Consider the following 284545-nt stretch of genomic DNA (forward strand, 5'->3'; position numbering starts at 1 on the left):
TCCATTCCCAATCTCTCATCCTCACCCCCAAAGCCAGTAACTGCCTGCCTTCTCTCATCATTTCATGAAATCATACCCCATCTGCAAGTGCCCACAGGTCTGTCTGTGGGAGAGTTCCAGTGACAGGCCTTTTTCCCCTCCATAGCTGTCCTCACCATGGGGCCCACTGTGGCTCATGCCTTCCTCATGGTTGTAAGATCGTGTCATCCTCAGGAGGTCCCCACCTTACAACAGAAGCCATGTCCTTGCCGGGCAGCCCTGCAGGATCAGCCCCTTGTGCCATCTGCCTGAACATCCTTAAAGTCTCTCCTCCCCTCATTCTGGTGCATGTGGTAGCCTCTGTGTTGCTTTCAAATCTGTCAAACATGTTCCCACATCAATACCTTTCTCCTTGCTGCACTCCACCTAAAGCAACCCTCCTCTCCCCCCACCATCCAATATCGTCACAGTTCAGTCCCAGGTATCTGCTTGAATGTCCCTCTCACCACCCTAAAACAGCAGTTCCCATCACTGCCACCTCCTTTTTCTTTCTTTTTTTTTTTTTTTTGACAAGGGTCTCACTGTGTAGCCCAACTGGCTTCAAACTAGTGATCCTTGTCCACCTCCAAGTGCTGGGATTACAGGCATGTGCTATCACACCTGACCTAAACAAAGTTAACAGAGCAAAGAACAATTTACAAGTTGGGCAGCCCCCAGACCCAGACTGGTTTAGAAAGACTGGTACTGCCACATGGCTGGGTAACATTTATAGACAGAAAAAGGAAAGTGACACAGAGAAAAGGAAATGAGGGGGCCAGGTGTGGTGGTGTACCCTTGTAATCCTAGCTAGGCAGGAGGTATAGGCAGTCTGAAGCTGGCCTAGACAAAAAGAGCAAGATCCTATGTGAGAAATAAAGCAAAAGGGTCTGCGTGGGGTGGGGGATGGCTCAAGTAGAGGGCCTGCCTAGCAACGGAAAGGCTCTTGAGTTCAAACCTTACTATCACCAAAAAAAAGAAAAAAGAGGTATAGTGATGACAGCTAGAGTGCTACAGCTTGGTATTTGCCTTCATAGACCTTGAACAGTTGGCTGTTGGTGATGGGCTGAATTCATCTGCTGTGATTCGTTGAGACTTGGTGCTTGTTTCAAAGGTTTTTGTTCCCTACTGCATTGGGTTGCAGTTTCCTAGGCAAGGACTCTGTAGGAGAGAAGAAGACCACACAGGCTTTCTCAGCCAGACACCCTTTGCTTTAGCACGACTCTGTGAGCTCCCGAGTGTTACTTCCGTGTACCCCTGCTCCCCAGCCTCTGCTGGCCTCACCTTCACTCTTCCTGCTCACCTGGAGTTGGTTCTACACCGGCTCTTTAGCAAGTGAGAATCCATTTGCATAGAGCTCAGTGATGGCACTAGGCTGGGCCAGGGCCTGGGTGACCTTCCGCAGGCAGTGTGGCACAGGACTTGCCAATAAGATGAACCTCCTCTTCATCCTGGGGGCAGAGTGCCCAGTCCAGTGCTGGCGCACAGAACTCTTTCTGCATGGAGGGGAAAGCTGGCCTGCACTGGCTGGGCGACTCTAGCCCTGCTACCTGCGCACTGAGTGCCTGAGAGGCTGCAGTGCAACTGCTTTTCATTATCATTACTACACTGCATTATCCTCGAGCATAAATTACACACGTTGTGTATCCTGTATATAAAATAAATATGTATGTGTGTATTTTTTTTTCAGTACTGGGGTTTGAGCTCAGGGGCTTACAACTTGAGCCACTCCACCAGCTCTTTTTTGTGAAGGGTTTTTTAGAGATAGGGTCTCAGAAACTATTTTGCCCAGTAGACTTCGAAAGTGATCCTCCTGATCTCTCCCTCCTGAGTAGCTAGGATTACAGGCGTGAGCCACTGGTGCCCGGCTTCTATTTATGATAGCCACATGTGGCAGGTTGCTGCTGTGGCTACGTATCAGACCACATGCTGGCCATGTGGAGATGCTGGGGAAGAAGCAGACTTTTTCCTTGAACCCTCCTAACTTTGTTTTTGGAGCAGATGACTGTAACAGAAGCCAGATGAACAAGAGAAAAACAAGCAAATTCATAATACGGGTAGTGCACCCACGGGAGACACCTCCTCCAAGGGTAACTCAAAGCAGTGGCTTACCACCCTGGCTTTCACAGCATCTTTGACAAAGAACAATACATTTTTAGAGAAGTGACAAGGCAGGTTAGGAAGCAGCCTCAGGCTTCCAGAGGCAGGAGACTGGGAAGGTAGATATCCAGAAAGAAACTAAGGTTTGTAGATGACTGGTGCCATTTCTGAGCTGATCAGAGTCGTCTCCAGCAAAGGAGAATTTATATCTTGTCTGCAGGCAGAAAAAGGAAGGATAGAGTGAGTGCACGATTTCTCTGTTTCTTACATCTTTTGTTTGTTTTATGAGCCAGGGTCTCTCTATGTCACCCAGGCTGGCCTCAAACTCGTGATCCTCTGTGTCTGCCTCCTGAGTGCTAGGATTATAGATCTGAACCACCACAGCCAGCCCATTTGCCACATCTTAATTGCCATAATTCAAAACTCTTTGTCAAGGAAGCACATTTGGAGGCTGACATGTTCTGGTTTGCTTCAGGGGTATTTGGTGTCCTCACCACACCCAGGTGTCTACCAACACAGGTGGGCGGGCGCGCTAGTGTCCCCCAGGCGGCGCTGGAGAGCAGCCAGGTTCCCGGTGACCCTGCGGGCAGCCTCCTCCCTGGGGAGCCCACCCCAGGCTCCAGTGTCGGGCTTGTCTACCCGGGACGTCTGGTACCGGGTTTTTTGGGACCGTGTGGACAGCTCTTCGAGGCCCTGCGGCGCCGGGTCCCCGGTGGGACACACGGGGCGGGGGAGTCCTCGGGTGGCCGAGGTGAACAATGGGCGTGTCCAGGGTAGGAGCGCGGCCCAGAGCCACCTGCCCTGTCTGCCTCGGACACCTGCTGGGCTCTCGGTGGCCCTCGGTGTCGTCAGGCCAGCTGCTTCGAAAGACCCAGGGGGTTCTTTAACACCCAAGCACACTCCATTGTCTCGTTTTACAAAATGACTTTAACTTAAATTTTTATCTGAAACCGTTGCTATTTTAGAATTTAACATTTTATTCTGAAGTCAAAGAAAATGCATTTAAAGTATTTTTTCCTTTTATTTAAAGATGGAATCTTGACGCCGGAGTTGGTGGTGCGTGCCCGTAATGGAAATGTTGCGGGATATTTAAGCAGGGAAACGGGGCACCAAGGCTTTTCAGGAGCAATGTCTATTGGTGCCGGCAGCGACTGGGCGGATTCCTTTCCAAAGGCTGAGCCTGAGAACAAAGGGGCCTCGCCTGATGTCACAGCAGGTTACAGAAGCGAGGTCACCTATGTGGCTGTATGCGGCTTTATTGTCTGTTTTGCCCCCAGTGCTATGTGACCTTCCTCACGTTCAGAGTCTTTAAATTTTATCTCTCTGTTATGTCTTCCTTCCCCGTGTCTCTCAGAACACAGCCTGTCTGTTTCCCTCCTCCCTGCCACATCATCCCCCTTTGATGCTGGGACCCACCCAGGGTCAAAGAGCATCATCCTGATTTAGAGGTTTGGGGATCCCCCAACAGAAAACTAAGTTTAACAGAAGGAAAATACAGAAGGAACTCATCCTTGAAGAGAGGAGAGGATTCCTCAACCTTTTGCTGTAGGTGGACACCTCAGCTTCCAGAGTGACTAGAGCAGGGCTGTCTTCCCTTGTTCTGGAAGGTGACCTTGCACCTGAGACTGGATCAGGGACTCATTCCCACTGGAGTGAGGCTGGCTGTACTCTGCTGTGGAGGATCCAAGGAAGGAGCAGTCTCTGCAACTTTAACTGCTTGTGGAGGTTAACAACAAAAACAAACAGCTTGTCTCTGAGCTGTCTCCTCTGAAGATCTGTCTCCCATCCAAGCACTAACCAGGCCCGACACTGCTTAGCTTCTGAGATCAGAAGAGATTGGGCCTGTTCAGGGAGGTATGAAGATCTTTTTTTATTTGTGATTTTTTCCTCATCATGAGGATTTGTATTTTCCTGGATTTTGTTTGTTTGGTTGGTTTTGGTCCCACATGTGGGGGGAAAGTATCGAGCAGATCAGGTGGGAGTCAGTGCCACCTAGATCCTTTTGGCCAAATTTAAGCAACAAAGAGAAGGAGTGGCTCTTAAGCAGCAGGCTTCTAGACAAGGGCAATACATAACAAAATCCAACAAAAGCAGACATCCAAAAAGCTAACCTGGTTGACACATAAGTACTTATTAGAGTCATTTTTTTTTTATGTACTTGATTATAAGTGCCCCAGAAGGATCAGAAGTGTAATGACAAAAACTTAAGAGTCATTGTTAAGATTCTGGTGGACAGTTTAGCTACTAACAGGACAGTGTATCAGTACCACTAACTCTTTGTTACCCTGTTTATCTAAATTTTGTATTTTAGAAGGCTTGATATACTTGAAAAACATAAATATATTTAATATACAGGAACCAGCAACAGCATCACAGCTCTATAGAGGTTATATATACATACTAGTTTAGTTGTTGTTTTTGAAGCAAAATCCTGCATTTTCTCATCAGTTGGGGGGGAACAGTGTCAGTGACCCCAAATAGCCCATCACAGACACATATAGAGTACTGTCTGCATTAGAATCACCCAAGACTATAGCTGTTCAACCATAATTATCAGGTCATCTATAAAATTTTACATAAACCAACTTTTAAATAAACTTTTATTTAGTTATGACTCATTTACCTCAGTAGTCAAAACCCTGGCAAAAATCACCAGAGAGCACAGGTAAATATGGGGACTAAGTGTGGAGTTAGGAAACACAGTGGCCAAGAACCATGGCTCAGATGTTGATAAGGGATCACATCCCAGATTGCTGACATTGACACATGGCTCATGACATACAGCAGGATCCCACCAGCCTGTAGTCAGTGGAGCTCCCCTAAAATAACAGGCCAATCTGGCCATCCCAGGGCAAAAATTCCCTTTGCCAGACATGTGGAAGGAATAGGACTAACATCTCCACTCTGCTGACTCCAGTAAAAACTGGAGGTCTTGACTTCCAGTGCAGTGTTCCTTTTTGAGGTTTTTTTTTTTTTTTTTTTTTTTCTTCTTTATCCTACTAGAGGGTGTACTTGGGGTTTTTTTTTTTTTTTTTTTTTACATAAGTAAATCTGTCTCAACCCTCACATCAGTGCAGCTGTCTATTGTCTCTCTGTGTTTTAATAAACTCTTGATAAACTTTTGGATTAACTGTAGCACCAAAAATTCCTGACAGCTATTTTGACAAAACAAAAACCTTTTTTTAAAGACAGTTTTTTTGTAAATGTTATTAAGAACAATATAATATTTTTTAAATTTTATTTTATTTTTTTATTATTCATATGTGCATACAAGGCTTGGGTCATTTCTCCCCCCTGCCCCCACCCCCTCCCTTACCACCCACTCCGCCCCCTCCCTCTCCCCCCCACCCCCTCAATACCCTGCAGAAACTATTTTGCCCTTATTTCTAATTTTGTTGAAGAGAGAGTATAAGCAATAATAGGAAGGAACAAGGGTTTTTGCTGGTTGAGATAAGGATAGCTATACAGGGCATTGACTCACATTGATTTCCTGTGCGTGGGTGTTACCTTCTAGGTTAATTCTTTTTGATCTAACCTTTTCTCTAGTTCCTGGTCCCCTTTTCCTATTGGCCTCAGTTGCTTTTAAGGTATCTGCTTTAGTTTCTCTGCCTTAACGGCAACAAATGCTAGCTAGTTTTTTAGGTGTTTTACCTATCCTCACCCCTCCCTTGTGTGCTCTCGCTTTTATCATGTGCTCAAAGTCCAATCCCCTTGTTGTGTTTGCCCTTGATCTAATGTCCACATATGAGGGAGAACATAACCATTTTTGGTCTTTTGGGCCAGGCTCACCTCACTCAGAATGATGTTCTCCAATTCCATCCATTTACCAGTGAATGATAACATTTCGTTCTTCTTCATGGCTGCATAAAATTCCATTGTGTATAGATACCACATTTTCTTAATCCATTTGTCAGTGGTGGGGCATCTTGGCTGTTTTCATAACTTGGCTATTGTGAATAGTGCCGCAATAAACATGGGTGTGCAGATGCCTCTGGAGTAACCTGTGTCACAGTCTTTTGGGTATATCACAATATAATATTTTTAAGACAGACTTGTTATGAGCTTAGAGAATTAAGTTTTCATTTAACATTAGTATATTAAATTTTGACCTTATAAAACCTTTAATGTAACTCTTAGATTTTAGTCAATCACTTACATAAGCATTTATAAGCTTTATCTTTCTTAGGTACTTACTCTGTACCTTTATGACAACTTATTCTGTATCCCCTGGGGGAGTTTGTCTTAACCCTTTTTTTAAATTTAAAAGTATTTTTAATCTTTTATTTTTAAAAAAGATATCCTTAATACCTTTTACAGATTTTTTGTTTCTTGTTGAAAATAACTCATAAAGCTTTTTAGTTTAGAGCCTTATATTTGTATGAACAAAACCAGAAAGAAAGCAATCTTAAAGTTATTTTTTGTATAAAAGCAATTTATAGAAAGCCCATTTGTTAATAGACCAAGGTATTATAAAAGAGAATAAATCCCAGATTTTACTTATGACAGAATGAAACAGCCTAAGGTCATTTTTTAACTACCCAAATTTCAAGATTCCTGCTGCAGGCTGTAGCCCCCCACCCTCCCACCCCCTTTTATTTTCTCCTCTGGTCTGAGCCTGAGTGTTAACCCCTGAATGTCTGGATCCTAGTGAGACCTGATTGAAATAAGTTTGAAAACTGGTTTTCTTAAAAGTAGTAATAGAACAGAGTAAAAGTAACAATTTTTACACTGACTCTATAATAAGAACCATCCTCAAGATGTTTACATACTCATTTGTAAAAAGCTTAAGCAGTTTATAACAGAGATCTTTAACATAAACACCCTGGGTTTTTGTTACCTTGAATATCACATTAACTTTCTTGTTCTTCGAAAAAGTAAACAAGATCAATAGACCTCTGACAAACCTGACTAAAATGAGGAGAGAAAAAATCCAAACCAGTAAAATCAGGAATGCAAAAGGGGAGATAACAACAAACACCATGGAAGTCCAGGAAATCATCAGAGACTATTTTGAGAAACTATATTCAAATAAATTTGAAAATCTTGAAGAAATGGACAGATTTCTAGATACATATGACCATCCAAAACTGAACCAAGAGGAATTTAATCACCTGAATCAATCTATAACACAAAATGAAATTGAAGCAGCAATCAAGAGTCTCCCCAAAAAGAAAAGTCTAGGACCTGATGGATTCTCTGCTGAATTCTAGCAGACCTTTAAAGAAGAACGGATACCAACCCTCCTTAAACTGTTCCACAAAATAGAAAGGGAAGGAAAACTGCCTAACACATTTTATGAAGCCAGTTTTACACTTATCCCAAAACCAGGCAAAGACACCTCCAAAAAGGAGAACTATAGGCCAATCTCCTTAATGAACATTGATGCAAAAATCCTCAACAAAATAATGGCAAACCGAATTCAACAACACATCAAAAAGATCATTCACCACGACCAAGTAGGCTTCATCCCAAGAATGCAGGGGTGGTTCAACATATGAAAATCAATAAACATAATAAACCACATTAACAGAAGCAAAGACAAAAACCACTTGATCATCTCAATAGATTCAGAAAAAGCCTTTGATAAGATCCAACATCATTTCATAATAAAAGCTCTAAGAAAACTAGGAATAGAAGTAAAGTACCTCAACATTATAAAAGCTATATATGACAAACCTACAGCCAGCATTATACTTAACAGAGAAAAACTGAAACCATTCCCTCTAAAATCAGGAACCAGACAAGGATGCCCACTATCTCCACTCCTATTCAACATAGTACTAGAATTCCTAGCCAGAGCAAGTAGGCAAGAAGAAGGAATAAAAGGAATACAAATAGGTAAAGAAACTGTCAAAATATCCCTATTTGCAGACGACATGATCCTATACCTTAAAGACCCAAAAAACTCTACTCAGAAGCTTCTAGACATCATCAGTAGCTACAGCAAGGCAGCAGGATATAAAATCAATATAGAAAAATCATTAGCATTTCTATACACTAACAATGAGCAAACTGAAAAAGAATATATGAAAACAATTCCATTTATAATAGCCTCAAAAAAAATCAAATACCTAGGAGTAAACTTAACAAAGGATGTGAACGACCTCTACAAGGAAAACTATAAACTTCTGAAGAAAGAGATTGAGGAAGACTATAGAAAGTGGAGAGATCTCCCATGCTCATGGACTGGTAGAATCAACATAGTAAAAATGTCTATACTCCCAAAAGCAATCTACATGTTTAATGCAATTCCCATCAAAATCCCAATGACATTCATTAAAGAGATTGAAAAATCTACCATTAAATTCATATGGAAACACAAGAGGCCACGAATAGCCAAGGCAATACTCAGTCAAAAGAACAATGCAGGAGGTATCACAATACCTGACTTCAAACTATATTACAAAGCAATAACAATAAAAACAGCATAGTACTGGCACAAAAACAGACATGAAGACCAGTGGAACAGAATAGAGGACCCAGATATGAAGCCACACAACTATAACCAATTTGTCTTTGACAAAGGAGCTAAAAATATACGATGGGGAAAAGACAGCCTCTTCAACAAAAACTACTGGGAAAACTGGTTAGCAGTCTGCAAAAAACTGAAACTAGATCCATGTTTATCACCCCATACCAATATTAACTCAAAATGGATCAAGGATCTCAATATCAGACACCAAACTCTAAAGTTGATACAGGAAAGAGTAAGAAATACTCTGGAACTAAAAGGTATAGGCAAAGACTTTCTCAGTGGAACCCCAGCAGCTCAGCAACTAAGAGAAAGCATAGATAAATGGGACTTCATAAAATTAAAAAGCTTCTGTTCAACAAAAGAAATGGTCTCTAAACTGAAGAGAACACCCACAGAGGGAGAAAATATTTGCCTGCTACACATCAAAGGACTGATAACCAGACTATATAGGGAACTCAAAAAACTAAATTCTCCCAAAATTAATGAACCCATAAAGAAATGGGCAAGTGAACTAAACAGAACTTTCTCGAAGAAATTCAAATGGCCAAAAAACACATAAAAAAATGCTCACCATCTCTAGCAATAAAGGAAATGCAAATTAAAACCACACTAAGATTCCACCTCACCCCTGTTAGAATAGCCACCACCAACAACAGGTGTTGGCGAGGATTCAGGGGAAAAAGGAACCCTCTTACACTTTTGGTGGGAATGTAAACTAGTACAACCACTCTGGAAAAAAATTTGGAGGCTACTTAAAAAGCTAAACATTGATCTACCATTTGATCCAGAAATACCACTCTTGGGGATATACCCAAAAGACTGTGACACAGGTTACTCCAGAGACACCTGCACACCCATGTTTATTGTAGCACTATTCATAATAGCCAAGTTATGGAAACAGTCAAGATGCCCCACTACTGATGAATGGATCAAGAAAATATGGTATCTATACATAATGGAATTTTATGCAGCCATGAAGAAGAACGAAATGTTATCATTCACTGGTAAATGGATGGAATTGGAGAACATCATTCTGAGTGAGGTGAGCCTGGCCCAAAAGACCAAAAATGGTTATGTTCTCCCTCATATGCGGGCATTAGATCAAGGGCAAACACAACAAGGGGATTGGACTTTAATCACAAGATAAAAGCGAGAGCACACAAGGGAGATATGAGGATAGGTAAGACACCTAAAAATTAGTTAGCATTTGTTGCCCTCAACGCAGAGCAACTAAAGCAGATACCTTAAAAGCAACTGAGGCCAATAGGAGAAGGGGACCAGGAACTAGAGAAAAGGTTAGATCAAAAAGAATTAACCTAGAAGGTAACACACAAGCACAGGAAATTAATGTGAGTCAATGCCCTGTATAGCTATCCTTATCTCAACCAGCAAAACCCCTTGTTCCTTCCTATTATTGCTTATACTCTCTCTTCAACAAAATTAGAGATAAGGGCAAAATAGTTTCTGCCGGGTATCGAGGGGGTAGGGGGGAGAGGGAGGGGGCTGGGTGGGTGGTAAGGGAGGGGGTGGGGGCAGGAGGGAGAAATGACCCAAGCATTGTATGCACATATGAATACAAGAAAAAGAAAAACAAAAAAACTTTCTAACAGCAGTTTAAGAACCATTTTGAAGATGTTTACACACACACACACACACACACACGTTTTATAAATTAAGCATGCCAGAAAAAAAAGTCAATGTAAGCATGCATAAGATGAGCTGAAATTCCAGGAGCAAATTAAATTTTGCCTAATCTTGTAAACAAATTGACACACACAATTAGAGTGCACTCTCAAAAAAACCCTTTTAAACCATACCCAGAGGGCTGTCTGGTGAATGGTGGATGATGCATCTATTCTCTTGTGAGTCTCTGTCTTTGGAACTGAATTTTTCTTACCCATCCCTTAACCTCGGTTGTGGCTATTTCCTGGGGAGAGCTCAACCCCCTTCACAGTACTGGAGGTTTCTTGCATTTTACCCAAAGTGCTTTCTTTTTACTTGTGTTGTTCCTCATCCTGGTCTATCTTGCTAGTGAGAAAACCTGGTAGGTGCTCAACCTCCCTAATTCCTGGAGGTGTCTCACACACTTTCGCCCTGCTCCCTAAACCTGAAAGGCATGGTTTCACCTGGGTTTTTACCAGTCTGATGGGCAGGACTCCCAATTGGTTCCCCAGCCTTCTCTGGGTTCCTTTGTGCAATGAAACTTACTCCCTGGTGCTGCAGGAGAGGCAAGGCCCTCCTTTGGACAACAGGTCCCCTGGTGCCTGGTGGGATGCCTGACAAGCCAAGGATGCTGAGTCCCAGAGACAAGGGGGTGAAAACACCTCAAATCCCAGACAAGCCCCTAGAAATGTTGTATGATATTTAAGCAGGGAAAAGGGACACCAAGGCTTTTCAGGAGCAAAATTTATTTGCATGTGGGCAGCAGATTCACATCCAAAGGCTGAGCCCTGAGAACAAAGGAGTCTCACCTTATCTACCCTTGCAAGCAGGTTACAGAAGCAAGAAGCAAGGTTTAACCCATGTATGGTTGTATGCAGCTCTATTGCCTATTTTGCCCCCAGAGCTATGTGACCTTCTTCACGTTCAGATTTTTTAAGTTTTCTCTCTCTGCTATGTCATTCCCTCATCCCTTCTACATTATCAGAACACAGACTTGCTTGCTTCTTTGCTGGTCCTCCTACACTAGCACTTAGGAGGCTGAGGCAGGAGAATCATGAGTTGGAGACCAGCCTTCATCACATAGCAAGACTCTGTCTCAAAAAAAGTACTTTTGAGAAAGATAGAAGGCAAGCTTTCTATTTTTGTTGGTTGAACAAGTTGGTGACCAAGTTGGTTCACCAACTTGTGTAGTTGCATTTAATTAAATAAAATCATTATTCTGACATTTTATTCCAAAAATAATAATGTTTTCTAGTATGTCTCATGGCAGATAACTTTCAAGATGTGAGATAACTTGAACTCTTGAACTTAAGTTGCATTGAGGTACTTTGTGGAGACTCAGTCACTACCTGGACCTCCTCCAAGTAGAAGAATGCTCAAACACTGAGTACCAAGCATAAATTTTATCTATCAACTGTTTTGAGATGGAATCTCACTATCTTGCCCTGGTGGGTGTTGAACTCATGGGCTCAATGACCCTCCTGCTTCAGATTCTCAAGGACTGGGATTACAGATGTGCACCACCATGCCTGATTAATGTTAGGTGTATTTCTTTGCTTCTTGTTTTAATTTGCTCCAGAGGCTATGTCTCTGGGTCTATAATGAATGTGCTTTTTATCTGTCACTTCAAGAGGTGCATATACAAGCGGAGGTGGCTGTAGGAAGTGCAAGAGCCCTGCTAGTATGTGGCACAGTGCTGGCGTGTGACAGTGAGTGCACTGCTATTCACCCCGCCTGTCTCTGTGAATGAGAAATTCGTCTCTTCGGTTAAATTATCATTAATATGTGGTTTAGACCACAGCTGCTCTAGGACTTACCATCTTAAGTTGAAAATGCACTGAACACCAGAGCTTAGCTTAGCTGATTTTAAACATGCTTAGAACAATCAACTTTGCATACACTTGGTCAAAATCACCTAACAAAAAGCCTTTTAATATTAAAACATGTAGAGCTGAAAATTTTACACCAAGGACCTTCTGCATGCTTAGTAGAAAAAAATTTTTTTTCTTTGATGGAACTAGGGTTTGAACTCAGGGCTTCACATTTGTAAAGCAGGTACTCTACCACTTGAGCCACACCTCCAGTCCATTGGAGATGGGGGAGTCTCAAAACCTATTTGCTGGCTGGCCTCAAACTGAGATCTTCCCGATCTTAGCCTTCCAATTAGCTAGGATTACAGGTGTGAGCCTGCCTGAAAAACAAAGTTTTTGGAATAAGTGTAAGTAATGTATTTTGACAGTGGCGGATTCAATCACTACTGAAGATGATACTTTGGGGTAAAAAGATACAAGTCAGGGTTTGCTGTCCAAGATGCTGGAACGCACAGAGCAACCCCCAAGTCTGTTTCTGCATTTTTGTTTTCTTGTGATTCCCTTGAAGGGATCCCCTGAAGGGATTTCTAAGCGCTGGAGCACTTAGGGTTTGAACTGCTCTAGAAATCACTAAAAACCTCAGGTAACTGGGGAGTGAAAAGGAAGGGGAGATTTTTGACAAAGTATAGTTTTAAATGGATACATTTAAATGAACAAACAAAAAAAAGGCGATGTAATGCTGTGTTTTGTTTCAGTGCTGCAGTCTCAGTCCCGAAGCCATGTCTGCTGAGCTGCAATGGGACCGTGTGTTTCTGGTGGGAGGAGGGTGTGTCCAGCTGGCCACAGCCACCTGACACAGGTCAGCCCCTGCAGTGAAGGTGGGCAGGTGGCACCTGGGGCACAGAGCAGCCCAGGATGGTCTCCATCTTCTCCTTACAGCTACTCCTACATGGCTTGGCCTTCCTGGTGCCCACAGGGTGGTGGCACCAGGTGGTGGCAGGCAGTGTTTGGGCTCATCTCGCACGTGGTACACTCCCTGCTCTTCCTGGCAGAGCAGGAAGACCCAGGCTCTTGTCACTGAAAAACTAAGACGCTGAAGATAAACCCTGGCTACTCTCTTGCAGCCGTGGGTACAAATGAACAGTGATGGCTTCTCGGGCCTAGCAGGGTGGCATCCAGATGATGTCACACGTTAGGGCCTTTAAAAAGTAAGTTATTAAAAAATGTGTTGATTTTCTGAATATCAAATCTCCTTATTGGTTTTAAATAACTTATAACAAAAGTATAAACATTAGAATGTTCTCGCAAAAAGAGGACCAGCCACAAGCCACTGAGCCAGCCTCGACTCTGGCTGCAGCTTGAACTTGACCAGTAGAAAATTTTGCAGTGGATTCCAAAAGTCTGTGGTTGCAAGCACTTGCCTGGAAATAGGCACAGTAGGGACGGTATGCTGTGTGGCCACAGAGGGGCAGCAGAGCCTGCAAAGCCCTCCTCCTACTGTGTGGAGCTGCCACCATTGCTACCGGAAAACCAGTCCCCTGGCCTCAGTGCTAACTCACAATTTAAAAACAACAGAGCAGGGTTTTGAGGAGAAGGAAATAAGTTTATTATTCATCAGACAAAGAGGAGGACGTGGAACACAACCTCCCAAGGCTCTGTCGTCCCACTTCTGGGAGAAAATGTCTGTCTTTTAAAGGGAGTTCGAGGCTCAGCTTGATTGCCTGAGCAGATGCACGTCCACCATGGCTGTGACCTTGGTTCTCCAGGGGCCCTGGCCCCACATCTCTGATGCTATGTATCCCTTTGCTCTGGTGATCTGAGAGAGAAAGGGCAGAGAGCTGCCTGGCCTAATTGGAGAGCAAAGGGATTAATCCGTGTTACTGGATTTTCCAGCAATTAGACGAAGAGGGAAAGAAAGTCTAATCAATGAGCAGAGAAAACCTACTAGCACACAAGCTGGTGACACCAGGATTTCTCCCTTTTGCAGTCCCTGTTACATTTCCCCCACTGTCATTTTCTTCTTCCATGTCTATGGAAAAGAGGCATTGCAACTGCTTCCTGCCTTTAGTTAGTTCATAGGCCCAAGAAGCTCATCCAAAGCAGCGTTTAGCCCCTGTGACACCATGGCAGGTGGACCGGCTGGGGCCTCAGGCGCTCCGGGACTCATCGGCCTCTGTCATCTTCTGGATCTCGGCTTCCCGTAGCTCTCCTTGGCCAACATGCAGCTCCTGGTCCAGCTTCTCCTCCTGCCTCACCCCAAGTGGCCATGTCGCGCAGTGGCGTCTCTTTGGCCTCCTTCGCATCCAGGCCCCTCTCCAGGGCCTGCGCAGCTGCTCCAGCTCCGTCTCCAGTCCATTTGGGGTGCTGGCATGGGGTACAGCACCCGGGGCACTCCTGGGGAGCTTGACCAAGCCAGAGGAGATGAAGGACAGAGAGGACATGGAGGACAAGGAGGAGATTCCTCTCAGCTTCCAGCCTCACCTTGGCCTCTTAAGTCCTTGTCCTCCTCTCAGGCAGCTTTAGGTGCCAAGGCCACCGGGGCTCCTGGGGTGTCCCGTCAGCTTCCGCTTCCCAGGCTGGGTACAACTGTTAGAGGCTTGGGCTGGTATTGGAAATTTGTTGATTGGCTTTATTGTCTCATTTTTCTCCCTGCAGAAGCAACCATATTTCCATGTCTGCTGCACTATCCTCTTGCTCCACTGTCACCTGTCCCTTCATGTTGGGAAAGCTATCTACATGGTAAAAATCACTTTCTCTGTCCTCTTACCTGAAACTCTTATGAAGTCATAGCCTGTGCTCTTGTAAAGAGAAGAGAACCATTCTACAATGATTCCATCCTGCCTGACGCTCCAAATCTCAAAGCTCTTATTATGTCTTATTTTCATGAAAATGTAAGTTATTGTCAGAAATCTTCCTTCTTGTCAGTGGGAAATAATTGGAAACATAGGTGTACAAGGAGGCCTTGCCTGGAATGTCATATTTGAAAATGATAAAATGATCCTTCTTTCCTTCCTTCCTTCCTTCCTTCCTTCCCTCCCTCCTTCCCTCCTTCCTTTCTTCCCTCCCCCCTTCCTTCCTTCCTTTTTTTTTGGAGTTGGGATCTTGTTATGCAGCCCTGGATAGCCTTGAACTTGAAATCCTCCTGCCTCAGTCTTCCAGTGCTGGAATTATGCCTGTCCTTTTCTTTTTCTCCTCCTTCTTTTCCTAGTCCTCCTCCTTTGTATTTTTCCAGTGCAGTGGATGGAACCCAGGGCTCTGCTCATGCTGGGCAGTGCCTGCCTCTGAGCTACACTTCCAGCTTGAGAATGGTGCTCATTTAGTCAGCTTTGACCTGACACTGTGAAGGAGCTAAGGTTAGCTGTATGGAGTCAGTGCTTACAAAGCCCTGTTGGGAAAAACCAGCCTGGGGTCTTGCTTACAGCACCCCCACAATTCTGGATGAGTAAAGATGGTGACTTCCTGGCAGTCCCGGGAAACTTGGGATATTTTGGGAACTCAGAGAAGAGGAATTTGCCCAGATCTTGGCTTCCAACCTAAGAGGTTTTTAAAGTGCAATCTGACATTCCTTATGTAAACTTCCTGCAGAAGGAACTTCGGAGGCATAGGGTAAACAGTCATTCTTGCTGTACCTATGAAAATAACCAGGCCAAATCTAATCAGGCCGGTTTTATTTTGTGGACAAAAAAAAATCTTTCTTTGATGTCAGGCATAGTGAGCACACTTGTAATCTCAGCACTTGGGAGGCTGAGGAAGAAGGATATCAAGTTTGAGGCCAGCCTGGACTATATATACCGAGTTCAAGGCCAGTTTGGGCCTGAGACCCTATCTCAAAAAAAAAAAAAAATCTTTCTTTGAGATTACTTGTCAAAATGGAGGAGACTGAAGGAAAAAAATGTGTTTCAATAGAAAACTGTGTATAATCCATAGCAGGTTCTTGGATTGTAGCCCTGTTCACAGTCTTTCAGCTACTTTGCACCTGTTTGCAAGTTGCAGGTAACTGATGGCTGTGCAAATTGTCTTGTCTGGTAGATTTACTTGACCCTCTTCTCCTTCACTGTGTAAGGATGTGACCCCACTGATGGTTCTTTGCTTCACAAAGCCTCGACTCCCCAATCACGCCTGGATATCATTTAAACTAGCAGCGCAAGGTTGATTTTCTGAAAACGTCTGTAATCTCCCGCCTTTTAAGACTGATGCAGATAAACAGATCACCAGCTATGGGGTTTCCTAATCATTTCTTCCTAAAGATAAAAGGAACTTAAAACCAGTGGTAAGCTGTTTTATTGGGAGGCTTGGACCACCATCTTCTTCCTGGCTTACTAAATACATCTTTTTCCTTGCCTCGACAAACTGCCACTGTGCTTTCTGTGAGTGGTGAGCAGATGGACTTGAGTTTGGTAAGGAGAATAGATTTTGGTACCTACTGGCAAATTGGGATGGATCCAACTAACTTGCCCACATTCTCAATCCTTTCCAATCTTCTTTTTTTCTTCGTGGTGCTGGGGTTTAAACTCAGGGCCTCACATCTGGTAGGTAGGTGCTCTAACCACTTGAGCCACGCCCCTAGCCCTCAAATTTTTAATTTTTCCAGTTTTCTTCAATATCTGGTATAATTATATAGAGGAACATTTCCAATTCAAGTCACACCACTTGAACCGAGAACTGAACCCTAACCGCCCAGGTCCCTGATGGGACTCCAAGTTGCCTGGCTCTTTCTCCTAGGACCTGGAGCAGTCCTGGAACTCAAACCTAGAGCTCACCGTGAAGGATCCACCGAAGCAGAGCCTTGGATTTCTCCTTGGAAAATTGCAGGAGGCTTGATTATGTGTGCCTTTTTATTTCATTTTTGTTTTTTATTTTTATGTATTTACTTATTTCTTTGGTGGTGCTGGGGTTTGAATTCAGGGCCTCATACTTGCTAGACAGACACTGTACCACATGAGCCACTCTGCCAGCCCTTTTGTGTGTTCAGTATTTTTGAGATAGGGTCTTTTGAACTATTTGCCCTGGAGCTGGGCTCGAACCTCAATCCTCCTGATCTTTGCCTCCCAAGTAGCTAGGATTACAGGCGTAAACCACCAGCGCCTGGATAGGTGTGTCCATTTATAAAAGGAACCAAGACTGACAACATCACCAAGAATACTGACTTAAAGAAACTCTGAGAGCCAGACTACTGCATGCCACCTCCTTCAAAACCTCTTGGGACCCTCTGGACTTGACACTTGAACGCAGACATTTAATTTGCACTTTTTTTTTCATTTGTAACTTCCCCTTTTAAGGGATCTGACCTTCAGGACCCTCCAACAACTGACCTTTGCCCCTACCTTCCAACGGGTGGCTCAGCTGCTTGTCCAGGCACAATGGCAGCAGGAATCATGAGTTTCTGTCTCTTAGCCCTGCATCACACACTCTGGAGGTTTAAGCTACCCTGAGTTATTCAGTGACTACTGATAGTCGAGGGGAATACACACGTTGAATTTTATTTGGGCCCTATGCTCTTAGAAAGCAGTGATAGTTAAAAAAACTCTCCACTTGCCTTAGTTTTTGTTTGTTTTGTTTTCTTTTGGCAATATTGTGGCATGAATTCAGGGCATCATACTTGCTAGGCAGGCACTCTACCTTTTGAACTACTCTTCTAGCCCTTATCTTAGTCTTTTTTTTTTTTTTCTGTTGCTGTAACTGAATATCAAAGACTGAGTAATTTGTAAAGAACAGAGGTTGTGCTGGAGTTTAGTTCTGAAATCTGGGAAGTCCTAGCGTGGTACTAGAATTGATTCGGTTTTTGGCAAGGGCCTCATGGCAGAATGTGGAAGGGCAAGGCAAGTTGGGGTGTGCAAAGACAGTAAGGAACAAAGGGGCATGGATGCTTTATAACAAACCACTCTTGAGACAATTAACCCCTCTTGAGGGAACTCCATTTATTCCTTCATGAGGGAAGAGCACAATGATCTAAATCCTTCTTAAAGGACCCACCACCTCTCAGTACTGTCACATTGACAATTAAATGTCAACATGAAGCTGGGCACTGGTGGCTCACGCCTGTAATCCTAGCTCTTCAGGAGGCAGAGATCAGGAGGATCGAGGTTCAAAGCCAGCCTGGGCAAATAGTTCTTGAGACTCTATCTCAAAAAACAACCATCACAAAGAAGTCTGGCAGAACGGCTCAAGGTGAAGCCCCTGGGCTCAAACCCCAGTACCGCAAAAAAAAAAAAAAAAAAAAAAAAAGGAATTGAATGATTAAATAATTTAATTCTTTAGATAACATAAGAGATAAAATTCATTTCTCAAGCTTTTAGAATTGGGTATGTAGATTCTATACAATAATGAATACAGAATTTTAAAATCTGTTGAAATCACCATAAGAAGAAGACTAAGGTAGAAAGGAGAAAAAGGGAGGGGATAAACCAATTCAGGTTATAATACCTATATACACGGAAATGTCATAAGGAAGCTATCTTAAACCAACAAAAAAAAAATTTTTTTTTCTAAAACAGAGGACAGGAGGGTAAAACAGGTCCTTCCAGGGGGTTGGTATCAGTGTGGGGGCGGGGGGAGAGGGGAAGGATGCAAGGAAAGGATGAAGGAGAGTGAATCTGGTGGAAATATTAGATACTCATGTATGAAAATGGAAAAATTAGGGCTGGCAGAGTGACTCAAGCAGTAGAGGCAAAGATCAGGAGGACTGAGGTTCAAGCCCAGCCCCCCAGGACAAATAGTTCAAAAGACCCTATCTCAAAAATACTGAACACACAAAAGGCTGGCAGAGTGGCTCATGTGGTACAGTGTCTGTCTAGCAAGCATGAGACCGTGAGTTCAAACCACAGTGCTGAAAAAAAAAAGATCTTTTTTTTTTTCTCTTGCATTATACAATTTTTTTTCTTTTATTATTCATATGTGCATACAAGGCTTGGGTCATTTCTCCCCCCTGCCCCCACCCCCTCCCTTACCACTCACTCCGCCCCCTCCCACTCCCCCCCTCAATACCCAGCAGAAACTATTTTGCCCTTATTTCTAATTTTGTTGAAGAGAGAGTATAAGCAATAATAGGAAGGAACAAGGGGTTTTGCTGGTTGAGATAAGGATAGCTATACAGGGCATTGACTCACATTGATTTCCTGTGCGTGGGTGTTACCTTCTAGGTTAATTCTTTTTGATCTAACCTTTTCTCTAGTTCCTGGTCCCCTTTTCCTATTGGCCTCAGTTGCTTTAAGGTATCTCCTTTAGTTTCTCTGCGTTAAGGGCAACAAATGCTAGCTAATTTTTTAGGTGTCTTACCTATCCTCACCCCTTCCTTGTGTGCTCTCGCTTTTATCATGTGCTCATAGTCCAATCCCCTTGTTGTGTTTGCCCTTGATCTAATGTCCACATATGAGGGAGAACATACAATTTTTGGTCTTTTGGGCCAGGCTAACCTCACTCAGAATGATGTTCTCCAATTCCATCCATTTACCAGCGAATGATAACATTTCGTTCTTCTTCATGGCTGCATAAAATTCCATTGTGTATAGATACCACATTTTCTTAATCCATTCGTCAGTGGTGGGGCATCTTGGCTGTTTCCATAACTTGGCTATTGTGAATAGTGCCGCAATAAACATGGATGTGCAGGTGCCTCTGGAGTAACAGTCTTTTGGGTATATCCCCAAGAGTGGTATTGCTGGATCAAATGGTAGATCGATGTCCAGCTTTTTAAGTAGCTTCCAAATTAAAAAAAAAAAAGATCTAAAAATGGAAAGATGAGACCTGTTGAAACTATTCCAAGAATGGGGGAAGGGAGGATAAAGAAGAATGATGGAGGGAGTGAATTAAACTATGATATATTGTAAGAACTGTAAATGTCACAGTGTACCCCAGTACAACAATAATATGTTAATAAAAAAGAAACAAAATAGGTAAACAAGAGAAAAGCATAAAAAATAGAATTAGGTGTGATAAAGTCCCTGGAACATCTCTCAGTGTGTCCTATCCGACACCAATGGCTAGAGGTACATACAGTGTGTGAGAGCCCAGCAAATCCTTGTCTACCCACAGTAGCGAGCCTGCTTCTAGGATGGCAGTGTAGGGTGTGGTAGATACAGGCCCCAACAAAACAACCACTTAGCTGTGGAGAGTATTAAAAACAATAAAACCTCTGGAAATTGTCCTAAGGGCATATAGCCAGTGAAGGAATATTCATTTAAGAAAATCTATTAAGTCTCAGCATGTGTGTGACACCTGAGCCACAACCCACACCCTCCCCTGCCAGCCCACCACCCCCCCCCGCCCCCGTCAGAAATTATTGTAGGCCTCTACTTGATACAAGAAAGGAGGGCTCCCTAGTATCCCCAGATCCCACGTTAGGGCAAAAAGCACTGCACTCCAGCTGCGCAGGCTGACACTAATAAGACCTCAATCCCCACTCCTCCCACCCCAGCTCCCTCACTGGGGGTGGGGGGGAAATGCACACCAAGGAGACAGCCAAGTCCAGTAGCTACCCTGTAGCTACTTGTACAGCAGTGCCTACGTGTAGAGCTGGAATGTCATTCTGGGATCCCAAATTAAATCCTGTGGAGTGGTATGAGATTTTCCCAGGGGAGAGTTGGCCCATAAGGATGAAGAGCTCCCAGCTCTGTTTGAGGGCACTTATTCTGCTTGGAACACGGGGTGGAAAATTCCATGCCCAAAGGTATTATTGTTGAAAATGATGAATAATTTGTCAAGAGAAATTAAGGACATGATATGAAAATGGCAGAGCAATCAGACATATAAGAGAGAGTAATAGAGAAAGGGATAGCTGAGAAGGAGTCCCTTGGGGGGGTCACAGGAGTCTGTGCATAAGAATCAGGTTTCACTTACTGCACAAGATGTCGGGGAGACTAGGAAGCATGCCCTGGTCAGCACAAAGACCCATCCACGCGGGGCAGAAGCCACATCTGCGGGGCTTACACACAACCTCTGACCAAACACTGCTGAATAATAAGCTGCTGTGATGCCAAACCATTCTCAGGAAGCCAGGCTTGAAAATAAAATCACATGCAACCCTGGGAGTCTGGAGGATTGGGCATGCCCAGCACAATATTCTTAGGTGCCCTTAAAGAGGGAAGTGTGGCATTAATCTCAGGCTGAACACAAGGGAAGAAAATAGTGAACTTCCCAAACTGTGGTAAGAGCATCCAAACTATCAGTGGCAAAGGGTTAAGCTGAAAACAAAATAAATGAACAAAGAAAATCTTAACTGCCCAAGAAGTCTTAAGCATAACCTTTGACCAATAAGTATCTTCAGTAGACCCTGGGTGACCCCCTAGGTAGATAGGCTGAAAGATAAAAGTGAGACAAAAATTTGAGTGTGGGTATCAAAAGCCGTCTCCTTCAATGAACTTCACAAAATTAGTTCATAAAATCACTAGCCAAATAAATAAATGACCAAACAAACAACAAAAACATCAACCCCCTGGGAATAGACAGAATCAGTATGCAGAACTGCTGCAATACAATACCTAAAATGTCCAATTTTCAACAACAACAAAAGAATTGAGACACACACACACACACACACACACACACGAATCAGGAGAGTGACTAATGCACAGGAAAAAAGCAGCTAATACAAAGTGCTTTTGAAGGGGCCCAGATGTTAGGCTTAATAATCAAATACCTCAAAGCAAGTGAAGTGTTCTCAAAGAACTAATGGAAACCATGCCTAAAGAATGGAAGAAGGGCTTAATGTCAGGTCTCATCAGATAGAGAATATCAATAATGAAATAGAAATTACAGCCCTGGTGGCTTATCCCTGTCATCCTAGCTACTTGGGAAGCTGAGATCAGGAGGATTGTGGATTCAGGCCAGTCCGGGGAAAAATGTTTGTGAGACCCCCATCTCAATGGAAAAAAGCTGGACATGGTGGCAGGTGGAATCAAACTCCTCTTCTTGGCACCTTTGCAGCTGTGGCCTTTTTTCTAACTGGACAGCAATTGTGCTGCCAGATTAAATAGAGCAACATTGGTGCTGGTCTTAGTCGCTGGGGTCCCCAAACTGCCTCTCCTGGGGTAAATCTCAGGCTGGTGTATGGTTATGAAAGTCTGGAATACCAAGAATTTGAGTGTCAGTTGGCTTTTCAAACAGATTTGTTTTTATTTTTATTCATCTATTTGGGGGCTTTATTTGAAAGGTAGAAATGACACTATTGGAATGGACAGAAGGGGACTCTTGCAACAGGGAGGATATTTCAACCACGAGACACAAACACTTTGAAATGGGAGGCAGAAAAAGCCAGGTTCTGTTTTTATTTTATTTTTTTTTGTCTTTTCTTTTTTGGTGCTGGGACCGAAGCCAGGGCCTCACGCATGCTAGGCAAGCGCTGTACCACCGAGCTACATCCCAGCCCCTCAGGTTCTGTTTTTAAAAGAGTGCTTTCCACCAGGATATTTTCACTGACTAAATTCCTTAGGTTTAAACTGATTTTTGTTTATATAAATTCAGTTCTGGAACAGAAGTATTGAATAAAATGATATTTGAGATGCTTTGAGGGTCAGGGTCCGATGCTCACTGTACATTTAGGCAGTATAAAATTTACCATGAATGTTTCAAACCATGCACTTTAACAAATGTTCACTGGGCCCCTCCTCTGAATGGAGTCCTGTTCCTGGTCCAGGGGGCAGGACAGGGAAGGAGACAGGACTCTGTTCTTGGGGAGTTTCCATTCTCACGGATCTGTGGTTGTAACATGCATGCGGGTTCAATACACGTCACATGACTGTTTCAGTAACAGTTTCAGTGTCTGTCATGTGATCTAGCCCTTAGATGGGCTCTGTCCATGCTTAAGGAGTATAAAATTTGATTGAAAAACACCAGCCAGTTATGCTCATAAAAGCTGGATGTACAAACCGTGTACACAGTGCACATAAATTGGGCCATCTCTTCCCCTAAATAGCACAAGACCAGGGAGATCTGAGGGTACCACATATGACAGCATAGTGTGAATGGAGCCCTGGAACCTTTAGGACCAAGACAGCCCTGACAGGCACCGAGAGGGTGGCAAACCACTGCTTTTGCCAAGAAGAGCAGATGTGAAGTTGCAAACACAAAATGATCAGCTCTATAAAGGATGGTGTTCAGAGAGGACTGGAACTAAAGTGCTGCCAGCCAGCTTCTGCTGGCCAAGCGTGAGGTGATTTTTCTCGTTCTACCTTTGGGTATTTTCCAAGACAGCAAAAGTTTTATAGCAGAAGACTATAAAAGAATTCACTTAAAATATATGTCAGTAACCCTAAGGATTTTCCCTTCCAGGAAAAGCAGGAGGGCACTTTGGGTTACTCAAGTAAGGTTGTTGTAGGGTTTCTTTTCCCTGGGCGCCGTAGGGCACATGTCCCACCTGTGCACATCGGGCTTTCCAGGAGTTCATGAGCTCAGGGCTTCAGGAAACGTTCATTGTAGCAGCTGTCCCTTTGCTGGCTCCTCTGAATTCAGAGGGCAGCGATTGCTCCTTTTGTTCTGTGGCTTGGATCCCATGGGAGGCTGCCTTTCCTTCCTAGCCTTCCTCTGTCCTTGCCTGACCCCAAGGTGCTCTAGTCACGCCCTCCAGCTCTGGACTTTTCAGGCCAAGCTTCCTGCCCCGGGAGAGTTGAGGTTGGAGTGTCTGGGTGCCCCGTGGTGGCTGGACACTCCTGCTATTCACCAGTCCTCTGGCCGTGCCAAGCAGGCTGGGCGGCTGCTGTTTCTTCAGAGAAGTAACTGGCAGCACTCAGGGAAGGAAGCAGCCCAAGGAGGCGGAGCAGCGTCTTGGCCTCTGAGGTAGAGAAGTGGTGGCGTGCATGGGGCTGGGCCATCTCTGCTCCCCTGCCCCAGTCCCTTCCCTTACACCCTCTGAGTGGTCATGCTTAATGTTGCCATGTGGGGAAGGGAACAGCTCTGAGATGCCTGCCCTCCCGGCATCTCAGCACCCTCCTCAGATCACCTGCTCTCCTTGAATGCATGCTGGACCTCCTCTGGGGGGCCACATCTGGATGGGCTAGGGTTGGGGGATGGTAGGGAAGATGGCTGATATTTACTCAGGAGGAGGGGGGAGGGGCGGTGGGAAAGCTCTGATGGGGAGGTTGGTTGATTGCTTGTCCTAATGTGAAAGAAGTAAGATGCACCTTGGTTTAGGAATGAGATAATCTCTTTCTTTCTTTCCTCCCTCCTTCCCTCTGTCTCATCTTTCTTTCTTCCCTTCCTTCCTTCCTTCCTTCCTTCCTTTCTTTCTTTCTTTGGAACTAGGTTATAAGCCAGGGCCTCTTGCATGCTAGGCCAGCTCTCAACCACTTGAGCCATGCCCCAGTCCTTTTGTTTTAGTTTTTATTTAATTTTTCTTTTTGGCTGTGCTGGAGTTTGAATTCAGGTCCTGTGCTTGCTAGGCAGGTGCTCTACTTGTACCATACCCCCAGCTCTCTTCCTCAAAAGGGCCCCCAACTCTTTTGCTTTAGTTATTTTGAGGTTAGGGTCTCTCATTGTGCCTGGCTGGGCTATTTATGCTTTGGTGACAGATGTGTGCCACTGAGCACACATCTTTTTCCTCCCTCCGTCCTCTCTCCCTTTCTTCTTTTTTTTTTTTTTTTGTGGTGCTGGAGTTCAAACCCAGGGCCTTGTTCATGGTAGGCACGAACTCTAAAACTCTAACACTAAGCTACTCCCCAAGTCCCCAAGTGGCTCTTTGTTGGGTGACCAGCGTCAGGACGGTCTGAGATGCAAAAACATGCTACTCCTGAATATCTGATGGAGGCCATTTTCAGCTGTTCTCATTTCAAACTCGTTGGTTGAATCACATCTGTCCCAGAACTGAGGTAAGGGTGACATGGTGTTTTCTTCTTCAGAGTCCAGAGCCAAGGTCTCTGTGAAGTTGTGCAGCCCTGAATAGATCACAGTCTCAAGAAGGATTCTGGATTTATCTTATGCAGAAAAGAACCCCTGGGGCTCTTGTTGCTGACAGCAGCATTAGTGGGCTGCCATTCCAGCAGCTTCTCTCTGAGATGTTGGTGGTCCAGAGAGAAATAAGGTCATCCCATGCTGGTGGGGTGGTGTGTCTCACACTGGTTCTGATGGAAGGCTCACAGTTTTAAAGAGAAACATTTGGTTTTCACCAGGCAGAGCTGGAGGCATGGCTCAAGTGGTAGGGTGCCTGCCTGTTAAGCACAAGGCTCTGAGTTCAAACTCCAGTACCACACACACACACACACACACACAAAGTGTATCTTTCACGAGGTACTAGATTGTCTTCCAGCCCAGGGAGCTTGGCCAGGAGAGGCTGTAGCAGGGAAGGCCCAGGTGCTTCCCTGCTCTTCCCTAGGGTTCTCACAGCTACTTCCTGAATGACCTTTTGCCCTGGAACAGCTGGTTGACTATTCCACCAGGGCTCAGTGTTTGACATGTCTAGATGATCTGACAGGGACCTGCCTAAACCAGATTCAGGGAGACAACGTGGGTAGAACAGCTTCATGGGGCCATCTTTAAATAGGTTAGGCACCTTCCTGCCCACTGGGAAGGTGCCTGGCTTCTACCATGGAATCTGGCCATGGTGGGAGAGCCTGAGATCTTGGAAGGGCTACAAGACCTTCTCCATCCCCATGTCACATGGGGCAGGGTCTGCTCTGGGTGACATGTGGAGGAGGCCACTTGAGGCACGTTGAGACCTTGGGATCTCTTCACACTCATGTTGCTGATTGGGCAACACAAGCCCAGCCCACAGGAGCCCTGGGTATCCCTTGGCTGGAGGAAGGGATGGAGGGATGCTGCGGGGTAAGTAGAACATCTGTCTGTCCTGTCTTCCCAGGGGAGCTTACTCACCTGTCTTGAGCCCCAGAGGCAGCGAACTTTTAGGATAACTTTCTTGTCACTACTCAACCTCAGGCATCTTAGAGGCCTTTGCTCCCGAGTCACAGTACTAAGCGTGTACCCCAAGCCCCTCTCTCTGAGTGTCTCTCACTGTCTCTATCTTAACAGGCCACAGCTTGGATGCTGCATCCTCCCTGTCCTTCCCTGCTGGTTGCCATTTCTCTGCCTGTCTTCAGAGCAGTTACAATGCTCCCTGCCTCCGTTCCCCTCAGGGTGGCTGTGACCACTCCAGGGAGCATAGGCCACTGTGAGACTGCTTCTGAGCCTGGAGTAGTATGGGGCCTGTCTGCACCTCTTCTGATGACTGGGTGTCACTCTAGTGTGCTTGATCTTGACACCAAACCAATCCCTCCCTGTCCTTCTGCAGTGCCAACACCCCACACAGCTCTTTCTCTGTGGCACCTCACACTCCCTGGCTTTCCTCCTTACCACTCACTCCACCCGGCTGCCCTGCTCAACCCTCTTTTGCTCCCCTGGGCCCCTGGTCAGAACTCTTGGAGGGGGTCTCGGCTGACATCAACAGCCTTGGGGAGGGTTTAAATATCATCCACATCAAATTTTCCACATCTATGTCAGACACCAGGCCTCTTGTCTGAGCCCCAGGTTCACACACTCCCCTCCCTGACTCCTGTTGCCTGCAGTCTTCCCTGGGATGTGCAGAGGCCACTCTACTGTAACAGCCTAACCACAACTTCACCCTTCACCCCCCCGCCCCACTGTAACCCCCATCACCATCCAGGAAAGCAAGGACACCTGCCTGTCATCTCCACTCCCATAGCCGCCAGGCCCACCATTCTCACACCATGCCCACGAACACATCCTCAGCAAATCCTGTCAATTGCAAAATACGCCCTGCATCCGATCCTTTCTCATCATCATTTCTGCTGCCTGTCTCAAGACACCACCTAGTTCCCCCTGATGTGTACAACAGTCCTTATCAGGCTGTCCCTGGGTCTGCTCTGTCCTTATTACAGTCAATGGGAAGACTTTCCTACTGACATTTTGCTAGGAAAAATAGCAAGCACTTATCAGAATACTCAGATGTCCACTGCCTAGCTTCTCCCATTAATACTGTAGTGGACCCCTTCCCCCTCCATACATCTGCCTGTCCCTGCACCACCCACTTACCCATCTCGACTGCTAGCACACGTTTCAAAGTAAGCTCCATACATCAGCACCATGCCACATGAATTCTTCAGCACTAAAGCCACGGACCAGAGTTCAGTCTTCTTTCCTCCCTCCTTTCCCTCCCTCCCTTCCTCCCTTCCTTCTTCCCTCTCTTCAGGGCAGCCTGGACCAAGGCTGAGATTGCAACCATGTCTAGCTTTTTGGTTGAGATGGGCTGTTGCTAACTTTTTGCCTAGACTGGCCCCCAATCCCCACTTCCCCAAATAGCTGGTATTACAGATATGAGTTACCTCACCTGGGTTCGATTTTCTTTCTTTTTTAGGCAAAATTCACATCCAATGAAATGAACAAATCTTAATTATCTACTCTATGAATTCTGACAAACACCTGAGAGATCCACACTCCAATTAAGATATGAAACATTACCAGGAAATTTCTTGAATGCCCCTTCCCAGTTAATTCCTGTCCCCATGCCCCACCAAGCAGCAGCCACCTTTCTGATGTTTACCCACCATAGATGAGTTTTTCTGTTCTGGAATTTGATATAGGTGGAGCACATGCCCATCTGCTTAGACCTCAACCGCACTACTAAGGGTGGAATCCAAGCTGACCTCTGGCCCCTCTCCCTCATTTTCCATGATCCCTCCTCCCTGTGTTTTGACATGCTGCCTTCTTTCTGACTTCCTGAGAGGCTGGTCCATACGCTGGTGAGCAGCAGGATCAGTGAGCTTCTTCCTGCAAATCCAGCCTCTGGGTGCACTGTAGATGCTGGTCTGTGCCTCTTGGCAACCTTCACCTCTCCAGTGGGTTGAGCAATGCCTTCAGCTGCCACCCAGTTCTGAGTTTGCCCCTGAACCTGGGTGGATGGGTAATGAGCTGAGGGTCCTGGTTTAGCCACAGGCCAACATGTGTGCCCTGTAGTCATGCAAAGGGAAGCTTTCCTCCTCTTTGGTCCCCATTACAGTCTGCCGGTTGTGGAAAGCGTTTCTCCCTACACAGGTGGGTAAATGGAAAAATCTCCCATTCTTTATGCTTAATCCACCATTAAATTACAGTTCAGCAGAATTGGCCAAGGCATTTGCAAAAAGATGCCACAACAGCAAACTGCACACATTTCAAGATACAGTAACAGGTGTCAGTTCCATTCCCCAGCCTGTTTCTGCAGACAGAGCTGCATGCTTCTATCAGGGCCAGGACTGGGTCCCTCTGACAGTCCATTTGTGGGCTGCTGCTTGCTCTGCCATTTCTAGATAGTCATTGTTGGCTGCCAAGACTAGCGATGACATGAATTCCTATCAGGGTGCTCAGTGATCCCTGGCTGCTTCCAGCCGTGAGCTATGCTCTTCTTCCCTAATAGAGATACCTGCCTTTGGATAGGGGAAGGGCATTTGATTTATTAATTTTCTCAGAATGATTCCCCAAATGATTTTACATCACTAAATTATTTTAAGGCCTCTATGGTCATTTGTCAATAGTGTTTCATTATAGAAAGGAGTCCCTGGTTCTCCATTTGGTTTTGTCATTTATAAAATACCTTTTGCTTAGTTAGAGGGATGGGTATTTTCCCTGGAGAGTATTTACATATGCAAAGCTAGGTGTCCCACGGAAGAAGAACGTCCCTGGACCTCGACCTCCCTGGGACTGTGATTGGTGGACTGGGGTCCCTAGAGCGCAGGGAGGCAGTCGGTGTCCAGAAATGTCTCCCAGACTGGCAGGCGACTCCTCTGTACCGCCTGGGGCCGCAATGGGAACTCTGGGCAGGGGGTCTCATTGTTGCCCTCGTACGACGCCATCCCGCGTTCGTTAGCGTCCCGGTGACCAGGAGGGTGGATAGCGGGCCGTCCCGGCGGGGCTGGGCTGGGCTGAGTGGGGGTGGCGGGTGGCTCGTTCGTGTTTATTATAACTTCACTCGCTTTAAAAGGCAAACTATGCCTGGAATCCGGGAGGTGGCGAACGGAGCCCGGGTGGCGAAGACGTGACCCGCGCCCGGCCACTGGCGCTCTCCAGTGTCCCCAAGAGCTGGTGCTAAACGGGTAGCGGTGACCACCCCCGCAGCCCCCAGCTCTCACCGCTGCACCCCACCCTGCGCGCACCCCGGGGGCCCCCGCTCCCCGCTCGCCCCTCAACCCCACCTCGCGGCGGGCGGGCGGAGCCGCTCTTTTGCCTTTTTTGGGCGTCTCCCTCCTCCGTGCTCGGGACTCGCGGTGACAGAACAAGTCCCAAGCCCCGGGCTTAGCGTGCGCCGCCACCATGACGGGAAGGTAAGAGCGCCCAATTCGCTGTCTGGGTGGAGGGCGGGCACCAAGGCCACCGCCACGCCAAGGTCAAGGTCGCGGCGCCCAGCTACCCGCCCCCCCCCCGCCCTCCGCACGCCGGACCCCCGCCCTGGCCGCCCTGCCTCCGGGACCCGGCGCTCCGGGACCCGGAGGGGGTCCCGCTCCCTGCGACAGGTGGAGCTCCACCACCCCACCCGCTGACCCTGCAAGACGCACAGGTCTCCCCTCAACAACCGAAAGCTGGGATAACGCGAGGCCGGGCCACTTGCCCAAGGTCACACGTCAACTGAACTTTTTGAAGGCAAAGCATTAAGATCTGGATGCCTGCCTCTACCAACTTCCCTGACCCCCTCTGTGTGATCCTGGGTGATCAGTCACCCCGGAGTCTTCCATTTCCTCCTCTGTGACCGGGGTGGGAAAAATGTTAAAGATGGTAAATTTAGTGTGTGTGATGCGTGGACTTGGCTAGAACTGTGTGGGAACCCCAGCCGCACCCCTCTGGGTTGGGGAGGGGAACTCCCCTCAGCCTGGCTTGGCCTCAGCTCCCAGGCCGCTTGTTGCCATTTCACAGATGAGGAAAGGGAGGTTACAGAGCTGAGTAACCCAGGAGGCTGGTCACATGTGCACCCGTGTCTAGCCAGTGTTAGCCTCTTCAGTCCTTTCTGAAACAAGTCCATGACTCAGAGCTGGGAGGGAGAGGCTGACCTCTGAGGCCCAGGGTCCCCTTCTAGTCAAGCCCTGGCAAGAGCTGTTCTTCTTCACCAGGCCTGGAGTTGGGGCTCCTGGGTGGAGGACGGGAGCCCTAAGCCCTTCCCTCCTGTCTCTCATCACCACTGAGGCTGTGACCAGGAGTCTCAGCACAGCCCCCAGGATGCTCCCCCAGCTTGGAAACATGGATACTTTGGGTCAGGCCCCTTTGTGCTGCGAGTTGGAGGGACCCATCCTGAAAGGGGGTGGCTGTCTTCCAGACTGTGGCCACTTCTGTGTGTTTGTGTGGCCCTGCCCTCCCATTCCCTGCAGGGATCCCTGCCAGCTGCCTGGTCTCCACCCTCAGTTTTTGAGGAAAGAAAAGGAGCAAAACAGCCACATAGCTGTTTGAGGTGGAGCTGGGGTGCAGGAGAAGTCACTACTGGTGCAGGAAGGGTCCTAACTAAGGCAGAGCCACCTGATACAGCTTCAGCAGGGAGTGAGAGCGGGTGCAGAGACCCTCGGCCCTCATGGAAAAGGAGGTGATTGGATCAGCCACTGACAGCCAGAGAGAGAAGCTGGGAAGGAAGGGGGTGGTGGGAGCAGGGGTCAGCCTGCCCTTCTGCTGCAGGGGTCCAGAAGAAATGCTGGTCATCGAGTTACACAGGGACCACCAATACCTTTCCTGATCAAAGTAATGAAAACCCCGAAACTCAAAAGCATAAAAAGAAGAAAAGAAAACTCACAGTTCCACTCCTCAGAGGTTCCCTTTATGGACATTTTGGTGGTTTCTTCCGTGTTTTTCTTCTAGGATTTCCCTGCTCGTCAGTTTTATGCAGCTGTGGGCAGTCCTGAACCTAGGTATCCATCCTGCTTTGAAATCTGCCTCTAGTCCCCCAGCCTCAAGGCCGGGTAAGAAGCCAGCCCTGGCTTCCCTCTCCTCCGTACACAGATAACCAGCCAGGTGAACCCACTAGAAACAGACGTTGGATCCAGTCTTTGGAGTGTGCAAGACTTTTCCTGTCCTAGGGGCTGTGGAGGTCCATTTGCACTGTTTTCCTGCCATGGTGCTCCTCCATATCTACTGCCTTGTATGACTCCTGGGCACTTCCTCACACCAGGATCCTGGTGCCCCTGTGCCTACCCCTCATGCTGCTTAGAGCCAGGCTGCTCTTGGAAATACTTCTCCTTACTTACCTCTAGGGCTCTCCATGTCCCTCTCCCCAGGACTGTGGCAGGCAAGAGCAGAATGGGGACACTGGGGAGTCACTGAAGTGACCTGGAGTGGCATTTGGGGAACTGCCCTTTGCAAATGCATCTGTGGGTGCTGTGTGGAGGAGATGGGGAAGATGGTCAGGAGGCCCCTCCTGTGTGGTGGCAGGGATGGAGCTGGGGAGGCAGAGTCAGGGGCTCTAGGATAGGACTTGACAGAGGTGTCAGGTAAGCTGGTTGTGGGGTGGGCAGCTGTGGGTGGAATGCTGAAGGAAGCTCTTTGTGGCAGCAGTGTAGGAGGAAAGGGTGTGGTAGGTGTGGGCATGAGGCATCTGAAGAGCTGGGCACATTTAAGATGGGCAACAGAGGCAGTGGGACATGAGGGGTGGTGCCCAGGAGAGGGCTGGGCTAGGGGAAGAAGGGCCAATGAGGCCTACAGCGTGGTATGGCTGCTGAGGGAAGGCCATGCATAGGAAGAGAGGCGCTGAGGCCAGCACAGTGACTTTGAACTTAAAACTCAGGCTCTCTGACTTCTTAGCTGAGGGGACATTTAGCATCATCACTGTTCTGTAAGGTAGAGGTGGAAGAGCCACCTGCCCCAGGGACTTAGCTATCTCTGACTCCTCAAAATGGAGCCTGGGCATGGCACCCACAGCAGTATGAGATCGGTTGCTTGGCTTTCTGTAGAGTAGGGTCTCTCTCACCATGTCACACATGGAGGCCACCTTGTGCCTGATAGTGCACTGAGATCCAGGCTTCATGCAGAACAGCATGGGATGCTAGATCCTCTGCCCCTCCTCCACTGGGCCAGGAGTGTGTCCAAGGGCCCCTTTGGTAGAAGGAGTCAGCCATAGCTAGCCAGGGCTGTAGCCAGAGCCCTCAGGACAGCACATAGGGCTGTGACAGATGCTTAGTGAGTGACAGTAACGTGGTTTGTGAAGATGTATGTAGCACAGATGAGCCAGGAACCCAAAACAGGGCCAGGTGGACACCTCACCTCCTTTCCTTTTCTTTTCCTTTTGGCATTGACTTGCTCTTCTCCCCAGCCATTACTGTACAGTGGGGGATGGGCCAGTCCTGTGGTGTAAATACCCCCACCATGGCTTAGTTCAAGTTACCAACAGTTTGAAAAATTCCTGAAAATTTAACAATTAGCACTGTGAGCCAGTATAAGATGGGCTTAGGTTGTCTTCCCTCTCTAGTGACATTTCTTCTCCCTGCTCCCATATCTTATACCTGGAACCAGGTAATTTTTAAAGAGTAGGGGTTTATTTGGTTCCTGGTTCTAGAGGCTGGGAGGTCCAAAAGCATGATGCTGTCATCTGGTGAGGGCCTTCTTGCTGCATCATGACATGGCAAGACAGAGCAAGTGTGCTTGGGTCCCTCCTCCCTCTCCCCCTCCTGGCCCCCTCCTTTTTTCAGAAGTGGTTAGGGTTAGCAGGACCTTGTGCTTGCTGGGCAAACACTCTACTACTTGAGCCAAGTCCCCACCTCTCTTTCTCTTCTTATAAAGCCACTAATGCCAGGATGGAGGCTCCACCCACAAAACTTCATCTAATCCTATTACTTCCCAAAGGCCCATCATCAATTCATCAACGTATGAATTCGGGGATTAAGTTTCCAACACAAAAATCTTTGAGGAGCACATTCAAAGTGTAGCAGCATGTCTTTTAAATTTCTTGTGATGATTTACTGCGGTGAATATCTCACGAGGACTAGGACGGGATGACTGAGGGCATGGTATATAAAGCCAAAAACGCACCCATTCTGATGTGTGAGTTTTAAACTAAGAAATCAAAATCAAATTTCCTGCTGGTGGAGTGGCTCAAGTGGTAGAGTGCTCTCGCCTGGCAATCATGAAGCCCTGAGTTCAAACCTCAATACCACACACACACACACACAAAAAAGCAACAACAAAATCAAATTTCTTACAGGACTGGAGTATATTATTCACTGGACATATACAAAGGGACCTCCAAGAATTGCCCTCAGCCTCCCCATGAGGAGTCAGGGGGAGGAGAGGCTATATTTGGTGGCTCCAGACTGTCCTGGGACGGCACTCACCTAAGGCCAAATGGAGGCAGCTCCACCTCACAGCTTTCTGGCCCCACCATGGCCTTGTCCCTTGTCATATAGGCTCACAGTTGTATCCTTTACTATGTATGTGGTTTTTTAAAATTGAGATACAATTCACACATATCGTAAAATTCCCCTTTTAAAAGTATATGGTTCAGTGGTTTTTAGTATATTCACAAGGTTGTGCAACCATCACCACTCATTCCAAAACGTTTTTATCATTCCCAAAAGAAACCCTGAACCCACTGACAATCAATCCCCATTTCCCCTCAGCCTCTGCAACCACTGAGATGCTTTCTGTCTACAGATTTGCCTGCTCTGGACATTTCATATAAATGGAGTTGTGCAATACGTAGCCTTTTTCACTTGGTTTCTTTAATTAGCATAACATTTTCAAGGTCCAACCATGTCGTGTGACTCAGTACTTCACACCTTTTTTTCACTAAGTAATATTCCATCGTATGGATAGATCATATTTGGTTTATCCATTTGTTTATGGTGGACATTCAAGTCATTTCTGCTTTTTGTTTGTTATGTAAGGATGTCTTTATACGAGTTTTTTTTGTACAAACATATTTTCTCATTTTCTTTCTTTTTTCTAAAATTTTCTCATTTCTTAAAAATATACTTAGGACTAAACTTTTTGGGGCGTATGGTAACTCTATGTTTGATTTTTGTTGAGAAATGTCAAGCTGTTTTTTAAGTAACTGTCCAATTTTGCATCTATATTTATACAATTCTATACCAGGAACATATGAGGGTTCCAGTTTCTCAGCATCATTATTAACCAGACTTACTGTCTGGTTTAGTCCGTGTGAAATGGTGTTACGTGACGGTTTTGATTTTCATTTCCCTTGTCATGCTCTTACTGACCACTTGTATATTTTCTTTCAGGAAATGTCTGTTCAAATCCTTGGCTCATGTTTAAATTGAGTGACCTTTTTCTGGTTGAATTATAAGAGTTCTTTATATATTTGTATAAAGCTAAAAAAAAAAAGAGATTCTCCAAAGAATAATGATATTTATTTGGGACTGGCAGAGTGTTGTATGGGAATGTGTGCCTCAGCAATGTTTGTGAGCCAAACAGGTTGAGTCAAGGGGAAGTTTTTAAAGATAAAAATGCAGAAGATCCATCAGATACTTTGGAGCAGTAGTGCTTAGATACTGGAGTCACCTGATCCTGGTCTTTTCTCTGTGGGAAGGTTTTTGATTAATAACTCAATTTCTTTACTTGTTACAAGGCTATTCAGATTTTTGATTTCTTCTTGAGTGTCAGTTTTTGGTAGTTTGTGTCATTCTAGTAATTTGTCCTTTTTATAGGGCTTATTTAATTTGTTGGCATGTAATTGTGAGCTGTTAGTGCTCCGTTCTGCTCCTTCTTAAATGGCATGCAGGCTGTTATTTTTCAAGGCAGCCATGGAGTTAGGGAGCAGAGACCAGGGACTAAGATAAATTATGACACTACACAGCTCACTTACTCTTAAAAAGGCTCATCTGTTTTTCTTCACCGAATGCTCCAAGGGTTACTGTAAGTCTTCGGTTAATTTGCCAAAAGAAAAAAGAAAGTAGATTCTAACCAGGTTTGCAATGTTTTTATTTTATTTTTTCTGCTTTTACGGAGGGATAAATTTCCAGAGGTCCTTGCTCTGTCATTTTTGCTGATGTCAATCTTACATTTTCTCAACGGTCTCCTCTCCAGCTAAGAGTGTTGCTTGGGGAGTTCAGCATGGCCCCCACACCATCCCTGAAGCAGGAGTAGCTGCAGAACAGGTCATTAACTGGCCTTCAGCGCTGTGCAGAGACTGGGAATTTGGGTTCAGTCAAACTTGGGATACTGGGACCCAGCCCCTTCCTCTCCACTTTCTCAGTTTCTAGCCTCTGGTGTCGCCTTTACAGTAAACGCTCATTGATTAGCGCTCATTGGTAATCTTGCCCTCCAACTTCATCTACTCATTACGTTGTACAAAACGCTTGTGACTAAAGCTTCTGTGTCAGTTCTCCGTCACCATAACAAACACCTGAGATAATCAAATTATCAAGAGAAAAGGCTTATTTTGCCCATTGATTTCAGAGGTTCTCTCAGTCCATGATTGTTTGATTCTGTCGCTTTGGTCTGTGGTGACACAACATTGCAGCAGTGCATGCAAAACAAACCATCTACATCAAGGCCCCCAAGCCAGAGCAAGGGGCTGAGCTTGCACTGTCTCCTAAGAGGACATGCTCTCAGTGACCTGAAAACCTCCCCCTACCCCCCACCAAGAGTCCACCACCTCCCAACAGCAGCATGGGCTGGGGACCAAGCATTAACACCTGGCCTTTAGGACATTCCAGATCCAAACTATAGCAGCCTCCTTCCAGGTTTATGGTGGCCCTGGTGCCAGGGAACAAATGTTCCCTCTTTAAATAAAATGGTGGCTTATCTCAGAGTTCTGGGTTCTAGCCGTTCAGGATTTCCACATGGGAGGGGCTGAGCCAGATGAGGCATGAAGGGCCCAAGTCCTGGGGCAATGACTTGAAGCTGCCAAACACAGTGTTCTTTCAGAGCTTGCTTTTTTTTTTTTTCTTTTTGGTGGGACTGGGGTTAGAACCCAGGCTTTATGCTTGCAAAGTAGGTGCTCTACCACTTGAGTCACACCTTCAGTTCACTTTTGCTCTGCTTATTTTGGAGATGGGAGTCTCACAAACTATTTGCCTGAGCTGGCCTCAAACCTTCATCCTTTGGATCTCAGTCACCTTAAAAAATATTTGTTGAATTGATCAGTGTTGGGTCACTTTGAAATTGGGCTGCATTTACAAATTACACTGTGGTCAGCTGACCGCATTTTGAGGCTGAACCCAGAGTGGTTAATGAACACTTCCCCATCTTTGGATTGGCTGGGGGAGGTGTGCTCCCTTGCTGTGTGGACCTGGCATTTCTGTCTTCCCAGTTTGGGACCATCAACTGTCTGGAGCGATGGCCACTGTCTCTTTCTTTGTGACGATGAAGGAAAATGGTATTGTGCTTTCTGACCTGCTGGAAAGGTTTTCAGGAAGATGGAACCAGGACTGAAAGTTCCTATGAGCACCCTAGATCTTTATTTTATTGAGGACCACAGTGACTGCTTGGCCAGCAGTGGCCACAGCTCCCACGCGGACTTGGGTGCTCGCATTTGGAGGACAGATAGCCCTGGTAACTTGCAGGTAAAAATCCTGTGCTTCTGTCTTGCCAGCTGGAGATGTTCTCTTCTAAGTTTTGATAGTTGGACCTGCTTTGGGTGCTTGGCTCTTTGAACTGCCCTGGTCTGGGTGTCCTACATGACATTCCTGGCGGCACACTCTCAGGGAAGGGAGCAAAGTGGAAAGTGGGCAGGTGTGGGTTCCTTCATCAGTTTCTTTCAAGGATTCCCAAACTGGCCTAGGCTCAAACTGCCCACCTCGGCATGACCATGGGTTCAGCGTTCTCTCTTGCAAAGAAGGCGCCCTGCCCTGTCATGGTGGACCTCACCTTAGTGCCTTTGGGACCTCCCCAGCCCAGTCCCCTCCCCAGCGGTGACCCAGCCCAGCCAGCCTGAGCTGTCAGCGAGCTGCCCCCGCAGGCACGAACAATATCTTTTCTATTTGGAGTTGACCCCGCTGCCCTTCGGAGATCCAGAGCGAAACGTGAGCTCCTGCCCAGCGCGGGGGAGGCGCCACGCGCGGGTCCCGTCGCGGTGCTTGGCGGAGGTGGCCGCGCCCGGTCACTGCTCCGAGGCCGGGGGTCTGACGACGCCCGGTGCACCAAACCGCCCGACCACCGCCGCGACTGGACTGCGGCCCCGCCATGGCTGCCCGGCTGGGCGCGCTGGCCGCGTCGGGGTTGTACCGGCGGCGCCAGCACCGGCCGAGCCAGACGCCCATCGCGTCCGGGTAGGTGGCCAGGGCTGGGCGGGGTCGCGGGGGACAATGGCCGGAAAGCTGCTTGCAGACCTTGCTCGGAAACTCCGCCTGGACCTGGACCTTCCGACGGCCTTGGACCTGGCTGCCTAGGGTGCGGGGACAAGGCCTGTGTTGGCAACAGGGCGGCGGGTGCCTCTTAATGGAGCTGGTTTTGATGGTTCTGTGGTCAGCTCTTTTGGGTAGGGTCCCTGGGGATGAGAGATCATTTGTTCTCTGACACCCCATCTTTGCTTTCTGACTGGGGTGATTTTACTGTCACTGTATAGAGGAAGAAGCTGGTCCAGGACATCATACAGCCAAAAAATGGCTAACTGTGATTTGAACCAGGTGGGAGTGACTCTAAAGCTTGCAGCTGCTTTATTCCCAGGAGAACTGCCTGTGCATGCAGTCTCCTTTGGGTTTGGAAGCCGGGATCAGGGTTCAGGAGTTCTCTGAGGGCAGGCTAACCTGGGGTGAGAAAGGTAGTGGAGAACCTGAGTGGGGAAAAAGACCAAGGGAGGGACATGTTGAGTTTGCAGTGCCTGTGGGGCCATGTGGGAGAAAGGTCCAATAAAAAGCTGAGAGACACAGCAATGGGGACAGTGGTTGTGGGGTCACTGGACACCTCCAGAAAGTAGAGGAGAAAGAGGGGGAAGTGTAGAAGAAAACAGAGGTAGACAGATGGTGTCAGTGGGCAGTGGGCAGTGGGAACTGCCACTGTACAGTGGCTATCTATGGAACACCTGCTGCCAGCTAGGCTCACACACCTGCAGACCTATCACAGGTCAGGATGGGACCTGTGATCCCGTGGCTCAGATAGGGAACCTGAGGCTCAGGAAACTTGAGTAACTCATCTGAGCAGGGTCCAGCTAGAATGGAGCTCTCACTGGTCAGCCTCTGGACGTCTATGATTTGAACCATGGTACCAGGATGCGGGTGGCCAGGGCACTGCTGACCCCGAGGTCATGCTGGAGAGTGGTTGTCACCATAGGGATTTAATACAACATGGCCGAGGTGCAAGGCCATGGCCTGGTAATGAAACTCGGGGTTTCAGGGAGGTGCCATGCAGTGTGTACACACATCTATTTGCCACTCATCTTTTGCTTTGAACTTCTGGTTCAAGTCTTTTGTCAGTGCTCTCTGTCGGTGTGACAGTTTAAAGTGTACTTTATAAAAAGAAATGATGCTTCTGGAGCAAAGAGGTATGGCAGGGCTTCAGAAAAAGCTGTCATTTCAGGCGTTTTTCTATGAGCTTGACATGCCTTCAGTGGCGAGAATGCATCGTGTATAGCAGTGCAAGGCAGTGCATTAATTTTCCAGCCTCCCCGTGGTGGGGAATGTGGCTGGCTTTGTGTAAACTCCTGTTTACTCTGTGTACCCAGGTGACCCCTGATGCTGACCTCTGACTGGCCCCAGGGGGGAGGGCAGAGAGCAGGGTCAGGCAACTAGGAGCAGAGATGTTGGCTGTGGAAGCTCCCACTAAAGTTGCTCCACGCTGCAGAGCGACCCTTCCTTTCCCCACACCTGAAACAGCATGCGGGTGCCCATAGAGCACTCGTTGGATGAAGAAGGGAAGGCAGGCTGGCAGCTGTTTGTATGTAACATGGAATGTACTTGCAGGAATTACCTCACTCAACCCTCCTACTGTCCTTGGAGATAGCTGTTATGGGCCCATTTTTCAGGTGAGGGAGCTGAGGTTTAGAGAGTATTTTGTTGCAGCAGCAGAGCCAGAGAGCACCAGTGCCAGGCTGTGCCTGGCGATAGGGCTGATTTTAATCCTGTGTGACCAGGCCTCTTGTGGCCAGCCCCTGCCTCTTCCCAGGCTTTTAGTCTTGGGCTCATAGGAGGTGGGTTGGAGGAGGGTCTGGGTGATAATAGAAATGGAATCTGGAATATGACCATGCCTTTGTGATGCCGTGGGAGCTAAGGGGCCAGGGGGCACTGTGACTCTAATCCTGTGTGACCTTCAGCAGCTGCTTGCCCTCTCTGTGCTTCCATATCCTTGTCTGAGGCAACTGCCCCTCACAGAGACCTGGCAGAGAGAACTCCCCTCTCCCCCTGGCCTGCAGGTCACTGTCAAGCTCAAAGGCATCAGACAACAACTTAGCTTGTGTTGGCTGTCCAGATGGAGAGCATTTGGAGGTTCTGGGGAGGGCTGAGGAAAGGGAGCAAGAGGCTGAGTACCTCAAGTTCTGTCTGGGCTTTGGCCCTCAACAGTGTGTCAAGTTGTCACTGGGTTGTGTCTTCGGGGAGGATAGCTGGGTGGACTGTGTTCCCTGCTTTTGGGTGGAATGTGTGAAGGAGGACGTGGTACGTCCATGTGTCTGACCCTCTGTCCTCTCTCAGGGAGCACAGGCAGCCTGCAGGCCTTCCCTGGGCTGGTGACCAGGGGCTCTAAAAGGCTCCCAGCATTGCTGGAAAACCATAGCTCCCTTTCTCAGCATGCTCGCCTGCATGGCCGGTCCCGTGGCCAACATCACACCCTTCGTTCTTCACATCGGCTCCTCCAGAGCGCTGACACTCTGGTGTTCCCCTGCACTGAAGAGGAAATGAGACCCAGAGAGGCCACTGTCCTCTTCCAGGTCCAGCCGCTATCAGGAGTGGAGTGGGTGGGCGAGTCTGGAGCCTCTGTCTGTCTGGCGGTGCCTGTCCTCCTCCCCTCCAGGAAGCTGGCCTTTGTTCTGATGGGCCAAGCGCCTGTCTGTACTTCTGTCTTCACCAGGAGACTGGAATGCTCTCTGATCCTGAGTAGGGTGGCTTGGGGACAAAGCCACAGAACTTCTCACAGAGCTGCTTTTGAGGTTCTGCTCTTTTGGACAGAGCCTAGGTTCTGCAGGGAACTTTGGAGGCCAAAAGGAAGACAGGCTAGGATATGAGTTCTCTTGGTGAAGGTGCAGAAGTCTGAGGTTATTGTATAGTATAAAGGCTGGGGCCAGACTTGAATCCTTAATTTGGCTTCCTTTCTGGGTCCTTGGAGTGGAGAATTCCAGGCCCACAGTTACAGAACTTTCTGTTGATTTTTGACCTCTCCAAGACCCATAAGATCATGATCATGATTTGGAGCATCCTCCCTGTAACCTTGGGTGTGTGCCTCGGAAGAGATGGCTCACAGTGTTCTCTGGGGAGGGAAACTTGCCTGTCCTAATGAAGTCCAGACCACCCTCTAGGGAGCTCAGGATGGTCAGTTCCCCATCCTCAATGGCCTGCTTGGACTTCAGCAGGAGCTGGGAGGCCTGGGCACAGAGCCTCCCTTTCATCTTGGGCTCTTTCTGACTCCTGCTACCACTGCCTGCTTCCTTGTTCCTCTGGTCTAAATAGGAGCTGGCTCAGGGGAGGCTGAGACGTGTGCAAGGCCAACATGAAGCTTTGCTGAATGGCCTTCTGGCTCTGCCTCTGCCAAGCAGAGAGGACAGGGCATCGCACCTGGAGCCCCATTCCAATCTCTAGTCTGTTTCCAGGTGGCAACACCTGCTGTAACACCGTGGCCCATGCCCATGCCAGAGGTAGCCCTGTCCCACACAGACTCTTCCTGCCCAAGGACCCTCCTCCCTGTAGCTGGCACCTTTCAGGCTTGCCCTCCAAGACCACACTCCTCACAAAAATCTTTGACAAGAGTGTGCCCAAGAGTGACAGATGGGATTTGGTCTCTGGGAGGCAGAACAGGCTAAAAAGAGATCCTGAAGGCGGCTCACTCTCATTATGCCATGCCTTGCTATATAACTGACCAGGTTACATCACTCCCCCTGGGCCCAGCCTTCCAGAAAGCCACCCCATTGGAGGTGATGCTTGAGACAGAACCTATTTGCTGCCCTTCTAGCAAAACTGAGGAGGCAGTTGGTGATGTTCGGGGGAATATCCTAATTACACTTAGAAGTCTGACCAGTCTTCCCTTATGGGGGCCTCAGGGTCCCGGGACTGGAGTAAGTATGGGTCTGGCTCGTTGTAGTCCCCTTATCTATGGGAGGGGAATACGTTCCAGGAACCCCAGTAGGTGTCTGAAACCACAAATAGTGCCAAACTCTTATGACACCATGTTTCCTCCAGTACTGTATGTACTTATAGCAGAGCGTGGAGAAGCTGGACAAAGGGACAGTCATGCCAGGGTGGAATGCAGGGGGTGGGTACTGTGAGATTTCAATCTGATACTTTCCACAGTGCACAATTTCAAACTTAGGATGCATTTATTTATAGAATTTTTTCTGTGGAGCTGGGGATGGAACCCAGGGTCTTGCACATGTTACCCCCAGCCCAGGATTTTTAAAAAAAATTATTAATTTTATTATTCATATGTGCATACAATGCTTGGGTCATTTCTCCTCCCTGCCCCACCCCCTCCCTTACCACCCACCCTGCCCCCTCCTTCTTTCCCCCACCCCCTCGATACCCGACAGAAACTATTTTGCCCTTATCTCTAATTTTGTTGAAGAGAGAGTATAAGCAATAATAGGAAGGAACAAGGGTTTTTGCTGGTTGAGATAAGGATAGCTATACAGGGAGTTGACTCACATTGATTTCCTGTGCATGTGTGTTACCTTCTAGCTTAATTCTTTTTGATCTAATCTTTTCTCTAGTTCCTGGTCTCCTTCTCCTATTGGCCTCAGTTGCTTTTAAGGTATCTGCTTTAGTTTCTCTTCGTTAAGGGCAACAAATGCTAGCTAATATGCTAGCTGATATCTCTCTTGTGTGCTCTCACTTTATCATGTACTCAAAGTCCAATCCCATTGTTGTGTTTGCCCTTGATCTAATGTCCGCATATGAGGGAGAACATACAATTTTTGGTCTTTTGGACCAGGCTAACCTCACTCAGAATGATGTTCTCCAATTCCATCCATTTACCAGCAAATGATAACATTTCGTTCTTCTTCATGGCTGCATAAAATTCCATTGTGTATAGATACCACATTTTCTTGATCCATTCGTCAGTGGTGGGGCATCTTGGCTGTTTCCATAACTTGGCAATTGTGAATAGTGCCGCAATAAACATGGGTGTGCAGGTGCCTCTGGAGTAACCTGTGTCACAGTCTTTTGGGTATATCCCCAAGAGTGATATCCAGCCCAGGATTTTTTTTTCAGTTCCAGGATTGAACAAATGGCTTCATAACTGCCAAGCATGTGCTATGGCACTGAGCTATGCCTCCAGTCTGGAATTTTCCATGTAGTATTTTCAGCCCATGACTGACAGTGAATAACTGAACTGAACTGAAAGTGAAACTGTAGCTCAGCTCAGAGTCCACTCTCTCTAAAGGACTCACCACTTACCCTGGAGACTGGCAGTGGTCTGGGATCGATGACAGCACCCTCCATCCCCAACTACAGATTCCTACTCTTGCCTTCTTTGTGTGTGTAGTACTAGAGTTTGAACTCAGGGCAAGTGCACTGCCACTGCCATGTCCTCAGCCCTCTTGTCTTATGGTAGGGTGGTTATAGAATTCTGGCAGTGGTTGAAAGAACCACTGAGCTCCAGCCAATGTGAGTCAAATCTGTCACCTCTGTGTGAGCTTGAGCAAGTTACCTAACCTCTCTGACTCTTAGGCCCATCATCTGGAAGACAGTAAGAATGATAGTGGCTGTAAGGTTGCCTTAAGGATTAAAGACAGTGAGAACGTGGAGCCTGAGCGTGGGTGCTATACCTAGGACCTTGATCCTCTCGAGAAGGGGCAATAGGAGGAGCAGAGGGAGCTGAGGTGACCCGACACCCCACAAAATGGCCCAGCACCAAGGAGTCTGGGCCAGGAGTACTGACCACCATGGCACCAGTCTTTGAGGGGCCTTACCATGGTCCAGGTGAGTGCCCAGGTGTGTCCCTTACCTCAGTGGCCTGAACCTGTTGCCACAATTGCATTATGGTCAGTCTGCAGCTGGGAGTGAGGGCCCAAGAGAACGGGACTGGCCCAGGCTGCATGGGAGCCTCAGCTAGGGCCCTGAATGTTCCCACAGGGAAGCCTGTATGGACAAGAACTGGGGGCTGCCCGGCGTGGCACAAAGACTGGAGGCTTTGGAATGGAGGTCTAATCTAGGCTCTGCCCCGCCTCCATCCATGACTACATAGGCTGCTGTGGTCTTGCAGGTGGCCCCAGGGATTGTACCTCCACCCCAGGTCTGCATGCACAGCAGGTGTGCAGATGAGCATGGGCAGCTGTGCTGCTTACTCAAGCTGGTGCTAGGTGGCTTGGTACCACTGAGTCCCATGGTGCCAAGGCTGCCGTTGGGGATGGAGAGAATGACTTTCCATATCCCATAATGAGTTTGCACCTTTTAAGAAGGGGTGTGTCCATGGGTGCAGCCCTCCCAGTCCATGCTATCTGACCCTGCTCAGTGCTGAACTCCCTCCTTCTCCCCGCCCAGCAACATGTCCGACGCCTTGGCCAATGCTGTGTGCCAGCGCTGCCAGGCCCACTTTGCCCCTGCCGAGCGCATCGTCAATAGCAATGGGGAGCTGTACCATGAGCACTGCTTCGTGTGCGCCCAGTGCTTCCGGCCGTTCCCTGAGGGGCTCTTCTACGAGGTGAGGATGCCCCCTGAGAAATGCTGGCCAACTGTTGAGGCAGTGGGAAGGCTGGGCAGAGTTCTGGGAGGGGGCTGTGTGCCCAGAACAAAGCCTGGCACACAGTAGGTGCTCAGGCAATATTGTGGCTGAATGAATTTAAATCTCTATTGCCTCTCTAGGTCACTGGGTAGGGCTGCATCTAGCTGATGTCTAAGAAGACACTCATTATGGAAAGCAGGAAAGCAAAATTAAAAAACAAAAACCCCGCAAACTTGTTAAGGGGAAGGCAGAGGCAGGCCACACTTTGGGCGCTCTTGGGGATAGCACATGGTCCTCACTGCCAGACAGCGGCTGCCTGGTGGATTCCGTACCAGCTCCTGCTGGCCACACCCGGATATCCCCCCAAGAAGGCCCTTCCTGTGTTCCCTTCCTTCTCCCCCCTCCATGGGTCCTTCAAGGCCTCTGTGGGGGAGCTGGACTGCTCACACAGGATGCAGGAAATTGGGCAAAAGGATGCATAAAATTCAAACTTGACCTCATCCTGCCCCACTCTCAGTCTGGCCATAGCACCAAGATCCCTAGCGTTCAGCAGGGGCCCTCAGAGAGCTGACCTGGGGGCCTCTGCATCTCCTATACTTTGTGCCCACCGTATGACGTGGACCAGTCTCCTGCTCCAGCCTGGGTCTGGAATGCCCTCCTTTCCTGCTGTGCCCCACCCCCTGCCTCAGGTTCCCTGCTGACACAGGCTCCTGAAATGATGTGTGATTTGCTTGTCTCCTGCCTGTGGTCCCATTTGCAGTTTGAGGGCCGGAAGTACTGTGAACATGACTTCCAAATGCTGTTTGCTCCATGCTGTGGATCCTGTGGTAAGAGCCGGCACCAACACTCACTCTGTGCCGTCTGGAAAGTGGGAGGAGGGCCGGTAGGGGCACAGGTTGGGGTGTGGGGTTGCACAAGACTGGCATAGGACTGGGATACTCGTCCCTGGTTGCCTCGCCCTGTCTCTCTAAGCATCTCCCTGCAGGCTCCCGTCAGGAACTCTCTTCCTATGCTGCAGGCTTGACACCTCGGACCAGGCTGAGCTTGGGAGGAGCGCTAGTGTGCATGGGCTTGGGAGGGGCCTGAGGGTGGGGCACGTGCTCTTCAATCAAGAAGGTCCTCCCTTCCAGGCGAGTTCATCATTGGACGAGTCATCAAGGCCATGAACACCAACTGGCACCCAGGGTGCTTCCGCTGCGAGCTATGTGACGTGGAGCTGGCCGACCTGGGCTTCGTGAAGAATGCGGGCAGGTGAGGTGGCTGTGTTGGGGCAGAGAGGAGGGCCCCTCACCACAAGTGCCAGGCTCTGTGTCCAGGCTCTGCGTCCTGTACAGTCATGGCTATAGACCCTTCTCCAACGCTGCAAAGTGGCCAGTATCACTCCCAGTGCTCAGGTGAGGACTGAGGTTGGGGGGGAGTGAGGGTGAGAGCCTGGGTGGACGGACACAAGGGGTGCTCCTCGCCAATAGCCAATAGAAAGAATGGACCAGGGTGCCCCAGCAGGAGCCATGAGAGGGCCACAGTGGATAAGGAGCTTTGAGTTCAAGGAATTTCCTCACCATGATGACCATCTTCCCCCACCTGTACTCACACAGCTGATTGTTGCTAGAGAGAAATCACCCAACCATGTTGCTCAAATTTACTCTAAACCAGGGCCGTAAACCTCATCAGCACCTTCCAAGAAGTCTTACTTTTTTCTCCCTGCCCCTACTCCTCCTACTGCTGCCTCCACACCTCCCACCTGTCTGAGGCTGGCCTTAGGGGAGCCCCTGCCCCCTGTGTACTCCAGCTGCTCACTCTGCTCTGCATGGCCAGGGCCTTCCCAGCAGTGCCCACTGCAGCATCCCTCTACTGGAGGAAGCTCTGTGGGTTGCCAGTACCAGCTCAGTCTCTTCTTCTCTGGGGTGGGGGGCAGGTTGTTTGGGGCTTTGTGCTCTGCCCTTGCAGCTAAGGTCTCAGACCCCTACGTGGCATGTCAGAACCACTCGGGCACACGCAGACCTCTCCCTTGTTGTACTCAGCTGCCACAATGCCATCACCTCTTGAGGGCCACCAGGCATTCCAAATACAATGGGCCCCAATCTGAGCTGTGAGTTTCTCCTCCACTTATGATCATGTCTGCCTCTCCATTCAAACTCCCTTGTCGGACACCCCAGCTGTCCATTGGACTGCCACACCGTCTCCTGCCTGAGCACTTGTTCTCTATCACGGCACCTATTGTCCCTCCTGTCATGGCTGCAACGATTGACTGTGTGCATTAATTTGCTACTCCACAAGAGATGCACATGGCCTTGTGTCGGTCCTGGTGTCTGCAGGACCAGCACAGTGCCCGGTCCTCAGCATGTTGTCTTGGTGAGGGGCAGACAGTGCAGTGGAGGGGTCAAGGGACAATACTGGGTGGGGGATCAGTGCTGATCAGTAGGGTCACCAACCAGGTGTGTGCCTAGAGTGAGTCCTGGCCCCTTCTGGAGCCAAGACTTGACCTTGGCTACTGCCCCCCTGACTGGCTGGAAAATTGGAGGAGACCAAAAGTGCTTTGGGAAGTACAAGGTTATAGAAAAGTATGTGTTTCTGTAATGATAGGCACAGGGTGGCAGCCAGAGGCTGAGTAACGTGAGCGGGGAAGGGAGAAGTTCTGGGGAGAGCATCATATCGAGTAATCGCAATAACCTCCTCCATCTTAAGGCAACACTTACATTTATGATCAGTACAAACAAGTACCAAAAAGGATGTGTTAGAGCAAAGCGTGTAACAGCTCAGAGCTCGGCCGGCTGAGGTTGGTGAAGGCCTCTTGGGAGGGAGTGGAGTTCAGGATGTCCCTGCTGGGTCTGGTTAGTGGTTTACATGCCTGGCCCTGCCTGAGGTAAGCACCCATGGCTGTCCGTCCATGCCATGTCAGGCGAGGGGCAGCTGTGTGTGTTTGGGTGGGGGATTTACAGCAGGAGGGAACAGGCGCCCAGAGCTGAGCTAATGTACTCCGTAGGTCGGGTTTGCTGGGGGGTCACGTGCACCCAGTGTGAAAAGTATTTACAGTGGCATTTGATTACCATTTGTAGTCCGTGTTCCCCTAAACTCAGAAAGGTGTCATTTGGCAAAGGAGCCATGAAGGGAACTCAGTGTATGTACCTTGTGCTACAAAGGAAATATTTAGACACCTCCCCAGTCTTCCCTTCAGATTCATGTGCCTCTTCACCTGGGGTCTAGCAGCCTGCCTCGTGAGTCTTTCTGAGGGCTTCACTGCCGTGCTTGTCTATAGAGGGAAGGAGGCTGAGAGCTTAGCCGGGAAAGAAAGACCCTCATTGTTCCAGAATCATTCTTCTGTCTCCCTTCCCCCCTTAGCATGGGTGAAGTCACTGAGTGTCTGGGAGCTGCAAGTAAGCAGGGTCAGCCCAGTCCCCAGGATTGGGTCAGCCCTCAGAGGAGTGACCAATCCATCCCCATTGTCAGCTTTCCTTTTTCAGGGAGAACACTGAGCTCCCATTGGGTGACCTTGGAAGGAGGAGTGGGGACCTGCTGAAATTCCAGGTTGTTTGCTCAGCAGGTGTCAGGAGAACTTCTCCTGCTGGGTCTGGCAGCAAACTTCCTAAGGGGCTGGTCCTCCTGTGACAGCCTGTGGCCAGCCCAAGGGCAGCACCTTGCGGCTCACAGCTCTGACCTGGCGCTCAGTGAGCTCTCGTTGGTCTTCCCTTCGAAGCTGGGGGGTGGGCCTGTGAGCCTCTTGCCACAGAGCAAGTTGCACAAGGCGTGGCGGAACTTCTCAGCCACGAAGAAGTACATGACAGGGTCGAGGGCCCCGTTGAGGCTGGTGAGGCAGGAGGTGATTCGGTTCCCTAGGGCCAGGACACGCTGGGCGGTGCAGGAGGTCCCGCCACCGCGGTAGTGTAGCACGTAGACAGAGCGGTGGACGTGGTAGGGCACGAAACAGACCAGGAAGATAGCCAGCACCATGGCGATCATGCGGACAGCTTTGTTCTTGAGCCGCTTCTCCACACGGGGGCCCTGCCGCAGGCTGCGGATGATTAGCAGGTAGCAGGTGACCGTAGTGACAAAAGGGAAGGTGAAGGCCACAGCCAGGGAGGCGAGGGCGCGGTGGGAGGCCTTCTCCCGGTATAGCTGCAGGCAGACCACCGTGTGGTTGGTCTGCACCGTCTGAGTGCTCACCAGCAGCGGGGCCATGGCCAAAGCCACCACCACCCACAGGAAGGCACAGGCCAGGTGGGCATAGAGAGGCCTGCGCAGCTTAAGGGACTTGACTGGGTGCACAATGGCCAGGAAGCGGTCAGCGCTGATGCAGGTGAGGAAGTAGATGCTGGCATACATGTTGAGGTAGAACAGGAAGCCGGTGAGTCGGCATGGGATTTCCCCAAATGGCCAGTGGTTCCCAGAGAAGTGGTAGACGAGGCGGGTGGGCAGGACCAGCACACAGGACAAGTCAGCCACAGCCAGGTGCATCAGGAACACATTGGCTGGGGTGCCTGACTTGCGGTCCCGGATGAAAAGCCACAGGGCCAGGGCATTGCCCACAAAAGCCAGGATGAAATCCAGGAGGTAGAAGCAGGCAAACAGCATGTTCTCCAGCGGTGTCTCCTGCCCACATTGCTCAGCAGCCGCAGAAGAGTTGTCAGTTAGACTTGGGGAGACCACCTCGAGGCCATTCATGCTTTGGCCGGAGGCAGAGCTTGGGACACACCTGGAGGGAACATGCCAACAGGTTGTGGGGAGCCCAGGACGGCAAAACTTCATATTCCCCAAAAGTCAGAGTAAGACCTCTGACACCCTCAGAACCTTCCACCAACGGAGCTGCTCCAGGCTGGTCATCATGCACAGGTGACTGCAGGGACCTCCTGTGTCATTTGTAACTGGCTGAGCATCAGAACTGGGGTCTGGGGTTTCCCCACTGAGCAGCCATGTCACTGCCAAAGGCCTGGAGTCATTACTGAGAGACCCAGAAATCTGAAGTGGAGCACACTGGGCCTCTGTCTGCACAGAGGTGGGCCCCAACTGCCTGTGGCTCTGGAGAGTACTCCCAGGTGTGCCATCTGAATGTCAAGTGAGCCCTGCTTCCCAGGGGTGAATTGGTGGCATCGGTGCTTGGAAGCCACCTTCAGCCCCTGCGTTGCTGGGGCCCTCCCTGGCCTGCCTGCCCAGCTCTCTCAACCTTTCCACAGCTGCAGGGAGCAGAGTGCTCTGGCTGCCCCAGCCAGCCCCTGACACCAGTGGGGCTCCAGCAGGTGTGCAGTGGGCTGCTCTGTCCTCCAGCAGTGACAGCCCCAGTCTCTTGGGATGCTTTCTGCCCTCTGCCCACCATCTCTATTCTGGACATCCTAACAAGGGTGTCGGAACTTAGGAAGACCTTGGACTGGGCCTCAGGCCAGCAGGGTGTCTTTTCCCCTTCAGGGTTGTTCCACAGTCAGGTGGCAAGATCTTTCCAGGAGGCAAAGAGCCTGTACCCGGAGGCAGAGAGACTGGCCAGGATTTTCCTGTGAAGATCTATAGCTCCAGAGAGGCTCCAGGGGCTGCCTAGTGTGACCCCAGCTGAGGGCTGAGCTCAGAGCCCTGCCAGCCTCGGTAACCAGCTGTTTATACCTTTCACATCCCAGATCTGGTGCTCCCTATTGCTTCCTACCAGCTAGAGAAACTGATCTCTGTTTTGACTTTAATCCCTCAAGAGATCCAAGAAGAAGGGGCTCCCAAACACCGTGCTTCCCCTCACCTGGGCCTGGGAGTGGAGAGTATGGGCAAGAAGGGCAGGTGTAGGACCAGAGCAGCCACAGCCCAGAGTTGGAGCAGGAGGCTGCTGTCAGCCCTGCCTTCTTATCCCTGCCCCTGTGGGAACCCAGGTCTGGAAAGAGCCAAGCTGGGTGCCCTCCACCCTGGCTGCCCCTGACTTTGCTTTGCAGCACAGTTATCATCTGACCACTCCAGAAGGGCAGCTTGCAGGTGTGACCCCCACCCCGACCCTGCATGGCGAGGGCCTCCCTACGCTGGCTTACAGTCCTAAGAGGTGGGCATCAGTGGTAGCAGACACCTGTAATACTAGCTGCTTGGGAAGCAGAGACAGGAGAATGGCAGTTCAAGGCCAGCCAGGCAAAATTAGCACAAACTTCTCAAGGCTCCCTCTGTTCAGACTGCCAGCCAAGCCTGTGTCACTGGGGGGCGGGGGACACATAGAATATGAGCAGGGCCTGAGGCAGTGTCGAGTCCCAGGGCTGTGAGTCAGATAAGCGTTGTAATATAGATCTAGGGCCTCCATGGTGGGGCATGTGGGCAGGTGTGGCTGTAGGAGGAAGCCGTAGTGGCAGCACTGTGCCAGAGCAGTGGTGGTGTCCTCTGCATTGGGCATCTCTCCCTCCCTGGCCCAAGTCCTGCTTCCAGACAGTCTCCTTCACCTGGCTGCTCTTTGTGCTAAGGTAGCCTAGAGGCAAATGGCATGGATGCTGGTTCCAACTGACCATTTGTGGGTGTATGGACAAGCTCCTTGCCCTCCTTAAGCCCCAGATGGACAAAAACATGGCTCTCTGGGTTGTTCTCAGGTCAGACCATGATTAGCCTTTGATACATAGGTCATACCATCATCAAAGAGACAGAGACAAGAGATGTCCTCCACCCCAGCATGGCGTCCCCTGCTCTGAGTTGCCTATGCCTGGCCTGGGCTCTTGCTTGCCCCGCCCGCCCCTGCCCCTTACCTCTTGTAGCTGATCCAGGAGGAAAAGGCAGGAGTCTAGGGGTGGCAGGTGAGCGGGGGGCCAGGGTGATGGTGCCAGTGGTGGGCTCCGTGCAGCTGGGGATGGAGGCTGGCTATTTAAGGAGAACAAGGGTGGCTGCAGCCCCTCTGGTCCTGAAAGGCCGCTTCATTCCTGAGGGGGTCTCTTGTGGGGTGGGCCGCTCCTCCGGCTGCCTGTGCTGTCACAGGGGCTGTGAATATTCCAGTGTGTCCTCAGACTCTGCACACCCCCGCCCCTCAGCTTGGTCACCAAGTGTCACAGTGTGTGACTGTTTTGGGAGCCTGGGAGTGGGCAAGGGCTGGGGCCGAGTGGGGTCTTGGGCTGGGAACTGACAGACACAACAGGACGTTTGAGAAGGGGATGATTTCCTATTAATGGGTAGGGGGGTTGGGAAGGAGGGGCCAGCCGCCATGGCAACAGGCCAGACTCCCAAGCCTGCTGGACTCCGGGAGGGATGTCGTGAATGCAGAGGGGATTCTTTCAGGGTCCTTGTGTCCTGCCCTGTATAATTAGGCACCGTTCGGGTGTGTGGAATAAATCATGGCCTTTATGTGTAGCTGGACACAGCTGCAGGCCGCCTCATAATGGGTCGCTGTCTGTCCCGTGAGGACACAGCTCAGCCCGGCAGGCCTGGCCCTCGCCTCTGCAGGCCCCTCCTCTGCACAGGAGCTGTCTGTAGCCCACTGACCACTGGCCCCCAAGACTCCTCTCTGAGGTGGCTTGAGGTAGGGTTGTGTTGGATGTCACCAGTGGCTGTTCCTGGACTTAGTGAACCAAGCTTGTCATTTCTGTCTTTTCAAAAATGATACATTAGAAACCAGCATTCCTAGTTTCAAAAGACTTTTCAGTTTTTTAGTTAAAACTGGCTAGCATTTTGGGAGAACCTACCACCTGCCCTATATTAAATTTGTCTTTTCACATAGCCCTGTGCAGCTGGAAATTTTGCTCCATTTGACAGATAAGGAAACCTAGGCTCAGACAGTAGCAAGTGGCAGAGCCAGGATTTGAAGCCGAGCCTTTTCCTACAGAAGTGACACTTGGTGGTTGTTTTGTTTTTCTGCTGCATCGTGATGCTAGAATTCTAAGATTCCATTTTAATTCTACCTGAATTCTGAAGGTCACCTTTGGATCTGGTGCTGGGACCTAGTCTGCTGTTTCCTATCTGCATTTCCTGTGAGAACGACTGGCTGCTTAATCTGTCTTGTCTGAGGGCCAGCAGGGTGTGCACCAGGGAGCATGTCCCTTCTCCATCGTGCCCCAGGAGTGGCTATTTGGAAGTACTGGCTCACACTGGCTGTAGATATGGGCTTTGAAACTGGCTGCCCTGAGCAGGGCACTTCTGGGCTTACAGACTTTTTGTTCTTTTGCCGTGCTACAGATGAACCCGCGGCCTTGTACATGCTAAGTGAGCACTCCACCTCTGAGCTACGTCCCCAGTCCACAGTATTACAGTGACCATTGTAATAGGAGTTTTGGGAGTTGATGCTGGCAGAATGGCTCAAATGGTAGAGTGCTTGCCTAGAAATCATGAGGCCTTGAGTTCAAACCCCAGTACTGCCAAAAAAAAAAAAAATTAGGAATTGAGTAAATTTTGATTGCGTATGGTTTTTGTTTGTTTGTTTGTTTTTGAGACAGGATCTTGCCATGTAGTGCAGGCTGATCTCAAACTCACAAACCTCCTTCCTCAGCTTCCCAAGCTGGGATGCATACACTACCACACCTGGATATGTTGAACTAATTTCTGTATCTTTGAAATAGATTTATTCTATATGGTTTGAATGTTGTACTCATGCTAAGGAGAGGAGTTGCACAATTTGGAGTGAGGTTATGGATAATAAAGCCATGACTGTGACAGAGACACAGGCAGGGGCATGGGCTAGCCACTGTGGGTGGCTGCGGAGGGCTGCTCAGCCCTGGGCCTGCTGTGGAGGTTGACCTAGATGGGGTCTGGGACACAGGTATTCAAGGGTGGGTGGGCTCCAGGGGTCACAGTGGTAAGGGCTGTAGTCAAAGGCTATATCTGCTGCCAGGAATCCAGGACCAGGAGACTGGCTCCAGTCTTGGCTCGGCCATGTTGTCACAGGGAGATGGAACCCACTGTCCCTCCCTTCCTGTCTTGTGCGGTCACTTGTTTGTACACATACTACCCCAGGCTGAACACCCGGGTCTGTAGCTTAGCAAGTAACTACCAGGCTCCTTTCTTGGGCTCTTTGCTCTGCTGCTCACAAACTGGCAAGGCAAGACCCCAGGTGAGTAGAGAGCAGTGGTCTTTAGGATGGAGTCAAGGCCCAAACCAAGGGAGGTGTCCAAGCTGGGGATGCTGAATTGGTAGTCCAGGTAATGGACTCTGCCCATAATATCTGGTTGGGGGTGTCTCAAGTGCAAGTCAATCTGTAATGCAAACTCCCTGACCAGCCTGTAAAAGGGACTGATTGTCAGGTGACTGTGGAGGCCAGTGAAGGGTGGAGAGGCATCCCTTGGATCGTGGGCCTGAGAAGGAGAGCCCAGCTGCATCGGGACTACATTAGATTGGGGTGGCAGGTGGGGACTGGGGAACAGGGGTGTTGGATTGAGGTCTTTGTGCATCTTTGCCTGGGGACCCTGATTCTAAATTCTTGCCACTTTGAGGACAAGAAAACAGAAGCCATGTTGATTTCTCTCTTGGTTGAGACCACAGCTGTTGCCCAGTGCAGGGAGCAGCATCAGAAATGGCTCTGTGATGACAAAAAAGACTCTGTGATGACAGTCCCTGGGTTCAGGGGCCTCCATATGACACAGCTGCGCTTGTCTGTGAAGACAGAAAGCGCCTTTGCATACCAGGGCCCCTCTTCATCCGGCAGACCTCAAATGAAGGGGGTGAGCAGGCCGCACGGTCCTGCACTCGTCGGCCACAGCGCTGAGCACAGTGGTTTTTAAGGCTAACATTCACTGTAGCACATTTGTGTTAAAAGACATTTGAGAATAAACGAATTTTTCAGCAAATGTCAACTAAATGTTTCCTCTATGCCACACAATATTCTAGGCTCAGGAAAACTGGAAAGAAGAAATATACCATCCAACCACAATGTGCATTCTGTTGTATTTCCAGTCTTCCTGAGCATAGGAGGCATCCCTTTTAGGAGGCCCTGTGGCCTTCCAGGCCTCGTGATTGGGCAGCTGGCTTTTCTTCACCCCTGGCTGGTTCCCTTTGAAGCACCCAGGCTCTCCCTGAGCAGCATCCTGGGCTCTCTTCTCCTGGACATGGCCTGGCTGTCCTGGGAGGAGGTGCAGGAGACATCGACCTACCGCTAACACTACCCTTGTCTCCCACAGACACCTCTGTCGGCCTTGCCACAACCGGGAGAAGGCCAAGGGCCTGGGTAAGTACATCTGTCAGCGGTGCCACCTGGTCATTGATGAGCAGCCCCTCATGTTCAGGAATGATGCCTACCACCCGGACCACTTCAACTGCTCCCACTGTGGGTAGGTGCCCAGCCCTGACCTTGTGGGGGGCGTGGAAACCCAGGACTGTCATCATAGTGCAGGGATGGTGGGACCCCCCCCCCTGCCCCAATCCAGGCCTGTAAAAGTTGAGTCAGTCAGGCGTAGAGTGTCCGGTGTATGGAGGCAGAGGTGGAATGGGGGCTGGGGAGCTCCTCTTTCTGGGCTTTGTTCAGGGGCACTTGGAATTTGGTGGCGGGACGGGGCGGGGGAGCAGTGGGGTGCGCAATGTAAGGTGGCCCCTAGACTGCAGGGACTATGGTTGAGATGTAGCAGAGAGAAAGAAGTAGAGTGAGGTTGGTGCTGGTGTTGGGGAGGGGCGGGGAGCAGAGAGAAGCTGCAGATCTCCTCTGGTCCCCTGTGGTTCCCTCCATGCCTGTCCCAGACACCCAGTCTGGTTTGGAGGAGGAGGGGGGCCCCCAAGAACAGACCTGCTTCTCAAAAGGTTGGTGGGGCAGAACACAGGCGCCCTTCTGCTAGGCCTGTGTCGGAATTCTGTGCTCTAGGGCCTGTCTGGGGCACACACAGGAAATCTCCAGAGTCCAGAGATCAGAGAGAGCTGCCGCTCAGCCTGAGTGGGGCTTCTCGGGGTGCAGGGTGCTGGGCTAGAGGGGCCGTAGTAACCCCGGAGAAGGACAGGGTGGTATCTGGGGACTCTTTTGTCTTCCAGGAAGGAGCTGACTGCCGAAGCCCGAGAGCTGAAGGGTGAGCTCTACTGCCTGCCTTGCCATGACAAGATGGGCGTCCCCATCTGTGGGGCCTGCCGCCGACCCATTGAGGGTCGTGTGGTCAATGCACTGGGCAAGCGGTGGCATGTGGAGGTGAGCAGGCCACAGCCTGTGGCTTCAGGTTTGGGGTGCCCTGGTTCACAGGCCCCTGGGGTCCATGCCCCAGCCCAGGCCATGTACTGGTTCCCAGAAAGGACATTGTTCTGGGTATGGCCTCTCCTTGCACTGGCCAGGGACTCCAGCCCATCCATGGGAGCATGGGAGCTGGCCCACGGGCCATGGTTGGCAGCCACACCCAGCTTCCCTCTTGCCCCTGGTGGCAGTTAGAGGATTCCAGAATCAGGAGCAAGCCTTGGGGCCTGTGGAGTTGTAGTCGACAGAATTGCCGTGTGCACAGCCCCACATAGACACTGAGCTCACCTGGGCCACCTGGAGCTCTTGCCCTGGACTGAGGGTGCCATTGCTCTTATGGACCTACTTGGAAAGGAAGTTTGCATCCCCAGTTGCCTGGCCATCTCTGCATCCAGAAGCTGTGCCTTGAGTGGCCTGTTTGGGAAGGTTCTGCAGGAGACCATGGGCTATGCTGCTCTGAGACAAGCCTGGTCCCCTCTACTGGGGGAGACTGGAGACTGTGTCCTGCCATGCTTCTCTGTTTCCCCAGGCTTGTGTGGGACACGGGAGGCACCTGGCTGATAGTAGGGAGGCTCCCATATGTGAGGGCCACAGCACCTTGCTAGCCCATGGCTGTTTGGGCTAAAGATGACAACAGGGAGCTCAGGGACACAGGATGTCATCTGTGTGAGTTCAAGAAGGAGCAGGCTCTTTTGACTCTCACGGGAGTGTCAGTCCCTTTCCAGCTGTGAGTCCTACCCACCTCCTGTTTCTTGGGTCTTGCTATAATTCTGAAGCCTCTTGGCCACCCTCTCTCCCCCAGCACTTTGTCTGTGCCAAGTGCGAGAAGCCCTTCCTGGGACACCGGCATTATGAGAAAAAGGGCCTGGCCTACTGTGAGACCCACTACAACCAGGTAGGGCTGGGGCAGAGCCTGCAAGGACGTGGGTCTGGAGGTCTCTGAGGTAGCCTGGGAAGTCTGCTGAGAGGACAGAAGCCGGGCCTTCGTGCTCAGTTCCCGAGTCCGAAGCTTAGAGCCTGAGACATGGCCAGCTTTGTTTACTCGGTGACTTTAGTTGAAAGATGGGAACTTCTGGTCTCAGAGGCTGATGGGACAAGGTCACACACCAGCCATATCCTCTCAGGACGTCAGGAGGAGCAATGGGGCCTTTTGGGGAAATATTCCTTAGTCTGTGGCCCTCACCAGGGTTGACTCTAATGAGCCAGGTGGCCTCACCACAGGCCTGAGGCTGTACCCAGCAGGAAGTGTTCAGGACAACCTTAAAGTGGCACATGGGGAGCTCCTGGGCTGGGGCACGGTGCCCACAGCAGCACTGACAGTCTGTTCTGTACACAGCTCTTTGGGGATGTCTGCTACAACTGCAGTCATGTGATCGAGGGTGATGGTAAGGCCTCTCTGTCCTTGACCCCCCTGTCTCTGTCCCCACCTGCCTGCTGTCTCTCGGGCTGTGGGTTCTGCAGCTGCGGGTCCAGCTGGCTCTGACTTTGCACAGTTGGGTCTCTGGCTGGCCTGGTAGGAGCCTACTATAAGCTCTCGTCTGCCCTCACAGTGGTGTCAGCCCTCAACAAGGCCTGGTGTGTGAACTGCTTCTCCTGTTCCACCTGCAACAGCAAGCTCACCTTAAAGTGAGTCGTGTGGTGTCCTTCCTTTTCTCAGCCTGATCTTGCCCACACATGTAGTCAGACCCTAGGAAGGTGGGGAGACCAGGGGCAGCACAGATAGGTGGAGACAGGTTCAGGGACCCCAGGGCATGGTGGTGGTGTGGGCAGTAACACGCCTGCAAGGACCCTGGGTTCTGGAGAGGGAAGGGCATGTATGCAAAGGCAAATGTGTCACATGGCTGGCTCTCCCAGGAAGCCTGGAGGGGTGGAGGGTGACTACAGTTGTGAGAGGTAAGGGGTGGCTCAAGTTAACCAGGGCACCAAGGAGCTAAAGAGGGTTCTGGAGTGTCAGAACCTGAGAAGCCTCTAGGAGGGAGGGGAGGCCTGGAGGCCCATTTCTTCCTCCCCATGCCCTCCATTCAGAGGCTAATCCTGGGCCAGGGGCTGAGAAGCCCAGTCCTTTGCCTCCAGGTCACTATCTGGGATCAGGGTTGGTGAGGCATGGACTTCCTGGCTCCTTCCCCAGGAACAAGTTTGTGGAGTTCGATATGAAGCCTGTGTGTAAGAGATGCTACGAGAGGTTCCCACTGGAGCTAAAGAAACGACTGAAGAAGTTGTCTGACCTGACTTCCCGCAAGGCGCAGCCTAAGTCTGTGGATGTCAACGCTGCCTGAGGCTTCCTCCTCCTGGATTCCTGCCTTTGCCCCACTGCCTGCCTGCCTTTTCCTGGCCACCTCCCAGTCTCCTTTCTCCATCTCTTCTCTGTCCTGCCCTACCCTCTTACCACTCAAGCACGTCCTGCCTTTCCATTCCCTTGTCTGTTCCTGCTTCTTGTCTTCTCCCTGGCCAGATCCTCTCTTCCCTTCTCTGTGGGGGCCTGGCCCATACCCCACAGCCACTTCACCTGTGCCTACAAGAGACAAGAACAAACGGAAGTCTCTTGCTCCTGCTTGAATCGTGGTTCTCAGTTTGCCTGACACCTGTCCTTCCCCACAGGGGACCGGTTGGCCCCCATTCTCCTGAAGGAGCCTCAACCTCAGAGTGGTCCCACTATGTACACATGGCATCTGGGGCCCTGCAGCCAGGCCCATGCAGATGGAGGTGATGGGGGCACCCTTTAGTCCCTCAGCTACACACTCAGCCATGAAAGATCCCTGTACCCACACTGGGCCGGCAAGTCCTGCCATCCCACTTAACGAAACCAGCTGGAGGGACAAAGACCTCACTCCCTTCATCACTAAGAAGGCCTTGCAAAAATCCTGCTCTGGTTGTCCCAAGCCTGGGTTGAGCCTCTGGACATAGTCGGCTAGGAGGTGATAGGAAAGGGGTGACTTACTTCCATATCCTGGGATATATACTTCCATATCCCTTGCTCTGTGGCCAGCACAGATCTGGAACTGGACTCACACTTGCACAATGAAAGCTGATTCACATGCCCTCAATGGCCTGTGTGGTTTGTGGAGGAGGTGGAGTTACACACTGCTGATGGAGCCACAGACTTCAGACAGGCAGGCAGAAGAGTTAGGCCGGACCCAGACCTTCCCAGGCCAGACTGTCACTGGGGTTTGGAAGCAAGGCCAGCCAGGCTGGGTAGATGTACCCATGTAGGCTGGCCTGATAGGTGGAGTGGGTGTCTTTCAGACAGAGCTTAACAGTGGGATCTGGGTGTGGGAACCCAAGCTCTGTGTCCAGCTCTGCTTATTGCTGGGCACAGGCTGCCTTATGGTTAAGGTGCACCTCTACCCCTGCCCTCCTGGGAGCAGAGAAGGTATGGCAGAAAGGAGAAAGGGAAGGAGAAAAGTGTGGAGAGGAGCTTGGAAGCAGGAATCTCCAGGGAGTGCCTTCTCCTCAGTCTGAGAACCGGAAAGAAGGAAGGAAGGGAGGGGGTGGTGGGGAGAAGGAAAAAGAAAGGGCAGATGAAGTCATTCCTAGAGAATGCAGTTGTCATCTGGCTTTGGGAGAAGTCACAATGCTCTTTGCTCTTTCTAGAAGAAAGGGCAGGGCCCTTTGAGGGCCAGGGCCTCCCAGGCCTGTTGCCCCCCCCCCCCCCGATACCCTTCACCCTTTCCCTCACAGATGCACTCACTCCCACTGCTTGATAAATGTTTATTAGACATTGGAGGAGGCGCCTTCCACCATTAGCTGAAGGCCCTCGAGACCTCCATGGTCAACACTGAAGAAAGGGGCCATCTGGGGTGCTGAGGGGAGTTGAGGGACAGCGTGGAAGGCAGGCCCTGAACTGAGGAGGGACCCCAGGTTGGGAGGGTGACTGAGGGGCAACTCCTGTTAGAAGCTGGTCAGGACCGTGGCTCCAGAGCTCTGCTGTTTGTTCATTGCACTCAGGAACTGATGCACATATGAGGACAGCAGGTCGTCCATCTTGTAACCCTGGACAGGAGGGGACAGGTGGGGGTCAGAGGCTAAGGGTACAAGGAAGGTTGATGGGGTGTTGGACTCGGGCACCTTGTAGTATCCAACATCTATTGCAGCAACACAGGCAGAGTAGGGTGTGGGGAAGAGGAAAGGAGGCACCAGCTGCGAGGGCCCTGCTGTTCTTACTAAGCCTAAGTCCCACCCCCCTCTTCAGAATGGACTGGGTCTACATGGAACCTTCTGCAAGGCCTTCCCACCATGGTTGTTGCTGCCAGTCCAGCAAGTGCCTGGCCTCTCTGAGGTCTCAGCTGGCCCAGCCTGGTCCTGCCTGATCCCTCATGATGGGTGGCAGTGAGGACAAGGGCTGGAAGTCCAGTCCCCAGTGTTTCTTGAGTTCTGTGACTGGGTTAAAGATGGGCCTGGGCTCACCAGAGAGGTCTCACACAGCAAGCGGTTGGCCCTGCCCAGGTTCCCCAGCACCATGTGGAAGTAGGTGCTGCCGCTGCTCCAGCTGGAAATCTTGGTGAAAGGATAGGTGATGAGCAGCTCCTAGGGACAGAAGTGGCAGTGAGCAGGAAGCCAGGATCACTGGCTGAGTGGGGTGTGGTCCAGAGGCAGGAGTGACATGGTAGAGCTGATAATTGCAGGGGTCCCGACTTCTAGGCCCCAGCCCTGCTGCTGTACCTTGGTCTTGGGGTGAATGAGTAGCACCCCATGTCGGTTGATGGCAATGAGGACGATGTCCGGGTAGGAGGGCTCTGAAGTTTGCTGAGGAAGAGAAGGTATGGTGGTCATAGCCAGCCTGGGGGCCAGGTGGCCACTTTCTAGGCACTGACCTGGGGCCCATGCATGCACACTCACTCACACACATCCCTGTCAAACATGGCCGCCAGCCCCACTGCACCAGGTGTTTGGAGCTAGGCTAGTGGGTCTGCAGCTAGACCTACCTTCACCTCAAAGAAGGCAGACCCAAAGGTGGGCCAGCGGCAGATCCACTTGAGAAAGGCCACCTTGGCCTCCTGTACAGTCTTGTCTTTGTGCTTGTCGCATTCCAGAAGGAGGCTCTGGGGGAGGAGAGGGCTGGTGAGGGGCTAGGCAGGGCTGCCCTGTCTAGATAGAGTCTTCCATGCAGGGCATGAACACCCCAGGGGCCCCCAAACCCCAGCCCAAGCAGCACCCACCTACCTGAGAGCCAGTGTGGGCTAAAGTGGAGAAGGGGGGGGATAGGTAGGGTCTTAGCAGCACTGTGAGCAGGACGGGGAAAGGCAGGATGTCCACAGCCCCCCTGCCCATCGTGCCCAGGCAGGGTCCTTGCCTGAAGGTCACCTCCCAGCCCCATCAAGGACCTTTCTCCATTCTTCTGAGGACATCAGGCGTGTGAGGTTCTCAGGTACCAGTTCCCTCAGGATCTTGGGGATACTAGCCAGCTGGGACTGGTCATTGTCAAACTGGGCCTTGTAGATGAGGCCTGCCAGGTGTACAGCATCTTCCCGAGAACACTTATGGAACCCGCGCAGGTACTTGGGCAGCTCCTGACAGGTGGACATGCTGGGCCTCAGGCTGCGGGCCCACCTCCCACCTTTATGCACAGGTGGCAGTCTCCCACCCCCATCCAGGGGAGACTGAGCAAGCCAAAGGTTGAGGCTCTCAGAGTAGAGCTTCTGGCCAAGGGAATGACCACCATGTCAGGTCAGGGTTCCCTGCTGTCTTGCTATGGTGGCTGCAGCCTGCTCTATCCACATGTAATTAGCTCTTCAAGGCAGGCCTGGTGCACCAGGGTTTTAGGACCTTCTGTGTGCTCCCCTCCCCCAGCATCAGGCTTCAGATGTCAGTGCAGACAATGTCCCCAGATGCTGCTGTGTTCCTGGCTCCAGAACCCTTCAGGCCTGTCTACCTCCTGGGACTTTGTCACTGGTGCTCAGAGCAAAGTGGTCCCTGCCTTGGTCTCTACTCTCATGTCTCAGGGCAGGGGATGGGATGGGATGAGTGTGGCCCCAGTGACCACTGGGAGAGCAGCCTGCTGGATACCTGATGGTAGTGGAGTGTGGTGTCCGCATTCACATCCTTCCCTGGGACTACATTGAGCCACAATTTCCGCATGAAGTACACCTGGTAGGGGAGCGTCACAGGGGCCCCTGGACGAGGGGCAGCAGTGGGCACCAAGCCTGTTCCAACAAGACCTGCTGCCCACCTACCTGCCTACACTACACACTCCTGGCCCCCAAATCACTCCTGTTGCATCCTTGCTTGAAAAACCACTACCCCTCCTTTTCCCTGGCCCCCAACTCCTCCTCATCCTTTAGGACCAGTGTAGGGACCGCCTCCTCCAGGAATGTTGCTGGACCCACATGGGATTGGGCCCAGAACCCTTTATCACCCTGCAGTAAGTCACCTGTGTGTCCGGGGACACTGGTGGGGGGTGGGGGATCAGTGCATGAATAACTAAATAGATTTCAAGCCATGCAGGAGATGCCAGGGAGGCAGCCAGTACCCCTGTACCTTTACCATCCCAGCCACTCCACCCACAGAGACACCCTCACCTTCTTTCTGGGGTTTGTTCTTCTTTATCCAGTCAGACACCTGCCTCAAGCTGTCAAAGAAGAAGTCTCCTTCCTTCTGGCTGATGACCTGGGGTGGGAAAGGGCAGCAGGTGCAGTGGCCTCCAGGAGGTGTCCTCCTGGGAGACCCTCTTGGGTTTGGATCCAGGGCCATCTGCTCTGGCCTAGTAGACTGGGTGCCCTCTTGGGGTCAGAGTTGAGCTGTCTATGGTCAGCAGAATGTGGGGCCAGGGTTTGGGCTCTGTGACTCCCCCTCCCCCTTTGCCCCAATAGTACAGCTGTGCAGTGAGGAGCCCAGCCTTGCACAGCTGTACAAGGTAGGCTGAGGTCCAAAGGTCCAGTTGGTATGGGAGACCCTCGCCCAACATCCTTCCACCCCTTGGCCTGCCAGGCTGGCACACCTTGTCTGCGATCTTGATGAAGAGGCTACAGCCCTCCCAGGAAGCCAGCTGTAGCCTGGAGGTGATGCTTTCACACACGTCTCGAACCCGGCTGTTGCTGCCCACCTCCAGCATCTGGGCAGAGAGGTGGCAGGTGAGGCCCAGGGCCCAGCCTGGGCCCAAGCAGCTGTTTGGGGCCACAGCACAGCACAAGGTGACCCTTTATTTCCTGGTGCCTTTGCTCCTTCATAATGTTTGGGCTAGATATGCTCTGTCCTGAGAAAGACAGGCCTCCCTCCAGAAAGCTGGCCAAATGTCACACTGCTTAGTCACAGCACTCTCTGTCTAGGATTCAGGCTGGACCTAGGAGGCCCAGACTTTTGAACTTGCTTTGAGAGCCCTGCAACCAGACTGTGAGAACTTTCTGTTATAGAACTCGACTGTCCCCAAGGCCACAAAGGCCACCAAGGCCCTGGGAAGGGTGTGAAGGTGGCACCACCAACCCTTCTTTGGCCCGACTCTTCTTTGCTGCCTCTTGGCAAGGGGCCTCTTTACACAGCTGGGACACACTGGTCTCCCACCTCCTACATGTCCCCTGCACCCTCCCCACAGCCAAGGCAGGCTCTGTACAGAGGCACATTAATGTTGAACACCTGCTCACTGTTGTTCCAGAAGACCCTACAGGTTCCTAAAACCTGGAGCTCAACCTTACCACTCCTCTTCTGGCCTCCTCTTTCCTTCATCCTCGGTCTAGAATCCCTAACTCACACCTCTGGAACAAACTCTGCTTCCAAGTGCACCAGCAGGCTCCTATGGCCCCAAACTGCCTCTCTGTTCACTCAGGGCAGTGCTGCCAAGTGCAGGTGGAGCCCAGGGGCAGACAGGTCGGGTAGGAGAGTGGTAAAGCTGAGACGGTCCACTTGAAACACTGCTCAAGTGACCAAGGGGCACACCGGGCCAGTGAGAGGGTGCCCCTCAGCCTTCCGAGACTTGCTGTGGGCACACAGCAGGGGGACTCACCACACTAGTGTCATTGGGGAAGTACACCTGGTGGCGTATTCGGGAGACATTCTGTTCAGCGGTCTTCACTTCTACTTCATGTGGGGGTTGCTTCCGAGGCCCGGTCCTGAGTAGGACAGTGAACATTGTGGATGTCACTCCTGCCACCAACCCACCCCCCAACCCAGCCATCAGGTTTTAGAGGGGTAGGGCTCCCCCGAACTCAGGCTGGGCTGGAGCGCGAAGGCTGTATGCTCACTTCAGGACCCTCTGGAGACGGCGGCTGCAGTCGGGGGCCAGCAGCTTCTTCCTTCGAGTGTCTATGAACTTCTGGGTATGGGGCAGAAGTGCCTTGCCCGGCGGGAAGAGACCCGTGCACAGCCATAGCAGCTGCCAGCCTCGCTCCTCGCTGTACCTGGAGGGTGGCACCTGTCAGGGCAAAGGGCTCTCGCCTGGGGCCCAGGCCAGCTAGGCCCATGAGGAGGAGAGAAGTGAGAACTGCTGGGGCCTGGGAGCCTGCGGCCCTGGCCAGGGGAGGAGGCAGTGGGCACAAGCAAGGCTACGTCATACCATCCTAGTACCCAGCTGCCCATGGTTCCAGGGCTTTCATGCCCCAGAGAAGAGGGTGTCATTGTGTCAGTTTTGTAGACACAGAGGTTCAGAGAGGCTACAGCCTGCCCAGGTCATTCAGAGGAAGGGTGAGAGTGGCTAGGGAATGGGGACAGGACCGTTCACCGTGCCAAGCACCCTGGGGACACTAGCAGAGCAGGCCATAGCTCAGGCCTTCCTCCTGAGCCTTCACCCCACCATTCCTGGCAGACCTGTTGGAGTTGTGCGTCAGCTGCTTCAGGATCTGACAGTAGACCTCATCCTGCAGAGAGGCGTCCTGAAGTGCCAGTGAGAAGATCTGGTCTGTGAGCTCCAGGGTGGACCAAGCCTGCCGAGAGGGGTAGTCACCCATGTACTTGAAGATGGGTACGGCCGTCAAGGAGAACAGTGCTGGGGGGCAGCCCCAGGCAGACCACCTGACCAGGCCTGCATGTGTCCTCACTGAGCCCAGCATCCTTGCAGGGGGCTGTGTGTTGGCTCTGCCTGTGCTGAGTGGAGGCTTGGCTCCCTTGCCTCAGCTGTGGGGCTGAGAGGGGAAGTGCCTGGTGCTGTGCATGTGGTGAGGGCAGGCTGGCTGGGAAAGGATATCGAGGAAGATCAGACAAGCGATATCCCGCAGGTCAGCTTTGTCATGGACACGCTTGAGCAATGGCTGCCGGAGTGGCTCTGAGGAGTAGGCCCATAGGTGTCCCTGCCTGCGGGTCAGGGGCAGCATAGCTCTGCTGATGGTCTCCTTCTCTGGGGCCCTGTTAGGGATGGAGGAGGTATGAGGCTCTGCCCTGAGGCCTTCTTTGCCTCTTGCTTCTCCTTTTCTTCTGTCCCACCTCCCAGTGGGAGGATCAAAGGGTTCCTTCCCTGCCATGAGTCCCTCCTGGCTCCCCCTTGCCCTGGAAGCCCAGTAGCTCCTGAACCTGCCACCAGGCCTCCCTGCAAAAACCTCTGGTGGGATGGCACCTGAAGAACAGGTAGGAGAACTCCTCCAGAGTGTGCGGTGCCTCCATGCTCTGCTCCTCGGGTAGAGACTCTGAAGGCTGCCCCTCCAGCTTCCGCTTCTCTGGTGACATGGCCAGCAAACTCTGTAGGGGGTCACAGGCCTGTGGGTACCCAGGAGCCACTGCCCACGAGGCCCTTCCCATGGGCTCCCCTGGCCTTGCTGCCTCAAACCACAGATTGGACCACAGGGCCTGGACCTACCCCTCTGTTTCATCTGCTGTGTGATCCAGGCCCAGTGACTCAACCTCTCTGAGCCTGTTTCCATTCCCTTAGAAGGATGAATACCTGTGACCTCTATCCTGAAGGGCCATGGCAAACACAAACCTCTACTTCAGCCTACCCTGTTCTCCGGGTGTGGCCAATCTGGGCCTCTCAGGCCCTCCCTCCCCTTCCTTAGAGTGCTTTTCCTCAGGGGCACCCCTCATCCTGCTCTACTTGCCTGGTCCCCATCAACATCTCTCCCTCAGGATGCCTTCCTAGACAAGGCAAGGCCTCCACTCTATTATTTCACCCCACACAACCAGTGGTCCTTTTTGGGGACACTGTGGACACTTGCCATCAGCTCATCATTATCTGTCCAGTGTCTGCCCCCTCCCCGAGGGTAGAGCTGCTGTGAAGTGCAACCCTGAGTTGGTGTGTGCATGTTAGAAGGCCACCTGTTCCTGGCTTCCACGAGGCTGTTCTTGGGGACTGGTATAGGTGGTTCTCAGGGCTTATGCAACCTGGGGTCACACATTAACTATGGCAGAGGCTAGGGATGGCTGATTTTGTCCCCAGGACACATCCTGACAGGAGAAAGGAAAGGAATGCCCATTTCTTGAGCATCTACTAAGTTCTGAGCACTGTGCGGTGCCCAGTTCACTGTCACTTCCAGGGATTACAGGAACTGGTAGAGCTCCCTGGTGCCAGGTGGCTCTCCAAGCCCTCTCTGAGGTGTGGTGCAGGCTGCTGAGTTAGACCCCAGGCTGGCTGCCCCAGGCTGGCTGCCCCAGGCTGGCACACAGTGTCTCAGCTGGGCAGAGGTGAGCATGCAACATACCAGCAACTTGGCGGAGGGCTTGACAAGTGTAGGGATGGCATAGAGACAGGCTGTGGGCACCAACCCCGTCTTGCCCGTCCTATCGTTCTGGCCCATGGTCCAGTTCTCAGAGGCCAGCAGCCCCTGATTCTTGGTCAGGATCAACAAGTCTCCTTTCTTGAAGGGCAGGAGAGTAACATCATCTGCAAGTCCACGTCACACATGTGGGGATAAAAAATGCCACATTTGCTAAGGGCGGTGCAGGGGTCCAGGGCTGTGCTGGCCTTTTAAGGATTTTCTGCTTTTACAGATGAGGAAACTGAGGCTCAGAGTTGTGGACTAATGGCTACTCTGTGGTGCTGGAATTGGATCTTCAGTGACAATACCTCCTGTGGTGATTGTGAGGACTAATGGCATGACAGGGTGACACAGTCTGGGCTGATTCTTCTCCCTGCCAGAAGAGCCCTCACAGCCCCTTCCTCTGTACTGGTGAGCCCCTCTGAAGCCCTGCCCACACCTCTACATTCATCATCCATGATGCCTGCCAACTGGTCTGTTGGACTGAGGTCCTGGGCCCAGCCACGCACCCCATCAGCCACAGGCTACAGCTCAGTTCTTGCTGGAATGCTGGCTTTTTGGGAAGCTGAGAACAAGGCTGAGCTTGTGTGATCCTGGGTGAGCCACTTTCTGCCCTAAGCCAGGTGCCCTATGTATAAAATGGGAAACTGAGGTGGCTTTGGGGATGGTGGTCAACCCCCTCCAGGTGGGGATCAGCCTTGCCCATCATTATGTAAGCAAAAGTGGCCTTGGAGAGGTTGAGACCACTGCAAATAGGGGCCAAGAGAAGGGAAGACCTTGCTCAAAGCCAACCTTCTCCTTCACCCTCTGTTCAAGTCCTGGAGCCCTGCTCTGTGCCACATGGCTACCCTCCCTGGGCCCTCCCATGCAGTGAGCGAGCACCTGTGGCCTTCCTGTCCTGAAGTGCCATGGCAAACACGGACCTCTCCTTCAGCCCTCCCAGAAATAGGGCCACCAGCTCAGCAATGGACACACAGCTGGGGGTCATGAACTCGTACTCTTCATACAGTGTGGATAGCAGCAGTCTCTGCCCACCTGGGGCCTCCCTGAGGGGACAAAGGGTGCAACATGATCAGAAACCTCCTCAGTCCTCCCTCATTTTAGCCTCCAATGACCTCAGAGAAAAAGAACAGCCCCTCCAGGGCCACTGGCAGAGTAGGGTTGAGCTCAGTTTTGGTCCAAGTCCCACACACCTCTGCAGGAGGTGGGCGAGTGTCCTCAGAAGCAGTGGGTGACACGTGGGTTTGCTGTGGGCAGGGAACAAGACAGTTGGGGGTCTCGGATACCACAGAGAGGTTGAGAGCTGAGAAAAGGCACTGGCTCCACTACAGGCTCTCTGGGATGCTGTGTGCTTCAGGTTACTCTCTGCAGTTTGGGTAATACCTTGGGGGCTTCATGTCATGCAGGGAAGTGCCCTGCACAGTCAGTCTCAGTCATGCCACACTGCAGTGTACTTTAAACCTTGGGCCACTCTGGCAGAACAAAGGAAGAGCTACCCAAAGAGTTCAGAAGAGTGTCCAGTAGATAAGAGCTATGGAGAGCCACTGGGATGGGGTTTCAGAGGCCCAGCTCCCTGGATGGCCACACCTCACACTGCCCTAGTCCCTGCCTTTCCCTCTCCTCTCCAAGACCACACACAGCATCTGCATGGCCAGTTCTTGCCCAAGAAGGCAAGGAGATTGCTAAGTGCTAGAGAGGCTGGCAGGCTGCCACGCCTTTCCAGGTGGGTCAGGGTTTCAGAGCAGCTGATGGGGCAGTGCTGAGGCACAGATGGGGTACTTAACAGGCAGTGAGGGTTGGCACAGAGTGGGGGTTTCCACGTCCAGTGGCTGCTGCACATGTTGATCCTTGTCCCTCTACCCCAGCCCAGCTACCAGTGACAACATACCTGTTGGTCATCAGGCCCATGATCTCTGGGAAGGACAGTTCCAGCAGCGTCCTCTCCCGCTGGTCCAGGAAGTACAGTCCCTTCCAGTTTACAGCCAAGATTAGCTGTGTCTTGGGGAGTCGGGGGCCTGGCCAGAGGAGACCACAGAGTGAAGGCTGGGCTGGTCCAGGGTGCCTGACCAACCTCTGCCCCACCCCATCAGATGTTGTTACCAGAGAGTGTGGTGACTTCAAAGAGCCGGGAAAAGAGCAGAGGCCACTGCAGGCGTGCGTTGTCCACCACCTGCTCCTGCACAGCCAGTGGTGCAGCTCGCGTCTGAGTGTATGGGGCCTGCAGAGGGACCCAGGTGTCACCTCCACCACCCAGCTTCCATAGGTAATCCCTTGCCCCGTGCTCAAGGTGATTACTCAGCCTCTACTTAACATGTGCCAGAGTCTGGCAAGACATGCTCCTGGGATGGACTGGGGACAGGCCCAGCCCTATTGGACCCTGGGGGAGAACCAGTTAGAAGGTGTTCTGAGAAGGGCAGAAGGCCTTTGCCTCGTTAGCATCAGGATGCAGAGGCTGAGGGTCCACAGAAGGCTCCGCATGTCTGGGGCCTTGTGTCTGCATGTCCCAGCTTCTGTTTTTTGATGGTTTGGATCTTAAATGTCCCCCAAAGGCCATGTGTTGAGGCTTGGCTGCCAGCCTGTGGTGTTATTGGGGGTGGGGGTGAAACCCTTGATAGGTGAGGTCTAGAAAATTAAGTCATTGGGACTGTGCCTTGGAAGTAGATATTGGGAACTAACCTCTTCCTCTCTTTGCTTCCTGGCTGCCATGAGGTGAGCAGCTTTGCTCCAATACATGCTTCCTGCCATGATATTCTGCCTCACCACAGGCCCAAAAAACAATGGATCCACGTGGCCATGGACTAAGACCTCTGAAATTCTGAGCCAAAAGAAAACTTTCCTCCTTTTAAGTTGATTATCTCAGGCATTTTGTCACAGCAAATGAAAGCTGACTAACACAGGCTTGCTCTTACAAGGCTCTTGCATGCCTGCAGGTCTGCGTCTTGCATGAATGAGGATCATCTTGCTGTGTGTCCCTGGGTCCCGGATACCCCTCTGTCTTTCTTCTCTGGAGTTCTTCTGCATACCTGGGAGCCTTTTTCAGGGACCTTTGTCTCCACCATCCCCTCTAGTTCCTTCCTCCCTCTGGCTTGTCTCTTTCCCTTCTTTACCTTCTTCTGTCTTTGTTGCACTGTGTCTGTAACTGAGCTTTCTTTTCTCTGTTTGTTGGAACAAATGTCATTTCTCTTGTTCCCACTTTAAAAAGAGGCTGGATGATAGTCACATGTGGCTTTGGAGATGCAAATGAGTACATCATGTGTGAAGGGTGATTTGGCTACATGCAACATGTATCAAACATTTAGGATGTCCACACCCTCTGACACAGGAGTTCCCATGTGCTTGGTGAGGGGATACCGAGAGACTGGGGGATGAGAAGGGGAGACCCTGAGGACAGGTCTGGCACAGTGACAACAGCATGGTCAGCAGTCAGCAGCTGTGATGGCCTCTGTTGTTGAGAGGCCTGAGCCAGGCAGATTCTGTAGTATACACTAGTTTAAGACCAAGCAGCCAACTTGGAAGGAGGAAGGCAGGTGGCTGGAGCCTGTGATAAGAGATGAACTGAAGATGTCTGTTTAAAAATTAAGAGTCAGGGAGAGGGCTGAGTGCATGGCTCAATTGGAGAAGTGCCTGCCTAGCAAGCTTGAGGCCCTGAATTCAAACCCCAGTACTGCAAAACAAACAAACAAACACACACACCCCCAAAACCAGTAAGGGCTATATCTGTCAGGTTTAAGCTTCCTGTTTTCCAGCATTGGGGGCTTGAAGGGGAGGGAATCCACCCCCTTTCCACACCCAGAGCCCCCACCATCCTGAAGCAGAGCCCAGGCTGCTACAGACCAACCTTGGCATGGGCAGTGATGACGAGGTTAGCCCACTTCTCTGGGGACTTGGTCTTGTACAGTTTGGAGGGGATGCAGCTGGGAAGCAGCTCCTGGATATCCTTGCTCCCTACTGAGGTGCCAAGCTGTATGTAGCAGTGCTGAGCCAGCAGTTCCACCAGCTCTTCCTCCTGCACGACCAGGGCACAGTGCAGCCGTGAGGGGAGGTGAGTGAGAGCCCACCCTACCCCATGATGCCCTCATCCTGTTGCCCACTTCTGCCCTAGGGTATGGCGTGACCAGCAGCTCAGGCAGGACCAGGAAGCAGAAGCAGCCATTCTGTTTTACATATCCACTAGACAGAACCTGTCCTTCCCCAGCAAACTGCCATGTGCCCAGGCTGGGTCTCGCTGCTCCTGTTGACAGCAGAGAGTTCCAGGCAACTTTGGCTTCCTCAGGCTTCCTCTCCCTGAGGATGGGGGCCTCCTCTCTGAGTCCCAGGAAGAGCCCCGCCATTGCTGCATTGAGTGGGGTGTAGGCAGATAAGGCCTTCATCTTGCCTTAGCACAGTCTTCCCTTGCCAAGAGAGCCCAGTGGCTGCCCTGCAGGGTCCTGCAAGGACTCAGTTCTGCAGGATCCTGTACAAGGCACCTGTGGCCCAGCATGGCAAGGATCCCAGCCACCCATTCTCTCTGGGAAATTAAAGCATCACACAGCCCTGTGGCCCATGCTGCTTGTGGCCCAGGCCCACAAGCCTCTTGACTTGGTTCAGGGATGTTTGCATGGTTGCTTCCACAACTTCAGTTGCACTGTTACCCTCCTCTACCCTCAGTTATTACAATCACCCTGTAAAGAACTACTGGCACCCTGTGCATTCTGGATGCAGGCTTAAGGCTTGGGGAGGTGACAGGATTTCCCAAGGTCATGTTGCCAGGGAGATGTAGAATGAGACTTGAACTCAGGCAACTGGGCTCCAAGGTCCAGGTCCTGCTGCTCCACAAGCAGTTGCTATGGGAGGCCTGGAGCAGGTCGGGGGGTCTCCCTGCCTGCCACTGCTGGCAATAAAGGCCCAGATGCCAGCGCAGGCTGTGACCCAAGGGAAGAAGAAATGGAGGCCTGGCCTGGAAGAGACAGCTGTGCCCAGTGGAGGAGGCCTTGGACTTGCTAGATGTGACCACCTTCCCTTCTCTGCCCTCCTCCTCCTCCCTGCCATAGTCCACACTGCCTCTGGTATTGGCTGGTTCATCCCCTGATGGCCACAGCCCAAGGTGACCCTGGAATGTGGATCTTTCTTAGACCCCCTTACCTTCTCGAACCTGTACTCGCCAGACCAGACTCCATGGAGGACTTGGTGGTAAATCAGCTCAGTGCTCACAGGGTCCTCCCGGGAATCATGCCAGGGTGTGAAGAATTCCTTCCGGAAGTAGACACGCCAGGGTGACTGGCGCTGGCTCTCACCCCTCTCCTGGGCCAGCTGTTCACACTGGGCCACAGCATCCATCAGGTGGTCTCGGCCACTGCCCAGGGACCAGAACTAAGGCCAGAATTGGAGATAGCAAAAGTGAGCCCTGTGCTGTGTTCCCCAGGGGATACCCACCCTCAGCTCCAGTATGTGCAGAACAGGGACTGGGACTTTGGAGACCAGTGTGGGCTGAGTGGACACTGCTGAGTCTACTGGGATACCTGAAGGGCTCTCTCCCTACCCGTCATTCCTCCCAAACATGCCTCCCTCCCTGCTTCTCCTCCCCAAGGAGGTAGAGCTTGACACTGATGGTGTGAGTTGGCCATGCACCTCAGCTGCTGATTGGTTTGAGTGTACTTGAGTCTGAGGATGAGGGCCCCTGGTGGGTGGTAGCAGGGTTCAGGTATGCCAGTATCTGTCTGCTGTAGCAGTGTGAGGGAGACTGGAGCTGGATGCTAGCATGAGCTCCCAGGGATGGCAGGAAGTGACAAGGAGTGCCTGGGTCCTGTCTGTGGCCCAGGCACAGCTGTTGGGCTTAGTATGTGAGCACACAGACAGGGAACAGGCTGCCTGATGTGAGGCATTTCTGGTGTGTGTGTGTTTATGCACATGCATGCATGCGTGTGTGCATATCTGCGTGCATGTGTCTGGCAGCTGGGCAGGCAGGTGGTGGCCAGGCTGACTAGATATGAAGGCTCCAGTTTCAAGATGCTCTGTCCCAGGTGTGTGAAGAAGGCAGGTAATGGATGGGACACCTGTTCATTACCTTATCATACACAGCAACCTGGAGGGAGAAGCCCAGTTGGTCACAGAGGCCCTGCTTTTGGGCAATGTGCGCGCAGATTTCCCATGATGTAGAGGCTGAGTCGACAGTGATGGTCAGGCTCTCTCCAGTCACCAAGATGACTTGGATGGGGATGTGCTTCTTGGACTTAACAGCCTGGGGACAGATGAAGACTCAGAGCCCTCCAGCTTAGAGGACCCTGGGCTCAGGTGCCCTGGAGCCCAGAACTCTTGGATGGGAGGCTGCCCCTACCTTCTCTCTCAACTTCCCCTGCCTGCCCATCCTCATGGGATCCTGACGGTGGGGCCTTCAGAAGCCCCATGGTTGTCTGTGGCTCAGTACAGAGTTACTAAGTTCAGGCCCACAGTCAGCCATGGTGAGATCAGTGCTCCTGGTGCACGCCTGGCGATGTTCATCTCAGCAACCCCCTGGCTGCAGCCTGTGGGCTGTAATAGTCCCACTTTCAGATGTGGATCCTGACATTGCTGAGGTTTTGTGACTCAGGCTCACACAATAGTTCTGGGTCCTGAGGTTCCTTGTGTGACACTGAATATTCAGTTGTCACAAGTTCACCTGCAGTTCCAGGGCTCATGTAAGGGAGTTCCCATGGACTTGGGAAGTTGGGTGAGAACAAGAAGTATTCTGGGTGGCCAGAGGTGACCCACAGCTCCCAGTATAGGGAGCCACAGGGCCATGGGGTGAGCACCCTTTAAACTTGGGGTCAGAGCTGAGGGTTGAGCCAGGGCTAGGTGTGTGCCCTCCACCCTTGCTGTTCAGAATGATCTTTTCTAAAGACATTGTGAGAATATATTGATGTCACAGGTACAAAACAGGTGGAGGTGGCACTTGCTCCCAACAGCAGTGCCACCAAAGAGGACAACTTGGGCCTGACCACTACCTTCTTGACAAATGCAAATTGGGAGGTGTAACACTGGGAGTAATTACTCATCCACACTGTAATGCTAATGAGCACTCTACTTTCCCCTTCAGCTAGGAGGGTGCAGAGGAATGTGCATTTAGAGGTAGGAAGAGGAGCTCTAAAACCTGGGGGCCTCACAGGGACAACTGGCACAGAGGCGATTTGGAGGAGGTGGAGGAACACCCAGGACAAATTCATCCCCAGCTGTGCTTCAAGAGCCACGGGGACCACACCACCCACTTTCTCCTCGTCTCCCATCTCTGCTAGCCCTTACCTGCAGCTCCAACCAGGTGGGGGGCTCTGCACGCACCCCATTGGCATAGGTCCGCCGCAGGCGTTCTGCACAGAAGGGCCCATAGCTGACTGGTCCTTGATCAATGAAGTTCAGCAGATACTGGTGGGTGAGGAGGGGAGGGGAAGACACTCAGAATGGAGGCCAATCTCTACTTTTTGCCCTGACCGATTTTAATAATTGTCAACCTCAAGTCTGTAAAGGTGTGTTCAGACAGGCCCTTTCCGTTCACCATGAGAAGGAATATAAATTGGTACATATCGGAGGAGCAGTTTGGTGATACATTTTGAGTGCCTTGTCTTAAAGTATGCATGCTATCTGACCCACTAATTTGAACCTATCCTAAAGGCAAACATGCATTTTTGGACTGGTGTCTATGGTGACGACTACAGGACGATGGACCCTAAATGTCTATCAACAAGTTCAATACCTTCTGGAATATCTGGGCATGGAAGCTGGTGTTTGGGAAGTTCATTCCAGGAGATAATACAGTGGAGACAAGGACGTGAAAAATCCAGGAGTGTCCAGAGGCACCTGCACACCCATGTTTATTGCGGCACTATTCACAATAGCCAAGTTATGGAAACAGCCAAGATGCCCCAGCACTGACGAATGGATTAAGAAAATGTGGTATCTATACACAATGGAATTCTATGCAGCCATGAAGAAGAACGAAATGTTATCATTCGCTGGTAAATGGATGGAATTGGAGAACATCATTCTGAGTGAGGTTAGCCTGGCTCAAAAAACCAAAAATTGTATGTTCTCCCTCATATGTGGACATTAGATCAAGGGCAAACACAACAAGGGGACTGGACTATGAGCACATGATAAAAGCGAGAGCACACAAGGGAGGGGTGAGGATAGGTAAGACACCTAAAAAACTAGCTAGCATTTGTTGCCCTTAATGCAGAGAAACTAAAGCAGATACCTTAAAGCAATTGAGGCCAATAGGAAAAGGGGAACAGGTACTAGAGAAAAGGTTAGATCAAAAAGAATTAACCTAGAAGGTAACACCCACGCACAGGAAATCAATGTGAGTCAATGCCCTGTATAGCTATCCTTATCTCAACCAGCAAAACCCCTTGTTCCTTCCTATTATTGCTTATACTCTCTCTACAACAAAATTAGAGATAAGGGCAAAATAGTTTCTGCTGGGTATTGGGGGGGGGAACGGGAGGGGGCGGAGTGGGTGGTAAGGGAGGGGGTGGGGGCAGGGGGGAGAAATGAACCAAGCCTTGTATTCACATATGAATAATAAAAGAAAAATGAAGAAAAAAAAAATCCAGGAGTGTCAATGTCCAATATACGTTTGACAAGATGTGTGGAAAATGTTTTTATCTCACAGGGGAAAGGTTTACTGGTATTGGGAGTGGCCCAATGCCCAGGACAGATGGCCAGGGTGACCTTGTTCCCGTGTGCTTGAGTTTTCTGTATGACCACAAGTATGACACCATAACACCACAAGAGGATGGAAGAAAATATTAATGAAAGTTACCTCTGTGCATGGTCATGACTTTTATTTTTGTTTTAGATTTCTAGGTTCCCACCTTATTTTTATCACAACCTAAAGTATATTAAGGCAGCTAAACCTGGGGCCTCTAACACTTGGAAGTGCCTGTTATCCTTCCTTCATTTTTAGTTCTAAGGAGCAGAAAGAGGCCTGGCAGCCAGTCTCCTGGGATACCTGCCTTTTCAGGGCCCATTTTATCTGCCATCTCATTTTAGTCTTGAAGAGCCATCTGGGGCCTGAGACCAAGGGCAATGGCCCTACAGATTCTGGATAGGGATTGGAAGGAGACAGGTGTAAGCATCCTCTTTTACAGATGGGGAAACTGAAGTGTAGAGAGGCACAGGCATTCCTGGATATCAGCCCATAGGTGTAGCAAGATCCAGCCATGAACTGAGATTTCTGGACCTGCTCCAGAGCCCAGCCACTTCCTCCCCTTCTTCTTGCCCTGCCCCAATCCCAGCTCTCCCCACCTTCATGAACCTCTCCGAGGGTGGGAAGCAACCCAGACAGAGGCTGAGCAGGATCCAGCCCCGGGCCACACTGCTCATTTTGTAGTTCTCCGAGAGCTGCTTGCAGATCTGGCAGTAAATCTCATCCCTGAAAGACACAGACCACTGGGAGGGAAGGCTGGGAGCTGGCTCTGGGGGAGGAAAGAAATGGGGAGCCTGGGCACTCTTTATGCACCCTTGGGTGGGGATCCCCCTCCAGTGCTCAGGCCCCCTCCTCATGGCCAACAGCTGTGCCTGCCTGATGACCTGCCAGGGCTCTATGGCCCACACCCTCTAGCCCTGACTTCTTAGCTCATGGAGGTCCTACCCTCGAGCCTCCCTCCCAGGTATCTCACCCCTCAGGTCTTTGCTCCCTCCCTCACCCTTCTGCCCTCACACTCTTGCCCCTATGCTATTGCTTGGCCTTTTCTCCATGGTTCTGTTCCTTTATCTAAACTCACTTATTTGAAATGATACTGCTTTCTCTGTCTGGGGCCCTGAATATTCCCTGAATATGCCAGCCCTTCCAGTGAAGAGAGAAAAGTGGGGACTTCATGGACCACCCTTCAACCTCACCTCCAGAAATGTCCCATTCCAACAGGCTTCTGAGTCCCTTCTCTCTCTTCTCTTTTTGAGGGGCTTGCTTGGGTCCTTTCCCAAGAACTCGAACCTCTATTATCTTATAAAGGATCCCATTAATCCCTTAAGCAAAACATATTCAGAAGCCAGCCTCTTCCTCCTAACACTCAGTGGTAAATGTTTATCAACTAACTCTCTTGAGGGAAAAGCCCACATTCATTGCACTTGCCGATTTTATTATTTGGCAGTACTGAGGATTTGAACTCAGGGCCTCATGCTTGCTAAACTGGCACTCTACTACTGAGCCACTCCACCAGCTTCTTTTAAGAGATAGGGTCTTGTGAACTATTTGCTGGGGCTGGCTTCAAACCATTTTTCTCCTGATCTCTGCCTTCTGAGTAGCTAGGATTACAGGCTTGAGCCACTGGTGCCTAGCCCCAATTTCTGTAGTGTAGATGTTCCCACCAAGGCCAGCTTCAAGCCGGCAACATGCTATTTCTGAATACAGAGTTGGGAAGAGATGTGTGCAACTGGCTCAGGAAAACTGGTGTCACCTCCAGCACACTCCTCCTTCCACAGTCTCCAGGTATCACCATCAACCATTCACCCCAACTGAAAACCTGGGAGTCATCCTAGGCTACTTTCCTCCCTCCATTCTCCAAATCCAATCAGCGGCCATGTTCTGCCCTCTGTCTCCTGGGTGTGTTTTTCCTCTCCACCTCTGTTACTTGAGCCATTCCTCATCAGCTCTCTGGACCTCTGCTGCAGCCCCTCCTGCCTTCCATGTCATTGCTAGAGAAAGGAGCTTCTGGAAGTCACATGTGGTCATGGTCCTTTCCTGCTTAATCTTTTCCTCCATTGCTCTTAGGATTGAATCCAGACACCATGCTCCAGTCGTGAAAAACTGCTTAGAACTCCAGACCATTTGAGCTATTTCAGGGCTCTGTGACCTTCTGCCTGGTGAACACCCCTCCTTTTTTCCACCTTGCTTGGTCCTGGCAGGCATTAAGACTGCTCCTTCTTGGTGGCCTGCTGGACCCGAATAGAGCCCCATCTGACCATCTACTCTTGTAGTGGGTTTCCTGATCCTCTCATGCTTCCTGCCATGTTCTGGATAAGTATCCCTCAAAGCTTATGTGTTAAAGGCTTGGTCATCAGTCTGCAGTGCTATTTAAGAGGTGGATGGAACCTTTAGGAGGCAGAAAATGGGAGAAAGTTAGGTCATTGGAGGCTGGCCAATTGAAGAGAATATTGGGACTCTGGTCCCTTTCTGCCTCTCTCTTTACGTCCCAGCAGCTGTGAGGTATACAACTTTCTCTGGCACATGCTTTCACCACAGACCCAAAGGCATCAGTGCCAAGTGATATGGACTGAAACTATGATCCAAATAAACCCTTCTTCCTTATAATTTGACTATCTTAGGTATACTGTCATAGTAATGGAAAGCTGACTAACTCACTTCTCAACTAAAGGGTGAGTTCCTTGAGGACAGAGAGCATATTTTGTTTATCTTAGCATCTCCAGTCCTTAGCCAGGGCTTCACACTGAGCAGGTACTTACTTAGTGTGTGTCAAACATGTGACAGCTGGGTGCAGGTGGTTCATGCCTATAATCCTAGCTATTGGGAGACTGAGATTGGGAGGATTGTGATTTGAGGCCAGCATGGGCAAATAGTTTGCAAGGCCCCCATCTCCAAAATAACCAGAGCAAAATGGGCTGGAGTTATGGCTCAAGTGGTAGAGCACCTGCTTTGCAAGTGTGCATCTCTGAGTTCAAACTCAGGGAATGGAGCATTTACTTTGCTCCAGAATGTGGTTAAGACTCTAGAGCCAAGGATAGATGGATAGTAATATCTAACATGTGAAAGAAAAATATTTTTGTAAGATTTATTAAACAATGGCACAGCCAGTCCAGCCATTATGCCACCTCTATCTTACACAAGGAAAAGTGACGCTTGGAAGTCACTTCATGTGTGTAGAGAGATCTGAGCTCATTTTTTTCTATATACATGTGATGAGGGAATGAGGGGGACCCCAAGAGAACTGCCAGTAGAAATAGAGGCTGACTACCAGAGATGAAGCCCATCTCATTCTCCATCTGAGACATGCTGAGCCCCACAATCCTTTCATACTGAGTGCTCAAATGGAGCATGGTGACAGAAGTGTTGCCACATCTTGTCCTGCTTCCTGTGGAGTTGAGAACTTCCATGAAAAAGAGACTAAAGGTGACTTCTTTCTGGACAATTTTGAGCCCATCTTGATGGGCAAGGTGGAGAGGGATGAGTCAAGGGTTGGAGACCACACCTGTGTTGTGCAGTGAGGCACGTGAATTTTCTGTTGACGATGGGGGTGCCATGGAAGGAGGTATCATGATGAGATCCCACACAAGGAGGACCCTGCAGCCCATTACTTCAGAGGACCCCAGCAGCAAAAGGCTGTGCAATGTTCCCCTGGGAACTGAAGTCATCAGGAACTCTTAAGACATAAGAGAGGCGTCAGCACTCACTGGGTGCCAGCACTATATGGGATTGCCTGGAGGAGGTATCTGAAGACCCATGGTGCACCTCATTTGGACGTAGATTTCATATTTCTGCTACATTGGAGAGAATGGTTGCTGGTAAGGATTATCATGGGACCAACTAAATTAGAAGACTTGTTGGTAAGTCTTATTGACTTAAAGAACCAGAGAACAGAGGTTGGAGTACCTAGAGAAAGAGAGTCTTAAATTTTGCATATAAAATCTTCTTAGATCTTTGGATGGTCCTTATCTATGCATGAGATAAGGTAGACTCTAGGCAAACTAGCTAAGGCTAAAATAACTAAATGGGGGTCATTAAATGCCTCTGTTCAGGATTGGGGAGAGAGAGTTTGAATTCAGCCAAATTAACTGCTTTCCAAAACAAAGAAGCCCAACATCCTTTGAAAGAAAACAACAGAATTCAGAGTCTCTAATTAAATCATCCTCAATGTCCAGGATACAATCCAAAATTACCAGACTTATGGGGAAACAGGAGACTACGACCATCCTTCAGAGACCTGCAGTCAATGGAGACTGACTCCACTATGATTCAGATGTTAAATTTGCAGAACAGGTTTAAAAATTACTATGACTATGCTCAAGTACATGAAGGAAACTACACTCACAGCAAACGAACAGACAGGAAATCTTGGCAGAGGAGTAGAAATATTAAAAAAAAAAACCAAGAAAACTATAATAATATAATGTAACTAAAATGAATACATCTGAAATAAAAAAAATCTTATTGAATGGGTATCACAGCAGATTAGAGAAGACAAAGATAGTTTCTGTGAATTTGAAGACAGATCAACAGAAACTATTCAATCTAAAGAACAGAGAGAAAAGATGAACAGACTCTCTGGGACCTGAAGGCAAATAGCAAAATGTTTCATATGGCAGAATTAGAGTTTGGAGGGGCTGTGAGCAAAGGGAGAGGGAGAGGAAGAAAGAGAGAATGAGAGGTGATGGAGGGACGAAGGGAGGGTATTTGAAAAAATAACGGACAACATTTCCCCAAATTTGGTTAAAATAATAAAATACGCAAACCCGTAAAACACAGAAGTGTGTCTCTTAAAATAGCAAACATTTAAAAATTTATATGAAACTTAATTCCTGTAAATCAAGTTGCATATATATGTACATAACCAAGGAATCAAGAACTTGCTTATTTACAGGACCCTGCACTAAAATCTGTCCTGAAATGAGTCCCCAGCCATAATGAAATTGTTTTCCTAAAAACTCCTGAGTTGTGTTAATGCAGAGCAAGTACTGAACTTGGTGGCAATAGCCATCTGCCGTACTGAGACATAGCCTGCAGTCCCCAGGCCAGGGAGCGAAGAGAGGAAGGTGTCTTGACAGCAGGTGAGACAGCTGTGGCCATGGGCTGAGAGCTAAAGGGGTACCCAGTGTTCTGAACAGGGGAGTGGGAGTGAGGACTGACCTGAGGCCAGGCCGCAGGATGGCATAGCCCACGATGAAGTGCACCTTCTCCAAGTTGGACATAGGTCGGTCTGAGATGGGGCCATCAGGGTCAAATGTCTCCTCTCCAATGGTCAGTTGCTTGGCCACCTTGAAGTCAAAGATGGCTGTCAGGACAGCTGTAATTCTCCCCATTTGCCAAAGAGGAAACTGACACGGGGATGGAAGCGATCACCTGGAACCCTGCAGTAGGCTGGCACAGAGCTGGGAGCAGACTGTATGCCCTGGCTTTGGGGCTCACCTGACCAGTGATCCTGGAGGACCTCTTCAGCTTCATGGAGGAGATATCCTTGGTCCCTCTGCCCTTGAGGCTCTGTCTCTGTGGAAGGAGACGGTTACCAGGAGAATGAAAGCCTGATCAGTCCCTCAATGCTTCTGACACTACATCCATTTAGAGTGGAGCCAGAGCCCTTGTCACTCAGCCATGTCTTGGTCCAGTTTACAAAGCCAGGGGGAGGGTTTTGTACCAGCCACGCAGATATGTTGGTCTTCTTAGGTAGAGGCTGCATCTTGTCATAATGGTGTCATCATGAACATTTGCTGCTGAAATCAGAGCTCAAGTGTGGGACTGGGCTTCAGTTGGAATCAGCCCAGGGCCAGGGCCGAGCACTACCTCTGGCTCTGGTAAAGCTGGTTTTTGGTATGCAGACTAAGTGTGAAACACTAGCTGGCAAGTTCTGGGATGGAGGGCTAGACTTGCACAGCCCACTGCTGTGAGTGGGCCACAGGCAGGTACTTAACAGAATCTCAGGAAGGAAAACCTGAGATCTGACTTCTAGGAGCCAGTCCTCTGTCACTGTGTCCACCTTGCAGGGATGCAGCATGGCTAGACTGCCTTCCAGAGTCCCTTTCTTGGGCATTGCCAGCCTCCAAGGTGACATCCAGTGATCCAGGCCTTCTGACATTCCTGACCTATGTTTTTCTTACCCTAAAAGACATGTGACTTTCAAGACTTGACATTGGATCTTCCTTCTTGGATTACGAACACTGGGGGAAGCCATGTTGTGCGGATGCTCAAGTAGAGGAGAGGCCCACGTGGCAAGGAAATGAGGCCTTCCTCCAACAGCCATGTAAATGTGCCACTTTGGGAGTGGATCCAAGTCAAGCCTTCAGATGACTCCAGCCCTAGATGAAGGCTTGACAGCAATTTTGTGAGAGACCCTGTATCATTACTAACAATCCAAGCCACTCCTGACCCTCAGAGAAATGAATGTGTGCTCTCTTAAGATGCTATATCAGAGTGGAGGGTAACTTGTTACACAGCAATAGATAACTGATGTACGATAACTGATGTACTCGGCGCTTATGCCTTCAGAAATCAGAGAGATAGGGCCTGGGTCCAGAACTGCGTTGACAGTGCAGTCAGGGCTGCAGACTCCCTTAGACTGATCTGTAGTGAGTCTGCACACAGGACTTCATAGGTATCTGAACTGAGTTACCTGATGCTTGGGGCACTCCTGGGCTCTTGTGGCAGGTGGGCCCAAGTGCTGTCACTGTCGTGTAATTCCTTTGGACTGTTCTTGACTAGTCCTACTAAGATTACCACATGAAACTATGGCTTAGGAAGGACCTATGGCCAAAAATGAATGTGAGTTGATCTTTCCTTAGAAAGATTAGAGGGCAGAGTAGAACATAGATCAAGAACTTGGTTTTTGCACCTAAAAAACTAGCTAGCATTTGTTGCCCTTAACGCAGAGAAACTAAAGCAGATACCTTAAAAGCAACTGAGGCCAATAGGAAAAGGGGACCAGGAACTAGAGAAAAGGTTAGATCAAAAAGAATGAACCTAGAAGGCAACACCCACGCACAGGAAATCAATGAGAGTCAATGCCCTGTATAGCTATCCTTATCTCAACCAGCAAAAACCCTTGTTCCTTCCTATTATTGCTTATACTCTCTCTACAACAAAATTAGAAATAACGACAAAATAGTTTCTGCTGGGTATTGAGGGGGGGAAGGGAGGGGGCGGAGTGGGTGGTAAGGGAGGGGGTGGGGGCAGGGGGGAGAAATGACCCAAGCCTTGTATACACATATGAATAATAAAAGAAAAAAATAAATTAATTAAAAAAAAAAAGAACTCGGTCTTTGAATTCAGAAGAATAGGTTCAAAGCCAGCTCTAACTGGGATTTGCGGGGAAGTCATTTCACTTCTGTTTCATTAGCTTTAGATAAACATAATAATCCCTACCTTAACGGGATGTCTCAGCTGGGCACTAAACAAAGAGGGGCAACCAGCACACAGCAGGTTGTTAGTCAATATCAGTATCTGTTGTTATTGTTGTATGTATTCGAATTCGGTTCAAGTCAAACCCAATATTGAGAGTCCAGAGAATCCTGTCAGTGTCCAGGGTGCCATCCTTGATTCATAAATTCTCAAGTGTGATTCAAACTGAAAACACCCAGGTGTCCTGGCTTGTGGGTTTAGTGGGTGAAGCTGCAGAGAGGGCTCCAGGTCTGTATCTCCATCCCTCCCAGCTTCCTGAGGCCCAGGCCCTGGTGCACACCTGCCTGTTGCCCTGACCACATACCTGTGCAGATCTACCATGCTCTGGAGCCCTGGTGCTGCTCTCCTTGCCCAGTCTGTCATGGATCTGCCGCATCACCGAGCTGCCACTCAGGCTGTTCCTGGCATATAGCATGGGCTCCGGAAGGTCACCCATGAACCTCAGGATGATGTTCCACACGGCCAGGGCGGCCTGGGGAATGAGACAGAGGTCCTGGCTAGAACCCAGAGCCAAATACTAGGGACCACAGTTACCCAGGCCTCTGCCTTGTTCCCTTGTAACCACAGCTCAGACTCTAGACTCTGGCTGAGGGGTGGTCTGAGACACTAGAAACCAGAGAACAAATGGGTACCTCATAGTCGATGTCATTCTCATGGTAGAGCAGCGGATAGCGGAGGGGCTGCCGGATATGTGTGTGGCTGGCTGATTTCTGGAAGTAAGTCACAGCAAACTTCGGGAAGGTGTACTGGGAGAGGCCATCCATGTCCTCCATCGTTTCCTCCATCATGGGAACTGTGTCCAGGTCAATCTCAGGCAGTTTCTGGGTCTTTGCTTCCAGATCCTGAAGGGGCCAGTGAGGAAGGACATGGGTCTTGTGAATAAGAGTCAAGCTGTCAGCCAGTTGCCAGGGGACTGAGTAGTGCCAGGGCAAAGAGCCTGAGAAGGGCCCAGCTGCAGAGGCATCTGTCTGCTCCCTGGTGTCAGAGACCTCTCCCACTTTCCACACTTGGTGGGCTACCATACCCTCCCCTGCTCTCTACACTGTCCCCAGCCCTTCTCCTCAGTCCTTCTACTATCCTCTCCGCCTCTCAACACAGCTACACACCAGCAGCCCTGAGACTCCAAAGACACCTGGGAGGTGCTGCCTGCCTGAAGGCCCTACTGCTACCACTCTCACAGAAAAGACTCTTGGTCGCAGGGGAAAACACGTGAGGCCTGGCTCCAAAGGGTTTGGCTGTGAGAACCAGTCATGCTTTGTGCATGACTGCCCAGGCTGTAGAACACACTTGGCCACTTACTCTGGCAGCTTCTCCAGGAGTCAAGAGGTTGACTGAGGTCCAGGTCCGGATAGGGCCTCCCATTCCCACCTGGCTGTCTTACCTCAAAGCGTGTCGGAGCTGGGCCCTCCTGGCCCCCAATCAAGGATGGGAGGAAGCCGAACACTCTCTCCACCATCTCCGTGTCATTGACAGTGTCGTAGATGGACTTGCGCTTCTTGTCAGGGAAAGCACTTTGTCTCTTCTGTTCTTCAGCTGTGATGACCAGAGGTCCCTGCATATAACCCACAGGGAGAAGATGATCCACAGATCTCTGCCTACCCTCATAAGCAAGCACTTCCCAGAAGCCAAGTCAACCTTGTCCTGCTGTCATTTGTCCAAATCAACCTATTTTGCTCTAAAATAATACATTTTAACAGCTAGGATGAGAAGAGATCAGCCAGCTAGAGCTTTCCTTTCCTGATGATAATCAAGCCAGCTAGCTTGAGGCATCACCACAAACTTCCAAGATCCAGACCCCAGCTGCAAACCCACTACTCAGGCCAACTTGGTCCCTTCATTTACAAGGCACCAAGGGCAGATCCGTAGGCCCTGGACTAACTAATGCACAAGTCAGAGCTCTTTGCAGCCAGGCTGGACTCACCTGGGTACAAATCATGCTGCTGACTTGTTTCAGGGTCTATTCTCTCACTTGTCCTGCTCATTGTACTGGTAGTTTGTGTGGTAGACACGATTTTCATCCATGGAGCAGGCGTACATGTCATCCCACCCCCTTTGCCTCGTCATGATTCCCAGAGGAGCCAAGTTCAACCTGAGGTTGAGTCTTAGGTACCTCATGGAGGCAATAGGCTCCTGCAAGGCTGAGATTTCAAAATGCAGGGGTATGCATCTTGTCCTTCTGCTGCTCCCTGTCCTCTCAGCTTCCCTGACACTCCATGGCTGTCCTTGCTGCTTCTCTTTCCCTTGTGTTGTCATGCCTTTACAACCTTGCTTCACTCTCCTCCATGGAACACTGGCCTCCCACAGCTCATCTGGCTCAGATTTCCTGCCTCTCCAGGAGACTGAGCACCCCTGCTGGGAAATCATCCCAAGGCTAAGAGGAGGGGACCAAGGAATTCCAGGTATAAGGCTGTCTTGCTAATCTGTTGCCTGTCCCACACTATCCCTGTGAGCGCCTGAGTGGTGGCTGTCTCTCCAAATGATGGCATGAGCCCTGCAGTGTAGATTATGGACAGAAAAGGAAAGGGGTCTCTTGTCTGTCTACATTGTAGCCCAGAAGGGGGTCTCCTAATTTGTTGTCTTGCTGTGTTCTTGAGTCATTGGAACACATTTAAACATCTTGGCTCAAGACTTCCCTAAAAGGGTTCTAGTGAGAGCTTTTCTTTTCTGCTCATTCTTCCCATTTGCCCTTTCCCACTTGCCCCTAGTCATCCCCACCTGCTTGACAGGCTGGTGACCACCTACATTGGCTTTCCGCTGCTGGAAGTTCCGCCGGGCAGCCATGCCCCTGGCATGTGCCTGGATGACTACCACTGCTTTCTTCTTGGCCTGGACTTGCTGGCGCACCAGGTAGCCCCTGCAGCGGGCCTGCAGCTGCACCATCCTCTGCCGCATGACCTGGAACTGCCTTGTTAGCAGGTGACCCCGGGCAATGGCCTGTAGGCGCTCGAAGCCCACTAGGACCTGCAGACAGGAGAGGGCACAGTGGCATTCCCCAGGAGACCTGGAAAGTTAGCTTTGCCGTCACCTGCTTCTCAGTATGTAGATGGTGCTACAATTATATACCATTAAGCATGAGCCTATTAAGTGAGTTATTACTTGCAACTTACTTAGAACAGTGCCTGCCATGTAAACAAGTGCTAAGGAAGCATTTATTAAATAGCATAAATAATAAAGTGGCCTCCTGGGGGGCATGGATGGAGAGAATTGGCATAGATTTCACATGGGTGATTGAACTCCAGAATCTTGCCTTTCATACCTGCCAGCCAAGTCTAATCACCTAGTTGAACAGAGGCTCCTGTGGGGAGGCCTGTGGCTGGCTCCTTCAAGCTAACCCTTCAGTGCATCTTTAAAATAGGAGAGTAAGAAATGGATGAATGTTCACTCTATGCTGGGCCACAGCAGTCCCTGAGCCCCTGTGTTGAGCCTGCTGGCATCTCAAAGACCAATGCCACGGGTCGATTAAGAATTTGGAAGTCACACGGACTCACAAACGCCTGCTGTACCACTTGCTATCTGTATGCTCTTAGGAGTCTACTGAACCCCTCTGGGCCTCAGTTCCTTGACTTATAGGGTGGTTTAGTATTTAATGAAATGATGCATGCAAACCAACAGGCTCCAAGTAGCCCTTCCATACTCAGCAGCTACCTCCATGGTCTTTGTAAGCAAGGAATGCAGACAGACCTGGGGCCACTTCTGGTGATGTGATGATTTTATATCACAACCACAGTCACAGACAAAGACAAGCAGTCAAGCGAGGCCCAACAGGTCACAGCCATGGTTGTTCTGCTCCACAGTTGAGCAGATACTCATTAGCTAGTGCCTGTCATTAGGAGAAAAATCAGGAAGAGGTGCTTGAAACAGAATAATCAATCCATTTACTTATTTTGTTGCCTGCAAGTTGAGAAAAATTAGTCATTATCTCATTTCAGAGCAGGACACCACAGCTGAGCTTTAGGAATGCCCAAAATTCTGCAGGAGAATGTTCTGAAACCCACAAACCATGGGGCGGGGCCTAAGACTATGCTAAGAAGAGAGTGGTGGTGGGGGTCTTGCTGATGTCTGATCATCTAAAATCTATATTCCATATCTATTAGGGTGGGACCCTTCTGCCTGAGATCTCGCGTTCAGAGAAATAAACCTTAATATTTTTCTTCTATTGACAGTTGTCTGCTGCTTCTGAAGGGCCACCTTCCTACCCTCTTTCTTACCAGCTTGAAATTCTTTCTGTTGCAGTGGCCTCGCCACCCAGCCTGAAGGGTAACAGCCGCCCGCCTCTGCCTCAGGAACTCCTTCCTAGAGGGGAAACACAAGCCAGAGGCATGTTATAACCTGACACTGTAAAGCCTTTGAGGGGTGGGGGACTGATTCAGGGGGGAAGGAGATGACAAAATGTTGGGAAAGATGAATCCATACAAGACTTTCTCAGAAGGCTTTAGAGACAGTCCAGTTTTTAAATATTCAAGAAATCCCTCCTCATCTCTCCTCACTCTACCAAGATCTGTGAAAGGATAAAACCTATTTCTGGCTTTTTAAATTTTGCTAGACCCTCCTCCTTTGGCCACTAGCCCAGGGCTGAACCCAAAAGAGAATCTGCAAGTTGGTCTCTAGACAGGTAGGGACAACTCCAGGTGAGGTTGACCCATGTAGATTTCTTCCCACTTCCAATACTTTTCTAGAGGACTTTCTTAGGTTTGGAGTAGTTCATTTCAGCCATATAAAAACCACCTGAATACCTTCAATACTTAGTGATGCCTGGGTCCCAGCCATTCCAATTAAATTAGAACTTCTGCTATTTGTCTAGAGTACACACACACACACACACACACACACACTCACAGAGTCAGTCCTCTGACTGTATACACAAGAATCTAGATTCAACCACTCACAGATTGAAAATATTCAAGCCAAGTGCCGGTGGCTTGCACATATAATCCTAGCTACCCAGGAGGTAGAGATCAGGAGGATAGAGATTCGAAGCCAGCCTGGGCAAATAGCACATGAGACCCTATCTTGAAAAAACCCATCACAAAAAAAGGTCTGGTAGAATGGCTCAAGGTTTAGGCCCTGAGTTCAAGTCCCAGTACTGCAAGAAAAAAATTGCATTTGTACTGTACCTGTACAGACTTGTCATTATTCCTTAAACAATACAGTATAACAGCTATTTACATTGTAGTAGGTATTATAAGTAATAAGGAGCCAGACATGGTGGCATAAATCTGTAATCTCAGCACTCAGGAGATTGAAGCAGGAGCATCATGAGTTTGAGGACAGCCTGGGCTACACAGAGAGTCTGAGGTTAGCCTAGGCTACAATATTCAGTTCCTGTGTCAAAAACAGAAGACAAACTGGGAATGGTGGTACACACCTGTAAGCCCAGCTACCTGGGAAGAAGAGATTGAGAAGATAAAGGTCTGAGGCTGGCCCTGGGCAAAAATGTGAGAACCTATCTGAAAAATAACCACAGCATGAAAAGGGTTGGGGTTGTGGCTCAAAGTGCTCTATGCCTGCATAGAAAGTGCAAAGCCTTGACTTCAGTTCCTAGTACCACCCAAAACAAAGCAAAACAAAACCACAAAGGCCAAAACCCAACCAAAAATAAGTAATCTAGAGATGATCTAAATTATATGAGAGAATGTACATAGATTATATTCCAATGTTATACCACTTTTTTTTTAATGTTTTTGAAACAGGGTCTCACTACACAGCCCAGGTTGGCCTTGAACTTGAGATCTTCCTGCCTCTGCCTCCTGAGAGTCAGAATTACAGGGGTGTATCCCTGCCCAATGTCGTTCTACAGCATGTAGAGGAACTATGTGAGAAAATTATATTACAAATGGGAGAGGGTAAATGACATAAAAGGAATTGAGTTTCTGTATTTCACTCAAAGTGGCAAAATGATCATTTTACTTTTTATAACAGATTTGTGTATATTAGATATTAGTACGTAATAAAGTAGACAATTATCTGCATACCTTTTTTCTTTCTTTTTCTGATATTTCTAGGCTAATCCAATTTATCTGTGAGTTTTCTCAAATCATCACAAATCTCCAAAACTCCAAATCTGCAGGTAAGTGGACCTATGCCGTTTAAACCTGTGTGGCCAAGGGTCAGCTAAGCTGGTTATGACATCACCAGGCGATACTAACCTGAGGACTACCGTGTCACGCAACGCACAGCCATAGTACAGTACTTTCTTACTGACCGGACAACTGTGCCAAGGGACTTTTTCTCTCTAACACCAAATTACCTCATAACCCATGTCCACATGCTATTTCAGATGAGTGGAGGGGAACATCAACATGTAATTGGGCTCATAGCTCATGTTTCTGGAGTGTTTTTGTTTTTCCAGACATTCTAATAATTCTTTGGCCAATACTAGCTACAATGTCCTTGGTCAGTAGGTCTTGAGCTTGTTTATCTCCCAGGCTGCCCCAGAGGACATGGTGGGCAGGTGTGGGAGCTTGGAGTGGGGTTGTACCTGTATCTGTAACCTCGCAGGACTCGCTGGATGCTGACTGCTGCTTTGTTCAGGGCCTGGCCCCTCTGAATCTCCAGCAGAGTGTCCTGATGATCCTGGGGCGGGGGTGATACCATTATATGGCTGTCCCACTCTCACCTCCAACACCCCTGCTAGGGCTCAGGCTCTAGAGGTGAGCGCCCCTCAGGCTTTTCCCACAAGGGCAAGCATTTGACCTGATGTGGCTCAGAGAGAGCTGCAACTACACACCCCATCCCAATCCCAAACTTCCCATTTCAGTTTTTTCTTCTTGCTAAGTCAATCTGGCAACCTTCACTTATACTCTGGGGAGTCCAAGTGTGGGGCACAAAATTTCCCTGAGGTTGCATTTTATCTCCCAAAACGCACGGGGCATTTGCATTCAACTATACAACGAACCCATGCTTGGTTCAATATCAAAATGCTTCCCATAACCTGTGAGAGGATTCATAGGATAAGAGGATGGGTTGTTGTCATCCTTGGGCATGACCCCAGCCTTTGATCCCTTTCCCTTCCCCCACCTGATCTCTACCCTGAGATGAGAGGCACAGTCCTGCCATCTTGAGCCTGGGAAGGCAGAGACTGTCCTTGTAGGGCACAGAGCAGCACAACCCAGTGGCAGGTGGGGAGGAGAGGCTGAGGGCTTGATGGCATTTCCCCACTACTCTAAGTCCAACCATGAGGAAGCCTCTTTGTGTGCCCTAGCAAGCACTGGCATACAGCTGGTCTGGACCCTGGCTGTGGCTTTCAGGAGCAGCAGGGAAGGAAGGAATGCAGGGGTGGGCTCTCCTCGCTTGACCATCTTCCCACACTGACCTTACTGCTATGCCCATATAGCAGTCCCCACCTGTCCCACTTTCCTGGGACGCTCCCTTTGTTGGCGTCACCTCTCAACCAGATCAGAAGTCCCTCTGCTTCTCCCTTCCTAACCGGGTCACTGTGCCCCAGCATGGGTCTGACTAAGGCACAGGCAGAGGAAAAATAAACAGACCAGAGGGCTGGGGCCAGAATGAGGCCCTGTGGGGGAGGAAGAGGGAGCAGCAAAAACTGGGTGGGTGATGGAAGGTGTCCTCCTGGATCTGATCTCTCTGCCCTCTCCTCACTAAACTCACCCTCCCATGGCTTAGGAGGCTATGAGCTGATGATGCTGGCTCCTTGTGGTCTCACCTTAAGGAAAATTTTGTTTTTTCCCATTTTCCAGTCTTTGTCTGTCCCCAGGCACACATCAGTGATGTGCAAGGTCATCTGGCGGAACTTGTCTCGAAACTACATGGGAAAAATAGGGGTGGCTGGGTGCCAGTTGGAGCAGGGACTCTGGGGATGTTGGGGGGCTCCTCCAGGGTTTCCCAGTCCCTCTCCCACCTCCAGGCGTCACATCAGTTGGGCACAGGCACAGCCAGCATCTCAGATCAAGGAGTGGGCACAGGGCTCAGGACTCCCAGGCACTTGACCTGAGACCAGCCCAAACTTTAGGATGGCTGAAGGTTTCAGGAAGAATGGGAAGACCTCCTGCCCCACAGAGCTCCCTAGCCACACCTCCACTCCTCAGTTCTGCTGATAGGAGAGCAGAACTGTTCTTAGTAAGCTCCTAGACAGCGTCATCCAGACCCAGGGAAAGCCACTCACCTTTCTTTACAGCACTGGGAAATTTAAGAGAGAGTGGGAGGACAAAAGGAAGGCTAGACAGAGGTCATATCAAGTATGGGCAGTTCAGGGAGGGTCCTGAGCATCAGGAGGGCAGTAGGAGGATCCCCAGGGACGGGAGAGCTGGGTGGGGGAGCCCACCTGCATGCGCTCGGTGCTGGACAGCAGCACTCGGAACCTTTGGGAGAACTCGTCAAACGTGTAGCGGATGGGGAAGCCCGACTTGCGGATGTGCACAGTCTCCATCATGCCGGAGTAACGCAGCTGCTGGATGCACAGCTGGCGGTCGAAGAGCTGCGGGTGTAGCCAGCCCTGGTGAGTGAAGGCCATACCTCCCCACCACTCCTCCATCGCAGCCCACAGGAGGGGTCAGACACCCAGGAGGGGCTGCTCCCCCACCCACGAGAACTAAACAAATGCTTGACTGAATTAAAATGACATTTTGAAGAGGGTGGAAGTGGCTGTAAAGTGTTTCCCAGGAGACAGAAGTCGATGGTAGAAACTGCCACCAGCAACATCACCGTACTTCCATCGCTCAAGAAAAGCCAAAGGTTTGGAATAGGAAAGACACGTGGACATCTCTAAAGAGGTTTTTATGCCCCTTGCTAATGTCCTGTTGGGCACTTTCCTGTCGTGCCTCCCACACCATAGTGGAAGGAAGAAATACAGCTCACACACTTAGAGGCAGAAGTTCCTCGTGTTGACAAATTCTCTCCCTTCCCCGAGATGGGCTAGGAGAGCTGGTGGTAGCAGTGACTGTAGGGAACTGAGCTGTCCCCTGCTTGGAGGCTGGCATGGCTTCCAGAAGGAATTTGGGAATGATGGTTCACCTGGTGCACCAGGCTTCCACGCTGGCCACAAGACTACCCTGGTTTGGCCTCTGGAGAGCTCTCCTTGACCTGGGGCACTAGAGGAGACACCTTCTAAGGGGACAATCCCCCTAAAGGACACTGTCCCCCTCCTGTATCAATGAAAGCATCAGAGACAACTACTCCAGGGATCTCAGCCACCATGATTAGCTCTGGGTAAGTAGTCAACTGCTATGAATTGAATATTTCCTATACCTGGTGTTTCTCACTTAATCTTAGTCTGGGCTTCTCCTCCACACTGCACAGCAAGGCAGCAGCCACTACTGACAAATGTTCTGACCAGAGACACCCACAGAACCTGAATCTCAGCTTAGGTTGCTTTACCTGTCCTGTAGTCACCTCAGTGAGCAGTGTGGGTGCTGAGAGGTGTCTGGGAGCACTGTGACTTCTCCCAGCAGTTAAGGAGCAAGAGAAGGTGTCTAACATGTGCCTGTTGTTACTGTAAGGAAGATAATGCTCAGCTTCGTGAGGCAACTCCAACTTATACGATTGCATGCTTTTCAAATTGCACGTCATTTCATGTACTCTTTATTCTTATTCCCTTGTAAGTCAGGGGTTTTTTTGTTGTTGTTATTTTTATGTCCTTTCAAATGGCATCTCCTAATTTGGGGAGTCTCTGTGTTGCAGCCTCTGATGAGGATTCTGCAGATCAGGGATTCCCAGGTTCCTGTCCCCTCCCCACAAACATGTGCAGAAAGGCACTGCAGGTCGCAGCCATCAGGAATGGCACTAGACTGAAGTTCTAGGCCTTTAGTAGCTGTGGCCATTTCGTGAGTATGCATGGGAGATGTGCTGCAATGTCAAGTCCCACCCTCCTGCAGCCACCTCACTGCAGGAGTCACCCTGACTTCTGCAAGTCAGACTCAGAGAAGCCAAGAACCTGGCTGAACACACAGTGCAGACAATGGCAGGGCTAAGGGAACTAGTGAGGTCTGGGTGCTCCGAAGCCCTGCAGGTCACTGACCTGAAACTGACCTACACTGATCTCCTTACCTTAGGGTGCTCATCTGTAAAGTGGGGGCAGATAACAGCTCTGGCAAAAGGAGCAACCAAGACCCTAGATGCCTTAGACAGTGCCTTTCTCCCCATATGCATCCTTGGCCTCCCCTGGTTTACCAGTGGCTTCTTGTACTCGTTGGGTTTGATGCAGCGGATGAAGTAGGGCTGACAGTTGGTCAGAATTTTCATCAGCTGCTCCAGGGACTGCTTGAACTGGCCTGCCAAGGTGGAGGGCCGCTTGGTGGAGTCTGTGTACTGGTGGGGAAACACAGGTATGAAGAGGACTCAGGAGCTGCAGCCTGAGCCACAGCTGACCTGTGGGGTATGAGGGCTGCTGTGGAAGCATTGCACTCACTCACTCTCTCACTCATTAACTCACTCACTCATTCATTGACTTACTCATCACTCACACACTCACTCATTCACCCACTTATCACTCAATCACTCATTCACTCACTCACTCACTCATCACTTACTCATTTACTCACTCATTCATTCACGCACTTATCCATTCATTCACTTATCCCTCACTCATTCACTCACTCAGAATGCACTCACTCATTAACTCTCTCATGTAACCATTCACTCACTCATCACTCACTCACTCATTCACTCACTCATCCACTCACTCATCCATCGCTCACTCGCTCATTCACTCTCATCTAACCATTCACTCACTCACTCACCGCTCAAGTCACTTATTCACTCACTTACAAATTCACTCATTCACTCACTCATCACTCACTCACTCACTCATCACTCACTCACTCATTCACTCACTCATCCATCGCTCACTCGCTCATTCACTCTCATCTAACCATTCACTCACTCACTCACCGCTCAAGTCACTTATTCACTCACTTACAAATTCACTCATTCACTCACTCATCACTCACTCACTCACTCATCACTCACTCACTCATCACTCATTCACTCACTCACTCATCTAACCATTCACTCACTCACTCACTCATTCTCCCTTGGCACAGGACTCTCAGGGTTCTGTGGTGTGCTGGGGAGTAAATGGTTATCCTGGGAACATGGTTCTGGCCCTGTGGCCATCCCTGGTGGAGAGAGGCCCAGAGGGCCAGCGGGGGGTGCACTGGGAGCATACCTTGAAGAGCTGGCTCTCATCCTTTGCCCGGCGGATAGTACCATGGCCCAGCTTGGTGTCTGCTGACTCCACATTGAATATTTCCCTCAGGAATTTGTTTTTGGAAGACCGAACCAGGGTGAGGATATCTGTGTTAAGCATGTCTCGGTTCTTTTCCAGGAAGCCTATGGGAACAGTGGAAACCACAGGTCAGCTCAGCCACCACCCCCCACTCCACAGGGAGGATGAGATGCCCAGAGGGAACCCTGTAACAACCTCCTGAAGCCATGCTGCCTTTCCCTGCACCCAGGCACCCCCATCTCTACCCATCCCCACGTTGTTTCTGCCCTCTGAACTCTCAACCTCCCAGGTCCCCATGCCTCTCTGACCTTGTCACATAAGCTGACACAATTCCTCTGCCTTTGGGGCCTTGGGAGGTTCTGTCAGGGCTGGGGCCCCTTGTAACCTGAAGACTGAGCCTCCAGAAACGGGGAGCAGACGTTATGGACTGAATGGTGCTATCCCCAACTCAATAATTGAAATATTAGAATGTGTATGGCTCTCCTGTGTTTGGAGAGAAGGTCTTGAAAGAGGTGATTAAGGTAAAAAGGTCATGAGGGTGGGCCCTGATCCAGGATGAATGGTGTCATTATAAGAAGAAACCAACCCTGTGACACCTTGATCTCAGACTTCCAGCCTCCAGAACTGTGAGGCAATAATTTCTGTGGTATTTGTTACTGCCGCCCTAGCTAAGACAGGCATGGGCCAGGGATTAAAAGACTCACCTTTCCCCTCCAGCTATGAGTAAGACTGGCCTAGCTCTGAAATAGGGATAGAAACACGCAGAGAGGATGCTGAAGATGAGTTGCTTCTCACAGCCTGGCCAGAGGAAACCAGGACCATGCTCCCTGGACAATGAGGGCTGACCCTCAACAGCACAACCCTGATCTTCCTCTCCCATTCTGCCCCCTCTAGGTTGCCCTGCCTTTGAGTGACATGCTCTGTCTGTACCTGTACAGCCTGGCATAGGACTGGGAAGGCAAGACAGGATAGGAGAAAGAAGGGGGCCTGTTGGCCCATCTCTGCCTACAGGTGTCTGTGAGGGGGCAGCATCCAGGGAGGGGCCTGTGCCAGGTACAGAGTGGATGGCACAAGGATCCTTGCAGAGTGGGGAGTGACAGGAGTGGTATGCACTGAAAAGCTGATGGGCAACTCCAGGCTACCTGTGAGGAGACAGCACGGAGCTCCTGCCCCACTGTGTGCTGGGACACTGCCCTCTGAAGACTGGGGATGAGGGGCTGCTACTCCACGACACCCACACCTCCTGGGGCTCAGGCAGAGCCTCCCTCTCCTGGGGTAAGGAGCTCCCTGAGCGTTTTTAGAGGGAGGGCAGGATTGAGGCACCCCTGAGCTTAATAGCCCCCCAGACAGAGTAGGTAGAGCTGAGGTTGTGGGCCTGGCAGGGAACCCCAAATAAAAAACAGACAGCTTTGCCTTAATGATTGTTTCTAGAATCTTGTAACCAGAAAATCTAGAATAAAGTTATCTGAATCTTAGCATACATGTGTAAGTTTCACGTCACTTCAAAAACATAAAACTCAGGCTGGCAGAGTGGCTCAAGTGATAGAATGCCTGCCTAGCAAGGATGGGCCCCTGAGTTCAAACCCAACGCCACCAAAACAACCCCCAAAAAATCAAAACCATAGAACTCAGCCTTGAGTTGCCCATGGAGGATGGGGGATGTGCTCAATGTCTTGTTTGGGTTCAGGGACCCTCCCTTTCTGAAGGACCCAAAGTCTGATCTGGAATCATGAAGGAGCCATTTCTCCTTCCCATTTCTCCAACAGAAACACCCACCTGCCAGCACCTCACTTCTTCTATATAAACAAGCAGTCCTTCCTGCCACTTTCTCCAGTGGAAAAGTTCACAAGCATCACCCCTGGATTTGTGTCTCCAGTTCAACAGGCCAGAGTGTGTCCTCCATTCTCCACACAGCTGCAGAGTGACGCTCGGCTGCCCTGCTTTCCTGACCACAGCTATATACTGGCCACCTTTCTCATTTTTCTAAGCACACCCGGCCTTTGCTTCTCCACTCAAAACCATGCTGACCCTACCTCAACACATGGCAAAAGTAATTCAAAATGGATCAGAGACCAAAAGTAAAAGCTAGACCTGAAAACCTCTTGTAAAAATGTGCAGGAATGAATCTTCATGATGCTGGATTTGAGAAGCAACAAAAGGAAAATGGATAAGTTGAACTTTATTTATTATTTATTTGCAGTACTGGGGTTTGAACTCAGGGCCTCACTCTTGCTAGGCAGGTGCTCTATCACTCGAGCCACTCCACCAGCCCTCCTGATGGCTGAATGTCACTTCATGTTCCTGTTGACCATTTGTATATCTTCTTGGGAAAAATGTCTATTCAAATCCATTTCCATGTTTTAATTGGGCTTGTCTTTTTTGCTATTGAGTTATAACAGTGCTTTATACATTCTGGACACAAGTACTTTATCAGATGTATTATTTGTGAACATTTTTTCATTCTGGGGATTGTCTTCTTGCTTTCTCAATGGTTTCCTCTGAAGCACAAAAGTTTTCCATTTTAAAGAAGGTCAATTTATCTAGCCGGGTGCCAGTGGCTCACACCTGTAATCCCAGATACTCAGGGGGCAGACATCAGGAGGATCACAGTGTGAAGCCAGCCGCAGGCAAATAGTTCACAAGAATCTATCTTGAAAAAACCCTTCACAAAAAAGAGCTGGCAGAGTGGCACAAGTGGTATAGCTCCTGCCTAGCAAGCATGAAGCCCTGAATTCAAATCCCAGTGCTGCCAAAAACCCAATATTGAGATATCACTTCAAAGCTACTAACTAGGACAGCTAAAAAAAAAAAAAAAGGCAAATAATAACATGTATTGGTAAGAGTGTAGACAAGCTGGAGCTCAGGTGAGAATGCAAAATAGTGCAGCCACTTTGGAAAAGAGTTTGGTGGGTCCTCAAAATATAAAACATAGAGTTACCATGTAGCAGGGAGGAGGATCAGAAGAAAACAGACTAGGCCTGTGTTCTGATAATGAGGCAGGGGGAAGGGATAGCATAGCAGAGAGATAAAACCTAAAGAATCCAAAGGTGAAGAACGTCACATAGCAGTAGGGGTAGAGGGACACTAGCACTAGGCTGAAGTAGCCAATAGAATTGCATGGAACCATATATGGGTTAAACCTTGCTTTTTAATTTCATTGCTTCTGTAACCTGCTTACAAGGGTATATAAGGTGAGAACCCTTTGTTCTCAGGGCTCAGCCTTTGGACACGAGTCAGCTGGCTCTGTGCTGGCACAATAAATGTTGCTTCCTGCTAAACTGCCTCAGTGTCCCGTATCTCAGCTTGCAAATTCCCAAACCAGCCACATGACCTAGCGATTTCTTTGTGAGGTATATCCCCAGGAGAAGTGAAAACATATCTCCACACAAAAGCTTGTAAATGGCTGTGCATAGCTGCTTTATGAAGAATAGACACAAAGAAGAAACAACTGAAATGTCCTTCAGTTGGTGAAGAGATAAGCAAAATGCAATAGAATATTACCCTGCACTAAAAGGAAATGAAGAACTGATACAATCTGCCACATAGCTGAACCTTGAAATCATGACAAGTGAAAGAAACCAGCCACAAAGAACCACATCTGGTATGGTTCTGTTTAGATTAAATGTCCAGAACAGGCAAATCCATAGAGATGGAAATTAGTTCTTACCCATGGTTTGGAGGGTAATGGGGCAGATTCTTTCTGAGGTGATGAAAATATTCTAAAATTGTGGCAATTATCACTCAATTCTGTGAATATATTAAAAACCACTGAGCAGCTGAGTGTGGTGGTACACACCTGTAATCCCAGCACTTTGAAGACTGAGGCAAGAGGATTGTGAGTACCAGCTTGTGGTACATAGCAAGTCAAACAAACAAGCTCCAAAGCCCCCAAGCCCCACTTGAAGTGGATGAATACGGTATGTGAATTCTATCTCCAATATGAGCCACTATCAAAAGGAAAACAACCACTGCCTGGTCTATTCCCTTTCCTTTCTGTAGCAGAAGCCATGTTACTCATCCTGCCATCCCATTACTAGATCTCAAAAAACCCTGTACTCATGGCCTCCTTTCTGCAGTCTCCCTGGAATCTACTCCAGATCTGGACAGAGTAGTAACGGAACTGTACCCACCTTCTACCTGGTAGTACACCTTGCCTGCAAAGTGGGCAATGCCAAATCTGGTATCGTGGATGTTCTTGGGTTTCAGGAAAGCCTTGTTGTTGCCGTGAATGCTGTTCAATTTTTGCAGCATGGTGATGTCTGTCCCCTGCAAGACAAGACATTCTATATGGGCTGAGGCCCCAGAGTCTTGCCACAGGGCTCACAGGGGCGAAGCAAGCTGGGTTCTCTGCAGATGGGAAATTAACCTGCATGTGTCAGTGACTTGTAGTAAGTGAGGGCCTACCCGGGAACAGGGGCTGGGTCAGCTACTCCCACTGCCAGCTCTCCTGCTCCACCCTCTGGACAGTTGTCCAGGTACCCAGCAGACAGGGAAGCCTTCCTACGGGAAGGAGAGGAGGGTCTGGTTAGGTCCAACTTCATTTGCTTATTCCTGGCAGAGTCTCCAGCAATCCTGGTAGCAAGTATGCCACCAAATGGGGTTTGCTACCTTACAGAGAAGCCTCATAAGCAGGGCTTCGCCTGGAGGCCCGGACACACCTGTGGGAAGCGGCTTTCTTCATCCAGGAGGGAGATGATGCTCATCGGCCGGAGGGCCAGCAGGTCCAGGGTGGGCCGGTTGTCGCTGTAGTGGATATAGTCCCAGGCGATGTTCTCCGAGCGGTACTCCTCCTGCTCCATGGTGAACACGTGCCGCACAAAGAACTGCTGCAGGTGCTCATTGGCAAAGTTGATGCAGAGCTGCTCAAAGCTGTGGAAGCAACGCCACCACCCAGGAGGGGTGGAGCAGGGTCAGTGTGGTCCTGTTGCAGCTGGCAGGAACCCTGGGACACTGACCATCTGCACCTAGCCACATCTGCATATGCCCACTGATACACCTCCCTGTGCACACAGAGCTCTTGTGTGCACGCAGGTGCACCTTCCCTGCTCATGTCTCTTCTCTTCTCTGCCTCCATTACTGTCGCTGCCCCAACCCCACGGCAAACAGACTGACAGAAATGAGAAGGCCCAGTGTAGCATCAAGTCCTAGCCTTTGGTTTCTTACCCCCTACTGGGTCTTTTGACAAGCCTGCCTATCCTAACACTGAGGCTATTTCTATGAGGCCAAGTGCACACAAAAGCCCCAGCCCCATGGGTAAGCTGCCTTGGTATTGAGATGAGCTCCCAGAGATCTAGGCCTTTTTTTTTGGTGTGTGTGTGGGGGGGTACTGGGGTTTGAACTCAGGGACTCACGTTTTCTAGGCCAGCGCTCTACCACTTGAGCCACTCCGCCAGCCCCCAGAGGCCTCGTGTTGTCTTCTGGGCCCTTCAGAATTGACCAGCCTCTTCCCCATTTCCACCAGTCCTCCAACCCATTGCTCCTCCCAGGCTCCCTACAAGAGAAATGGCCTCTCTACCCACTACGCCTGGTTCAGGTCAGAAACCAAGACTTATGTTTGACTCTGTTTTTCCTCATCAATTCCTACCCTGAACTTAACACCTTGAACTGTTTGCTTCTTTTTGTTCACATCCCTGCTGCCCTAATCCAGGCCAGGTGCACTGCTCACCTGGGGCACAGGAATAGCCTCCAAACAGCTCTCCCTGCCGCCAGCCTCACCCCTCGTCATTCTCTATCTGGCCACCAGAGGGAGCTTTATGACCCGTAAATCAGATCCAGCTTCCTAATGCTTTCAGGATCCAGATAGTGACCACAGGAGGAAGTCCTGACCACCTCTCCAGCCTCACTGGGGGCCATTGTCTGGCTGTTCTGGACTTCTCACGGTGCCCTGAATGCTCCTGGTTCTTTCCTACCACCCAGTCTTGCTGCCTTTTCCTCTCTCACCTCTTGACAGCTCGTTCTCTTTAGGTCTCTCTTAGACATCTCGTCCTCAGGATGTGTCACCCATTAGGCAAAAGCTTATTATACCTGAGACCGTTCATTCATCTTTTAACCCAAAAGATGAGGGAACAGACCCACTATGCCCCCCCCACTCAGCATGCTGTGTGGTGTTCCATGGACATTTGCAGAAACTGTGACTGCCTCGTAGCACCTCCTTCCCAGGCTGCCCCATCATACACCCAGCTGGTAGCCACTGGTGGCCTTTGTTCAGGAAGGAGTCTCTGCATACACGGCTAGCTCCCTAGAACCAACCACTCATCTACTTCCAAAGAGCACACAATGTGCTTGCTTATTTGTCCTTCCTTGGGGCCAGAAACCAAAGGTCTGATTCACACTTGAGTTTCGTGTGCCATAGAGCTCCCGTGGCAAGATTAGATCTGCCAGCCCTGTTCCCTTTTATGTGACTGCAGTGAGCAGGCCTCTGTCCCCAAACTCAGTTAACCTTGGGGAGGGGGAAGCCTCTGCTTGTTCTTGGAGTGGCTTGCGTCTGCCAATTCTGGATCCCAAGGCAACTTCTAAATCCCTCTCATGTCTGACATCACTTGGAGATAGGGCCTTGGATAAGGGCATGCCAAGGTCAGGCCAGCACTTTGGCTCTTTAGACAGGGCTCAGAGACCTCTGCTTTTTGGAACCAGTGGCCTGGGCTCTGTCTGCTAATTCTTTTACAAGAATCAGGCCCAGGTAAGCTGATTGCCTCTAAGATGCTTTCTGTCTCCTTGTGTCACAGGCATCTCTTCCCCATTTGACCATCTCTTGCCCATGACAATGCACTGGAACATCACCTGTCTGTTTATGGCTCCATTAACCACCATGTCCACTCCACCCACAGCCTTCATTAGTCTTCTCTCCTAGCAATGCTCTGATCTGCTTCCTGGTCTCAACTCTTCTGTGTCCAGTCATACTGAGAGTCAGGGGCAGAGGCGTCCTATCTTAACTTACTCCCTTCTACACTCAAAAGTCAGGGTTTGGTCCACATTAGTCCACAAACACTTCTCAGTTGAATCAATGTCATTGATTTTCATTGTCACTCTGACTGCATGTGATAAGTCACCCTGGTTCAAGAGCAGTGTCAGGGACTAGCGTCTCATCCTGGCTCTTGGAGATGGATTTTATCTATGGGGCCTTCTCTGGATGTGATGAGGTGATGGGAATGTACACGGGTCATTTCTGCAGAAGACTTGGGCCTTTTCAGAGATACTCTAGCATTGTGAGTGGCAGTGAGAGGTCCCTGCTCCTAGCCCAGCAGTGAGGGGTGGAATGAGATGGGAGATGGGGATGGGTATCATCTGGCTTGCTCTGTTAGAGTCCCTGCTCATCTTCCATTTTCTGAAAGCAGGTGGCCTAAGATCTTTATACCTATTATTCTGGAAATTCTCAAAGCCAAATATGTCCAGGAGACCGATGGCTCTCCGTACATTCTTTGGGTCTTGACTAGGGGGAGTGAAGATTGCAGTGTTGATCTTCTTGATGATCCACAGGAAGAGATGCCCATAGATGCCCTAGGGAGACATGGGGTGATACCTCTGGGCTTTGAGGCACAAGGGGAGACTGCCTCTTCTCCAAGTTTACCCAGAAAGGCGGCATGCAGACCAAATGTCACCGACATATTGAAGGATGTTACCCTGATTTAAAGACAAGAAACCCAGGCCAGACAAGATGAGAAGTCCATAGCCACTGGGTGGTTGACCAGAAGAGTTGGGACCTGCCCAGCAATCTCTGCTCTACCTTGACGAAGGCATCCCTCCGGTCTGCGGCCTGGGCGATGTTCAAGGGCCTGGTGACAAATTCCCCACGGATGAGGATGGTATGCTTGATCAGACAGTCCCGGAGTGCCTGGTGTTGCACCTGGGAAGGCAGGCAGGGCTCATTATGTCTGTGGAACAGAGACTGGCCCAGGACTCTCACCTGTTCCTGCCATGTCTTGTTCCCTCTTTTGACCAAACACCCCATATCCAGCACGTGAGGGTGGGTGGAGCCTGTGACCAGCGCTAGACCAATTGGAGCCACTATTAGGGACCCGGGAATGCTGGGCACAGAGCATGCAGGGAGGGTGTACCCATGTTTGGACCCTAGCATACTGATCACCTGAGACCTGGGAAAAGGGCAGGCCTCAGCAATGCCGTAACCAAAATCACCCTGCTGGAGACTGGAGGCCTGAAGGAACAAGGGGACTCTGGATGGACTGCCCTCTCCCACACCAAGCCTAAGCTGGCAAAACCCAACGTTTCTAGGTACCTGCTGTAGTTTGCAAGTGCCTCCAAAAGTTAACATATTGCAAACTTAATGGTATTTGGAGGTGAGACTTTGGGAGGTGACTGATTCATGAGGGCTCTGCCTTCATAAATGGATGGATCTATTCATAGAATTAAGGATTGCTGGATTAATGGATGATCTAGGAAGTGGCTCTGCTATAAAAGCGAGCTCTGGACAGGCACCCTGTAATCTTAACTATTCAGGAGGCAGAGATCAGGAGGATCGCGGTTTGAAGCCAGGCCAGGAAAATAGTTCTGTGAGACCCTATCTCAAAAAAACTCTTCACTAAAAAGGGCTAGTGGAGTGGCTCAAGATGTAGGTCCTGAGTTCAAACCCCAGTACTGCAAAAAGAAAAATTAAATTAAATTTACAAAAGCGAGCTCTGATGCCCTCCACCATATGTTATGGTCCAGCAAGGAAGCCTGACCAGATGCCATGCCCTTAGACTTCCCAGCCTCCAAAACTGTAAGCTAAGTCAATATCAGTTCTTTATAAATTATCCAGTTCCAGGTATTCTGTTATAGTGACAGAAAATGGACAAAGACAATGCTCTTAAATCTAGTGAACATTAACAGAAAAATGTGCCTGATATGTGACGGCATTTTTTTTTCCTTCTGACTCAATTAACTTCTCAGCAGAACTGTCAATGGGATGTGACATGAAAGGATGCTACAATGCCCTCAGTGCAAAGGTATGTCCCCACTCAGACCCCACTGCCCTCTTTCTGAGTTGAGGCTCCTTTGGGTCTCTGGAATGACATGAGGAGCTGATGGCACAAGCCATGGATGGACTCAGTGGCACATTCCACTTTCCCAGAACAGCACAACTCATGGGAGACAAGGACACAGGACAGGGACACTCTGATGTGGGTAGGGTTTATGTGCCTGAGTGGAGAATGAGGGTGCCGAGTGTAGGGCCGCTGTGGGGCAGGAGGGAACACGGAAAAGGGGCAGAAATACTTGTTAACTGGTCATTTCACTGCTTTGTTAATGACCAGCTTACACTCTTTCCCACCCCTGTGCCCCCTCTCAGGGGTCCATATGTGCAGAAGCGCACAGAGATTGAGCTCAGAGTCTGGGAGAGGGCAGGAGGCAGGGATGGGGACCTGGGCAGGGCTTCAAGACTCAGGTGCCAGGGGGTTGTCAGCCCACACTCCCAAGTCTTACAAAGACGGAAGGTAACAGACACAACAGCCCAGTACCTCCAGTAACTTCATCACAGTGGGAAAGGCGGGTGTCTCCATCACGTCGGAGGAATCCAAGTTCTCGAAGACTGCAGCTAGAGAGAGAAGCAGCAACCCTGAGTGGAAAAGTGTCTGAAGGGATGGGCAGAGGGTCTGGGAAGGCCTGGGCCCTTGGCAGCCCCATTTTCCTGCCTTAGCAAACACTGTCCTAGGTGAGCCCTGCATTTCCCTGGGCCCTCTCTTGGAGAGAGTGAATGTCCTCAGTGACCACAGCTATTGGCATCCTAGCTGTGAATGAATATAACAGATCATGGCCCCCTCTGCCTGGTGAGGTCAGGGTCCCAGGTCATAGAGAAGTTTGAAGAATTGCAGGCTTAATGGGGAGAGAGGACTGGGCTGGGATACCCAGCAGGCACTGGTGCTGATGGGCTGACTGGGGTCAAATTAGGGAAGAAGGTGAGCCACCATCCCTTCTTCAGGCCACTCTGCTGTCCACAAAAGCTGGGGCATTCATTTATCCATGAAGTCAAATGAAGCAAGCATTAATGGAGCACCATCTGTAAGCAACAGTCTTTGACCACCTCTCAACTTCTGTTTCCTTCTCTTTGAGCCAATGCCTACCTTAAGACTACTTGCTAGGATGGGTGTGGTTTATTTTTCTTTTGTAAACTTGAAAAAATTGTGAAATAAGACATACAGATTGAAAGTGCATCAAACACAAAGGATGTTGTAATTAATAAAATCGACACTGTGTGATAGTGAATAAAGCTATAGATGAGGCCAACACCAAAGCTAGGCACTTGTCCTTTTTTTCATGGAATCACTTCCTTGGTTTTTTGTCATGTTTTTATCGCCTATGCAGAGTTGCTACATAACATTTAGTTTTACTGGGTTGAAGTGCTACATTAGTGTCATCTCTCTGCCTGCATCCTCTGAGCCTGGTGCACCTCCATGTCCCAGGGGTCACTTCTGGTTAGTATGTGCCTTCCCTGACAGAAGTGCCTACTGTGGTTGATAGGTGACAGATCACTGAACTACCACCTGTCTTGAGGTGATCTTCTGATACCATGTGAGATAGTGGTCCAAGCTCATGTTCTCCGTGTGACACACACTGCTCCAGAACAGTTTCCTGTAAGTCTGTTTTTCCGTACTGCTCTGTGAGTTGATGTCTTCTACTGGTCCTAACACCAGCCATATCTCTTCAACTATTGCCTCTCTCTTCTCCACTAGGGTGCCAATGAAAGGTTTGCTATACCTTTTCCTAGCATCCTCTGGTTTCCAATCTTCTCTTTTATATTTTCCATCTTTTGCCCTCTGTGATGTACTCCCATGATTTCTTCTGAATTTTCCTCTAGCTTAAACATTTCCTCAACTGCTAAACCCATCCATTCAGTTTTTAAACTTTTTTTTTGCAGTACTGGGGCTTGAATTCAGAGCCTACACTTTGAGCCACTCCGCCAGACCTTTTTTGTGAAGGGTTTTTTTCGAAATAGCATCTCGTGGAACTATTTGCCTGGGCTGGCTTTGAACTGCAATCCTGATCTCTGCCTCCTGAGTAGCTAGGATTACAGGTGTGAGCCACCAGCGCTCAGCAGTTTTTATTATTTTTTTTAATGTTAGAATTTCCATGTAGTTCCTTTTAAAATGTTAGAATTTCCATTTCTCTGTCTAAATTTTCAAGCTTAGTTTTTTCTTTTCTTGAACAAGCAGAGTTGCTCTGTGTTCTGTGTTCAATATTTGAAATCTTCATGGATCTATTGCTATTGTTATTTCTGTTGGTTCCTGCTCATGGTACCTTGTTTCCTTGTTCCTATTTATTTCTGGATGCATGCTGGATGTTGTTATTAAAATATGTTTAGAAGGAATGGTTAGTAATCTAGGTTGCTAGCAGTTTCCTCTGGAGAATAATTTCTGTCAGGTGCTTGGTTAGACCAGATCACCTTGATCTTTGTGAACTGGTTTACAAGTTCATTCATGGATTTATTTATTCTGGTTAACCACGACCCCAAGAGAGTAGTCCTTTGAGTTCCCAGATAAAAGTGGAAGTTACTGATGAGTCTCTGTCCTTTGGAGGCCCCATGAGGCCTCCAAAATAAGAGCTACGTTTTTAGACGTCTTTTCTAAGACCAGTTTGGACCATGTGACCTGTGGGCCCTTTTGGCAGAAGCCCCAGAGACTTTTTCCTGCTGTTCCCCTCCCCCTGCCCTCCTCCCCAAGGGTGCAGCTGGAGTGGAAGCAGAATTACCCATGAACTCCACATTTCCCAGGTGGAGGATGGCCGCCAGCAGCTTGCTGATGTCCCAGTTCTCGGAGTCGGAGAACAGGAGGATCTTCATGGCTGAGCGGACGTGGGCAAAGTCCTTAGCGTCACTGAGCCCCTCGTAGGACGTGCAGTTTCCCTACGGGACAGGGCATCTCAGCTAATGTGGCCACCCCATGTCCCACCTTCCCCATCCAGAGGCCAGCAGGACTCAGCAGACTCAGAGACTCAGCAGAAGGCCCCTGAGAGTCACACTTTGTAGGTTCTGGGTGGACCCAGAAGAGTCACGTCCAGGCATAAGCTCGGAAAATAGATTAAAGGATTTCCAGAGGCAAAGCCACAATGCTACGAACATGGCATATCTGGGCCTGGCTGCCAGCACTGGCCACTGTGTGACCTCAGGCAAATCATTCCCTTCCTTGAGCCTCTTATCATCTGTCTGCGCTTAAGCCAGCCTCACCTGTCTCTAGGGAATACTGTGGGCTCTTTCCTTTAAAAAAAATCTTCCCAGGCTCACTACATGCCAGGCCCTGTGCTACTTGGTGGGAATTTGGAAATGGTGAGCCACAGTCCTGCTTGGCTGCTGTGCATTCAGGAGGAACAGGCAGGAAGCAAATGACCCTGTTATGGATGGCTATTACCGATGCTGAGACCAAAGAGGCCAGGCTAGTCCCATGGAAAGGTGGAAAAAGGCTTCCTGGAGGAAGTGTATGAGCTGGCCCCATATATGGATCCTCAAAGCAGCCCAGGGTGGAGAATGGCAGGAGCAAGCTGCAAGTGGGAGGCAGGGGCAGGGGCTACAAGGAGGGTGGGGGTCAGAGTTGAGAGGGGAGAAGTCAGCAGAGGATCAGATCCTGGAGGGACCTGGAAGTCATGTCAAGGTGCTTTGACTTTTAGCAAATAATTGTCATCAGAGACATGACACCATCAGATTTATATTGCAGGATGCTCCCCTCTGCTGCAGGTGGATGACACATCAGAGATCAAGATTGGCCTCAGAGATACCCATGAGGAAACTATTGCCATGGTCTAGGCAAGGACTGATGAAGACCGAAGGCAGTGACCACAGAGGGTCAAACAGGAGAGAGATCCATTGTCTTGTCAACCAGCATGAGCACATGACTGCTTGTGCCGGGCTGTCTCAGAAGGTGGGGACAAAGCCACAAGCAGGAGTAAGGCCTTGAATTCTGGGAGCTCATGGTCTAGGGGCACCAACAAGTACTGGAGTAGCAGGCATGTGGGTGACTCTCCATGGTCCACTGTACTGGAAGCCTTTTTCCGGTCCAGAGGGAACCAAAGGAAGGTAGTAGGTATATGGGGAAAGACCACAGGCTCTGCTTGGGGCCTGTAATAAACATGGGGGACTGGAAGGAGGAGGCGTGCAGCCAAGGGCAGGTCTAGGTCTCTGGCAATCATCAGGTTGCTTCCAAAAAGAAGGAGCTGCAACAGGGAAGGGAAAGGGGACGCTGCCTCAGGGGTCCAGCTAGAGCTGGGGCATTTCAGCAGCTGCAGACCAAGGCTTGAGCAGGTCCTGGCGCTTCCTCTCTCCATTCACTACTGAAGGGCGGGATGGGGTGGGAGCTCACCATGGTCAGGTAGTGGTACTCAGAAGGTGTCCCCAGGCCCAGCAGATTCTTCTCCTCTGCACTCATCCCCATGAGCATGCAGTAGAAGATGTGATAGTTCTGTTCCTCTGCAGCCTGGGAGAGAGGGGTCCAGAGAGACTTTGTAAGCAAGTCCCCTGAAGCCACCAGACCTCGCGAGTGTCCTGGCTTCAGCTGTAAGGTCTTCCTGCCAGGTGTGGCTCTGACATTGACCCAAGGGTGGGCCTGGGGTAACTGCTATTCACTTCCTGGGTCTCCAGGGCTGGCTCTTCATGAGTCCTACATTTCCTGCAATTTGGCCATACCTCCCAGCCTGGAAACTGTTGTGCACAAAGTCACAGGAGGCTCTCTAACCTCCCCATCCCATGCACTTGACAGCCACCCAGTGACCCACTGGAGAACTGACAGCCATTGGTTTACCTAGGCGTTCTGTATTTTTAAATTCCTTCTTTTTTTTTTTTTTTTGGCAGTACTGGAGTTTGAACTCAGGGTTTTGTGCTTGCAAGGCAGATGCCCTTTTGCCTGAGCCATGCCTCCAGCCTAATCCTTACACATTGACACTCACAATCCTCCTCCTCCTCCCTTTGAACTCTGCCCAGCATTCCACAGTATAGATATGGCATAATGTGTGTGTGTGTGGTGCTGGGATGGGACCCAGGGCCTTGCACAGGCTAAGCATGTGCTCTACCATTAACCTATAACCCAGCCTGTTCTATAATTTTAATATTGCTCTCTATCATGGTAAGGACTTGTTTCTAATCTGCTTTAGAAGTTTCTCATACAATTTGGGGTACCATTGTGAGGCATAAATTCTACGAATTCACGGACCACTATGGGAAGAAGGACGGGCCTCTGGGAAGGGCATGCCTCGGTCAGAGAGACTGAGCATACTAGCTCTGTGACTTGGGGCAAGTTATTTAATTGGCCTATCTGGACTCAGTTTCTTAATCTGAATAGTAGGGCTAAAGAGACCTGCCTTTCCTGGTTGTTGTGAAGATCCAATGAGATAATACAGGAGAAATGCCTGACACCAGGGGAGAGCGGGGGGGTTCACTAAATGTGACCTTCCTTCTCAGACTGTCTACAGTGCCAACAGGTCTATCTGTCCTCACACACAGCCCAGTCCCTCTGTTGGTGACATTTCCCCCTCTTAACCTTCCTGCGCATGCAGGTACGTTCACGTGCATGCTGTGTTGAGGGTTATTTTACATTTTACACAAACACATGCATTAATTCTGCTGTTATAGGTGCCATAAATAGGATCCCTGTCATTCAGGATTAGCTATCTGATTTGTGGGCCCACTGCAAAATGAAACTGTGGGGCGGGGCCCCTTGCTGAAAAGATAGTAAGAACTTCAAGATGGTGACAGAGTTCTAAACCAAGTGTGTGCCCTTCTGAGCACAGGGCCACAGACCATCACTGTCATCCAGGTCCCCCTGCTTTGACCCCCAATGCACCTGAAGATGCAATCGGAGACTGACTGGGCCTCAATTAATTCCAGTGGTGTGGCATGGTAAACACTAAAGAATGAAGAAAAGTTTATAGAGGGAAAATTCAAAACTGAGGCTATCCTATCGCTTATTTTGCTGCAATACTGGGGAGGCTCGCTGGTTCTGTGAGGCGGCTGGGGGCTGGAGGAGGGGTGAGAAAGACAATGGGACCCTCACCCTTGAGGCGGAGCCTCACCGGGGGCGGGGCCTCACCGTGGGCGGAGCCTCACCTGCCGGCAGACACGGGACTTCTCCAGCAGGAAGTGCTCGATGCGCGCGCTCACGATCACGCCGCTGGGGTTGAAGTAGATGTCGATGTACTTTCCGAAGCGGCTCGAGTTATCGTTGTGGATCGTCTTGGCGTTTCCGAAGGCTGATGGCAAGGGAGCGATGCCCATGACAAAAGACAGGAGAAAATACACCTTTAGGGAGGACGACTGGGTCGGTTCTGAGAGGAGGCGATCCCAGAATTGAAGCTTGGGAGAAGGTTGCGGGAGGAGAATGGCAGCCAAGGCACAATGCAGGAAAGGCTGGGTTTAGAAGACATGGTGGGATTGCTGAGTGAAAATGGGTCGGAGGAAGGACCAGGAGGACAGCAGTGGAAGGTGGACAGAGACAGTGGGAGAGGTCAGGGCCACCAAGCTTTGCATGGCAGCTCAGAATGTGGGGATTCTCCCTGCAGGCGCTGGTAGGCGATAAGGCTTCCGAGGGAGCGCGGGAGCAGGTGCGCGTCTTCCACGCCCAGGCGGCTGGGCCCAGGCTGGGCTGGACAGGGTGAGCTTGCAGGGAGAGCGGCTAGAGCCTCTGGACAGAGGATGTGACCCAAAGCGCCTTTCCTAGAGCTGTTGCTGCGTGCCATCCACAGTAAGAAAGATATTTTGTATAATGCCCTACTATGTACTGTGAAAGGTGTCAGGATCAAAATGGAGTCACTTATGTCAGGTCCTAACCAAAAATAAATAAATAAATAAAAATAAAGACCATGGAGGGAGGGCTGTCACGCACACATGTCTATGATAAAAACTGTTACAAAACATCCCTAAAAGGGGGCTGAGGATGTAGCTCAATGATAGAACACTTATGCATGAGACCTTGAGTTTGATTCCCCAGCACCACAAAAAAAGGGAGTGCTCTTATCCCCATATGCCTGTAACTAGAACTTTTGCCAAGGACTTTCCAAACTTAACCTTGAGACATGAGTCACAAGGATGGCACAAGACCATGTGTCTGGCATACTGTTTCTGCTAATGAATGGATGCTCCAAGATAAGCCCCTGTAACCAATGTTCTCTGTTTCAGAACAAATACACACACTTCTCTCTTTTGCCTTTAAAAGCTTCCGCTTGGAAGCTTCCTCCTTGGATATGCTGTGGTCTCCATAGCACACATACTGTCAGTCCGTAATCCTCAGCCTTTCCCAAATAAACTCAACATTCCTTAGAGTGTCTCTCCATTTGTTATTTGGGTTGACCATACACATTTCTATGTGAACACGCATGATTAAAACAAAATATTCAGTACCAGAGCTGGGCCTGGTGGTACATGCCTGTAATCTCAGCTCTTGGAAGGTTGGAGCAGGAGAACTGTTAGTTCAAGGCCAGTCTGAGCTATATAAGGAGACCCTGTCTTAAAAAAAAAAAATTCAGTGCCAGTTCTTACCAAAAGCATAGGAGAAAATCTTAGGATTAGGCAAAGCATTCTTAGATTCCACACCAAAAGCATGATCCAAAAAAGAAAAAAATAAATAAATTGAACTTAATTAAAATCTAAAACATTTGTCCTGCAAAAGACACTGTTAGGAGAATGAAAAAACAAGCCATAGCACCTGTGGTGTGGCACGCTTGTAATCTCCGCACTCAGGAGGTGGAGGCCAGAGGATAACGAGTTCAAGGTCAACCAGGGCTACTCATTAATAAGGAAGTATATTAATTAAAAGTAGACCAAAGATTTGAACAGATACTTCAACAGAGAAGCTGTCTAAAGGGGAACAGATGTCAGCATCATTATTTATTGTGGTGGGTACTACCCCACACATACCAAAGTGGCAAATATCACCTTGAAGGTGCCAAGGGGCAGAACAACTAGAACTCTCTTACTCTGTTGGTAGGGAAGCAAAGTGGTACAGCCCCTTTGGAAAACATTTTTGACAGTTTCTGCCCTACTTCAATGGATCACTCACCATTGAGGTAAAACATTTCACTCCTGAAATTTACTCAAGAGAAAAACGTGTTTACAGAGGTTCTATTCATAATCATTATAAATTATAAGCCACCAGATTTCCTTCAATTGGTAAACAAACTGTTATGGCCCTACCTTGGAATTATACTCAGCGTTAGAAAGGAAGAACCCTAAATGCATTACACTAGTTGAGGTAGCCAGACACAAAAGGTTATCAACTGAGTCATTTCATTTCTATGACATTCTGAAAAAGACAAAACTGCAGGTGAAAAAAGGACAAATAAATCTGGTTGCAGGGGTCAGGATTGGTTAACTACAAAGTTTGGGGAGTGGTGGGAGTTTTCTGTTTCATGTGATGGGGGGTTATGGAACTGAATGAGTTTGTTAAATCCACAAAAATGTACATCAGAAAGGTTAATGTTTATTGTATGAAAGCATATCTCAATTGTAAAGAAATAAGAGAGCTGGGCATGGTGGTGTACACCTGTAATCCCATGACTCGGGAGGCAGAGATTGGAACATTGAGAGTTCCAGATCAGCCTGGGCTACATAGCAAAACTGTCTCAAAAAGAAAAAAGAAAGAAGAAACAAGATAGATTGTGCTGTCCAGCAACTGCCAGCCTTAGGGCCAAGGTCACAAATTTCTGGGCCTCCCTCACCAGGAACTGAACCCTGGGGGACACTGACACAAAATGCAGGTGCCTGTAAGGGGCAGTTTGATCCAGAGCCTCTCGCTGGGTTGGCCAAGACCTTGTGGGTCCACTGCAAAATGAAACTGTGGGCCCTTGCTAAAACATTACTAAGAATTTCAAGAGGTCGACAACGGGACCTCTTCCCACCCAGTTCTGCTTCCTCTCCTCTTTCCTTTCCAAAGTGGTCAATCAGCATCCCAGTCTGCAGCCTTGCCTTGCCCTTTCCTGATTCCTCCCCCTTTATCTTCTGCAAGGCTAATCCCCTCAAGAAAATCCTTGCAGCCTAACTGTCTGTAAACCACAACTACTTCTCAGGGGCCCTGAACAAACACAGCTAGCATTTCCCAAATTGATTGATCTCAGGAACTCCTTAGTGTTTCCTATGGAAACACACATGATGAAAGTTTATGCAATCATTAGTTATCCCTTCATGCTGCCTGGGAGCCCAACACTACCATCAGCCCCACCCTGGTCCCTGCCCATGGTCACCTCTTGCTTGAAGGAAACCCATCAAAGGGCTGAGGGGGGGCTAGGTAGAAGAGGAGTCTGCTGGGAGACCACTCACCTTCCAGGATGGGGTTAGCCTCCAGGACTTGCTGCTCAATCCACGAATGCTGGCCGCTGACAGTGGCCAGAAACTGCAGGATGAGTTTGGTGGTTTCTGTCTTCCCAGCCCCAGACTCACCGCTGTCAAGAGAATGCAGGGACATGAGACCACAGAAGGACCCTTTCTAATACCCATGACTTTCCTGCAAGCCCACCCACACCTGCATACTTGGTCAGACTGACAGGGACACCTATTCCCCATGCAGAAATCCCATCGAGTTTGTCCTGGAGTCCCCTGTAGGTTTCAGACTGTATGCTGCAGAAATTGTTGGTGTGTTTGTCTTTTCTTCCCTACTCAGCTGCAAAGACCTTCAGCACAGTCAGAGCTGGCTTATTCCAGAGCAGCCAGGCTCAGAAACACAGATGATAGAGCAAGAAGACTCAATATCTTGCTAATGAAAGTGTGGCCTGTAGGCAGGCATGTGTCACCTGGCCAGAAATGTGGACTTACTGTGCTTTATCTGACCCGCAGTTTGCAAGACCTCTAAGAGGATTCCTGTGCTTTAAAGTTGGCACAGGCAACTCCTGCAGTCCCTTACCCAGCTGCAACTTCTGGCCAATTTTGCTTCTGTACTTATGCTTGTACCTGGGCTGGCCTCAGACCATCATACTCCTACCTGTACTTCCTGAGTAGCTGGGATTACAAGCATGTACCACTATATCTAGGTTAATTTTTTTTTGACATAGTGTCTCTTAACTAACTTTTTGCCCAGTCTGGTCTTGAACCATGATCCTTCTATCTCTGCCTCCTGCAATTATAACCTTTTGAAAAGGTCATGATCGATATATCCACATTCTCTATGCCAGCAAACCAGAGTCAGACCAACAAACCTCTGCTGATACTCAGACCCCTGTGAGTGCCTGATCAGTGCCAGGGATTTCTGCAAACACAAGTTGATCAAATAACTGCCAATGTAGAGCCAGATCCATGGAGGCAGAGAGCTTAGGGGACTTGCTCTGCGCCCTGGGAGATGCCAGGTGCTATGATTTGAATATCCACTCCAAAACCCATGTTGAAAGAAATTATTTTTGACATAGTGTCTCACTATGCTGCCCAAGCTGGTCTTAAACTCCTGGGCTTAAGCAATGCTCAGCCTCAACCTTCTGAGTAGCCGGGACTAGAGGTATGCTCCACTGTGCCCAGCTCATGTTGAAATTTAATTGCCACTGTGACAGTATTAAGAGATAGGATTTTGGGCTAGGTGGTATAGCTCAGTGGTAGAGCACTTGCTAGCATGCCTGAGACCTTGGGTTTGACCCTCAGCACCACAAGAAAGGAGGACTTTCAAAAGGTGATTAGGTAAAAGATGGAATAATGCCATTGCTTCAGGAGTGGGCTTCTGATAAAAAGCATAAATTCTGTTCTCTCTCTCTCCCCACGCCCCTGCACTCTCTTGCCATGTTATGACACAGCAGGAGGCTACTATCAGATGTGGCCCCTTGATCTTGGACTTCCAGCCTCCAGAACCACAAGCCAAATGCACTTCTACTGTTTCTAATATACCCAGTCTGGTATTCTGTTGTAGTAGCAGAACACGGACTAAGACACTAGCCTAAGAATACAATTTGACTCAGAATGACCAGCTATTTCCTGCAGGGATCCAGGTTAACCAGGGGGCTCTTTCCTCTCTTCTCAACCTGCCTCCCATCAGCTCTGCTGCAGCACAGCAGGAAGCCAGCCCTGTGGGTTTCTTGGCCCTTCAGCCTCAGGCCCAGCTCCACTCGGGAGGCCTCTTCCAGCAAGGCAGGTTCAGAGCTCTGGGTTTGAATCTTCCACTTCACTGCTGTGTGCCACTGGGAAAGGATCTCAAACTCTGATGGAAGGAAAAAACCCTTCTGAACGGGGTGAAGACATGGAATATGCTCATTCCCTGAGCACCTGTGTTGTAAGATGCCATTCTAGTCTCTGCTCAGAGAGGCTGTGGTTTCCCTCTCCCACCTAAAGAAGTGTCCCCTGTCATTTTATTGGCTCTCCTCCTGCCATGTTTTTCTTTAAACCTCTGACATAAAATGTGCTATTTATTGCCTGTCACCCCTTCTAGAACGTGAACTCCACAAGTAGGCTTTAGTCTCCCTGGATTTTAGTCCCTTTCACTTTATGTCTGTCCCACACGAGGCAATGAGGGCACACAGCTGACTTCTGGTAAGATCTTGAATGAATGAATGAATGAATGAATGAACAAATGCACGAGTGAGTGAGTGAGTGATCACTAGAGCACCAGGCCAGGTGCTCTGGAGTCAAATTCCCATTCCACCTCTCTTTGCCTCCCTCTCTCCTTCCCTCCCTCCCTCCCTCTCTCCCTCCTTCCCTCCCTCCCTCTCTCCCTCCCTCCCTCTCTCCCTCTCTCCTTCCCTCCTTCCCTTCTTTCTTCTTCCCTTTCTTTTTGTGGGACTGTGGTTTGAACTCAGGGCTCTGTGCTTGCAAAGCAGGTGCTCTACCACTTGAACCACACCTCTAGTCCATTTTGCTCTGGTTATTTGGAGATGGGGTCTCAAAAACCATTTGCCTGGGCTGGCCTTGAAATGAGTTCCTCCCAATCTCGGCCTCCAGAGTAGCTAGGATTACAGGTGTAAGCACTGGTGCCCAGCCCTGGGTCCCATTTCTGAAGGAGCATCCACATTTCTTCCTGGACTCAGGAAACATACACTGAGTGGATGGGCGACACGGGTCCCCAGGATGCAGTGAGAAACCAAATTCTGAAGGAAGGAAGCTCTGAGGGACATGTCGTCTGGGGGAGGCAAGGGGACATGTCTTTGAATGGCAGGAGAGCATGTCCTTGGGGACAAGGGAACATGTAGTCAGGGGGCAGGGGAACATGTCCCGGGGGAGGCAGGGGTACATGACCTGGGGGGGTGCAGGGGGACATGCTCTAGGAGTGTGGGGACAAGGGGACATATCTGTGGAGCACCAGAGGGCAGAATGTCCTTGAGGGGCAGGGTAGCTGGGGCAGTTCCAGGTAGGTGTGTGCCATGAAGAAGGGTGTTCACAGTAGAATAAGAGGAACCCTATCACACCTGCCTTGTGGGCATTTTAGTCTGGAGAGGTTTAGGGAGAGAGATGCCCCCTCCTTCACAGGATGCTTGGAGACCCCCACCTGATGACACAGCACTGGTCCCTCCTGTTCTTCTTCATGTTGAAGTAGCAGCTGTTAGCAATGGCGAAGACGTGCGGGGGCAGCTCACCCATGTGGTGACTGTAGTAAAGCTGCACCTGCTCCAGGGTGTAGAGGGGCAGCATCTGGAATGGGTTCACGGCCACCAGGATGGAGCCTGTGTATGTCTGGGGAAGGAGCAGATGGTTAGCACCCTCAACCCCAGGGCAGAGTTGCCTGGCTGTGGCCTTGGCCTTGAGTACAACCTCTTGAGGGTTGCCAGGACCCAACTACTCTTGTCAGGGGGAAGTGGGGTGTGTCTGGGCCAGGAGACAAAACTCTCAGTTGCTCAGCTGCTTCCCATAGGAAAATGGGATGTCCACCTTGAACATGAGCTTCTGAGAGCTTGTTCCCAAGAAGATTAAATGTTTAGCATCCTGCCTGGTTCTTAGAAGGTACTTGATAAAAATAGGGTGAATGTAGGAAATGAGGTTTTACTGCCCCCCATAGGGAAATGAGGTGTTTACTGTTGGTCAACATCAGCACCCCTCAGTGATCCCAACCACACATCTGTGTGCTCCAGGACCACCTGCTCATTGGGAGCCCATTAGGCCCGGCTACCCCTCTGTAGGGGGTAACTGGAGAGTCTCCCCTAGAAGTCATAGGATTATCCTCTGCCTTCAGGGTTACAAGGGGCACCTAAAGAATGCATGCAGGAGTGCTTAGCAGAGGAGGCCCAGCATCCAGCTTGACTTACTACTGTTACAGTCCTGAGAGTTCTAACCCACGTTCAGCCAGAGCAGAAGCAGCTGGCTCTGTCCCCTCCTCCTTTGGAGCCCTTCCTTCTCTCTTTCAGTCCTCCCTCTGTTCTGGGTCCCCAGCTCACTCCTTGCTTCCTAGAGTAATCCAGAGGGCCGGTCAGAGCTGTACTAGCTGCCAGTTCAGACCATGTAGGAGGCCCAGGTAGGGACTTCCTTGGCCATATCCACTGTGGCAGAGCCCTAAGCACCCAAGGGTGCTAGTGCCAGTTTTGGAACCCCATCTTTCCTAGGGAGCTAGGATGAGTGTCCTAGGCCTGGAGCCAACCCCCATTCACTTTCAGGTTTGAGAGAAGGGTCCACATTTCCCCCACATGGCTCTCCTCCACCAATAGGGTAGGGGCACCCACCCAGCTGTCACAGGACTCACTCTCAGGAGGCCCTGGCTCTGCAATACAGCAAGGAAGCAGGGAAGGAGACTATGCCCGCACTCACTGCCCTCTGGTCTCCACTCAGTCCATCAGAGCAGGCCTTCTGACTAGCCGCAGATGGAGTGAGGGGCAGCACCTTCTGTGTGCCAGACATCGTGCTGTCACTGTGCACCAGCTTCCCATCTGCAAGGGTGATGCTTCTGCTTCTTTAGATTGGGAGCAGAGACTGGGAAAGGTTGGGTACCTGGCCCATGGAGAGTGGCGCCTGGTGCCAGACCCCCTGGTACATAATTTTCTTCCCTTTATGGGGGCTCCTCCATGAGCAAGAGGTGGGGGGGACTCACGTAGATCTTGTGCTGTTGGTAGCGGATCAGGAGGTTGTGCACCATGCCTGCCTCATTCAGGTCCCCCAGGCGGATCATGTCATCCACACCTTCGGCAGAGTTGGGGTGCATGGGGCTGAGGGCACCAATGTCCTCTGCTCGGATCCAGTGTTCCTGAAATGACAGACACAGACTCTTCTGAAGGCAGCCTCCACACACTCCTCTCCTCCATGTTCTTAGGAATAAGGCAGCCGTCAGGGTCACAGATCAGCAGACCAGGAGCTGGTTGCTCATTTCTGGCCAGGTCAAGGGACACTGGTGACAAAATCAGGTCCATCTATGGCATTGGTCAGGGTACCTGTCTAGGGTCAGGGGTCTTTGTGTAGCTGGGGCTAGAGCTGAACTTCAGACAGGGACAGAGGAGCTGATGGCTGAGACTTAGAGTTAGGGTCAGTTTGCCACTGGGAGCCTTGTAAGTAAAAGTGGTTTTTAAAACCACTACAGCATCAGGCTATCAGAAGGTACTGTGGTCATTCTTTTACTGGCTTCCATAATCCAGAGTGCCTAGGCACAGTCTATGACCTTCTCCTTGGAGACCATGTCTGCATGTACCTCTCCCTGCAGCCCCAGGCTGGGCCAAGTTGACCTGAGGTGGAGTTAAGTGACCAGCTGGATACTCACAGCCTTTTGTCTCCCCTCACTGTCTTCAGCTGCCCCTGCCTCTCCAGGTCTGATGAGTTTCTGGCCCCAGCACCCTGAGCCACCCTCCTACCACCTGGTCATTTTTGCCTCTTCCTGTTCCTCCACACATCTTTCTCAGCCAACTGTCTCTCCGCACACCAGCTTTTGGTCCTCCCTCCTCCCTGCTTCAGCCCTCTCCACCTCACTCCTTCCTGCTCCCCTCATCTTGACTGCAACTCTTTCACTTTATCATTTTTACATTTACTTACATGTGTATACATGATTTGGGCCATCTCCCCTCACCTCCCCAACTGCCTCTGCAACTCTTGAAACATGCCCCAAGACAGATGTGTGCTGTTTACTAGGGCAGGACTCCACTGGGGTCTGTCCTGCCACAGTGATACCTCTTGGGCTTGGGAACCCTTGGTTCTGGGGAGCAGCAGAAGGGGCAGGCTCTAGGGTTGGGGGCAGGGAGCCGAAAGAACTAATACTGACCTTCCCTTCATCATCTTCAACCAAGATCTTGCTTGGCTTTGTTTCTTTGATGATGCCCCCAATCGCCACACCAGTCTTGTTGGTGGAGGGAGGGTCCAGCCAAACATGGTCACCCTGGAGGGCAGAGAGGAAACAGTGGTCTGACCCCTCTTCTTTGTGGTCAGAGACTTACCTGTTCTGGGCTGTCACTTTCAACCTAGAGCTCCCAGGCAGCTGGAGCTCATCTCTCCTTCTCTTTCTCTCCTCTTTCTCTCTCCTCCCTTCCCATCTCCTATGAACATATGTCACCTTCATTGCTCATCAAACACTGCCTTTCTCTATATATCCTGTCTGGAACATAGGCTCACCAAGAACAAGGGCTCAGCCTTTTCCACAGCACTCTGTCAAAGAGAAAAAGAAAGAATAAGAAAAACAAGAACAGCAACCAAACTCAGTGAGGCTTAGAGCAGAGTGCCTCTCACTTAGAATGGCAGCCCTCTGAGAAGTCACCATAAGCAGTGAGGAGGATGAGACATAGAAACAAAACCCCATTGTCAGTGAAGCTGGAAGGTGGCTGAGCCATAGAGCAGGCAGAACGGGGCCATCAGAGGACGCAGGAAGAAGCTGAAAAGATGGCCCCCACAGTGAGTCCAGAAAGAGCCAGAAAAGTTCATTGGTGCAAGGTGGGGTGGATTTACAGGAGCACACAGGTGACAGTGGGAGCCGAGGGAATCCATAGTTACAGGAAATAGTTTGTGAGGGGGGACAAGAAGAGCTTTGCCCTGTGAAAGCACTCAGATACCCAGATCCATTGGCTGGGAGAGGTGAGGACTGAAAACTCACAGGTGAGTTTTCTGCTAGCTTGCAACATAGTATTGACCCCCCCCCATAAACCTCCTGAACCAAGAAAGCTTGCTCCAAAAGCAGTGATCCCAAAAGAGCCAACACGCTGGGGGCGTGGCTCACGTGGTAGAACCCTGCTTAGCAAGTACAAGGTCCTGAGTTCAAATCCCTGTACCACCAAAAAGAAAAAGAAAAGAAAACAAAAACCCCAAAGGATTAAGCACATCTACCTAGGAAGATACTGAAATCCAGTGGGAGGAAAGGAGACATCAAATAAGACTTAGCAGAGGAGAAAGCTGCTAGAGTGTGGGAAGCTGTGACGAGGTATTTCATTATCATTTATAAAAACTTATGCAAGTGCAGGGCGGAGGCAAAAGAGTTCTCGACTAGAAAGTGAGAAAACTGAGAAGAGTGAGACAAGAGTTGGCAGTGCTCAAAAAAGTACGGCAAAAGAAATAAACATGATCCAGAAGTGAAAGGGAAATTGGGAGCAGGAAAATATTCACTGATTTAAAAACATGAAAGGACCATAAAGACAGGGAACTAGGAGTGGGCTAAACACAGTGACATGTGCTATAATAATAGACAAGTGGGAGAAGAGATTGGGAGGATTTGGGCTGAGACCAGTCAGAGTAAAAAGTTAGTGAGACCTCATCTCAACAAAAAGCTGGGTGTGGTGGTGCATGCCTGTCATCCTAGCTATGTGGGAGGTGTAAGTAGGAGGATTGCAGTACAGGCCAGCCCAGGCAAAAAGCACGAGACCCTATCTGAAAAACAACTAAAGCAAAAAGGGCTGGGGATGTGGCTCAAGTGGTAGAGTGCCCACCTAGCAAGCACAAGGCCCTGAATTCAAAATCTAGTAGAAGAAAAAAAAAAAAAAGGAGGAGGATGAGAAGAAGAAGAAGAAGAAAAAGAAAATGATGGAACTCCCAATGAATAGAAACACTTGATGTATTTAGGACAGAATTGAGGGTTAAAACAGTTTTTTAAAAAATACACAAAAGACTAAGCAGAGGAAAGACAATTATAAAATATAGCAAAGGAAAGCCCGTGTATACTCACAGGTCACGTAATGTTACATTTTGGTCAATAATGGAGCACATACGAAATGATAGTCTCTTAAGATTGTACCACCTCATGATGTCTAGCTGTCTCAGTTGGTGTAAGTATACTCTGTGATAGTCACACAGCGAAGTTGCCTGAGGATGTATTTCTCAGAAATCATCCTGGTGTTAGCAAAGCATGACTGCCGACAATATGCTGCATGGATCCCTCGAGAGTAGTGCTTACTTTGATAAGAGGGGGTAAAAAACTGTCTTGCATCTAATCAAAACTAGGATTTAGCACTTTCAGGAGGATAGAGAGTGACAGTAAGCATGTGAATGCTGGGCTAGGGATTCTGCATGAATAGCTGTCCTCTCGAACACAGAGGAGGACAGTAATATTAACAACTAAAATCAGAACATCAGAGAGACAGGGGAAAAGGGACCCATTTAAGGGTTGACAGTGGGAGGAAGAAGTGGGGAGCATGCCTGTACGATTTTAACAAATAGAAGCTAAATTAAAAGGAATAGCAAGGAACAGTTGCGCAGGAAGCAGAAGACACCATAAGGACACCACGGTATGGAGGGGACCAACTAAACCACATCAGCATCCTCAGAGACCTAGGACAAGCTTTCCTATGACAAGCTGAAATTTCAGCAGCAGAAACAGCTGGCCAGTCACCAAAGTGAGAAAATTAAATGTCGAAGATAGATGATCAGCATCTCACAGAAAAACTGATATTAGCCAGAGGTGTGGTGTGTGTGTGTGTGTGTGTGTGTGACAGAGAGAGACAGAGAGAGAGAGACAGAATATCTGTAATCCAGTCTGAGTGATGAGGTGTCAGTCAGCCTGATGGCAACTGAAAGAAAAAAATAAAAGAACCAGAGTGTGGTTTTTGCAAGGTAAGGAATGACTGATTTACCATTTGGCCAAAGCTCTACTAGGAAATAAGCAGAAAACTGCTTATTAAGAACTCTATTAGCAGAAGAAGAGGACTACACAGAAGCAGCTGAATTGTGAGAAGAATGAGCGAGAAGAGAAAAAAGGCTGAGCTACGGAGAGCAGAGGTAGCCAGAGCCTGCATTGCTCTTCCTGATAAAAAGCTCTGCTGCTGCTCCTGCTGTGCAGAGATGAGCCTGCAGAGGGCTCAGTGCCAGCCTGGGACAGAAACTGAGGCAGGGAAACCGAAAGGCCTGAAGCTGTCAACAACCCACTCCCAGGAGGTCCCACCCTTAGTTGCCTCTACACTAACATCTCCAAGATGAATGGACCTTGGCCCACTCGCTGACATGGCAGTGCACTGTGCTCTGCAGCTGCGTGTCCACCTGCCACATTCTTTTCTCTCAGTAGGAAAGATGGGCTGGCAGTGGCTTGGTGCCTGCAGCAGGGTCACCAAGGAATCTCCAGTGGCAGTACCTAGGGTCTGAGTCTCACTGCAGGTCTGTCAGCTGACATGGGCCCTGCCTTCCCACATGGCCAGATGGCTGATATGGAGGCCCTGTTTCTTCTAGAAATGCCCCAATTCTCTGTCATTAGATCACCTCCAGTCTGACAAGGTATGGGCTGGTAAAGGGTAAGCTCAGGAATAAAGTTCAAGGCATAATTAATAAGGGATGGCGTCAACCCAACAGAGAACGTGAACTAATTGTAACTTTAAGGTGCAAACTATTTCTATCCCCAGTCCCTCTGCATACACACATGTTTATGTTCACAGTGTTTATTTGGAAGGAAGGTGGGTGTGATTAAAGTGCTAAAAGCCATGGAGTGAATGGCAGCACCAGGTCCCTTCACTCGCCTATTAGGTGGGAGGCAGGGGTGTGATCACAAGGAGACAAAGTCTATTTGTATGTGCCTCCTTAAGTCACCTGTGTGTGTGCATGTGTGATGTCTGTGTGTGTATGTCTGTATGTGTATGTGAGTGTGTGTGTATGTGTGTGTGTGCATGTATAAATGCATATGTGTGTGTGTCTGTCCCTGATGGGATTCCTCAAAGTCAAAATCAGGAGAAAATGAATAGCAAGCAGGACCAATGTACCTTCTGTAAGGCTTCAGGATTTGTTAGGAGACTCTCTCTCCCCAGTTCTTAGCCACATGATACTTAGGGAGCACTGCTGCCACCCCAGGGCTGAAGCAAGTGGCCTAGACCCAGTCCACTCATTCCTTCCCCTTGGCCACTGCAAGGGGACACTGTTCAATTCAGAAATCTTTATCCTGGCCAAAGCCAGCACTGTCTAGAAAAACAATATGAGCCACAGGTGTGATTTAAATTTTTCTAGAAGTAAAAGTAAAGAAACGGGGGCTGGCAGAATGGTTCAAGTGGTAGAGTACCTACCTAGCAAGCTCTGAATTCAAACCCTGGTATTGCCAAAAAAAAAAAAAAGGAAAAGAAAAGAAACAAGAAAGTAAAAGTTTAGTCCCATTACTGACTGAATTGTGTGAGGCTCTAACCTGGTAGGACCAATGTTCTTAAGAAAAAGAAAAAGATTCTCTCTCTCTCTCCCCGTTTCTTTCTCTCTCCTTCTCCCTCTCTCCCTTCCATCCTCCCCCTCCCTCCCCTCTTTCCCAAGCACAGAAAGAAGGACATACAAAGATGTAGTGAGGAACCACTATCTCTCTGCAAGCCAGGAAGAGAGGCCTCACCAACGAGTGACCCTGAGGGCACATTCATCTTAGACTTGCAGCCTCTAGAGCTGTGAACATTAAGTGTCGTCATTTAGGCCCCTAACCTGTAGAGTTTTGCTGTGGAAGCCTGAGCAAACTAACAGAAAGCCCCTTTGAAGACAGACAGGCCTAACCTACCTGCTAGAGTTTGGATCTGGAATGTCCCTCCAAGGCTCGTGTAGTAAAGGCTTGGTTCCCGGCTAGTGCTATTGGTGGTGGTGGGATCTTTAACAGGCAGACCCAGTGGGAGGTCTTAGGTCACAGGAGGGCATGCCCTTGAAGAGGCCCTTTCCTGTTTCTTATGATTCCCAGCCATGAGGTGAGTGGATTTGATGCATCACAAGCCCCCCGCCATGATGTGCTACCCATCACAGACCCAAGAGCAGTGGGGCCAACCAGCCAGGGACTGAAACCTCCCAAACTGTGAGCCAAAATAAACCTTTTCTCTTTATAAATTGAATTTCTCAGGTATTTGTTACAGTCATGGAAAACTGACTAACACACTACTTCACAGTCCATGAGCTATGTGACCATGGGAAAGGCACTTAACTTCTCTGAGCTTCGATTTCCTCATCTTTGGAAAGTGATGATTCCATACGGCAGGTGTGGAGATGGAATGTAATACTGACAGAAGTCCCATAGCAGCCAGGACAGAGTGGGCGCGGGTAGACAGTGTGTCAGTCACAAACTCTCTAAGTGCCTGTCCTTATTCAGCCACCGCAAGGCTCTGAAGAATTCACTGATGAATAAGTCCATGACCCTTCCCTCAGAGAACTTGTGGTCTTAGAAGGTGGAGCAGATTCACTGTTGCAATTGTGACTAGCATGTGGCCCCAGGAGGCATTTGGGGACATCTGAGCTGGTGCCACCATGGAGCATTCCTTTGTGAAATAGATTTGGCTTTGCCTTCAAACTCATATCATGTGTTTGAGGTGCTAGATATGTTTACCTTGATTTTGAACCTACAGATGTATACATGTATCAAAACATCCATGATATCGCAGATATGTACAATTTTTATGTTTTTATATATTAGTCAAAATTAATCTAAAAAACCCTATATCATGTACCAATGTGGTGCCAAGTTCTAATGTTTGAGATGTAACAACCTGTACAAATCCTTTCCATGGCCTAAAAGGGTCTCATCTCTATTCTCTAGTTGAAAACCAACACTACTACCAACTCTAGCTGTCCATTCGGTGGGTCAGAAGCCACCAGACTCCCTCAGTCTTCCAGCTTCTCCCCACCAGGCACACACCATTCCAGACAGTCTGGAGGCCTGTTCCAATTCCCAGGTGACAGCAGTGCCTCAGTATTTGTTAACTCAACAGTAAATGTAAATTCCTTCCCCCCACGCACACACAAAAACACAGTGCTTCCTACAGACAGGGCCACCACTTAGTCACTGGGACACAGACATCTGCTGTGCAAAGGGAACATGATACAGAATCCAAAGTGGCACCTTGGCCTGAGGTCTAAGTCCCACCCTGTCCCTTGGTTTCCAGGTACCAGTTTTCTCTGGGCCAGCTCTCTGCAGGTGTCATAATGAGACAATGAGTAAGAACCCCTCTTTTAAGCCTGAAGTGAGGGACTCCTAGATGTGACAAAGCTTGTTTTCTTCTGATAACAGAATATGTCTTGTTCCTCAAACTCTCTTGTCTCTGGTTATTTTCCTTCTGGGGTATCTGCCTTTCTCCTTCTTTCCTTAGAAATGATTCAACTCAGCCTTGGGTAACTTCCACAAATAACCCATTGATGCAATAAATGCAATTCTTACCAGTCTGAACACCGACATCCTGGTCAGCAGTTCCCTGCAGCCTGTAAGAAGAGAGAAAGCAGATGTCAGTGCCCCACCATCTGACATTCCACACCAAGGGCAGGTGTTCTGTGCATTCATCAGCCCATCCCTAAGTGCCTGGCCAGGGCCCTGGTTCCAGAAATGGCTCTGCACAAACAGATGCATAGTCACAGTCTCATCCCAAGTGTAAGAAGAACCCCTGTCAGTCTCTTATCTTGTCTTGATTGAACACCCATTTTGCACTCAGCCCTGGGCTCAACACAGGGAGTGGGGTGATGCCCTGTTGTACAGAAGCCCAAATTTTATCTGATCCGACATCCACAAGAACCAGCCATCACCATTTGTCCTGGGAAGGGCTCACTAAGCAGTTCAACGAAGCAACATATGGTTATACTCTTTATCTGAACCTCACAGCATCCCCAGAATGTGGGCCTTCTGCTGCTTTTTACACAGGGCTCAACAAAGAAAAGGTGGCTCGATTATAAGTAGCACAACAGTGACCTGAACCTGGATCTGCCTCATTTAAACCTGTCCAGTAGCTGACTGCTCCAATGCTCTAGGAGCTCACCAGTGAGCCTGATTCACAGCCAGAAGGCAGAGGAGGGGTCAGGATCCCCATCTGCTCATGTGAAGGAAGAGCCCCTTGCCCACCATCCTGACTCAAGTGCTGGCATCTTCCCTGTCCTTGCACCCAGCAGCATGAGGCAGGTCTGTGGTGTTCACTATGCTGGTTCCTACATCTAGCAGAGGCCTGCCCCAGAAGGAACTAGTCAGTATTTGGCCAATGAAAGGGCACAGGAAGCTCCTGAAATTGGTGTCACTGTGATGGTGGTTTTGATGGATGAGTGAATCCACCAGACTCCCCCACCAGTCACACATCATTCCAGACAGTCTGGAGGCCTGTTCCAACTCCCAGGTGACAGCAGTGCCTCAGTATTTGTTGACTCAAATCCCTTACACACACACACACACACACACACACACACACACACACACACAGAGCTTCTTACAGACAGGGCCATCACTTAGTCACTGGGACACAGATATCTGCTGTGCAAAGGGAACATGATACAGAATCCAAAGTGGCACCTTGGCCTGAGGTCGGAGTCCCACCCTGTCCCTTGGTTTCCAGGCACCTGTTTTCTCTAGGCCAGCTCCCTGTAAGTGTAATAATCCTTTGGACATCCTCCAAAGGATACCCAGATGATGTCACCCCCATTCTACAGCTGAGAACATGGAGGCTGAGAAATACTGAGACTGGGCAGGGCATAGTGGCTCACTCCTGTAATCCAGTTACTCAGGAAGTGGAGATCAGGAAGATCATAGCTGGAGGCCAGCCTGGGTGAAAAAAAGAGTTAGTAAAGCCCCATCACAATAAATACGTTGGGTATAGTGGTGCATGCCTGTCATTTCAGCTACCCAGGAGGATTTAGGTAGGAGCATTACAGTCCAGGCTGGTATGGGCAAAAACACAAGACTCTATCAAAAAAAAAAATTAAGGTATAAAGGGCTGGGGCAGGGCTCAAGTGGTAGAGCACCTGTGTAGCAAGAGCAAGGCCCTGAGTTCAAATACCAGTACTGCCAAAAAACAAAACAACAACAACAAAAAGTTGCTGAGACTTCACCAAAGCTGTTCAGTGGTCAATGAAGGGGAGTCTTCTACTCCAACTCCAAGATCCACCCTCATTGCCCTGCATTCTCTATTTCTCGAACCTGTGCAAAGTGCAGAGAAGACCTTCACTGAATCCCGGCTCCCCAATAGCTCTTTTGAGAGGAGGCTGATCCTTGACCACTCTTTGCTCTGACATTGGGAACTTGCGAGGAGAGAGCAAGAGTCAGCTGAGGGAAATAGCAATGTTCCCGAAAGAGATGGACCATATCATGTGTGCCTATTGCATTCTATTTTTATATTTTATTTATGAGGATTATATGACCCTCCAAAAAAAAAGATTCCTAGGAAATGGAAATCTGTTAGATTTCTGATAGATTGGGGAAAAGTGGGGGATCAAGGGGTCATGATGCAATGTGATTGTTGCCCATGGGGCCCATCAGGCGCTGGGCACAGTGGCTGTGGAAGGGCAGGGCTGATGAAGCACAGTGGGTCACAGAAAGACCAGTGCAAGCCAAGGCTAGTGGAGGGCCCTGGAGCCTGGGGTATGTGACCAGCCATGCCCCAAGGTCTATCAGGACCAACAAGGAACACCTGTGAGACAGGTGTCAGTCAGCTGTTTGGAGGTCAATGCCACCAAGTGAGGAGGCCAGATGGAGATTGAGCTGGGGACCATGGGTGGGCCTCAAATTTCTACTTGGCATGGAGAAACCCAGAGCTGGAATCTGCAATGGGTAGGCAGAGTCAGGTTCTTGCCACACTGCATCTTCCCTTCCTATACCTCACTGAGTTATGTCTCCAGTCTCAAGGTATGGAGTATGATTTGAGAAATGCCAGAGGCTATGGTGCTAGCTTCCTGAAAATAGGTGGTTTGAGAATATAATTGGCAGGTGTAGAAGGAAGGTCACAAAAGACAAAAATCCTATCTCTATCTTTTTTCCAGTTTCGTTATTTGTGCTAAGCCACTTGGATTCATTGAAATCAAAGACTTCTCACAAGCCTGGTGGCTCTCATTCTGTACACATCCCCACTTTCCCCTGGGTACTTCCAGGAGCTGAGTCCCAAATCCACACCCCCCCCAAGGCCCCATTTCTCTGCAAATGTGCCACGGGCATGTCAAACACACTTTGACCAGAGCACTTCATCTCATCCCCAAACCTGCTCCATCTTGCATTCTTTCTCTCAATGAATGACCTTAACAACTGCTAAAGAAAACACTCCAAACCATCCTATTCCTCACACCCAAATGATCACTAGGACCTGAGGATTTCCTCTTTCAAAAACTTGAGGCTCACTGGGCATGGTGGTACAAGCCTGTAATCTCAGTACTTGGGAAGCTGAGACAGGAGAGTCATGTATTCAAGGCCAGTTTGGAATACATATTGAGACTCTGTCTCAAAAAAATAAAAACAAAACTCAAAAATCTTGTGACTCCTAACCACGTGTTCCTTATAAGAGATCTACATTTAGCTGGGTGTGGTAGTTTATGCCTAAAAACTTAGCTACTTGGAAGATGGGAATAGGGAGGGCCACAGTTTGAGACCAGCCCTGGGCAAAAACTTGAAAAACAGCTAAAGCACAAAAGGACTGGGGATGTGGTTCAAGGGACAAAGCACCTGCCTCGCAGGCAGAAGGCCCTGAGTTTCTATCCCTGTACCAAAAATACCCTGCCTTAGTTATAAAGACATACGGCTAGTGGAGGGGTCCAAGTGGCAGAGAGCCTGCCTAGCAAGCGTGAGACCCTGAGTTCAAGCCCCAGTACCACCCAAAGAAAAAAAGAAGAAAGAAAAAAGAATAAACAAAACAAAGCCAATTATAGTAGATTTGAATTAAAGGGATGGATGAAGACTTATAATGCTAACTTGTGCTAATCAAAAGAAACCTGGAGCTGCTGTTTAATTACAGAGAGCAGACTTCAGGGCAAGGAAAATCATGAGAAATAAAAATGATGATGGAACAAAGTCTCAAAGACAGCATGACAGTCCTTAATATGTAGGTGTCTAACAACAAGGGTCAAAATATATAAGGCAAAAACTGACAGAACTACAAGGAGAAATAAATGAACCCACTATTACAGTTGGAGACTTCACAGCTTCAACATGTAGAAAATCAGTGAGGACCATAGATGACCTCAGCAGCACCATTAATCAAATATACAACCACGTGCGTATATGTGTATGTGACATTTACAGACTACTTTGCTCAACAACAGCAGAATACACATTCCCTTCAAAGTAGAACATGAGGAGAATGGAACATCCACAAGGATAAACCACATTCTGGGCTATAAAACACACTTTTACCAACTGAAAAATGGAGGGAAAACTAAAGCCATAACCACTAGGTAAGCTAGATCACCCTGGTGACAACAGACTGGGAGTCCTATCTGCAAGATAAGTCTTACAGTTCTTGTAAGCCTTACATTCAGTGGGAGGATTTAGTGTGACAGTGACTTCTCTTATGTGACAGGCCAACTGTTTAAGAAGAAATCCATTTTCTCTCTTTGGATCTTGGAGTGCTAAGACCATGTAGCATCTTGAGAGGGGGCCTATTGTTTGAGACTGAGATACTCTGGGAACCCGAGGGCAGAAAACAATTGCAACTCAGGTAGCTTGGGGACACCCTGCCACAGTACATGAGTGTAAGACAACCATGAGAGGCAGCTGAATGAGGGGGAAGGTCAGACATGGACCCTGAGGAGTCTAACAGCAGGGAGTTCAGGCTGTGGAGGGCATGGTGGTCAGTGGTCCTGCCTTCTGTGGTGAGGAGTGAGATCCATGGTCTGAGAACTACTGTGGAGACTCAGAACTCTGAGCCCCACCCAGGGCCAGTGGATTGCTTGGACTCTGGAGCTGCCTCCTTTGTGGTTTGCTGCCACTTAGGACTGAGAGCTCTGAGCCAGGTCCAGGGATCCCTCCATTTCCCCAGCCTCCTTCTTCATGCAGGGTTGTTTACTGCTGGATGGGGTCTGACAGCCCTGAGATCAGCAGGCAATGTGGGGTTCCCAGGGTTCTCCCCTTTCAGTGAAGAGCTCAGTGCTCTCAGAACATACCCCTCAGCCTGGACATGTGCCACTCCTGCCTAGGTGAGCAAACTGGGGGACCTCTGGAGTGAAGGAACCTGCCTTGCCTATAGGTCACAAAGCTCACTGGGACCAGCCATGGCTCCCAGTATGCACAGAAAGGAAGCTTCTAAAGTGAATGCAGCCCTGAAGCAGACAATTGATCCTTGAGTGGCTTGACCCTCAGTCTACATACAGCCTAGACAGTAGGAACTACAAGACACATTAGATACAACTCACTAGCCACCCCCCCACATACCTGGAAGATTCTAATGTTATAATTTCTTGTATCTTATCAGATCATAATGGAATAAAATTAGGACTTGGAGGCATGGCTCAAGTGATAGAGCACCTGGAAACACACAGAGATTGAACAAATCAGGGAGGAAAATTAAAAATTCCTAGAATCAAATGAAAATGAAACCACAGCTTATCAGAGCCTATGGGATGCCTCAAAGGCTGAACGTTTATACCTACTAGAACCTACATAAAAAATCAGAGTGATCTCAAATAAATAATGCAATGATATACCTTAAGGTCTTAGAAAAACATGAATAAGACAAGCCCAAAACTAGTAGATAGAAAGAAATGAGAGGTCAGGAGGAAATTAATGAAATGAAGACTAAAAGAACAATGCGAAGGATTAATGAAACGTAGTTATTCTTCACAAAGATAGACAAGATTGACAAACCTGTATCCAAACCAAAAGAGAGAGAAGGCCCAAATTAATAAAATTAGAGATGAAAGGTCGCTATTACAACAGGTACCACTGAAATACAAAGGATCATTGGGGAATATTTTAAATTGGAAATCCTAGAATAAATTGATAAATTTCTAGACACATCTGACCCTATTAAAATTGAACCAAGAGGATATAAACAACTTAAGCAGATCTATAATGAGCAATGAGGTTGAAGCAGTAATAAAGAATATCCCAACATGAGGATGACATAATGAAACACATTATTTTGTGCAATTAATATGCACTAATTGAAACTGAAAAATAATCACAAAAAATGAGATAAGAGAATTAAAAGAAAGGAAAACTTGAGGCTGTTCCCCAGCCCCAGCCCCATCTTCACCTGGAAGAATGGTGTACTTGCTTCTTTTGGTCGCTCCAAAAATTCATCCTTCAACCTACCAACCAAGTGGCCTTTGAAAAACATCAAAATTGATCACACCATTCTTCCCCAAAGCTGTAGTGTGCCATAACTTTATAGTATTCAGAATCTTCAGCATCACAACCTGCCCACCATTTCAGCTTGCCTTCTTTCTCATCTCTTCCTTTCATGCAGGTCCCAAAGTAATCCATGTTCTCTTTTACCTCAGTGTCTCCATACTCAGTCTGATGTGAGTTTGGAACACACATACACACATGTACACACACAGCACTGTCATCTTCACATAAGAAGCACCATTTTCTACCTCAGCACTTCCTTCTGTTTTTGTATGTTCTTGGGTATGTCTCTCCTGTACCTGTGAGAAACTTGAGAGCTGGATTGTGCCTTACCCATAGAAGCAGCTCAGGACATGCTTGTTGAATGAATGGATGGATGGATAGGTGGAGTTTGGGGTGAGAGGATGGGCTTGTGGGTAGGTGGATGGATAGCTGGGTGGATGGGCTTGAAGATGAGTATGTGGATGGTGGATGGATGGAACGAGACTTCTCTCTTGCTCCTTTGTTAAAGCTAGCTTTCTCTCACTCCTGGTTATTTCTGAACTTAACTTGGGCCTAACTGGGGGCAAATGGAGATTCAGAAAAGACACAGGATAGACAGACAGACAGAAAGTGGGGTCAGGTGTGTTGGGCGCTCAGGTAAAGATGCACAACGCTCATTGCTTCTTTTCTCTATCTTTGTTCTTTAAGGCCTTACTCCTTAAAGGCCTTTATTCTTTAAGGCCTTACTCTTAAAACATTGCTTCTAAAATCTTCTTTAAAACCTCTTTCCTTAGACTTGCTCTGTCCCATGTTTTCTCTTAGTTGTTCTTTAGCATAATCTCTGAAAGTCTTGGCCCCCAGACTTGTACTGTCTCTTTAGCTTTCTTAAAGTCTTGGCCCTCAGGCTTGCTAACAATTCCCCTTTAGCATTCTCCTTCAGCAATTCTTTTCCCTTCAGCAATCTTTTCCCTTTAGCAGTTCTTTTCCCTTCCAAAAGCCTCCCACACCAAAACACCTTCCCCATCCGAAAGCCAAAAGCAAAAAGCCAAAGCCTCAAAGCAAAGGCAAAAGCCTCAAAACTAAAGCCCGGTGTCCTTCAGTGAGTCTTTTATACCCAGTGGTAAACAGGGTGGAGCAGCGGTTCTCAGGGAGGGGTGTGACATTGTAACAGAAGAAACCTGCATTCCTGCTTCTCGCAAACAACTTAGGAGAAGCAACTGTTCTGCATTTCCCCTTCTGTGACCAGGGCTGTGCCTATCTCGGCCTACAGATAATCTTAGGAAAAACAGTTGAGCTGCATCTCGCCTTCCTTATGTCCAGTTCTCATAGGTTTCTTATAATCTGCTCTCCACAGACGGGTGGATGGATGGACAGATGGATGCACCTTCCCCAGAAAGCAGATGCAGCATTCTGTCTTGTGGGAGCATTGGTTTATTTGAAAGTTTCTAGTCTTTGGGGTATAATGCTTTCTTCCTAGTGCAGACCCCCTTGTCAAGCCCTAAGAGATCACTGGGACTGTGTCAGTGTCTTACCTAACCTCAGGAACCAGAAGAGAATTGTTCTCCCCTGAAGACAGAAGGGTAAGCCTGTGGGTCTCAAAACCCTCTCGAAAACCACCACACCACTAACTTGTATTTCCATGGTGTCACTGAACTCAGTATTAGGGGAATGGGTAAGCAAATGCCAAAAATTGTGTTGGGAGGTGGGGTATAGAGAAGACCCAAGTATTGTTGAAGTAGGAGGAGGCTGGAGTGGGCATAGGGCTTGTACCAGAGCATGTGTGGGGCACGTCACCCAGATCCTCTCATTTAAAACAGAACTCTGTGCTGTCCTTGAAGACATCTCATGTTATAGATGAGAAGCCTTGTGGTCCAAGAAGAAAAATCAACATTGAGACTCTGGCCTATGGAATGCCAGCCCCAAAAGGGCACCTACTCTGGAGGGTTAATGAAATTTAACCCTCCAAAGGGATGCAAGTATTCTTTAAGCAAAAAGGACGTGTGAGGCTGAGTAAGGAATGAGTAAGCCTTGGAAACTGTCCTATACCACCAGATGGCTGCCTCCTCCCCACATCTCCAGTGCCAGGGTCCCTGGCATGAAAGCCATAACACAAGGAAAAGAATGTGTAGGTGGGAAGGGCTACCATAAGGGAGAGAGTCAGTGTAGTCCAGCAGGTGACAGGATCTGGGCTAGACCACCCTGCATTCAGGGCTGACTCAGCCTGGTCAATGGCCCTAGATGGATAGCTGTAAATGGTGATCCTTGGATAAAGAGCCTGCCAGGGTCCAAGAGATCAAAGGCTGAGTTCCCTCATCATAACAAGAGCTCCACATACAATGTTTCCTTCAGTTGCACAATAATTCTGTGCCAGACATATGATTGTTTTCTATAGCCTTCCAGATTTGGAAAAACTGAGGCTTGGCAAACTTAAGGGATATGCACAAGAGCACACACAGGTGATAACAGGGCTGGGGCAGAGCCTTTGCTTCCAACCACCATGCCAGATGAGTCCTGGACAGGAACAGAAGGAAGGGAAGAAAGGGGAAGGGAGCTACTACCAGCATAACCCAGCCACGTGCTGCGGGTGCTTTACCAAAGTCATTGCTATCATTTCTCCAGCTTGTCCCTTGGAGAATTAAGGCCCATAGTGTCTCAGTAACTTTTCAACATCCTCCAAATGGGGGTTCTGGCCACACCCAAAACACACAGTTGCCCACCTAGGACTTGAGCTGGAGGAAGGTGAGGGGCTTCTGGGTGGCAGATGGACAATCCTAGAAGGCCATCGCTGAACCATCCCTGGCTGTGTCAGTAGGCTGACTGTAGTGTGTGACCTTGGAGCTCATCCTGCCTGCCTACACACAGTTGCAAGGGCAAATTAGTGTCACCATTTGTGGAGGATAATTTGGTAATATCTATCAAAAATTTGAACAACTGTCCCCACAATCTCACTGTTGCAAATGTACCCTACAAATACACCTGTAAAATCTCATCAAGGTAGATGTGTAAGCATTGATGGTAAAAGCCAAAACGAAACATAACAAAACAAAAATCAGAGATAAAGGTGGGCATAGTGCTCAGGAGCCTGAGGCAGGAGGATTGCCAGCTGGAGGCCAGCTGGGTCATGTGGTGAGACCCTGTCTCAGAAAGAAAGAAAAGAAGGAAGGAAGGGAGGAAGGAGAGACAGAGGAATGGAGGGAGAGAGGGAGGAAGGAAGGAAGGAGCGAAGAAAGGAAAGAGAAAGAAAGAGAAAGAAAGAAAGGAGAGGGATGGAGGAAGGAAGGAAGAAAAGAAGGAAGGGAAAGAGAAAGAAAGAAAAGAGAGGGATGGAGGAAGGAAGGAAGGGAAAGAAAGAAAGAACCAACAATAAGAAAAAAAAAAAAGCCTAGACAAACAAAAAGAAAGTCATTAGGTTGAACTATATGAAAGTGTCATTTTTCTAAGTCAAGATGGTCAAATATTGGCAGTTTCAAATGGTACAGTCTAACATATGTGTTAACATATTAGTAAGTAATAAAAACAAAGTTCTGCAGAGTTTTTGGTGGGCCTGGGATTTGAACTCAAGGTTTCATGCTTGTAAAACAGGCAATTTGCTGCTGGAGTCACGCCTCCAGTCCATTTTACTCTGGTTATTTTGGATATACGAACTATTTGCCTAGGTTGGTCTCAAATTGTGATCCTCCCAATCTCAGCCTCCCAAGTAGCTAGGATTACAGGCATGAATCACTAGCACCTGGCAAAACAAAGTATTTTTATAGTATAATGTAATCTTTGTTGAAAAACATAGGAGAGGGGGCAGAGGGGAAGAAGAAATGAAGGTACATAATTTGGAGGAAATTAAACAGTTAACAGGGCTTTATTGAGGTGGAAAATGGAAGGAGGGAGACTTCTCCTTTCTGTCATTTCCATACCCAAAGAATGCTTTTGTTATTTATTTTACTGTCTGGGGTACCTGAGCTTCTGCCTCCTCCTCCACAGTGCTGACCCTCTACTAAGATCAGCCCCAAGCTCAGTGGGTGGCCAGGCATGGGATGACCCATCAGAGAGGGCACCCTCTGCCTAGGAGTAGCAGGAGGAGGTGACAGCAGCCACAGACCCACTGAAGTAAAGTGTCTCTGGTTGCTGGAGACAGGGGCCTGTGGGTCCAGATTTGGTGTCCCCTCCATCTGCTCTGTTCCAGCTAGTGATGCTCAGCCTCTTCCTACAGCCCCAAAGGACAAGTCCCTCTGCTGGAAGGAAGTCAGGCTGATGTACACACGTACCACCCCATGAGTATCATGTGAGGGTCAACCTGAGAGGCAAATCTATGTTTTTCAACAAAGATTACATTATACTATAAAAATACTTTGTTTTGCCAGGTGCTAGTGATTCGTGCCTATAATCCTAGCTACGTGGGAGGCTAAGATTGGGAGGATCACAATTTGATAACCAACCTAGGCAAATAGTTCATATATCCAAAATAACCAGAGTAAAATGGACTGGAGGCGTGACTCCAGTGGCAAAGGAACCTAACAGGTTCCTTTGTAGCAGGGAGGAGGATCAGTCTAGGCCTGAGTCCTGAGAAAGTAGCAGGGAGGTAGGGATGGCACAGCAGAGAGATAAATCCTGAGGAATCTGAACATGAGGAAGGTCACATAGCACCAGGGAGGGGAAAGTCACATAGCACTAGGGTAAAGTAGCCAAAAAAAATAAATATAACCATGTATGGATTAGACCTTGCTTTTTGCTTCTGTAACCTGCTTGCAAAGGTACATAAAGTGAGATCCGTTTGTTCTCAGGGCTCAGCCTTTGGACATGAGTCCACTGAGTCTGTGCTGGCACAATAAAATGTTGCTTCCTGCTAATTGCCTCAAGAGTCCCATATCTCAGCTTGCAAACTCCTGCAACATTTCTTTGGGGCTTGTTATCTGGGATTGCGGAGATGGTGAGTTATCATCTCCCTTCTCACCAGGGTGAGTCCCCCAGACTGCCAGGAGGAGATCCCACCAAGTGCCAACAGACAACTTGATCTGGAGGGTGATTCATCCTCCCTATGAGTCAGGGTGAGGGCCTTGGATGCACAACGGAACACAGTGAGGTGCAGGAACCAGCGAGGGAAGGGGAGCACCACTCATTAGACTTGTAAGAGTCTGGGTTCAAATTCAGGCCTGCTCCGGGAGGCAGAAGGGGAGCCTGATCACCTCCCAAAGGGATATTGGGAGTGATTTTTGGGGTGAAACCATGTCTCTCAATTTTTGGGGTGAAAGCATGTCTCTCAGGTTCAGGGGGTGGTGTGGAAGTATGGTGTTGTATGAGAGTATATGAAAATGTGAACTGAGATGCAGCCCAGCTGCAAAGTGAGTGAGGAGTTCCCTCCCACTCTGTGTCTGTCTTCCCATCTGGTAATGGGAAGGAGATGGGTGGAAATCAGAGTAAAAACACTCCCTTGGAGTCTCCCTGTATAGCTGTATAGCTATCCTTATCTCAACTAGCAAAAACACTTTGTCCTTATTATTGTTTATACTCTCTCTTCAACAAAATTAGAGATAAGGGCAAAACAGTTTCTGCCTGGAAGAGAGGGGGTGGGGGGGAGAGGGAGGGGACAGGGTGGGGGAGGAAGGGAGGGGGAATGGGGAGAGAAATGACCCAAACATTGTATGCACATATGAATAAATGAAAAAAATTAAAATAAAAAATAAAATAAAATATTTTAAGGCAAAAAAAAAAAAAAAGGGATTTAATGGAGACTATGGAGTTAAATTAACTCCTAACAAGCTAAAGGTCCTTTGTGAAGTAGATTGGCCTACTTTTGTGTAGGATGGCCCCCGGAAGGGTCACTAGATAAAACTATGATTAATGAAGTTTACAGAGTAATTGTGAAAAAACCCCCAAAAAACCCTAATACCCAGGAGAATGGAAAAAGCCAAGAGGCTAAAATTGGTCTTCAAAAACCAGACTCTGTTGTTTATTGAAGTTCAGGTAGCAATTTATTGGGCAGACTGAGGAGAAATCAGAGTCTTCCAGTCTTGGTGGTTAGCTTTGGTGCCCCAGTTTGCACATCTTCACCCAAAATGGGCATCCTGAAGGAGGACTGAGGCTCAGCACTACCTTAGCTCTTACCAAAATTAACACATGAAGGATGAACTTGCACTGATACATTAGATGTGATATGACTTGAAAGAAAAGGAATGTCGCAGAAGGGTTGTGAATGTAGAAGAGGGAAGTGGAAAAATGGAAACAAAATTGGGATAAGGTCTTCATGGATAAAAAAGGAAAGAAAAAGAAAAAATGAAATGTCATAAAATGTTTGGAGACAAAAAAGGATGAAAGTTTTTTTGTTGAGTTTTTATGTCTTAAAAATAAAAAGTAAATTAAAAAAATTTAGGATTATTAAAATATGCCAAAAATACTAAACTTGCTGGCACCTTTAATTCTAGCTTCTCCATAAACAGGGAGAACCTACCAAAAAAGATGGGAAAAGGAGCAACTTTGATTGTTGCTGGTAAAAAAACTGTTCCAAAAGGTTGGTGCAGTAAGCTTGGTCTGCTATTGAGACAGTCATGAGATGCTTAGGTTTCCCTTGCTAATGGCTGGTCAGATTATGCATCCATCTCATGGTGTGCTCACAGAGTGAGTGTGTATGTAAACATCTTCAAAGTGGTTCTTAAAATGCTGCTATAAGGTTAATATGATACTCAAGGTAACAAAAAAAACCAGAGTATTTATTTTAAAGATCTCTGTTATAAACTGCTTAGGCTTTTTACACGTAAATATGTAAACATCTTGAAAACAGTTCTTATTATACAGTCAATGTAAAAATTATTACTCTGTTCTGCTGCTACTTTTTAAGAAAACAGGTTTTCAAATTTATTTTAATCAGTTCTCACTAGGATACAGGCATTCAGGGGTTAACACTTCAGCTGGGGGGCAAAGGGCAGGAGGAGAAGAAAAGGGGGGCCACAACCTGCAGCAAAAAAATCTTGGAATTTGGGTAAATAAATGACCTTTGCATGTTTCATTCTGCCATAAATACAATCTGGAATTAAATTCTTTCTTATAATACAGGGGTCTAATAACAAATTGGCTTTCTATAATTTGTTTTTAAACAAAAAAATAATTTTAAGTTTGCTTTCTTTCTGGTTTTTTTTTTCCCATACAAATATGAGGTTCTAAGTTCCAGGGTAAAGGTCAGTTAGAGATGAATCAACTTGTGTTGTTACACATTTGTGCATGAAAGCAATGCTAGGAATCTCTCTGTATAGCTGTCCTTATTTCAACTAGCAAAAACACTTTGTCTTTCTTAGTATGCTTATGTCTTCTCCTCAACAAAATTAGAGATAAGGGCAGAATAGGTTCTGCCTGGAAGTGGAGGGGGGGGGGCGCAGGGGGGAGAAATGACCCAAACAATGTATGCACATGTGAATAAATGAATAATAATAATTTTTAAAATGAGGTTCTAAGTTAAAAGGTTTTGTAAATTAATTTCAACAAGTAACATGATATTAAAGATATAATTTTTTAAATAAAAGGATAAAAAAAACTTTAAAAAAGGGACAAAAACAAGCTCCCCCAGGAGATACAAAATAAGTTGTCATAAAGATACAGAGTAAGTTGTCATAAAAGATGGAGCTTATAGATGCTTATGTAAGTGATTAAGTTAACTAAAGTCTAAGAGTTACATTAAAGGTTTTATAAGGTCAACATTTTATGTACTGATGTTAAACTAAAAACTTAATTCTCTAACCTCATAACAACAAGGCTATCTTTAAAAAATTGTATTGTTCTTGATACCATTTACAAAAATTGTCTTAAAAACGGTTTTTGTTTTGTCAAGATAACTGTCAGGAATTTTTGGTGCTACAGGTTAATCCAAAAATTTGGCAAGACAACAAGAATTTATTAAAACACAGAAAAACAAGATGCAGCTGAGCACAGGGAATACTGCTGCACTGATGTGAGAGTTAAAATAAACGTACTTAGGTAAAGCCCAAGTGCACCCTCCAGATAGGAAAAAAAAAACCCAAAAACTCAAAAACGAGCACTACACTGGAGGTCAAGACCTCCACTTTTTATTGGACTCAACAGAGTGGAGATGTTAGTCCTACTCCTTCCACATGTTGGATGGAGGGAATTTTTGCCCTGGAATGGCCAGACTTGGCCTGTTATTTTAGGGGGGCTCCTTTGACTACAGATTGGTGGGATCCTGCTGTATGTCGTGAGCCATGTGTTAATGTCAACAATCTGGGATGTGATCCCTTATCAATACCTGAGCCATGATTCTTGGCCACTGTGTTTCCTAACTCTACACTTAGTTCCCATAAATATTTACCTATGTTCTCTGGTGATTTTTGTTGGTGTTTTAACTACTAAGGTAACTGAGTCATGTTCATTTAGGATTTGGTTTATGTTGGGGTTAACAATGAAGAAGCCATGTTAGGACTAGACCTCCTCCCCTTGCAGATGGCCTACCTTTATCTCCCTGGATAGATGCCAAGGACAGTTGGGCAGACAGTGACCTAACTACAACTTATCTTTCTTGGTTGCCCAGCAACAATATCCTTTAGTGACCTTCCTGGTAGTTTTCCACTAGCCCCCTATATCTAGCCCAAGCTTGTGTATGGCAATGGGCTCTAGCTCTCTTGCTGGGGTCTCCCTCCACAGGCCTCCTGCCTGAACAATAAACCCTGTACTGGTGTTTGAGCCTTCTCTCTACCTCTTCCATACCTCTTATTTTCTAACAGTTTATATAAAACTTTCTAGATGACCTCATGTTAAACAACTGTTGTCTTCGGTTGGTACAGTTGGTACCCAAATATGTCTGTGACTGGGTATTTGGGGTCACCGACACTGTTCCCCTCCAAATAATGAAAAAATCTAAGGTTTTACTTCAAAAACAACTAAACTAATATGTATATATAACCTCTATAGAGCTGTGATGCTGTTGCTGGTTCCTGTATATTAAATATATTTATGTTTTTCAAGTATATCTAGGTTTCTAAAATACAAAATTTAGATATACGGTAACAAAAAGTTAGTGGTAACTGATATACTGTTCTGTTAGTTGCTAAATTGTCCACCAGAATTTTAAGATGACTCTTAAGTTTTTGTCATTACAGTTCTGATCCTTCTGGGACACTTATAAGCAACTCCATTAAAAAAAATGACTCTAGTAACTACTTATGTGTCATCAAGTTTAGCTTTTTAGACATCTGCTTTTGTTAGATTTTTGTTTTATATTGTCCTTGTCTAGAAGCCTGCTGCCTAAGAGCCACTCCTTCTTAAGCCTCTTTGTTGCTTAAATTTGGCCAAAAGGGTCTAGTTGGCACTGACTCCCACCTGATCTGTTCATTATTCCCTCCCAACGTGGGACGGAAACCAAACAAACAAAATCCAGGAAAAAGGAAATCCTGACAATGACCAATCAAGAAAGATCTTCAGTCTAAGGCCTTATCACCCTGAACGTGCCCAATCTTGTCTGGTCTCAAAAGCTAAGCAGGGCCGGGCCTGGTTAGTACTTGGATGGAAGACAGATCTTCAGAAGAGACTGCTCAGGGACAGATTGGAGACAAGGGAGGAATGCCATCAAAGTTCAAATGGAGACACTGGTGCCAGACCTCTCAAAAATAACCAAGGCCAAGAGGATTAAAGAAATGGTTCTTATGCATGTGTGGCTATCTGGCATTAAAGCCCTTCCAGGCACAAACTCATATTTTTGGACAGGGTCTTCTACTAAAATAGAGACAAAATAACTATTTTTACTGGCTCTAAACATGTCCTTTGATACTTAAAGATGGTGGTTTTAACTTTTTTTAAACAACTAGTTTTCTTAGACATATACACTGACAGTATATTGTTACCATAGTAATTCTACTCAGTTAAAAGAAAAATAAATACTATCTGGATAATAAAATAAAATAAAATATCCAACCATTAAAAGCCCATTGGAGGGGCCCTTTTGTTGTTATCTTGTCTACTCCCACCATAGTTAAAGGAGCAGAGATTGCTCCTTAGATCCTCCACAGTCGAGTCAAGCTAGCTTCTCTCGAGTGGGAGTGCATCCCTGATCTGGCTCCACTGTGCAGGATCACCCTCCGGAACCTGAGCACCCTCCCTTGGCAGGACTCCGCTTCCCAGGAAACAACAGGGAACCAAGAACAACTGAGGAACGACAACCCTGCACTAGTCACCACTGGAAGCTGACTAGTCTAGCACAGCAGAAGCTTGAGGAGTCAACTCTCCAACAGGACAAACGGGTGTTTTTCACCCCAGTTATCTCACTGTAATGTATTGTCACCCCTTGTCTGTATATGCTGCTGTAGTTCTCATCCTTGTCTTTTCCATAGGCTTGGCAGAAATCACCCCTGGTGATTGATCTCATGGTAAAAGGTTTTTAGTTGCTGTCTTCTGTCTCTTTTGAGCAGGATGCACAATTACTATTTATTGTTACCCATCTGGTTTAGCAAAGGACAAAATATGCAGCCCTCCTCCACAAGGGGAAAGCTGCCCCTAACTATACCTGTGGCACCTGTAACCCTATAAATTTCACTGTACTTAAGTCATCTGATTAAACACGGGAAAAAGTAATTAATATAAAAATAGATAAAAAGGGTCTTGACCCCGAGAGTCTGATACACCTCAAATTAGTAACTGTTACCCATGAGAGTTCCTCATACCAAGTTTTTTACTCCTTTTATAAAAATAAATTTTCCATCTCTGCCAAAGCTAAAAACTTGTTCCTCTCACTGGATTAGTCTATAGCCCAGACACTAAATGTTACTTCATGCTATGTTTGTTTTTGTGGAGGGGGGGGGACCAACATGGGAGACCACTGGGCTTGAGAAAAAGATGACAAATGACTTTTCATGTAATGATGTTATAAAAATACAAACTCTAAATAAAGATGATACTCTTTGACCCTAGGTGGGTCTGAGCATCAAAGGGGGAATAATGTAGCAGGGAGGAGGATCAGAAGAAAACATTCTAGGCCTGAGTCCTGAGAAAGTAGCATGGAGGTAGGGATGGCATAGCAGAGAGATAAAACCTGAGAAATCTGAACATGAAGAAGGTCACATAGCACCAGGGAGGGGAAAGTCCAATAGCACTAGGATAAAGTAGCCAAAAAAATTAAATATAACCATATATGGATTAGACCTTGCTTTTTGCTTCCGTAACCTGCTTGCAAAGGTACATAAGGTGAGACCCCTTTGTTCTCGGGGCTCAGCCTTTGGACATAAGTCCACTGAGTCTGTGCTGGCACAATAAAATGTTGCTTCCTGCTAATTGTCTCAAGAGTCCCATATCTCAGCTTGCAAACTCCTGCAACACCTGGTCCCTGAGACAAATGCTCCTGGTCACCACAAGGGCTCCCTTCTCTTCTGTCCAGGTTAGCCCAGGGTGAGGATGTAAAGACACAGCCCTTCATCGGTCCTCTCCTAATAAGCTCAGGGCCTGGCCACCCCAATGCCCAAACCCCAGAATACGTGTCAGCTGGCTGGCTCATCAGAGGCTGGTCCAGCCCCTAGTGGGGAAGGCAGTCATGGCAAAGTGGCTAAGAGAATTCCTTTTCCCTGAGCAGGGCTCTCTCCCCTCCAGAGAAGAAACACAGAGGCTGAGGACAGCAAGGACCTTATTTGTGCTCAGCAACATCAAAGGAGGAGCAAATTTGGTTGTGTTTATCCCTCCCCACCTTCACTTACACACACAGACACACACAACCAGGTTCAAGTGCTTGTGATTCCCTGAAGGTATGGGTGAAGGAACAGCCTGTGTCGCCTAATCATCAACCCACTTGCTCAGACCTGGCTCAACTGTTCCCTTAGCCTCCCTGAGGCTGTTCCCACAACCAAAGGGACAGAGGAGTCCATTCGTCTTGGCTCCTGATGGACCCTGTCCAACTCTCAAGAAATAATGTAAGCTTGGCTTTCACCTGTCTAGAGAACCGCTTTCCCTGAGTTGTCAGCTTGCCCAGAGACAACTGAAAGACACAGCCCCACAGAAAACCCCTTGATGTAGAACTAGCCCTTAAGAAAGCCTCTTTCATTCTAGAGATAGCTGGTGGGGTGCCTCATTCACATATAGACAGTGCTGGAGAGCCCCGCCTCCTTTTCCTGCAGAAGCCCTCGAGAAATCCTCCTGGAAGTACTGTTATCACCAATGTCATTTCTTCCTTAGTACCCCATTCATGACATTCCATCGGAGAGCTGGCCTGCTCCTCAGAAACTGGCTTGTGCTAACTTGAGGATATCATTAGTCTTTCTCTGCTTTTTTGTGACTTCTGACTGACCACCTGGGACAAATTTAGCCTCTTTGCCTAGCAAGTATACAGGACATTTTGTTTCCTAATCTTTCCCCAGCTACATTGTATTTTCCTACCTTGATTTTCTTTTCATCTCAGTTTCTCACTTATTGTATTTTGGATTCTGTTCTATTATGGATCTACCTATAACCTGCCTCAAACCACTCTGTTTTGTTTACTCCCCAAATAAGGCAGGTGGTGGATGAAAGAGAGGGTACGTATGAGACTGGATAAGAACAGCCAGATTTCACAGCCATGTCTTCTGTTTTTAATGCGAAGCTGATTTAGACTGATTTGTGCCACCTGCTTCCTTTAAAACTTGGAAAAAGACTTTCCCTTAGCCTGGCATAGACTGGGCTCTGACTGCAGTATGATCTTCCTGGGATGGCGGCAGTGAGCACCTCAGCCATCTTCTTTCTGAGTCAAGCACAAATGAGCATAAGCAGATCACTGTGCCAAGCACAGACCCAGTGCAGAGAGCACAGTTCAAATGAGATATTTGCAAAAACCCTGGACCATGCATCTATTCGGACAGCAACCAAACTATCGAAAGTTTCTTGACATTTGTCTGTGGAGCCTCTCTGGGAATCCTTACCCATGCACTGTCCTTGTGCTCCCCATAATCCCCAGCAATGTTTCATTCACTCGATGTTTCTTGCCTCTAATTTCTACCCTGAATTGAGCAAAATATCCTGGGCTGCCACCCCAGCCCCCAGAACAGAGTAGGGACTCAGTTAGGACTGTGCTACAAGTTTTTCAATAGTAGCTCACTAATTTAATTTAATCCACACAAAACCCTGCAGGGTAAGTGATGTGGCTCCACTTGACAGATGAGGAAACACGGGCTTAAGGTCCCATGCTGGTAACTCAGGCAGGACTTGAATCCAGGATGGGCTCCAAGATCCTTGCTATTCTACTGCTCTTTCCTTTGTCTGACTTTGCAAGATCCTACAGGGTTGCACTGACCAAGATGGTAGCCTCTAGCTACATATGTCTATTTAAATTTAATTTTTATGCAAATTAAAACTAGGCTAGTGGCTAATTGTTTTGGGTAGTAAAGAAAAGAACATTAATGTCACTATGGAAAGTAATTGTTATGATTTGTATATGGTTTATCACCTCTGAAACTCACATTGATATTTAATCCCCAGTGTGACGAATTAAGAGGGTAGAAACAATCTTGCTAGGACCTCATAGTCTAGAGACCTAGGAATGTTGTTTTACTTAATCTCAAAATTTCCTCTTCCATGAAAACATATTACCATTCCTGCTCTTCCCCCTTGAAAGGCTTCTTATGTGAATGGAGTGAGGATCAGGAAGTCAGAGCCATTTAAGACACATGAAATGTGGAGCTCTGGTGGTTAGAGGTGGGGCCTTTGGATGGTAAATAGGATTAGGCAAAATCATCAGGGAGTATCCATGATTGAATCCTAGTGGTTTTATAAGAACAGGAAGAGATCAGAGGGTATACATATGCTTCTGGTCTCTTACCATGTAACACCTTGGGACTTTGCCAGCAAAAAACATCATCACAAAATGCAGCCCTTTGACCCTGGATCAGAACCAGGAACCACAATAAACCTCTTTAGAACTTAGCTGTGCTATTCCATTACTAGCAGCGAAAAAATGGACTAAGATAGTAACCTAGCATCCCCCACTACTCCCCTATGCCTGTACTTGGTTCCTGCCAGGTGCTAACAGTTCCCAAACTGAACTGGTCCTTTCTTTCCTTGGCATCCTTGTGAGTGGCATTTCCTTCTCCTGATATCCCCTGCTCTCCACCACTGTCATCAAGCCACCTCTCCTTCAAAGCCCACTCAGCTCACCATCCCCCAACCTTTTGTCCCCAGTTGCATGACACCCTCCTGTGATTTCTTGATGCTCTGAGTTCTGTGCCCCTGGTGTTTGCTGGTCACTTTTCCTTTCCACAACTAGTGGTGAAAGACCACGATCCACACTGAAGAGGTAGAGAAGAGTATAAAATGACATTGGATTAGAAATCTTGATTCCATCCTTGGCTTGCCTTCTGCCCCTCCCCACTCCATTTATCCACTTGGCATATCTGGGCAGAGTGCCTACTCTCTGCTGGTCCTGGGTGGTACAGGACAGGGAAGTCCTGAGGAGACCAGCCCTTACCCTCAAGGACCTCATAGTCTAAAGACCTTGAGACGTTGTTTTACTTCATCTCAAAATTTCCTCTTCCATGAAAAACATACTACTATATCTGCTCTTCCTCCTTGAAAGGCTTGTTATGTAAATGGAGTGAGGATCAGGAAGCCAGAACTATTTAAGACACATGAAATGTGGAGCTCTGGAAATGCCTAGAGACAAACTAGATGTCCTTCCTTGCTATGCCACCTCTCCACAGAGCCTCACACAGACAGCTTGGGTGCAGGAGGCCCCAAACAGAACAGTCCTCTGAGAAACATCACCTGAGGGGCAGGTGGCAGGATGTCCAGTACTTCTAGGGAGATGGGGGAGTCCTCTGGTCTAAATAATCATTGAACTGAGGGGTTCTTACAAGAGTTTGCTGGGAGGACTAGTGGCGTGGCTCAAATAGTAAGAGCACCTGCCTAGCAAGCATGGGGCCCTGAGTTCAAACCCCAGTGCTGCCAAAAAAAACAAAAACAAAAAAGAGTTTTCTGGGTGAGTGTATTTCAAAGTTGCTCTTAGAATTTTGGTTTTCTTCTAACTAAAATCCTGAACAGAGTTCAGAGGTCTTATGGATGAGAACTAAATTTGGGTCTACAGTTACAAAGAGGATCCTGAGGAGTCCTAGACACAGGGAACACATGCACCCTAACAAGTTAGGAGATTTAGGATGGGGACCTCACACCTGCCAACCTCAGCCAATCTCTCCTGACTTCTGTGTCTCAAGCTTCCTTCTCTGTGAAATGGGGAGTAGGCACACCCTATGCTGGCAATCCAGGTGCCACAAGGCCACATCTGTCTTCCCAACCCCTCATTCCCCCAACCACCTAACACTCCCATCCAAAGGAGGCCTTGAGGCCAGGCAGGTCTTGGCTTGCCACACCAGGGCCCAGGCCTTTCAGAAGTAACTAAACACAATTGTCCAAGGTATGTGGATCAGTCAGATAAACCTGGGCTGTGGAGTCACTCCAGCTCTGCTTCTTCCTGTGGGTACCTTAGCCCCCCATCCTCAGTCTCTTGTCCATAAAATGGAAGCAATGTACCAGAGTGCCTTGAGGATACAGTGAGCCTTCTCAGACTGCCCTTAATGCCCCTTGATTCCAAGGCCAGGCCCTACCATTGTGAGGAGGCTGGGGATGGAGCAGCCCAGTACTGGGCATCGCCCTATTCAGGTCGACCTTATAGCAGAGGGCCACACAGCTTTATTTCCTCCTCTTCGGCCTCCCAGGGTTGGCCCTACAGCCTGATGGACCGAGTCCCTGGGCTGAGATTTCCGGTTTCCAGTCTCTTTAGAGGAATCTCTAGACCTCTACCCCACAGGCCTGCCCCACTCCATTCCCAGGTCTGTGCCTCCTGCCCTACCTGGGTCCAGTGACCTCCCAGAGATGAACCCCTCCTCCATTCCTCCAGCTGATGGAGTACACATGGAGCTCCTTACCTTGTCAGGATGGGTATCCCCTCCACCCTGGACACTCTGAAAGACCTGGGAAAGGAGGTAGGATAAGGGCTCTGGGTGTGGGATAGAGTAAGGGACAGAGGAAGAGGCGGACAGGCTCCAGGAGGAAATGGCTGAGCACTCTGGGCCCACGTAATTTATTACAGGACTTTGTCCTCAGTCTGCAGGCATATCCACTCCCACATGCCTCCTGCAACCCCAGCCAGCAAGGCCTCAGGAAAGTTCACTCCTCAGCAGAGCAACGGATGCTTGCTTCCTGGCCATTAGGGTTGGCGCTCTGCACACCTGCTTCTGACCACCAGCCAAATCCTGGGGTGACAATCAGCTGATCCTCCAGGCAGCTCAACATCTTCAAGGTGTCATGGGGGCTCCAAGGAAGTCCATGCAAGAGCTCTGCTCTCAAGCATCCAAGTGCTAACTGTGGGCTATAGAATAACATGGAAAATATTTAGTCTTTACCCCCAGTTCATATCACAGAACTCATAAAACCCTTAGAATTTCCTGAGTAGAGTGTCTTTTGTTATTCATAACTCATAATAAACTTCCTCGATTACACCTGAGATTATGCCAATGAGGTGAGTTAGGTTGGGTCCCTTAGATGGACTCAGGTAGGGCTAGTCAACAGAAAGTTCACGTGAGTGGAGAGCTAGAACTTTCAGCCCCACCTAATGACCTCTGGGAAGATAAAACTCTTACACAACAGGGTTTGATATTCCAGATAGATGAACACGAGGATGTGCCTGGAGGGTGGCACCCAGAGAGGGCATGGAAGCTCTGTGCCCCTTCCCCCATACCTTGCCTGTACATCTTGTCACCTTGCTATTCATCTGTATCCTTTGTAATATTTATAATAAACTGGTAAGGGTAAGTAAGCATTTCCCCAAGTCACGTGAACTGTCAATATGTTACAGGAGATCAGTGCAAGACTGAAAGCCTTCATTTAACCTTGCTGGCGTAGGTGTTTAGCCAGAGGGAGAGTTTGAGTTCTGGTTTCTTGTCTCACAAAGTGGAATAATGAACTATGTAAACAACGAAGGGTGAGCATAGAGGTAGGAAAGTTTATTAAGGGAAAGAATGAAAGCACCAGTGGAAAGGAAGGGGTCCGAAGTGGGTTGCCAGAGAATTGACGTGATCTGAGGTTTTTATCCATTTTCTCCAGGGCATTGCTCAATCTCCATGCAAATTAGGTATGCAGAAAGCTGCATTCTGGTTGGCTGTGTCTGCAACATTGTGATTGGTCGTGTCCTAGTCCTCATACTGTCCTTATTCTGGTCCCTCCTGCTTTTCCTTCTTGCCACCCTTTAAGGTTACAGGAAGGTCATAATGGAGGTTTCCAGGGGCCTTTCTGTCTCACTAAATGGAACCCGAGGAGAAAGAGGTAGTTCCCACAACCCTTGACTTGTAGCCTGCTGTTCAGAAGAACAGGAGACAACTTACTACTTGTCATAGCATCTAAAGTAGAGCCAGTCTTGGGGGACTGAGAGCGGGGCTGAGAACACTTGACCTGTGAGATTGACTCTAAATCCAGATAGACAATGACAGAATTTATAGGGTACCATGTTGGAGTCCACTGGGGAATTATTTGGCCATCTGGTCATCCAGTGTTTGTGTTAAGTGTAAGAACAGAAAGGAAAACAGTTTTTTCCTTTATAAGGCACACACACTTCACTGGAGATGTCTGGGATAGTCAGGAAGGCTTATAGCAAAGCCAAAGGCATCCACCAACCCAGGAGGGTGCTAGGAGCAGAGGGCTAGCTAAGATGAAGATTTCAATAAGGGTGATTTGTGCCACAAAGCAAATACAGGCACTTTTGAAGGTAAGTGTCCCCTGGGAGAGGCCAGAATGATGGGGCCAGCAGACCCTGAGAGTGACTGCCCATGTGAGGAGAGCCATCAATGAAGACAGGTAGACAATGGGTGTATGGAGATGTTGTCCAGACAAAGTGTATTCCTTGGCTGAAGAGACCTCCATGGTCCTCCCAGTTGGCCCAACTAGAACCAGTAAGGCTCCTCCTTCTCCCAGGACTTGTGAGGGACTTTGGCCTGCAGAGACAGGAATGAGCTCTCATCTTTTAGATAGAGTTGAGGTAAAGGCAGGGTTACAACTGGGACCATGAGCATTTTCTGGGGACACACACCAAGTGCTGGTGGACCTACAGAGACAGAGAATAAGTGAGTCCAGAGAGAGGCAGACATGCTGCCAGAGACCCATGGCCTGAGAGCTTCCTGTGCTTCTGCTGGTGGACTCCATGAGCTCCCTCTACTAAATGCACCTTCTGTTGAGATGGCTTGGAGCTGTTTCTGTATCTTACAGTCTCATAGCCCATGACAGGAACAGGAGTCAGGAGATGACTTGGGACCATTTAAAGGAAGCCATGTGCTCTGAGCCTTTCAGCCAGGACCCTGACATTGCCTGCTTCCCCAGTCAGTGCTGCACTCTAAGGTCTACCCTTGTTCTGACTAGCCTTCCATCCCCTAAACTGCCATCCAGTTTCTGTGTCAACACTAGCTTTGGTTACTGAACTAGTTCCATTTCCCCCATCACACAGCATGTCAACCACTGTCACTGGAGAAAGGGTCAAGGAGGATCTTAAGAGAAAGCTCCTTGATGCATCACCCTGTCCTCCAGTTCCTGGCTCTTGAATCCTTTGATGAGAGCAATTTTGAGGCAATTCACCAAATAAGAAAAGGGCAAATATTAGTCTGTTACAGAGAGCACGTGAGAAGTAAAGGATGGAATGCACCCCAAAAGCTTGAAGTGTGGGTGTTATTGACATTCTGGGGGTTTCTCCCAACGGGACTATTTATACTAGCTAAAGGAGACTAGGGTTGTTAAGCTTCAGTTTTCCTCTAGATAAGTATGTTTTTTATGTTTGGCACCTGATAACAATCAGTTTGCTGTTGCAACGTTTTGACATTATCACCCAAACGTGGAGACATTGGATTCAATGTGATTTTATTAATTAAAGGTGTCAGTTTCTTGTAATTTTTATGGGCATTCTTTTTATTAAAAGACTTGCTGACCCAGATATTTTTAAGTTTTGGGCACATTACCTATCTGGGGAAGGTCAGAGAAACTATTGTATAGTTTACTTAATAGGAAAATGGGGAATGCTGAGAAAAGGAATGTGTACACTTTCTTTAGTACAATGTTTAATCTTGCAGTTTTAGCAATTTTACAGTTTTAGTTCCTGCTTCTAGCTCACTTTTATTACTTTCCATGCCCTTTGTTTTAGCTTGTTTTTTAGTTCTCATGACACCTGTGCCTATGCTAGCCTGCCTCAAATGATCAGGTTTGCAAAAGAGAAAGGGTTTTTCATGAGGCTGCCAAGTGATGATATAAGAGAGCAAGTCTCAAATCCCCTGCCCCAGAATAGGGATCAGAGATGTTTATGCGTCTGAGGCAGGAAAGGTGACTGGGGGTGAGGGAAAGTGAGGTAATCAGTGGTCTGAACATGTGTATTCAAACTTCTTCACAGGATGCAGTTCCAGAGAATGGCTGCATCTGAAGATGGTGCTCTGGGGCCTCTGATGTCAAAGAAGTCACCCATCAGACAATTGAGCAGGCTCAAGTGAAGGAGTGATGGTTTATGTTGCTTTGATATGGGCAAAAGTGGCCTCTAAGTTTCTGAAAGCCTTAGGTCACAGGCGTTATCTGTAGCAAAATCAGTGGGAACCTCCCAGTACACTCACAGTTTGACAATGTGGACTCTGAAATTGGTGATAAAAGCAAGCAACTGAATGCAGATGGAGTAAATTAAGTCCAGAGAATTTATTCAGGGTTTCCTTTGGTTTCACTTTCCAGGTTTCACTGCTGGTGGTTTCTGTTTAGAAAGATACTACTTCATTCCTCCATGGTTACAACTGCTGCTTCTCCCAACAGCACTGAATGACAGGGAGGCTATTACTCTTCATCTCTAGACTGTCCGTCACAGCCCTCTTCTACTGCCCTCAGACAAGAAACCAGACAACAGACACTATACAGAACAAAAACATTTCTAAGATGTTTCTGTCCAGAGACTGCCATATGCAATATGTGGTAGAAATTAATTTTAGAGACATACAAACCTGTCTCCCTCTTTTTAAAATATCCAACATTGTATCACAAGTACTTTTTCACACTGTCCTAGACTTTTAGGCTGGTGCTCTACCACTTGAGCCGTGCCCCCCAGCCTGTCCTAGACTTTTGCCACCAGTCTTTAAATATAGGGTGACAGGTCATCATAGGGTCTCTATTATTTGTATACCCATCCTTCATGGATGGATATTAGGACACATTAAATCCTTTGCTATTCTCACAGCTTTGTTTGCTTTTTGTCATTACAGGAAGATCTAGGGGTAACTTAGTGAAATAAGGGGCAAGAATGTTTTGTTTCTAACCTTTCCCAAATAACATGCAAGTCTTCTCTCCCTGCCTAAGGACTGCATGTGATTGCCATAGGCCTGGCTTGACTGCTGTATAGGTTGCTAGGGATCAAAGGGGGATGTCCTAAAGGACAGATCTTCTGGAGCCTTACCTTTTTTCATAGCTGAAATACCCCTCTTCTCAGGCACACTAGTGACCAAGTAGGGATCTCTCCCAGCCTAGTGTTGGAGAGATGGTATGAATGTGTGGCTAACTTTTCAGAGCCTAGCCAGGTACATGCATGGGACAACCCGCAAGTCATTCTATTCCTTACCAATGATGAATCACTGTGGCATTGTCATAGTGATTACAACAGCATGGCATAGTTCATTTCAGTTCTGCCATCACAGCCTGGAGTCACTGGGAGTCACCTGCTTCCTGGTGGCCCTCATCTTCCCATAGCAGCCAAGTTATCTATTAACCCTATAAAACAGCATAGCTGCCAGCATAGTTGCCACTACTTTTCTGAACATTCTAGAATTCTCTTGTCAAAAAGAGCATTTAACACATGTATTCCTTGTGCTAGGCTCCTTTCATGTGCTATCTCCTTTAGTCCTCATCAAAGCTACATATGAGGAATCCTTCTCCCCATTCCATACTAAGAAAGCTAAAGTCAAAGAGGTTACAAAACGTGCACAGGTCACATGGCCAAATGTGACAGAGATAAAATGTGAGCCACGGTCTGCCTGACTCCACACCCAGGGCAGATTGCATGGTGTCACATGTCAACCCTCAGCCAAACCTGAACTCCCTCCTCTCCCCCTCCCCATGATGATGGCAGACGCTATGTACAGGGCGTTTTCTCAGCTTGCTTGCCCTTGCTCAGGGTCTTTCCCTCTTTTGTTTCCTTGGTCTCTGAGTGGCGAGGATGGAGGACTATCTGAGATGAGAAGCACGTCTAAATGCTTCCCTGGGACCACAGTTATGTACAGACCAAGAGTGCAGGTCACAGAGCACCTTCTCTCCAGGAACTTCAGAGTTTCTCAACATTGGCCCTACTGACATTTTGGATTGGACCATTCTTTTTGGGAAGATGGGAGAAGTTGCCTGGGCACTATGGGATGTTTAGCAACATCCCTGTCCTCTACCCATTAATGTATCCTGCCCAGTGGTGACAAGTCAAAATGTCTCCAGACATGATTGCCCTTGGCCACCTTGAATGGCAGGAAAGGTACGGCCCAGAGGGAGGATGCAGGGAAGGGGGTTTTATTTTTTTTTATTTTTTATTTTTTCATTTTTCTTTTATTATTCATATGTGCATACAAGGCTTGGTTTATTTCTCCCCCCTGCCCCCACCCCCTCCCTTACCACCCACCCCACCCCCTCCGGGAAGGGGGTTTTAGACCCCTGCTTCCTAGAGGATCTTGGTTTCAACTTCCAAGGAATGATTCAGGCAAACTTGAGTACTTCATCCTCCTGGATCAACAGCTGTGAGATAGCCTTTTCCAGACTGGTGGACCTGGGATCCAAAGTCCTGATTTGCCAGGCAGCACCCACGGCCTCAATCCAGGAGGAAAGGACTCATTGCTCATGGTGCTTTATCACCACAAAGCCTCTAAGGAATCCACCCAGAGGTTTGTCCAAGGCAGCAGGAGGGGGGAAGAAAGAGTACAAAATAAGAGTGTCTCTCCTCTGCAGAGAGCTTTGAGAAATCCAGTGAATAAATCCATTTTAGGCTCTGGCATTTAAAACTAGGCTACTAGTATAAATAGGAGGCCTCTGTCACATGAGCAGGATTGATAGCACCCTGATAACTAATTTTATTGCCATGGGGTGGCTGAGGAATTTAAGAAGGAAAAGAAAAACTTGGTAATGGAGCAACTCAATAAACTAGATTATCAGCTAGTCACCTAGCTCTTGGGAGAGGTTGAGAAAGGATCATTGCTAAGAGCTTCTTTTCTGGAAAAAGAGGGTTCTAGGGCTGGAGTGTGGTGGTATATGCCTGTAACCTAGCACTCAGGTGGCTGAAGCAGGAGGAGGATCGTGAATTTGAGACTATCCTGGGCTACATAGTGAGACCCTGACCAAAACAACAACAAAATAATAATAATAATAAAGGAAAAGAGGCTTTGGGATAGATTTCCTATCCCTGTTTGGAGTGTTCTACATGCACTAAGATCAGTTTTCTTTTACTCCTGATTGCACAACTGGAATTATCTTTCCAGCCTTCCTCGTGGTTTAGGAATAGCCATGGAATGAACAAAAGCAATACACTTCTCTCTTGGTCTATTTTCTGTTTCTACAACTGAATGTCTGAGACTGGGCTATTTATAAAGGAAAGAGATTTATCTTGGCTCACAGCTCTGGAGACTGGGAAGCCTAAAGGGCATAGTGGCACTATCTAGCAAGGGCTTCATGACGTGGTGGAAAGCAAAAGCACAAACAAGCACATGCTGAATAGATGACTCTCAAGGGTGGCCTTGCTTTATCACAACCTGTTGTGGTGTGATAAAGGCATGAGTCCCTTTTATGGACCTAATTACCTCTAAAGGCTCCACTCCCAACATCAGCACAATTGGCAATCAAATTTCAATGTGAGTTCCAATGAGGACAAAGCATATTGAAAACACAGTGACCACACCTCCAAGCCAGGTTCATTAAAACCTCCTGTGCCAACCTGTACTCTCTTCTGCCATCTGCTGGTGACATGCTGGACATACAGCAGTGGACCCTAAGCCCAAAGGAACAGTAGAGCCACAGTAGGGAAAGCTGGAAATCTCTGGCTGACAGACTACAGGGAGCAAAAAGCCACTGTCACCTTGCCATTGAGGCCACTGCCTGTTGACAAGAGGTTAGCCATAGGCCTCAATAACACCTCCTTATAGTTGTGGTTACATGCACATACCTCTCCTCAAATCACCACCTTGGCTCTGAGGACACCTTATTAGGTAAACTATTCCCCATTCACCAGTTCTTGGAAATGCCCCCCCTCCCCCGCCATTTCTTGGAATACTCCACAATTATGTTCATGTCCTTAGTTTAATCATTAAACCCTATCCATAAACGCTCCTTAGTCACGGGGGCTAGGAGCACTTCATTACTTGTTCAAGGTGTCTACCTTCACTTTCCTGGGGGAGTATACTGTTGTGGAAATGCTGTCAGACAACATTAGATCAAGGGCAAACACAACAAGGGGATTGGATTTTGATCACATGATAAAATGAGAGCACACAAGGGAGATATGAGGATAGGTAAGTCACCCAAAAAACTAGATAGCATTTGTTGCCCTCAATGCAGCGAAACTAAAGCAGATACTTTAAAGCAACTGAGGCCAATAAGAGAAGGGGACCAGGAACTAGAGAAAAGGTTAGATCAAGAAGAATTAACCTAGAAGGTAACACACATGCACAGGAAATCAATGTGAGTCAACTCCCTGTATAGCTATCCTTATCTCAACTAGCAAAAACCCTTGTTCCTTCCTATTATGGCTTATACTCTCTCTTCAACAAAATTAGAGATAAGGGCAAAATAGTTTCTGCCTGGTAGCGAAGGGGAAGGGGGAGAGAGGGAGGGAATTGGGGGAGGGAAGGGGGAAGAAATGACCCAAACATTGTATGCACATATGAATAAAAGAAAAATTTTTTTAAAAAAAGAAAGAAATATTGTCAGATAAGAAACCAAGTGACACTCAGAGAAGTGGAGAACTCAGATTTCATTTTACGCCCGTGGTCCCAGATGAGCTCACACTCAAAATTCTGGGCCTCAAACAAAGAATTCATAGGATATTTAAAGGGCAGTGCAGGACATCAAGTTACAAGGAATGTGCTAGTGTTAATAGGTGAGCCAGTGCTGGGTTAGATACCTAGGGTTGTTTAGATGAGAGCAGCAGGGGAGATCTGCTTTGGAAAGTTTATTTACAGAAGGAGACAAAGGAAGGCGGGAATGGGCAATTATCTCTACATGGTGCCCTTTGTCATGACCTAACTAGCAATTTCTCATGTCCTGCAGCCTTGCCTGAGATAATCTTCTTGTTTGTTCCCCCCATTTCAATGCTTTTCCTAGTTGTGGACAAACATCAACCCTAAATTTCAGGGATTCCATAAGGTTCCTCCTGTCCCAAAGGCCTATATTGGGTCACCAAGAACTGCAACTTTATTGCCTCCATTCACTAGCTAATGAAGTGAGTTACGGCATTAAGAATGCAAGGGCCAAATATCAGTGCCAGTAGGAGCATGAAAAGAGGACCAGACAAGGGAAGTAGCCATGACACCCAGTTCTAGATGCTGCTCCATCTGTTCCAGGAATTCACTAATTCCTGCCTCCTACGTGTGACCCAGTCCTGTAATTACTGAGCCATGTCTTTGACTATTCCCAACTGATTCATATAAAAACAACACTCTTCATTTGGGAAAACCAGAGCCCTCACCTGCTTCTTGGCCATGAGTAAGTCCAGCTCCTCTGATTTTGGAGGACCACTGATGCTAGGGAGTCCAGCTGGTCCTGCATGGTCACTGTGGACCTAGCCACTTGTTCTATGTCATTTGTTAGGTCTGCAGAGAATTGATTGTAGTAGGAAGCTGACAAAGCATTTCTCCTATACCTGTTTCTATTGCAGCCATTATCCCTAATCCGATTAAAAAAGGTATGACTTGGATAGCTCCCTTTGACTGTGTGTGGGCCATCAAAGGTATGGGGAGGTCTGATTGTTAGGCACTATGGTTATCGGGGGAGTGAGGAATGCTAATGTGTAAATGCCCTTCCAGTTAGCTGGCAAACACTGATAAGCAAGGGTCCTGCATACAAAGGTTCCTGGGCTACTGCACCATGGTCTGTCAACTATACATCTAATGGCGGTGGCTGTACAGTTTTGGATTTAGGCACATTGGCTAGCAGCCAGCTCCCCCACTGGACAGTATCCTCTTGAATTGTAGATACAATTAGGGCCCTCTAAGATAACTGTATATTTTTTACTTGGGTTTCGTGCTGGTAGAGTTGGGAGTAGCATCATGCACACTCTGGTTAAGGGGGCTCACTGGGGCCACTACATAATGGAGGGGACCTGAGGACAGGCAGAGCCAACAATCACCCAACAATGGTGGGTTCATAAGGTTAAGGAGGCAGTGAGTTGCATCTAACAGGTTGTACAGTTGGGGTTCCAAGTTAAAGTTCCCTGTCCCGGAAAGAAGCCTTAATGGGGGTTGTGGTGGTGCAGATCAATGTCTTTTATAGGCTCATAGCCACCTAGGTAATCACCTCTGGATGGCCTCTCTATATCTGTGGCTTTTCCCTTAGTAAACTGATATAGGGATGGGGTGGACAGATAGGGTGCCCAGACATAATGAGGCTTCTTTCCTCCCCCTGTCATTTTGTCGTTCCATGCCTTTAAGGGGTCCCCGTCTTTCTGCCAGCAAGCCATCTGCCCTATAGTGCCTTTGTTCTTGCAGGTCCTTGTCAGGCCTGTCACTTTTCCCTTATAGTAAGTTGTCCCTCCTCTGGTGCATTCAGAAATTGATGTGCCACATGGGGGTGACAGGTATTGGTAATAGGTGATGGCAGATCTTAGTTTTCCCTGGAAGGAGAGAGGTTTTACGCAAGCTGAGCAGTCATCCTGGCCTCTAGATAGGGCAACCTTAAAATATAATAGAGTCAGGAGGCAAAAACACATCAGAGACCTCATGCCTGAGACTGGGGTCTGGGGTACAGATAGCACCGACAGCAGTAAGGCTTCCTACTATGAGGAGATAACAGGAGGCCAGCAGTAATCTCTGGACTATGTTTCAATCCTGGGGAGCAGTGACAGCCAGTCCTAATGCAAACAGTATTGCAACAATGTTAACCAGCGGGATAGGGTATGAGTGGCAGATACATTTATGTACTGGCAGGCAAATCCTCAGGCTTCTGCCGTGCATTGACCAGCCAGCTTCTGGGAGGTGGCTGGAGAAGGGCTGTAACTCTCTTGGGCAATTGTGTGCTGTTGTGACATCCTCTGGAGCCTTAATGTGAGGGGGTTAGTTGGATCACAGACAGCCTGCCAGTCATTGGGCTTGGGGGCGGGGGGAGAGGGTCTGCTGCCTTCTTTATCTGGGAGTGAGAATCCAGGGAGTGATACCTGTAACTTTAATAGCTATGGGAGTTGCTAGTATTACTAGATGGGGACCCTTTCAACTGGGTTGGAGTGGTTCCTTTTTCCAATCTTTTACCCATACCATATCCCTGGGTTGGTGGGGATGGGCCCAGTTACCCATGGGGATTGGGGTCCTTTCTAAGACTTCCCAGGAGATGTGGCGTAGGGTTTTTCCTAAGTCCTGCAGATGTTAGAGCATGTCTAGATTTCCAATTTTCCTGAGGTCCCCTGTGAGCCTGTTTATTATGGGAGGGGGTCTGCCATAAAGAATCTCAAAGGCTGAATAGCTGGAGGGTCTAGGGTTACAGCATGCCCTGAGCAGGGCCAATGGTAGCATGTCCATCCAGGGGGATTGTGTTTCTTGGCAGTTTGGCTAAGGTGATTTTGAGGACCCAATTCATGCTCTCTACTTTCCCTGAACTCTGAGGCCTGGGCGCTGTGTAGAGCTTCCATTTTATTTTCAAAATTTTAACCAGGCCCTGGACTATTTCTGCCATGAAGGCTGGTCCATTGTCTGATCCAATAGAAAGGGGGAGGCCCATATCTGGGGATAACTTCTCTTAAAAGGGCCTTTACTACCTCTTGTGCTTTTTCTGTGTGGTGGGGGTAAGCCTCAACCCACCCTGAGTAAGTGCGGACAAGAACCAAGAGGTACCGGTATCCTCAACAGGGTGTGACCTCTGTGAAGTCCACTTCCAGGTCCTCAAAAGGCACGGCGCCTGTTGTTTGTACCCCAGGGCTTGGCTTAGGCCTTTGACTCACATTGTTTTGTGCACATGTGATGCAGCTAAGCACTCACTTGGGCGCACAGGGTAGGGAGCTTGGGAGTGAAGTAGTATCTGTTCAAGAGTTTTTCCAGGGCCGTTTTCTCCAAGTGCATTAGCTCATGTTGTTTTACCAGAAGAGCTGCTACAGCACTGAGGGCAAAGAGTCTCTGGTCAGGTAACTTCCACCAGCCTCCCTTTTCCTTTATTCCTTTTTCATCTTTTTGCCCATTGTTCTTCCTCCTTGGTGTAATTCAGGGTGGAGGTAGATCTGGAGCCAACAGAAGCTTGGCAGTTTGCTCTGGTGCTCCAGGGGAGCCTAGCTCTTCTGCTGCCCTTCTTGCCATCTGGTCAGCCAGGTGGTTTCCTCTACTGACATTGTCTGGACCCCTTTGGTGGCCTCTGCAGTGCATGACAGCCACTTGAGATGGTTCCAGCAGTTGGAGGATTTCTTCTTTGCTTTTAATCTTTTTTCCACCTGCTGTCAGCAGTCCTCTTTCCTTGTATATTGCTCCATGTACATGCAGGGTGACAAAGGCATACTTAGAATCTGTGTAGATGTTCACCCACTTTCCCTATGCATATTGTAATGCCTGGACCAATGCCCAAAGTTCAGCTCGTTGTGCAGACCATCCTTGTGGTAGGGCTTCAGCTTGTATGATGTCGTTAGCAGTTGTGGCTGTGAACCGGGCCTTTCACTGTCTGCCCTGGACAAAGCTGCTTCCATCCATGAAAGGTTCAAGCTCTGGATGCAAGAGGCGGGTGTCTGTTAGGTCTGGCCTGCTGGAGTACACTTTGTCCATCACCTCTTTGCAATCATGATCTGGGGGCCCTTCCTCTGTTGGCAGGAAGGTTGCAGGATTTAAAGTTTGTACGGTTTCAAGCCTGACTCGAAGATTTTCACATAGTAGTCCTTGGTAATTGGCCATTCTGGAACTGGTCAACCTTTTATGACCCTGCCCATTCATTAGGGCCATGACTGCATGAGGGACCTTAACATTAATGTCCTGTCTCAGGGTGAGTTTGTCAGTCTCACTGATTAGGGTTACCATGGCTGCCAGGGCTTGGAGACATGGAGGCCACCCTGAGGCCACTGTGCCTAAGTGTTTCAACAGGTAAGCCACTGGCCACTGCCATGGACCCACCGTTTGAGTGAGGACCCCCAGAGCTGTGTGATTTTTCTCACAGACGAAGAGATTGAATGGTTGTGTTACATCCACAACCTAGTGCAGGGGCACTGGTTAATAGTCTAGTTCCTGGAAAGCCTTTTCTTGGTCTGGTCCCCAGTTTAGAGGGTCCTCTCTGGAGCCTGCTGTGGCCTTATAAAGTGGTTTGGCCAGGCTTGAATATCTGGGTATCCAGATGCAACAGAGTCCTGCCACTCCCAAGAATTCTTGGACCTCCCTTTTGGTCTTCAGCTAAGGGATGGAGCATATAACCTGTTTCCTCTCCAGACCCAGGGTGCATTGTCCCTCTGAAATGATGAATCCGAGATATCAAACTTGTTGCTGGCAAACTTGGGCATTTTTCCAGGAAACCTTGTAGCCTGCCTTGGAGAGCTGGGCTAGCAAAGCCTTTGTCCCCTCCCAGCATTTCTCCCAGTCATGGCTTGCCAGGAGCAGATCATCCACATATTGGAGCAAAATACAGCTCGGATTTTCTTCCAGGAAAGTTGACAAATCCACAGCTAGGGCTTCCCCGAACAAGGTGGGTGAGTGTTTGAATCCCTGAAGTAGTATAGTCCAGGTCATTTGTGTTTTTCTTCTAGTATGGGTGTCTTCCCATTCAAAGACAAACAGAGGCTGGCTAACTGGGGCCAGGTGGAGGCAGAAGAAAACATCCTTTAGGTCCAGGCAGTTGAACCAGCTTGCCTGTGGTGGTAGAAGGCTCAGGAGAGTGTTGGGATTAGGAACTACTGGGTGCAATGTGATAACAGTGTTGTTGACTGCCCACAGGTCCTGGACAGGCTGGTAATCGTCTCCTCCTGCCTTCTTAATGGGCAACAGTGGGGTGTTCATGGCGATTGGCAGTTGATCAATATCCCTGCATCCTTCAACTGCTGTAGGCATGAATTCCTAGGTGTGCTTCCCATGGTACTGGGCATTGCCTCTGTCTGACAGGGACAGCCCCAGGTCTGAGATCTACCATTATGGTCATATGGTTGCAAGCCAGGCTGGGGGGCCCTTTTTCAGCCCAGACATCAGGAAACTCCTCCAGCAGGCAGATAAGCTTTATCTGGTCCCCCTTTTCCTGGCAGTAGAGTTGCCATTCATCTTCTGTAGGCATAGTCACTGCCATGATGAGGGCATTTGGTCCTCTCACTGTAAGGCTTGTAGGCCCTCCCTGGTTGAAGGTGATTTGGGCTCCGAGCTTTGTTAGTAAGTCCCTTCCCAGCAGAGGAATTTGGCATTCTGGGAAATACAGGAATTCATGAGTCATCTTGTGCCCTCCTAGTTGGCATGTTCGTGATTGGCAGAACGGCTGGGCAGTTTGGGTTCCGGTGGCTCCAATTATTGTGATCTTGCCCTCAGTGAGTGGGGTCACAGGTTTAGTGACCACAGAATGCTCAGCGCCTGAGTCCACCATGAAGATCATTGGTTGGCCTCCCACACTTTCATTTTGACAGTGGGCTCTTGGAGGCCTAGTAGTAAGGAGCCTGGTCTTCCCTAGTCTGACTCAATTCCTGCTAGGCCAATGAGTTTCTGGGCCTCCAGTTCAGGTTGCCGTCCTGTCTTCTTTCCTGGAGTAATTTTGTTAGGCTCCAATGCTGGTCCCTTGTGGTGGGGCATTCATTCTTCCAGTGGCCAATCTCCTTGCAATAGGCACATTGGTCCCATCAGAGTGGGGTTCTTCCACTGGGTCTCCCCTTCTGTGGTGGAGCTAACTGCTGGGTTCAGCTTCCCCAGTGCTGCAGCCAATAAGGACACCTTGGCTTTCATTCTTTTATTGGCTTCCCATTTTTCCTCATGTTCCTGGTTTACAAAGACTATTTGCCACTTCTAACAGCTGGGTGGCATTCATTCCAGAGAAACCTTCAAGTTTCTGAAGTTTCCAGCAAATGTTGGCATGTGACTGGGCCACAAACGCCATATGGACCATTTGCTGGTTTTCTGGCACTTCTGGATCAAGGGGGTGTACACCTGGAAGGCCTCACAGAGTCTCTCACAAAAATCAGTTGTTGTTTCCTCTGGCTTCTGGATAACTGCCACAGTTTTGGACATGTCGGTAGGTCTCTTAGCTCCAGCCCGTGTAGGAGGGGAGCATGATATTAAGTGAGAACTCCTCATCCTTATGTTGTATTGAAGGTAGGCCAAGCATCAGGGGCCACCTCTCTTTCCCATGGTTCTGTGTCAAGGGTTCCTGCTGGAGCCTGTCCCTGGAGCCAGCGGTGAGATTCTGTCAGGATTCTCCATTGCTTTTCTGTGTTGAAAAATGTCAGGAAGATTTGTTGGCAGTCATCCTAAGTAGGTTGATGGGTCTGAAATATGGATTCTAGGAGGTTGATCATGGCCTGAGGATTTTCTGAATAAGGTGGTGCGTGGTTCCTCCAATTTAAGAGGTCAATTGTACTGAAAGGCTGGTAATAGAGGATAGAGTGTCCAGGCTGGACCATGCCATCAGCACCAATCTGCTGGGGCCTTGCATCTCGTAGAGTGGCATTTGCAGGGCCCTGGCCTGAGGGTCTGGTGCTTGGGATAATTGAAGGCAATGGCTCAGGGGCTGTGGACTTGGACTCTAAGCCAAGGATGGGTGTGGGACATTACTGGGGCTGGGAGGTTGCTGACAGGGCTGAGGGGGACTCACTGAAGGTGGTGGGCTAACTGGGAAAGGTGGGTCTGGCTGCTCTGATGGTGGCGGCATGCTGGGAATGTACGGCAGGGCCACAGGTGGTTCATCTTCTGGATCCCCTTGTAGAACAGGTTTGGTCAGCTTCTGGTCTTTAGGCTCCATTGCCTGGGCCACAAAAACTCTGCTCTGTCCCTTTTTGTTGGCACAGAATCTGACCCAAGGGGGCATGGTCTGAGCCACCTGAAGCCAGGAGTTAATCTAGGAGAACTGGCTGGGGTGTCTGGGGGTTCCTATTATGATCTGATAAATGGCCCTGATAGTGGGCAAATCTAGGGTACCTTCAGGGGGCCAGTTGACTTCAAGAGTGGGCCACTCCAACTCACACAGCATGCACAGCCTTCCAGGAGACATTTTGATCCTGTAATCTCCTGAGAATCCCCTCTTAAAATGTTTAAGCATACACTCTAGGACTGTGGGTTTTAAGGAACTTCCATCCATGGCAATTAGAGGTATCCCCTGCACCTGCCCTATGTATTCCCTTCCCTGCATCAGTGGTGCAAAGACAAACAAGGGTGGGTGCCCCTTCAAGAGAAGAGACCAATCAGATGTCTGCCTGGCTGCATCCCAAAGGAACTTCAGTGCCCTTAGCATTGATGGCAGGGTCAGCCTTGTGATTCTAGATCAGGTTTCCCTGATGCCACATGGGAACCACAGGACAGACCCACCTGGACTCCATAGCTTTTCAGCAGTGGAGCCACAAACTCGAGGCTGAAGTGAGGACGGATCAGGCCACTCATTTACACACACGTTTACACTAATGTTATTACAGTTTTCCTTCCTCCCTTTTGGGGAAGTTCCTGACCTGTGGAACTCCTCTTGGAGGTTCCCAGGAGTGGATCAAACTCCCATTCTGCCCAATGGGATGGGACCTGACTGAGGGCTGACTTTCCAGGGGGTGGGGATAAGGGCTTACTGAGTATGGATGAAATTGCCAGGTGAGTTCTCCTGGGAGTCTCACTTCTCCTTGGAGTCTGAGTTGGGTCAAAACTACTCAGAGGGTTGGAACTCCAGGGCGAAGGAGGACCCAGAATACCATGGGGTGGCACACCACCTCGTTTGGTCCTGAGTCCCTCCCTACTTGGGTGCAGTCCAACTGCTGGAAGGTGGCTCAAGGGGCCAGAATGGTTGGTATCTCACTGGGGCCTCCAGAAATGTTGTGGAAATATTGTCAGATGAGAAACCAAGTGACACTCGGAGAAGTGGAGAGCTCAGATTTAATTTTATGCTGGCAGTCCCAAATGAGCTCACACTCAAATTTCTGGGCCTCAAACAAAGAATTCACAGGATACTTAAAGGGCAGTGCAGGGCATCAGGTTACAAGGAATGTGTTATTGTTAATAGGTGAGCCAGTGCTGGGTTAGATACCTAGGGTTGTTTAGATAAGAGCAGCAGGGGAGATCTGCTTTGGAAAGTTTATTTACAGAAGGAGACAAAGGAAGGTGGGAATGGGCAATTATCTCTACATGGTGCCCTTTGTCATGACCTAATTAGCAATTTCTCATGTCCTGAGACAATCTTCTCATTTAATACTATCACTTTACAATTGCCTCAGTAAAGTCTGCCTTTTGCTTAAACTAAATCTGCTCTGCTAAAAACTCCTTTATGTGGTGCTGGGCAGAACAGAATATACCTGTGAACCCAGCTATACAGGAGGCCAAGGTAGGAGGATCACAGTCCAACACTGGCCCAGGCAAAAACAAGACTCTTTATAAAAAGAAACTATAGAAGAAAGAAATGGGAGCACGAGTCAAGAAGTAGAGTGTTGCCTAGCAAGTGCACACCCTGAGTTCAATCCGCAGTACCACAAACATAAACAACTGCAACAAAAAATCTGTGTGTCTGCACTTGAATTCTTTCTTCAGTGAGACCAAGGACCTGTCATTCATCTCCCATAACATTACCAACTGCTTAACCAAATGTTAGGGGCTGAATTGTGTCCTCCAAAATTTATTTATTTATTTATTTTTAGTTTTTATTTTACTCATATGTGAATACAATGTTTGGGTCATTTCTCCCCCCTCTCCCTACCACCTCCCTTACCCCTTTACACCCTCCCTCTTCCTCCTTATCCCCTTGCTACCCGGCAGAAACTATTTTGCCCTTATCTCTAGTTTTGTTGAAGAGAGAGTATAAGCAAAAATAGGAAGGAACAAGGGTTTTTGCTACTTGAGATAAGGATAGCTATACAGGGAGTTGACTCGCATTGATTTCCTGTGCATGTGTGTTACCTTCTAGGTTAATTCTTCTTGATCTAACCTTTTCTCTAGTTCCTGGTCCCCTTCTCTTATTGGCCTCAGTTGCTTTAAAGTATCTGCTTTAGTTTCGCTGCATTGAGGGCAACAAATGCTATCTAGTTTTTTGGGTGTCTTACCTATCCTCATATCTCCCTTGTGTGCTCTCACTTTATCATGTGATCAAAGTCCAATCCCCTTGTTGTGTTTGCCCTTGATCTAATGTCCACATATGAGGGAGAACATATGATTTTTGGTCTTTTGGGCTAGGCTAACCTCACTCAGAATGATGTTCTCCAATTCCATCCATTTACCAGCGAATGATAACATTTCATTCTTCTTCACAGCTGCATAAAATTCCATTGTGTATAGATACCACATTTTCTTGATTCATTCGTCAGTAGTGGGGCATCTTGGCTGTTTCCATAACTTGGCTATTGTGAATAGTGCTGCAATAAACATGGGTGTGCAGATGCCTCTGGAGTAACCTGTGTCACAGTCTTTTGGGTATATCCCCAAGTAGTGGTAGATCAATGTTTAGCTTTTTAAGTAGCCTCCAAATTTTTTTCCAGCGTGGTTGCACTAGTTTATATTCCCACCAGCAGTGTAAGAGGGTTCCTTTTTCCCCACATCCTCTCCAACACCTGTTGTTAGTGGTGTTGCTAATGATGGCTATTCTAACAGGGGTGAGGTGGAATCTTAGTGTGGTTTTAATTTGCATTTCCTTTATTGCTAGAGATGGTGAGCATTTTTTCATGTGTGTTTTGGCCATTAGAATTTCTTCTTTTGAGAAAGTTCTGTTTAGTTCACTTGCCCATTTCTTTATTGGTTCATTAATTTTGGGAGAATTTAGTTTTTTAAGTTCCCTATATATTCTGGTTATCAGTCCTTTGTCTGATGTGTAGCTCGCAAATATTTTCTCCCACTCTGTGGGTGTTCTCTTCAGTTTAATGACCATTTCTTTTGTTGAGCAGAAGCTTTTTAGTTTTATGAAGTCCCATTTATCTATGCTATCTCTTAGTTGCTGTGCTGCTTATGCTACATATGCAGCAGACATTAAACTTACACCACAATGTGGAAATCTTCAACTTATCATATATTCAATAACACCAAGGGATCCAGTTCTTACACCAAGATTACCTTAGAGGAGGAACTTGTCTACACTTGTGATGATGCTATACAGATTCCTTCCCTCAAGTCTTCCTTTCCCCATTGATCAAACAAGAATTCAGAACTGAGGATTGTTATGGGGATGAGAAGGGTGAGGAGGGGGATGAAGGAAGCGGTACTCCAAGTACCCCAAGTACTTCAAGTACTACACATAGTACTCCCACAGCATTACCACAGGATGTACTCAGAAAACCTATACCAAATTTTGCTCCCACAGAAGGCAGAAACAATTCATATATAGATTATCCCAGTGACCCATATGGGGATATATGCCCAGAAGCAGCTATGTATAAAAGTATCCCATGGTTCATGCAGGAAAATGATACCAGGATAGTAGTGCGTGTTGTTAACTTTCCAAATTTACCATATTATGGAGCCTTACACTATCACCATGGCAGTTCTTATGTTAGCACACCCAAGGTGACTAACCTGTCCTTCCCACATATTCCAGCATGGATGGATATACTCCCATTGGGTGTACACCATTGGAGATTCCCAATTATTTTGACTGAATTACTGCCACAACCATTTCCACCAACAGACCCTTCTTTTGCAGCTCAAATACCAACCAATTTCAGAGACAGACTACACCAACAGAAAGGATTAAAGGAATACACTAAACAGGAATTGGTATTACAAGACCACTATCATTGTGTCTTGGGATTTCTTACATTGGTAAACACTACAATGGATTTACCAAGGCCAGATGAGTACGCCTCTACGGAGTACTCATCCCAAATTGGGTAACGATACCACAGGAGTAGCCATAATGTCATTCCTGTGTGCACAAAATTTTTCATACCAAGACCTTTCCAATGATACTGCAATCCACCAGATAAAATTAAATTCTACCACTGATCCTGATACAAATGTAACAAAACTTACAATATCTCTGGCATCAGCTTATCCAAATCTATATTTTCCATTAGCTGAAACAGACTTTGGCATCAAAACAGCCCATTGATCCAGCGGAAGTAGGACCCACCTTTAATTCACCTTCAATGTGTGTCATCGTTTCCAATGCGGGTACCCTATGCTACTCAGCACTGGAACCTTCATTGACAGACACGAGGCAATCTTCAGACTCAACGCTGGACCTCCACAACCTCAAGCAGATGTAGGAGCAGGCACCAGTGCAAGAATCATTAACAATCAATTAAAGGCTGTGGACTTTGAGGATGACATAATACTACAGAGGAAACCTGGACATTGGTTCAACTTGGCAAAAGACACAGCACCAGCTTGCAGACCGGGGGGTGGCATTTATACCATTCTCCCATCAACACAATGGACTGCATGGACATACTTACAAAAATGGGCTGCAGAGGAGATTCACCCACATCCACCAACTACAGGATTTCTCACCTTCTTCATTTTTCCCACTTCTGCCCGGTGGTGACACTTGTCCATTTCCTCATGTATGACAGACTGGGCATGTGTCACTACTGGCCTAATGGACGCTATGCAGCATGCTATATGGGATATTCGCATCCTATTGGTTGGAAAAATGTCTTTTATTGCAACTTTCGCATGGACACGAAAGGGGAATTGTTCCCATTCGTGATGCTAATTAACTCTTCCAGTTTACCATGGAACTCGTCCCTGAGGCCCTACGCTGAAGAATAGGACCTCAAGGACTCAGGGGTGGACTGTGGTGAACACATATAAGGTTGTTGTTGTATTGATGGATTGTATTGTGTTAAAGTATGGAAAATTGTTGTAATAAGAATTATTAGCTAGTGTGTGTTAGGACTAAGAAACCAAGCCAGAGAATGACAGGCTGATATGCAAATGAGCCAACCCTAAGGTATTGAGGCTGATAACACTAACTACGAGGTCACCACCAAGGATAAAAACCCGAGCCTCGCTACCACTCATTGCTTGCCTCCCGAATGCTGGAGACCACGCTGTCAGAGCCCGTTTCAAAGCTCCGACGTAGAGGCAGCCACCACTTGAGAGTGACCCCCCTTCTCTCAATGACTGGGTATCACCGGTGAACCACGAGACCAGACCTGCAACTAAGATCAGCTGTAAGGATGCCCTGGAGCCCAGCTGGACTCCCCTTATCAGCTAAGAAGATGTCACATGGTGAGCGAGGCTTGGGGAAGGCCTGAGTAAGTTCCTGGCTGGCTGGGGTGGTAGAGGCCAGACCTGCAACTAAGATCAGCTGTAAGGATGCCCTGGAGCCCAGCTGGACTCCCCTTATCAGCTAAGAAGATGTCACATGGTGAGCGAGGCTTGGGGAAGGCCTGAGTAAGTTCCTGGCTGGCTGGGGTGGTAGAGGACAGGACATTAGGATCCGTGTGAGACTGCTGTGTGGATTTGTTTGAATAAAATCCTGTTCTCTGAAGTAAGAGTCTCCTGAGTACTGCTTACCCGTACTCAATTGGTAACGAACCGTAAGTGCTCACGACAAAGTAAGAAGGACATAGTCAGGTTTTGGAGTGGGAATATTTATTGAGAAACTCTTAGCCCCAGGTAGAGGGGCTTGAGTCTTTGTTTTGGTAAACTGAAGAGACTACCTATGTAAGCTACCGGTTCTTACTCTGAGAGAAAATTCCTCTGTGAAATTCCCATTTTCTGTTTTATCAGATGCCTAGGGTACAGCTGTAGGGTCTTGTTAAAGAGATTATCTGTGTAAACAGTCCCTAGCTCATGTTTATGGTATGGATTACTTGTGAATAAAGAAATCCTGGCACCACCAAGCCTGTAATCCTAGCTACTCAGGAGGCAGAGATCTGGAGGATCAAGGTTCGAGAAGCCAGCCCCTGGTAAGTAATTCGGGAGACCCTATTTTGAAAAACCCATCACACACACAAAAAAGGGCTGGTGCAGTGGCTCAAGTTGTAAGAGCGCCTGCTTAGCAAGCATGAGGCCCTGAGATCAAACCCCAGTACTGCCAAAAAAGGAGCAAGAGAAAGGATTAATCTTTAGATGAGTGGCTGACTTCAAAGCATCCTTGATATTCTCTGGCCTCTGGCTACTGCTGCCTATCAGGGAGATGGAAGTCCTTAAAATACAAGGTATCTAAGGCCCAGAAGGACACATCTGTACTGCTCAAGAACTTCTCTATCAGGGGCCCTGAGGGACAGCCAGTTGGTGGAAAGGAGCTCTGGGGAACTCTCTTGAAGCTGTGTCTACACTGACAAGCACACTGCTTTATCTAGGGCTCTGTATGTATTTGAAAGGGGTGTTCCGTGTCACAAAACTGTTAGCTTCTTGAGTACAAAAACTAGAGCTGATGCTTCTTTGCAGCCTTCTGGCACTCTGAACATTGTGTGTAGTGTGCTTCTATCTCTCCATTCTTCAAACAACCAGAGAAGTTAATTGATAAAATTTGATAATTATCCTCTTTGCAATTACATTGTCTGTAACCCAATCACTTTCCTGTCTGTTGGTCTAATATCTCTGATAAAACTGAAAGGTTTTTAAGGCAGGATTAGCATTGCATTCCTTGCCACTAATTCTCTTTCCAGACTTCTCTGTTCATTCTGCCCTATTTACAGAGGTACAGTCTCACTCATTCTTTAAAGAGAGCTTAGATCCTGGAGCGTCTTCTAACAAACAGAAAGAAGCAAATATTTTAATTTTGTGCCTTTGGTTCCAGGCACTGTTAATTCTTCACTCTTCTGATTCTCAGGATATCCTAAGATGTCATTCCAATAGCTAAAGGAGTAAAACTTGGATCCAAAGCTGTTTCCACTCTATGAGGGAAGGAATATCCATTAACTCTCTTGTAAGAAAATGGAAATTTCTAAAGCTAAACCACTCCTTCCCCTTTCTTTCCTTTTCCATGTACTTTTTAGGAGGGTAGAACTGGATAGCAAAGGGGTCATATTGTAAGGAGACAAATGTGAGGGGAAATAAAATGGCAGAAATGTCCCTGGGAACAAACAACAAAAATAGCCCTGGGAATGTAAAGGGAGGATGGCAGAAGTAACTTTGTTTTAGACAAAGGAGACAGGAAGGAATGCTTAAAAGCAAAACATTTAGGGAGAAACCAGATTCGCATGTAGGTGTGGAGGGACAGCAGTTTTTCTTCCTAGATAAGGGAGGCAAGATAAAACATTCCTAAAGGCAGACATCTAAAAGGATAAAATATGGACCTCTAAGAGGAGAATAACACAACAAGCTTTCCCAAGACAATGGGATAAAATATAGACCCCTGAAGGGAGTAATACAGCAAACCTTCCCAAGATAAACAAAAAGGGGTCTCACTGAAATGGTGAGCAGCAACCATAAAATGTACATGACAAGATGGACTAACGAGACCCTCTTGCAATGTCCAGCCTGATAAAGATGGGGGGCATCTAGATGGTCAGGCTTGGCCAGAAGTCCATTAGACAGTCAATTACAGCCGCAGTATCAGAAGTAGAGTAGGGAGGGATGCCTAAATTGGCCTCTATATAGTCTCATGAACTTCAGTTATTCCATGACTTAGCCCTTTGACTAAGTCCCACTTGTTAGGATGCTTTGTTATCCTTTCAATAAACTTCATGTTTGCTTTACTCTTAACTCCTGGTCTGTAGCATGAACTTGCTTTAATTCTCAACTGCTTGTCTGGTGCCTTCAATCATTGACTGTGCCAGGACAGGAACCCAGGGAACAACAATCCAGTCGGGTATCAATATATCTGTTATAGTAACAAAAGGCCCTATTTCTGCAAGTCTACACCTCCTGTAGGATTTTTCCTTATACCTCTACTGGACCCCTCCAATCAAAAGGCAAGAATGCTCTCCCCTTGTATAAAACAAAAATGAAAAAGGAAGTGGATTTTATTCAGGTTACTGCAATAGGGAGGGGTAGGGAACCACAGTATGGGATCAGTATCCTGGCAGGTTAGTTTGTCTTGGGCTTTTTTAATGGGGAAGGTGGGATGACTAATAGTTGTCATTATTTATTTTGATCAGAAGTAATTTCAGTCAGGCAAACAAAAATGTTTTATTTCTGTGTGTGCTCATCTTAGTGGGTTCAAAGAGTTTGAGTCTCAGCTAATCAGTGTTGAGACCATGAACAGAATGTGAAGAGTCTGTGTGTGGCCTTTCAACAAGTTTCAGACAACAGGGGAAAGGGTCTTTGGCCTCATCACAAGTAAACTAGAGGATCATCTAAGTCATATGGAGAAGGATGGTTGAGGTGTGGTTCTATACAGTGAACAGTTCCAGGAACACAATAGGTGAGGAAGTTTTCTTAACCCTTCTGTTTTCAGAAGCAAGTAAAGTTCAATGTTATTTTTCCTCAGTTTTATCAAGGGATCTTTCAGTACTTACAATTGACCAAACAGGTGCTTAAGTGGGAAGTTAAGCAGTTATTTTATAATTTTTTTTTAAACGAAGCGAAGTGCCTTGTAAGTAGGCGTTTTTCTTCTTCTTTACAGAACTGAGGCTCTAACGAAGGGCCGTGAGCTTGCCAGGAGCCGCTTTACATCTCTCCTGTTACTAATGCATCTCTTCTGTTACTTGAACTACAAGTCCCAGATAGCAATGCGCCACTTCCTTCTCTGTCCAAGGGCGGGAATCAAGCGCCTCGTTGCATGACACCAACGATAGTTATTTGGCCAAGTGGTGGAAAATATAATTTTGGCGAGCCTTTATTTTTCATAAAGCTACTAAAATGCCCCCCAAAGAAGGAGCAGACACAGAACAAAGCAAGTAAAGTCAATTCCACGGAGAACAGTCTAAGCTACACCAGAGGAAGTACTTAGCTGAAACCGTAGCACCGTGCTCGATTTCCCAGCAGTCTCCTTTCCGGCCGTATCTTGCGTCATTATCACTATATCTTCTCATTGGCTGGTTGACGGGTGACAACGCCTGCGCACTGCATTCCTTTGAGGGTCGTGGGCAGACGCCATTTTGGCCCCAGAGGTGCTTGTGGGAGGTGGAGCGCCGACCCGCACCCTTACATGCCTACCCGCTACGGTCTTTTTATGCTGGGAATTCCAGGTCGAAGCGTTCGCTTTTGCTGGAGCTGCTTTCTTATTCTCCGCACCCTCCGGATTCCCCGGTCAGACGGGAGGTTCAGAGTTCCGGGCGGCGCCATCGAGGGTCACACCGTCAGGAAGGACGTGACGGGGGCGGCGCGGGGCGCGGACACTCCCCGCCGAGAGCCCGCCTGCCATGGACTCGGAGTATTATAGCGGAGACCAGTCAGGTGGGTTAGGGGCCGGGAGGACGGGACGGGGAGAGCGGGGCCCCTTAGACTTCCTTGGCCCCGGAGTGGACGTGGGCCGGGCGGGAAGAGGCGGGGAGCCCCTGCGGTTAAGTTAGAGCCCGGCGAGCGGCCGGCTTCCCATTCGGCCCCGGGGCTCCCTGAAATCGGGAAGCCACTTTCATATCTCAGGCACTCAACGTGTGCAGAGTGCTGGAGGTAGAAGAGGTTTTTCCGGTTAGGGAATTTTTTCCCCCCAGGAGTTGAGAGTTTTTCGAGAATCTAAAGAACTGTTGTTTGGGAGCCAGGGATCCTTTCATAGGGTTTGGGCAGTTTAATTTCGCCTGCAGCACTGGCTTCCCAGGAGGAGATGCAGGAGGCTTGTTTGAGTTGCATTGATGTTTTAGAGTAAGGAGTTGCGTCTCTGGCTCTCAGTGGTGACTCTCGTGCCTTTTCGTCTCCTCGAGATCTTTCCCTTTTTTGCTCGCCGAAGTTTGGTCTTCTTTCTTTCTTGTTTGTTCGTGTACTCTTGATGGATACAAAGATGAGTAAGGCAGTAACTGCGGGAGGCAGGTTACCTTCTCTTTTCCTCTGTGTCCAGGTTCCGTTGGGCCATTCCGAGGTGCCGGGGTTTATTTAATAAAGCATTAAGCTCTTTCCTCTGTTGAGTTCACTCGGGTTCCCTGTATATCCCAGTAATGACCACAGACCCTTTCGTGAACATGTCCTGAGGTTTTACCTAAAACGTTCTCCCGGTGTTTTCAAAGTACTTTCTCAATTTGTGTTTAAATTTTTTTTAAGTAATATAATTCATAGATTGTGTTAAAAAGGATAACAGAAAATTAAGATAACAAAAAAGATAGCACTCCCCTAACAGCGCTTTCATTCTTTTAGCTGATTTTTTGGCATTAACCTCTCCGTACCTAACTTACACTGTTCCTTGTGCATCATTTTTTAGGTATTCTATAATGATTTCCTATTATACCAGGACAGTGTTTTGACCCTTTATGTGCCTGCTTCACCCATTGTCTCACTGTTGCAATGTAATTGTTAAATACCAAAACTTTTTTATTGTGATTATATAAATTTTATCCTTTTTGGTAAGTAACTCATTATTGTGGCAGTGATTCCATTCTCTCTGTCTCTCTGTCTCTCTCTCTGTGTGTGTGTGTATGCGCGCAATTCCTTTCTTATACAACTTTTTGTTTTTTCTGTAGTCAAGTGCCTCATTTAATTATTTTTAAACTTCTAACCAAGTCTTCCTATGTCTTCAAACAGAGCTACGATCCTCTCAAGACAGTTTTACGTTATATTTTTTAAAGTATCTGTTAAAGTTAGTTAGCAGTTCCTATTTACCATTCATTTAGTGATCTACTATGTGCATTGATGAGTTTTTACTATTTCTGGGCTGGGGCTCCTGTGGTTTTCATTCATAAACAGGTACTTTCTGTGTAAGACGGACCAGGCAATGTTCTGGGGTCCAGGGAGTCAGCAGTGACTCAAAAGACCCACAATAAACAAAACAACTTGGTAAATCAGGTACAGTAGAAGGTGGTAAGTTTTGTGGAGAGATAGACAATATAAAGTTGAAATAGTTAAAAAGCACACTATTATTTACAAGTCATTGACTTGGTATTTAGTGTTGTCTTTTAAGTTTCACATTCTTTTTATGAGGTCTTTTTTTTTTTTTTTTTTTTTTTGCTGCTACATATGCCACATTACATAGTAATGATTGCTGGTGTTCATATGAATATTGTTTCATTCAAACTATTAGCATCATTTGTTGTGCTTCGGTGGTAGTAACTTTTGCTCTTTCTTTATTCTTGATTTGGTGTGTTCATTTTAGCTGTAGATGTCCTCCATCTTACACCATAAGTGGGTTTTCGTTTTGTTTTTGAGCAGATGATGGTGGTGCTACCCCAGTACAGGATGAGCGAGATTCAGGGTCAGACGGTGAGGATGATATAAATGAGCAGCACTCCGGATCGGACACTGGAAGTGTAGACCGGCATTCAGAGGTATTGGCTAAACAATATCTTTGGGGAGGCTTTTCCTTGCATTTCTGTGTGGCTTGTTTTATTTAGGCATTGAAGAGACCTTTCCTCAGGGTTTTAGGCTTTCATCTCTAAGTAAATTTAGTAGAAAACTGTTTTAAGAATAAATAGGAATATTCTGGTTACTGATGACACCACAGAGAAATAAATTCTTCTGGGTCCAAGTTCATATATTAGGCAATTTTCAACTGAGCAGAACTATTCTGAAAATGAGCCAGGCCTTTGATATTGATTAGGTTTCTCCATCCCCAAATAATGGGGAAGTGAGCATTTGCAATCTGAGTTTCAGTTGAATTAGAAAGTTGGGGAGTCATCGCCAATGATTACACATGCACAGAAAATTGTCCAATTTTAAATAGTTTTAACAGAAGTTGACCTCTTCTTAAACTGTTACAGCGCATGTAATAGCAAAGCAAATGTAGTTTTAAAAGCTGTTTTTGTCTTATTATACAGAGTCATATTGGATCTTGTGTAAATTTTAACATTGAGTCTAATACATAAATATTCTTTGAGCTACTTAATTTGCCTCCCTGGTTACACCATCTGTCCTGCACAGTGTTAACAAAATACAATTGGGACATTTTTTAGTAAGTAACATAAATCTTGGGTAGACACAAACTGAAACAAATAGGAATGATAAAGATGGACAGATTTTTCTAGGAACTTTATGTCCCGTGTATTTTTCTTGATTACACATGTACAGAAAATTGTCCAGTTTTAAGTAGGAGTTTAATTCTTAGAAATTGTTTGACTGTCATTATAGAGCCATTTCATTTTTGTATTTGTACATTCATGTCAGTATATTTATGGGTTAATTTTATTTATTGATCACTTGCTAGAGGTCAGGCTCTTTTTTAGGCGCTTTGGACCTATCAGTGACTAAAAGTCAAAATTCCTCTCAGATTTCTTTTCCGGTGAGAGGAAAAAGGCATTAAAACAATATACAGTTTTTAAAAAATCGTCTAGTTTGTTAGAAGGTGACAAATGCTGGGACAAAAAAGAAAATTAGAACAGACTGAATGAAGATTGCCAGGATGGAGGGCAGGTTTCTGTATTAAATAAAGTGACATTTGAGAGGGGATAAAGGAGAATGGTGGAGATATATTGTAAGCACTTTTGTAAATGTCATAGTGTATGTCCAGTACAACAATAATATAAAAAAAAATGGAAATGGGGGAAAATGAGATTTGAGCCAAGGCAGGAAGGGAGGTGAGGAAATAGCCAGGTGAATATGTTTCTGTTGGGGAAGACTATTCCTGCCAAGGACCCCAAGTGGGAGTGTGTTTAAAAGTTTTTAAAGGAGCACCAGGAAGCCAGCATGGCTGGAGTGGAGTTAGTTAGGGACTGGGGAGGTCAGAGAGCAAAATACAGTGCAGAAATGCTCATCAGGTATTACGATGTCACTCTTAAGAAAGTGAGCTAAATTCTAGTATTTATTAATGGTAGGCAGGAGTTACTGACAATGTAAACATTATTGCAGTACATTTATCATGTAATTTGTGTTTCCACCTTGAAAATATTGTTAGGAAATTAATCCAGTGTCAGTTTAGCACCAGTTAGCATAGTCATCACAGAACCTTTGCTTCACTTGTAAGCATAATGTAGACTCACTTTTAAACATGCGCAATAAATGTTCGAGTGAAAAATTGGAAATTATGTAAGAAAATATCAGTATACTGCTATCACAGAAATGACTTAACCTTTTGACATTATTTCTCCTATAGTTTAATTCTCCTCCAGGCATACATTTTAAGGTACTTGAGGTTTTACTACATATGTTTTGTGTCCATATTATTTTTATCTCTTCACTTAAGATTATGCTGGATGGCCCTGAATCAAGGCCAGCAGTTTGCCAAAGCTGTTGGTTTCAAGCAGGAGCCTAAAGAAGTATCTTTCTATGGTCTGTTGGCCATTTTAGAACTTTGGAAATAGAATGGTCAATTCATTGGAAAGAAACATGTGGCTAGGCAAAAAAAAAAGAAGATTATGCCTTGAATATTTATTTTCCCATGTTGTTAAAGATAACTCCTAAGTGTAATTTTAGTGGTTTCACAGTATGGATGTGGCATCACTGTCATCCCGCTGTGTTCATGGGGATGGTTCTCGGACTCTTCCCCTCCTCCCTGCCAGCTGATAACAAAATTGGAAGATGTTGAAGTTCTTCATACCAAGTGGCATAAGGGATGTAGGGGTATAGCTCAGTGGGATAGAGTGTGTATTTGGCCTTGGGTTGGATCCTCAGCACTAAAATAATAAAGTTTAAAATGGCATGGTATGTGGATTTAACCTATGCACATCCTCCTCTATACTTCTATCATTTCTAGATTACCTGCGATAGCTAATATAATCAAATTGCTGTTTGAATGGTGTGGTGCTGTACTGTTTAGGGAATGATGACAAGGAAAACACATTTTTTTCTAAGCCTTAATACATAGTCATATTAGTGACAGGGTAACATTTGTTTCTTCATATATTTTCAATAAGAAGTCTATGGTTGTTGAGTGCTTATTCAATGATTCTATTTGTTGACATCTAGACAGTCAGAGATCTATTTTTGCTTTTTCTGACAGCAGTTATCTATTAAACTTCCTTGTTGCCCCTTGATTATGCTGTTGTTTTCAACAGTGCACTGGGGCATAATTTGCTCTGTAAACTAGTTGCCCCGAATTCTGGCTCCTTTGAAGGAATAGTTTCTGAGAACAGTGTCTGATAACATTCCAGCTGCAGGATGATTCCTCCCAGCTGTCGTAGACCCTCGTTCTGTCCTGCAAATTAGCTGGCCTACAGTTTAGCTTGCATCTATAATCTCTTCCCAAGTGCCTTCTTGCCACAATTTTTCCAAATCTGGTTGCAAATGAAGTCACTTTCTTTGATTTACGGTTTACATTTTCTCTAGGTAAAAATCTCTGAGCCAGGGCTCTGGAACTCATGGTGAGAACAATGGCAGGTCTCTCCCTGAATTGTACCCCAGGTGTAGAAATTGAGTTGTCAGTGGGAAGTGGGGATGAGGTGGTAGCTGCTGTCCTGGCATCTGAAATGCACTTCCACAACTGGTATCTGAGGACAGAATGTCCTCCTCTCTCTGGAAGAAGGGGAAAGACGGAGCCTTGTGTTTTTGGTTGTGGTAGCCTAGAGGAGGATCTCTGCCTTGCTGAACTAGCTGTGAGGTTAGAAGAAGGGACTGATCTTGGTTCAGATACCAGAGAGACTTTCCTCATGCTAGAATTTTCATAGGTGTTTCTTCATTTGCTTTTTACCCTTAAGACCATTCCTAGAGGCCTTAAATGATTGTCTTTTAAGTCATTTGCCATTGGTTTCATTGGGGAGCAGGTTCACAGAACTTCTCATGTTATGGTGCCACCAGTCCTCATTTGGTTTCATTTTTACCTTTTACTTGTTGGCCAAGCTGTTCCATTTTCCTCCATTCAAATCCCAGAGGGACCCAGTATGTTTAGTCTGTCTCCACAATCACCATTGTGTACTTTGAGTTCTTTATTTTCTTGGATATCATGCCTTATTTATGGATGAGTCAGGTTTTCAGGTCCTGTCCATGGCTATTCGTGCATGGAGAGCAGCCTTGGCCTTGTGTTGCTGTCTTCTGATGAAGAAATTCTACCAGGTCAGCTCTGGGCATTTGGGTGCATGCCTGTATCATAAGGATGTTCAGCATGTTGGTTCCCCAGGTATTAAATGAGATGCTTGTAACACATCCTCCCCTGTCACTGACAACCAAAAATGGTCCCTCACATTCCTAAATGCCCCTTTGGGAGCAGTAGGTAGCTCTGATAAGCCCAAACTACTCTTTGGTTGAGGACACTGAAAAAGACAAATAAATGAGCATAAGAAAGGTAAACATAAGAATGACCGTACAGTTTTGAAACTGTTTTCAAAGACTATTTAGTAACATGGAAGAACTTGAAACTCGAGTTCTGTTTCAACAGAACTCAGGCCCAACCTCCTGAGATTCCATATGCCAGGTCTGGCCACTAGCCCCTAAAAGCCAAATAAAGAGCGACACAATGAGATTGAAAGGATATTTCTTGTACCAAAATGTAAATGGTGGTTGTCTTTGTGGTATGATAAGCATTTATCTTTTTTCCTGTGGTGCATGTTAATCTTTAAAATCAAAGGGAAAATAGTAAAGTAGAATAAACTGTGCCAACATTTTATAAGGTAACCCATTTTTATGAACATGTATCAAATGATTTAAAATGTACTAAAAAATTTAAAATTTAGAACCCTGTAAAAAACCCTTTCATGTAAAGATAAGCCTTTTTTTTTTTTTTTTGGTTGTAGGGATTGGATCCAGGGCCTCACACATGAGTAGATGCTCTACCACTGAGCTAGACCCCCAACACCTTCTTGTCTTTACTATATACTCCCTTACTAAAAAAATTGTAACATTTAGGTTTCATATTGTCTTAACAGATTTAAGTAGACATGGGTAAATGTAGTTTCTTAAATTGGAAGAAAGGTTTAGACTTCAGTATTTTCTTCGAAGACTTTTTGTTCCCACCTGATCTCAGTGCAGAAAGATAAGAGTTAGCATTTATATCTCTGTTCCCAACTTTGTCATACATCTTCTAAGTGAAGATAATTAAATCTTATACTGAGCTGGAAGTGGTGGTATACACCAGGAATCCCAGCTCTCAGGAGGGTGATGCAGGAAGATCATCAGTTCAAGGCCAACTTGGGCTACAATGTTTCCTAGGCATAGAAATACAAACTGGAAACTTTGGGATCTTTTTTGGTGATACATGGGTTTGAACTCAGGGCCTCAAGCTTGCTAGACAGGCGCTGTCACCACTTGTGCCGCTCCAAACCCTTTTTTGTGATGGGTTTTTTTAAGATAGGGTCTTGTGAACTATTTGCCTAAGCTGGCTTCGAACTCAGAATTTTCCCACCTTTTGTGCTATGGCACATAGAGAAGGCAAAAGACTTTAATAATCTTTTTGAGTAGGTATCATTGGATGTGTAACTTTTCAGTAAAGCAGTTTGAGCATCACATGGAAGGATGGCCCTAGAATGTAACAGTTATAACTAGTTGTCAGTTCTAAAGTTTTTTTGTTTCACTTTAACATTTTCGACAGCATGAAATTAGCTGTGTGGTTTTTGGTAGCTTCTCTTTCATGGAAAATATATTGAAGGAAATGTAACACCCATACATATACATATATATTCAAAAGCTATAGATTTTGTCTACTTAGAAAAGTAGGGTACTCTTCTGAGAGTCCCATGGAAAAGCAATATATAGGACTTTTTAAGCAGATACTGTAAATATTGTACAACTGCTTTTTTCAGTTTTAAGAATCTCTGACTTCTGTGTGTTTGTGTCATAGCTGTAGTCCATAAGGAGTGTTATTACTGTTTGTGTGCTGAGATAAACAAGATTGTTATGATGGGTGACTAGTAATTTATAACTATGTAACTATTGTAAATTATTGCTGAAAGGGAGGTATGAGGCATAGATTTCTAAAGCCTCTGGAGCCCTCAGGGTGCTCCATTTCTCTGATAATTTGAACCAGGGAATTCTTTCTCTCTTTTTTTCTTTGTTTAGGGCACTGGGGTTTGAACTCAGGGCCTCACACTTGCTAGGCAGGTGTTCTTACCACTTAAGCCATTCCACTACCCCTCTTTTGTGAGGACTTTTTCTAGATAGGGTCTCTCAAACTATTTGCCTGGGCTGGTTTCAAACAGTGATTCTCCTGAGTAGCTAGGATTATAGGTGGTGAGCCACTGCCACCTAGCAACCAGGAAATTTCTTACGTTATTAAGAAAAACTATATTTTAGGTTTGCAGTTTAATTGCTGAAAACAGAAGATTGTGAATGTTTTTGAGAACTTTTTTTTTTTTTTTTTTTTGGTGATAGAGTTTTGTGAACTATTTGCCTGAGCTGGCTTCCAACTGTGATCTTCCTGAGTAGCTAGGATTATAGATGGGAGCCATGGGTGCCTAGATGATAACTTGTATGTTTAATTTCTTAAAAGCTGTTCCCAAATTCTATAATGTCATTGCCTGTTTGTCCTCCTGCTGGAGCCTGTTCACCAGCACGTTTTTGTGTGTGATGCTGGGGCCTTGCACATGCTATGCAAGCAGCTCTACCACTGAGCTACAGCCCCAGTTTTGACCAGCACTCTCTTTTTTGGTGGTACTGGTGTTTGAACTCAGGACCTCACACTTGTTAGGCAGATGTTCTGTCACTTGTGCCACTCTGTCAGCTCTTTTTTGTTGGGTGTAGTTCTCAAGAACTATTTGCCCAAATTTGTATTGAACCACGTTCTTCCTGATACCTGCCTCCTAAGTAGTTAAGTTGTGAGCCACCTGTGCCTGGTGACTAGTACTTTCTTACTGCAGTAGTTTCTATGCTTTTTCCCCCCGTTATGCTCTACAAAATGGGTAAATATCCAGGTTTTTATACATCTCTTAAAACTTGATGGGAATTCATAAATTTTATAATTGTTATCACATGTAATGGTTACTTGTTTTGCAGTCTATATACCACATGTCCAGAAATCCAGGGTAGAGGGTGGGAGAGAAGCTCTGGGATGACTGCCCAGTTCATGGTGCCTACCTCGTTTGGGAGTGGCTCCCAAAGCTGTGATTCTACTTTGGCTGTACTGAATTAGTCATATCTGATATTACAATGGCCAATTAAGTCATATCTGGGGAATTTTAAATTGAGATTCTTGACACTGAAATTTAGCATGGTTAAAGTAACGTTATTGTTGGTACTCTAGTAAAAAGATTCTGTTGTTCTCTTTTCTAAGCTATCTGAACTGCCCTGATTCTTACCTGTTAGTTATTCCTAACTAACTATCACTTTGATTCTGGAAAGGTTGTTCTTTCTTCCGGACCTAGCCAGAGATGATTCCTATTTGCAGTGAAACTAGTCATCCATAAATATGGTATTAGAGTTAAATGATGGGCCTGTCTTGGAAAGTGATCCAAAAGCCTTTCAATCTTCCCTTTACCTCCTGCTGGTTCCTGTATCTTCCCTAGTCCCTGTTTTATTAACTTCTTTACTCAGTCATCACAAACTAAGTACAAAAATCCTATGGTCTACACACCTTTACAGTTCAGTTTCATATACATACATTTCCAGTAGGGCTTTTTTTGTTTGTTTGTTTAACTAGAGCTCAGGGCTAGGAAGGCATTCTACCACTTGAGCCATGCCTCCAGTCTAAGGTTTTTAAAATATCATATATCTACTTTCATAATTGTATATACAATGCTATTATGTATGTTTGGCTTCTCCTTAGACAGCAGCTCTAGACACTGAGAAACATTCTCAGCCTTGATTGCTGGCACCTTGCACATAGCAGGCATTAAATAAATGCTGATGAATCATTTATTACTCATTTTATATTGTCCCCACTTAATTATTCATTCAACAAATACTGTGAGTGAGAGAGTGTGTGTGTGCGCTGTAGACTATTCTGTGTTCTAGAGCTACCTCAGTGATGAAAACAAACCATAAAATACTTGCCTTCTTAGAACTTACAGTCTAGATAAATTTTTACCTATGTTCTTTTAAACTAGGAAAAATGGCTGAAGTAAAATTTAAGCATTATTTAGATTATTGTGTTATAATCACAAGATTTCTGTGTTCTCTCTCTGGTCTTACTGTCACAGTAGATAAATGCCAGTTTCACCGGGACAATAGATATGTGACAGGGAATTGAGTGCGGTGCTGAGAGACCAGTGAGAACTCAGAAATGCCTTTGGGTGTACACATGTATGGAATGTCATAATGAACCTTTTGTACAACTATTACTAATAAAAATGTTAAAAAATGTCCTTGGGGATTTTGAAAAGTTTATGATTTTGGAAACTTTCCTGAACATGTTATATTTTGATAAATACATACAGCAATTAGATTTTCTTTGCAATGCCATCATGATGGTAATAAAATATGGACACTTAGATTTTTGCTTTGTAGGCTTGCTTATTTTATAATTGAAGCTATATAAGCACAGCATACTTAGTCATTTTTTAGATGAGCCTAGGGAAGGCTGAAGCATCAGTTTGTGAAAACGTTTTTGTGCCATTTACCATTAGTTAGCTGTGTTATGAAATAGTTATTATTCCTTGCTTTACATTATCCCCACTGCCCATTGTCACATACACTCTTAAGAGACTCTTCGATCCTTAAAAATTGATCTGTGCTGAGTTCACGTAGCTTCAGTCTTATATTCTAAAGAGAAATGATTGGCCTAGTAGATTTCTAAGGAGGAGTACTCAAACAGAAATCTTTTCCTTGTTTTGGTGGGTGGAAGCAATACTGAGGATTGAACTCGGGGCCTTATTCTTGCTGGGCAGGCACTCTGCCACTTGAGCCATACCCCCTACCCATGGCCACTATGCTCCCGCCTAGCTGGCATTGCAGGTATGCACCATACACTAAGCTTGTTTGTTGAGATGAAGTCTCGCTAGCTTTTTGCCCAGGCTGATCGAGAATTCGTGATTCTTCTATCTCAGCATCCTTAGTGCTGGGATTGTAGGTGTGGACTGCCATGCTCAGCTTACTTTCACTTTTTAAACCACAATATTATTATTGAGAGTTGAAATTCTAGACAGTGTTCTAAATCTTAAAATGCTTGTTATTAATACTTTGATATATTTAATTTTATAATTTTTCTCTATTATGTAATATGTATCCATCAAGTTTGTACTCTTGAGCATGTTTTTAAGTTACATTGTGTGTTAGTTTAATTAGAGTAGACTGTTCTCCTTTAAAATAAACTTCTGTTCAAAATTACTAGATTTGTGACTATGACTCCTTTAGCCCTCATTTTATTTATTTTTCTTCCTTTCCCTTTCCTTGTCCCTCTTTTTTTGAGGCAGGGTCTATGTAGCCCAGGGTGGCTTCAAACTCGTAATCATCCTGCCTCAGCCTCCTGAGTGCTGGGAATACAGGTATGCCCTGTTGTGCCTGGTTGAAGCCTGTTTTCTTTCCATGAGAAGTACTGTTGTGAGAAGGAAATGAACTGAAAGGAGAGCCATGCATGGTACTGACTCATAATAGGTGCTTAAGAAATTGTTGTTCAGATTCTCTCCTGTTTGTTTAGATTCTCATGGGAGAATGTATGTTATTTGACTCTTCAAGTAAAGTAAAGTTTTGAGTTTTTTTTACACCTAAACGAATTTCAATCTTATAAAACCCAAGAACATGTCTTTGTAATAGAACTTGGCTACGTGTTTGGTGTATTTCTTTGAGAGAGAGATTCTTGGGCACTGGAACTTTTGGATTTTGTTTTTAAATCTCTTCAAAATTAGCCTCTTCCATATAAAAAGTCTGGGGCCATGCGTTACAGATTTTTTGTTGTTGTTGCTCTTTCCCCTTTTGGGGGTCCAAACCATGGTAAGCCATTTTCACAGATTGGCCTTAATTTAAAGTGGAATGTTTTACATAGGTATAGCACAAAAATTCTGCATATAAGTGCACATATTCCTATATTTAAAGAATTTTGAAAAATATTAACATTTCACTGCCAGATTTTTTTGCACGTTACTAATTCTTTTGTTTTTTCAGAATGAGCCTAGTGATGGAGACGATGGCCTGACCAAAAGACATCACACAACAGACTCAGAGAATGATGAGCCCTCCAATCTTAATGCTAGTGATTCTGAAAGTGAGGAGCTCCACAGGCCAAAGGACAGTGACTCCGAGTCTGAGGAGCGGGCAGAGCCTCCTGCAAGTGACTCTGAGAATGAGGATGTCAACCAGCATGGGAGTGACTCTGAGAGCGAGGAGACCAGGAAATTACCTGGGAGCGACTCTGAAAATGAGGAGCTTCTTAACGGGCATGCGAGTGACTCTGAAAACGAGGAGGTTAGAAAGCATGCTGCCAGTGATTCCGAGGTAGAAGAGCTCCAAAAGAGCCCTGCCAGTGACTCCGAAACGGAGGATGCTCAGAAACCTCAAGCTAGTGACTCTGAGAGTGAGGATCCCCCCAGGCCTCAGGCCAGTGACTCAGAAAATGAGGAGCCTCCTAAGCCTCAAATGAGTGATTCTGAAAGTGAGGAGCTGCCTAAACCTCGAATCAGTGACTCGGAAAGTGAGGACCCCCCGAGGCACCAGGCCAGTGACTCAGAGAATGAAGAGCTCCCCAAACCCCGTATCAGTGACTCAGAAAGTGAGGACCCTCCAAGGCACCAGGCCAGTGACTCAGAAAATGAGGAGCTTCCTAAGCCTCGAATTAGTGACTCAGAAAGTGAGGACCCTCCAAGGCACCAGGCCAGTGATTCTGAGAATGAGGAGCTCCCCAAACCCCAAGTCAGTGACTCTGAGAGCGAGGAGCCTCAGAAGGGTCCTGCTAGTGATTCAGAAGCTGAAGATGCCTCTAGACACAAACAGAGACCAGAATCAGATGATGATAGTGAAGGGGAGAATAAGGGAGAGGGTCCAGAAAAGCAGAATGAATCCTTTCATGCAGATAGCCACACAGACAGAAAACAGTTTCACAGCTCTGACAGTGAGGAAGAAGAACCCAAAAGGCAAAAAATGGGCAGTGATGAAGATGAAGAAAAAGAAGGCGAAGAGGAGAAAGTAGCAAAGCGAAAAGCTGCTGTGCTTTCTGATAGTGAAGATGAAGAGAAAGCATGTAAGAAATTATTTTTGGCCTGTAGCTCTCCTTACTGCCTAAGCTCATAACTGCAATGCTGTCCTTTTCTGTTCTGTTAAATCTGTATTCTGTCATCCTACTTGACACCCTAAAATATAATTAAGACACTGGTTTTCCTTGTTTATCAGTGCAGGGACAAGCATTGATAAGCTTAATATTAAATTTCCTTTGAGTTCTTAGCGGTACATATTTCTGCCTGCCTTGGGTAGTGAGCAAGACCAACAGTCAATAGCAATAAAAAAAGACTTAGATTTTCTTTTCTAGAAAGGGTAATGTTGCAAAGAAATAGGTTAACATGAAAACCCTTGACTATCCAGAGTTAGTTACTGGCAAGTTCACTAGATTCCGTCCAAGCAGCAACTGAGTTTCCACAGATACTTCTCTTCATTTGTTAAACGTTGTTGAGTACCCACATGCTCAATTCTATTTAGATAACCCCACATCTCTGAAGAGTATTCTACTCTTTGCTACCTGGGACCCCATTCTTATTTCTAGTAATAATTTTTACTAGATTACTTTTAAATGAAACTTACCTTTTTTTTTTTTTTTGGAAAAGACATGTTCCCTTACAGCCTGACAATTGTTATAGGAGAATGAAAAAAGAGTATTATACGTGTTACCAGTTTATTAAGAAAATAAGAAATTTCAAAAAGTGACCAGCAGAAAGAGCCAGTCCCATTTAGTTCTAATACTGGACAGAATAAAAAGGGTGTCAGTTTTGCCCATTAGGCTAACGTAATGGTAAAGAAGAGGTAGCTGTTGATGCCCACTTTATATTTGGTTCCCTTTTCCTAAGCAAAAGTAGATAACATGTAAGATGACTTCAAATGAGCCTTTTAGTTTTTGTTTGTTTCTGGTGCTGGGCTTCCTGCATGCTAGGCAAGCACTCTTACCACTGAGCTATACCCCAAACCAGTTTTTTGGTTTTGGGTTTTTAATCTTTTTAGTCATGTGTTAGGGAGTTCCTCTGGTTCACCCCTGATCCTCCTGTACTGACGTTTTAAAGCACCTTTTGGGCTGGAATGTAGTTCAGCGGTAGATCGCTTGCCTAGCATGCACGAAGCCCTGGGTTCAATCGCAGTACCAAAAAAGCACCTTTCATTGCCTAGTAATGCATTTAACAAAATAAATGAATGATGGTTTCCTTTTTCAGTAGCAGCAAAGAAAAGTCGAGTTGTCTCTGACGCCGATGACTCTGACAGTGATGTTGTATCAGACAAGTCAAGCAAAAGAGAGAAGATCGTAGCATCTGACAGTGAAGAAGAAGTGGGAAAAGAACAATTATCTGATAAGAAAAATGAAGAGAAGGATCTATTTGGGAGTGATAGTGAGTCAGGCAATGAAGAAGAGTAAGTAACAATATAATGGACATTTTCAAAGGTGTTTTTGTCTAGGGTTTAAACTCAGGGCCTCAGGCTTGCTAGGCAGGCGCTGTACTGCTTGAACCATGTCTCCGTCCCTTGAAGGTTCTTAAGGAAGAATTTGTCTTTCAATTTTTTAAAACTTGTATTAAGATTGCCTGGTAAGATACATTACTTAATTAATTGGGCTCTTAGGATTTTAGTTTGAACCACTGTTACACATACAACAACATGAATGAATCTCAGAAATAATCATAAGAAAGCCAAGAAAACATGCCATGACTCCATTTGCATGCAGTTAAGAATAGGCAGGGTTAACCTTTGGTGCTGGGAGTCAGTGGTATTTGCCTCTAGGATCTTGATGGAGGATTGACTAGAAGGAGCCATAAGGAACTTTCTGAGGCGATGGGATTGTTCTACGTCTTGATTAGGGTGCTGGCTACATGATTGTATACATTTGTTAAAGCCTAATGAAGTGGATACTTCAGAGCTGCACATTTTACTGTGCATACATACATTATACCCTATTTTTAAAAATGGTTTGTGTGCAAATGAAAAAGCATCGAGTATTTTTATGTTTCTTTTCTAGAAACCTTATTGCAGATATATTTGGAGAATCTGGTGATGAAGAGGAAGAAGAATTTACAGTAAGTATAAGATGGGACTCTTTCATTTTTGACTTTTTTTTTTTATGGTGACAGTACTAGGGATTGAACTCGGGGCTTTGTACTTGCTAAGCTGGCATTCTTACAACTTGAGCCACTCCACCTATGATTGCTTTGTTTTTATGGCAGCAGTTCTCTGTGATTCCAATAAGCAGGAATAAACAACCATAATGTATTCAGAAAAAAATCTAGACTCTAAAAGGGTGAAGTACAAAGGCATAAAATGAAAACAACAGGCAGAATTAAACTAAATGCTAAAGGAACACGTTAAGAGACAATGAAAGGTGCTGTGCTAAAGGATGGAGACACAGTGCTTATGGAACTTTTGACAAAAGCAATGGCAGTTTAGGTAATCTGAACTACTAACCTTTCTGGTGTGAACAGTTGGAAAAGCTTTTGAAAATCTGTTCATCCTCAGGAAGCCAGAGGACAGAAACCTAAAGAGGTAACTCAGCTTTTAGGACTGTGTTGTCTGTGGGTGTGCTTGCCTATGAGGCTAAGAGGCTGCTTATGTCTTGACAATCTTAAGGATTGGCTAAAAAATTTAAAGTTCAGCCTGCTAAGTTACAAGGCCCTTGAAAACCTTATGCTCTCAGTCTCTGAAATCCGATTATAATGGTTCAGGTTTTGGTACGTAGAAATAACATTAAAGGGAACAATGATAGCAAAGGACAATAGAAATAGATGTAAGGCTTCTAGATACAAGAATTTTAGATAATGCCTGAAGAAGTATATTCAGGTAGATTTAAAAAAAAAAAACATCAGAGAAAAAGAAAATTTAAAAGAAGGCAGTTTTAGAAAAGACCCAAGTAGACACTTCAGAACTATAAAACAGAAGATGAGTAAGGCATGGCCATGCATGCCTGTAATCCTAGCTCAGGAGACAGACAGGTGGATCACAGGTTCTAGGCAAGCTTGGGCAAAGTTAACAGGACCCTGTGTCAAAACAATAGCAAAAGGGGTGGGGGTGTGGTTCAAATGATAGAATACTTGCCTAGCTAGTAAAAGGCCCTCAGTTCAATTCCCCAGTACCACAAAAGGGAGGGGAAAAAAAAATCATTGGATGAATTTAACAGCAAGTATAGTAAACTGACGGTAAATTAGAAATATCTAGAATGAAGCATTGAGGTTCTTTCAGAAAATGAAGAAAATAAAAGATGCAGATTGTACATGAGAAAGTTTAACATAATTAACTGGTATACAGAGGAGGAGGGACTACCTAGCAGAAATAGTAGTTCCAGAAATAATGCAGGTGAGCTGCCAGTGCCTGGCTGCATCTTTACTTTTTAAATGGAACCTTTTGATGAATAAAAGTTTTTGATTTTCATATGGATCAAATATCAATCTTTTCCTTATGGTGAAAGCTTTTTTAAATTCTTCCTAAGAAAGCCGGGCACCGGTGGCTCATGCCTTTAATCCTAGCTACTCAGGAGGCAGAGATTAGGAGGATCATGGTTCAGAGCTAGCCCAGGCAGATAGTTCGTGACACCCTATCTCAAAAAACCCTTCACAAAAATAGGGCTGGTGGAGTGGCTCAAGGTGAAGGCCCTGAGTTCAAGCCCCAGTACTGCAAAAAAAAATCTTGCTGTTTTTGCCTATTGCCAAGGTCACATAGATTTTCTAGTAAGTTATCTTATAGAAAATTGATAACTTTATCTTTCACATTTAGTTATGCGATCTACCTAGAATTGTTTTCGTGTGGGGTATAAGGTAGAAGTCAAGTCCATCTCCTGCCCAAGACCTGGAGTATCCAGTTGGCCCACCAACACCTATTGGAAAGAGCACCTTTCCTACTATTCTGTAGAGCATCTCTGTCCTACGTCACGGTCTAGGTTTATTTTTCCATTCTTTGTATTTACTGTCTCTTTATCTTTGCAGTATTCTTGCATTACTAGTGATAATTCACTATTTGTGTCCTCTACGCTTGTTATTCTTTAGCGCTGTTTTGGATCTTCTTGGTTCTTTGCATTTCCATATAAAGTGTAGGTAATATTTTCTGAATGGGGTGTAGTAAGACTAAATATCAGTAACAAAATTAACAAGAACTGGCACATTGGTTCAGGTGATAGAGTGTTTGCCTAGCAAGTGTTCAACCCCCGGTACCATAAATAAATGGAATGAATGAATACGCAAAACAACCTTGCCACTTAGAAATTTAAATATTCTTGGGTCACAAAAAGAAATCAGTACTTTTTTTTTTTTTTTGCTAAGGCAAGAGATAATGAAAGACGAATTTAGAATTTAATTTAAAATGATAGAAAAATGACAAACCTGAGGAAAATAGTAAGAAAGAATTCCACCAGGCGTTGCCCTCAGGTAAGCACCTTATTACAGGAATAAGATGCCCTTATGTAGATCTAGTTTGGATTGATAAACATAGTTACAGTATTAGTTCCGGAAGGAAAACAACCATTTGAGAAGGCTTCTCTTAAGTATGACCCAAAAGCTACAAGCTATGAAGAAAAGAATGACCATTTCATTTATAAAAATGAAAGTAAAGTTGACAAACGTTAATTAGCATAAACAGATTCACACTGTACAAATATAACATTGTGCATTTAGGGCTGATTTTCTTAATTTTTAAAAGATTACATATACTAATAAAAAAGATGAGTAGCCCAACAAATGAATAGCATTGTCAGAGAAAGAATTACAAATGCCCAGGCTTACTCACAGTAAAAGGATGTAAATAAAGCCACAGAGATGAATTTTGCTTTTTGATTTGGAAATTAGCAGATGTTAATGCCTGGTAACCTATGGTAGTGAGAAACAAGTGTACTTATGTTTTGCTGGAAAGAAAGATGATTCGATTAAACCTCAGTGGAAGACAATTTGGCGAATACTTCTCAAATTTTCAGATATACATGGCAAGGTCAATAGTCAAATGTCTAAGCAAATTATGGTTATAGCTACCTGGTAAAATACTCTAAAGCCTTAAAAAGAATGAGGATACTTTATGCTGATAATGAGCAGAGTCTAGAGTCTTGTTAAAATTGGAAAGGGAAGAACAGATTTGGTTACTCACTGAATAGTATATACTTAAACTATAGGAGGTACTATATACTTATATAAATGTAGACTATTGCTAAAAAAAAAAAACAAACTAGTAATGGCAGTATCCCCGTTGATACCTATTTTTGTTCTTTGTGGGTATATTTTAAAATGCAAAAAAAAAAAAAAAAAAAAAAAGCACTTATACAGAAGTAAATCTGTTAAAGAGGTTGTGATAACTGGTTCACTCACTGTACCTTCAGGGTTTTAACCAAGAAGATTTGGAAGAAGAAAAAAGTGAAACACAGGTCAAAGAAGCAGAAGATTCTGATTCTGATGATAACATAAAGAGAGGAAAACAGTAAGTTACCTTTTTTTTTTTTAAAATAAGGAATTTGTTTAAAGAGAACTGAAAAAAACGAAGGTGAAACTATTGAACTTTTTTTTTCATTTTAGTTCCTAAATTTAGAAGGGAACTTGTTCCCATTTTTCTCCCTCTACCCCCTCTTTTTACGGTGATGTCAGTACTGTTATTTTCCTGTTATTTGTCCTGTGCTCAGGTATCTTAATTTATGGCTCACCAAGTAAACTTCTGAAAAACAATAAAAAAATATTTTTTGAGAGAAAAGTTTATTTTGTTGGGTAGGATGGATAATTCTAAAGTCTTTTTTTTTTTTTTCAGTACTGGGGTTTGAATTCAGGGCATCACGCTTGCTAGGCAGGCACTTCACCAACCTAAAGTCTTAATAAAATATTGCTTAATTGTATTTCACTCACTTTTGGAAACTGTCTTGAAAAAAATCTAGTGCCTTAAAAGATGCCATACAAACATAGAATGGTTGGTTATTATTTATAGTTGTAAAGATGTGCATTAAAAAATTAGTTCCCTTTTAAATTCCTAGTGACGTGCAAGAATTAATCTGAGTGAGTTTAACAGAACATTTGGAAATTTGAATTTATATGAATAATAACAGTGAGTTGTCATTCCCCACCCCTCACCCCCTTTTTTATTTATTTATTTTTTTGAGATAGTATCTTACTACGTAGCCCAGGCTGACTTGGAACTCATGATCTTCTTGTCCTGGCCTCCTTAGTGTTGGGGATTACAGGTGTGTTGTGTTCCACCATGCCCAAATCTAACTCTCTTTCCTTTTTTTTTTTTTAATTTTTTTTCTTTCTTCTTTTTTCTTGGTACTGGTCTTTAGACTCAGAGCCTCACACCAAGCAGATGCTGTTACCACTAGAACCATGTTCCCAGCTCTAACTCCCTTTAAAAGAAAAAAGAAAACACTCTTTTAAGTGTAATGATTCTGATGAGCTTTTAAAAGTCTCAGGCTCTTGTATAGAGTTTTGTCTTTATCTCAGTCACGTTGTTTAGAGTTCTGCTTTTTTTTTAAATTATTTTTTGGTACTACTGGGGTTTCAGCTCAGGACCTTATACTTGCTAGTCAGGCACTGCTAGCAAACCATACCCCCAGCTTGAGTTGTGCATCTTATCACTAAAAAGCAGAAGTTTATATTTTCATTTTTTTCTATTCATGCTATATAAGACAAAAGCCTTCAAGTAATTAAACACTATCCTCTTCCAAAACAGCTTGGGACTAAAGCTGAATGAGAGCTTGAAATGTTTCTTCCCTAGCTGGTAGGGGCAGGTGTGAATGTAGTATATGAAAAGTTAGTGAGTAATGTTTAACAGATGGGGGAGAACAGGAGTTGGACATAAAGTCTGGAATCAGCTGTTCTTTTAACAGTAAGTTCTAAACACTTGGACTTTTTAAAAAGTAACACTTCATCGAGTTAAAATTAAGCAATTTAGTCTTCTTGTAATAAAAGTAAGTGTGTAACTAAAAGAAGTTGTATCTCATGTATTGCTGCTTAGTATGGACTTTCTGTCGGATTTTGAGATGATGTTGCAGCGGAAAAAGAGCATGAGTGGCAAGCGCAGGCGCAATCGCGATGGTGGCACCTTTATTAGTGACGCAGATGATGTTGTGAGTGCCATGATTGTCAAGATGAATGAAGCTGCTGAGGTGAGATGGATCACTTCTTTTTCTTTGTTTTTTTGTTTTTTGGCGGTACTAGTGTTTTAACTCGGGCCCTCACACTTGTTAGGCAGGCACTCTACCTTGGGCCACTCCACCAATCCTGTTTTGTGTTTGGTATTTTCAAGATAAGGTCTCAGGAACTATTTGCCCAGGCTAGCTTTGAACACCGATTCTCCTGCCTGAGCTAGGCTGAGATGAGTCACTTTTAAGGTACCTCTTTTCCCCACCAAATTGATGGGAGTGGCTTTTAGTTTTTAATAGCCCTTAAACTACCTTAGAGATGTTTTCTGTGATAAAACATTTACTGCTCCGTATTTTAAACATGGAAATAATCTTTTTTTTTTTTTTTTTTAAGTCATTTTGGGGAAAGTAAGGGAAAAGAGTATTAAGTAAAATGAACTTTTTTGGCAGTGCTGGGGTTTGAATTCAGGGTCTCCTACTTGCCGGGCAAGTGCTCTACCACTTGATCTGTGGCCCCAAGTCCTTTTGCTTTTAGTTTATCTGTGACAGGTTCTTGCACTTTTGTCTGGGCCAGGCTTGAACTACTTCCACTTCCCATTTAGCTGGGATTGCAGGTGCATGCCAGCAGGCTCAGATAAAATGAGCTTTTTTGGGTGCATAGCTTTCCTAGTTTTATGGAAGAATGGTGGGTGTAGTCTCAAGTCTGCTTAGTTTGCTCCCCAGGTTGATGTTTGCTCATATATATGGTCAGGTATTACTCTCTTGCCTCCCATCAAGAGACTGAATCTGACTCATTGTGTTTTAAAAACGTCCCAAATTGTCAAAAGTTGGCCAAGTGTTAGTTTAAAAAACCCAGGCTCTGGCCCAAAAGACCAAAAATCATATGTTCTCCCTCTTATGCAGACATTAGATCAAGGGCAGACACAACAAGGGGATTGGACTTTGATCACATGATAAAAGCGAGAGCACACAAGGGAGGTATGAGGATAGGTAAGACACCTAAAAAATTAGATAGCATTTGTTGCTCTCAATGCAGAGAAACTAAAGCAGATACCTTAAAAGCAACTGAGGCCAATAGGAGAAGGGGACCAGGAACTAGAGAAAAGGTTAGATCAAGAATTAACCTAGAAGGTAACACACATGCAAAGGAAATTAATGTGAGTCAACTCCCTCTATAGCTATCCTTATCTCAACTAGCAAAAACCCTTGTTCCTTCCTATTATGGCTTATACTCTCTCTTCAACAAAATTAGAGATAAGGGCAAAATAGTTTCTGCCAAGTATCGAGGGGGTTGGGGGGGAGAGAGGGGGTGGGGGAAGGGGGAGAAATGACCCAAACATTGTATGCACATATGAATACAAATAAATAAATAAAAAACACAGGCTTGATTTCCAGACACTTGATGAAGTGTTAGCGATTCAATGATCTTTGTCTGAAATATGTTTCAAAACAATTCACAGATGAAGGGAGAAATAGGCAAAGATACAGCTAACATAAGAGTGGCCTCTGATTGTTGAAATGTACATGACAGGTATTCTCTATTTGTAGAATTTGACATTTTTCATAATTAACAAATGGAAATTACCTATATAATTATTGAAACTATCATGTAAGTCTTATGTCTGGAAGATTGTTTCTGAAAATAAACCAGAATTTCAAGTTAAACTTGTGCCTCACAGTTTGTAAATTCTTTTTTTTTTTTTTTCAGTACAGAGGTTGAACTCAGGTCTGGTCCTACACCTTGAGCCACTCCATCGTTTTTAAGATAGGGTGTCGTGAACTGTTTGCTCAGGCTGACTTTGTGGTTCAAAGTCTGCCTTCTGAGTCACTAGGATTATAGTGTGAAGAAACAGTTTGTGACCTGAGCAAAAAGTGAGACCTTATCTCCAAAATAACTAAAACAAAAAGGGCTGGTGCCTGCCTAGCAAGCATAAGGCCCTGAGTTTAAAGTCCAGTATTGCCAAAAAAAAAAAAAAAAAAAAAGACAAACCACACAAAAAAATTTACATTAGTTATAATTTAGTATTAACAACTAGTACTACTTAAGTTTTTGAAAATCTTTTTTGTCTTTTTCTCTGTTTAGGAAGACAGACAGCTGAATAATCAGAAAAAGCCAGCACTGAAGAAATTAACCTTATTGCCTACTGTGGTTATGCACCTTAAGAAGTAAGTATTTTTGTTTGCTTGAAGTTTTCCCTTTTGATGGAATAATACTCACGCTATGTACTGATGTTCTAGGAATATTAAGTGATAGCTTTCTATCATATTACAGAAAAACAGTAAAATTTCCTAAAATTGTATTTCTTCATAAAATTTTCTTAAACCTTGATGCCTAATGCAAACAGAACAAATAAGAAACTGATATTTTTGAAAGAAAAACTGGAAACTACTAGTTTTATTCTTCAGACAGTTGGGGTCTGATAAAATTGCATCTCATTCCCCAATGTGATTGAAAACAGCAAATCTTGAGAGGCTTCTTGAAACACACATTGTATAAGACATATGCGGGCGGCCCTGTACATTACAATCACTGTGATTGTGATTGTAATGGTGCCATACTTATTAGATCCTTGTTAGAAATTGTTTTATTGGTTTGCTCATATTCAAGAGCAACTTTACTTCTCTTTTCTAACATAATTCCATTACAGAAAATGGAGTTTAAATATCAGTATTTTATTGATCTTTTTCTGCCAGAAGAACTGTATTCTCTTTGGTTTCCTTTAAAGAATAGCACAATTCTGTGACGTCTTTACTACCTGAAACTGTCTCTGAATCGCTATGCTAATAGATTGATACTATTTTTTAGTTGTAATAATTGGACCTCATTTTCTTACTCATATTGGCATTAATCTATCTTGCATAATTTGAGTTCTGTTTTGGTTTTAGCAAATCACCTTTGTTCATCAAGTCTACATTTTTGAAAAATAGAAGCTAGATTTCATATAGCTTTTGAAGCCAGAGTAGGGGCCCAGTGAATATTGAATGTGTATGAGTAATTCTTGAAAAATGGTTTTTGGAAACACTTGTAAGAAAAGTTAGAGGGAGATAAAGTAGAAGTAAAGTCATAGACTTGACTTTTATTATTGCAGGCAGGACCTTAAAGAAACATTTATTGACAGTGGTGTGATGTCTGCCATCAAAGAATGGCTCTCACCTCTTCCAGATAGGAGTTTGCCAGCACTAAAGATTCGGGAGGAGCTGCTGAAGATTCTGCAAGAGGTTAGTAGCAGATAATCTGTTCTTCACTAATTATCTAATGTGGTTTGTATTGTCAGGACCTTTATTTTTACCATGTGTTTATACATTTGCTCTGCTACAGCGAGCCTGACTTTTCAAGTTGAATAAAAGGAACATACCCATGAAATGAGCATAAAAGGAAAGACCTTATAATACTTCATGTATGAGCCAGGTGCTGGTGGCTCACACCTGTAATCCTAGCTACTCAGGAGGTAGAGATCAGGAGTATCGTGGTCAAAGCCATCTAGGGAAATAGTTCTTGAGGCCCCATCTTGAAAAATTCTTTACCAAAAAGAAAAAGGGGAGGGGAGCTGGTGGAATCGCTCAAGGTGTAGGCCCTGAGTTCAAACCCCAGCACCACAAAAAAAAAATTTTTTTTTAATTTTTTTTCATGTAGATACAGTATTGAAGGAAAGCAGTCTTGGAATTGGAGTAGCTGTTATGTGTCTGAGAACACTAGTTCTCTCAGAGAGACACTTGAAGTAGAAAGTACATAGAGTGTACTTGCATTAGAATTTTGAGCTGGACCCTCCTTCTATGGTTGGGATACCTTGGGTGAGCTATTTAACTTCTGAAGGAATTCCCAAGAAATCTATGTGCCAATCACTTTGCTAGGTGCTTTGTATATATATTGGTACATCTGTTCCTCACAGTAAACCTATAAGGTAGGTGTATATTGTCTTTATTTTACAGATGAGAAAATTAAAACAGAAGTTAAATGATTTGTCCAAGGTCATATAGCTAGCAGGTAGCTGTGCTTGGGTTCTGTCTTAGGTCTGTTGGTTTCTTAGGCCCCGGGCTGACTCCTGTACTAAACTGCTGACCTCTAAGTATGTTTAGTTTTACTTCTACTCAGTGATAACATATAACTCAACTTTTGATATAAGTAGGGTCTGCATATTCCATATCTGTAGATCCTGAAAATGGAATTTTATGTTCATTCTAATATGAATGAACTAGATCTTGAAGGTCCTTTAGAATAGATTAGTAAGTTTCCCAGCTTCTGAGTGATTAATGTATGTGTATTGTTTGTGTTCCCCAGCTACCTAGTGTGAGCCAGGAGACCCTGAAACATAGTGGGATTGGACGAGCAGTGATGTATCTCTATAAACACCCCAAGGAATCAAGGTCCAACAAGGATATGGCAGGGAAATTAATCAGTATGTAAACTACGCTTTTTTGTTTGTTGTGTTTATGTCTACATATAGAAAGATATGTATATAAAAGCTAACTATTTTTACCAATATTTATTTAAAATGATTTAGTAAAGTGGAATAGAAAATTTTTAGTAACTTCTTGTAGCTGCCAGCTTTTTTCTCTTAAAGTGCTTCTCAGCATATTTAAGTATGTTTCCTTATATTAAATATAGCAAGTGAAAGCATGCATTTTCTAGTCATGGACCAAGAGCTTGGAGAAGGGTAGAATGCAGGACCTGGAGTTAGCCATACGTGGTTCACCTTATGGCTCCACCTTGACTTTCCTGCTGCATATGCTTAGCTAGTGATTTAGCCTCCAAACTTGGTGGTCTAATCTGCAAAGCTGAAATAATTATATATTTTCTTTGTGTTACTCTAAAGATTTAAGTGAGAAGATGTGTAGAAAGCTCAGTTCCCACCACATAGTAAGTAGTAATTAAGAAATTATCCACTACTTTTTCCATGTTCCTATTTAATAATGCCAAAAAAATCCAGATTCTAACAGAAACACATATAATAAAGCATCATAATGTTTATAAAGTCCTTCAGTTTAAGGATAAAGTCTATTTTCATTATCCTTCTTAATTCTTCCTGTATTCTGCATTGGAAAGGAATTTACTTCTGGGTTTGGATACAGTAGATTTTGTTGTTGTTGGATTTTAAAGATAAAAGTTCTTAGAGAAATTTAAATTTCTTTTATAAACCAGAGACATTATCAATTTTGGGCTATAATTTACTGTATTGAATGATAAACTTTTGATTGCTTTTAAGCCATTGCTTTTAACCCTCAAGGCTGGAAGAAGCAGAATATTCCTTCTAGTATCCATGACTGACTTCAACAGTGATTCTGAGTGCAGAGGTGGGGTTGGTGGGGTGGTTTTAGAAGGTGATGTAGACCCCCTGAGAATATTTGCTTCATTCTTAGTGTGACAACATGTATTTTCTGTAATGTAAAGGTCCTTTTTCATTTTCATAGTGTTTTTTTCATTTGTTTTAGTTTGGGGTTTTTTGACAACACTGGAGACTGAACTCAAGGCCTCCCATTTGCTAGGCAAGCTTTCTACCACTTGAGCCATGCCCTCTACCCTTTGTAGTATAAATGCAGCAATAAGCATCACTGTGTTTCAGAACAAAAACTCCAGTCAGCACCTCTGGACACTGACTGACTGAACAGTGAGTGCTTACTCAGTAGGTTACTTGAGCAGCTTTATTAGACTTAAACAGGTATAGACTTAAAATGTAGTATTGCAAGACTTAGACCATTTTGACAACTAATAAGAGCCTGTTTTTGGTCAGATTAAGAATACTAGAATAGGATGTGAGGGCGATCTGGCTGCGACATCTGTCACCCCATTGATCGCCAGGGTTGATTCGGCTGATCTGGCTGGCTAGGCAGGTGTCCCCTTCCTTCCTCACCGCTCCATGTGCATCCCTCCCGAAGCTGCGCGCTCGGTCAAAGAGGACGACCATCCCCAATAGAGGAGAACCGTTCTTCGGTCAAGGGTATACGAGTAGCTGCGCTCCCCTGCTAGAACCTCCAAACAAGCTCTCAAGAATATTAGGATAACTAAAGATTTTCTACTTTCAGTACAGAAACTTTGAAATTAGGCTGCCTTTTAAAAATAAATAAAACTGTCTTTATAAATAGAAAATTGTCTTTATGAAATGTCAACCTAGCTAGTTTATGATTATCACAGTGGGTCAGTTCTTTCTTTCAGTCTCTCTGGTGATTAGTGGTTTGATAGGTCTTTTGGTTTTGGATATAGGTTCTCGGTATGTAGCTCAGACTGCCTTTTTACTTGCTATGTAGTCCATGCTGTCCTCAAACTTGCATTCCTCCTGTCTCCTCCTCCCAAGTGTTGGGATTACATTCTGTGTCACTATTCCCAGCTTGACAGATTTTTTTTTTTAATTAAAATGGTTTTATTAGGATATATTTGTTTTACAGGGTGGGGGGATTCATAGAGATAGTTCCGATTAGGCTTATGTTGTACATTGGTTAATTCACCCCCATCCTTTCTCCCCCTCAACCTCCTCCCTACCCCATTTAAAAAGCAATTACAAGAGGTTTCTTTGTTCTGTTTCATATAAATATATGAAGTCCATCATGCATATACCCTCACCTTAATCTCCTTCATTCACCCTCCTCCATTCTATTCTCCCCCTCCCTGCCTGACATACACTGTACCTATTTTACATTGGCAGATCTTTTTACACTATTTTCCTAAGTCAACTAGAGTTAGTTGTGATGCTGGTATCATGCTGTGTTTATCCTATAAATGGTGCTGAAATAATGGAATCAGTAACAAAAAATATTCTAAAGGCATAGAGCATTGCATTGTATTAGGGTGTGATTATTTGAAAGCCTGTTAGGAGAAAATGCTAGTTTGTAGACTAAATAATTGTTTTTTGTTTTTTTTTATAGATGAGTGGTCTCGGCCTATATTTGGTCTTACCTCAAACTACAAAGGAATGACAAGAGAAGAAAGAGAGCAGAGAGATCTAGAACAAATGCCTCAAAGACGAAGAATGAGCAGGTATGAGGGAACAGGTATGAATAAGTGGAGTAATAGTTATTGTTGCCAGTAGCTCAGGGATTTTTGGTAAATAAGGTCATTAAAATCTTAGGATGACCTGGAAAAAAGATAGTTTTATCTTTCTCTCTCCCTATTTCTGAGAAGAAAACAAGCATAATTCCTAATATCCTTCTAGTTTAAAATATGACAGTGTATAGTGAAGGTATTCCCCCTATACCAATATGATTTGGGTCAGTTTGGTAAAGTATGGTCTCTCACAGTTCTGAAATGTGTTAGGGAAATGAATACTGAAATGAATAGTACTGTTTCAGTTTTTAGAAGCTAATTATGATCTGCGTTTGATATTTTTGGCATGTTCTTTTCCTAGTTACAAGGTTCTAAGATTCCTAGTATCTCATTCTATACTTTCTCTTTTCTAGCACTGGTGGTCAGACACCGAGAAGAGACCTGGAGAAGGTGTTGACAGGAGAGGAAAAGTAAGGGGTTTTGTGTTAAGCTTTCTTAGAATATGTTAGGATTTTTGTTTGCTACTTTGTTTTAGGAAAAATAGTGAATGAAATGATACGCTAATGTGCTCAGGAGGTGATTTTCACTTTAACATGTATTGAATGTCTACAACGCATTGTGTTGGGTGCTGTGGAATATTAACAAAATAGTTCATGCAATAAAGATTTTGATGCTGCTTAGTTAGTGCTAGACTCCCTTGTGAAGCTTTGAGAGTACAAAAGCAAGTTGAAAATCATCAGTGCTCTCAAAAAGTGTTAAGTCCGTAGAGGGATGGTAGGTTGAGATGAGTGAAATTATCTGAATGTGGGCTCTGTTGTGGCTAAGTACATAAATAGCATGCACTTCCTTTCTCTTTCTCAGGGCTCTTAGACCTGGAGATCCTGGATTCTGTGCCCGTGCAAGGGTCCCAATGCCATCAAACAAAGACTATGTTGTCAGGCCCAAGTGGAATGTGGAAATGGAGTCATCCAGGGTAAGCAAGCAGGGGATGAGCAGAGTGGATCTCAGATGCAGATGAACATTTGATTTTTTTTCCTTGTAGCAGTTAAGGTTTATCTGATTCACAGAGATCTGTTTTCTGGTTTCTTACTAGCCAAATCACAAGTCAAGCAGTCAAGGAAAGAAAAGTATTACCCAAGACCAAAGCTCATTGCTAATGAACTTTTCTTCAGACTTAGTGACACTGTCAAATCAAAAAGTGTCTTATTAATAATTCTTCTATTTCAAGTGAATCTTGAAGCCTAGAGTGTTCTGGTACAGTGATTTATTAATTTTTTAAGGACCCTGAGAAACAGAATTTACCTGCTTCTGCTTATCGCCCCCTCCCTTTGTCTTAACTGTTTAAGCATTTCTGTTGTGAAATCATCAGAGTAGACACTTCTGTCACAATTATAGCTGTTTCTCAAACACTACTACTCCGTAATGCTTTTTAATTCTCCAATCAAACCACTCTTTCTAGCCTGGCATTCTTAAAAAGGGCCTAAACCGATTGGAAAAGCATAAAAGACGATTTGCAGAACAGAAGCGACTGAGCAAAGTGCATCGTGCTGTCAAATTCAGTATTGAAGGCAACAGGATGCCCTTGTAGGCCTGGTTCTACTGGAGTATATCTGAGAGGTATCTCTAAGGAAGCATGGGCTGTGCATGGGCTTGAATTGTCAGCAGAGTGAAAACAAGTGTGTGGATGCTTTCTTAACCAGAAAAGGCCAGATCTGCCCTTCTGAAATAATGACCCTGGCAGGCATCCTGGGACATTCCATACCTTTTGAGTCTTTAGAAGTTGATGTGGCAGTCCCTTCCTTTTTCAGTACCCTAGAGACTTGTAGATCATTATTTCCCTGATAGGCATTTTGTTTTTCTTTTACTGGTACCCATTTTATGAAAAAAAACTTCTGTTAGGGCCCAGAATCATAGTGGGCTGTATTACAGGCATATAAACTGGTTAGTGACTTCTTAGTGGAAGGGAGATACCTTAGTAGCTTTATTACAAAAGCCTTACACAGAATATTTAGGAGAGATGTATTTGATTAATCGATACTCAGTACATGGTCAGAAGTGAAAAAGACTTGACCTGCTTTGAGATGAGGTACACATAGAATGAACTCAGAGTTTGTGTCATCTGCCTTTTGTGCTTCTCTCTGATCTCTCCATAGATTCCACTCACTTTGCTCCTGCTTCACTCTACTACTAAGAACTGTCAAGACAAAGCACACTGTCTTACTTATTTACTGAAAATACATAAAAGCCAAAGGAGGATTAGTTCCATGCCAAGGACTTCTTACTTTAGCTGTACTTCCTTTTTTAACCTTCTTTTCCTCTCCCGTCTTTTCTCACTGTCTCTTCCTTCTGTTTAGCCATCTCGTTCATAATATTTCCTTCTCCAGTACTTTAAATTTTGATATTTGGAGACTACAGTATGATCAAGAAAATGTAATAAAACTCTCAGTGCCAGTCTGCTTTGGAAACATACCTTGTGTTTTGAGGGGCCGCATGCCTATCTGCTGGCTCTTGGAGGCTCTGCTTCCACCCCCTGTCCCTCTTTACCCCCCTGTAAGTAGAGGCAGTGGAGAGCCACCTGATCTGTGGCTAGAGTGTGAGGAGAGAGTGATGCTCTTTGCTGCGTTCTCAATGATCCACAGTCATAATATACTGGTGTTGTCTAGGCTGCGTATATAAATTTGGTCATTTCCCTCATTAAACTACCTCATAGGTTTATCATTTTTTAATGGCTGCATTTTTGTGATCATTATGTAAATATGTAATTTATTCCTTCCTCTGTGGTTTCTGATTTTCACTCTTAAATAATGCAGTGACTTGTATTATGCTGTATTGTTTGTCTATTTAATAGAGTGCTTTTTAAAAATAACACTTAAAATGGCAGAAGCAATGCATGTTTTTATATAAACTTACTAAAATACAGAAAACAAAATTAATGTAACCTGCAATCTCACTGCAACTTAATTTAATATTAACATTTTGGGTTATTTCTTTTTGGTCCTTTTCATGTGCATGCATAAACGTTACTACTGTTGTGTGTTTTGATTTTTTTTTTTAAAAACAAAATTTTCAAGCAACAATGTGATCATACTCTTTTATACGTTACCGGGTTTGTTGGTTTATTTTTTACTTAACGTTACTTGCCCAAACATTCTTCAGTGGTTTAACAGTGTTAAACTACTGTGCCCTTCCTCCCCCTCTGCCCCCAGCAAACCCAGCTTGCTAGTCTTTTAAGCTACTGGGGGTTTTTTTGTTTGTTTTATTTGCAGTATTGAGGATTGCACCCAGGGACTCATGCACATTAGGCAAGTGCTCTACCTCATGAGTCATGCCCCAGCCCATTCGTTTGTATTTTGTTTCTAAGATAGGGTCTGGCTGACATGGCCTGGGTTGACCTCGAATTTGCGATCTTCGTGCCTCCGCTTTCTGAATAGCGGGGATTGCAGACATATGCCACCATGCCCAGCTTATTTTTGTGGTTGTTTTTTGGTTGGCTTATTTGTTTGGGTTTTGTTTTTTTTTTTTTTTTTTTTTTTTCCTTTGATAAAACAGTTCAGAATAAACTTGTAATGTCCTAGGAAGTGTGAATTAGGAAGGGAGATTATTTATTGGCTTTGGCATGTTAGGTATTGTTGGTCTGTGCTTGGAGTTTGGGTGAGTAAGCATCTGCCAGCCACATACATGTCGTGGCTAGTGGTAGATTGGTACTAACCAATCAGGATGTGTCCTTGATGCTGAGGCCAAACAAATCCATCAGGGCTCAGACACAAGGTCCTGGGAGTGCGCAAAAAGATGTAGTCCAGCTTAGTGTGTGGAGCTGCTGGGAGTTGGGTAGTTGTCAGAGATCTGAGCAAGTAAGGCTTTCATGTGACCTGACAAGATCTTAACTACTAAAATGAGGGCTTGTGGTCTGAAAGGAAATCAGACATTTGCGGTGAGTCAGGAAGTTTGAGTGATAATGTGGCATAGCTCTTTCTGACCGTGAATTTGTATGCTAACTCAGTGTTAGTGCCAAGTATTGAAATTGACAAGAGAATAATATTTGGAATTGGGATCTTGCTAGAAAATTGAGGATGGTTGATCAGCATGGCCAAGACATGTTCAAGAATGTCTTAGAGAGTTTATTCCTTGCCTAGTGCTCAGCTGACTTCATAATTGGGGGCGAGGCAAAGTCTAGAGGTTGCCTAAGACTTGGAAGGCTCCTGAACTCAAAATTTCAGCATATGTCACTGCCCCAGAGAGTATCCAGTGCCATCTTATTGAGCATTCATTTGAATTGTGCTTCACAGGTGATTCAGTAGTAAACATCTGGGGAGAAGATGGGTATGTCAGGTGGTCATCCCCACATTTGGTCTTTGAAGGAAAAAGCATACAGACAAATGTAATGTAAATGGTGCAATTGGGAGGATTTTGGTCTCAGTATTTCCCCTTCTCATCTAGATTTCCGTGGACTGCAGCAAAATTAAAAATAAGACATAAACAACAACAAATCAGTCATTGAAAGAATGTAATAGGTGTTTCTAACACTGCTGTGTATACTTGCTCTGTTCCCTGAGGTTACCAAAGCATATTCTAGTTATTTTAGAGCTGGGAGTTCTTCTGATGCTTACTTTCAGATACAAGATGAAAGACAAAAACTAGATACGTGCATTTCAATAATTTGCTCTTTAACTTTTTCCCCACTCTAGTTTCAGGCATCCTCCAAGAAAGGTATCAGTCGACTGGATAAACAGATGAGAAAATTCACAGATATCAGGAAAAAAAGCAGATCTGCACATGCAGTGAAAATCAGCATCGAGGGCAATAAAATGCCATTGTGACCTTGCCTGGAATATGTCCCCATGTCTGCTCTAAAAAATGCACAATGGACTCTTTGGAGAAAGAAGATAATTTTAAATTTTTTTTATTGTGTCTGTAAAGTTTGGCTTGTATCAAACCAACATTGTCATAGGACTCATTTCTCTCAGTTGTATTTAAAACTGTTGTGTGCTTTGTACAGAAGAATACTAGTCACACTTCTATAAACTACACAATAAAATTTCTTTCTGGTTTTGGGGGGCTGTCATTTAATTATCTTAGAAGATCATTCTCAGTGGGCGCAAAAATTGGTCCTTGGTGAGTGAAAAAAAAAAAAGTCTATGGTGATGGTTTGTGACCCTTCAAGTTCAATCCTACTTGACTATGGTATAATGAGGAATTTGTCTGGTCTTTGTCCCTGGTTTCTGACAAACCCTTGGGCTTCCTGAGTGCTGGGAGTGTCCTTGTTATGCTAATGAGTTGACTCTTAGTGATCACCTAGATTGCCTTAGGGTAAAAGCTGGTCACCAGAAAGACCTTTAGGCCAGTTATATAGAGACTGAGGTCCTGTCACATTGCCTGTTTGATTTAATCAGCCATACCTGCATAGTGAAATGACAATTCAGAGCTCTGGGGACAAACCAGGCATGGTGGTACATGCCTATAATCTCAGCACTCTGGCGGTTGAAGCAGGAGTATGAATGTGAATTTGAGGCCAGCCTGGACCACATAGCCCGGCAAAAAAAAAACTCTAGACATGGAAGCTCTGCATCACCTTGCAGACCTCCCTTATGTCTTCATTTGTCTGGCCTAATTTGTATCCTTTGTAATAAAACTGTGAGTTCTGTATGTCTTTTAGCAAATTCTTGAGCCAAGAGATTCATGGAACCCCAAATTTGCAGTTACTAAGAAGTGACTCAGAGACCTCATTTGTGATCTGCATCTTGAAATGGGGGTGGTCTTGTAGAGAAGGCCTCAGCCCTAAATCTGTGGAGTCTGACACTAACTCTGGGCAGTTAGTGTCGGAATTGAATTGTGAACAGCTGGGCACATTTGTAATCCCAAGATCTAAGGCAGGAGGATTGTGAGTTCAAGGCCATATTAGGTTACATAATGAGGCACTGTCCCAAAAGGGGGGGAAAAAAAAAGCAGTATCTAGTTGATACTGTCAAGAAATTTTAATGTTTTTTGTTAAAGAATAATTTTGTCTTAATTTAAATTTTTCTCAAAGGAATGAAATTACAATGAACAAAGCCAAATGGGTGGATATGATTGAAAAATCACTCTACTGATTGCTTGTAGCAATGGGTTTTAGCGGGGAGGTAGGAGTTGCAGTTTATTTCTTGTTCTGTTTTGTGATTTTTAAAATTACTTTATGGTGGGAAGTTACAGGGTTTCACTGATGCATCTGAGTAACTCTGACCATTCATGCTGTCTTTGCAAGGAGTGGAGAAGTATGGAGTAGATTCTTAAATGTGCTGCACCAGGTTAAGACTGGCAGGAGGGGCTGGCAGAGTAGCTCAAGTTGTAGATGCTTGCCTAGCAAGCATGAGGCCCTGAGTTCTAACCTACTGCCAAAAATAAATAAGCTCAAAAAATATACATAAAATTAATAGGCCCAGGAACTCAGATGCACAAAGAGAAGGTGGTAGTTTATAAAATAAGTATGTGAGGACACTAGAAGGTAAGGGCTAACCACTAAATGAACACAAACTACCTTTTGCAGTGTTCTACTTTTATTTGCCCCCCCAAAACACCTGAAAACAAACGCACAACCATCTAGTGAAACCTTCCAGATGTTGACCCTTTCCAGGGTTTGTTTTGTTTTTTGGCAGCACTGGGGTTTGAACTCAGGGCCTCACGCTTGCAAGGCAGGCACTCTTACCACTTGAGCCACTTTGCCAGCTCAAAGGTAAGTTTTTAACATTTTAAAGTTAGCTAACATTTGGTCTCTATTGGGATAAACTCCAGTTATCTAGAAAATGTCATTCCTGTAGGGTAAAAGTCCTAATGGTACCAGGTAATAAAGTAGCCATACCTGGGGAATTTAAGACATCCTATTGTACTATGTTTAAGGGAGAAAAAGTACTAGTTTCTGTGTGAATTACCCTTGGTGGATGGTTTATTTGGGGGCATCTCAAGCGTGGCCTATCAGCAACTTTTTTCTTTCCAATTTACAGGAGCTTTGAAAATAGATTAACTCCCATATACCTTTCCTCAATTTGCCATTTTACCATTTGTTTTATGTATGCATAGGTATTTTTACATATCCATGTGAGTAATAGCTTGTTACTTCTCTTAAGCCTCAAATACTGAAGAGTATTTCTGTCTAGAACATGGATTTTAGTTCTAGAGAGATCTGAGATTGGTGATGTTAACTTTTATCATTAGATAGGATCCATCACTTTTTTTTCAGCTTTCTTAAATTGTTTAAAATTGTACTAAAAAATACATAACAAAGTTTACCATCATTTTAAAATAGTAGCATTCAGTGGATTCATGTTTTACAACCATCACTATTGCCGTCCATCTCCAGAAATCTTCATCTTGTAAAACTGCCCACTAAACAACCCCCTGTTCTCCCTATCTCTTGACAACTGCCATTCTACTTTCTGTCTCTGATTTTGACTATTACAGGTATCTATTTTTTTTTTTTTTGTGGTACTGGAGCTTGAACTCAGGACCTACACCTTGAGCCACTCCACCAGCCCTTTTTTTGTGATGGTTTTTTTTTGAAATAGGGTCTCGATAACCATTTGCCCGGACTGGGACTGGCTTCGAACCATGATTCTCCTGATCTCTGTCTCCTGAAAAGCTAGAATTACAGGTGTGAGCCACTGGCACCTGGCACGATTATTTTCTATTTTGCATAACAACCTACCTTTATATGTTATGGTGTTAGTAACTTACTCTATACATGGTTTGCAAATAGTTTCTTCCATTCTGTTAGTTGCCTTTTCACTTGATTGTATCCTTTTAAATGCAAGTAATTTTAATTTTTATGTAGTTCATGTTGGTATTATTTTTGGTATTGTGAAATCCAGTCTTTCTGTTTTCTTCTGAGAGTTTCAGAGCTTTTATGGTTTTCTTATGGTTGGGTCTTTAATCCATTTTGAGATAATTTTTACATATTGTGTAAGATAAGGGTCTTTCATCCTTTTGAATGTGGATATCCAGTTTTCCAGCACAATTTGTTGAAGAGATTGCCCGTTACCCATTGAATGGTCTTGGCTCTCTTCCCAAAACTCATTTGATAATATATGTGAGGGCTTTTATCTGTGCTTGTTCTATTCCATTGTTCTTTGTCCCCACTATGACACCTCATTACTGAAGAAGCTTTGCAGTAAGTTCTGAAGTCAGGAAATGTGAGTCCTCTGTTTTTATTGTGTGTTTGGTTTTCCCTTCAAGATTGCTAGGCTATTTGGAGTTCCTTGATATTTCATATAAACTATTTTTGCAGTAAGCCTTGTGATTTTGATATGGATTGCAATATTTTTGGGTAATACTGACATCTTAACTATAATGTCTTCAGTCCATAAACACACGAAGTCTTTCTATGAACTGGTGTCATCTACTTTCTTTCAGTAGTGTTTTCAGTATATAACTCTTTAGCCTTCTTGGTTAAAGTTTGTTCAGTATTTTATTATTTTGATACGATTGTAAATTGAGTATTTTCTTAATTTCCTTTTAGGTTTGTTTATTAGCATCTACACATAGAACTTATTTTTGTGTGTTCATTTTGCATCTTGAAATTTTACTGAATTTGTTTAACAGTTTTGTTGGAGAGGTTGTTTGGGTTTTTTGTTTGTTGGTTTGTTTGTAGAATTTTTAGACATTTCTGAGTTTTACATCATATCATCTGCAAATGTAATTTTACTTCTTTTTCAATTTGAATGCCTTTTATTTCCTTTTCTTGCCTAATTGGTCTGATTAGGATTTCTAGGGCAACACAGTACAAGTGATGAAACTAGCCATCCTTGTCTTATTCCCGATGTTAGAGAAAAGATTTTCAGTCTTTCATCATTGAAGATGATGTTAACTGTGGGCTTTTCTTACATGGCTTTTATGTTGTTGACTTTCCTTCTATTCCTATCTTGTTGAATGTTTTTATCATAAAAGGATGCTGAATTTTGTCAGGTGCTTTTTTCTGTATCAGTTGAGGTATTTTCCTTCATTCAGTTAATGTGTAGTATGTTGATTTTTGTTATATTTAATCCTTCAACTCTGGGAGCAGATCCTTTTGGGTCATGGTGTATAGTCCTTTAGATGTGGTGTTGAATTCTGTTTGCTAGTATTTTGTTGAGGATTTTTACAATATACATCAAGGACTGGTCTGTAGCTTTCTTCTAGTGTCTGTCTGGCTTTGGTATCAGGGTTATGTTGACCTAATACTTTGTAAGTGCACCCTCCGTTTCAGTTTTTCAAATGTTTTGAGGTGGATTGGTGTTAATTCTTTAAATGTTTGGTAGACTTCACCAATAAAGCCATCTGGTTCTGGACTTTTCTTTGGGAGGTTTTTGATAATGATGCAATCTTCTTACTAGTTATAATATATCTGTTTAGATTTCTAGTTCTTCAGTTGGTAGGTTGTGTTTCTGGGAATTTATCCATTTTACCTATGTTATCCAATTTGATGATACACAGTTGTACATAGTACTCTATAGTCCTTTTTATTTCTGTAAATCTGGGCATAATAATGTCCTCTCTTTAATTTCCAATTTTAGTTATTTGAATCCCCCATGTCCTTTCTTTTTCCTTAGTCAGTCTGTCAGTTTTGTTGAACTTTCTAAGGAACCAACTCTTTGTTTCCTTTATTTTTCTGTTTTTCTGTTCTGTTTATCGCTAATCTTTATAATTTCTTTCCTTCTGCTTGCTTTGTGTTTAGTTTGTTGTCTAGTTTCTTAAGGTATGAAGTTAAGTTATTGATTTGAAATCTTTTCTAATGTAAGCCTTTTTTAGCTATAAATCTGTCTTAGTATTGCTTTAGTTGCATCCTGTAAGTTTTGGTATTGTGGGGTTTTTTTGTTTTGTTTTTTTCCTCACTTATCTCAGTGTATTTGCTAATTTCCCTTGTGATATCTTTAAGAATGTACTGTTTACAGCTGGATGTGGTGGCACAGGCCTGAAATCTCAGCACTCAGGAGGCTGAGGTGTGAGGATCACGAGTTGGAGTGCAGCCTGCCACATAGTGTGACCCTGACTCAAAAAATCAAAACAAAACTGTTCTGTTTACTTTACACATATATGTGAATTTTCTAGTTCTGTTGGTTTCTAATTTCAATCCATTGTGACTAGAAAGATACTTTATATAATTTAAGTATTTTTAAATATACTGAGACTCATTTTGTGGCCTAATATATCCCAAGAAATGTTCCATGTACACTTGAGAAAGATGTGTGTTCTGCTTATCACTGAGTGGTACATTCCATGTATATATGTTATGTCCCGATAGTCTATGGTATTGTTCAAGTCCTCTATTTCCTTATTGACTTTCTGTCTTGCTGTTTTACCTGTAATTGAACTGGGGTATTGAAACCTCATACTATTATAAAGCTGTCTATTTCTCCCTTCAGTTATGTCAATATATGCTTCATATACTCAAGAGATATGGTATTTGGTGCATATATGTTTATAATTGTTACATCTAATTGACAAATTGACCTTTTTTCATTATATAATATTTTTTGTCTTTTCTAACAGCTTTCAACCTAGTCTTTTTTTTTTTTTTTTTTTTTTTTTTGTCTGATACCAATATAGCCACTACTGCTTTTCTGGTTACTGTTTGCATAGAATATGTTTTTCATTCTTCCATTGTTAACATACGTGTACTTAGGTCTCAAGTGAGGATATAATTGGATGTTGTTTTTAGTCTGTTCTGCCAAACTTTTATTTGGCAATTAAATCAATTTACATATAAAGTAATTACTGATAGGAAAAGGCCTACTTTTGCCACTTTGTTTTCAGTTTGTCTTAACAGCTTTTTTTGCCTGTGGATTCCTCCTTTTCCTACATTCCTTTGTGTTGATTTTTTTTTTAATAGTAGCATGTTTAATTGCCTTTCTCATTTGCTTCTGTGTATATTCTCTTTATGGTTACCATAAGGCTTACATAAAACATCTGAATGGTATTTTAAACTGGTAACTTCAATCACAAATCTCCTGCTCTCTGTAGCTCTGTTATCCATGTCACAAATTACATCTTTATATATCATGTACTCACTAACATAGATTTATAAATTTTTATGCTTTTCTATTTTAAATCCTGTAAAAGAATAAAAGGTAGAGTTGTGAACCATAATTACAATAATGTTTGTTGTGTTTGTCTTTGTGTTTACCTTTATAGGAAATTTTTATTATTGTATTCCTCAGTCTCTCTCTAGTGTCCTTTCTTTACAATTTGAAGAACTCTCCTTCAGCATTTCTTGTAGGGCAGATCTAGTGGTAATGAAATTCCTCCACTTTTCTTTACTTAGGAATGTCTTAATTTCTCCCTCATTTTTGAAGGACAGTTTTGCTAGGTATAGAACTCTTGGGTGGCACTCCCCTCCCTTCTTAGTTGAAATACATCATCTTATTGCCATCTGGCCTGTAAGATTTCTGCTGTGCTTGTTAAAAAAAAATACAATTTTGTAGGGGAGCATTGAATTAACCACTGTTTCCAAGTTGACTTTCCCCTCCCACCTTCATACTGTCCCCCTAGGGCAGGTAGAAGCTCCACCACTGCCTCTTCCTGTGCTCTTCACCTTTCATGGTCAGAAAAAGAAGGAAAAAAATGCAAGGAGAGAGGTTCCGTATGAATGGGGCCCGGGGCAGCTAGATTTTCCTTGTTTGACTAGATGGCAATGGCAGAAGTACTATGTTAAATTCACTGTGGAACAGGTAGAGTATAGAGAGATAAATGCATGCTACCTGGATAGGTCAGGATTGCAAAGATGCTGGAGAGTCCTAAGAGGACACATTGCATAGTGTGGTTGCAAAAACACCTGGGTGTCTGTAGAGTCAAGGTCTCAAGTTGACTGACATTGGTACTATGACGCTATAGACATGTACTTCGTATGTTGGTCAGTTTGGAAGAAAATAAGAATGTCACAGGATTATCTGTGTGCCTTGTTTTAAGCAAGCTGGATACATAAAAATAAAGCCTTTACCAAAACATGGGGGTGATGATTTTAAAAGGATCCACCAGGAGATTTTTTTTTTAACAGACTTGCTGCTTTACAGAAGAATTTGGGCCACAAAGTTTGAAGGAGTAACTAGTAATACCACTTACTTTAGAAAAGGGTTTGGACCTTTGTTCCCGAGCTCTTCCTAACTAGTCAAGAATGCGAGGGCAGTAGATGTGAATCAACTTAGCACAAAGCCCAGTTCTTCCCCAGTACCATCAAAACACCCCAGAAATACCAGGAGGAAGATGTTCGAGGTGTGTGGGGCCCAAGGGCAGCTAGATTTCCCTTGTTTGACAAGATGACAATGGACAGGGGTTTAAGAAAAATATTTTTAAGAAAAATGGGTTTTATTATGGTGACCTGTTTAAAAGGCACTGGTTTGGCAGTTAAGAGACAAGTGTGGTCTCCAACATGTGAGGATCTCTTGTGAAAGGGAATTCAGTGCTCATGGTTTGAGAGTCAGGAGAGGTGTGAAATCTGCTCTTTGAGCTTGCAGGGTGAGTGATTTCTTTCTATTTCTCTGTGAGCAAGGAGTTAAGTGCTTTGGCTGGAAATAGGGTAAGCTCCCCAGAGCTCAGTAAGTAAGGAGGTCAGTAAGTATTGGTCTTCTGAAAGTCACCAATGTAGTTACGGTTAGCTATTCTAAGCTGGTGTCTTATGAGAGGCAAGTCAGGGAAGAACACAGCCAGTCAGATGTGTGAGCTCCCAGGGCAGAAATCAGGTCTGTCTGCTTTGTCTATTCACTTTGTTGAGCTGAGCTAAAAAACAGCTTCATGTTTGACACAGATTGTAATTAATTCTATGAGATGATATTATCCCTGAGCTAAAGATAAGGAAAATGGCACAGAGAGACCTAAGTGCCCCCCTCATCTGGTATAACAGAGCCAAAATGCAAGTTGATCTAAAGCCTGAAGACTTCCTCGGCCACCTTAGCAGCTCGATCTTTTCTACATGGAGCATACAGTAGCTTTGATTATTTAAGCTTTTATCCTCTGATCTTTCCTAATGCTATTTGGTTTTTACAGAAGAAATCAGAGAGACACCCATGAGATACATAAAACTAGGTTGTGTTTATTTTTGCAGTACTGGGGTTTGTACTCAGGACCTTGCACTTGTTAGGCAGGTGTTCTACACTTGAGCCATGCCCCTATCCCTTTTTGCTTTAGTTTGTGTTCAGATAGGATCTCATGCTTTCTCCCAGGACAGTCTCAGATTGTGAACCTCCTCTCCCTAGCTGGAATTGTAGGCATGCACCACCACACCTGGCCAACTTGTTTTTTAAAAACTTTAAAGGAAAACCTTGTAAGTCAATCCCATAGTATATACGGCATTATAAGAAGTATCCCAGGGGCTGGGACGTAGCTCGGTGGTACAGCACTTGCCTAGCATGTGCGAGGCCCTGGGTTCAAGCCCAGCACCAAAAAAAAAAAAAAAAAAAAGGATCCCATATACTTCTCTACCAATAAGGAGAAGAAATAGAACTGGCCTTGTGCATAGTAAATGTTAATTCTTACATCCTGTTACCCAATTCAGTTTTACAAGAAATAGTTGTCATTAACTTTTTATAAGTGAGAAAAATGTATCCAAAATGATTGAGCCACTAAGTAGCAAGCAGTTCATGGACCTAAAGTCATTTCTCTCTGCCTCCAAAGCTTTCAGTTATGCTGTGTGTTTTCAGTACAAAATGGTAGTGTTTAAATTATACTTAGTTTTTGTGTTGAACCTCAAGCTGCTGTTGGAACTTACAAAACTTTTACCATCTAATTAAACATCTGTGTATATTCTTTTCCAGGTTTTGCTGTGACTGCTCAACATCTTGAATAATAAATGGAGGACACTAGGACATTGACAAAACTAATATTTGATGAAGAGCCTCATTGGGGTACAGGTGGGCAGGAGATGGAATTCGGCTTTACTGGTACATGGTTAGTTAGGTGATCATCTTCAAACATCACGTTTGTAGATTCTTGTTGGGACTAAAGGGTCCTAGATGAAAATCTTGAACCTTGTTGGGTTTGATTATTAACAGGTCTTGTGGGCTCAGTGGCTCTAGCAGAGCACCACTGGCAGAGACTATGGGAGTCACAAGAGAAACTTTAGCATGACAGAAGGACCAGTATGACAGGGTAAGCCCAGCCCAAGAAAGTGCAAAAGTAGGACGTGAGCTGTGGTTCCAGGTGTGCCCTGACCCAGTCTCCCTGCAGAGAAAAGAGCTATAGATAAGAACCAAAAGCTGTGTCAGTAAGTTAACATGAAGTTCAAAAAGTTTTGCTGGGGTACAGCCCCACTCATCTGAGCCAGAAGGAACAATCCTCATCTGACAAGAGCAGGCCTCGTATGTTGAGGCATGGTAGCCTGGACCCACTACCAGAGTCACAGATCCTCTGGCCACCCCCAGGGGCTGGGGACATGAGTAGATCTCCCCACTGTGACATATCTGAGGAGCCATTCAGAGCCTGATGCTGCAAAAGCTTGACCTGGCCAGCCACAACAACTGACCTAGGATCATGCATTTACCCCTAGGAGTCTCATAAAAACCTGGGGAAGAAGGGATTCCCTTGAGGTAGAACTTACCTTATATTTGCATAGACAAGAACGCTCAGCCATGGAGATTGAGGTGTTTATCATTTGACCTTGTGAAGGCTGGGAGCGGTTTCCTTTTGGCTACATCTTAAGTGGACAGGATTTTCAGGATGCCTAAGAAAGTAAAAGTTTACATATTTATTAAAGAATGTCAACTGGGTGCCAGTGGCTCATACCTGTAATTCTAGCTACTTGGGAGGCAGAGATCAGAGGATCACAATTCAAAGCCAGCCCAGACAAATAGTTCATGAGATTCTATATGGAAAATACTCAAGGTCAAAAATAAAAAGGGACGGGAAAGAGGGGGCTGGAGGTGTGGCGCTCAAGTGGTTAGTGTAAAGCTCTGAGTTCAAATTCTAGTACACCACTAAAATAAATAATGTTTTAGGTTGGGAATGTAGCTTAGTGGTAGAGCACTTGCCTAGCATGTGTGGTGCTCTCAAGTTTCATCGCCAGCACCTCTGGGGAAAAGAAAAATAAAGGTTTAGCCCCTAAACATAGTGTATGATCTGAACTCCCAAAGCTCCCTGCTTCACTGCCTCTCTGATCTCATATACTTTAGCTCCAGTGCCCACTGGCCAGCTTCTTGTTCTCATAGGCTCCCAGCACATTCGTACCTCAAGACTTTTGCACTTGCCTGTTTCCTTGATCTGAATGATACTCATCTTACCCATCCCCATCCATGCCCCCTCAAATGTCAACACACCATGCTCCCTTGGTTCCTTCAGGTCTCTATTCAAATGTCACCTAATTTGAGACCTTCCCTGACCTTCTTACATAAAAGAACAATGACTGCCCCTCCCTTAATCTTCTTTATTTTTCTCCAATGTACTTTGCACCATCTAACATACTAAATACTATGTATTTATTTATTGAGTGTAACATCTTTAGGTTGGGAGCCTGGTGTGGTGAGGAACTCCATCTGCTTATTCACTGATGTACTTCCAACAATGACATGGTGCACACTCAATACATTTGGTTAATGAATGACCTTACTTCTTTTATCCATTCACTAGTTAATTCAACAAACACTGAGTCCTGCTAGGTGCTGAGTACCACTGAATAGCAGACAACCAAACATGAGTAAGATAGTCTCTGCCCTTGGTAAGATCACAGTGTAGGGAGGGAGCAGATAGCAGACCTCACTTTAAATGTGGTGGGGTTCATGGGGCACAACTAGAGGAGACCAGGGAAAATTTCATAGAGGAGGTGGCATCGAGCTGACTCATGAAGTGTGAGCATTAAGTATGACTTGTTACAGTGACTGCTTACTATGTGCCATCTCTCTGCTAAGCAACTTAAATATAGCATCAATCAATTAATGCTGTTAAGTTTTATAACATAAGCAGTGAGATAAGGAAGCTGACTCAGAAAGGACCAAGGTGGTAGAGCTACTGCTTGGTGGAGCTGAGGTTCAAACCTGGTTCTTTCTAGTTCTAGATCTCATTCTTTAACCATATGTTGGCAGACAAGAAGGAAGATGCAGTATATCTCAAGGATTGACACTTCATGGTATGTATTCAGAGAGCAGTGGGAATTCCACAAATATGAATAGAAGAAGTAGGGGTGCACCTTAACTAAAAGGTGGCCTTATACATAGGGCCATATGCTGTAGTGTGAGTGTGTCCCCCGAGGAGTCATGTGTAGGAAGATTGGTTCCAGTGTGGCAATAGGAGGGGTAGTGGGAGGTACTTAGGTCATTGGGGTCACATGTTAATTCAGATCCTTTGCTCAGTTTTTAAAAATTGACTTTTTTAAAAAATCAATTTTTTTTAAAAATTTGTCTTTTTGTTGTGCAGGTAAGGATTCTGCGTACAGGCTCCTTACATACATGATTTGCAAAAATATTCTCCCATTGTTTGGGTTATCTTTTCACCTTGGAAGCACAAAAGATTTGTTTTTTGTTTTCATTTTGAATTCAGGCCTCATGGTTGCTAGGTAAGCAGTATTCTGCTTAAGCCATGACCCCAGCCCTTTTAGCTTTAGTTATTTTTCAGATTGGATCTTGTACTTTTTGCCTAGGTTGGCCTCAGACTGTGATCTTCCTACCTATGCCTCCCCTGTAGCTGGAACTACAGCAATGTACCACCACCCCTGGCTTGTTTGTTGAGATGGAGTCTTGCTAACTTTTTAAGCTGGTCTTGAACCTACCTAGATGTTCCAGCTTCATTTGTTGAAAAGACTACTCTTGGCCATTGGCCTTGGTGTCCTTATCAAAAAGCAGTTGAATTTTAGTAACTATGATGCAGATGGTCCTTGATGTACAATGGGGTCACAGACCATGAATCCATTGTCAGTTGAAAATGTATTTAACACACTTAACCTACCAGTGTCCTAGCTTAGCAACACCATACACTGTAGTTTACAGGTGGTTTACTCTGAATCATGTGGCCAACTGGGAGCCATATCTCTTCTCACCACTGTAAAGTTGGAAAGTCATAGCACAAACCATCCTAATTGAATTGTTAGTAGCTTCTTAATATTGGTTTACCAGTTGTAGCCAAGGTACCACACTAACACAAGACAGTAATACTAAAGAAAATTGTGTGCCAGTGGATGGGATGATATGGAAACTCATTGTATTTTCTGCTCAGTTTTTCTGTTGACCTAAAATTGGTCTGAGAAATAAAATCTATGAAATTTTTAAAATCAATTAGATATATGCAAGCTTTTATTTCTGGGCTCTAACTCTAATCTGTTTGTCTGTCCTTCAGCCAGTACTAGGCTGTCTTGATTACCATAGCATTGCAGGAAGATTTGAAATCAGGAAGTAAAAGTTCTCCAACTTTGTTTTTTTTTTTTAATTGTTTCGGTTGTTATGAGTCTCCTTTGAAGTTCCATATGAATTTTAAGGTCATCTTAACAATTACAAAGAAGGTAACTGGAATTTTGATTGCATTGTGTCTGTAGATTAATTTGGGGCATATTGCTGTTGTGTTCATTACTTTTGCAAAGCTGTGACCAAAATACCTTAGGTGACAAACTTAAATAAATGACTTATTTATTTTGGCTCACGGTTTAGAGATTCTCAAGAACACATGGAACCTTCGGCAGGGTAGGTAACATGCTAGGTCATAAAAGAAGCCATTATAGCTTGCTCTTGGGTTCTATTTGCATGGTTTGTCTGCTTTCTGTTGTTATGACAATACCTGAGAAAATCAACTTAAAGGAGGAAAATTTACCTTTACTCATGGTTTTAGAGGTTAGTCCTGCCACCTTGGGACTGCGGTAAGGAAGAATATCATGATGGAGAGGGCTTCTTAGAAAGAGCAAAGACAAAGAGTGTGGGGGGAGGGAGATAGGAGGACGGGGACCAAATATCCCCTTCAAGGGCCCAATGACCTAACTTCCTGCCACTCAGCTGCATCCCTAAAGGTTCCACCACCTCCCAATAGCACCACAGTCTGGCAACCAGTCCTTCAGCACATGATGTTTGGGAACATTTAAGATCCATAACATCATATAATTTTTTTGACTTTCAACCTATTTTTTTGTCCTTGAATCCAAAGTACATCTCTTGTAGGCAATATATAATTGTGTGGGTGTGAAATAGAGAGAGAGAGAGAGTTGGAGAGCTATTTTGCCCACCCTGGTCTTGAACTCATGATCTCAAGTGATCCAATCACATCAACCTCCTGAGTATCTGAGACTACGGGTATGCACCAGCATACCTAGCTTAATAGAAGTATGTTTTATTATTATTATTACTCTTATCATTATCATTATTATTTTTATCTTATTTCTGAGACATAGTCTTACTGTCTCAGGTCAGCTTCCAGGCTGACATTGAACTCCCAATCCTCCTACCTCAGCCTCCTGAGTGCTGGGATTTCAGCCACCACAGTCAACCCAGGAGCACATATTTAAAAAAAAAAATCAATTCACCAAGTCTCTGCCTTTTAATGTGATTTCCAATGTGAAACTATTTACATCTGCCATTTTGCTATTTGTCTTCTATATGCATATATCTCTTTTGTTCCTCTGTTTCTACATTATTGCCTCTTTTGTGTTAAATAGATGTTTTTGGTTTTTTAATCTCCTTGATTCTCTATTTTTCTCTTAGTTCTTGTTCGGGTTTTATAATTAACATCTGAACTTAAAAAAAAAGTCAAGTTCAGATTCATGCCAATGTCATCTCAGTGGTCTATAAAGACTAGTCTCCAATCTAGCTTCATCCCCTCCCCACTCCTTTCTGCTGTTATTCTTAGTAAAATATCCTTATACATTATCAACAGTCTGTCAATACAGATTTATGATTTTGCTTTTATGTAGTTTTTTTTTTATTTTATCATTTTTACATTTACTCACATGTGTATACATTGTTTGGGCCACCTCCTCTCTCCTACCTCCTGTAGTTGTCATTTAAATCAGAGAAAAGAAATATGTTAAAAATATCACATTTGAGCCAGAAAGATTCCTTTTAGTAATGCAGGTCTGCTGGTGATGAATTTTCTCAGTTTTTGTTTGCTTATTTGGGAATATCTTAACTCCTTTATTTTTTTCAGTACTGGGGTTTGAACTCAGGGCCTTCACTTTTTTTCTTTTCTTTTTGTGAGACTGGGGTTTGAACTCAGGACCTCACACTTGCTAGGCAGTCACTCTACCATTTGAGCCACTCAGCTAGCAGTATTCACCTTGAGCCACTTCACCAGCACTGTTTTGTGATGGGTTTTTTCTTGATAGGGTCTCACGAACTGTTTGCCTGGGGTTGGCTTTGAACTGTGGTCCTTCTCATCTCTGCCTCCTGAGTAGCTAGGATTACAGGCATGAGCCACTGGTGCCCAGCTTAATTTTGATGGATACTGTTGCTGGTATAGGATTCTTGGCTGACAGATTTATTCCCTTAGCACTTTGTGTGGTCTCACTGACCTCTGTTATCATTTGGATGTAATGTGTCTGCCCAAAAGCCTCATGTGTTAAAGGCTTGGTTGCCAGCTGATGGACTTTTTGGTGGTGATTGGATCCTGAGGGCTCTGACCTAATCAATGGATTAATCCCTTGATTGATTCATAATATGATAGTAGTATTGACGGGCAGTCGAAAGTAGGAGTGGGGACTGCTTGGGGAAGTAGGTCACTGGGGCCGTCCATGGAAAAAGATTTATCTTTTGGTATCTGTACCCTTCTTTCTGCTCTCTAACTCTCTCTCCCTCCACGCACCCCCCTCCCCTCTCTCTGTACCAGAGATCAAAATCAGGGCCAAAGCCCTCTACCACTTGAGCCTAGTCCTATTCTCTTTCTGAAATGCTCCTTCTTTTGAACCTTACTCTTTGCATTCTATTGTAAAGCCCATAAGGAGGGAACACACTTTCTGCCATGGAGAAGCTTCCTGCAGAGACGTGACCATGAGAACAAATCTGAGAAGTGGGCACAAGCAATAGGGCAGAGAAGCAGAGAGTCTGTTCCTATACACCTCTCTGCCCAAGCCCTCCCAGCCCACAGTTGCCCCACCAGCCTCCATACTAAACGGTTCCTGGTCCTGAGCACACCGTGCCCACTTACTAGGGGGTCCTGAGTGTGGTGTTTCTTGTGACTAGCACTTTTCCCCTTTTCTACCTTGCTAACTCCTACTTTTTATCTCACTAAAATACTAACATTCAGATACATTTAAGGTTTTCTCCCTGTCTTTACACTACTTGTCATTCAAATAAATCCAATTTGTAAAACTTAGCCTCTCCCAAGTGGTAGGGCACCAGCCTAGCAAGCACGAGGCTATGAATTCAAACCCCAGTACCACCAAAAAAATAAAAATAAAACTTAGCCTTTCCTTTAGCAATAGAATCTGTGACTCATATGTTTGGCTCCATCACTATATTTTTTATAATGCACATTCAAATACTTAAGTAAAAAAAATTTTTTAATTGGATACATTTAAAAATATCAATACTATTTAGAATCATTTTGCATGTGGTGCTTGAACCATGCAAGACCACTAGCAAAAGCAAAAGCAAAAAAAAAGACTATCTGCTTATCTGACACAGGTACAAAAATAACCCACTCTTATCATAATTTACTATTTGTACAATGGCCTCATTTCCCCTCCTTTGAGAAGCCTCAGGTGCTGCTTCCCTTGCATGACTGTGAGCATGCCTCCAATTCATTTTTAAAGCATAGAAATTATAGTTGATGTCATGTTTTGGTCCCCATCTGATTTTCTTTCTTTCTTCTTTGTGGTACTGGAGTTTGAACTCAGGGCCTACACCTTGAGCCACTCCACCATCCCTTTTCTGTGAAGGGTTTTTTTGAAAAAGGGTCTCATGAACTATTTCACCGGGACTGGCTTAGCACCTCAATCCTCCTGATCTCTGACTCCTGAGTAGCTAGGATTACAGGCATGAGCCACCGACACCCAGCATGACTGACTTTATGAAAACAAGATGTCTTTTCTCTTTTTTTTCCTGGAAAAATAAAGTTTGCATGTGATTATATTTGCTGCAAAAAATAAAGTTTACAGCAAAGTTTTATTGAATGAGTGTCCATGACTGCTTTGTTTTATACTTCTTCTGTCTGTGTGTGAGTCCTTTCTCTGATTAAACTGTCCTAGGAACTTTTGTTTCACTCAGTGCCAGCTCACAACAGTTATTTAGTAAACGCTTGGTAGAATGAGTATGTGGGCCGGCTAGCTACACAAGACAGAGATCAGGAGGAAGGAGGTTTGAAGCCATCATGGGCAAATAGTTTGCAAGACCCTATCTCAAAAATACCTAACTCAAAATAGGACCAGTGGAGTGGCTCAAGTGGGTAGAGCACCTACCTAGGAAACATGAGGCCCAGAGTTCAAAACCTTAGTACCACCAAAAAAAAAAAAAAAGTGTGTGATTGTTGTTGAAAGAACAATGAACAAATGTCCTACATATGCCTTCAGCTCTGACAGTTGGTAGCATTTCCCCAGGACTTCACTCTTTCACTCTAGCCTCTACATGAGTCATTGTTCTAGAGTATTCCAGGGTTAGCTTAGTCTGTCTGATTGCTCTGGAATCCATCTTCCTATGGAATCTGGTGATTAGTCACCCAATGAGCCTATAAGAGTGAGAATCAACTAAAGTCAGGTCTTTTCTGTCAAAGAAGTTAATGTAAAACTATCACTGTGTAGATGCCTGCTAACCTCCCCAAATTGCTGTCCACATGTTTTGTGAAATACTGCTTGACCTTGCGAGGGTCTTGCGGTCAAAGACGTTTATTGCCAGATGGCCTAATCTCAAACTGCTCACTTAAAGATGAATATTGCCCAAAAGAATTTTCTTGTTCTCCCTGCTTCAAGGTCCCCCTTACTTCACATGCCCCCTTTTCTAAGTAACCAATTGCAAAGATTGTGAACCCAAACCCGTCCATCAGGCTGAGGGCAGAGAGAGATAAAAACTGAGCTGAATCCCCGCTCAGTGTGTTCTGTCTGTCAGGCTCTGGTCTGTGGCTGCAGCCTTCTGCAGAAGTAAAACAGTTCTTTTTCCCTTGCTGAGTGACTCCACGTGTTTCTTTGATCAATGTTTGGGGATGGCATTTTTGACAATTTGGCTCCCGAATGCGGGGCAAACTTTGTCACCATGGGAATCACGGGGACCCCCTTCTCAGAGGAGACATGTCCGCTGCCTAGTTGCTGCAGCCTCAGGGTGGAGAGATCTGTCATCACCGGGCCAACAATGAACCCAAGGTTGAGTGTCACTCAGCAACGCAGGGAAGGGGCCCTTCTAGAAAACACCATGGCCGTCAAGAAATCCTATGCATAGGCCAAGGTAAGAAACACCATTGGGTGACAAAGTATTCCTTGGTGACCAGGTTCAAAGTGCATGAGGTAGCATGTGAGACACCTCTGGGAATTAGGAAGGTTGAGCACCTACCAGGTTTTTCTCACCAGCCAGATGGACCTGGGTGGGGAACAACACAAGTAAAAAGAAAGCACTTTGGGTAAAATGCAAGAAACTTCCAGTACTGGGAGACGGGTTGAGCTTTTCCTGGACAAATAGCCGCACCGAGGTTAAGGGATGGATAAGAAAAATTCAGTTCCAAAGACGGAGACTCACAAGAGAATAGATGCATCATCCACTGTTCCACTGGACAGCCCTCTCGATATGGTTTAAAAGGTTTTTCTGAAAGTGCACTCTAATTTTTTGTGTGTGTGTGTGTGTCCATTTGTTTACAGAATTGTGCAAAATTTAATTTGTTCCTGGAATTCCAGCTCATGCGCACTTAAGTTGATGTTTTTTCTCGCATGCTAAATTTAAAACGTGTGTGTGTGTGTGTGTGTGTGTGTGTGTGTGTATGTGTGTCTATGTGAGCATCTTTAAAATGGTTCTTAAACTGCTGTTATAAGGTTAATGTGATATTCAAGGTAACAACAACACCACCAAAAAAACCCCAGGGTGTTTATGTTAAAGATCTCCGTTATAAACTGCTTAAGCTTTTTACATATGAATATGTAAACATCTTGAGGATGGTTCTTATTATAGAGTCAGTGTATTTTCTCCCACTCTGTGGGTGGTCTCTTCAGTTTAGAGACCATTTCTTTTGTTGTGCAGAAGCTTTTTAATTTCATGTAATCCCATTTGTCCATCCTTTCTCTTAGTTGCTAGGCTGCTGGGGTTCTATTGAGGAAGTCTTGCCTATACCTATTACTTCCAGAGTGTTTCCTGCTCCTTCCTGTAGTAACTTCAGAGTTTTGGGTCTGATATTAAGATCCTTGATCCATTTTGAATTGATACTAGTACAGGGTGATAGACATGCATCTAGTTTCAGTTTCTTGCTGAAGATGGATAACCACTTTTCCCAACAACGTTTGTTGAAGAGGCTGTCTTTTCTCCATCATATATTTTTGGCACCTTTGTTGAAAACGAGGTGGATATAATTGTGTGGATTCATATCTGGGTCCTCTATTCTGTTCCACTGGTCTTCATGTCTGTTTTTCTGCCAGTACCATGCTGTTTTTATTGCTATTGCTTTGTAAGTCAAGTATTGTGAAACCTCCAGCATTGCTCTTTTTGCTGAAGATTGTCTTGGCTATTAGCAGTCCCTCGTGTTTCCAAGTGAACTTTAAGGTAGATTTTTCAATCTCTGTGATGAATGCCATTGGGATTTTGATGGGAAATATTTGCCAGCTATACATCAGACAAAGGACTGATAACCAGAATATACAGGGAACTTAAGAAACTAAACTCTCCTAAAATCAGTGAACCAATTAAGAAATGGGCAACTGAACTAAACAGAACTTTCTCAAAAGAAGAAATTCAAATGGCCAAAACACACATGAAAAAATGCTCACCATCTCTAGCAATAAAGGAAATGCAAATTAAAACCACACTAAGATTCCACCTCACCCCTGTTAGAATAGCCATCATCAAAAACACCACCAACAACAGGTGTTGGCGAGGATGCGGGGAAAAGGAACCCTCTTACACTGCTGGTGGGAATGTAAACTAGTACAACCACTCTGGAAAAAAATTTGGAGGCTTCTTAAAAATCCAAACATAGACCTGCCATATGATCCAGCAATCCCACTCCTGGGGATATTCACAAAGGAATACAACCCAGGTTACTCCAGAGGCATCTGCACACCCATGTTTATTGCAGTGCTATTCACAATAGCCAAGATATGGAGACAACCAAGATGCTGCACTACTGGTGAATGGATCAAGAAAATGTGGTATTTATACACAGTGGAATTTTACTCAGCCATGAAGAAAAATGAAATCTTATCATTTGCAGGTAAATAGATGAAACTGGAGAACATCATTCTGAGTGAGGTGAGCCAGGCTCAGAAGACCAAAAATCGTATGTTCTCCTTCATATGCGGACTTTAGATCTAGGGCAAATGCAGCAATGTGGTTGGACTTGGGTCACATGACAAGGGGAGAGCACATACGGGAGATATGGTAATAGGTAGAAAACCCAAAACATGAAAGTGTTTGATGTCCTCACTCCAGAGGAACTAACACAGAAACCTTAAAATGACAGAGGTCAACATGAAAAGGGGATCAAGAACCAGTGTAAAGATCAGTTAGAGATGAATCAACATGGGTTGTAACACATTTGTACATGAAAGCAATGCTAGGAATCTCTCTGTATAGCTATTCTTAACTAGCAAAAACGCTTTGTCTTCCTTATTATGCTTATGTCATTTCTTCAACAAAATTAGAGATAAGGGCAGAACAGGTTCTGCCTGGAAGTGAGGCGGGGAGAGGGTAGGGGAGGGGGGCAGGGGGGAAGAAATGACCCAAACAATGTATGCACATGTGAGTAAATGAATAATAAAAAATTTAAAAAAAAGAGTCAGTGTAAAAAAGTTGTTACTTTTACTCTGTCTACTGCTACTTTTAAGAAAACTGGTTTTCAAACTTATTTCAATCAGGTCTCACTAGAATGCGGCATTCAAGCAGTTAACACTGGCTCAGACCAGAGGAGGAAAAAAGGAAAAGAGCCACAGCCTGCAGTGGGAATCTTAATATTTGTGTAGTCTGTTTCATTCTGTTGTAAATAAAATCTGAGAATTAATTCTCTCTTGTAATACAAGGGTCTATTAACAAATGGGCTTTCGGGGACCAGGAACTAGAGAAAAGGTTAGATCAAAAAGAATTAACCTAGAAGGTAACACCCACGCACAGGAAATCAATGTGAGTCAATGCCCTGTATAGCTATCCTTATCTCAACCAGCAAAACCCCTTGTTCCTTCCTATTATTGCTTATACTCTCTCTACAACAAAATTAGAGATAAGGGCAAAATAGTTTCTGCTGGGTATTGAGGGGGGGGAGCGGGAGGGGGTGGAGTGGGTGGTAAGGGAGGGGGTGGGGGCAGGGGGGAGAAATGAACCAAGCCTTGTATGCACATATGAATAATAAAAGAAAAATGAAAAAAAAAAAAAAACAAATGGGCTTTCTATAAATTTTTTTATACAAAAAATAAGGTTGGTTTCTTTCTTGTTTTTTTCATGAAAATATAAGGCTCTAAGTTAAAAGGTTTTAGGAGTTATTTTCAACAAATAGCAAAAATATATAAAAGGTATTAAAGATATGGTTTTTTTAAATACAAGGTTAAAAAACACTCTTAAATAGAAAAAGGATTATGTGAAAAAGGTTTGAATTGTCTCAAAATAGGAAAAAAAAAAAAAGGAAAAAAGGATAAGGATAAAGACAAACTCCCTCAGAGGATACAGAATAAGTTGTTATAAAGGTACAGAGTAAGTTGTCATAAAAAGATTGAGCTTATAAATGCTTATGTAAAATGATTAAGTTGACTAAAATGTCAGAGTTACATTAAAGGTTTTGTAAGGTCAAAATTTAATGTACTGATGTTAAACTAAAACAATTCTCTAAACTCATAACAACAAGGTTGTCTTTTAAAAATATTGTTTTGTTCTTGATAACATTTACAAAAAAAAAACTATCTTTAAAAAAGTGTTTTGTTTTGTCCAGATAGCTGTCAGGAATTTTTGGTGCTATGGTTAATCCAAAAGATTATCAAGACAACAAGAGTTTATTAAAACACAGAGAGACAATAGACTGCTGAGCACCATAGTGCTGCTGCACTGATGTGAGGGTTGAGACAGATTTACTTATGTAAAAAAAAAAAAAAAAAAAGCCAAAGTACACCCTCCAAATAGGATAAAGAACAAAAAACTCAAAAAGGAACACTGCACTGGAAGTCAAGACTTCCAGTTTTTATTGGAGTCAGCAGAGTGGAGATGTTAGTCCTATTCCTTCCACATGTTGGATGGAGGGAATTTTTGCCCTGGGATGGCCAGATTGGGCCTGTTATTTTAGGGGGGCTCCATTGACTACAGGCTGGTGGGATCCTGCTGTATGTCATGAGCCATGTGTCAATGTCAGCAATCTGGAATGTGATCCCTTATCAACATCTGAGCCATGGTTCTTGGCCACTGTGTTTCCTAACTCCATATTTACCTGTGCTCTCTGGTGATTTTTGTCAGGGTTTTGACTACTGAGGTAACTGAGTCATAACTAAATAAAAGTTCATTTAACAATTGGTTTATGTAAAATTTTATAGATGACCTCATAATTATGGTTGAACAGCTATAGTCTTGGGTGATTCTAATGCAGACAGTACTCTATATGTGTTTGTAATGGGCTATTTGGGGTCACTGACACTGTTCCCCCCCAACTGATGAGAAAATGCAGGATTTTACTTCAAAAACAACAACTAAACTAGTATGTATATATAACCTCTATAGAGCTGTGATGCTGTTGCTGGTTCCTGTATATTAAATATATTTATGTTTTTCAAGTATATCTAGCCTTCTAAAATACAAAATTTAGATAAACATGATAACAAAAAAGTTAGTGGTACTGATACACTGTCCTGTTAGTTGCTAAACTGTCCACCAAAATTTTAACCATGACTCTTAAGTTTTTGTCATTACAGTTCTGATCCTTCTGGGGCATTTACAATCAAGTCCATGGAAAATGACTCTAATGAGTACTTATGTGTCAATCAAACTCGCTCTTTAGACATCTGCTTTTGTTAGATTTTATTTTGCATTGTCCTTGTCTAGAAGTCCACTGCCTAAGAGCTTCTAGTTGCTTAAATTTGGCCAAAAGGATCTAGGTGGCACTAACTCCCACCTGATCTGCTAATTCCTCTCCCCATTCCCCACCCCCCACCCCAGGACATGGGACCAAAACCAAGCAAACAGACAAAAATCCAGGAGACAGAAAATCTTCACAATGAGGGAATAAAATGACCAGTTGGAAATATCTTCAGTCTATGGCCACACCACCCTGAACACGCCCAATCTTTCTGGTCTCAGAAGCTAAGCCAGGGTCGGGCCTGATTAGTACTTGGAAGGGAAAAAGATCTTCAGAGGAGACTTCTCAGAGACAAATAGTTTGGAGACAAGGGGGGAAAGCCAGCAAAGTTCAAATACAGTCACTAGTGCCAGACCTCTCAAAAATAACCAAGGCCCAGAGGATTGAGGAAATGGTTCTATGCATGTGTGGTTATCTGGCATTTAAGCCCTTCCAGGCACAAACTCATATTTTTCAGACAGGGTCTTCTATTTAAATAGAGACAAAGTGACATGTCTTCTGATACTTAAAGATGGTGTTTTTAATTTTTTTTAAGCAATGCATTTTTCTTGGACATATATACTGATAATGTTGCCATGGTAATTCTACTCAGTACATTTAAAAAAACCCCACAGGTTCAAACACTTAAAAAAAATGTACTATAGCCAACATCTGCTACAAGTACGAGAAAAAAAATTAAATCTTAACTCCTATCTCTAACCTGTTTCCTCCCTCAATTCTACCCCTAGTCTCTTAATCTGCTTGTCAAGTTTGTTTCTTCAAGGTTGGAGAAAATCAAGCTCCAGATGGTGATGGAGACAAAACCACACATGCCAGAGACCTCCTCCTGATACCATGGACTCCTTGACAGATCCCCTTCAACACCTCGGAAGAGACTTTGACTGACTGTCTGGGACCCTTGAGTCAATGCCCCTTTCCTGACAGAAGGTTACCTCTGGAGAGGTATATAAGGAGACAAATGTAAAAAAAAAAAAAAGTCCCTGGGGATATAAATAAATTAAAGGGACAAATGACAAAAGTAACTTTGTTTTAGGTAAAGGAGACAAAAAGACACACTTAAAAACATTTAAAAAGACATGAAAACCCAGCTTTGCTGAGGCACAACAAACTCTCCCAAACACAAAAAGGGGTCTCGCCAAAATAATGAACAGTAGTCATAAAATATAGGTAAGAAGCCTCAAGGACAAAATGGACTAACGAGGCGCTCTTAAAATGTCCAGTCTGATAAGGACAGGGGCAACTAGATGGTCAGCTTTAACCAAAAGTCAATTAATACTAGCTAAGTTTGAAGAAAAGAGGTATAAATAAAAGAAAAGGGGAATTGTGAGAATCAACTAAAGTCAGTCCTTTCTGTCAAAGGAGTTCATGTATGACTATCACTGTGTAGATGCCAGCTAACCTCCCCAAATTGCTGCCTACATGCTTTGTGAAATGTTGCTTGACCTTGTGAGGGTCTTGTGGTCAAAGAAAGAGCTGTTTGTTGCCAGATGTCCTAATCTCAAACTGTTTGCTTAAAGATGAATATTGCCCAAAAGAATTTTCTTGTTTTCCCTGCTTCAAGGTCCCCCTTACCTCACGTGCCCCCTTTTCTAAGTAACCAATCGCAAAGATTGTGAGCCCAAACCCGGCCATCAGGGTGAGGGACAGAGAGAGAGAAAAACTGAACTGAACTCCCGCTCAGTGTGTTCTGTCTGTCAGGCTCTGGTCTGTGGCTGCAGCCTTCTGCAGATTTGAACTCAAGGCTTTGCACTTGCTAGGAGATGCTCTACCACATGAGCCACTCCACCAGCCTGAGGAAAGACAGTTGTAGGAAGAGAGATTGTTTGATTCAAGATCCCACTTCCTGGCCCAGAGGAAAATCCATTCCCAGAAAATTGAGCAGAACCACTAGTGACTACTGTAAAATCTTTCCTGGTGACCCACTCTGGGTCAAAGATAAAGCCTGCCATGACCAGGAGGGACTTATTTTCAAGACAACCAGGGACACCTTGCCTCACTTCTTAAAGCATTGCTTGTGAGAAACCCTATTTACTCTCCAAACGTTTGGTTTTCTCCCTCCCCAAATCTCATCCTCCTTTAGTGTGTGCTTTGTATTAGGTGGTTGCTGTCCCACAGAGTGGTATCCTGGGAAAGAAAGCCTAGGCTTGGAAAAGAGGTTTATTTGGATTCAAACCAAAGCTGTGTGCCCATGGGAAGAGTCTCTGCTGTAGGCCTCTGCTTGTAGAGGCCTCTGCTTGTGGCAGGCTCTGCTTGTAGCTGTGCGTGTTTCCTGAAAGCATTACATCAGAGCAATCTTTTGGACTCAGTGCAAGCATCCACACAGCCACCTGGTTCTTCACAAGTAAAGATGATGGGGTAGCAGGAGTTGGAGGACTAAGAGTGAGGAGACCTAGGTTCTAGCCTAGCTGTGGCCCTAGCTAGATGAGGTGCTCTGGGGAACTGGGTTTCAGTTTTTCTACTTCTCAGATGAGAAGTTTAATTATTTACTCGCCTATTTGAGTCCACAAAATAACTATTTAGTTTCCTCTAGTGAATCTATATGTGGCAACAGAATGAAATGCTGATTAAAGTATAAGATTTTTGTACAAAATATACGAATGTGATCCAAATAAAGGCTCTGTTACTTTCCCCGAGTTGCTTTCTTTTGTAATCTCAGTATCAGAAATCAACATGTTAATACTTCTTACGGTCCAGACACCTGTGATGTGACAGGTACCTTATACAGTTCATATGATTTCTTACACCAACCCTGTGAAGTGGAAATTAAGTCCATTTTCTGCTTAAAGATACTGAGGCTTCAGAGGGCCTCCAAAACATCCAAGACCATCCCATCACGAGAGGCAGAACCTGTGTCCTTGTGGGTTGACTCTTCAGTGCTTTCCCCAGCACACATCCTCTGACCTATCTGTTGGAGGGATTCCTGGCCTCCTGAACCCCTCCCCACAGCCCTTCTGCCACTGGATCCGTAGGCTTCACCTGAGGGTGTCCTGGCTGCCCTGCCAGCAGTCACCATTCTGGTTCCAGTGTTGGCGCTTCCTGCAGGGGAAGCACAAGCATCTGGCCCCTGACATCCAGGCCCACAGCTTCCTATCTCAGTCTTCTGACTGTTCTCTTTCTGCACCACAGTGGTCCCCTAGAGACATACTCAAGCTTGTGTAGCCAAGCTTGCCTTCTGATGGCAGTTGTGGGAGCCAATTGGCAAAGAGGAGAGAATAGACGGTCCATGGACACGAGCCCTCCAGTCTGGGGGGCTGCCTGTATCTCTGAGCTTCCTGATGGCTGTTAGGGAGTTCTCACTCAGGTATCTGTACACCCCTTGGCTCCTGAACCACTCTCCCTGCCTCCAGGCACCTGATGTCATCCTTCCCCACGCCCACTCTCATGTCTTTCCTATTTTAGGTTGGAGGCACAACTTTGCAGAAACTGGACAGAACACCCATTGTGCCATCTGGGTTCCTGCCTCTTGCCTGGATTACTCTAAAGTCTCCTAGCCAGTCTTCCTGCCTTACATCTTGCTCCCTTCACATTACCTCACATTCAATTATATTACTTTGCCAACTACAACCCTTTGGTGAATTTATATCACCTTTAAGGTAAAGTTCAACCAAAACTTAGCATCTTTGTGGGCTGGTCCTACCTATTTGGCCTTAAGTTCAAATGGAGCTCACTTTTCACAGAATTTCCAGCAGTGTACCCAACACAAACACAGTGACATTGTTTTCAGTCTGGAGTGCTTCACCTAACTGCTTGGAGGATACCTACCTGTCCTGTCATGACTCAACTCAGGGGTCGCCGCTTCCATGAAGACCATCTGACCACCTCCCCCAAGTAAGCTCATTTGCCCCCATCACTGTAACATACAGATTCTCTCTCCAGCACCTGGGAGCATTTATTTAACATGGCTGTGTCTTCACCAGGTCATAACACTCAAGAGACACTGTTTGGTTCATTTTTTTATACTCCTGGCACATGACACAAACACTCAGCCTTGATTAAATGAATGAGTAAACTGGGTGATGGGGTGTCATAAGCTGGATGGGCCCTGAGCTGGCAATGGGCAGAAAGGTGACTGTGCTCACCCACAGTCGGCAGACAAGTACAGACAGCTCTGTGGTGCTTCATTTACATATCACCATTTTAGAATGGGTTTGGTTTGCAGGGGTTTTATAGGTCCAAGAGAGGAGTGTGTTCTGTCAAGAGGCAGAACCAGAAGTGGCCCTGGGTATGGGCTTTCACTGAGAGGGATGTCCCTAAGGCCAGGCAGCTAAGATTTGCAAGTAAACAAGGTTAACCAAAAAACTGTGGATTCCAGCTTGCATGGCCTACAACAGAGAAAAAAACAGATGAGAGTCAATGGCACTGAGATAGTTCAACTAATTTCTGAAAAATAGAAAACAGATGGAAAAGTACTGAAGGATGAAATAGGAGGAAGTTACAGCTTAGAATTCAGAAAGAAGAAGCTAAAGAGGAGAAGAAATATTCTGACCTGCTGACTCGAAGAGCTTCCAGACTCAGAAGGAGTGAATATAGATGCATATTTGGATGGTGTTAAAATGCTTTTGAAAAGGAAAACATTATGTTGAGTCAAGATAATGATAGCCTGATGGGGAAGGGGCAGGAAGTGGATGTTGTGAACATTTGTTTCATGGGTTCATTGGGGTGGGATACCTGTGTAATTTTTTTCAAATAAAAAGGCTTAAAAGAAAAAAAAAAATACAAGTCTGGTGCTGGTGGCTCATGCCTGTTATTCTAGCTATGCAGGAGGCAGAGATCAGGAGGATCAAGGTTCAAAGCCAACCCTGGACAAATAGTTCTCAAGACCCTATCTTGAAAAAAAACCCTTCACAAAAAAAGAGCTGGTGGAGTGGCTCAAGAGGTAAAATGATTGCCTTGCAAGCGTGAGGCCCTGAGTTCATTTGGCAGCCAGTGCTGCCAAAAAAAAAAAAAAATACAAAGACTCGGGGGATCATGTCATATATTCATCTTTTCTTTTAAAGGAAATACTTGACTTTAAAACAAAAGCCCAAATAAAGTATAAGGAAACTGGCTCCAGAGGAGAAAAATTCGGGAAGTGGAAGAGAATTTAAAACTAAAAAGTTAATTTCCTCAAAGAGATTTTTAGAAAATTATATTCCCCTTCCTTTTCTTTCTAACTTTCTTTCTTTTTTTTTTTTTTTGGTGGCACTGAGTTTGAATTCAGGGACTCACGCTTGCTAGGTAGGTGCTCTACTGCTTGAGCCACTCTACCAGCCAGAAAATTACATCCTTAAACAAGAACAAAATGTAGTAGAAATGAATTAGAGATCCAATTTAAAAATAGGCAAAAGACCTGAAGAGAAACCTCCCCAAAGATATACAAAAGAAGAAGGAGGAGAAGAAATAAAACAAATAGAGGAAAAGCTTATGAAAAGATACTCCATGTACTTTCGAGAATGACAAATTAAACCAACAAGACACCACTATGTACCTAAGAGGATGGCTAAAATCCAAAGCACTGACCACACCAAATGCTATCAAAGATGTAGCACCAGGAACTCTCATTTGTTGCTGGTGGGAAAACAAAATGGGACAGACACTTTGGGAGATAGTTCGGCAGTGTCTTACAAAACTAAACATCATCTTACCACATGATCCAGCATCATACTTGTAAATATTTATTTACCTGATTTGAAAACTTATGTTCACATAAAAACCTGTGCATGCATGTGTAGCAGTATTATTCATAATTGCCAAGAAATGAAAACAACCAAGATGTCCTTCATTAATCAAATGGAGAAAGTATGCTACATTCTTAAGTGTAACTCAGTAATTTAGGAAATGAGCTATCTAGCCACCAAAATACCAGCGATGAACCCTACATGCATGTGAATCCAAGAAGCCAATGGAAGAAGACTAGAGACTGTGTGATTCCAACTGTATGGTGTCCTAGAAAAGGCAAAACTATGGAGACAAAAATATAGCAAAGGATTTGAGGGGAGAAGAGGACAGTTGAATAAATGAAAGGAGAGATTGTTTTTATAGTCTTGAAAGTATTGTGTAATATTGTAATGATGAATACATGACATTTGTCAAAACACCATGAACCTTAATGTATATGACTTTTACAAAAGTTGGGAAAATCTTAGGATGAAATTCCAACTGTTACAAAAGAATCTATTTGGTGGGGAGGGAGGGATAAAGGAGTATGGTAGAGGGGGTAAATTCAAATATGATATATTTGATATATTGTAAGAACTTTTGTAAATGCCATAGTGTACCCCCAACCCAGCATATCAATAAAAAACCTATTACAAATATATGAAATGATCTCCGTGAAGGGGGTAGGGTGAAATTTTACCCCTCTTTAACTGAGCTGTGACAGGCTGTACTCTGTCAGCACACTGTCTTCACTGGTAGTGTGATTCCCACCTGGGAATGGACCACGTGCCTTAGGCTGGTTCTGTGAGGCTAACTGGAGATTGAGGAGGCCCATCCCGGTAACAGGAAGCGTCTTTTAGCAAAACTGGGCTAATATTAATCGCTGAGTAGGGCCTGGTGCCACACCAGTGGCTCATGTCTATAATCCTAGTTACCTGGGAGGCAGAGATCAGGAGGATCAGGGTTTGAAGCCAGCCCTGGCAAAAAGCGAGACCCTATCTCAAAAATACCCAACACCAGAAAGGGTTGGCAGAGTGACTTAAGTGGTAGAACACCTGCTTAGCCAGTGTGAGGCCCTGAGTTCAAACCCCAGTACCACCAAAATAAAAAAGTATTTGGTAGTTAAACCAATCTGCCCAAGTTGTTCACCTGTGGGAGGAGTCCCTTTAAAGCATCAGTGTTTCCTAGGACTTGATAGTTTTGGGCATTTTGTATAAGTTTTTTGGAGTTCAAGTTAATGTGTTAAAAAGGGTAGTTGCCTTCCAGAAAGGTAGGGCTTCTCCTTGACCATCTGATCCCTTGGAGGAGGGGGAGGTTGGACCAGCTAACCAAGGGGCTCTTTCCAATGAAGACACCTGCAGGGGATTGTAACTTAACCCTAGTATGTATTGCAAACGTTCCACAGTTTACTAGGGATCATTCAATCCTTGTCCTCCCTGTCAAACTGTGGTCTGGTTGACCATTATCTCAATTCTGTTTCTGTGAGGTGCCTCTGGAGAAGTCCTCATCGCGTCATCAGTTGAGGAGGCAATTTGTTTCCCATGAGACGATTGCTCCTGCTGGGGGTGAGGGTGGAGGCCCTCTCCTCGATGGGACGCTGGTCCTAGAATCCAAGGTGATTGCAGGTTTAGGGCAATGACTGGATACTTGTAGGCACTGCTTCTGGGGTCAGGAACAAGGCATTATAAAAACAAAATACTCTCACCTTGGTGCCTTCAGGAGGATGAGATGGGTTAGATAAATTGAGGGTTAATCAACCTTGCATCACCAGTTTTTAGACAGACACTCCTTAAATGACTAACACGTCTAAGCTCGAAGTGAGCAGGAATCTGACCCAAAGCTTTAAGACAAAGGAAACAGATGCAAAATGAAGGCAAAGATGCCACGCTTAATCCTGCTTTTAGCTATCCATTTGGCATCTGTAGGCCCAAAGGAAGAGTCAGTGCTTTTTAGCAAAAGCAGCCTCTAAGTCCCTGTTACAGAATAAACAGATAGCAGTTGATTCTGAATTTCTTTAGTAAGTTTCCATTCCAGGACAGCAATGGTCTCTTGAATTGTTTTAGCATTGGCCACCATTGCCAGCAAAGAGAATTTTTGTAGGGGTTAACCTAGGAAACAACTGGTAGACTCACTCATTTCAGCCTCCTCAGGGCTTGCCAAGTAATCATGTTGCATTTTGTTGTCTGATATGCCCACTCCAACATCTCCTATGGACCAGGAGATCTTTGGCCTCTGCTAACATTTTCCTCTGATGGTTCCCCCAGCCATAAAAATCCCCATGATCAAGATGTCTATCAGAGTCCAAAACCTCCTCCAGAGGTCTTTCCCATGCCCCTCACCAATTGTGCAGCCATTTTTCCATTCCATACTGTGGCAGCCAGCTGTTGCATTTCAACCCTATTAGCTGGAGCTCACTTCCTGCCAGTCCCATATGGGCAGAGAGCCCCCTTTCCTTGGATTCCTAGGCTAGGCGAGACTAAGCCTCTGAGTGAGATAGGACAACTTTTCTTCCTCCAAGCAAGAACCAGCTCCTTCTTGCCTCCCACTTACCATCTCTATTTGTGTTTCCTTGTGTTGGTCAGCAGCAAAGCAGAGGGTAAATCACACCCATCACGACTCTCATGATGGTGGTGTGCTGCCTTTTCCTCTGCAGGACACCAGGTCTCTTCTGTATGCCCTTCCCTGGGTTCCTCTTCCCGGGGAGTTGAAGCTTCTGCCTCCTTTCCAGCCCAAGATGCATTCTATGGCTTAGAATACCTATCAGAAGGATAGACACCTCCTTCAGAGGCCTGGGAGCAGCAGGAATACAACCTTCCTTGCCTTTAATCACTCTAACTGATGCTTTGGCCATTGCTGCAAGGGCTTAGGCACAACAGCTCCCAACAACAGAAGTATTGTCCCAACCTTGGCCTGACATCTCTGCTTCATCAGTCTGCTTGTCAGCAGGCACAGGGCTCCCTCTCATATCAGAATTCCCCAAATCATGGACACTCCTACCTTGGAGCCTGTTCTAGGGTGAAGGGTAGTCCACTCTTGGTTCAGGGGTGTACACTCCTTCCTTTTGCTATTCTGTCTTCCTGAAGTCTTATTATGTTCAGCACCTGCCTAATGGAAGATCCAGGAGGTGGCCTGGCCTCCCTCCTGCGATGCCTCAGTACCTCTGGCCTCAAAAATAACTTCCAATAGTTCAGGTTCACTCACTCAGTATTCAAGTGGAGGAAAGCACAAAAAACATGGAATGTGATAAAGCACAGAGAATGCTGCACCAAAGTGAGGAGGAAGTGTTCCCAATGACGAGCCACCTCACTTGACGCTGCCCAGGACCACTTTGCCAATGACTGAGGGCACCCCACATCAATTTCTTTGTTTTTTTTATTCATATGTGCGTACAATGTTTGGGTCATTTCTCCCCCCTCCCCTCACCCCCTCCCTTTTTTTTTTCTTTTATTATTCATATGTGCATACAAGGCTTGGTTCATTTCTCCCCCCTGCCCCCACCCCCTTCCTTACCACCCACTCCGCCCCCTCCCTCTCCCCTCCCCTCAATACCCAGCAGAAACTATTTTGCCCTTATTTCTAATTTTGTTGTAGAGAGAGTATAAGCAATAATAGGAAGGAACAAGGAAGGGTTTTTGCTGGTTGAGATAAGGATAGCTATACAGGGCATTGACTCACATTGATTTCCTGTGCGTGGGTGTTACCTTCTAGGTTAATTCTTTTTGATCTAACCTTTTCTCTAGTTCCTGGTCCCCTTCTCCTATTGGCCTCAGTTGCTTTAAGGTATCTGCTTTAGTTTCTCTGCATTAAGGGCAACAAATGCTAGCTAGTTTTTTAGGTGTCTTACCTATCCTCACCCCTCCCTTGTGTGCTCTCGCTTTTATCATGTGATCAAAGTCCAATCCCCTTGTTGTGTTTGCCCTTAATCTAATGTCGATTTATGAGGGAGAACATATGATTTTTGGTCTTTTGGGCCAGGCTAACCTCACTCAGAATGATGTTCTCCAATTCCATCCATTTACCAGCGAATGATAACATTTCGTTCTTCTTCATGGCTGCATAAAATTCCATTGTGTATAGATACCACATTTTCTTGATCCATTCATCAGTGGTGGGGCATCTTGGCTGTTTCCATAACTCAATTGCTTAAACATTTCCCAAATCCTCCTTTTCCCCATCACTGCTTGTAGTGAGTTTAAGGGATCTCACGGCTACCCCAAAATAAAGATCTGACCATAAGGTAGCAATAGCACACAGTGGGCTGTATTTGGACATGTTGACAGGGTGGCATGTGGAGGCTACAGCTGAGACTTCCACGGGAGAAAACGCCCATGGAAGAGGAGGAGGATTGGAGAGGGTGGTGTCCAAATGATGTTGCCCAGCAACCCAGTGAATCAGGCTTCAATAGGGCAGGAGCCATGTGGAGTCTTTTATACACCCCAGACTGATCTTATCTGTGGCTAGCAGGGTTGGATGCAGTTTCATGGAGTGTGCAAAGCAGACAGTCGCTATATGGCTAAAAAATGATTATTTTGGCTATGTTTTAAACAACTCGATATGTAAATTTTGAATTTGGCACCAGCAGGCAGCAGTTTAGCATAGTATCAGGATACAATATTGATATGTAGAAATCAATCGTATACTTATATACTAGAAATAGCATTTGGAAGTTGAATTTTTAAAGGACATTTTTAAGCTGAGCATGGTGGTGCACGTCTGTAGTGCCAGCTACTCAAGAGGCTAAGGTAGGAGAATTGCCTGAGCCAATGTAGTAAAACTAGTCTTCCAAATTCTAGTTGGGGTAATTCCGTTTTGCAGCAAGCTGATATTTAGTTGGTCTGTGTGACAGACAGCAATACAATGGGCCATCCTTCCCACGGTTGAACAGTGTTTGCTAAGACAAGCAGAATCCCAGAAAAGGAGAGAGGGAGTGCACAGTTTACTTTTGTCTGGGTTATGTTATTTGGGCCTGTAGTTTACTTCTGCTTGTTTTGACGCTAGGTGGTGCTCTAAGTCCGGGTTTCTGCTATAGACTTAACACCATATAAAATAGGAGCTTGGTAGGCAAGGTGGTGGCTGTTTCCCTGACTTGGGAGACTTTGGATGAATGCAGCCCTATGCAGTCACCCACTGTTCTGTAAGTATTCCCTATTAAGCTCATTTACTCGGGCTGGCAGAGTGGCTAAAGTGGTAGAGAGCCTGCCTAGCAAGTGGGAGGCCCTGAGTTCAAACCCCAGTACAAAAAAGAAAAAAGGAAAGAAAGAAAGAAAGAGCCACAATAAAGTCATTAGACCAGATTTGTATGAGGCATTTGGGGGGCTCAACACTACCCAGATTGGAGGTATAAGATTCTTTTTACACCTGTACAACAGCCCATAAATTCAAGACAAGCCTGGGCAATAAAGCGAGGACCATCCTCACATTTTGAAAAAGCAAGAGAGAAGGAAGAAAGGAAGGAGGAAGGAAGGGAGGATTTGTTTTTTTGTTTTTCGTTTTTTTTTGGTTTTTTGGTGGCACTGGGGAGGAAGGGAGAGTAGAGCCCTTGCCTAGCATGGTGAGGTGCCACAATAAACGAAGAAATACAACAAAATAAAAAATAAAAAGATTGAGACTTAATCATGGGACTACCGAATGCTGCCTTCCCTCCACGTGTCAATACCACATCAGCAATGCTCCTTCATAATAACGGAAACACAGCTGAAAGAACCTCACAGCTCATCAGACAAAAGAAGGGTCCAGGGACACCTATAGACAAAAACAAGGACAAAAGAATAAAATTTGTCTTCTGACATCTACCATAGCAAGCAGTTAGCACAGCCTAACTTCCAGCCAGAAAACAAAACCCCACACAGAGGCCCACGTACCTTAGTCCTTTCAACAAAAAAGACATGGAAAGAAAAACAGACTTTCAACAGACAGAGCAAGCATCAGAACAAGACTCAGAGATATTTTAATTTAAAGCAACTATGACTAGCACGCTAAGAGCTATAATGGAAAAAATGGATAATATGCAAGAACAGATAGATGGGTCATATAAGGACAGAGATGAAAACTCTAGGAAAGAATAGCAGAAACAAAGAATCGGCGAGCTTGAAGAAATGTCAATAGAAATTTCCAAAACTGAAATGCAGAAGGAAAAAATTAAAAATATGGGACAGAATATTTGAGAACCATGGGATAAGAGCTATGTGGGATACGGGCTGGGGCACGGTTCCAGTAACAAATCACCTGCCTAGTAAGCATGAGTTCCTGAGTTCAAATCCCAGTATTGCCAAAAGACAAAAAAACAAAAACTGCGATACACACAAAAGGTAAACCACATGCATAATGGGAATACCACAAGGAGAATAGACAAAGAAGCAAGAAGTATTGGAAGTAATGACTGACAATTTTGCATAATTAATGACAGAAACTAAACCATGGGTCCAGGAAGCCCAGGGAACAAATACCAAAACCTACACGTGATGATATCTTTATCTTTTTTTTTTTTTCCAAAATGAAAATTACATTTTCTTTTAGTATTTTTTCTTTTATTCATTGTTGTGCTGGAGGTACGTTGTGGCATTTACAAAAGTTCTTGCAATATATCAAATATATCATACCTGAATCCATCATTCTCCTTTGCCTTTATTCTATCTTAATCAAGATGTAGAAATTAAAGACAAAGGGAAAATCTTGAAAGAAGCCAAAGGGAAAAATACTTTCCAATAGAGGAAAGAGGATTAGAATTGCACCAAATTTTTCTTCAGAAACTGCAGGAAGAAGAGTAAAGTGAAATATTTAAAGCATTGAAAGATGTTGGCTCTGGTGACTCATGTCTGTAATCCTAGCTACACGGGAGACAGAGATCAGGACAATCAAGGTTCAAAACCAGTCCTGGCAAATAGTTTTCGAGACCCTATCTTAAAAAAACCATCACAAAAAAGGGCTGGTGGAATGGTTCAAGGTGTAGACCCTGAGTTCAAATCCCAGTACTGCAAAAAAAAAAGGAAAGAAAACCCACCAACTTAGAATCCTATGTCCAGCAATTAGCCTTAACCCTCCAATGAAGGAGAAATAGAGACGCCCTCAGACAAACAGAGGTTGCTATCACTAGATCTTTAAGAAATGTTCAAAGAAATTCTTCAGGAGAAAGAACAAATTTACATAAAGCAAGAAGAGTGCTGGAGAAGAAAACTCAAAGGTAAAAGAGATTTTCATTGTTTTATTCTTAATTGATCTAATAGTGCTTCATTAACAACTGTTTAATAGTGAGTAAAGCTATGGAGGAGTGAAATGAGTTTCAGCAGTACTGTGAAGCTGACAGAGGATGGAGAATTCTCCTCAGAAGGTACTTGTACTGTCCATGACGTAAGTGGTATGGTGTTTGCAAACTCAAGGGAAACAATAAAGAAGAACAATATAAAATGCTCAATTAAAACCAAAGAGGCAAGCATGAGGCCCTGAATTCAAATCCCAGTACTGCCAAAACTAATAAATAAATAAAATCGGAGAATGGAGAAAAGAGCAGAAGGAAAAAACAAAGAGCAAGGGCAATGAGTGGAAAACAGAGAAATCAATTTTATTTTTATTTGTTTCCTCATGGTGCTGGGGATCAAAGCAGGGCCTTGCACATGTTAGGGAGGTGTTCTCCCACTGAACCCCATCCCAAGCCCCACTTTATTTATTTTTCTCTTTGTGCTGCGGGGGTCCAAGCCTAGGACCTCATGCATACTAGCAATCCTCCCAGCCCAGAAATACTTATTTATTGACATTACTGAGGTTTGAACTCAGGGTTTTGTGCTTGTTAGACAGGTCCTCTACAGCGTGAACCACTATGCCAGCCCCTTTTCCTCTGATTATTTTGGAGATAGTGTCTTGCTTTTTCTCTAGGCCAGCCTGGACCTAGATCCACCTATTTTATGTTTCCCACAGTTGTTGGGATGACAGGCATATGCCACTGTGCCCAGCTACTGTTGAGATGGGAGGCTTGCTAACTTATCCCCCCAGGCTGACTTTGAACTGTGATCCTCCTGATTTTTAGCTAGGATTACAGGTATGAGCCACCAGCACTGGGCTTCCAGAAACCTGCTTTAAGTGAAATGAAATAGATGCGTTAGAAGTACAATAAGCCCACCTTATTTAGTTTTGGTTTTGGCCAAGCCTGGTCAAAAATAATAATAAAAGAAATCAAAAGAAATTTCAAAAACAAAAATTTTAAATTCCCACGCATGCTTTACGCAGTTCCGGGGATGTGGAGAAGCTCTCAGTCAGTCCTGTATTTTCCTCAGTTGTGTTGAAATCATTGTGAGAGCTGCTGAGTGTTTCCCTGCCCTGCATCTTGTGACAGTCTACCTCGCAGAAGGCAAATGATGCCCAAAAGACAAGGTAAAAGTTAATGTGCTTAAATTTAGGTGTAAAAGTGACAGTTTGAGACCTGTTAGAAGGCGGCATGTGTTTAGCAGACGTTGGGCGGTGTTATGGGAAAAATGAATCCAGCACCTGCAGCATAGCACTGAGCATGCATGGGTTTTCCCAAAAGGCAGCCTCCTTGGTTACCAAGGATACGCAAAGGACCGAACAAGGTGGCACATGCCTGTAATGCTAGCACTGTGGAGGTGGAGGCAGGAGGATCTGTAGTTCAAGGCCAGCCTGGGCTGCATGATTAGACTCTGTCTCAAAAAAAAGGGTGGTGGTAGGGTGGGGGGTAGTGGGAATGGACGTAGATATATTATGCTGACAGTAATCAAAAGAAAGCTGGAGTAGCTGCACTAAGTCAGATGCATTGAACTTCAGAGCAAGGAATTTTATCAGGGATGAAGAGGGACATTGCATAGCAATAAAGAAATTAATTCTCAAAGATGACTTATCTTAATTTGCTTCCTATAGCTATAACAAAATACCTGAAGCTGGATAAGGTAATAAGAAAAGAGGTTTATGTAGCTCACATCTTTGGATCAGGCAGGCCTACCAGTTCAGCCTCATGGTGGAGCACATTACAGTGGCTGGAGCACATGTGGAAGAGATCACATGGCAGTGGCTGGGATGGGCTCGTTCTTATGACGATTCACTCTCATGGGACCTGACCTGGTTCCCTGGGTAACCACATCAATCCCTCCCAAGGGCAGGACCCTAATGACCTAATCACCTTCCATTAGGCCTCACCTCTTAAAGGTTCCACCACCTCAATATCACTGCATTGGGGACCAAGTGTCCGGCACATTAACATTTGGGGGACATATCCAAATCATAGCAGGAGACAACAATGCTTAAAGTGCATGCACCTACAACACAGTGTCAAAACCTAGAGGCAATACCAACAGAACTGAAAGGAGAAAATTGCTATTCTTATCAGACACTTAGACAACTCTTTCTCTTTTTTTTTGGCAGCATTGGGGTTCACACCTGCTAGGCACTCTTACTGAGCCACTCCACCAGCCCTGTAGCTGGAGAATTAGATACCTCTCTATCTGTAACTAGCAGAATGGAAATCAGCAGCCATCAATCAGCTGAATGGAAGTGGTATCTATGAAATACTTTATCCACTGATGGTGGCATAACTGTCTTCTCAGGCTAACATGGAATGTCTACAGAGAGAGACCACAATCTGCACCGTATGACACACTCATGGCCTGGTGGCATGGATCAAGCCATAGAGCACCTGCCTAGCAAGTGTGAGGCCCTGAGTTCAAACCTCTACACCACACAAAGACACACACCTTACCAAATTTAAAAGAATATGATCACACAAAGTGTACGCTTCACCAGAATGGAATTAAACCAGAAATCAACAGCAGAAAAGTTAGATGGAAAAGCTTCAAAACATTTGGAGATTAAACAACACACTTACTAATAACACATGGGATAATGAAGTCTCAAGAGACATTTAAAAATATTTTCAACTAAAGGAAAATGAGAATACAACCTACCAAAATTTGTGGGATCCAGTAAAGGTAATGTTGGAGGGAAATTTAAAGCATTAAGTGAGTATATTAGAATATCAAGAATGTTTATAATTAATCATTTAAGCTTCTACTTTAGGAAACTAGAGCAAATTAAATCCAAAGTAATCAGAAAAGATAAGAACTAGAGGAGAAACTGCTGAAACTGAAAACCGAAACCAGTAGAGAAAATCAACAAAACCAAAAGCTAGTTCTTAGAGAGGCTAATAAAATTGATAAACTCATAGCCAAAGTAACTAAAAAAAAAAAAAGAAAACACAAATACCTAATATCAGCAGTGAAATTAATGTCTGGAATTCTTAATTCCAGACATTAAGAAGATAATAAAGGAATATTCTGAACAACTCTTTGCCCACAATGTGATAACATAGATAAAATAGGACAACTCCTGAAGAGACACAACATATCAAAAGCCACATAAGAAGGAATATGTAATCTGACCTACAAGAAATAGAATCAATACTTGATAACCCTCAAAATGGCAAGCGCTAAACTCAGGTTCACTGGCAAATTCTACCAAATATTTAATGAGTAAATGACACCAGTTCTCTTATAACCTTTTCCAGAAAACAGAAGCAGAAGGAATATCTCCCAACTCATTTTATGAGGACAGCATAACCCTAATGCCCAAATCAAAGACATTATAAAAACTGAAAGCTACAGGTTGATAACCTCCAGTGAACATAGATGCAAACAACATCAATAAAATATTAGCAATCAGATCTAATAATGTATAAAAACAATTGTACACATCACCAAGTAGGATTGATTCCATGTATGTAAGGATGGTTCAATCCTTGAAAATCAATTTGATCCAATCCATCCAGGCTAAGAAGAAAAACAATATGGTCATACCAGTAAATGTGAAAGAAGCATTTGACAAAATTTTAAACCCATTCATGATAAAAATAAAATAAAGCATCCCTCAGAAAACTAGGAAAAGAGGAGAACTTCTTCAATTTGAATAAAAAACATCCCAAAATCCTATAGCAGACATTACACCTAGTGATGAGACACTAAGTGCTTTCCCATGAAGACCAGGAATGAGGGAAGGTGGACCCTTCCTATTATTGCTATTCAACCTTGCACTGGAAGTCCTAGGTAACCTAGAAGGAAGAAAAGGAAATGACTTATTGGACAGATTTCACAGGTTCACAAAAGATCAATGTAAACTACTCAAATTATAGCATAAAGACAAAAATGGGATTAAGGTGAGAAGGGAGGAGATGGCCAGCTGTGAAGTACACATGGAGTCCTTGGTCCTGTTTGGTGTCTTTACCATGTGTGTATTATAACATGTGTGGGTGGTGCTGGAGATGGAACTCAGGGACTTGCACGTGCTTTACGCCCAGCCCTTGTTATTGTTTGTTTGTTGAGACAGGTGTCACTTTGTAGCTCAGGCTGGCCTCACCTTGAATTCTTGATACCCCTGCCTTCTTTCCCAAGTGCTGGGATTACAGGCATGAACTACCTCACTCAGATGTGCATGTAGAACTTTGATTATGTTTAACATGAGTACTGTACTCCTGCCTGCCCAAGTCTCCCTTGGACCTCTGGGATCCCTCTGACCCTGTGCTCATAAAACAGAACAGTGGGTCGAATGCAGAATACTGGAAGGGAAGCCAAAGGACCTGCTGACTTGCTTTCCAAGTCAGGGACAACTGATGAGTGCTGTGGCCTAGTGGGGCTTGACCCCGAAATTGTGTTGCATTTCTGGAGCCAAGTGAAGCCTAGAACCCATGTTAGTACTACTTGGTTCCATATTTGATCTTGGGAGAGCTATTGTCCCTTTCCCCAGCACCCTCAAAAACAGAACCAGAGCTCTGTGTTCAGAGAGACTATACAACAGGCACAGAGCAGTCAGTAGACCCTGCTGGCCTAGGGCCCGTGTCATTCAGCCCCAGCTTTTGCCAGACCCTCAGGGAGCTACCTCCCACCTCAGCCTGCCCTCACCCCTGCCTGTTCTCATTCTACTGAGGCCTCTCCAGGCCTGACATTACCTAAAGGAAGTTCACCTGCATTCTGTCCACACTCACCATATACATTTGGAAGTCGTTTAGCCCTTCTGAGCCTCAGTTACTCATCTGCGTAGAATCAGAAAGTAACAGTAGTCTGAAGTAACATCTCTGAAGCTCAAAGCAGGTTAAATCAAACAGTGCGTCAAAGGGCCAAGGGCCAAGACAGTGCCCAGCTCTTTAACACATGTCCAGGGGACCACAACCTCATTCAGAGCTTCTGAATTTCCCACATACGAAATCTTAAATAAAAATGGTCGTAAAGCACAAAACAAGGCAATGAAGTCCATGAAACACTGACTTTGCTCATGAAGACTACCTCAATGTCTTTTGCTTCAAAACTCCTTTTTTCAACTGCAGTGCCCCAAGTGTTTGCTTGTTCAGCCCCTGAGACAGGACTGTAGCTCATGGTGGGGAAGCCTCTTGAGCAGAGAGGCCAGTGCTGCAACACGCCTTGCTTCCACATCCTGTCTTGCCTAAGCCCCATGGGTCCCCAGCAAGGCCAGGAAAAGTCCTCACTGCCCCTGAGCTTGCCAAGGGACAAAGCCGAGGCTGGCTAATGATTGAGCCATCCCAAATATTGACAGAGCCCAGAACCTGCCACTGCCCAACCACACACCACTCTGCTCACCTGCCCTTGGCTCCTTGTCCCATGACACATGACAGCAAGGACTTCGGAACCTGCCACATCCCCACTGGGGCAATTGAAGGATCCCCTCGCTGCCTCTTTCCCTGTCATCAAATGGGGTGGGGGGCCAGCAACTCCTGCTCTAATGGTGGGGAGAGGATGGTGGCCACCACAGCCCAGGTTCCTGGTGCATACCTGCAATTAAGGTACACAGAGCACCTACTTGCACCTTCTCCCTTGCAGGTCGCCTCCCCAACAGTCCTAGAATGGCGCTGTCTCTTCCCTCAGGCCACCTCCCCACTCAGCCTCCCTTGGTCTCCCTTGAGGGTTTGCCCCCTGCTCCTTCCACCACCCCACCATCTTCCCCACAGATCGTCCTGGTCCTTTTGACCTTATTAGTGGCACTTCCTGTTGGTCCTCCCCAAGCTGAGCTGGGCATTGAGGGACATCAGGAGCAGGACCCCAGTTGCTCACCCAGAGCCCCAGCACAGGGCTCTCTGCATGACATTAGCCTGAAGACATTAGCCTGAGCTGATGAACCACTTCTCTGAAGAGAGTTTAGTCCCTGTGACCTTAGTCTTGGGTTTTCATGAAAGAGTCAGGAAAGAAAGTGGGCAGGGCCCCCAGGCTGGACACTGAAGGGCTTTGAGCTTCTTGGACAAGGAAAAGAAGGTTCAGCAAGGCCAGGGAGCAAGCCTTGGGTCCCCAGCTGGGCAATGACCCAGGGCCTGGCTGTCCTTTCTGCCAGGCCGCCACTGTGACTCTACTCTCAAAGTGTCGCAGTAATAAGCAATCACTTCTCTGTGGAGTCAGATTTTTCACGCTCCTGTACTTTTTTAATAAAGAAGCTTAAAGCAGCTTCAAGCAAAGCCCTTTCTATGCCGTTGCTGTTTCCCAGGGCTTCTCTCATCCAAGAGCTTCTCTAGCTCAACTCCAGACCCAGAAGTGGTACTTCATCAATCTGGAGCGTGGATGAATTTCCATCAATTGGTCTTTCTGGCATTTGTAGCCTGTCCCCATATTGTTGCCCTCCTACACGACACACGCCTCCAACACACATACCAGGCCTGCAGAACTGCGGGTCTGCCCTCAGAAACCCCAGCACCTGCCCTGCTGCAAGATAGCATCCCCTGCTGGGCCATGGCCTCAACCACTTAAGGGTGTATGCTTGCTCAGGCAGGCAGATGTGATCCCTGCTGGCCCGCTCACTCCCCTCACGCTGGCCTTCCCTAGGATCTGCCATACCTACAGCCGTGTCTGACCCCAGCATCTTTCCACTGATGGGGTCAGGGTCAAGGGCAGCGTTGAAGCACTTTGAGGGAACTGAAAGACAAGGACACCTCTCTTCTCTGGGGGAGTCAGAAATTTCAGCCTGGCAGCCTGGCCGAGAAGCAGCCTGCCTGCGCAGCACCAAACATCATAAAATGAGCCGAGAGGGTTTTGTTCTTTCTTCTTTTTTTCTGGGGGTGGGGGTGGGGTAGGGAGGAAGTTGTTTAAAATGGGAAGTAATGGTTCTTTAAGAGTTTGGTAGAAGTCAGACCACAAAACCACAGGAGGCAGAGGCTCTGAGGAGAGAGTAGCTTTGACTACCATGGCAGTTGGTGTTTTGTATTTGTTCAGGAGTGGATCCAGTTTGTCTAGGTTTTTCAATTTATTCTCTTATAATAGACTGTTCCTAATTTCCACCCCATTTCCTTTTTTGGGAGGGAGGGGCACAGGGGTTTGAACTCAGGGCCTCACACTTGCTAGATAGGAGCTCTTACCATTTGGGAGACTCCACCAGCCTGTTTTGGTTGGGTATTTTTGAGATGGGGTCTCAGTCCAGTGCCATTGGTTCATACCTGTAATCCTAACCAGTCAGGAAGAAGAGATCAGCAGGATTGCGGTTGAAACCAGCCCAGGCAAATAGTTCGAGAGACCCTATCTCAAAAAAGAAACCCTTCACTAAAAAAAAACAAAAGGGGGCTGGTGGAATGGCTAAAGGTGTAGGCCCTGAGTTCAAACCCCAGTACTGAGAAAAAAGAAAAAAAAGGGAGAGATAGGGTCTCATGAACTACTTATCCAGGCTGGCTTCAAACCACAATCCTCCTGATCTCTGTCTGCCTCCTAAGTAGCTAGGATTACAGGCGTGTACCTCTGGCACCCAGCTCTGTTTCCTTTGTAATCTGCTTTTCTCACTTTCCCTTTGCCGGGGGTCTGCCTCTTGAACTTTTCAAAGCACGGGACTTGATTTTATTTCTCACCTCCATTTCATCCTTCCCCTCTGTCACGTGATCTCCATCCCTCAGCTCTGTGTTTCCTTCCTTCCTTTGTATTGATCCGGGTCTGTGTTACTCATTTTCATCTTCTAACCAGGACTCTTACGTCATTTTTGTACTTGCTGGCTAGGGTTGCCATAAAAATACCACATACTGGGTGACTTCAAAAAAAAAAGGTATTGCTTCACAGATCTGAAGGCTGCAAGTCCAAGATCAAGGTGTTTGCAGGGCTGGTTCCTCTTGAGGGCTGTGAGGGAGAATCTGCCCCTTGCCTCCTCCCCATCCCCACTGCCCCAGCTCCTGGTGGCTTGCTGACAAGCTCTGGCGACCCTGGGTTTGTAGGTAACCACCTTGACCTCTGCTTTCCTCTTCACATGGCTTCCTCCTTTGCTCACACTATCTTCCCTGGGTGTTTGTGTCAGAATACCCGTTTTTAAACCTTATAGTAATATGTTTTATTCAATATATGCCGTTCTAGAATTAGGTGATATGTTAGGAGCTACATTCCTTTATGGTGGGCTTTGGAAACATTGACTTGAAATTATATGAGATGATACATCATTTTTGAACGTTTCCTTTTTATAAGAACATCACCCTGGGCCCCCATTCCAGTATGATCTTATCTTCATTATTCTGTAACAACCTGGTTCCAAAAAGGCAGGTGCTCTACCACCTGAGCCACACCCCAGCACTTATTTTTCATTTAATCAATTACAAAATCAGTGTCTTGGCTTTCTTTTTATTCAAATTTACATGGAATTTCTAGAATTCTTTTTTTTTTTTTTTTTTGACAATACGGGGTTTGAACTCAAAGCCTCATGCTTGCTAGGCAGGCACTCTACCACTTGAGCCACTCCACCAACCCATTTTTTTGTGTGTGCTGAGTATTTTTGATGTAGGGTCTCGTGAACTATTTGCTCGGGCTGAGCAGCTAAAGTTACAGGTGCATGAGCCACCAGTGCCTGGCTGAGAATTCTTTATCTTCAATCTTCCTGTTTGTTGTTTTCTTGTCCCTTGAACAATAAATTTTCTGATTTATTTTCCATTCATAGATTTTAGTTGGTAGATGTAACCTAAGTATATTTATTATTAAATTTTGTTTCCACTTACTCCATAGTGTCCATGAATGGCACTTCATTTCTGTTTCTTGTTTCACATCAATACTCAGGTTCACGTTCAGTTTTGAGTTAATTCTTGTAGAAGGTCTGAGGTTAACTTCACTCTGTTGCCTGTGTGTGCCTCTTGGTGTGGCACCATTCACTGAAAAGCTATCCTTCTTCCACTTACTTACTTTTATGCCTTTGTCAAAACTCAGGTGGCCTTCACTGTATGGACCTATCTCTGTGTTTTCTATTTTGTTCCATCCTCCACTAATGCCACATCATCTTGATTACTACAGGTATGTAATAAGCTTCATTGTTAGCTAGAATGATTCCTCCTAACTTGTTCTTCCTTCTCCCAAAAAATATTAGCTATTTGCAGTCCTTTGGGCATGCACACACATGTACACAAACACACACATAGATATCTGTTCTTGGATTTTGATAGACTTACATTAAGCCTATAGACAAATTTTGGGACAAGTGACACATTTACTCTGTTGAGTCTTCTGTCACTCCATGTATTTATGTCTTGCTTAATTTCTTTCACCACCATTTTATAAATGTCATTACATTTTGTTCAATTATTTCTATACTATAGTTTGGGTCTTCATAAGTCCCAAAGGCCCATGAGTTACAGGCTTTGTCCCCAACTTGGCACTATCAGGAGGTGGTGGAAACATAATAGGTGGGGCCCAGTGGGAGGTCTTCCGGTCACTGGTGTGTACCCTTGAAGGGGGTATTGAGATCCTGGCCCCTTCCTCCTCCTCTTTCTTTCTCATCCTGGCCATAAGATGAACAGCTTTGCCAAAACTGCTGTCACAGCCCAAGAGTGGAGGGCCACCCAACTGGGGACTGAGTCTCCCGAAGCTATGAACCAAAGTAAACCTTCTCTCTGCTAGCCAAGTACCTCAGGTGTTGTTTCAGCAACAGAAAGATGACTAACACAATTTAATCGCTTCGTTTTCTTTGGAGTGATGGGAAGCGGCTTTATGCGTTTAATTTTGGTTTCCATGTGGTCATTTTTAGTTGAGAGGCAATCAGTTTTTATGTGCTTTTTGCTTACTTTCATTCTCCTTTGCTTTCTGTTGGTTGAGCAGATCACATTTTCTTGTGTAGGTTTAAAAATCGTATTTTTGTTCTTGCTTTGTTTGCTCTTAGGACCACTTCTGGCAACTAGGTGTTTGCTTGCTTTGTGTGTGTGTGTGTGTGTGTGTGTGTGTGTGTGTGGTACTGAGGATTTGAATTCAGAGTTTCATGTTTGCTAGGCAGGCATGAAACTCTACTGCTTGAACCATGTGTTCAGCCCATTTTGCTTCGGTTATTTTAGAGATAGTATCTTGCTTTTTTTAATTTTCTAGTAAATCTAAATTTATTCAATACCCTAGTAGAAGTTTTGTTTATAAATATCCAACAGTATAAAAAGTACAAAACAGATTCATAGATTTGCAATATATTAATACAAAGTGTATGACTACATACTGTACATCCGATGGGCGAAGAAACATGGAAGGGAAAAAAGAAGACTGTGGTTGAGGTATAGTAATGAATAAATAAATACAGAAGTAGGGATGATCCATACTATAGTATATTCTACCACCAATATTGCAGCCAAGATGTACAAAAAGAAAAGAAAAGAAAAACAATTTCAAAGTAACTCAGCAGGATGATAATGGCTGGACTCTTGTGATTCACCTCAAAGGAGGAGGAAGAACCAACCCAACTCACTGTAGTCTGTGCATATGGTGGCTTGTAGCATGTAGGATTTTTCCCCAAAGGGAGAAATATAAAATGTTAAGGTTAGATTAAGAACTATAAAACTCTAGGGTGCCCACTCACAGCTTATTGTGATGTTATGTAGCTTTTAAAATCCAGTTTCCAAATAAACATTATCATACAGAAGGTGATGCTCCTCCCCCATGAAAAATCTGAACTGGCTCTTTTCCCCCTAAACTTTTAGAAAAGGGGCAATGAGAGTGCTTTGGTTTGGGTTCAAGTGAGAGGCTTTTAATGAGGATTTTAGGCTTGAAGAGTTCCACATTCAGCATATCTCAATATTCAGGAAGCCCAACTAAAAGAAACCAAACCAAAAACAAGCTACCTAGCATTAACAGACACCTCTTTTCTTCTAGTAAATTTTACTTTAGAGTGAAAAATACCCCAAACCTTAATAGGTTAACACAATTCAACCACCTACTCTATAAGATAAAACCTTCATAAAGGTCAACTGAAGTAAACCAGAGCTAAAACTGAATTGCATACATTTCAATGAAGTCACCAAGTAGTCATGCAGCACAAACAGCGTCAAGTATTTACACACTGGGCACGCCCTCTAAGAAATGCGCCCCCAGAAGCACTGACCTCTGCTTTGTGCCACCCCGAAGACATGCACACTGCCTTTAGATAGTTTAACATTTCTAACTGCATGTGTTCTCTACCATGTATAATGCTTTGCTCCTTTTCACATAGGATCTCGCCTGCCCTACAGACCTGCCATTTCCCCAGAAGGAGCTCTGATTCTGCTTCAGAAGTTCCATATAAATTAAAACCATCATCAAGCAGTAGTAGAATAGTATATGACACAAAATGCAATGTACAGTACATTGCACGGGTACAGTCAGGCTACCCGTGCATTTAGAAATTACTTCCTCCTTCAAAGTCTTTGCACCAGAAAGCTCAGTCTGTCCTGCTTCATAATCAGTAGAGCAGGTGTGAATCATCAGAACCTTGGCAAGACCTCAATATTTCAAAATTATAACAACTACCTCTAAGGGCTAGTGATGTTACTGAGTTATGACAAATTTATTATCATGAGGAAAACCAAGTACAGCCAGCGATCTTCACCTTCCCCAATCACTGTTTCTCAATACAGAAAGACAAAAACTACATATGATTTATCATAGAACAAATCCCATCTCTGTCCCCTGAAATTCTCCTAATTTCATTCATGAGAAGGGAATTAAAAAAAAAAAAGACTTAAGGAACACTTTGCAGCAGTATTCAGCTGTCCTATGAAAAACTCAGCATCTTCAATATTATGTACACTTCTTTTTTCTTGTAGTAAGCTAGACACTGGCTTCAGAGTTTGTGGTTCTGAGGAAAAATAACCCCTTCAAAACTATTCTAGAGAAATATCTTTGGGGGTTCCAACTCTCTTGCTGGGGACCCCCTCCACAAGACCACTTCTCCACAATAAATCCTGTGCTGGCTTACGAGGTGTCTCCCTGCCCATCCATTCTGGGCTTCCTTTCATTTCTGACACTTCTCTGAACCTAGTGGAACCTAATAGGACATTTGATTTACTCAAACTGGTTCAAGGATGTCTGGCCTAGTTTTTTTTTTTTTTTTTTCATTTTTCTTTTATTATTCATATGTGCATACAAGGCTTGGTTTATTTCTCCCCCCTGCCCCCACCCCCTCCCTTACCACCCACTCCACCCCCTCCCGCTCCCCCCCTCAATACCCAGCAGAAACTATTTTGCCCTTATCTCTAATTTTGTTGTAGAGAGAGTATAAGCAATAATAGGAAGGAACAAGGGGTTTTGCTGGTTGAGATAAGGATAGCTATACAGGGCATTGACTCACATTGATTTCCTGTGCGTGGGTGTTACCTTCTAGGTTAATTCTTTTTAATCTAACCTTTTCTCTAGTTCCTGGTCCCCTTTTCCTATTGGCCTCAGTTGCTTTAAGGTATCTGCTTTAGTTTCTCTGCATTAAGGGCAACAAATGCTAGCTAGTTTTTTAGGTGTCTTATGTCTGGCCTAGTTTTATACTTCAACATCATCTATCCATCCTTTCATTCACTCAACAAACATTAATTTCATACTGTGTTCAAGGAACTGTTGTTAACTACTGCAATTTACACCTATTAATAGAAAAAAAAAGCACAGACTGACTAAACTACAGTTTGATGAAATCTTTAACATTATGATTTACAAAGTACCTGTGACCACAAAGAGGTACTGATTAATTCTGAGGGTGGCAGACAACATTTCACTAAAGAAATTATATTTCAATGTTGGAAAAATGAGCAAAAATTAACTAAGCAGAGAAAGAAGTGGGCAGCAATACAAGCACAGCAGAAAAAGGTATGAAAGATCATAAAATGTGAGTGCACATGAAGTGCTTGCAAATCTAGGAGTGTTTGTTGTATGGCTAGCAGAGTCCAGGTCAGAGAATTACAGGAGATGAGAATGGAAATTTTCTCTCAATATTTTTGGGGATATTATGTTAAGGAATGAACGCTTATAAAAGCAACTGAGAATCAGAGAAGTTGGGAAAAATTATTAAGTTTTGCAAGAGGTGGTCAAACTGCTTTTGCTGAAAAGCACTGACTCCTTGGGCCCACGAATTAACTAATTTGGGAGAAAAGGATGGCATTTCTCCTCCATTTTGTATCTGTCTTTGCTCTAAGCCATTCTCACTGCAGTCACTTTGCAATCCCCTTGGATTCCAGGAAAGACAGATGATGATATGTTTATGACAAGGGACAGAAACTACCCCCAACAGTAGACCTTCCTCAGGATGGACCACCTGCCAGAACATCTTCCTCAACCTCTCCCAGAAGAAAGAATGAGATAATGATCAGCCAGAACACACGGTGACTGAACTGTTTAATTACGCTTTCCTTTTGTCCCCTGCCCCCAGTTCTTTGAATTTAAACTTACAACTCATGTCTGTACCCTAAAGATGTTTGAAGATGAGCTGAGTGAGTGCTTACTCTGCCTGTTCCTGTGGCAGGTCGTAAGCCATGTAGTAGATCTCCTTTCTCTACCTTTAAAAAAGAAAAAGAAAAATGTCTTTGGCAGAATAGCAGGCATCCAAGTTAAAAGAGGGTCGGTTTATTGCTTTGTGGTCTTTTCACAATGTAAGTCACTGTTGGCTCCCCTTCTACATAAACCTCAGTCAAAACTCCTGAGTGGAGTGGGCAGAGGCTCTGGCTCCTACTCCTCCAGCTTCTCCGCAGCTGCCTTCTTATTGCTTAGCACGGTTTGAATGCATGGGTGTCAGTGAGGACTTCCCCGAAGTGGCCTTGGTAGATGATCTCACACCATAGTTTCTGCCTTTTCCAGTGTGTAATCTTTAAAAAGGAAAAAAAAACAAAAAAGCCACCTGTGTCTGAGCTATCACCTGACTGGTGACTGGTGACTGCAGCAAGGAGACTGAACTGATTGAGCTGGGGAAGCACCTGATGGCTCTGTGGGCATCGGATTCCAGGTTTTTTTGTTTTATTTTTTGATCCTGCTGGCAACTTCTTTTCGCAAGCACAACACAGGCATTGCAGCTGTATCATGTATGCGTCTCATACAACCCAAAACAGCTTTGGAAGTCCTTTTCAAAAACATTTGTTGTCAGGAAATTGAGAACTTGAGGACTTAGCTCTGCAAATACAATAGCTTTCTATACTTCAGTACATCTTTGGCTTGTGAAAAGCAAACATCTTTTCTTCTGGTCAATAGTCTTCTTGCATAAGCAAGCAGCCCATCCACATCCAGCACTGTCCCACGGTGCAGAGTACATACCAGGCCGACCCTCCCTCCCAGTGCTTCCTCCTTCTCCACAGCTTTGTCTAGAAAGATTGTCTCCTGCAGTTCTCAGGATCTGGCTTTTATGCCAAGGCTGGGCTGGACTATCATCCTCCTATTTTGCATCCTCACCATCGTAGGGATGACAGGCATGCACCATTGCACCCAGCTTTTTAGTCATTGAGATGGGTTCTCACAAACTATCTTGCCCTAGCTGGCCTGGAGCCATGGGTAGGTTTGGAACCATGATCCTCCCTGATCTCATCCTCTCATGTGGCATGGGATGACAGGTATGTGCCACTGTGTAGTTATTGGTTGAGATGGGAGCTCATGAACTCCCTGCCAGGGCTGGCCTGGAACAATGATCCTCCCAATCTCAGCTTCCCAAGTAGATAGAATTACAGGCGTGAGCCACTGCACTCAGATTTACTTGTGTATTTGGTTTTATGGTTTTCACTGGTGTCCTTGAGCAGCTGGTCCATTTCCCTCACGCAGAAATTCTCCAGCATATGCAGAATCTGTTTTGGCAGGAAGCCCACAAACACTCTTTAACAGAGATGAAGACTCCTGTCATCTCCTGTTATGGGTGTTGGAGACTCCCCTCAACTCCAGCAGGGAGCTCCAGCCCTGGGCCTAGCTCCCTTGCATTTCCAAGCAGACCCACCCATCATTTCCCAGGTGAGTGAGGAGATGGATGCTGCAGGCTTGGTCTCAGGCTGGCCCCTATTCTTGTAGCTGCACGTAGGTAACTAACTCCATGGTCCTGGTGTCCCGTCTGGTTTGTTAGCAGTAGTTATGGCCTGACTGGCTGGGAAGAATCACAAGTTGAACCCTCCTTTACTCTTGACTGGGTTAAGTACTTTCTGAGATTACTGATTATCCCTCTGGTTGACCTTGGAAGTCTTCAAACCAGAGCCAACCCAAGAAACCATGGGTCTCGTAGCTTTCAAACACAGTCACATATTAAAATGCAATGGAGAGTTGTAAAAAATACCAATGTCTATGTCTCTTCTCCCACACCCCAAATCAGTTACATCAGAATCTCTGAAGGTGTGACTGGACATGAGTGTTTTGAAAGTTCTCGAGGAGATGCAAATGTGCAGCACCATTGAAAACAGTGCTCTCGGGGCTGTACTATGCCCTGCATTTAGCTAGGGTTGTCCAGAGAGACAGAACCCATAGAATGGATGGATGGTTACACAGAGGGATGTGTGAGTAAATAGATAAGATGGATAGGTAGGTAGGTAGATAGATGGATGGATGGATGGATGGATGGATGGATGGATGGATAGATAGATAGACAGATAGATAAGGGTTTTATTAGGAAAACTAAGGTTTGTATGACTAGGGAGACTCAGAAGTTCCATGACAGTCTGTCTGCAAGCTAGAGAACCACAGAATTTGGTGGTGTGGTTCAGTCTAAGTCCAAAGGCACTGGAACCAGGGAAGCCAATGGTGCTACTCTGTCTAAGGGTGAAAACCTAACGACCCTGAGGCTGTCGCTGCAAGTTCTGGAGTCCAAGTGCTGAGGAGCCTGGAATTCTGATGTCCATGGGAAGGAGATGATGGGTGTCCCAGCTTTAGGAGAGAGAGAACTCACCTTTTCATTATACCGGATCCCCCAGCTGACTGGACGGTACCCACTCACACTGAGGGCAGATCTTCTCAACAGCCCACTAACTCCACCAGAAATACCCTCATAGACACCCCCAGAAATAACGTTTATCAGCTGCTATGGTTTGGACATAGGTTGAGTGCTAACCCTGAGGGTTCATGTGCTGGAAAGTTGGCTATGTTGGGAGATGGTGTGGAACCTTTAAGAGGTTAAGAGCCTAGTGGGAGGTCCTTAGGTTATTGGGGCTACTGCCTTTGGAAAGGATGAATGTAGTTCTCTTGGGACCCCTGAGCAATCAAGACAGCAAGTTGTTGTGGGGCAAGACAGACACTCTTGCCAACTGCTGCTATTCATGATGTGTGTCATCCTCACTCCCTCCATTCCTCCTTTTGTTCCTTCCAGGGTTTCTCTGTGTTGCCCATGCTGGCCCCAAACTCTTGGACTCAAGTGAGCCTCCTGTTTTGGCCTTCTGAGTAGCTGGGACTACAGGTCCAGCTTATAACATTGCTCTTAAACAGCTTCCTCATCGAAACTGAGTATATTCTGTACACCTTCTGGGTATCTGACTTCTTCCTTCACAGGGTTGATAATGGTGGCACCCAGCAGGTGTCAAACAGCTACAATGAAGAAGCGATAAAAGCACTTGGTTTGGGAGTTGGACCTTAATTTAAATCCTGGCTCCACCCCGTAAGCCTTCTGGAGCTTCAGCTGCCTCACTATAAAGTCAGTCAGGCCACAGCTTTAGCTGTAGCTTTAGGACTCATGGCTTACCACAGGCTTTCTCCAAGATTGTGAGAAAGACCCCAGTGGCTTCATAGTCACTTGTTTACTCTGCTGTATAAAGAGAACACACCCCTCCAAGTTGTATCAGCTTCAGACCCCACAGAACTTGAATCTGCTCCTCCCCAACCCACAGAATTGCTTTGGGAGTTACCTAAGATCCTGTCAAAAAGCATGTGGCATATAGTAGAAAGTCAATAAATAGCAATTCCATCTACAACAGCCTGGACAAGGGATGGAAGGAAAGACAGGACTGCAGGCTGCCATGCTTGTTGTATGCCCTTTTATATTGCCATTCAGTAACACAGCCCCACTGCAAGAGTGGCCTGGGGGTCCAGAGATGAGGGGGGAGGGGTGCTACAGCACCTGGCTATTGGGGGAGGCATCCTTGTCCTTGTCCTTGATGTGGCTGTGGATCCAGTCGAGGTAGTGGCTGACTTTGGTGTAGATGCCATAGTTGGTAAGAAGCCCACAGCCCTCACCCCAGCTCACCAGGCCCACAAGGAACCAGGTGTCTCGGTACAAGGCGACCATGGGCCCCCCACTGTCACCATCACAGGCATCACGCTGGTCCCCAAGGATGCCCGCACACAGCATGTTCTCGGTGACCGTGTTTCTCATGGCCTGGATACACTCATTGCGTGGTGCCACGGGAATCTTGATGAAGGTGAGGATGAACGTGCGGTTTCTCTTGCTGTCCTTCTCTCGGCTGCTGTGATAGCCCCAGCCTGTCACCACTGTCTCCTGGCCAACCTGAGTAAGCTCACGTTCTGCAAGGCCACTGTCTGGGAGGCAGATGGGCACGATGGTCCTGGAGAGGGTGGCAGGCTGGGCCAGGTGGAGCAGTGCTATGTCATTGTCGCTGGTGCTTCGGCTGTAATTGGGGTGGACGAGGATCTCCTTGATGTCCAAGTCCACCTCCCACTTGTCCCTGCGCCGCAGGTCATACTCACCTGCAGGGCAGAGGGTGCTGTCAGAGTGGTGGGCGTAGCCCACAGGACTGTGGCGCTCCTGAGGGGCAACCAAAGCAGGCAATGTTCACCATGTGTCCCAGGCACTGTCGTGGTGTCCCCTGTCTGTGCACTGGACCTTTACCAAGGGTGATTTTTCTTGGGAGAAGGAGTGGCCCATAGGTGTCAATCCCAAAGAGTCAGAATTCTAGTCTGGATTTGGGATTCACATACAGAGCACTGAGACTAGGGAAGCAATGGGCAGCAGAGAAAACTGAGGCCACTGACAGGACTTAGCACTGAGAAGGTAGAACACCAGGGGAGCTGATGGTTTCTGGGATGCAGGGCCTGGAAGTCCCACACCAAACCCCACTGGAGGCCACTGGCCATGGGTTGTGTTGAAGACAATTGTAAGGAGCATAAATTTGTTCTTTTTTACATAGAGTCTAGTAAGGGACTGGACGCTCCTGAAATTGTCATACAGTGGGGCTTGGGGATTCCAAGACTCCTGGGGAGGCAGGTGGCAGGGCCCCTGTGAGCAGCTGCAGCCCTGTCAGTCTATAGTAAGCCTGGCTCTTAGATCAAGTCTTGTGGGTCTCTGCACCACAGGGAGTTGAGGCCCACATGCAGTCTGCCGCACATAAGAGTGAGATGGGGAGGACGTGTATGACCCTTCACTCACGCACACGTGTGCCCACACTTGAAGTGGGCACAAGAGAATCCCGTGGCCTCCTGGAGTCAAAGGGTGAGTGGATAGAGGCTTATAGGCCTTGTCCCCCAAAACACTTCCTGTGGAGCTCAAGTGCCCTGAGATCAGTGCCCCCCAAACCTGTATGGTCTGCTTGGCTCTCCCGCCCCACCCTAGGCCTCTGGCAGTCCCTCCTGCCTGGTTCTAGCCCGCACCAAGCCTGACAATGAGCTTCCTGGAGTCCTCCATGCAGTGGGCGGCGGTCAGCACCCAGGAGGTGTGGATGAGCACCCCCCCACAGGCCAGCTTCTTCTTTGAGTCCAGCAGAATCACCTGAAGTAGGATGAATGGTGAAGTCACGGGGCTGCCTCTGGCAACTGCCAGTGCAGGACCCCTAGTTTTACATGACTCCCAATACTGCTCAAGTGCTTCCTTGGGACCCTGGTTATGTGGGCATACATAGACTTAAAGCCCTTTCTGGCATTTTCTGTTTATTACATTGTACAGTGGTGGCCTGTCCTGGGGCACTGCCCTAGCTTGGCCTCTGCTGTTCCTGCAGGCATCCTCAGCCCCACCAACATCACAGAAAGCTCCCCTCATTCTGGGGACTTCATCCAGGCTTCATACCTCTGGTAAGTCTTGTGGTACCCAGGTTGCCTTGGGTGTCCCCCTTGGCCCTCCCTCATTACCTATCCTGGTGGCCATCCTGGCTCTGGTCCCCCTGAGCTGCCCAGAGGTTAGTGTCTTGACACTCCCCACAGCCAGCACCACTTGTTGGTGTTTATTCATCCCCAACCCTACCCCTGTGCCTGACAGAGAGGGGACACAAGTAAAATATTAGCTCCTGGAGAGGTGCTGGGGCAAGCCTTCTGGACTAGCCCTGTCCCATGCAGGCCACCACTCTCTTATCAGGGCCTCTGCCTGAGCTCCTGCCCTCAGATCTTTCCAGCTTGTTTTAAAAACTGCAACTCTCCTTCCAGAAGATTCCCCTCCATAGTCCCTCAGCTTGCTCTCTCTGCTCTAGCTGCTCTCCTCCCATCAGGTTACCTGTCTTCCCCTGAGCCCTTTCCTACTTATTGGTCCCCCACCACCACCTGTAACCCCAAGCAACAGCAGTGCTTCCCCTCCTCACTTCTGCATCCTGACAGAAGTGCCAGGAGGAGCTCCGTGACCCCTGACCCCGACAATGAGAGGCAGCCTCTGCCTCTCCTCTCACCTGCCAGGGGCTGTCTCCCTGTCTGGTCAGTGTCCCGTTGATGATCCTGGGATCCAGCTGGTCTACTTGGTCAATATCCCGCTTAGAAATAATGCGTTTCTTTTCCATTCGTCTCCCTAGCCTCCCACACGGAAAGTTCACTGAAGGAAAAGGAGGGTGATAAGGAGCCTGCCAGGCACTACTCCCAGACTGCCCTCATCTTGTACTCCTCATGCCTGAAGACTAGTTTGACATTGGAGGGTTCAAGGGATAAGTGACAATATGAGTGGGCAAATCCCCTCTGGTCAGTCAGTGAGTCAACAAACAATGTCACCTAATGGCAAGACACAGGCCAAGCTACCTGTATCCTTGCACAGGTTGTTAAACTTCTCAGAGGTTCAGTATACCCCAGGGCTGTTGGGGGATAAGCCCCAAGATCTATAAGGAATGCCCCCAGCTGGAACGCTGCCAAGCTTATATCAGAGGTGAGAAATTACAGGGAGAAGGAAGTGGGCACTCTTGGAAAGCCCAAAGTAGCCCTGAGCACGATCATGAGGCCTGTCTTCCCAGAGAAGAGAGCACACCATGGAGAGTCAGGGGCAGGCTGCCTTGCAGGATCTGCTCCTGATGGGCCATGAATGTCCAGCTAGGAGATCTAGACTTGCAGGGCAGTGGGACACCATCAGCAGGGGAAGGGCACACTGACAGAGTGCAAGGAGACAAAGGCAATGAAAGTCCAGATGCTGGAAAGCAGGCAGAACTGGCAGGCTGAGAATGCAAAACCCTTGGCCAACAACAGGATACTCAGAAGTGGTGTCACACCACAGCCGCATCACAGCACATGGGTGGCGTGATGACAACTGGCAAGAGAGGCTGCTAGAGCTGGGCATGGTGGTACACACCTGTAATTCCATCAAGTGGGAGGCAGGTGGATTTCAAGTTCAAAGCCAGGATGGCTATGTTGTGAGTTCCAGGCCAGCCTGGGCTACATACGGGGACTCCATCTCAAAATGAGAAGAAGGAAGGAAGGAGGGAAGAAAAGAAGGAAGGGAAGGGAGGGAGGGAGGATGGGAGGGAAGGAAGGAAGGAAAATAAAAAGGGAAGAAAAGGAAAGAGAGAGAGAGAGAGAGAGAGAGAGAGAGAGAGACTGAGGAGGCTGCTAAAGCCCTCCTCTGTGGCTTGGCTCCCTCTCTGTCCCCTGCAGAGGTGAACAGAGACTATGACCTGGAGATCACAGGCAGCTCTACAGGAAAGACTGGTATGCTCTGCTGACCATGGGGAGTCTCTCTGAGTCTGGGGCTGCACAGAGCCCAGCTCTTCTGGCCACCATGCTCTAGGGGGCTGGAAGCTGGGCACCAGCAAACTCCAGCCCAGCCTTACAGAGTCCTCTCCACAGCCCATCCAAACGGCAAGCCCTAAGGACCTGCACAGCACGGGTCTGCCAGTGCCCCTGGCATTCTGACAGCCTTGCAGGAAAGGTGCGGGCAGACAGGTCCACCAGGCACTCCTTTGCAACTTCCTGGGAATTTCTAATCATTTCAAAATACAAAGTGAAAAATATGTTTTTTTCAGTAGAAGGACTGGGATATAAAGAGGTAAAAAGTTTCCTGAAAGAAGAACATGAAGTCAAAAAGTTGGGAAAGAGAAGAGACGATGAAACTAGAAGAAAGAGGTATGAACCATGAGCGGTCCAGAAAGAGACAGCAAAGAAAGCAGAGGAGTGACTATCAAAGAAGTCATTTTCAATGTCCCTAGAGGCAGAAGATCTGCATTTCCTCATTAAAAGGGCCCATCAAGGGCTCTGCACAAGGAATGAAAAAAGACCCGCCCCAAGAAAACATTACAAGAGTTGTAAAGATCTGACTCTGTAAACTTTGTATACAAATAAACTTGATAAAAATAAAATCCTTTGTAATAAGGACAATCTAAAGAAAGGCAGAATCCGGCTCTGTTCTTGCAGAAACAAAGGCTAATAGAAACACGGCCGGCAGCGTGTCCTAATGAACTAAAAGCATCCAGGGTGAACAGAGGAAGACGCTGGAGGCCCGGATCCACTCAAACTGCGGAGATGAACTGTGCTCCAGGAGGTGTCCCCAAGGTGAGCAGGGACAACTGGTGACAGGGAGACAAGCAAGAGAGAGTCCCGGCAGACAGCACCCGCAGCAGCCGTACGGGGGTTGGGGCGCCACATCCGCGGTTACCCCGTGACTCAACCCTGTTCACCGCTCGCTCCCGCTCCCCGGAAGCCTGCCTGTGGTCTGTGCGGGATCCTCCCCGCGCCCCACCCCGCTCTGGGTCGGGGCCTGACCGGGAGGGGCCGGCGGCTCACCCGTGGGCCTGCAGTGCAGGAGGTCGTCGTCCAGTTCGTAGCCCGCAGCGCAGCTGCAGCGGCGGCCGCCGTCCTCCTCCAGGCAATAGTGCCCGCAGCCACCGTTGTCCACCAGGCAGTGGGCGAAGCGCATCTCTGCAGGACGGGAGGGCGCGGAGAGCGGCGCTTGCGCCGGGTGCTGGGTGCTGGGTGCGGGGACCCGCAGCGCGCATGCCGTCCCGCCTTCCCGCCGCCCCCTCACCTTGCTGGCAGAATCTGCCCTCCCAGCCCTGGACGCAGTTGCAGCTGAAGCCTCCGATGCCGTCCATGCACGTGCCGTGCCCGCAGCACGAGCTGTCACACAGGTGACCCGAGGGCGGGGCTGCGCACTGGTCACCATCTGCGACAAGAGGCGGGGTAGGAGGGTGGAGGTCGTGGGTACTGCCAGCACCCTCCCCGGACCCCAGTGACCAGAGGGGAGCGGGCTTGGGCAGCCCAGCCAGGGGTCGGGAACGCACTCACCTAAGTACTTGGTCCAGAAAGCCAGCTGCAGAGAGAGGAGGGCAGCATGAGGGGCCAGCCCGTGTACCAAGGGGAGGCCACCGGTCGCCTCGCTCCTCCTGGATGTGACCCAGGGGCCTGCAAGCAGGCAGATGAGAGCCGGGCTTCCAGGCAGACAGCTGCTGGTAGCTAGCGCTCTTTGCTCCCCTCCCGCACACCCACACATTCCAGGAACCGCACTGGTTTCCATGCGGCTCGTCTCCACTCTCCGTCTATTCCATAGCAGCTTCTGTATGGAGAGGACCCCAAACCCCTGCCAAGATGCTCTGCCTTCCTCAAGCCCCATCATTCCCTTAGGCTTTTAGGAACCCCTCATGCATTCAGTGGTCTCAGAGTTGGAAGACCTGGGCCGCTGGCTGTGAAAGACTGGGGTGGCTAGACTGCTAACTAGGTGTCAGCTGCTGCTGCTGCTGTGTTGGCTCTGACCCTCCAACCGGGAGGACCCAGATCCTGCCTCAGCTCTCTTGAGGATCTGAAAAGAGGCATGGGAGTGAGCGCATATGGACAGACACCAGGGAGTCCTGGTCACACATGCACCTGAGGTGCATGGGTAGAAGTAAGGAATGTGGCCTTTTGGTCACAGGGAGAGAGAGAGAGAGACAGAGGGTAGGCAGTGGAGGCCAGTGGTCACTGGAAGGTGGAATGAATTTGGGGGGAGGTAGGGGGAGAGGAGGGGAGAGCAGGGAGCCTGGAGCTCCCAAACTTCTGAAGCTCACTGTAGAGTTCTATTTCTTGCAGTCACATGTGCCCTGGCCAAGACCAGAGGGCAGGACCATACTGCCATCCCAGCAAGCTGAGAGGAGGATGGACTGGTGCCCACAGCACAGACTCCAAAGAGGGTGTGTCTACCTGCTCCTCCAGGCCCCAGCCCGCCCCTGAGTCTCATGCTTTGGCCCCAGCCTGGTGGCCTTACTGTGTCCTCCACATCTTGAAAAATCTCCTTGGCCTCCTCGAAGTCACAGACCTCCTCTACGCACTCCCGCTCCAGGTTGCCGGGCCAGATCTCCTCCAGGAAGCTGTTGGCGCGTTTGTGGCGGACCTGCAGCATCTGATGGGCGAGCTCACTGCTGGAGAACACTGAGTCTGGATGGGGAGGGGGAGTGCGTTCACTCTGGTACAGGGGCCTCAGAGGGGCCATGAGGGCCTAAAGAGCCAAGCTGGGGAGAACCTGGAAAGGCCTTGTCTCCAGCCCCTCAGGGCCTATTCCAATTCCTGGTGAGGATGTCGTGCCCTGAAACTCTGTCTCCTCCAAGGCAGATGACCATTGGTGAACAGGAGGCTTGACCCTTCCAAGCATATACTCTGAAACAGACCTCCCTTTGAACCCCAACCTGACCTCCATCTTCACCTCTCTAAACCTCAGTTTATTCATTTGAAAAAGGGGACAAGATAATCATGTAAAACACAGAAGTGGGCTGGGGTGTGGTTCAAGTGGTAGATCACCTACCTATTAATCCTGAAGCCCTGAGTTCATTACCGCCAAAACAAAATAAAACAAAAGCCACAGAAGTAAGCACTCAATGCCAAATGCCAAATGCCAGATGCTGCTGTTGCTGTTACGACTGCAAAATTAAATCGGTCTCATTTCTCCCAGTATACTTAAAGTAACCCCCTCTTGACTGGTCATTTGGTACTACCTCTACCAGGCAGGGACACCTGGAGGACAGAGATCTATCACCCCATGTGTCGCCAAGTGTCTGCTGGGAAGATGCCTTTGAGCTGAGGTAGCAGAGGAAGTGTAGATCAATGGCGGCAGCTGGGTATAGGGTGAGAGAAAGGGCGAGGCAGGCAGATAAGCAGTTCAAGGAAAGGTTCAAGAGGAGCCAGGTGTGGTTCTGGGAGAAGACCATTTGTCCTGTGCTCCTTCCAGAGGACCATAGCTACCTCCTGTTGTCATGAGGGCAGAGGAAGGGACTGGGGCAGGACAGCAGGTATCATTACAGGAGAAGAAGCATGGGGCAGTGTGACCCCAGGCCTGGGTCTGGGATCTTCACCACTGAGGGAGTAAGTAGTAGAGCAGGAAGGCCCAGAGGACTGACTCTATGACACACCCCAAATCCTTGTCACCACCTGCATCTGACCTTGCAGCAGCTGGCTTACCTAGACCTAGTCAGCCAATTCATGCCACTCCCACCTGGCCCTCATGTCACCAAGGCTCAGAGGAAGGTGTGATGATTTGGGCAGGTGCCAGTGATGCCTTAGGAAGGATTTGGAGGATCCCGAGGTAGGTTGGGGATGGCCTTACCAGGAGGGGCTGGCACCCCAGAAATTCCCCAGGTGGCCACGAACAGCAGGAAGCTTGCGAGCTGCCACATTCTGGAGCTGCTGACACCTGTCTGAGGAGGACTTCTAAGCTGGCAGCCCCCCCACCCCCCGCCCCGCCCCGTGCTGCTGTGCCCACTGCCCGCCAGGAGGAAGCTGAGCAGCAGGCCCGTCCCTGTATACACACTGTCAGGGTGGAAGCTGGAGCTGAGGATCCTTGTGACTAGACAGACAGCCCCACCAGGCCCTTAGTGTGCAGGGGCTAAGGTCACACCAATTGCCTGAGAAAGCCGAGTGTGCAGGTCCTTCTGAAGAACAAAGGAGACTTGTCTCAGAAAGGCCAAGTGCCAGGGAATGTTGTGCTCTGCCTTCCTTCTATTTTTGGTGATGGTTGCAGGGTGGGGGTGGCTATGCCTTTGCTGGTCTGGTAGCTGGGTAAAGAATACTAGCTTATGCTGATTGAGCAGGATTCTGGGTAGGTCAAAAAGCCAGTGGGGTGGGGGGGGGCAGGTGCCAGTGGCTCATGCCTGTAATCCTAGCTACTCAAGAGGCACAGATCAGGAGGATTGAGGTTCCAAACCAGCCTCAGGGAAATAATTCTCAAGATCCTATCTTGAAAATACTCAACACAAAACAGGACTAGTGGAGTGACCCAAATGGTAGAGAGAGAGCCTGCTAAGCAAGCTTGAGGCCCTGAGTTCAAACTCCAGCACCGCAAATAATAAACAAACAAACAAATAAGAAGAAGAAGCCAGGAAGCCTGGGGAAAATTCCAGCACATTCTGGATGCAGTGGGGAGCAAAATTCTTAACTGCTCCACTCCTCTGCTCCTTTATAAAATGCACAGGTTTATGCCTTTAAAGGATTATTGAAAGAACTAGTAGTCCACATGAAGCTTTTAAAACAAGTTTAGAGGAGTGGAGCGCAGCTCAGTGCTACAGTGTGTGGTTAGCATGTGCAAGGCCCTGGGTTCAACCTGTAGCACACAGCAAATGCTCGGTAAACACTTGCTATTTCTATACCCACCCAAGACGTGGGACTAATATTATCACTCACATTTCATGACTTGGAGCAGGTAAGTGGCTTATTAAAAATCCACAACTAGACCTTTCATGGTAGTGAATGCTTGTAAACTCAGTACTTGGGAGGCTGAGGCAGGAGGATCAAGAGTTTGAGACTAGTTTGGATCTGTTTTTAAAAAAAATCCACAACTGGAGGGGGCAGCACTAGGACTCAGGCCCAGGCCTGTGGGGCTCCAGGCCCGGAAGCTTTACCCTGCCCTTAATCACTGGATTCCCTGTCCTTCAATGCCACAGAGGTCACCCTACCTCTGGAGACTAAGGAGCCCTCCACTGTCCCCAAGACCGGAAGGGCAGGCCTGCCTGCTCCAGCTACACAGCCCTGCCTAGCCTCACCCTTCTCCTTTGCTGACTTCCTCAAGGTTGCGCTGACATTTAATCCAATGTTTAAATCAGATGCCTCACTTTTAGAGGTGAGCATACAGGCAGTCCTGGGTTCCAAGTTGCTTTTGGGGATGGCTCTGGGTTCTGGAGAACCCCTTGACTAAATTCTACTTGGTCCACAGTCTGGAAAGAGGGAGGCACACAGTGAGAGGACCCTTGGACTGTGGCACCTGGGGAATGCCAACCATGCCTTGGCCTGGCCGGTGGCAGGGCCTCATTTCCCTTGACACCATGCTCTAGCCAGCCAGGAGAACCCTTCATTGTGGCTCAGCACTCCTCTCCCTTCTGCACCCCTCCCTCCGCACCCCTCCCAGTCCTGCCTCGAGGGGGACTTACAGGGGTGGGCCGTGGAGAAACTGCGAGTTCGCCCTCCTGCCGCCATGACAGCCTGGAACTCGGGTTAATCCATAACCACAAATGTTTGTTTGACCTAGTGATGAGCCTCCTGCTCCCCAGATAAACAAACAAGTGGTGCTGACAATTCCATTTACCCAAAGCTCACCTCTGCCACCAAGGAAGCCTCCCAGCAAGGAGGGAGGTAAGGGCCCGTGTTGCTCAAAGCCACTGGCAGATTCTGTCTCGTTTTAGCCTCGCTGAGGGAGAGATGTTGTCCCCACTTTGCACGTGGGGACCTTTCTACCCAAGACATTGGTTTGTCTCTGATCAGAACAATGGTAATCACTCCATAGTCCATCACATCTAAGATGCCATTGCTTATAAGATTCACCTATTTATGTACCACTGTAAAAGAAAAAAAGACACTATTACACATGGATATACCATCCTGACTTCTGATGAGGGCGTCAACTACACAGGTGCAGTGTAGTAGACTCAGTTCTGATGGCTCAGGGCATGCCGATCCAGCTGCACACGGCTATCACTATCACCTCCACTTTGCAGACATGGACACTTAGAAGTCCAGCATTACTCATCCAAATTCACTTAACTGATGGGTGGCAGATCTGCATTAGAAAGAACTCCAGTCTTCTGGCCACTCTGTGATCAAGTGAGAAAAAGGCAGGATTCTGGAAAGCTGCAGGTAGTTCCCTTCCAGGATCTTGGAAAAGAGAATAGCAGGAGTACCTGATGCTGGTGGCTCATGCCTGTAATCCTAGCTACTCAGGAGGCAGCGATCAGGAAGATAGCGGTTTGAAGCCAGCCCTGGCAAAGAGTTCACAAGACTCTATCTTGAAAAAAACGCAACACAAAAAAATGGGCTGATGGAGTGGCTCAAGGTGTAGGCCCTGAGTTCAAGCCCCAGTACTGCAAAAAAAAAAAAAAAAAGAGAAGGGCCTAGCTAGGGCCCTTTGCTCAATTCTGTAGTCTGTCAGCACCTGCTTTCCCTGTATTTGGCTGTACCAGGTGGGTCCATTTCTTCCCTGCCCTGCCCTTTCTTGGAGGAATTGTCTCCATTGTTTTCAGTATGTCCCTGCATACACCATGTGACCTAGCCCTTGCTGGCCTCTGGTGAGTGCACAGGGGAAATCACCTGACCCAAGGAGCCAATCAGGTTTTCTCTCTCAGACCCCTGGAGTGGAGCCTTGCTGCCTTGCTCCTCCTTAAGTATCAGAACTTTGAAGCCAGGCAGGGCCCAGGCATCCATGTTTGCCCCCACCCTACTTGGGGAGACTCTGAAGATAGGTTTGGGGGAAGTGCTGGGTGTGTGAGGGCATCGAGGAAGTGAAGGGTGAGGTAATTGGCATTGAACCTATAGGAAGTGGGGAGCCGCTGCTGTTTGCCAGGGGCTTAGTCCGCTTGCTATGGGAGGAGAGCCCAGTCCTGGCAACTCAGGCAGGAAGCATGAAGGCCAAGGGCAGACCACAGGAGAACTTGTGCATCCCTGAGGAGCTTTTTTTTTTTTTATCAATGCTGGGACACTGGACAAGCAAGAACGCTATCCCTGAGATACACCCCACAGCTTCCCAGGACCTGTTAAAACACCTCCTGCCCCATGTTCTTACCACAAGTGTCTGCAGCTGCTTTCCACCTGGCCTACCTATAAGCACAAGGTGTTGTGGGTGTTCACTGGGCACCGCTTCCCTTCCACATCCGCCTCCCTGTGCCCCACTGCTTCCAACGCAGCACCTCAGTGGATTCCAAGTTAAGTTGATGCATCTGGCATATCCGTGCTGATCCTAAATCTGCATGATGGCTCTGCTTGAGGCCACCTCCAAACCAGCTCAGATGCCCAGAGTCCTGACACACCTACCAACCAAGGCAGCCGTAATGCTCCCAAATGACCAGTTTTGGGGAGTTGCGGACGCCTGGCATGCTGCCCAGAGGAGGTCCAGGTAATTCCTCTGCAAAGGAAGCTGTCAGCCAAGTGAGGGCCTGCACGGTGGACTATGCCACCGGCTGGCATCGCGGGAGACTTCCGTGGTCTCCCCAGGTAGGGAAGGTAGGGTCACCAGCCATGCCAGTTGCACTGACTCTGCAGGCTGGCACCGCCTGCAGCCAGCGGCGGGAGGCCAGGCAGCTCCGCTCGGCAGCCGGTTTCCAGCAGGGGGCGCTGTGCCGCTCCTGCGGGTCCAGTTGCGTTCTCCCGGCTTGGCGGGCTGGGCCCGCTGATCCGTCTAGTCTGGCTTTTCCCTTGCCATGTGTGTCACCCCTACGGGTGCCCCAGTTCAGTCAGGTCGTCCTCAAATACCAGAGCAGGTCTTTGGGCAGCGCGTCTGCTGTGATTTTGAGAGCAGAGGACCGCCTGTTGGCCCAGAGGTCCCTGCAGGAGTGAAAACGCAAGCAAAGGAATAAGAACTAAAATGGGGAGTGGGGGCCAAAATGCTCAGAGGGCAACGAGCGGTGAGGTGTTCAAAAAACCCTCATCTTCCGGGTCAGGCTGCCCCCTCCCAAGTTTAAGCTTCAACTTGGCTCTTTCCTGACTGGTTAATTTCCCTGAGCCTCAACTTCCACACCTCTAAAATGGAGCTAATAATAGCGACTGCTTGCTCTCCGAGAAAACACCACACAGTGGTGAGACTGGAGTGACAGGAGGGTCCAGGGGTGCATGTAGGTGGCTTCTGCAGAGGCTGTGATGGGAACCAGGCCCAGGCTGCAGGGCTTGAGGAGGGAGGCCAAAGACAAGGAGTGGATCCCTGTCACAAACCAAGCATGATGTTCCAGTCCCTGGAGAGCTCTTTTCTCCCTGTCCACTTAGGACTCTGAGGTTATTGACCTTTTCCTGGAGACATGCCTCAAGGATGAGGCTTTGAATCACGCCAGAGCAGAAGCACATCTGGTGCTGACCCCGGGGACCAGGTTCAAGGCTTTCGTTGCCACTGGGGACTACAGCAGTCAGGTCAGTCTGGTGTTAGCTGCTCCAAGGAGGTAGCCACCTCCATCTGAGGGGCCATCTTGGTCAAGCTCTGCATCATCTCTGTGCAGAAAGGCTACTAGGGAACAATTTTGACAAGCCCCACATGGTTCCATGCAAGGTGACAGTGGGCTGAGGTTCTATGTCCCCAGAGGCACTGGCATGGTTTCAGCTCTTGTGCCAAGATGCTGCTGCTGATGGCTGCTCCCAAGGAAAGCTACACTCCCAACTGGGGCTGCACTGCCACTCTGGGAAGATGCTCCAAGGCCACCTTTGATGCCATCTCCAAGACCTACAGCTACCTGACCCCCAACCTCTGGAAAGAGACTGTGTTTTCCAAGTCTTCCTATCAGGAATTTAGGAATCTCTTGTGAAACCCACACCAGTCTCCATGCAAGATGGCCCAGACTCCAGCTGTGCCTACGCCATAGAGGTTCTATATAAAAATATTATAATGATTAAGTGAATTAAAAGTCCAAAATAATAATAGCATCCAACTCAGGTGACTGATGTAACAATTAAATTAAAATTTTTAATTAAATGTTTTATGAAAAGTGGTCAGGACCTGGGGCTTAAGTGACCAATCAACAATTTCTTTCCTTGGCTTCCCAAACATCCTGGAGAAATTAAGTACCACAGGCACAGGAAGTCCTGTGACAAGGGCTGTTGGCTGTCAACTGTCTGAAGTGCCTGTGACTGTCAGGGAGAGGGCAGGCCAAGGACATGGGATAAAAGACAGGCACTCTCTGCTATATCTTAACACCCGCCAGCTACAAGCATTCAGTGTCACCCCTTCATCCCCTGTCCCCTATTCTAGGGGACATGTTCTTAATTTTTATTGGCTCTGACTCTGCTAGTAGGTGCTAGAAACCCAACGTGAGCTGGCTTTACTGAGTGGGCTGGTGTTGAGTGCCAACAGGACTACCCATTTTCTCTTTCCCCAAGTCCTCGCTCGCCCATGCTGACTTTCCATTGTGTATTGTCCATTGCCTTTGACTCAGAGGCAGGCCTGGTCAGAGCTCACCCAGACAGAATGGGGAGGAGAGAAATTAATGAGGCTTTGGGAAGCTGCATGTTAAGAAGTGGAGATGAGGCTGAGAGTGGTGGTACTTGTCTGTAATCCCAGCTACTTGGTCCCAGGCTAGCTAGAGCAAAAGCACAAAACTCTACCTGAAAAAAACAAAGTAGAGTAAAAAAAGCTGGGGGTGTGGCCCACCTGGGTTCAAACACCAGTACAATCAAAAAAAAAAAATAGAGATGGATGGATGAATTATAATATCAATGGCTCAGTGATAAGTTGATTTTAAAGTCAGATTTACTGAGTTATAATTTACACACAATAAAATTTACCTTTCTGCTGGGTACCAGTGTCTCACTTAGCCACTGGCACCTGTAATCCTAGCTACTCTGGAGGCAGAGATCAGGAGGATCGAGGTTCGAAGCCAGCCCTGGCAGATAGTTCATGAGACCCTATCTCAAAAAAAACTCATCACAAAAAAAAAAACGGCTGGAGCAGTAGCTCAGGGTGTAGGCCCTGAGTTCAAATCCCAGTACTGCAAAACAACAATAGTGATAATAAATAAATAAAAGTTGTCTTTTTCAATGTACAGTTTTGTTTTGACAAATGCTTGTAATAGCTTAACAACCACTGCAATCATGACACGGTATTTCTGTGCAATTTCTGTCTTCTAGAAGATTCTCTTGTGTTCTCCCCTTTGAGCTTTGCCCTTTGTAGAATGGCATAGAAGTGTTTAAGACTTCTTGTTTCACTCAGCATAAGGCATAAAGCTTTTTTTTTTTTTTGCAGTACTGAGGTTTGAACTCAGGGCCTCATGCTTGCTAGGCAGGCACTCTACCACTTAAGCCATACCTCCAATTGGGTTGGGTTTTTTTGAGATAAGTTATCGAACTGTTTGCCCAGGCTGGCTTTGAACTGCAATCCTCCTGATCTCTGCCTTCTGAGTAACCAGGATTACAGGCATGAGCCACAGCTCCTGGCAGTTTGTTTCTTCTTATTGCTCAGTGGGTTGTATTATATGAACAAACCACGGTTTGTTATTTATTCACCAGCTCTTGGCTCCTATTAAATCCACACACCAGAGCATTCATGTGTGTGTGTGTGTGTGGACACAGATTTTTCACTTCTCTTGAATAAACACCTAGCAATGGCAGCAATGACTCATGGGATGAGTTCATATTTACCTTCACAAAAAAAAAAATTTAAAGGTCAAGTTGTTTTCCAAAGTGATTACTACCATTTTGCATTTCCACCTGTTTTTTCTATTGAGTTCTTTGATTTTTCTAATTATTGAGTTTTGAGAAATTTTATATAGTCAGGCTACAAGTACTTTGTCAGATAAATATTTTTGCAAAACATCTCTTCTAGTTCTATGGCATGTGTTTTTTATTACTTAACAGTGCCTTTTGATTAGCAATTTTTTTTGGTAGTACTAGGGTTTGAACTCACAGGTGGCTCTACCACTTGAGCCATTCTGCTAGCCCCTTTTGTGTGGGCGTGTTGGGTATTTTTGAGATAGGATCTCCCTTTTTCCCCTGGCTGACCTCAGACCTTGATCCTCTTGATCTCTGACTACTGAATAGGTAGGATTACAGGCATGAGCCACTGGCACCCACTTGAGGTTTTTTTTTCCTTTGTCCAAATAAGAGTCTCCACATGTAGCCCAGGCTGGCCTCTAACACTGTATCCTCCTACCTCACCCTTCTAAGTGCCTAATGCAAAGGTCACAAATGTCTGTATGTTTTCTTCTAGAAGCTTTATGGTTTTAGCTCTTACTTTTAGATCTCTGACTCCCATCTTGAATTTACTAATTTTTGCACATAGTGTGATTTAGGGGTCAAGATTCAATTTTTAGGCTGGGTTTGGTGGTGCACATTTGTAATGTCAGCATTTGGGAGGCTGATGCAGGAGGATCAAGAGTTCAAGGCCAACTGGGCACCAGTGGCTAGGCATTCAGGAGGCAGGGATCAGGAGGATCGAAGTTCGAATCCAGCCTGGGAAAAGAGTTCTTGAGACCCTACCAATACAAAAAAAGGGCTAGTGAAGTGGCTTAAGATGTAGGCCCTGAGTTCAAGCCCCAGTCCCGAAAAAGAAAAAAAAAGGAGTTCAAGGCCAACTTGAGCTACATAGTGAGATCCTGTTTCAAAAACCAAATGAAAATGACTAATTTTCAAAAATATATGAATAACTAGTTGTTCCAGTACCATTTGTTGCAAACATTCTCCTTCCCCTCATGGAATTGTCTTGGAAGTTTGTTAAAAATTAGTTGACCAGCTGGATGTTGGTGGCTCACACCTGTAATCCTGACTACTTAGGGAGTAGCGATCAGAAGGATCGTGGTTCGAAGCCAACCCGGGGAAACAGTTCATGCGATCCTATCTCAAAAATACCCAACACGAAACAGGATTGGAGGAGAGGTTCAGGTGATAAATCACCTGCCTAGCAAGCGTGTAATCCCTGAGCTCAAACTCCAGTATCGCCAAAAAAAAAGTCAATTGACCACAAATGCACCTTTTTCCGGCCTCTCTTGTTTTGTTTATCTATCTGCTCATCCTGTGCCCGCACTATACTGTCTTAGTTGCTTAACTGCTATTACAAGACTCAAATAAATCATGGACTCAGGTAGTGGAAGTCCTTTAATCTTGATTTTTTTTTTTTTTTTGGCAGCACTGGGATTTGAACTCATAGGCACTCTTACCATTTGAGCTACTCCACCAGCCCTTTTTTGTGATGGGTTTTTTTTAAACATAGGGTCTCATAAGCTATTTGCCCTGGCTGGCTTCTAACCAAGATCCTCCTGATCTCTGCCTCCTGAAGTAGCTAGAATTATAGACATGAGCCACCACACATAAATAGAATTAAAAGATTTGAATTTACAAACTGTGTGTTGTTAATGTATAGAAATAGAATTGATTTTTATTAAGATTTATTATTTTTGGATTTTAGGAATGTGCTAGAGTGACCAACCAACCCGGCTTATCTGAAAGTCTTCTAATTTTGCACTAAAAGTCCTGCATCTGGTAGGCTCTATCTTGTGACGAGAAATTTCTGGTTTTCAATGATGGATGATAAAGGTCAGGGAAAAGGTATAAAATTCCCCTCTGCCTGTGCATTAACGGTTATGCTTTGTATCGAGACAGTGCTAGTTTAATTTTAACATGGTGAGTACAGGACCGTGCTTTTTTAAGAATTCAGATAATGAAAATGAGGACAATCACAATACTAAGGCCAGCATCACAGTCATTAACAGGCTAAATGACTGATGTTTGGCAGACGGCTGGAACAGCGCACAGAATCTGGAGAGGCACATTAGCTTGGGCATACTGCACCATGAACTTGCAGACATGTCTTCATTCAAAGGCTGTACCTGAAATGTCCTGTGTGTGAACAAAAGAAGTTTGTTTTTCCCTTTTTTTTTCTTTTTTGGCAGTACCGGGGTTTGAACTCAGGGCCTCAGGCTTGCTAGGCAGGTGCTCTACCATTTAAGCCACTCCAATAACTGTAACAGTAATAATGTGCCTTACCTCTTCAGTACTTTGATTCGAAAAACAGAGTTTCGAATTGTCTTTTTGATTTCTATGAAGGTTTTAATGAAACTGCAGGAAAAAAAATGATGTAAATGATATCTCGTCCAGATGCCAATGAGACCTTGCCTGTCTGTCTGCAGATCTGGCAGACAGTGCAAATGTAAATCTTTGCAAATTCCATTCAGTCTATGAACTCCTTTGCCACAGAGAATGAGAGACATCAGCCACTTCCTGTCCTGCACACTGTGTGCACAGCACTGCTGCAGGTGGGCTTTGGTTCCTGGACACTGATGATTTCCGAATGAAAGGTTCGGGCTGCTTCTCAAAACACACAAAAGCAGTTAATGAGAAGTTGGACATTCCAGAAATGGAAGGGAGTGGTGTCCTTTAAACAGATCCTACAAGGCGGTTGTCATTGTTGCCAGACTAAAACGTTAGCCTTTCCTTTCTTCCCTCCCTTCTTTCAGCTCTTCTTCCTCCTCCCCCTTCCTCCTCCCCTACCTTTTCCTCCTTCTCCTTTCTCTCCTTCTCACTCTCTCTCTCTCTCTCTCTCTCTTTCACTCTCTTCCTTTCCCCTGCCCATTTCTGCTAGGGATCACACCCAGGCCTCAGGCATGCTAAGCACACACTCCACCACTGAGCTACAACCCCCCCCCATCATACTTTGAGTGATGCACAGGAAGAATGTCCTCCTCTTATTTGGGAATACATCGATATTGAGAATAAAGCAAAGAACTGCTGTTGGCTAAGGTTCAGTGTCTGTTCCCTAGCATTCATGCATTGGAAACAATCTCCTTAGTCCTAGCTAATGCTACTTGGAGGTGGATCTTTGGGAAGTGATTGGGTCCTGAGGGCTCTGCTTCCCCAATTGAATTAATTCATTCATGGATTAATGGACTATTGAGAGCGTGGCTTTGTAATAAAAGCAAACTCTCTTTAACACGATTGCTCTGACCACCTGGTGCCCTCTGCCATGTTAAGATGCAGCAAGAAGGTCCTCAACAAAAGTTAGTGCCATGCTCTTGGACTTCCCAGCTTCCAAACTGTGAGCTAAATAAACCTCTATTCCTTATAAGCCACCCAGTCTCTGGTATTTTGTTGTAGTAACAGAAAACAGACTTAGGCACAGTCAAGCTGAGTGTATAGTTTGTTCCCCCAAAACTGCTTGATGATCTGAAGAGCCCACAGGGTCCTGAGAAAGGACAGACTGACTGCATCTGAGCTGCTCAGTGTTATGTGAGGGCAGAGACCAAAAACCCATGAAGTGAAAAATGACTCATTTTTTTAAACAAAACAAGTCAAAATGTCAGAACACAACAACCAATAGGATCCTCTTTCTTTACTGAAACTGTAACTTATTTGTAATTCAACTTGAATTTGATGAGTTCAAATTATTGCTTTATTTTTATTTTTATTTTTTGGTGGTACTGGGGATTGAACTCAGGACCTCGTGCATACTAGGCAAACACTTAACCACTGAGCTACACCCCCAGCCAAATTATTGCTTTAAAACCATTTTCCTAAGAGAGAGAGGTTTAACCCATACTGACATCTGATGTGCTTTGGTAAAGGGTGGGGCATGGTGGCACAAGTCTGTAATCACAGAGGAGAGGTAGGAGAATGGAAAGCTTGAGGCCAGTTGGGGCTACATAGGGAGACCCTGTAACTAACAAATAAACAAAACAAAATGTTTAAGAGAGTTGGACCTCTTAGATATGAATATTCTAATTTATAGATGAAAAGGACAAGCAAAACCAGCCTGCAGATACAGGCTGGGAGACCTGGAGACCAGTGCCCATAAATCTAGAACCTGCTGTTCCTGGCGGGGAACATCCTAAGCCTGCCTGCTCCAAGGCTTTTGTGGGAAGACTGTTAGCTTGGTGCCATCACCCTGGGTGGACACCAGGGGTCAGCATCTGTGCCTTCTCACAGCAGGGCTGTGTCAGAGAGCTCTCCAGTCAGTTTGATCACTACCTTAAAGAAGGCTTTCCCAAAGAATTTCCTGCTGTATCCTGCTGGGTCTGGGGAACACGGTTATTTTTATTAAGTAAGTACCGGCGATATCAGTTTAGTCTTATTGCCTTTGCATTCTCTTTAAAAAGTCTTTTTGATTTGATTAATTTTATTTTCTTCAGACAGGGTCCCACTATCTAGTCCAGGCTGGTCTTGAATTCAAGTAATCAATACTCTCACTTATGGCCTCCCCAGTGCTGGGGCTACAGGTGTGATCCACCACACCTGGCTCCATTCATGTATCTTAGTTTAGAGTTTAAGTGTCATGTTCAATAATAAGTTAAACTGCTGTATGACATACAAGAGGAAACAAAACAGTTTTCTCACATTGTTCTTTTGTTTGTTGTTTGGTGGAACTGGGTTTTGAACTCAGGGCTTCATGTTTGCAAAGCAGGCTCTACGGCTTGAGTCATACTCCAGTCTATTTTGCTCTGGTTATTTTGGATGTGGGGTCTCGGGAACTATTTGCCTGGGCCGGCCTCAAATCTTGATCCTCCCAATCTCAGCCTCTCAAGTAGCTAAAATTGCAGGCATGAGCCCCCAGACCCTGGCTCTCACACTGTTTCATTAGTCTGAGTAATTATTATTGTTAGTGTGAACTAGTCCTATTGTTTATTTAAATAACAGCATTCCTGTAACAGAAAGACAACAGAACAGTTAATCTCTCTGTCTTGCGCTCTTTTTTTGGTGGTGTTGAGGTTTGAACTCAGGGCCTCACGCTTCCTAGGCAAGTGCTCTACCACCTGAGCCTCTCCCCTAACCCAGAACATTTAATTTCAAGGAAGCACCTGCTCTTCTTACCCTAGCCATGTACTCGCAGCCCACGATTTCAAACACGTGATCCTTCCTGTGAGTGCGCGTACTGACGAAACGTGTCACACCACGTGGGGGGCGCCTGTGCCGGGATGGGTCTCTAACGCTGGCCGCATCAACTCTGCCGCGCCGCGTCCAGCCCGGGGCTGCGGGGTCACTAGGAGCGGTCGCCGGCTGCCCGCCGGGGAAGGCGCAGCGCGGGTGGCATCAGCTCCAGGTGGCTTGGGTGGCCCTCCAGGCAGGTGGCCGGCCCACGCCACCCGCTCGGCCTTTAGTCCAAGCCTCGGTGAGGCCACAGCGCAGGGCAGCGCAGGTTCGATGGCCCGCGGAGGCCGGGAGCCGCCCACCGTCCCGTGGTCCCGTCGTCCCGCTGTCCCGCCGTCCCGCCCGCGGCCGCTGGCCTCGCCTCCCGCTGACTCAGCGGTGAGTCAGCGCCGACCGCGCCGCGTCTGCCCGGAGGGGGCGGGGGGAGGAGGGGCGGGGAGGGGGAGGGGCGGGGACCGCGCGGGGAGGGACCGCTACCCATCAACCAGCGGTCCCCGCAGAAACGATCTCGCAAGTTCTGCACGTTTATTACGGGAACGTGCCACGTCCCCTCACCTGCAGCCTGGGGCAGTCTGGGAGACCCAGGTCGTGGCCTTATTTAGAGTCTACACTGTGCCTTAGGGAAGTGGTTTTAAACTTTTTTTTTAACCTACATTTTACATCGCAACAAAATTTAAAAAACCCATTAAAGCGTATTTAACCTTATCACAGGTGATACACTCTTTTCCTCCCTCCCTTCCTTTCTTCCTTCCCTTCCTCCCTCCTTCTCCCTCTCTTTCTAATGATCATGAAACACTAAACTGCAAACCAGTTTGAAAACTTTTTCTAAACAGGAGTCGCAGCAGCAGCAAAGACCTCCTCACCTGTGGGCCGCAGAGGCTGCCTGCTCTCTGTCTCCAGGTCCTACCTAGACTCCCTTGAACCTGAGCCAGAGCTCTCCCCACCCCCGCCCCCCGCCCCCAGCAATAAATACCTGCTTGTCTGGAGTTTGACATGGACATTGAATCTTGGCAACTGATTACCTGGGTGGGAGGGGTCCAGGGCTGGGACAAGGACTTTCCTGTATACTTTGTTGCTGGTTGAATTTTGGTCATATACAAATTAAACATTTAAATTTTAGAACAATTCAAACCTACAAAGAGGTGTGAGGAAAGAATGTGACATAATGCCTTTCTCTCAGCTCTCCAGACGTCTCCAGCCAGCCTCAGCACCTCTCCCTGGTCATAAAGTCTGGGAATATTTTTTGTGGGGGCGGGCAGTGTTGGGGTTTGAACTCAGGGCCTGGCGCTGGCTAGCCAACCTGCCAGCTCTGGGAATTCTTAACCCAGCCTCAAAACACGGTTGCATCTCATCGAATCTTTTGAGTTGAAGGTTGTTTGCAGTCCTGCATACTGTTCCTCTGACACTGTTCAGCAGCACACAGTGTACAGCTAGAAGACTAGCAGGACTGGACACCCTCACAGCAGCTGTGGCCAGGGCATGTGGTCAGAAGGTGGGTCTGACTGAGTGCCAACTGCCCAGGAATCAGGACGAGTGCTGACATCTCGTAGCACCTCTTCAATCCCCCATCGGCACAGCATAGGAGATAACACACTAAAACCCAAAAGAAGTTAGATGGGTTTATAGTTTATACTGTGTCCTGGGGAAGATGCTATAAGAAAGTCAGAGACTAATGCAAAGCAGCTGAAGCAAGAGTGGTAATTTGTCAGCTGGAGGCATTTTATCACATAGGCCTTTGGGCACTGTTTTAAGCCTCAGCATCCTGGGGCTGGGGGTCTATAGAGGAGCTGACAGAGCAGGGATCTCCTCCAGGACACTGAAAACTGTCCAGGCTGGTGGCTGCCACTGTGGATCCCTCTCTCCATGAGGGAGACACTTGATATTGTCTAGCTTCCATACTTGACCTGGCTTGTTCTAAATCGACTCTGAGATCCTGCTGTATAAGTGAGATTTGTACCCTCTGGTTCATTGACAGGGAGAAACAGACTTTCTCTGCTCCACAGGAAACTCCACCAAGGAAGCAATTACTGCAACAGAGAACACTGCTTGAAGTTGTGAACACTGGTGGAGTGGCTCCAGTAGTAGAGCACCTGCCTAGCAAGTGTGAAGCCCTGAGTTCAAATCCTACTACTGCCAAAAAAACCAAACCAAACAAAAAAACCTAGCATCCATTCTCCCTCTTTCCTTCCTAACAGCACCCTACTTTTGTCCAAGTGTCAGGAACAGCCTACCTGCAGTTCCTCAGTAGGGGCTGTCAAACGTGGTATGTCAGAGAGTGATCTCATTGCTCTGGGCAATTTGTGTATGGCTTTTCCTTCAGGAACTGGCTTATAATTAAACTCAGGCCATTGGAATATGAGGATAAGTTTAAGGCCTTCTGTGGGAAAAGTGTACTTATTCTTAAAATAGACAACCACCAGACAGGCTCCCCTCTCCTACAGTACGGTAAGTAGATATGGAGCCTGAAACTTCTATTTGATTATCAGGGAGGAAGCAGCCTGAGGACAAAGACAGCCCCAGAAGATATGTGACTAAGGAATCAAAGCAAAACAGAGCCAGGGTTGCTGGATCACACCCATCCTGAACCGTACTCTTTCTGATCACAGAGACTCTGCTGTGGTTTGTAGAGGGGTGCACTTCTGAGAGTAGCTGGAGAGGAAAGCAGAATCGCGGGGTGGGGCCTGAACCTCTCCCTGCCATTCCCCTGGGCTTCCACTGATGTCCTCTGCCAGTCTGGGTCAGTTCCTCAGTCTCTGTCACTGTGGCACTCTGGCCAATGACTACTATATTTTTGTTACTATTATTTTGGCAGAACTGGGGTTTGAACTCAGTGTCTTATGCTTGCTAGACAAGTGCTCTATCACTTGAGTCATGACTCCAGCCCTGTGGCCAATTATTTTGGGTTTGTCTGATGGCGCCTCATTACTAGACTAAGGCAAGAGTATTACAGAAGTGATGTGTCCTCCCCAGGACACTGCACCTTGAACAAGGGATATTAGGGTATCTAATTGCTGGTCCTGTTGACTGTGGTCACTTGTGGAAAGTGGGGTCTCCTTTAAGTTTCTCCACTAAAGTTACTATTTTCCCTTGTATATCCTGTGAGAGATGTTTTAGGCTCTGTAACACTGTTTCAAAATCCTGATGTTTTTTGGTTTGGTTTGGTTTATACTAGAGTTTGAACTCAGGGCCACAGGTTTGCTAGGCAGATGCACTTAAACCACCCCACCAGCCCTGTTTTGTGTTGGATGTTTTCTTTTGGGACAGGTCTGTAGAACTATTTGCCTGGGGCTGACTTTGAACTGCAATCCTCCTGATCTCTGCCTCCTGAGTAGCTGGGATTATAGGCATGAGCCACAGGCACCCAGCTTCTCCTGGTGTTTTTAACCACTAATTTTAGTATCTGTTAGTGATTTTTGCTTGCAACAATTGTTAGTGTGATTTTTGCCAAGTGAAGGTGTTCTATGTACATCACTCTTTCTACATTTATTAATTGGAATTCTGTAGAAAAAGAACCATTTTTCCCCATTTATTCCATCATTTTTATATCCGTATGAGCTCTTGGATATTTCTTTTATGCTATGGGTTACAATCCGTTGCTGTTTATTTTTTGTGGGGAGTGGAGTATGAGAAGCCTATGAGAACTTGACATAAGCACAGCGATGCCCAATAATCTGCAGGCTGGAATAGGCACAGTCCCTAGCCACAGAAGAGGGCAAGGGCAAAATGCAGCACAACTGCTTTTCCAAAGATGTTTATGTCCAGAAATTAGCGATTGCAGGTTCCTCCTGTTCCCGATAACTACAATGTTACATGCTCCCCACCCCCCCACCCCAGAATTGTTGCTCTCTACTTCCTTGTTTGCCACTCTATGTAATAAACTCACTGGAAATGGGACGAGGCTGTGGTGTGTCTCCATCCAAGCGCCCAGCCCACCTGATCCCAGCTTTCTGCATGTTTGTTTTCTGTTTTTTGTCCTTTCTTAGTTGCCCATCACCCCCAGCTAGGTTTCTAGGATAAGCTCATGCAGGCTGTGAGAATTTTTTCCTCAAATTGTATCAGATTTGGCTCTTGGGAGCTCCTATGCTGGTTGGCACACCTTATCCTTCTATGAGCCCTCCCTTGCTGTCTGGCACAAGATATCTCCCCCTCCACTCCCCCTCCACCCACCGCCTCAGGTGGGAGCGCACCTGCCTAGAAAGCGTGAGGCCCTCAGTTCAAAACCCAGTACCGCAAAAAAAAAAAAAAATTGTCCAGGGCTCCCTACCCCCGTCCTGGAATCAATCCTTTGGCTAAGAACCCTGACTTGTTTTATTGGAGAATAGTATTGAGAAGGTGACATCAGGTGCCCATCAGATTTCACTTGGCTGAATGAAAATGCAGAACTGAGCTAGGTGCCAGTGGCTCATGCCTGTAATCTTAGCTACTCAGGAGGCAGAGATCAGGAGAATCATGGTTCAAAACCAGCCCAGGCAAAGAGTTTGCAAGACCCTATCTCAAAAAACCCATCACAGACAAGGACTGGAAGAGTGGTTCAAGGTGTAAGCCCTGAGTTCAAACCCCAGTACTGCTAGGGAAGGAAAGAGGCACAAGTTGCAGGGCCAAGGGGAGAGGTAGAGGGACAAACCATTCAGTGGTGAGGGAAGCTCTGCTTCTGATCTGTGGCTAGGAGTGTGCATGAGAGTTTGGCCTCAAGCATGGGAAATGTGGATTCAGCACAGCTGCACCCCAGCTCAAGGGCTTCACTCAGAGCCAGCCTTTAGGATGTACTGTGGGACTGGAGCAGTGAGAGGGTGGAGGACTTTGATTTTTTTTTAACCATGAGCACCTATTATTTTTTAAATAGTACTGAAGTACTGAAGAAAAGTTCTACACTTCTTGTGTTTCTTTAGCTGTGTCTGCATTAGCATCTGCATGTTTCCTTTTCTCACATGGAAGAACAATGGAGGGTGAATGGTCATGCAGTGGGATCTAACTACAGCAGCATGGCTGGTGACAGGAGGTCCACCAGCCACAGGGGTCCTATGCACAGGCATCCAGCCATATGCATTTCAGTTCCCAGTCACCAAATCCCCATCCTGGCACTCAGACTTCAGAGACCTAGGAGGTCTGCTGATTGCCACCCACAATAAAATAGAGAGAGAGAGAGAGAGAGAGAGAGAGAGAGAGAGAGAGAGAGAGAGAGAGAGACGTATGCTTTTGGTTTCTTTCCCAGTGATGCTGTGTGCCCCCAGCAATACCATTGCCAAATGTGACCCATAGCCTTCAACCAGAAACATAAGCCAAAATAAATCTCTTTTCTTTATAAAGTTACTCTGACTCAGGTATTTTGTTATAGTAATGCAAAACATTAACACAGTGACCTTTGGAGAACTTGACAGGCAGGCCTGCAGGATGGGCAGGAGAGGACCAGTGTTCTGTGTACCAACAAGCCTTCGAGGACTCAGGGAGTTCCTGAGGATTTGGGCCTGGAGAGCTGGGGCTGGTGAGAATGAAAAGAGGGACACAGAGGCCCCAGGAGGGAGGTCTTGTTTCCTTGCCACAGAGCACAGTTTAATTTAGCCCTACACTCAGAAAGTCAAATGTTGTATGTTTTCCCTCATATGTGGAGGTTAGACCTATAAGCTAAATATGTACACACACACACATACACTATACAGCTACAGTGAGTCAGCGCACAGGGTCCCAATCTGCCTGTCACTCCCCCCACAAAACCTGCCCTGGGTCTCCATTGCCCAGAGGTCTAGGGTTCTTTGGTTTTGTTTTTTTTCATGATACTGAGGGTGGAACCCAGGGCCTCATGCATGCTAGGTAAGTGTGTGTGTGTATCTATCTATCTATATATATAGAGAGAACAAAATTGCATTAGTGAGTCTGTCTGAGCGGAACTATGGGAAGTGGGTGAGAGAAAGAAAATGTTGGAGATAAAAAATATTGATACAAACCATCTCTGTATGACTGTAATATAATGCACTGTACTGTAAGCTGTTGAATATTAGGGGAGCATGGCGATAGAGAATGAGTAAGTAAGGGGGGTGGCTAATTTGAATAAAAAATGATATATACAGACCTGAAGTAACAAGGTGAAACCTCCTTGGACTATCAGTATACACTTTTAAAACAAATGAAGGGCAGGAGGGTAAAATAGGTCTTTTCCAAGGGTGGGTAACAGTGTGTGTGGGGGGTGGGCAGAAGGAAAGGGGGAATGAGGGTGAATATGGTAGATGTATCTTGTACCCATATATGAAAACAGAACAATGAAACCCCTTGAGATTGTTCTAAGAAGTGGGGAAGGGGGAGAAGGGAGAACGATGGAGGGGAGGAATCTAACTAAGATATATTGTAAGCACATATATAAATATCACAATGCATTCCCTGTACAACTATTACATGCTAATAAAAATTTAAATTAATAAAAAAGTAGATAAATTTAGCCCTATAGGGCTAGGGGTATAGCTCAGGGGCAGAACACTTGTATAGCATGCATGAGACCCTGGGTTCCACCTTCAGTATCATGAAAAAAACAAAACCAAAGAACCCTAAGCCCTTTGCACAACCGAGAGCCAGGGCAGGTTTTGTGTGGGGAGTGACAGGCAGATGGGGACCCTGCGCGCTGACTCACTGACTGTAGCCCTAAGGAAACTGCTTGTCAAATGCGACACTGTGCAGTGTTTGGAAAAAGCTGTTGGGAGACTCAGGCCTACAACAGGGAGGCTGGGTGGAGAGAATGGCTGGCAGCACAGCAGGCAGGCTGAGGCAGGAGTGCAGCCGCACCCACCTGTGCAGAGACCTTCCAGGCCTTTCCAACAGGAAGACTGGAGCCTGACACCAGAGAGGGTTCTAAGCATGGCATCCTGCCCACGGCCTGCCCTGGAGAAAACCATCAGGAACTCAGGGCCCGAACCCCTCGATGGGCCAGGCATTCCAGGTACACAAGGTGGGCAGTTATGGCAAAATGACCACGGGGCTCTGAATTACACAGACTTAGGGTCAAATCCTGTCTCTTTGCATAAATTAGGCGGCTGACTTTGGGAATGTCAAACTTTGCTCTGATTGTCTCGGAAGGGAGGGAAAAGGGTCTGTGTGAACAAACTAATAAAGTGTGCCGTAAACCCTGGATGAGGACTCCGTGGAACACGATCTCGCATTCTCCTTTCACAAACTGGGAAGGCAAAAGAAGTAAGAGAGCTTCAGTGACTTGCCCAAGGCCACACGGTTGGCGAGAGGCCGGATCGCCTGCCCAGCGCCCCAGCTCCTCCTGCTCTCGGTAGCAACCAGGTGACTACCTTTTTATATTTTTGTGTTTTCTTGCCAGTGCTAGGGATTGAACCCAGGACCTTGTATATGCTAGGTGAGCACATACCACTGAGCCACACCCCCAGCCCCAGCAACCAGGTGAGAAGCGGGGAGCTGGCGCTGTCCCAGCGGGAATTCCACAGCCAGGAGCGCCGGGCCGCCGCGCCCTGCGCAGACCACGTGAGCGCACAGGCCAGGCCCGGAGGCCAGCGGCGATGAGTCACCAGCTGCCGCGGACCCTCCTGCCCCCGCGCGCCGAGGCCGGGTTGCTGAGCAATGAGACATAACATACATAAATAAAATGCAATCTCTCGCTGCAGCAGCGAGGCCCGGCTTCGGCTCCTGGTGCACTTCCATGTTGGGGACCAGAGCTTCCAGGCCCCCCTTGCCGGGGACACCTATGGCGGATTCCTCAGGCTGGACACCGGGCTCTGCTGGCGCCGCGCAGGAAGAGGCTGCGGGGTGGCGCCCTGCGCCCCGGCGGCGGCAGACAGGCTGGACTTTAACACCGGGTGGCTAGGCGACTGCTGCCTGACCCTGAATCTGGAGGCGGGGGAGGCGCCCCAGCTCCCGCAGCAGGGTTGCGCATTTCTCGAGCGCGGGCGGGGCTCCTGGGCCGCGGGGAGCCAGTCAGGAGGACAGCCTTTCCCGGAACCTGCGCTGTTCGCGTCCGCTACCTTGCATCACGTACTCTCTTTGGGTGCAGAACGCCCGGGAGCGGGGCGCCCCTTGGGGGCCCCCTACCTGCACGCAGGCCCGGTGCATGCCAAAGATTGCACAAGGTCAAGGCCTGTACGCCAAGGGCAGGCGCTTAACTTGAGTGAGGCAGATATCACCCCATTAATCCTCACAACTCTGTAATGTAGGTGTTTTTTTTGTTGTGGTACTGGGATTTGAACTCAGGGCTTGACACTTGGAAAGCAGACACTGTACCGCTTGAGCCACACCTCCAGTCCATTTTGCTCTGATTATTTTGGAGATGGGGGGGTCCTTTGAGAACTATTTGCCAGGGCTGGCCTCAAACTGCGATCCTCCCTATTTCAGCCTCCCAAGATGTGGGCCATCAGTGCCCGGCATGTAGTTAATTTTTGTCAACCTTATTGAGGCTTACTTTGCAATACAGTACACTCTGCTTGTTTCAGGAGTACAATCTGATGAGTTCTGATAAATGTAACCATTCTTGTGACAGCCACCACAACTTCATGACAGAACATTCCTGTCACAACAGGGAGTTCCCATTGCCTCTTTGCAGACAATCCACCATTGGTCCCTGACTATAGGCTTTGCTTTAACCAGCAGTTCCTATAAATGGAATCATTTCCTATAAATGGAATGTGATCTTCTGTCTGGTTTCCTTCACTTATCACAATGCTCTTGAAATTCATTCATGTTATCATGAATTGATGAGAATTTGGATTATTTGGGACTACTATGAATAAAGAGGCCTTTGTGGACACACATCTTCATTTTTCTTGAGGAAACACCTAGCTGTAGAAATGCTGGTTCATTAAATGTTACTATTATCTCTATTTTATAGATAAAATACTGACTCTCAGAGAGGTTAAGCAGCTTGCCTGAGGTCACACAGGTTGGCAGAAATTCAAAGCCATGTCTGACCTCCACAATGGGAGGTCACCCATACAAAACAGGTATTTTCTAACTCAAAGATACTTTGGGTTACTATCTATGTGTTGAATGCAGGCTTGCAGCGTGCACACATAGAATGCCACTGAGTGTAAGCTGCCAGCACAGCACAGGTTGCTCTTGGAGGGCATTTCAGAAGGTGACTCTGGAAGCTTATTAAGCAGCAGGTCTGCAGGGTTTTGTTTGTTTTGTAAAGGTGGTGTCTGCTAGGTTTCTCCATGATCAAGTTATGTTTCCCTTTGTAATTACTAACTTGAGAGGAGAAACAGTACGGATTCTGTTCCTCATCAAGCTTTCACCCACTGGTTGGACTATCCATTGCGAATTTCCTTATTCCATCATTCCTTTAACATTTGCCAATGGCATTCTTCTGTTAGGGAGGGTCCTAGTCTGTTTTCCACTGCTGTAATAAAATACCTGAGACCAGGTAATACATAAAGAATAGAAATTAGCTGGGCGCCAGTGGTTCCTGCCTATAATCCTAACTACTTGGGAGGCTGCAATTGGGAGGATCGAGGTTTGAGGCCAGTCCAGGCAAATCATTTGTGAGACCACCATCTCCAAAATAAACAGAGTAAAAATGGACTGGACGTGTGGCACAAGCAGTAGAGTGCCTGCTTTGCAAGTGTGAAGCCTTGAGTTCAAACCCCACCCCTAATAGAAATGAATAGTAATTTATTTGGCTCACAGTTCTGAAGGCTGGGAAGTCCCAGAGCATGGTGTGAACATCTGTTCAGCATCTGGTGCTGCATCCTGCCACATGATGCAGAGGGTGGTCACATGGTGTGACAGAGCAAGAGCACTAGCTCAAGTCTTTCACTCTTAATAAAGTCAATGATGCCATCGTGGGGACACCACTCTCATGACCTCATCACATCCTAATTATCTCCAAAGACCCCATCCCCAAAACCATCAACATGACTTTAGGGATTAAGTTGCTAACACATGAATTCTGGGGACACATTCAAGCCATAGCAGAGCTTTCCCTTCTTTCTCACTTTCATGAAGTCCCCAGATTCCTTTATACTCTGGGATAGGACTATCATTGTTTTAATGTTTGACATGTCACAGACTTGGCTGGGAGCAGCTCCCTCAACCTGACTCTGTGTCCTTGAGCAAGTCTCCTGACTTTTTGAGCACTTTTTCCTCCACTAGCCTTAGTCCCTTTTAGTGGAGAATGGCTTTCGGAAACCAAGGTTGGGGTGCTAGATGACATGGTACTGGAATGTCACAGCTTCCAGGCAGACAGCTGATGGTGCCATGGGGCAGGAGAGCCTGGGTCTGTCCAACCAGGGGTATAGATTTTTGCTCAGAAACATATTTGTGAATTTCACAAACTTATGGACCTGGGTCATTCAGCATTTGCCTTGGCACAAGTTATTTCCATGGCAAAAGACAGGACTTGAGTGGTTGGTTGGAGGTGTCAGGACAGGACAGGGGAGGTGGGTCGAGAACGGTAGTCTTGGGGTACCGTATGGTGGATCTGGGTCACCCGTGGAGGTGAAGGCTGCACAGATTTCTCTTGGCACTGACACTGTACTGTCTTCAAGACTAACCGGTCAGCTGGTGTGTCAGAGAGCCAGGGTGACTAGGAGGTGTGACTCACAGCTCAGGGCCACAGTCTGAATCCTCTTCCTGAGAATTGTGTTCTGGTCATGTCTGGTGTCTTCCATTCTGAAGGGCCTCCTGGGGTGGGGCAGCACTGGGCCTCCTGTGGGCAAGTGGGGACAAGTGTTACCTGTCACTAGTGGCTTTCAATGTCTCACCCAGCTGGCCTCCACAGACCTGGGGATAAGATGGCTTCCAGAGACCTGGTGAGTGAGGTTGGCAAGGGAAGACCTGGGTCCCTGTGTGCCAGCACTCTTCACTAAGGCTGCCTGGCCTGGGGGCAGCAGGGCTCAAGGTGTGAGGTCACAGGAAAGCCCGCTCTCTGAGAGTGGTATGAGCAGCCCTGGCAGTCTAGAGGAGAAGGGAGCTGGTGGCACTGTGCTCAGGACACACTGTCCTGCTCTGTTGCAGCCAGGTTGGTGCAGGAAGGAGAACCAATGCACACCCTTGTGTCTTGCCTTGCAGGCCCTAGTTCTGAAACAGCTCTGCCCTGCTGGGTTGGGGGGTATGATGAGCCTAGGAGGAAAGTGACTAATTTTCTACTTGCTTCTGCTGCTGTGAACCCTGTGATGGTGCCCAGAGGGCTGAGGGTCCTGCAAACCAGCCCATTTCCCTGGGAGGGTGCTAGGAGGGCTTGGAATAAAGGAGGCCAGCCTTGGAGGCTGACCTTAGAGGGAGAGTACCTGATGCTGAGAGGAGCTGGAGACAGCAAGACAGCGTGCTGGTGCCTGGGGCATTAGGCAATTAGGGAGGGACCCTGAGGGAGGGAGGTCTGCCAGATGGGCTTTAAGGTTTGGCTGCTCCCAGTGTCCCTGGGATCTGGTATATCCACCCTACCTTTCTTTGCCACTTTTTCCTCATATGCAAAATGAGACTAAATCTACCGGCCTTCTTCTTAGGACATTTGTGGAAAAAACCTAGCTAAACCTGGCAAATTAAAGAAGTGAGGAAGAAACAGAGAGCCAAAAAAAGACAGGAAGAAACTCAAAAGATATAAATAGGAGAAGGGCTGGCAGAGTGGCTCAAGCAGTGGAGCCCTGCCTAGCAAGTGTGAGGCCCTGAGTTCAAACCCCAGTGCTGCCAAAAAAAAAAAAAAGTATATATATATATATACTTTTATATATATAAAAGTATATATATATATATATATATAAATAGGAGAAAGGGAAGAAACAGAAAACCTCATTTTGCTGCCAAGACACAGAAATGGGAAGTGAGGAGCAGACATCAGACCCTTAGAAGGATGCTATGTTGTTGGGG

The 284545-nt window shown here is 46.3% G+C and overlaps 5 protein-coding genes and 1 non-coding gene across 26 annotated transcripts; 3 read left to right on the top strand and 3 right to left on the bottom strand.

Annotated features, from left to right (window-relative positions):
- The first annotated feature begins 23670 nt into the window (after positions 1-23670).
- Lims2 (LIM zinc finger domain containing 2) lies at positions 23671-57816 on the top strand. 7 transcript variants are annotated; one of them, XM_020168356.2, is made up of 10 exons: positions 23671-23832; positions 43527-43686; positions 44468-44534; positions 44838-44958; positions 53745-53894; positions 54583-54733; positions 55575-55667; positions 56109-56157; positions 56323-56398; positions 56901-57816. In XM_020168356.2, exons 2-10 carry the CDS (start codon positions 43531-43533, stop codon positions 57046-57048), a joined length of 1011 nt encoding a protein of 336 aa, XP_020023945.2. In that variant the 5' UTR covers positions 23671-23832; positions 43527-43530; the 3' UTR covers positions 57049-57816. The 7 variants fall into 7 exon arrangements, with proteins under 7 accessions (XP_020023945.2, XP_073926561.1, XP_020023944.2 ...); XM_020168355.2 differs by lacking the exon at positions 23671-23832 and adding an exon at positions 28966-29297; XM_074070461.1 differs by lacking the exon at positions 23671-23832 and adding an exon at positions 36109-36467.
- Positions 44958-50584, bottom strand: Gpr17 (G protein-coupled receptor 17). Its single transcript, XM_020168354.2, has 2 exons — positions 50394-50584; positions 44958-48397 (listed from the first exon to the last, which is right to left on the bottom strand). Exon 2 carries the CDS (start codon positions 48364-48366, stop codon positions 47350-47352), a length of 1017 nt encoding a protein of 338 aa, XP_020023943.2. The 5' UTR covers positions 48367-48397; positions 50394-50584; the 3' UTR covers positions 44958-47349.
- A 647-nt stretch (positions 57817-58463) lies between the features above and the next one.
- Positions 58464-144835, bottom strand: Myo7b (myosin VIIB). Its single transcript, XM_074070464.1, has 48 exons — positions 144694-144835; positions 122984-123024; positions 116681-116794; positions 115526-115678; positions 113996-114180; positions 110860-110981; positions 107656-107798; positions 105917-106030; positions 104316-104469; positions 102089-102165; positions 100360-100479; positions 99991-100133; positions 97295-97505; positions 96767-96902; positions 92577-92740; positions 91580-91717; positions 89736-89888; positions 89118-89216; positions 87933-88027; positions 85663-85747; positions 84197-84415; positions 82836-83006; positions 82087-82296; positions 81759-81926; positions 79472-79549; positions 79193-79320; positions 74638-74764; positions 72637-72756; positions 71426-71599; positions 70504-70731; positions 69221-69388; positions 67483-67600; positions 67271-67397; positions 66265-66428; positions 65326-65507; positions 64248-64369; positions 63882-64039; positions 63506-63659; positions 62944-63099; positions 62706-62811; positions 61707-61820; positions 61288-61375; positions 60776-60882; positions 60094-60279; positions 59695-59811; positions 59432-59515; positions 59177-59296; positions 58464-58762 (listed from the first exon to the last, which is right to left on the bottom strand). The coding sequence occupies exons 2-48, from the start codon at positions 122999-123001 to the stop codon at positions 58661-58663; spliced, it is 6420 nt and encodes a 2139-aa protein (XP_073926565.1). The 5' UTR covers positions 123002-123024; positions 144694-144835; the 3' UTR covers positions 58464-58660.
- Positions 144836-168940: 24105 nt separating this feature from the next.
- Positions 168941-207122, top strand: Iws1 (interacts with SUPT6H, CTD assembly factor 1). 9 transcript variants are annotated; one of them, XM_074070466.1, is made up of 15 exons: positions 169014-169344; positions 171244-171359; positions 180928-181999; positions 183174-183369; positions 183971-184028; positions 187301-187398; positions 188917-189067; positions 191127-191209; positions 192133-192262; positions 193323-193440; positions 195902-196013; positions 196433-196489; positions 196881-196992; positions 197479-197636; positions 200705-200843. In XM_074070466.1, exons 1-14 carry the CDS (start codon positions 169311-169313, stop codon positions 197605-197607), a joined length of 2466 nt encoding a protein of 821 aa, XP_073926567.1. In that variant the 5' UTR covers positions 169014-169310; the 3' UTR covers positions 197608-197636; positions 200705-200843. The 9 variants fall into 9 exon arrangements, 6 of the variants coding, with proteins under 6 accessions (XP_073926569.1, XP_073926567.1, XP_073926566.1 ...); XR_012447168.1 differs by lacking the exons at positions 197479-197636; positions 200705-200843 and adding an exon at positions 193858-193901 and having other exon boundaries at positions 196881-196898; XM_074070465.1 differs by lacking the exon at positions 197479-197636 and having other exon boundaries at positions 200705-207119.
- On the top strand, positions 173220-173356 carry LOC141422926 (small nucleolar RNA SNORA2/SNORA34 family). The gene has a single exon (XR_012447619.1). It is a non-coding gene; the product is annotated as a small nucleolar RNA SNORA2/SNORA34 family (small nucleolar RNA).
- A 45733-nt stretch (positions 207123-252855) lies between the features above and the next one.
- Proc (protein C, inactivator of coagulation factors Va and VIIIa) lies at positions 252856-262478 on the bottom strand. 7 transcript variants are annotated; one of them, XM_074070473.1, is made up of 10 exons: positions 262351-262459; positions 260739-260859; positions 260535-260621; positions 259203-259372; positions 258251-258275; positions 257991-258128; positions 257750-257884; positions 255442-255581; positions 254441-254558; positions 252856-253540 (listed from the first exon to the last, which is right to left on the bottom strand). In XM_074070473.1, the coding sequence occupies exons 3-10, from the start codon at positions 260602-260604 to the stop codon at positions 252945-252947; spliced, it is 1392 nt and encodes a 463-aa protein (XP_073926574.1). In that variant the 5' UTR covers positions 260605-260621; positions 260739-260859; positions 262351-262459; the 3' UTR covers positions 252856-252944. The 7 variants fall into 7 exon arrangements, with proteins under 7 accessions (XP_073926574.1, XP_073926573.1, XP_020009716.2 ...); XM_074070472.1 differs by having other exon boundaries at positions 260535-260625; XM_020154127.2 differs by lacking the exon at positions 260739-260859 and having other exon boundaries at positions 262351-262477.
- Between the last annotated feature and the right edge of the window lie 22067 nt (positions 262479-284545).

This window comes from Castor canadensis, chromosome 4, assembly GCF_047511655.1.
Source record: "Castor canadensis chromosome 4, mCasCan1.hap1v2, whole genome shotgun sequence".
NCBI lineage: Eukaryota > Metazoa > Chordata > Mammalia > Rodentia > Castoridae > Castor > Castor canadensis.

Coding starts and splice junctions, on each gene's coding strand:
- Iws1 (XM_074070465.1), top strand. CDS start 169,311: ATGGACTCGGAGTATTATAGCGGAGACCAGTCAG. Junction 183,370..183,970: donor GAGTCAGGCAATGAAGAAGA/GTAAGTAACAAT, acceptor TTTCTTTTCTAG/AAACCTTATTGCAGATATAT. Junction 192,263..193,322: donor TGCTGAAGATTCTGCAAGAG/GTTAGTAGCAGA, acceptor TGTGTTCCCCAG/CTACCTAGTGTGAGCCAGGA.
- Lims2 (XM_020168358.2), top strand. CDS start 37,087: ATGGCTGCCCGGCTGGGCGCGCTGGCCGCGTCGGGGTTGTACCGGCGG. Junction 44,535..44,837: donor TCCATGCTGTGGATCCTGTG/GTAAGAGCCGGC, acceptor CCTCCCTTCCAG/GCGAGTTCATCATTGGACGA. Junction 55,668..56,108: donor GTGAGACCCACTACAACCAG/GTAGGGCTGGGG, acceptor TTCTGTACACAG/CTCTTTGGGGATGTCTGCTA.
- Proc (XM_020154127.2), bottom strand. CDS start 262,396: ATGGCGGCAGGAGGGCGAACTCGCAGTTTCTCCACGGCCCACCCCT. Junction 259,373..260,534: donor TGGGGTGCCAGCCCCTCCTG/GTAAGGCCATCC, acceptor CTCCCCATCCAG/ACTCAGTGTTCTCCAGCAGT. Junction 258,129..258,250: donor TTTCTGGACCAAGTACTTAG/GTGAGTGCGTTC, acceptor CTCTTGTCGCAG/ATGGTGACCAGTGCGCAGCC.
- Gpr17 (XM_020168354.2), bottom strand. CDS start 48,366: ATGAATGGCCTCGAGGTGGTCTCCCCAAGTCTAACTGACAACTCTTCT.
- Myo7b (XM_074070464.1), bottom strand. Junction 115,679..116,680: donor TTGAAGATGATGAAGGGAAG/GTCAGTATTAGT, acceptor CTGTCATTTCAG/GAACACTGGATCCGAGCAGA. Junction 106,031..107,655: donor AGTCCCGTGTCTGCCGGCAG/GTGAGGCTCCGC, acceptor CCTCTCTCCCAG/GCTGCAGAGGAACAGAACTA.